Source organism: Mobula hypostoma, chromosome 10 (assembly GCF_963921235.1).
Source record: "Mobula hypostoma chromosome 10, sMobHyp1.1, whole genome shotgun sequence".
NCBI classification, from domain to species: domain Eukaryota; kingdom Metazoa; phylum Chordata; class Chondrichthyes; order Myliobatiformes; family Myliobatidae; genus Mobula; species Mobula hypostoma.
In genome coordinates, this window is record NC_086106.1 from 120,225,928 (window position 1) to 120,467,631 (window position 241,704).

General features: G+C 43.3%; 1 protein-coding gene across 4 annotated transcripts; it reads right to left on the reverse strand.

Annotated features, from left to right (window-relative positions):
- Window positions 1–12,473: 12,473 nt before the first annotated feature.
- LOC134353156 (E3 ubiquitin-protein ligase RNF128) lies at window positions 12,474–205,643 on the reverse strand. 4 transcript variants are annotated; one of them, XM_063061128.1, is made up of 8 exons: window positions 205,059–205,643; window positions 68,659–68,906; window positions 63,869–63,925; window positions 26,548–26,619; window positions 25,358–25,440; window positions 18,553–18,649; window positions 16,319–16,487; window positions 12,474–15,619 (listed from the first exon to the last, which is right to left on the reverse strand). In XM_063061128.1, exons 1-8 carry the CDS (start codon window positions 205,468–205,470, stop codon window positions 15,501–15,503), a joined length of 1,257 nt encoding a protein of 418 aa, XP_062917198.1. In that variant the 5' UTR covers window positions 205,471–205,643; the 3' UTR covers window positions 12,474–15,500. The 4 variants fall into 4 exon arrangements, with proteins under 4 accessions (XP_062917198.1, XP_062917197.1, XP_062917199.1 ...); XM_063061127.1 differs by lacking the exon at window positions 205,059–205,643 and adding an exon at window positions 126,117–126,736; XM_063061130.1 differs by lacking the exons at window positions 12,474–15,619; window positions 205,059–205,643 and adding exons at window positions 15,626–15,759; window positions 126,117–126,793.
- Window positions 205,644–241,704: the final 36,061 nt, after the last annotated feature.

Here is a 241,704-nt window from a genome sequence, read left to right on the forward strand (position 1 = left end):
TCAGGTGTAACCCGTCCCTTTTGTACAGGTCATACCTTCCCCAGAAGTAATCCCAATGATCCATAAATCTGAACCCCTGTCCCCCTACACCAGTTCCTCAGGCATCCATTCACTTGCCAAATTATCCTATTCCTACCCTCACTGGCACATGGCACAGGTAGCAATCCAGAGATTACTACCTGGAGGTCCTATTTCTCAGCTTTCTACCTAATTCCCTAAAATCTCTCCATAGGACCTCCTCACCTTGTGAACCTATGTCATTGGTGCTAATATGTACCAAGTCTTCTCGCTGCTCACCCTCAGCATTGAGAATGCCATGGACCTGACCTGAGACATCCCTGATCCTGGCATTGGAGAGCTAACATACCACCCGTGTGTCTCTATCGCGCCCACAGAACTTTGTCTCTGTTTCTCTGACTAGGGAATCTCCTATCAACATGGCAGAACTCTTCACCTCTCTGTCCTTCTCAGCCATAGCACGAGAATCAGTGCCAGCGATGCGGTCACTATGGCTTCCCCTGGTAGATCGTCCCCCTCAATAGTATCTAAAGATGTGCAGTAATTATTGAGGGGAATGGCCAGAGGCGTACTCTGCACTGGCTGTGCAATTCCCCTCCTTTTCCTGACCGTCACCGAGTTTGACATTAACCCTAATTCTTTCATTCCCATTGGTCACTATAGCAGATAAATTCTAATAGAGAGAAAAGAGACTGCAGGTGGTGAAATCTGGAATAAAACATGATGTAGTGGAGACAGATTAAGCTGTTATTGTAAATGGTTGGTCATAAAGGGCAAGAGTTACAAAATACTTTAAAACCCAGACTAAGTCTAGACCAATGGAGTTATTATTTTTATTTTATTTTATTGACATACAGCATGGAGCAGACCCTTCTGGCCCTTCGAGCCAACTCGCCCAGCGGTCCCCCAATTTAATCCCGGGCCTAATCAAGGAACAACTGACAGTGACCAATTAACCTACTAATCAGTACGCCTTTGGAATGTGGGAGAAAATTGGAGCACCCGGAGGAAACCCATGCGGTCACAGGGAGAACGTGCAAGCTCCTTACAGGCAGAGGTGGAAATTGAATTATATGCACCATGCAGTCCACATGAGAAGAACGTAGTTTAACGCCACCAGTTCTACAGTCGCCATATGAAACAGGGAGAACCATTGGACACTGAATGCAGCAGATAATCATGACTTTGATCTTCATCAGACTTTTATCAATGCACCATAGAAAACATCCTATTTCAGTAGTTCCTCGATCCCTTGGTTAGTGGCAGGTTTCCAAGGGAGAAAGATGGTTGGGAACCCCTGTCCTATTTGGATACATACAGCTTGGTATGGCATTTGCTCTGCCCGTCATCATAGAATGCAGAGAATTGTGGACAGATTTCAGCACATCATGGAAACCAACCTCCCTTCCAAGGACTCTGCCTGCACATCTTGCTGCAGTGATGGGGCTCATGCAGTGGTGGGGCTCATGCAGTGGTGAGCACACGGCAGTGGTGGGGTCCATCACCAAAAACAATGAGACAGCCTACAGAGAGGAGGTGCAAAAGCCCGAGGCCTGGTGCCAGCCAAATAACCCCTTCCTCAATGTCAACAAGACAAAGAAGACGGTTATCGACTTTAGGAGAACTTGCACCACTCACATTCTCCTCCACACTGGGCAGTGGAAATTGCGAGCTGTTTCAAACTCCTGGGAGTGCACATGTTGCACAACCTCTCATGGTCCCAGAACATATCCTACATAATCAGGAAAGATCACCAATGTCGATATTTCCTGAGGAGGCTGAAGAGAGCTGGACGATACACCTCTATACTATTGTCTTTCTATAGATTTGCAGTAGAAAGTTTCCTAGCATGCTGCTTTGTTATATGGTATGGGAACTGCACAACAGCGGACCGCAAGGCGTTACAACAGGGAGCTCAAATTGCCCAGCACATCACCAGCACCAGCCTACCACCATCAAGAGCAAATATACAGAAAGATACTGGAAAAGGTCCAGTAAAATCATGAAGGATTCCACCCACCCTGCTCATGGACTGTTTGTCCCACTCCCATCAGGGAGGAGGCTACATAACATCCACACCAGAACCACCGGACTCTAAAATAGTTACTTTCCCCAAGGCTGATCAACATCTGCACTCACAAACCCACCACTGCTTCATGATTCCTTGTCAGATTCAGTTTATGTACAGATAATCGTGTGCTTAGTATGCGCATAGAGATGGAGTTAGTATCGCCTAGTGTCACTTTACAGACATACCGTCGATCTATGTATATAAGCTATATACGACACATATGTTTATTCTGTTTTTTATTGTTGTGTTCTTTATCCTATTGTGTTTTTTTGTGTTGCATTGGATCTGGAGTAACAATTATTTCATTTTCTGCTCACTTGTGTGCTGGAAATGACATTAAACAATCTTGAATCTTGAATTTAAAGCAGCTATCATTATCCAGGACCCCACACACCCCAGACATTCTTTCTTCTCCCCCCTACGATCAGGCAGAAATACGAATGTCCAAAAGCACCTACTACCCCGCTCAAGGAAAGCTTCTATTTTTCTGTTTTAAGAGTTTTGAAATTCTATCCCACTGTTATCACATGTTTGAACAGACCTCTTGAACAATAACATGGACTCTCGACCTCATAATCTCCTTGTACTTTATGGTCTACCTGGACTTTACTTTCCTCTGTAACTGCAACACCATATTCCACACTCTGTTATTGTTTTACCTTGTGCAGTGTGTTGATATGTATGAACTGTATGCAAGACAAGTGCTTTGGTACACGTGACAATAATAAACCAATTTACCATTTTACCAAACTGCTCATCACAGTTTGGATTTGTGGATTATCGAGGACTGATGTGAGAGAAAGGCCTGAATGTGAAGGTTAAATACTGCAGCTCATAAAAGCCAGCTAAAATCTCGTTGCCTTTACATCTTAAAGTCAGAGTGTTGCAATTTAATTGGAAATATTCAATCAATAAATTGGAGAATAATTAAATCATAGAATGTAGAACAGTACAGCACAGTAAGGCACTTCGTCCCAGTATGTTATGAAAACTTCTAACCTACTTCACGATCAATTTAACCCTTCCCTCCTATATAGCCACCCCCCATTGTATTCATCCCTATGCCTACCTAAGAGTCTCTTAAATGTCCCTAACGTATCTGCCTCCACCACCACCCTGACAGTGTGTTCCACACACCCACCACTCTACTTCTATACTTTCTACCTATACTTTCCCCCAAACACCTTAAAGTTATGCCCTTTCACGTTAGGCATTTCCACTCTGAGAAAAGAGCCACAGCTGTCCACTCTATCTATTCCTCATATCGTCTTGTACACTTACTGAGAATTGACATGAATTCATCCTTAATGGATTTAAACAACCATAGTCTATACTAGTGTCACATTTACATGGGTAGTTTGGTTGGCAGGTTGTACTGGAGTAACAAAAGCAGTTACCAGTAGCAAGAGCATTTATGTCAGTTACAGGCAGTGGCAACTGAACATCAGGTACTTTACAATCCCACAGGTTTACCCCCCTACCTATGATCTCAACGTTTTCTTTTATTCATACAGGTGACAGTCAGCCAATGTGTCACAACTTCACCTGTTGCAGGCACGGGTGGCAGGGGGGTAATTGGGGTTCCAGAAGTAAAGTGACACTCGCCTGTTAGCTGTTGCTTATACAGGTGAGGGCACAAGAGGCTGAGAGGCCACGTTGGAACTGCTGACAGTGGGTTGGACACCATCCTCTGCTTCCATTGATAGAAGGTGAAGGGACTCTCACTGTGTGAGTGGGTGGGTCTCCTTGGAAGGGAGCAGCTAAAGTGAGAAACCAGCCAGGGTTTATTGGAATGGAGTGGATCCACCAGCTGTAGGAAGTTCTGGATCAATGTATATGACAGAATGTGAAAAGATGGGAAAGGACATAGAACATTACAGTAAATAGGAGAGGACATTATTTTACGATGATTGGAAGAAAGTATAAAGGGGATGTCAAAGGTAGAATTTTTACACAGAGAGCGTGGAATGCGCTACCAGGAATGGTGGTAAAGGCATCTACATTAGGGACATTTACGAAATTCTTAGATAGGCACATGGATGAGGACTAAGTGGGTGGGAAGGGTTAGATTGATCATACAGTAGATTGGGAGATCAGCACCACATTGTGGGCCGAAGGGCCTATACTGTGCTGGACTGTTCTATGTTCTACAATGCTGTGGTGACTGGTAAAGTATATTCCTTCCCAGGCCACAAGGTGGAGGCATGCTGTCGTTCAGTGAAGTAGCTTGTGGGATGGCTTTGCTGTTAACTTTGCACAGTGGTCACCAGAACAATTTCAATCAACCTGTGGAGATGTGAGATTGATACTTCCTATACTGAGGAGCAGATATAAAACCACCTTTCGAAATCAAATCATAGCACAGAGAACTTAGTTTCCTTTTACCCAATCCCTGCACTATCTCTTGTTTAATGAATTACTGGTGGTTATTTTGCTTTGTTACTCATATAAACAGACAAAAAATGATCTAGTATATTATTAAATCATTTGCAAAAACTTAACTCTTTTAATGTCATAAAATAGCCAGGAAGCTCATTCATGCTTTGTAACATTTTAGTCTGCTCTGCAAGAAATGTAGTTGAATATCCCATTACTATTCAACAAACAATCACAGGGGTTCCCAACCTGTTTTATGCCTGAAAGGTCAGTGGATCCCAGCTTGGGAACCCCCGCAGAGGAACTCAGCAGATCGATCATCATTTGTAGGGGGAAGGGAACTGTTGCATTTTGGATCATAACCATGTATCGAATTTTCTTCCTCCCCACAGATGCCGCATGACCCATAGAGTTCTTCCAGTAGATTGATTGTTGCTTCAGGTTCCAGCATCTGCTGGCCTTTGTCACTCCATTACTACGTATGGGTCAGGCAGATTACTAAAGAGGTTCTGAACTGGAACCAAAATCAGTTTGATTAACACTGCCACGTGTCATGAAATGTGTTGACTGTGGCAGCAGTGACAGAAAAATAACTGTAAGTTATAATAAACAATAAATAAGTAAACAGTATGACCAGAAGCTAAACAACCATTTGATCTTTATAAGTGGCAGATACTGTGTTTAGAACACTAAGGTTGGCCAAACCAAGAAGCCGCTGGGCCAGGAAGCAGGTATCCCTCACATCGGAATCTGGAGCAACAAACAATCCGTTGGGAGATCTCAACAGAGTGAGTAGCATCAGTGGAAGGATTGGAAATGTCAGACAGTAAACATCCAGCGCCGCAAACTTGCCGATGCAGCATCCTGGAAGCATCCGACCACAGTCCGACTCTGAGTCCGTCCGAAAAACTCCAAGCCTCCGACCACCTCCCGACACCGAGCACCGAGCACCATCTCTGAAGAGCGTTCCGACTCCGGCCCTGGCAACAGGCGATAAGCAAAGCCGAGGATTTGGGGCCTTTGTCTCCAGAGTTTCTCGATTGCACAGTAGCAACGGCAGCGAAGTAGGCATTTCTTAAGTTACTCCAGATGCTCCTCTGTGCTCCTCACGGCTGTCTCCATCAAATCCGGATTGTGCACGGCACCCCTAGTTACACATATCGATATTCATTCGGAACGGCCGCACGCGAGGCGTCGCGTCACCATCTTTTCCTCCCTCCAATGACAATTAGTCATTGTTACCATCAGTGGATCAAGGGGTTGTTGGATTGGGGCGTAACTTCTTGTAGTTTAACTTTCCTATGCTTGTTGTATTTTTAATATAATCATCTATATACATGTTATTGCTCAGCGAAAGTTCCAGCAATTATGGTACAGTTGCTTATGTGTATTTCTGGAAACTTCTTAGTTTCAATAGCAGGTGTTAAGCTACTTGAATCTGGCTATTCCTTGGATAATTTTTATCAGTGGAATTTCTGTTATCTCTAGAAATGCTGGAGGAACTCAGCAAGTCAGGCAACATCTATGGAAACGAATAAATAGTTCTCATTTCAGACTGGGACTTTTCTTCAGGACTGGAAATGAACGGGGAAGGCAGCAGAACAAAATAAGTGGGGGGAAGGGAAGGAGGATAGCTGGAAGGTGAAAGGTGAAGCCAGGTGGGTGGGAAAGTTAAAGGGCTGGAGAGGAAGGAATCTGATAGGAGAGGAGAGTGGACCAGGGGAGGAAGGGAAGGAGGAGGGGACCCAGGGGGAAGTGATAGGTATATGTAAAGAGGTGAAAGGCCAGACTGGGGAATAGAAGAAGGGAGGAGGGAGGAATTTTTTTTCTTACCTATAGGAGGTCTGTAGTCATAGTCATAGTCATAGTCATACTTTATTGATCCCGGGTATGAGAAGACAGCAACTATTTTTTTGGATCAACATACATCAAAGTTGCTGGTGAACGCAGCAGGCTATCGCTTTTTTTAAATCTTGTAATACTTGATAAAATAATCATATGCCTCATTCTTGACTTCTTAAGAACATTTGGATTGCAAAAGTATCCGGATCCAACAGGGTGTAGGAGTTGCAGAGTAGATCAGTGTTGATGGAATACAGGAATCTTTTAAGATTTCGGGCACTTGAAAGTGGAAGAGGCGCGGCCATGAACACTAAATATTATACACTGCTCACATAGCGTAAGTGGTTAACATATAGATAAGGCAGAGACGTAAAAGTCACAGTGCGATGGGATATTGCTCATCTACTCTCTTGATAATGATACTGTTCTTAGAGGACTTTGGGATTGGTGTTGTGCATCTTAGGAATATTGACAGGTGAAATATACTCCTCCCCCACCGTATTCAAACAACTTGCAGTTTTAAATGTTCTCGCATCCAGAACAGAGAGCCCGTGTTGTATGTTATGGTAAGAATGTTACTGCTTGGTGCTTAGCTATGTACAATACGTCAGGATCCAGTGCTGGAGCCGAATCTGCTTTTTTAACCCAAGACATGAAGAGGGGAACAGTGGCAGCTTCCGCACCTAGCCATATCTGGTGGGAGCTGTATTCAAGAGCAGATGAGACTTTGGGATGCAAAGAACATCTCCAACATAGTTAATTTCCCCATGGGTCAGGAGGAGCATTGGAGATCCCACCACACAATCTGGACCTTCTAGCATAAAACACTCTGGGGCAAAATCACAACATGTATGTCACAAATCATCAAGCATTTTACAATGAATGGTAATCTCTTTGAAACAATCTTTTCTGAGGGATGGTATTGACTGTGTGCTGACTCTAGAGCTTTGAAGTAGGTGTGATCTCAGGATAAGTGGGTAACAAATTCAGAATGGGAGATAAAGGAACCTTTTCACTCAGGGGGGTTTTTAATCCTGCATCTCAGAGGATGCGATGCCGTGTGATGAATTGGAGATTAATAGAATCACGGAATGAGTTGGAGAATCTTGAGTTGGAGGTGGAACGGATTGAAAGAGCCTACTTCAAGATTATTAAATGTCATTTCCAGTACACAAGTGTAAAGGGAAATGAAGCAATTGTTACTCTGGATCCAATGCAGAACAAAAGAAGCAAGAAAAAGGATGTGGTAGCGTAGTTGTTAGTACAACGCTTTACAGTTCCCGTGACGAGGATTCAATTCCCGCCACTGCCTGTAAGGAGTTTGTGCGTTCTTCCCATGACCGTGTGGGTTTCCTCTGGGTGCTCCAGTTTCCTCCCACAGTCCAAAGACATACTGGTTGGTAGGTCAATTGGTCACTGTAAATAGTTCCGTGATTAGGCTAGGATTAAATTGGGGGATTGCTGGGTGGCAGGGCCTTCTCTGCGCTGAATCTCAAATAGAAACTAAAAATAAAATAAGTTCTGAGGGTAGGTATTGAGTGTGTGAGTTAACCCTAGAGCTTTGAAGTAGCTGTGATCTCAGGATAAGGGGTTAATAAATTCAGACTGGGAGATATAGCAACATTTTCACTTATGGGGCTGTTAATCCTTCATCACAAAGGCTGCGGATACCAAGTGATGGATTAAAGGTAAATGGAGTCAGGGAATGAGATAGAGATTCTTAGTCAAAGGTAGAACAGACAGAAGCGTACTTCACTTCCAATTCCTTATGTACATCCATTTGTCAGTTTGCAAAATTGGGACATGAATTTGCTCTTGACTTTTATTGCCTGTTTCAAATTTAATTAGAAGAACAAATTGAAAGGAGATAATTCTTCGAAATGTTATCAGCTTCAGAGTCTCTATGGTTGGTCACTAATTCAAAGATGAGAGAGCTCTCAATGTGTAAAGGCAGAGGGAGCCAAACACACACTGATTCTGTTTCTAATATCCATACTGGCCGTGAGTTACTGAGCATAGCCACTCTCTGCATAAGGTTTTCTTTCTAGTGACATTTCCCTTAAGTTTTGAACGTTGCTCCTGAATGCTTGGACTATTTTCCAAAAGGGCTGGCGTCTGAAGTATTCATAATCTTTTATTCCTAAAGCAAACTTTGTTCCAGGGAGAACCTTTTCAGTTTATTAATTTAGCCTTGCAGGTAAAATTCCTTGGAGCTATTTCCATGCTGGCACTGCTTGGGTGGGAGGCATGAAAGACCTTAAGATGTAGAAGCAGAATTAGGCCATTCAGCCAATCAAGTCCACTCTGCCATTTCATTATGGCTAATGCCATATCCTATTCAAACCCATACAGCTGCCCGCTCGCCATATCCCTTGATGTCTGACCAAACAGGAATCTATCAACTTCCGCTTTAAATATACCCATGGACTTGGCCTCCACTGCAGTCTGTGGCAGAGCATTCCACAGATTCACCACTCTGGCTAACAAAAAAAACTTCTTATTTCTGTTCTAAAACGTCACCCCTCCATTTTGAGGCTGTGCCCTCCTGTTTTGGATACTCCCACCAGAGGAAACATCCTCTCCACATCCACCTTATCTTGTCCTTTTAACATTTGGGGGTTTCAATGAGATCCCCATGCATTCTTCTAACTTCCAGTGAGCACAGGCCCAAAGTAGGCAGACGCCCCTTCATTCCCAGAATCATCCTCGTGAGCCTCCTCTGGACTCTCTCCAATGACAACACATCCTTTCTGAGATAAGGAGCTTGTGCTGGCATTATTGTTTTGTTGCTTGTTGTGTTTTGTTTTGTGTTGTTCGGGCATGCTACATTGGTGCTAGAATATGTGGTGGCACTTGTGGGATGCCCGAAGTTGTGTTGGTCGCTAATGCAAATGATACATTTCTCTGTATGTTTCGATGTACAGTTGAAGTCAGAAGTTTACATACACCTTAGCCAAATACATTTAAACTCAGCTTTTCACAATTCTTGACATTTAATCCTAGAGAACATTCCCTGTCTTAGGTCAGTTATGATCACTATTTTAAGAATGTGAAATGTCAGAATAATAGTGGAGAGAATGATTTATTTCAGCTTTTATTTCTTTCATCACTTTCCCAGTGGGTCAGAAGTTTACATACACTTTCTTAGTATTTGGTAGCATTGCCTTTAAATTGTTTGACTTAGGTCAAACGTTTTGGGTAGCCACTTTTCGTGCTAAAGTACATTCATTGCTAGGAGACAGAATGCGTCTCCTTCCTGAGCGGTATGATGGCTGCGTGGTCCCATGGTGTTTATACTTGCGTACTATTGTTTGTACAGATGAACGTGGTACCTTCAGGCGTTTGAAAATTGCTCCCAAGAACGAATCAGGCTTGACGTCATTTTCTGACCTCAATCTGATAGAAAATTTGTGGGCACAACTGATAAAGCGTGTGCAAACAAGGAGGCCTACAAATCTGACTCTGTTACACCAGTTCTGTCTGGAGGAATGGAACAAAATTCCAGCAACTTACTGTGAGAAGCTTGTGGAAGGCTACCCAAAACGTTTGACCCAAGTTAAACAATTTAAAAGCAATGCTACCAAGTACTAACAAAGTGTATGTAAACTTCTGACCCACTGGGAAAGTGATGAAAGAAATAAAAGCTGAAATAAATAATTCTCTCTACTATTATTCTGACATTTCACATTCTTAAAATAGTGATCCTAACTGACTTAAGACAGGGAATGTTTTCTAGGATTAAATGTCAGGAATTGTGAAAAACTGAGTTTAAATGTATTTGGCTAAGATGTATGTAAACTTCTGACTTCAACTGTACATGATAAATAAATTTGAATCTCAATCTGTCCTGATTTTTCTCAGATCTTAAGGACTAATTTTCTTATGCCTGTCCCTTAATTCAGGCATGCAGTCAAATGTATGTATCATTTACAGCATGCTGACTTTCTTCAAAATTTATACGTTAATTTTATGACATATGAGTGCTTTTTAATGCATAGATGCTCTCTAAAGTGTCTAAGACTGACAGACCAAATGAGTAAAGAAGTCTCCATATTTTAACCATCAATGGTATACCAACATGCAGATTATTCCAGAGAAATTAATTTACAAACAATAAAGTTTATTAAATCATCAAAATGTACAGTTTGATAAAGCAGTTCTTACAATTTGTGTTTTAAATCATGTACAATATATTCCCAAGCAAAAAATTCTGGTACAAATGCTGATTTCTTCCTTAAATTTTTACGTGCCTTAAAAAAAAACAAACCATTAAGTTCTCAAAGTTCTTTGAGAAGTTTCTTTCACAGGTATTCAAGTAGAACCTTCTCAATCCAGATCACCCATGGGGGCAAATTAGAAAAGAATCATTCAAGCTCCCTGCATAAAGTGCATGAGATTAATATGAATGTTGCATATTGCTTCAAACTGTTATTTTATTTTCTTTAATCATTAAGGCTTTTAAATCTTCTACAGGAGGTAAACTGCAAAAAGTGGATGGTTCTTTTGGGGTGGTTGGGGATGGGGAGATTTTAATCACTTCTGCTCACTGGGATACACACTGGATTTGGTTCAGCAACCCTTTTTACTTCCCATTAACACAGTAGCTTTGGTGACTGATGGATGGTTGGAGGCGGATGATTTCTTTCAGAAGGGCAGGATTTAAACAACGTTGCAGCTAGTTACAGCAGCCAAGTAAATGAGGGGAATAAAACATAGCAGCCAATACACTGACATGAAATCTTTCCTGCCACATGTTCCCTGGGATATTCACAGAGTCTGTCCATCACATCTACTGGTGCTATTTCTTTCTTGCACTGGGGATTGTTACACCTCTGGTATTAATGTAATTACTCTTAACTAACTACCACTTGTGCCAGGATAATACCTAAAGAGCAAATCCAGAAGTTGGTGGATTCTTGAGAAGTGATCTATTCTGCACAATGTTTTCTAACCTACCAGCTGCACAAAATTGTTAAGTATGAAGAAGGAATGAAGAATGACTGCAGTTTAAACACTAGGTAGACCTCTATTTTATGGGACAGCTGCAAAGCATGCTCTGCATCATCAAGGGCCAAAGGGCCTGTGCTGTGCTGTAATGTTCTATCCTCAGTATTCAGCAGCGAGAAGGATCTTGACTTTTATGAGAACAGGATATGACATGGTAGAACATGTTGACGGTAAGTAAAAGGGTGTGATAGAACCTTTGAGAAACTTTAGGAGAGGTCAGTCCCCAAGGCCAGATAAGACATACCCCAGGTTAATACAGGAAGTGAAGGAAGAGAACGCTGCACGTTTAATGATGATCTTTGCATCCACCTACACTAAATCCCTCCACTACAACCCCCTTTCTGCAGCTGTGATACCATGCTTGATTAGCAATGCCAGTCCTCCACCTATTTTGCCTCCCTCCCAGGCCCTTTTGAAACATTTGAACCCCGGAACATTCAGCCACCATTCCTGCCCTTGTGACAGTCAAGTTTCCGTGGTGGCCATGTTATAGTTCGATGTACTATTGTCCTCAACATCGTAGTTCCATTTGGCATCTATTGAAACTAGCTGTTGAGTATAAAGCAAGATAATCAAAATGCCAGATCCAACAATCTGCTTCTAATATTGTTCGGATTAAAATCGGACCACATAAATTCGAGTCCTGCACCATCTTTTCTTATGACACAGAGAGTGGTCAAATTGACCCATCAAGTCTCTGCTACCTCACAGCATAATCTCATTCCTCACTAATTTTCCCTGTAATTTATTCTTCCCACATCCCCATCAACTCCCACCAGATTCTAACACTCATCTACACGGGGTGGTGGTGGGGGGGGTGCAATTTACAGTGGCCAATAAACTCAGCAACATGCAAGACAACAGACAGAGATTGGAAGACCCTGGAGAAAGGAGTATGGTCACAAGGAGAATGTGCAGACTCCACATGGACAGCACTCAAGGCTGGATTAACCAAGGTCACTGGAGACAGCAGTCCATTACCTCCACCACCATGCTGCCCTATCAAGACATTCAATAACTTTACAGCCAAAAACTACATTTCAGTCACTATTTTAACATAGACAATTTGCAAATAGCAGTTTCTCACAAGAATCAAGATGATTGTGGGCACTTAATCTCTTCTGATTAAGTTGACTGAGGTTTAAGTATTAGCTTGGTCTATATGGAGATCTTGCCTGCTTTTCATGGAAGTAATAGCCTAGCATCTTTTTCATTTACCTAATTATTAATGAGAGTGACAGAACATTCTTGGAGAGGTTTAATTTCTATTCACTAAACTGCGATAATGGTGTAAGCTGTTTCTGTTAAATCTTCATGTGTTTCTGAAGAAACTGATGCTTGGAGGAGTTATTGTAAACATAAGAGATTCGGCAGGTACTGGAGAGCCAGACTGACACACACAAAATGCTGGGGCCAGGCAGCATCTATGGAGAGGAATAAACAGTCAAGGTTTGGGGCGGAGACCCTTCATCAGGATTGTGAAAGGAAGATGGAAGAAGCCAGAATAAAGTGGAGAGAGGGGAAGGAGCACGAGGTAGAAGGTGATGGCTGAAGAATGCCAGAAGGTTAGAACTTGTTGTTGTACCACATTAAAAAGATTAAATTTAAAGCAACACAAGATCTCTTTATCAGTAAAATGGATTTCTATACACAGTTCACATGCCTGGAAATGAAATTTAGCTGTATGTCTGGAAGACAAATATAACTCCCTGTACAATAAGATGAATGGTGGACATTACACAGTGATAACTTTCCACTGTATACTTAGATATGCAAAAGTATTAGGGGTATAGGTAGTGTAAATGCAAGTAGGCTTTCCCACTGAGATTGAGCAAGACGAACTAGAGGTCATGGGTTTAGGGTGAAAGGTGAAATATTTAAGAGGAACATGAGGGTGGTGTGACTGTGGAATGAGCCACTAGCAGAAGTAGTGGATGGGGGTTCGATTTCAATATTTAAGCAAAATTTTGAATATGTACATGGATGGGAGGGGTATGGGGAGTTATGGGCATGGGTCGATAGCACCAGGCAGAATAGTAGTTCAGCACAGACAAGATGGGTCGAAGGGTCAGTTTATGTGGTGTAGTGTTCTATGACTCTGTGGGAAGATGTGTTAGAAAACCAAGTACAGAGAACTGTGGTAAATGCTAAGGAAATTATAATCTAACAAGATCTCAGACTACCAAAGTAATAGGCAGCAGGAGCTGTTTTTGACCTTTGGAAGTGTAATAATAAGTTATAAGCACTGCATTTTCATATGGTTTCTAGGCTCTTATGTTCAAGGATCTCTAGACGGTGATTCACAATGCAACCCCACTGGGTTTGGAATGGTACTGCATATCATTGTATTGTATTGACAGTATGAATAATTAACCAAACGAGCCAATGAACTACCTGCAGTATCACACCAGGTATATCCATTGAATAAGACCATAAGACATAGGAGTAGAATTAGGACATTTGGTTCATCTAATCTACTCTATCATTCCATCATGAACAATTTATTACCTTCTGAAGCCCATTCACCCCATAACCATTGTCACCTTTCCTAATCAGGAGCCTATCAACCTCCGCTTCAAATATACCCAATGGCTTGGCCTCCACAGCCATACTTAGCAATGGATTCCATAGATTCACCAACTCTGGCTAAAGAAATTCCTTTTCGTCTCTGTTCTAATGGGACATCCTTCTGTTCTGAGGTCGTGCCCTCTGGTCCTTGTCTCCCCCACTTTAGGAAATGCCCTCTCCACCTCCACTCTATCTAGGCCAGGGGTTCCCAACCTTTTTTATTTCATGGGCCCTTACCACTAACCAAGGGTTCCATGGACCACGGGCTGGGAACCCCTGATCCCAGGCCTTTCAATATTCGATAGATTTCAATATGAAAGTCACCTGTCATTGTTGAGTGAGGGCATGTGACACAAGTTGCACATCAGCCAAATACTATTAGCATTCAGTGTGTGCAAGAACTCTGAGAACACCGTATAAAGTTGGGCAGTTGCAGAAAGTGTATTAAAAATTAAAATAAGATGATAATTTTCCCTATCACTCCTATTCCTGGGACTCTTGGAGATGCATGTGACTAGCAGCAGAAAAAAAAACAACTTTCAACAAAAAATAGTGTTCAGAACTTGAAAAACAGAATTAACATAGAAAATCCAGTTCCACATCAGGAGCTGACGCATCTTCCTCTCCCAAATTTTTGATAATATTCTTCAAATAACGTACCCACAAGCACATTTTATCTCCAAAATAGAGTAACTTTATTCAGGATTTAAGTTTGCTTTTGGAAACAAAATCAGTAATTTGCATAAAGGAAGCCAATTCTGCAAAGGGTCATTAAAAATGCTCTTTGACCATAAAGTTTGATTAAAGGCCATTGGCGTTTTTAGGGCTGTAGATTTGGTTTGCTTCAGAATCCCTGAATGGGTTGAATAACTTGCCTTTATGACTGATCATTTTACTTTTTCAGAAGCTTAAAAAAAACAAAAAAATATCTGTTATTTTCACTAAAGTAAAATGTACTGGTAAACGTACCAGTAATTATGAAGCAAGTGTACTAGCAACACCACTATAACTATGTGACTGATAAGTGAAAGGACCCTCCATATCAGGGATCCAATTATCTGGGTGCAATGCCACCAATAGACAGCACATGTTCTTTGCAATAGCATTGTGTTAATCGGATGAACAATTAATCTTTTGTATGCATTTTCTTCTAGTGCAGTGGTCAGCAGAACTGAGGCATGGTTTAAAGGCCTGTAACAAAATAGATTCCGTTATACAGTAGATATCAGATACCAGGGAGAAAATATAGCAGCCCATTCAATTTTGGAAACCCGAGGTTTCGTCGATTTCTAAACTTGCGCCATCCAAGGGTTTAGAATAATGTCCAATAATCTCCGCCTCTCACCTTACTCATGCAATCACAGGACCTCAGATAAATTAAAGCAGACTGATTGCGTGAGATCCTGAGGATTCAAACCAGTTCTAATCACAATTTGTCCATTATATTTAGGCTATCAAAAATGACTTTTATTTTAAAACATTGGCGTAAAAAATGCAGCAAAAAAGTAGATTGTGAGCCAGTCGAAACACTTGGAACAAAGTGTTCACTGGATGGAGGGACCTGCCATATCAGTTGGTGGCTGACGGGCTCTTAATTGTTTTACTACTTTGGAAGAATTTACGACTTCACTTCATCGCGCAGGTCAATCTCTTCATAGGCTGGATTGTCTTGTGGCAGAACATAGACAGACAGAGCATTCCTTCGAGCATCATTATTGAAGAGACGCTGTTCTTCGCCTGTGGGGAGCACAGAGAAACAGTGATCTATGCACAGGGAAGAGATAATTACACACGCCAAAGCAGTTAGGAAATACCATCAAACTTTCACGGCTTCGTTGACTTGAATCTTTAAACAAAATCTATTAAATCTTCAGCATCTGAAAAATTAAAATTAAATGAAAATTAAAAATCTACAGATTGGAATCAGAAATCAAATAACTCAGGTCAGGCAGCATCTGTGGGTAGAGAATCCCAGTTTACTTTTTACAATGAAGTGTGAAGTATAAAGAGTTAATATGTCAGGTTGAAGACTCGTTGTCAGAACTCAACATTGATCTGAAACCTTAACTCTGTTTCTCTTTCCACAGAGGCTGCATGCCTTGCTTAGTATTTCCAGCATTTTCTATATTTAATTTTAAAATCAAAAGGTAAAATAATGATTAAAGATTAGCTCTATTTGTCACATGTGCATTGAAACATACAGTAAACTGTGTCATTTGTGTCAACGGCCAACACAGTCCGATGATGGGCCGGGGGCAGTCCGCAAGTATTATCATCCTTCAGCGTCAACATAGCATGCCCACAAATTACTATCCCTGACCCGTATTTCTTCGGAATGTAAAAGGTAGGTCAATGAAACTAAGGCTGTGGATAAATTAAAAGCCATTCTATGACAGATTAGACAGAGTGGAGAAATACAAGACAATAACTACTCACTGAAATGGTGAGTCTCCTCAGTCACTGGAGATTGCTCAGCCGTGAGAGGTGAAGGCAGGGTATAGATGGCATGCTCAGGAACTTCAGTGTTTCTATCTTGCCCAGTTCTTTGGGGGTCACTTGATACCTGTTCCAACCCTGGAGATTCCTCAACTTTTTCTACATCAATCTGTGGCAATTAGAAATGAAATGCAAAGGTAAGGTCATAGGAATTAGGAGCAGAATTAGGCCATTTGGCCCATCAAGGCTGCTCCACGGATAATAAATCGACAGAGGCTCAAGACGCTCATGTACCACAATTGCTGCAAAATAAGTTGGGCATGTTCAGCTCAATGGCTCAAAATTGTGTCCAATCAAATTTGGCTCCAATTATGCATTTCTAGTAATATCAAACAGATAGACCTACAGAATGACACACATGTCAGAGTCACTCAACAGGCAAGGTAGCATCCATGGAAGGAAATATATAGTGGATGCTTTGGGGCAAGAGCCTTCAGCTGTACAGTTCCAATCCAAAATGATGACTGTCCATTTCTTTCCTAGATGCTGCCAGATGTGCTGAGTTCCTTCAGCATCTTGTGCGTTACTCTAGATTCCAGCATCTGCAGTGTCTTGTGTCTCAAGATCCATAGAGTAGCAGCACAAGAAGCTGCTTCCAAGTCAAAAGGCTGTGGGTTCAAGTCCCACTGTGGAGACTTGAACCCATTCAGAGTTTTTAGTCGAATGAGCTCTGCTCTCTCTAATGAGATATTAATCCCAGCTAGATATAAAAAAAGTCAACAACCACATTTTAAATACTATCAAGGTCATTTGGGCCCACTCCAATGAGTATATAGGATGGTTAAGAAGGTATATGGCATCCTTGCCTTTGTTAGTCAAGGCACTGAGTTCAAAAGTCAGGAAGTTATGTTGCAGTTATAAAACTCTAGTTAGGTCGCATCTGAAGTATTGCATATGGTTCTGGTTGCCCATTATAGGAAGGATGTGAGACCTTGGAGACAGTTCAGAGAGGTTTACCAGGATGCTGCATGGAGTACAGCGCGTGCTATAGCAAGAGGCTGGGCAAAATTGGGTTCCTTAATCTGGAGTGGTGGATGCTGAGGGGGGATCTAATAGAGGTTTATAAAATTATGAGAGGCATAGATAAAGTAGGGAGTCAGTATCTTTTTTCCCAGGGATGAAATGTCTAATATGAGAGGGCATTCATTTATGTTGAGAGGGAATAATTTGGAAGGAGATGAAAGTGTTTTAGACAGAGAGTGGTAGGTGCCTGTAATATGCTGCCTGGGGGTAGCGGTACAGGCAGATACATTAGGGACTTTTAAGAGACGTTTAGATTGGCACGTGAATGTGAGAAAAATGGAAAGATCTGGACATTGTGTAGACTTAAGAGATTAGCTTAGTTGGTCATTTGATTATTGTTCTATGTTCCCTCCAACCAATCTCACTAAAAGAATATCTGGTAATTTTCTTTAGCTGTTTACAGAAGCCTCCTATTGTATTTCCAATTTCACAACAATATAATTCATTGTCAGTGAGGCGTTCTAGAATATCAAGGTTGTGAACGTAGGCTTATAAAAGGAAGACTCCTTCTTTTGAGTGTGATTATCTTTACAGAGCCCATGTATCATTACAATCATCCAGATAGCTGTGAGGGCCAAGTCACTGGGATATTTAAAGCAGAGGTTGATAGGTTCTTGATTAGTAGGCGCATCGATGGTTATGGGGAGAAGGCAGGAGAATGGGGTTGAGAAGAATAATGAACCAGCCATGATACTTGTTGACTTCACTTCACTTGCTCTCGGGGGAATCACTCACGGTTAATACAGAGGCTGAGCCAGGCTGAGTGGGAGTCTCGAGTGATTGTTGAGCAACATGAGGGGGAACTTCTTCACTCAGAGGGCCATAAGAGTGTGGAATGAGCTGCCAGCACAAGTGGTGCATGCGACCTCGATTTCAATGTTTAAGAGAAATTTGGATAGGTACATGGATGGTAAGCATATAAAGGGACTATGATCCTGGTGCAGGACAATGGGAGTAGGCAGTTTAAATAGCTTTATCATGGTCTAGATGGGCCAAAGGGCTTATTTCTGTACTATGTCTCTATGAAATTGAGAAAACTCGATGGGCCAAATGATCTAATTCTGCTCCTATATGTTATGGTCTTTTGGTCTTCAGCTTTTCCTGTAGCAACATCTACAAGATATTACAGAGCAGACACATGAAAAACTCACCTCAATTCCAAGAGCTTTCAGGATGTCACATTTACACATGGGGCAGGTTCTGTGCTCCAAAAGCCAGGGATCAATACAGTTTTTGTGGAAGAAATGGCTGCAAGAAAGATCACAAAAGCATAAAACATAAGTTTGGTTGCCTCCTCTGTTATTGACAATTACCAATGACCTCTGCAAATCCTCCGTTATCAGCAATAGGATTGTTGTGACCAACATTCCGTCTAATTTTTTTTTACAGCTGGGCAGACCAACCATTGCTCTGAGCAGGAAGTTTTTACATGGCCTGAAAACGGCACAGTGCATCGTATAAGTAAAACTTCCAGCTGTGCGGCAACAAATGCTATGTGTGTGAGAACATTTCAGTCACTGTGCGGCCGCATATCCACACAGCTTAGAGGGAAGAGTGGTTGTGACTGACTCCTATCCATAATTTTATAACTCCAGAGTAATCCCCAACACTGATATTGATGAACAGAGGTAATTGGTTTAATTAGAACATGGAACAGTACAGCACAATAGAGGCTCTACAGCCCACAATGTTATGCCAACCTTTTAACCTACTCAAAGGTCTAACATTTTTGTTCCACACAGCCCTTCACTTTTCTGTCATCCATGTGCCTGTCTAAGAGTCTCTTAAATGTCCCTAATATCTCTGCCTCCAAGCTGCTGCCAACCTCCTCCGAAAGAAAACTATAGGCCAGCTAGTTTTACTTCAGTGGTTGGAAAGATGTTAGGGTCCATTGTTAAGGATGAGGTGTCAGGGCACTTGGAAGCAAATGATAAAATAGGCCTTAGTAAGCATGGTTTCCTCAAGGGAAAATAATGTCTGACAAATCTTTTGGAACACTGCAGGATTGACAAAGGACAATTGGTTGATGTGTACTTGGACTTTCAGAAGGTCTTTGACAAGGTGCCACACATGAGGCTGCTTAACAAGCTACAAGCCTGCGGAAAGATTCTAGCATGGATAAAGCAGTAGATGGTTGGCAGGAGGCATAAGAGTGGGAATAAAGAAGCCTTTTTTGGCTGGCTGCCAGTGACTGGTGGTGTTCCACAGAGTTCTGTGCTGGGATCGATTCTTTTTAAATTATGTGCAAGTGATTTGGATGATGGAATTACTGGCTTTGTTGAAAAGATTGCAGACGATATGAAGATAGCTGGAGGTCGGGTAGTTTGGGGAACTAGAGAGGCTACTTAAGGACTTAGAGAGATTAGAAGAATAGGCAAAGAAATGGCAGATGGAATATAGTGTTGGGAAGTGTATGGTCATGCACTTTGGTAGAAGAAACAAAAAGGTTGACTATTTTCTAAATGGAGAAAATATATTAAAAAAAAACTGAGGTGCAAAGGGTCTTGGGAGTCCTTGTGCAGGATTCCCTAATAGATAATTTGCAGGTTGAGTCTGTGGTGAGGAAGGCAAATGCAATGTTCGCACTCATTTCAAGAGGACTAGGATATAAAATCAAGGATGTAATGTTGGAACTTTATAAAGCACTGGTGATGCCTCACTTGGAGTACTGTGAGCAGGTTTGGGCCCTTTATTAAAGAAAAGATATGCTGAAACTAGAGAAGGTTCAAAGGAGATTCACAAAAATGATTCCAGGATTGAATGGCTTGTCATATGAAGACCATTTGATGATTCTGGGGCTGTATTCACTAGAATTCAGAAGAACGAGGGGTGACCACATTGAAACTTATCAAATGGTGAAATGCCTTGGAAGAGTGGACGTGGAGATGTTTCCGATGGTGTGAGAGTCTAAGACCAGAGGACACAGACTCAGAATAGAGGGGTGTCCTTTTAGAACGGAGATAAGAAGGAATTTCTTTAGCTAGTGAGTGGTGAATCTGTGGAATTCTTTGCCACAGGCAGCTGTGGAAATCAAGTCTTTATATATATTTAAGGCAGAGGTTGATAGATTCTTGATTGGTCAGGACATGAAAGGATATGGGGAGAAGGCAGGAGACTGGGGCTGTGAGGAAAATTGGACCAACCATGATGAAATGGTGGAGCAGACTCGATAGGCCAAATAGCCTAATTCTGCATCAATATCTTCTGGTCTTCCAAGCCACATCAAACACCAGGATTTGGTAGAAGTTAGCTCACAGCTCACTGGATTCCTAATGATTAGGCTTACAGAGAGCAGATTGAGGAAGACTGGTCATGATTGTCCTGGAGTGATCAGGTATGGGGATGATGAAGGGTCTCAATATTCAATGAGCTGAAACAGGTGCCAGAATTGAAAATGGATGACCAATGTTGTTAAAAAAAAACAGATTTCATTGAAAGAAAAAAAGGATTGGCTTTAAAATATTTCCTCAGCAGAAATGCCCAAGGGGTGGGAGTGTAGAATTGCATATCTTTCTGCCAAGTTTCTGGGAGGAGACTACTTTAAAACAGAAACAATGAACTTCTTGTTAACTATTGGTGTAAGAAGGGGAGAAATAGGGAGGGATATTAGTGACAAGTTCAGACTTTACTACACATTCAATAAATAAACAACCAGGAAGATACTTGTTTCATCTTCTTCGGTCCTTCATCACTTCCACCTCTCAGCTTCTTGTATCATTCCCACTCTCTCCCTCCCTCACCTGCCTATCATCACCCCTCTCATCCTCTAAATAGAATGGTTGATCAGATTAACTATCTGGGGGAAGAAACTTTTAAGATGGTGTGAACTTTTGTTTCAATAACCCTATACTTGTTTCCGGAAGGGAGCTTTTGGCAAAGGCAGTTTGCGGGCTGGGTAGTGTCTGTAATGATTTTACCTGCCTCCTTCTTTATCCTGGACACATACAAGTCCTACAGTGTTGCTGCATTCTCTGCTGTCATGCTCTCTTCTCGCTGCTACCATCAGGGAGGAGGTATAGGAGCCTTAGGTCCCATACCACCAGGTTCAGGAACAGTTGTTACCCTTGAACCATCAGGCCCCTGAAGCAGCGTGGATAACTTCCCTCACCCCAAAATGAACTGATCTACAATCAATGGACTCACTCTCAAGGACACTACAACTAATGTTCTCAAAATCATTAATTTATTTTTTTTGTATTTGCAAAGTTTGTCTTTTACACATTGTCTGTCAGTCTGTTTGTGTGTAGTTTTTAATTGATTCTATTATATTTCTTTGTTCTACTGTGAATACCTGCAAGAAAATTAACCTCAGGGTGATAATACATAATTTGATTAAAAAATTAACTTTGAACTTTGAATACTGTAGTTTTCGTATATTCCAATAATCCAGGTGCAACCTCACCAACCTATATTACAACTAGTTGGCCTGTCTATACATGTTAACTCCTATGGGCATTTGTCTTCAAGTCAAAAACATGCTGAATCTTACTGCTGGAGGTTTAGATGATGGAAGCCTGAACAATAGTCTTTAATACGTCAGTGTTGTTTCCTCAAAGTAAGGATGAAAATATGCGATTACTGCTTTGATATTTTGCAGTTCAGTCACAAGATCGCTCACCTCATGCCTGAAGTCAGCTGATTCCTCATAACCATACCATTAATCACAAGTTCAGGCCCCATGTTAATACACTTGTTTTTGTTTAGATCATTAGAACAGATGAGAACATTACATAAGAGAGTTGTTTAGCAAGTAGGATTCTTCCTACATCAGAAAATATGCAGGCGCTGGAAATCCAAAGCAACACACTCAAAATGCTGGAGGAACACAACAGGTCGGGCAGCATCCGTGGAAAAGAGTAAAGAGTTGACATTTTGGGTCAAGGCCCTTCTCCCGCCCTGAAGAAGGGTCTTGGCTTGAAACATCAACTGTTCGCTCTTTTCCATAGATGCTGCCTGACCTGATGAGTTCCTTCAGCATTTTGCGGGTGTTGCTTCTTCCTATATTTTGGAGTTTACAGACTATTTATTTATTTTGTGAAATGTGCCGTTAACTCAGGAAGGAATGGTTAGTTTGGTCCTACAGCTAGTTAAAAGGTCAGCACAACATCATGGGCTGAAGGGCCTGCGCTGTAATTTTCTATGTTAACCAATTGCAGTGTAGATGATCGCAAGGAATTATAATGTCTTGAACACAAGAGATCCTGTAGATGCTGGATACCCAGAGCAACACACAAAAATAAAATGCTGGAGGAACTCAGCAGTTCAGGCAGCATCAGTGGAGAGGAATAAACAGTTAATGTTTCACACTGCCACCCTTCATCAGGACTCATCATAATGCCCAATCGGGACAGAGTATCAAGAAGCCTATTGGTAGTTGTGCACAAAAATGGATTGCACTTGAAGTAGATGGTACTTCTACAGACAACAGACAATAGGTGCAGGAGTAGGCCATTCGGCCCTTCGAGCCAGCACCGCCATTCACTGTGATCATGGCTGATCATCCACAATCAGTATCCAGTTCCTGCCTTATCCCCATAACCTTTGATTCCGCTACCTTTAACAGAGCTCTATCCATCTCTTTCTTGAAAGCATCCAGAGACTTGGCCTCCACAGTCTTCTGGGGCAGAGCATTCCATATATCCACCACTCTCTGGGTGAAAAAGTTTTCCCTCAACTCCGTTCTAAATGGCCTACCCCTTATTCTTAAACGGTGGCCTCTGGTTCTGGACTCACCCATCAGTGGGAACATTCCTGCCTACAGCGTGTCCAATCACTTAATAATCTTATATGTTTCAATAAGATCCCCTCCCAGCCTTCTAAACTCCAGAGTATACAAGCCCAGTCGCTCCAATCTAGAACAATCTAGAATTGTTCTGACACAGGATGGCTTTATGGTCAGACAGCAATCTCATTTTATCCCCTTCCCTGCTCTCTCCACATAAGGCAATATGACTAGTGGGATAAAATGCTCATGAAGTCCCATTTTGAAAGCCATATTGATTCTTTCCATCAGCCCTCTGGCTGCAAGTTCTGAATACAAAACACAAGCGATTCTGCAATGCTGGGAATCTCAGCAGGTCAGGCAGCATCTACAGATGGGGAACAAAGAATCGACGTTTTGCATCAAAGCTCTTCCAGGACCCAGTTAAATGATTTGTGCGAAGTTCTGAATAGAAACCACTTTTTTGCATAAACAGAAACACGCAAGACTCTGTAGATGCTGGAAATCCAGAGCAACATACACACAATGCTAGAGGAACCTAGCAGACATCATCTATGGAAAGGAATAAAGAGTTGACGTTTTGGTCCAAACTCTGTCATGGAAGGTCTAAGCCCAACTGCAAAATGAGGAGGGTTAGGCATGAGGCTAGCAACCTCATCCCATTAAAAAAACAGTGAAACCAAAACACCAGTGGAAGCTCCAGAGATCTTGAGGACTCTGGCGAGTTGCTGTTTGCGATCTCTGCCCAAATAGGGGTGATGGGCTTAAGTAAATAAGTAAACTTTGGAACACACACAAAATGCTGGAGGAACTTAGCAGGTCAGGCAGCATCTATGGAAAAGAGTATAGTCAATGTTTCAGGCAGGACTGCTGAAGGGTCTCGGCCTGAAATGTCATCTGTACTCTTTCCCATAGATGCTGCCTGGACTGCTGAGTTCCTCCAGTATTTTGTGTGTTTTGCTTGGATTTCCAGCATCTGCAGATTTTCTCTTGCTTGTGATTGGAAGTAAACTTGGGCCAAGACCCTTCGTCAATATTGGAAGGGAAGGGGGAAGAAGCTAGAATAAGAAGGTGGGGGGGGGGATACAAAGCTGGAAGTTGACAATTGAAGCCAGGTGAGGGGGAAGTTAGGAGTGAAAAGATTTGGATGCTGCCTGAGCTACCTAGTTCCTCCAGCATTTTAGGTGTGTGACTCTGTACGAACAAATTTTATGGAAACAATATTATAACATACTTCAGCAGACAAATTAATGGAGGACACAAAATACCCTGCAGATGCTGGGGTCAAAGCAACACTCACAACATGCTGGAGGAACTACCCATTGTACTTTCCCCTATTCCTTCTTCACCTTTCCTGCCTATCACCTCCCCGCTTCCCCTCCCCCACCCCTTGATCTTTCCCCTTACTGGTTTTTCACCTGGAACCTACCAGCCTTCTAGATAGATAGATAGATAAATAAACATACTTTATTGATCCCGAGGGAAATTGGGTTTCGTTACAGCTGCACCAACCAAGAACAGAGTACAAACATAGCAATACAAAACCACAAACAATCAAATAATAATATGTAAACCATGCCAGACGTAAATAAGTCCAGGACCAGCCTATTGGCTCAGGGTGTCTGACCCTCCAAGGGAGGAGCTGCTAAGTTTGATGGCCACAGGCAGGAATGACTTCCCATGACGCTCAGTGCTGCATCCCGGTGGAATGAGTCTCTGGCTGAATGTACTCCTGCCCCCAACGGTGTAATTGATGTTACCCGCTGATGTCGGGTTGGCAGAGGGAGGGATGTACACATCAACCACAATTGCATGTGAGATTTCCCTTGACAAATACTATGGCCGGAATCCAACAGCAAAAAGTTCAATATCCGGGCTACAAACACGTTCTCCTTCCCACCCTCCCCCCACCTTCTTTATAGGGCCTCTGCCCCTTCCCTCTTCAGTCCTGACGAAGGGTTCCGGCCCAATACGTTGACTGATCATTTCCACGGATGCTGCCCGACCTGCTGAGCTCCTCCAGCGTGTTGTGAATTAATGGAGGAGTTTTGCAAGAGTAAACCCACGCCATTTGTGCAATCTTTTGCACAAGTTTCTATTTTGACGGGAAATTGGATCATTTTATTCGAGTTTAACTGGGGCACCATTAATTTCTATAAAACCCCCACATTTCTCACATTACCCCCCCCACCCCCTTTGCGTTCTGCAGCAGTGCTTGAGTATTGTCGACTTACTTGCAAGTCAAGATGCGAACAACGTCGTTGGGCTTGTAAGCTTCGATGCACACTGCACAGGTGTCTGCATCTGGGCCAGTCTCCTGGAGGCAGGGGATTGGGTTACAAAGAGAAATAAAAAAGCAAATAGCAATTGATTGTCAGCTTTACCTTAAGGGCGGCAGCAAGGCTGTTTCATTAACTGGGGGGGAGGGGGGGTGCTGTGTCCAGGATATGCTGATGAGGAGTCGGAGATCTCACTGGGATAGACTGAATTCTATCAAGCCTGTGCCTCACATTCAACTTCCATGGGGTCTGGTGGTCCCTCTAAACACACGTAGCCTTGCAGTTTCTGTGCTGTTCAATTAAATGATTCCATTTCCTGCATCTACACTATAAAAATACAGTCCAAGACACCTAGTCCATAAATGCTGCAGCAGACTGCAGTCGAACATAATATCATGATATGCAACCCAGTTTCGAAATCATTGGAATTTGCGTGAAAACAATGACTCATTTCTCCATTTCCACACCAACAGATTTTTCACCCATATCTTCTCTAACTCCTCCCCCCATCTTGTGACCCAAAGAGCGAGCTTGGAAAGGCCAGTCAGAACAAACCTACCATTCGGTTGGATCACATTCCTCTGTAGGTGGGAAAGGCTAATTACCTCCTCCCTCCGATGTCCCTCGCCCCTCCCTTTCTTTCATTCTGTTCTCTCCTCTCCTATCAGATTCCCTCTTCTCCAGCCCTTTATCTCTTTAACCAATCAACTTCCCAGCTCCCTACTTCACCCGTCTCCCTCTCCTGGTTTCACCTACCACCTTATAATACTTCCTCACCACCCGCCCCCCCCCCCACCCGCACCCCGACTTTCTCACTCTGACCTCGTCTTTTTTCCAGTCCTGATGAAGGGTCTCAGCCTGAAACTTCGACGGTTTACTGTTTTCCATAGATGCTGCCTCACCTGCTGAGTTCCTCCAGCATTTGGTGTGTGTTGTTTTAATTCCCCTGTCTCATTCAGACTAAATCATTGAACTTGGCATGGAAGTGACAGCAACATTACAGTGGAATCACGCAAATTAATGACAGGAATAATTCACAAGAGATCTTAAAAGAACATCACAATTAGCCTTCTATTTGGGCCGCAGTTTATCAACTTCCTCGGATGCCATTCAGTAGTTCTGTGCCATCTACTGTCAGCACACACCTGGTCACCTTGCTTTAAGGTGCGTAAGTCCAACTGGCTAATGGCCTTCTTGGCTTCATTCTTCAGTTGATTCTGTAAAGAAAATAAAATGGGTATTACTGTAATGTCCGGAAACCTCAGTGAAATGCGTCAACTCACACAATCTTCTGACAAAGCATTCTACAATCCAGGAACACCTCTTTGTATACTAAGTGGAGGACCCACTACAAAAGTACTTTTAGTTTTATGTTAACAAGGCAACCTTCCAAACCCACATCTTCTGTGCCACCTGACATACAGACTGAAGAAAAACAAGCTTTGGCTCTGTATAAAAGGAATTAATTGGGCAAAAGCAATATGAATTGGTTGGCAGGAGTCAATCGTTCCCAACCAGGGGTCCACAGACCCTTTGCTTAACTCTATTGGTCCATGGCATGTCGGAAGTGAATGAAAAGGATCTACCTTGCTAAAGCATCTTTTATCCAAAAGTACTTCAACAGTGGGTTTTGGTCACAACACAGCTCATCAGACGGAGCAGCCTCTCCATGGACTCTGTCTATACATCTCGTTGCCTCATTAAGGCAGACAACATCATCAAAGACCCTGTCTCAGATCTCAACGTGCTGGGATATGGACTGCGAATTTTTGATGGACTCTAGATCAAGGTATCTTTAGGGGTTTTTGCTATTGCTTGCATGGTGGGGGTGGGGGTGGGCACTTCTGCTTGTGCAAGTGAGGGGAGGGGGAGGGGACGGTTGATAATCCTGCTGCAATAGAGATGGATGGGAGGAGGGAGGGGGCTTTGGAGTTCCTGATGTTACTGTCACTCATTCTTTGGGGTTTCTTATGTCATAGCTATTAAAAGTCTGAACGCACGTACCACCAACTCAAGGGCAGCTTCTATCCCGCTGTTACATGGCTACTGAATGGATCCCTCGTATGATAAGATGGACTCTTGACCTCACAACATATTTTGTTGTGACCTTGCATCTTATTGTCTGCCTGTACTTTCTCTGAAACTGTAACTCCTCATTCTGCATTCTGTTATTATCTTACCTCGATGCACTGTTGTATTGAATTGATTTCGATGAACAGCATTGCAAGACACATTTTGCACTGTACCCGGTACTTATTACAATAATAAACTATCTTAGAAATTTACACCAAATCACTTTAAAGATCAAGAATTTGCTAGGCAATCTATTTGATTTTTAATCCCCTCCTCTGTAAGAGGGATAGAAAATTGCCGCTAATATCAACATACCGTGAATAAAAAATATTACAGAAAAATCATTAACTTTCCACAAACATGAAATGGTCAATTAATAATTTTGTTTTTGGTGGTGTTCCTAGAGGAAGAGAGGGTGACCAGAAGAACTCCCTAACCCTTTCACACTTTCTCTCATTGCACATGAAAGCAAAATCTTGCTTTAGTATCAGAAGGTAAAATATGGAACTATGTTAATGCTAGACTTGCATTTTAATAGGATCTTTAAAGCTTTCAGAACATCTCGCATGTTTCACAGTAAGTCAAGCCACAGTTGTAAATCAGGTATTGTGGCACTATCACTTAAAGTGCTGAACTATGATAAAGATCAGATGATGTTTTTACTGGTGTTGAAAGAGGGTCAAATTTTGGTCACACCAAATGGAGAGAACTCTACTCTCAAGAATCCAAGGGGCAAATGGGGCCTCTACCGAATGCTTCTTCTGAAAGGCAGCTCTTCATCAGATGGGGTTTCTCCTAGGAACTTCAGACTCACGATCTGAGGGACTGAAGGCCACAATCCTCAGAATAAAAGTCACACACTGCCAACTAAGGCTGGAGGAATTCATGAAGTCATCACAGCATGGAAGGAGGGCACTTGACCCTTCGGGCCTGTCCCGGCTCTCCGCTGGAACCATTCGGCTGTTTCCATTTTGAGGCTGGTTTCCCAATAGCCCTGAAACTTCCACTCCTTTATCTATACAAATTTCCCTTTGTAAGCCGTGATTATACACCACCCTTTCAGCAATTAATTCTCAATCGGGCAAAACACTAGAAGTCAAAAATAAACCCAGCGCTTGCTGGATACACTCAACATGTGAGTTTATATGCCCGGGAAGAGGGGCAGAGAGAAGCAGGGGAAAATCTGTAATTAGATGGAGACTGCAAGAGATTGAATGACAAAGCTCAAACAGTTCAATAGATAGATAGATAGATAGATATACTTTATTGATCCTGAGGGAAATTGGGTTTCGTTACAGCTGTACCAACCACAAATAGAGCATAAATATAGCAATACAAAACCACAAACAATCAAACAACAATATGCAAACTATGCCAGATGGAAATAAGTCCAGGACCAGCCTATTGGCTCAGGGTGTGTGGCACTCCACGGGAGGAGCTGCAAAGTTCGATGGCCACAGGCAGGGACAACTTCCCATGACGCCCAGTGTTGCATCTCGGTGGAATATGGCCGGAGTCCAACAGCAAAAAGTTCAATATCCTATTATCCTATTATCAAAGTATATACAGCGGCATGCAAAAGTTTGGGCACCCTGGTCAAAATTTCTGTTACTGTGAATAGCTAAGCGAGTAAAAGTGTGGACGTAGCCTAAGAGTCTTTCAATTCTTGTTTGGAGGATTTTCGCCCATTCTTCCTTGCAAAAGGTTTCTAGTTCTGTGAGATTCTTGGGCCGTCTTGCATGCACTGCTCTTTTGAGGTCTATCCACAGATTCTTGATGATGTTTGGGTCAGGGGATTTCCGAAAGGCATAAAGTTAAAGATGACACATTTCTTTAATATTTTAAGCAAGAAAACTATTTATTTTCATCTTTCACAGTTTCAAAATAACAAAAAAGGAAAAGGGCCTGAAGCTAAAGTTTGGGTACCCTGCATGGCAGTACTTAGTAACACCCCCTTTGGCAAGTATCACAGCTTGTAAATGCTTTTTGTAGCCAGCTGAGGCTACGTCCACACTAGGTGTTTTTAAAAATACCTCTGTCCCCATTAAAATGGATATTTGCGAGAATCTCCTCCTACCGGGCATTAGCAGGACACACAGAAAACAAGCGAAGAGGAAACTATATTACAGACTAGAAAAACTTGAAAGGAAATTGCCAAACGAAAGACTTGGTGCGCGTTTGTCCAGAAACATTTCCTACAGCCATAGTCTCTTCACCGACGAAAGGGACGACAGCTACAACTAAATGCAATAAGGCTTGTTACTGGGCAAAAGTGAAATTTGCTGTTACCTCACTTGTTTGCCTTTACTTTTGCCATGTCTTTGTGTATTATTTTGCTGTATTTAACATGTGCAATAAAACGAGTTACTGGGCAAAAGTGCCAATTGCATCTATTAAATGTTTGCACAAGCAATACATTAATAAAGCACCTTGTTAAATGTATAAAACATGTCTGCATCAGCGTTATCTTGTAGTTCCATTGTCAGATATTGTTGTGGTGTTGGAGGTTGCGTTCAAGAAAACAATGAAATGCCGGGCTGCCGCCACCATTTGTTCCGGCACGTCATGACAGCGGTTTTAAAAATAGCCGGTTACCCCGTACACACTATGCCGGATTTTAGGCGTTTTCAGATTTATTCACTCTGGAGACCGTTTCTGAAAATCTCCGTTTTCGGGGGAGGAAAATGCCGTTTCAGTGTGGACGGAGGGTCAAAACGAAGAGAAAAAGCTTCGGTTACGGATTTATCCCGTCTAGTGTGGACGTAGCCTAAGAGTCTTTCAATTCTTGTTTGGGGGATTTTCGCCCATTCTTCCTTGCAAAAGGCTTCTAGTTCTGTGAGATTCTTGGGCCATCTTGCATGCACTGCTCTTTTGAGGTCTATCCACAGATTCTTGATTCTTGAGGTAGTCCATTGTGGATTTTGAGGCCCAAAGCATGATCGATCCACCCCGTGCTTAAAAGCTCTATTTTAAATTCATCAGTCCACAGGATTTGTTTTCCAAAATGCATCAGGCTTGTTTAGATGTTCCTTTGAACCTTTTGAATAGAACTTATTGGCTGCAATGAGCAAAGGTATGTTTGGAGAAAAAAGGGTGAAGAGTTTCATGAAAAGAACCCCTCTCCAACTGTTAAGCATGGGGGTGGATCAACAATGCTTTGGGCTTGTGTTGCAGCCAGTGGCACGGGGAACATTTACTGGTAGAGGGAAGAATGAATTCAATTAAATACCAGCAAATTCTGGAAGCAAACATCATACCTTCTGTAAAAAAGCCGAAGATGAAAAGAGGATGGCTTCTACAACAGGATAATGAACCTAAACACACCTCAAAATCCACAATGGACTACCTCAAGATGCACAAGCTGAAGGTTTTGCCATGGCCCTCACAGTCCCCTGACCTAAACATCATCGAGAATCTCTGGATAGACCTCAAAAGAGCAGTGCATGCAAGATGGCCCAAGAATCTCACAGAACTAGAAGCCTTTTGCAAGGAAGAATGGATGAAAATCCCCCAAACAAAAATTGAAAGACTCTTAGCTGGCTACAAAAAGTGTTTACAAGCTGTGATACTTGTCTAAGGGGGTGTTACTAAGTACTGCCATGCAGGGTGCCCAAATTTTGCTTCGGGCCCTTTTCCTTTTTTGTTATTTTGAAACTGTAAAAGCTGGAAATAAAAAAGTTTTCTTGCTTAAAATATTAAAGAAATGTGTCACCTTTAACTTTATGCCTTTTGGAAATCAGTTCATCTTTTACTCGCTTAGCTATTCACAGAAACAGAAATTTTGACCAGGGTGCCCAAACGTTTGCATGCCACTATATAAGTCACCATACACAACTCAGACATTCATTTTCTTGTGGGCATACTCAACAAATCCAATAACCATAATAGAATCAACGAAAGACTGCACCAACAGGGCGGACAACTACTGCGCAGAAGACAACCAACTGTACAAATGAAAAATATAAATAAATAAATAAATAAATAAATAAGCAATAAGCAGAGAAGGCAGAAAGGACTTGGAAAACAAAAGACCTTCCACCCATGAGCATCAAATGAGTGGGTCAGCTGCACCTTTGGAGCCAAAAGGAAATGCCAGCATTTTGGGCCAACAAATGAAAAGTCAAAAATTCCTTCCTTTCCCCAAAGAAGCTGTCAACCCACTAAGTTCCTCCAGCAGAATGTTTTTTATAAACTCCAAAATTCCAACATCTGCTTGACTTAACATCCATTTCAGCTTTTGCTCTCTTGTTTACGTGCAAGGGATTTCTTCATTTACGTTACTGCTGAGACTTCTTTGTTATGTTAGAATAAAATGGCTTCTTTGTTATGTTAACTGCTGAGAAAGTTCTCTCTCTAGCAGCTTGTTTGGGTTATATTACTGATAAGAGCATTGTACAGTCGGCCCTCCTTATCCGCGAGGGATTGGTTCCAGGACTCCCCGTGGATACCAAAATTCGCAGATGCTGAAGTCCATTATATAAAGTGGCGTAGTATTTGCATATAACCTACGCACATCCTCCCATATACGTTAAATCATCTCTAGATTACTTATAATACCTAATACAATGTGAATGCTGTGTAAATAGTTGATATACTGTAATGTTTAGGGAATATTGACAAGAAGAAAACTGTACAATACTGTACATGTTCCTCCCACTCACAACACAAGCAGCGAGGTAATGAGATGCGAGGCGAACAATGATCAAACAGCAAGTAAAACTTGGAATGCCTGCACAGTAGTTGTTACACTGTCTTGTTTATGGAATAAGGATGCTTTGCAGGAGGTTCAATAAAAATAAAGTCAGGAACTGTGGAGGTTGAGGGCTGAGGATCTTCAAGCGTTGAATGTTGAGACTACAGAATTGCAGATGCTTCAGTTAGAAACATTGTTATAGGAAGCTGTCTCTTCTTTTTCTTTGCATCATCAAACAAATCTTGCAGTGGTTGTAGGCATGTTGTTATCCCTCAGGTGACACGGAGGCTTCGTTCCATCGAAGGATCATAGTCGAGGATCATATTTTTTAACACTTGCGCCTGGTGAAAAACTGCTGCAAATTTTTCAAGTGTCCAAACTGATGGCTCTGTCTCCTCCGAATCTTCATCATCATCTTCTGCAGAGTATTTCAGATCTTCGAGTTCCTCGTTGGAAAGGGTTTCTCTATGCTCTTCTATGTGTTCCTCGACGTCGTCCTCGAACATGTCAGAGAAACCTTCCCCGCCAACTTCCCTTGCAACGTTCAAGATATCCCTGCCTTCTGCATCAATAGTGGGGAAGCCCCTGAAATCACTGACTGTCTCACTCCATAGTGGGTTCCAACATACATTGACTGTCTCGTGCTTTATGGCATCTACAGCCTCTGCAATAAGCATAATCGCATCTGCAATTGTGAACTTCTTCCATAAATCCATGATGCTGCAGTCAGGGTTAGCATCAAGGGCAACACGAATCCTCCCGAAGGTGAGGCGGGTGTAAATCGCCTTAATGCACTTGATGATGCCTTGATCAAGTGGCTGCAGCAGTGACGTAGTGTTAGGAGGCAGGAACATCACTTCTACATTATCATCAGCAAAGCAGAGAGATTGGGGATGGCCGGGAGCATTGTCAGTTATGAGGAGTGCCTTGAATAGCAGACTCTTCTGTTCGAGGTATTTCTTGACTTCAGGAATGAAGCACTTGTGGAACCATTCCAAGAACAAGATCACTGTCACCCAAGCCTTCTTGCTGTGTTGCCAGAACACGGGTAGGCAATTTTTGTTTTTGTTCTTAAGGGCCTGGGGATTGTTTGCTCGGTAGATGAGTCCTGGCTTGATCATGTGACCGGCTGCGGTGCCACACAGCACCAGAGTAAGGCAATCTTTCCAGGCCTTGAACCCCGGGGCCTGCTGGGCACTCTTATGGATGTAGGTACGATTGGGCATCTTCTTCCAGAACAAGCCTGTTTCATCACAATTGAAGACTTGCTCTGGAAGGTAGCCTTTCTCTTCGATGAGTTTCTTGAGCTCCTGTGGGAACGCTGCTGCAGCCTCGGCATTAACGGATGCCGATTCTCCCATGATCCCTACGTTCTTGAGGCTGTAGCGCTTTACGTAGCCAGCCAGCGTTCCCTTACTAGCCTTAAACTCTTTTCTCTCGTTGTCATCAACCCCATCACAGTAATGCTTATACAGACTAAGAGCTTTCTCACGTATAATTTGGCCATCAACAGGGATATACTTCTGTGACATGTCCTCTAGCCACACACTTAACGCTTTCTCAGTCTTCGCAAGCACCTTATCACGAACCAGAGAGACCATTTTTGCCATTGCAGGGGCAGCACTTACACTTCTACAGGTTTCAGCTTCTTTCTGCTTTATTGTGCGAATACTCAATTCGTTCTTACTGACCTTATGGCCCACTTCGGAATGCGACATGCCACCTTTCAAAAGATCTAATATTTCTACTTTCTCGGCGAGAGATAGCACTTTACGTTCCCTCTTAGCCTTTCAGGAATTGCTTTGACTACCTAATTGCTTTTTAGGAGCCATTTATTGCAGGAAAAAGGTAGTGCGCAAATGCCACGCGAGGCGAATACAGTAATGCTCAAACAAGTGCTGGAAGAGCCCTTCCAGGTTTTCTCGATTCGCGGTTGGTTGAATTCGCGCATGCGGAACTCGCGGATAAGGAGGGCCGACTGTATTCATTTGCTAACCAATTGGGATTTTATTCTTCTTTCTTGTGTATCTTGCACATTGGGTGTTTTTTTTTAATGGGTTCTGTTGGGTTTCTTTGTTTAGTGGCTGCCTGTAAGAAGACAGATCTCAAGGTTGTAGATAGTGTACACACGTGCTCTGATTATCAATGTACTTTGAACTTTAACCTTGGAGATACAACAAGTTCTACTTTGGTATAAATTAGATTAAATAGAAGTACTTCCCTGTATCAATCATTCCAGGCAATTATTAGTTCCTGCACAACAACACACCCAAGATTTATATTTACAGAATATAGAAACCATACCACCTGTCAATATTGATGGTTTCACTAGAATGATCAACTCTTTCAACATAAATTTTACCATGCACCATGCACAAAAGCACATCAAAGAATTGATGCAGATATATTACACTATAATTTAAAACTGAATGCCCTGAAATCAGCTGCTCCCTACCTATATAGAACCGGAGGTCCATGAGCCAGTCCTCACCAGGGATGAGAGGTGGAGAGGGGAGAGGGTCAGTAACTTGAAGTGCCTCAGCGTCGTCATTTCAGAAGATCAGAGGACCTGTCCTGGGCCCAGCATGTAAATGTCATTGCAAAGAAGGCACAGCAGTGCCTCTACTTTCTTAGAAATTTGCAAAGATTCATCAAAACTGTTGACAAACTTCCAGAGGTGCACAGTGGAGAATGTTCTGACTGGTTACATCGCAGCCTAGTATGGAAATACCGATGCCCAAGAATGGAAAAGACTACAAAAAGTGGTGGATATAGCCCAAACCATCACAGGAAAAGTTCTCCTCACTATTGAGTACATCAACAAAGAGCACTGCCACAAAAAAAAGCAGCATCTATGATCATTGACCCCCACCATCCAGGCCATGCTCTTTTCTCACTGCTGCTATTGGGACAGAGATACAGGACCAGGTGCAGAAACAGCAATTACCCTTCAATCATCAGGCTATGAACCAGTGTGGGCAAACTTCACTCACCAACACTCAACACAACCTATGGACTCACTTTCAAGGGTACTACACCTCATGTTCTCAGTATTATTTGCTTATTATTTGCTTTTTTGTACGTTGGTTGTTTGTCAGCCTTTGCTGTAGTTTTTCATTGATTCTATTGTATTTCTTTGTGTTATTGTGAAATCCTGCAAGAAAATTAATCTCAGGGTAGTATATTGTGATATGTATGTACTTTGATAATACATTTATTTTGCACTATAAATGAAAAGGGAAAAAGTTAACTTTTCCTCCCGGGGATGATAGTTATCTGGAGTGAGCCATCTGGAGGAGGTGGCAGAGAGGTTTGGGGAGGAAGGGGCGGGGGTGGATGATTAATGCAACCAAATGAGATTAAGGTAGTCAGTCATCATGGCTGACGTGGCCCTGAAGGGGTTAAAGGGCAAGTTACAATGCTTTACAATTCACTTATTCTATTTCCTACATCCACATTAGTCACGAAATTCTGGATGGGGTTATTCTCATTTTCTTTACTCTAATTAATTGGTTCTTATGATTGCAGTTTATTTATAATTATTTTATTATTTATTGAGGAACAGGCCCTTTGCGTCACGTCGCCCAGCAACCTCAGATTTAATCTGAGCCTAATCACGGGACGATTTACAATGACCAATTAACCTGCTGGTCTTTGGATAGAGGGAGGAAACCGGAGAACCCAGAGGAAGCCCACGTGGTCACGGAGAGAATGTACAAACTCCTTACAGACAGGTTGAAGCTAAAGCATTACCTTATTTCTACATTTTCATGCCAACGAAATGACCTATCAACTGGCACTTGGACTGTGGGAGGAAACTGGAGCACACCGGAGGAACCCCAGGTGGTCATGGACAGAGCATACAAACTAATTACATAGATATATATATATAGGCATCCGTTAGTCTCGTGAGACCATGGATTTGCACCTTAGAAGGTTTCCAGGGCGCAGGCCTGGGCAAGGTTGTATGGAAGACCGGCAGTTGCCCATGCTGCAAGTCTTCCCTCTCCACGCCACCGATATTGTCCAAGGGAAGGGCACTAGGGCCGATACAGCTTGGCACCGGTGTTGTCAAAGAGCAATGTGTGGTTAAGTGCCTTGCCCAAGGACACAATATGCTGCCTCAGCTGAGGCTCGAACTCGCGACCTTCGGATCACTAGACCGACGCCTTAACCACTTGGCCACGCGCCAACACAAACTACTTACAGGCACGGTGGGAATTGAACCTGGGTTGCCGCCGGCACTGTAAAGCGTTGTGTTAACCACTATGCGACTCTGCTGTGTATGTGAATTCTTGGGATCAAAAATGCAATGAGGTTTTGAAATCTTTGGAATCATGCAAAAGCATTATTTTATCTCTCCATTTTCATGCCAACATGATTTTATACAATCCACAGACTCTTTCAGAGATATTAATCAACCAAGAATATCAAGAACACTCTTGTATATTTAGAATTTCAGTAAGGCATCATTGACTACAAGACCACAATTTACCAGCCATACTGACATCGAGATGGTGCCTGTGTACAATGCTACTTCGGTGAAAAACATCTTCTGGAAAGATCATGAAACCGTTTACTTCACTTCTTTTATGTTTTTTCTACATTTGTTTTTCATCTTGGATGTGATTCTGGAACTGTTGGAACCTGTGATTCGCTGTTTGGAGCTCGTTTGGGTGTTCCAGCTCTTTGCAGTCCCCGAGAGGCAGGGGCAGCGTGTGCATACCTCATGGTAGGCGGACCGCGGGACAGGGCACGAGTCGATGTTCGACTCCATTTCGCTGATTAAAGTTGCCATTGTTTGCTGATCAAAACGATGAAGGTGATTGAAACATCAAGGTGAATTTGATCACTGAGGATCGCTCTGCTACGCTACTGGAGATGGAAGAGAATGCTGGTGTGCTCGGAGAATGTTGTCAAGTTTTTCTGCATTTTAGATCTGGACTTGGACTTCAGATTTTTTCTGGTCTTATAGTTTTTTTTTGTATTCTGTGTTTTTCGCCCGATCTTTCTTGTTTTGTGCGAGTGGAAGGTGGTGGATTTGGGGGTCGATGTGCCTGTTCTATATTTGTTGATTTTTTTGTGCAGGGGTGGGGGCAGATCTGGGGGGGAGGTTTATGTGCCTGTTCCGATTTTGTTTGTGTTTTGATGTGGGGAGAGGGGATTTGGGGCTGATGATCGTGCTGCCTTTCTTTTTCACTCTCTCTTGGTTTCTTGGCTACCTGGAGAAGAAGAGTTTCAAAATTGTATACTTAGATAATATGTTAACATTTGAACTTAAAATGCTGACTGCTATCAAGACTCCAAATAGGTAGTTGGCCTGGAAATGGATAAAGCAGCAGCTTTCCTGACCTAATGTCCCCCCAACCCCCCACAAGTTCTGTCCCCCTGCTTACGTTAAAGGTAGTACTGCCTTCCCGTTGCCAAGATGTTGAACGTCTTGATTCACCAATCAGGTGAGGTTATCCTGCTCACCCGGATCCACCTATTGCTTGTCAGCTCTTCCCCCACTTTTCAGAATCAGAATCAGGTTTAAGTCAATGGCATATTTCGTGAAATTCGTTGTTTTGTCACAGCAGTACATTGCAATACATATATAATAATAAAAATATAAAATATAAGTATATATTACAAAAGAAAATTAACTTAAATATTTAGTGCAAAATGAAAGGAGAAAATTACTGAGTAAGGCGAGGTAGTGTACATGGATTCATAGTCCTTCCAGAAATCTGATGGCAGAGGGGAAGAAGCTGTTCCTGAAACATTGAGAATGTGTTGTCAGGCTCCTGTACCTCCTCCTTGATGATAGCAATGAGAAGAGAGCATGTCCTTGGTGATGGAGGTCCTCACTGATGGATGCTGCCTTTCTGAGGCATCGCTTTCTGAAGGTATCTTAGATGCTGGGGAGGCCAGTACCTCACTGAGTTTACAACTTCCTGCATCTTTTTCTGATCCTGTACAGTGGCCCCTCCAGACCAGATGGCGATGGAACTAGTTAGAATGATATCCATGTTACGTTTGCAGAAATTTGCACGGATCTTTGGTGACGTACCAGTTCTCCTCAAACTCCTAATGAAATATAGCTGCTGTTGTGCCTTCTTTGCAATTGCATCGATATGTTGGGCGAAGAGATGTTGCCATCCAGGAACTTGAAATTGCACACTCTTTCTACTTTTGATCCCTCGAAGAGGACCGGTGTGTGTTTCTTCGACTTCCCCTTCCTGAAGTCCACAATTGATTATTTGGCCTTACTGACGTTGAGTGCAAGGATGTTGCTACAACACCTCTCAACCAGCTGATCTGTCTCACTCCTGTAAACCTCTTCGTCACAGTTTGCAATTGTGTGAATGATTGTTGTGTCATTACAAATTTATAGGTGGAGTTTGAGCTGTGCCTACCCACACAATCGTGGGTGTAGAGAGGACAGCAGTGGGCTAAGCACGCATCCTTGAGGTACGCCAGTGTTGACTGTTAGCTATCTCCCCACCCCCACAACTTTCTGTCTAGATGAAGAGTCTCAACCAAAAACACCAACTGTCCATTTTTATTCACACTTGCTGCCTGAGCCATTGAGTTCCTCCAGCATTTTGTATCTTATTTTGCTTTTTCTTAATTTAGAGAAACAGCGTGGTAACAGTTCCTACTGGCCTATCACGCTTGTGCCACCCATGTGACCAATTAACCTACTCATCTGTATGCCTTTAGTGTGGCACATGGCCAAGTGGTTAGGGCGTTGGACTAGTGATCTGAAGGTCGTGGGTTCGAGCCTCGGCCGAGGCAGCGTGTATCCTTGAGCAAGGCATTAAACCATACAATGCTTCAGTCTACCCAGCTGAAATTGGGTACTGGCAAAAATGCTGGGGGTTATCCTCGCGATAGACTGGTGTCCTATCTGGGGGGGGGGGGGGAGTCCCATACTCTCAGTCGCTTCACGCCACGGACTCCGGCATAAGCACCGGCCTGATGGGCCACGAGGCTCGTGACAGACTTTAATCTGTATGCCTTTGGAACGTGGGAGGAAACCAGAGCATCCAGAGAAAACCCACATGGTTACAGGGAGAATATACAAACTCCTTACAGTCAGTATAGCTGGACTCTATTGCTCTCAGTAAATGATCTGGCACTCCGTAAGCTTTCAGGATCTTCAGCATTTTACCTCAGTGAATGGAGTCAGAAGCTTTGCGAAAGTCAATGTAAGTAAGCACGGCTGGTAGGTTGTTCTTCTTGACTTCCTCGATGATCCTACGGAGAGCAAGTATTTGCATTACTGTTGTGCGCTTCTGCCAAAAACCATTCTGATTGAATCTTAGCTTAGGGTCAATGGCAGTGCAAATCCATGTTTCAAAAACCATGACGAAAGTTGTATCACCAGACGGAGAAACAGCAGTGTTCGAGCTCCTAGCTGGTGTGCTGCAAGGAGACATTCTGGCACCCTACATCTTTATAATCGTCCTTGATTACGCTCTGCTTCAAGCTACCAAAGATCATGACAAGCTTGGTTTTACCATAAAACCAGGACGAACCAAAAGGGTCAGACCAGTTACACTCACAGATCTCGATTTTGCTGATGACATAGTCCTGCTCTCTGACCAGATGAAGGAAGCACAGCAGCTACTGACAAAAGTGGAAATAGAGTGCAATAAAGTTGGACTTCACCTAATCGCTAAAAAGACAGAGCACATGGCGTTTAACTGCGATGAAGGTACTCTCAAGACCTTAAAGAATGATATCACTAAGGAAGTCTTTGACTACAAGTACCTCGGGTCAAGAATGATGAGTTTGGAGAAGGATATAAAGGTACGGAAGGCGCTGGCGTGGAGGGCTATGAACGACATGAAGGAAATCTGGAAGTCGAACCTGACCAGAGGGCTTAAAAAGAGGATCTTCATAGCAGTCATAGAGTACATTCTCACATACGGATGTGAGACGTGGACACTCACCAAGACTATGTGAAAGTCTCTAGCTGGTTGCTATACATGAATGTTCCGGATGGCTCTTGACGTGAGTTGGCAACAGCACATGACAAATGTCGAGCTCTATAATGACCTACCGATGCTCACCACTAAAATCGAGGCGAGAAGACCGCAACTAGCGGGGCACTATCTACGTCACCCCGAGCTACCTGCCAGCCTAGTCATCATATGAGAGCCCAAGCATGGGAGGATGAACCCTGGGCGCCCTCCCAAGACTATGGTCAACACGCTCCTAGAAGACAGTGGCACAGCTAATGTAGATGAACTGAACACACTGATGAGGGAGAGGGAGAAGTGGAGAGTCCGTCATTGTGCCCGATGCCGGCCCCCTAGGCCTGAGTCGACGTAGTAGTTACAGTCAGTGGCAGGAAGTGAACCAGGGCTGATGGCATCATAAAAGCATTACACTAACCATTATGTTACCTACCATGCCACCACACTGATTTATAACATTTCTCCCTGCAAGTTAAATTTAACCTGAATGTTTGGTGGGGGCAGGGGGGAGAATGTTTGTTTACAGTAACTCCTCCTAGAAACTCAACATGAGGACAAGGAAGTTTAACTCAGCAGCCAATAATAACTGCCACCAGCTAGCTATTGCATAAATCATTTCCAAATTCACAGAGATTACTTAAAGCGATTACGACTTTCTATGAGAAATCATGAATTTAACATTCTGAATTAGGGTAATGTGCAAAATAAAAAGTTTTGGGAATAGGCCAACATTTTTCATCCCTGTTAGAAAATTTAAAATATTCTGTGTGTTGGAAACATTTCAGCTGAATTAGCTCATTTTAATTCTGCATACTGCTTGTTCATTGTACATCTCCTTGAGTCCAATGATTTATAGCATACATGGGTCCTATGATCTCCTTGGAGATTCTGAAATATTTATTTGTTGAATCAGCATCCACGGATTTGGCTGTGAATTCATGTAGGAGAAGCCGAGCAATGAATATTAATGATGTACAACACATTGTGGTATACCCGGGTGGGCGGGCGGGCGAACAAGGTAAAAATCTACAACTTCCAAACAAACTGCAGGAATGCAAATGCCATCACACAAATAGGTAGCATATTTGTCAATCTTGATTTTATTTCTAGGCTTTCAACTTGAACTGTGGCAACAGCCTGGACATTAACGCTAGGAATAATCTTTGTTAAAGCACGAAGCAACTTTCTGTAGCAGTATTTAACTAAAGGGGGGAATCCCAAGTTTGTAATCTGCAGAAACAAGGCTGAGCACATTTATTGCAAGACTGTTACAAGGGTGAGGTGAACAGTTTTTGGGGAAAGACTGTACTCAATGATCTTGTTCCTCCTGGACTCAAAGGAGCTGGGTCCTGTGTAAAACGCTCTCAAGCACAGCGATTGTTCAATAGAATATATTGACTTGGTGTCACAATGAAGATATGGGCTTTATTTACAGTATGTATTAAGAGATGCAGGTCCTCACAGCCCAATGAGGCCCACTACCCAGCAAACCACCTATTTAACACTAGCCTAATCACAGCACAATTTACAATGGCCAATTAACCTACTAAGCGGCATGTCTTTGAAACTTGAGAGGAAACCAGAGTGCCAGGAGGATGCCCACATGGCCACGGGGAGAACGAACAAACTCCTTACAGATGGTGCTGGAATTGATCTCTGAACTTCTGTGTCCCAAGCTGTAAGAGCATCGTGCTAACCGCTACTCTACCGTAAAGCCTATGACACTATGAATGTAAATTAAATTGATAAATTGGTCTATTTTTGTCACATGTACAGTGAAACACTTGTTGTTCATGCTGTCCATGAATTTATTGTTGAAGTACTGCACATATATGTCACCACATACAACCATGAAATTTATTTTAATACAGACATATTCAGTAAATCCAACTATAATAGAATTAATGAAATACCACACCCAACAGGTGGACAAATAACCGATCTACAAAAGACAACAAATTATGCAAATACAATAGAAGTACTTATAATAAATAAATAAACAACGAATATTGAGAAAATGAGATGAAGAGTCATTGAAAATGAGTCCATTGGTTGTGGGAACAGTTCAGTGATAGGACTAGGAAAGTTGAGTGAAGTTATCCCCACTGGTTCAAGAGCCTGATGGGTGAGGGGTAGTAACTGTTTCGGAGCCTGGTAGTGTGAGTAAAACACTGCATTGAGGTAGTACAGGGAAAAAGCAATATCAATATGCAGAATGTGTTACATTTACAGAGAAAGTGCAGTGGAAGCAAACAATAAGGTCCAAGACCATAATGAGATAGATTATGAGGTCAAGAATCTATCTTATCGTACAACAAAAAACCATTCTCAGTCTTTTAACAACAGGACAGAAGCTGTCCTTCAGCCTGTTGAATGTGCTTTCAGGTGGTATGTACGTCCTTTTCAAGGCGGTTAGTCTACCTGTGGTCTCCGCCTGGCACTCAGCTCTCACCTGTGGCTCCCCATAGCTATTTGCATGCGACAGCGGCCACACCCGGGGCAACAGCTTCGGGGAGCTGGCTAAACCAGGTGAGGGTAGCCGACGGGTCTCAAACCCTTGGTGAGATAGGGAGTTGTCTATCCCGGCATGTGAAGACAGACTCCGGCGGATTGAGCACACGAGACCAATGGAAGGTCCAACGGTCAAGAAGGCGGTCTCTGCAAGCGTCGTGGAACGTGTAGAGCAGGACAAGACACAGAAGACATTCTGGTCATCCACTGCGTCTACTCCCATCACCAGCCGTCTCGACTCTCCCTCACTTAAATCCAAATCATGTGCTAGTCTCGACACCATCACAATGGTGTCGAGGTCCTCATCGACATCGACGATGGACGAACACACACGTGCTTTCAGGCTTTTATACCCTCTGCCAAATGGGAGGTGGGATAAAGAGAGAATTATGTTGGCTGCTTTACTAAGGCAGTGAGAGGTGTAGATGTGTCCATGGAGAGGAGAGAGAGAGAAAGAATGCGTGTATATAAATAAATAACGGATGGAGTATGAGGGGGAGGTGGGGCATTAGCGGAAGTTAGAGAAGTTGATGTTCATGCCATCAGGTTGGAGGCTACCCAGACGGAATATGAGGCGTTGTTCCTCCAACCTGAGTGTGGCTTCATCTTTACAGTAGAGGAGGCCGTGGATAGACATATCAGAATGCGAATGGGACATGGAATTAAAATGTGTGGCCACTGGGAGATCCTGCTTTCTCTGGCGGACAGAGTGTAAGCTTCAGCGAAACAGTACGGAAGACAAGCTTTTCTCTGTATCTTGGTACCTATGACAATGATAAACAATACCAATACTTATCACGGACTGGGAGTTGGAACTGCTTTGCCCTTCCTTTGCACACCAATTTTCTTCAATTTCTCTGTCTTCTGGAAAATCCTATCCTGAGAGTCCACCACCTATTATGGGTCTGCAGGTTTTGTCAAATAAAAGTCTAAAACCCCAAGCACAAACAGCAAAGGCATTACTTTTCACTGCCAACATTATTATTTCCTCATTGATGAAAGGAAGCCAGACTGAAAAGAGATTGCCATGACAATAATTAAACCTTAACCTTTCAACAAGCGCACCGTCATCGAAACTGGTTTGGCATAGTGTCGGAGATCAGACTACTCAAATACTTTCACCAGGACAACGCAAGCCAAATGGGGAACAATGAAGCATTGATGTAATTGTTTGTCCATATATTTAAAAAAAACGCATTAAACCAATGTCTTGTATAATGCTGGTGCATGCAAAGATCATTTTGCAATGTAAGACAGTCTCTCTCTTGTTTAGCATGTGTAATGTAGCAGGCTGTTTAGCTGTTTGCAAAGTGAAATGTCTCCTCATCTGTCGATAACTTTGAAGCAAGCTATGCATGATCTGGTGCCGACTGATGATTTTTTATCAGCCACAAGCCTTTAAGAAAATGGCAAATGCATCGCTTAGCTAATACAAAAGTATAAACATGTCAGTCCTTGGGGGAACTAAGATTCAATCATCTTCGTTGCCTCCACCAAACACCTCCCAGCTTCTGTCGCTATCTCCATACTTCCCTCCCCCGCCTGACTCCCACTGCCAATCAACCTGGATCCACCTATCCCTTGCCAGCTCTTGCCCCACCCCTTCCCCTCACCTCTGTACTGAATATCCCTACTCCACTCTTTCAAAGCCTTGACCCAAAATGTCAACTATTAATTTCCCTCTACAGATGTTGCCTATTCTACTGAGATCCTCACAAAGAGAGCACTATTCACACACAACAAGTGCTGACACTATCATCAAAACTTCTGTGGTTTACAACCAATTACTACAAAACAAAGCACACTGGTCATCTCTTGCATGACTACAGAATGGCAATAATCTTCAAAAGCTAGTGTCTCTAAAATAGATTTAAGAGGATGAAGATAAGTGGTATCAATTATTTCAAAGGATTTGCATTAATAAAATGCTTTTAGAACATAGAACAGTACAACACAGGAACAGGGCCTTTGGCCCACAATGTTGTGCATTACACTAAACATTGACTGTTTATTTCCTTCCACAGATGCTGCCTGACCTGCCAAGCCCCTCCAGCATTTTGTGTGTGTTGCTCTGGATTTCCAGCATCTGCAGAATCTCTTGCTCTACTATTAGTGAGTCTGGAGTTCCATGTGGATCAGAAAATGTAAGGATGGTGGCTTTCCTTCCTCGAAGGGCATAACAGGACAGAAGACAATCCAATGACTTTGTAATTAATGAACTATATTTTTTTATTATTTATGTTTTTATTTAAATTACATGATTTTGAATAAGCCAGAATAACAGTTCAGTACAGCCTACATGGGTCAATGGCCTTTTGCTATGCTGTAGAGCTCAATGCCTCTTAAAATCCCAAATAGTCCTGCTGGGATTTGAACTTGTATCTCTGGATCAGTGGTAAGGAACTCTGGCTGCTGCTCCAGTAATCACCTACATGGCTGCAGTGCTATAATAAAGGCCAGACATTCAGTACTCGCTAATGGTTTTGATGGGTACACTTTACCAGGGTATGGGCAAGAACCCTCTGCTCTTCTTTGAAGAAGAGCTCTGGGAATTTTTTAAGACCATACCATGACTGCGTGGAGGCATACTCTCCGTCCTGCTGTAAAGACCATGAGACATGAGATCAGAATTAGGGCATTAGGCCCATCGAGTCTGCTCCACCATTCATAGAAACATAGAAAACCTACAGCACAATACAGGCCCTTCAGCCCACAATGCTGTGCCGAACATGTCCTTACCTTAGAAATTACCTAGGGTTACCCATAGCCCTCTACTTTTCTGAGCTCCATGTACCTACCCAGGAGTCTCTTAAAAGACCCTATTGTATCCGCCTCCACCACCGTCGCCAGCAGCCCATTCCACACACTCACCACTCTGCGTAAAAAAATTACCCGACAACTCCTCTGTACCTGCTTCCAATCACCTTAAAACTGTGCCCTCTCGTGTTAGCCATAAATCATGGTTGATTTATTATCTCTCTCAATCCCATTCTTCAGCCTTCTCCCCATTACTGTTGCCTTTCTAATCAAGAATATATAAACCCCTACTTTAAATATACCCAATGAGAGTCATCAGTGGCAATGAATTCCACAGAATCACCACCCTCATCCTCATTTCTGTCCTAAAGGGACATCCCTCTATTCTGGTCCTAGACTCCCCACTATAGGAAGCATTGTTTGCGCATCCACTTTACCTGGGCTTTTCAATATCCACCCCCCACCCCTTCATTCTTCTAAACTCCAGTGGGTACAGGCCCAGAGCCATCCAGTACTCGTCATACATTAACCCTTTCATTCTTGGGATCATTCTTGTGGACCTCCTTTGGACCCCCTCCAATGCCAACACATCGTTTCTTAGTTAAGGGGCTTCAAAACTGCTCACAATGATTCCAAATGCAATCTGACCAATGCCTTACAAATCCTTAGCACTACATTCTTGCTTTTATAATCTAGTCCTCTGTAGCTTCTTGAATGGGGCTGCTGATGAGCCTAGAACATCAGAAACCAAAAGCTTCCAAATAATTTGGAATCCATACATTGAGAATGGATGGACTCCTCCCACTCTCAGTTCAATTACAAGTATGGTCCATATCACAAGTGCTTTTGATTTTTAAAAGAATCTACTTTCCATTTAAACATCCAGTCATCCAGGCTCTTATACCTGTGGAATGAAGCAATGGGTATCGTTTGAAAGTTCTGCCCTGAGACACCAGCTTATATCACTGTACAATACTTCTCACCCTCTGTATGCTTCGCTGATACTGGTAAACACACTGTAAGGATCAGCAGTGAAACCCTATTGTAAATGCTAGCTTTCCGCCATTACTGAAGGCACAACATTTAAAATGAGAGGAATCTAACATTTCACTCCATTCGAACTCAGACATTTCATCTGGCTAAGTAATACAGAAGGAAGAAGGAACCTTGGATCAAGTCAAGGATGTTGCTGAGAAGGGAGGACCTGAGCTATAAGGAAAGATTAAGTAGGTTAGGACCTCATTCCTTGGAATGTAGAAGATTGAGGGAGATTTGATAGAGATATACAAAATTATCAGGGGTATAGATAGGGTAAATGCAAACCATTTTTTCCACTGAAGTTGGGTGGGACTATAACTACAAGTCACACATTAAGGTTAAAAGGTGAAAAGGTTAAGGGGAACATGAGGGGAAACTTCTTCACTCAGAGGGTCACGAGAGTGTGGAACTAGCTGCCAGCGCAAGTAGTGCACGTAAGCTCGATTTCAAAGTTTAATAAAAGAAGTTTGGATGGACGGTAGGGGTATGGAGGGCTATGGTCCTGATGCAGGTCAATGGAAGTAGGCAGATTAAATGGTTTGGTATGGGCTAGATGGCCCAAAAGGCCTTTCCTGTGTTGTAATTTCCTATGACTCTCAGTCCTATTTTCTGTCCTCACTTTCAATAATCCCTCCCTTAGAAAGTTTTCCACTTAAATATTCATAAATATGTTCTTAAAATTAGCTTCATTTGTCACATATACACTGAAACATGTAGTGACATAAATATAAGTCATGTCAACGATGAATACAGTCCAAGGATTGAGTTCAGTTACCCCAACGCTGAGCCGTTCTCACAGCCTATGGACTCACTTTCAAGGACTCTTCATCTCATGTTCACAATATCTATTTCTTATTGTTTTTAATCATTATTACTTTGGTTTTTTTCAATTTAGCTTTGTATTTGCACAGCTTGTTGTTTGTCTGCCTTGTATATGGCTTTTCATTGATTCTATGGTGTTTCAAGTGAATATTTCTGGAGATAATAAATTTATTTTATACCTTGAACTTTGAACTTTAGTGGCAGCCTACAAGTGTCACCACGGTTCCAGCACCAACTAACTAACTCCAATATCTTTGGGAATTGGGAGAAAACCAGAGCACGTGGAGGAAACCCATGTGGTCAAGGAGGGAGGGAGCATACAAACTTGAGATTCAAGTTTATTGAACATCGAAAAATACAGTAAAATCTATCCTTGGTGTTAACAACAAACACACTCGAGGGTGTGCTGGGGCAGCCTGCAAGAGTCATCACATCACACCAACATAGCATGCCCACAATGCTCAGCAGAATAACACAGAACACAAGAAGCAACAAACAACATCAGCAAAAACAAGCCCCGTTTCTCCATCGAACCCCTGCACATACACAGTCCCTTAATCCCAGGCCTCCAGTCTCCATCCTCCAGGAGACATGGATTTGGGTCTGCAGACACTGGGGTTTGACCTCCACCAGTAGACTCATAGGAAATCGTAGACACAGCTCCGGCCAAAGAGTCTTGACTTTCGGAATTCTGATTTGACTCTCAGGCTTTGATTGTCGGCGTCAACCCCAGGACACACCGATCACAAAACATTAGGCCTTGAACTTCAGTCTCACTGATTCACAGACCCATGGGGCGATCACTACTCGTTCCTCCTGCCCACATGGAACTTCAACTCGGTGACCTGAGTGGTCCCTTGTCCATTCTCTGCGGGTTCGACTTCCACATTCAACCACAAGTATCCCATACCTGTGCCCCTAGTCTTCAAGTGAGGAGTAGGGACTTAGGCCCAAGTTTCTAATTCCCCCACAGCCCTTTTCCCAAGCCATAACCTAACCCCTAACACCCTTCTTTCCCCGAAACTACCCTGAACAGCCTGAATTTAATTAAAAATTAAACAACGAAGCAAACAATTAAGACTAAGCTGCTAATCAATGGGAGTTGCAGCTTGGCGCCATCTTGGATTGGTGCTGATCCTTACAGACAGGAGCAGGAATTGAAACACTGATCTTACAACCAGCGTTATAAACCTTTATGCTAACACACCATTGGGCCACCCTTTAGTCTCCATTATATTTACAATATATTTCAGGGATGGAAGTTGTATCTATTTGTGTCGCAAGCCTAATTAAAAAAACTAGAGAAGATCATTTCAAAGATAATCAAGTGCATTCTCCTTGGCAACTTGTTTTATTTACATAAATTGACATTCGATATTAATTGACATAAATTTTGTTTCTATGCAGAATACTATGAACAGTTATCTGTTATTGTCCAATTGTACACATTTGATCTGCAGAAAATGGTGTGCTGTATTTTCTATACTCGGGGGGGGGGGCACAGTAGCATCGCGGTATGTGTCACACTTTACAGTAGCAGTGGAGGAAGACTGAGGTTCAATTCCTGCTGCAGTCACTGTGTAAAGAAGGAAATGTGATTATTCCCACAAGCATCTTTCAGATCATGACCAACTGGCAAGTTTGCAAAATTTTCAAGTGGGATTAGCTTAGATAGGCATCTTGTTTGGCTCGGGCCAGAGGGCTTGTTCCCATTCTGCGTGGCAAGTAATTTGGAATTATAGTACTGAAGATTGATAAATACATTATGGCCAGAACATCAGGAATAATAGACAATACGTCTTCCAGAAACTTAGTCTGCAATAATTAATTTGATACCTCATTTCTTTGAACGATTTTTTGTATTTCCAACTTTACCCTTGTTGTTTATTTGAGTAATACTGTATATACTGTGTATTAGTTGATTAAGCTTTCCTGTTTGTTTAATTAATTCATTACGGGTTATATCTAAAAATACATGAATTGCATACATCATCACACTGTCACATGACACATGTGTGCCTCACTTAAAGCAAACTCGAAGTTACACTGACGTTTCTTGGACTCCCATGTTTCTTTGAATTAGTTTAAGTTACAAGACACAACAACCCTGATTTCCTTACCACCACAGTAACTTCAACTTGGGTCCAAAAATACTGAGCTATATCCTGGAGTTTCAAGTCCTACTACCAGGATTCAAGAGCTACTGAAGAGTTTTTTTTTGATGGGAGCATTAAACACAAAACCCATATAGATAGCTCTGTTTGGGAACACAAGAGATTCTGCAGATGCTGGAAATCCACAGTAAACACATACAAGATGCAGGAGGAATTCAGCAGGTAAGGCAGCATCTATGGAGGGCAAAAACAATCAACACTTCAGGCTGAGGTTCAGCCACAGGGGTGCCTTGGCCCAAAACTTCAACTGTTTATTCACCTCCTGCTCAATTAGTCCAGCATCAGGAGGTGTGGTTCTCATAGGAAAACTATGTGTATCCTGCAAATGTAAATCCTTTAATCATTTATAGATGAACTTATTTATTCTCTGCTACATGTTATGATCTTCCTATGCACAAAACAGATGCCATATTTGCCTAAGAGAAAGGAGTGCGGTCACTATAAAAAGGCAAGTCAGAGTTTGTGTGGCCATCTGACAGAGTCTAAAACAACAAGAGCTTCCTTCCATTTCACTCCTATGCACTCAAAAGGTAAACCCGCAATGCTTGTGCGCAGGATGCAGGAGTGTTCGGTTCTCCAGGACAATGAATACAATAGGTAATAGCAGATAATGCACTGTCAGCTGAGATAAGAATCACAGAACTTTCTACACCAAGCCCAAATGACGTAAATATGCCTCTCTACAGAAACCAGTTTTTATACACATCCATTAAAAACACCATTTACTTCCTCATACCATGCTAAGTTACCCTAGACCTTAAGACATAGGAATGGAATTTGGTCATTCAGCCCTCCGAGTCTGCTCTGCCACTCCATCACGGCTGATTCATTTTTCCTCTCAGCCCCATTCTCCTGCCTTCTCCCAGTATCCTTTGATGCCCTTAGTAATCAAGAACCTATCAACCCCCACTTTAAATGCACCCAACAACTTGGCCTCCACAGCTGTCTGTGGCAATGAATTCCACAGATTCACCAGCTTCTGACAAACCCGGTCTGACTAGACTCAAGGACAACCCCTTCCCCACTGCATCCTGCCTCTGCCTGCATGGGTTCTTCCTCCAGGTGCTCTGGTTTCCTCCTACATTCGGCAGTTAGGATTGGTGAGTTATGGCCATGCTATGTGGTGTCAAAAGCGTGGTGACACTTGTGGGTTGTCCCCAGCACTATGATCAGACTTTTGAGAAAATCACCTCTCTCACATCCTCTTCCTAGTAGTGCTGCCAAATTCTCAAACCCTTAGTTCTTTGGTTATAACACAAAAGTTGCTGGTGAACGCAGCAGGCCAGGCAGCATCTGTAGGAAGAGGTACAGTCAACGTTTCGGGCCGAGACCATTCTTCAGGACTAACTGAAAGAAGATCGAGTAAGAGATTTGAAAGTGGGAGGGGGAGGGGGAGATCCAAAATGATAGGAGGGGGAAGGTGGGGCATTAGCGGTCCAAAATATAATTCCCCGTAACTTTCTCCACCTCCAACAGGATCCCACCACTAAGCACATCTTTCCCTCCCCACTCTCTCTGCTTTCAGCAGGGATCGTTCCCTACACGACTCCCTTGTCCATTCATCCCCCCCCCCCATCCCTTCCCACCGATCTCCCTCCTGGCACTTATCCTTGTAAGCGGAACAAGTGCTACACATGCCCTTACACTTCCTCCCTCACCACCATTCAGAGCCACAGACAGTCCTTCCAGGTGAGGCGACACTTCACCTGTGAGTCGGCTGGGGTGACATACTGCGTCCGGTGCTCCCAATGTGGCCTTCTATATATTGGCGAGACTCGACACAGACTGGGAGATCGTTTTGCTGAACACCTACGCTCTGTCCGCCAGAGAAAGCAGGATCTCCCAGTGGCCACACATTTTAGTTCCACATCCCATTCCCATTCTGACATGTCTATCCATGGCCTCCTCTACTGTAAAGATGAAGCCACACTCAGGTTGGAGGAACAACACCTTATATTCCGTCTGGGTAGCCTCCAACCTGATGGCATGAACATTGACCTCTCTAACTTCCGCTAATGCCCCACCTCCCCCTCATACCCCAACCATTATTTATTTATATACACACTTTCTTTTTCTCTCTCCCCTTTTTCTCCCTCTGTGCCTCTCACTATACCCCTTGCCCATCCTCTGGGCTTCCCCCCTCCCCCTTTTCTTTCTCCTTAGGCCTCCTGTCCCATGATCCTCTCGTATCCCTTTTGCCAATCACCTGTCCAGCTCTCGGCTCCATCCCTTCCCCTCCTGTCTTCTCCTATCATTTTGGATCTCCCCCTCCCCCTCCCACTTTCAAATCTCTTACTAGCTCTTCCTTCAGTTAGTCCTGATGAAGGGTCTCGGCCTGAAACGTCGACTGTACCTCTTCCTAGAGATGCTGCCTGGCCTGCTGCGTTCGTCAGCAACTTTTATGTATGTTGCTTGAATTTCCAGCATTTGCAGAATTCCTCGTGTTTGCATTCTTTGGTTATGGTCATTTTAGCACTTCTTTTGACACTGCATTAGTTTACACTGCTATACTCTACACCATTCCAATGTACTTACGCTTGCTGTGTTTCTTATTACCATGTGTACTGTTTACACTGCGAGCTTCGTGCAAACAAGAATTTTCATTGCACCCTGCTGTATCATCATCATTCAGATGCCTTGCCGTTTGGCATGGGCGATCATGTCTCTCCAACCATCACGGTCCCTGACCCTCCGAATTGTAGTTGTTGCCTCCCCTGTTTCTAACCATGATGTTATTCTATCTATCATTTTCATTCTGTCTGCCTCTGCTTCTTTTTCCTTCCAGCTTTCCAGTTGTAACTAAATGTTCTAATGTCTCTCTGCATGATGTGTCCAAAGAATTTTGACTGCTGATTTCTGATTTTTTTTAAGTAATGTACGTGTCGTTTTCGTTCTCTGTAGAATTTCTTCGTTGGTTATGCATAGCATTCTTCTGAGGAACCACATCTCAGCTGCATTGATTCTTCTTTCCATTGTATTTGTGATGGTCCATGACTCGCAGCCATACATCAATATAGGAAGAATGTAGCAGCTGAGAGTTCTAAGCCGGGTGTCAATTGCTATTTTCTTGTTCGCTAAGATGTTTCTCATTTCTGTAAATGCTGTTCTTGCCACTGCTGTATATAGCAATCAACTAATTTGATCTGAAATCTCTAAACTCCGCCCTACATAAAACATAGCAAAAGCAGAAAATCTTTGGATAAAAAAAATGCACCAGATTGGAGTGTTTCATCCTTCCAGTGTAGAAATCTTTCTCAAGGTAATACTTGTACTTCACAGAAGTACAAATATCTTACAGTATTTCCCCTCATAAAAAAAACACACTTGAACAGGACATACAGAATTCCTGATGACTATTGCAAGTTATTACTCTCTTAAAACAATCAACCAAATTGTTTAGAATTTGACCAAATGAATCTTGGTCAAATATCATTTTGCTTACATTACAAGATCACTTGCTTCTCTATACAGCCAAAGTCAAGATCATTAGAGAAACTCTTGGGTGGTCCAGTCAGGGGAGGTGGCATTACGCTGTGGCATTACGCTCCCCATATCTGTTACAATTCCTTAAGGCTGTCATGGCTTGGGGCAGGTGTTAGTGCAGATAAGCTCCCAGTACCTATTAAATGCTCCCAATTACGTGCGACATAAATAGACCTCTGACAACCAAGTCCAGTTCCTGGCTTTCACTTGTGTCTTAGCTACCAGTTTCATGGAACCATTCCTACTAATGGCAGAAGGGCCAAAGGTGGGTCTCTGACATCTTAAAACCAGTTTCTTTGGGCAGATGGGGCTCATCAGCCAGGTTTGGCAGTTCATCTGGAAGGAAAACTCTAATCTCAAATCTCCGTTGCCTTGTGGCTATACCCACTCATGAGGAAGGCTTTGGGAGTAAACCCCAAAGAAAAGTCCGAAGTTGGTCCTACGTTGAGTTCAATAATGACTGGCAACTCCTGCGAGCCGCTGGTGTCAAATTTTATCTGTCTCTGCCATTCCTTTGGATAAATCAGCTACGTGGAGAGGGGGAGCCTGCTACTTGGGCAACAGCTTGCTCTCCATATCATACTGCCTTGGTTTTCACATCATGGAGACAGCTGGGACACAACACTGATGGTCAACCCCGACCAGTGAAAGGCTTCACATCTGCTCCACCGTTCCGTTAGATTTGTTGACTTGCAGCTTAGTTTAATTGCACATCACTCTCGGGAGAACCATCCGAGATATGCTGGCATAATCCCCGAGGGGATTATGCAAAGTGTATCTAGATTTTTGGCTCAGAATCTCACAGAACAGCCTTGAGCTCAATGGCAAACTCTGGGGCAGGGCAAAGGATCAGTGCACGTGTATCTAATCTCTGACACATTCCCGACATCTGTCACGAGCCCCTGGAACTCTTCCCCTAGGGTGGTGAATGTAGAGGGATACAGAGTCTTGATAAGCTGGGTGGGCACATGGAGCACACTGCCAGGGGTGGTGGTGGAGGCAGATACATTTGGAACATTTAAGGGTCACTTAAGGAAGGTCCATGGGTGAAGGAGAAATGGAGGGCTATGTGGTTTGTGGTAGGGAAGGGTTGGATTGATTAGCCCTGCCCTGTGCTGTACTGCTTTATACTTGAATCAAAAGGGTGACACGTTTCTGTGCAGGCAGGTGTTTGAGTTGAGGCTGCAGTCTCATGTGGAAGCATTGGCAAGGGTACAGAGGAGAGTTACTAGGATGCAGCCTAGTTTAGGGAGACTGGATTATGATCAGAGATTAAGGGAGCTAGGGCTTTACTCTTTGGAGAGAAGGAGAATGAGAGGAGACATGATAGAGGTGTACAAGATAATAAGATGAATAGATAGAGTGGATAGCCAGCGCCTCTTCCCCAGGGCACCACTGCTCAATACAAGAGAACATGGCTTTAAGATAAGGGTTGGGAAGTTCAAGGGGGATATTAGAGGAAGGTTTTTTACTCAGAGAGTGGTTAGTGCGTGGAATGCACTGCCTGAGTCAGTGGTGGAGGCAGATACACTAGTGAAGTTTAAGAGACTACTAGACAGGTATATGGAGGAATTTAAGGTGGGGGCTTATATGGGATGCAGGGTTTGAGGGTCGGCACAACATTGTGGGTCAAAGGTCCTGTAATGTGCTGTGCTAGTCTATGTTCTATGTTCTATGTTCAGTCAGATCTTACATGGTAGGGGCAGGTCTAGCAGCCAAATGTCCATACGTGATTCTAATTCAAGAGTTTGCGTGCATGCTTGTATATGCGACAGTCTGGAATGCACTGCTCCATGCAGTGCAGCTAGCCAATTAATTGTCTGCTGATTTGCAGTCAACAGGCAAACCATTCATTGGACAGGGCATTGAGTATAACAGGCAAGAAGACATGTTGAAGCCGTATAAAACATTGGTTAGATCACACTTAGAACACCGTGTGTAATTCTTGTCACCCCATTACATGTAGAATGTGGAAGCTCTGGGGCGGCTGCAGAAGAACTCTACCAGGATATTCACCTACAAATCTGCTGGGGGCACCTATTGTGTCCTGCGCTCCCGATGCAGCCTCCTCTACATTGGTGAGACCTGTTGTAGATTGGTGGACCGCCTCATTGAGCACCTCCACTCCACCCACCAAAAGTGGAACTTCCCAGTGGACAAATATTGATTTCCATTCCTGTTCCAACATGTTGGTCCATGGCCTCCTCTTGTGCCAAGAATACAAGGGTGGTGGAGCAACACTTTATATTCCGTCTCGGTAGCCTCCAACATGACAGCTTGAATATTGATTTCTCCTTCTGGTAAAAAAAATTCCCTCCCCGTTCCCTCTTCTTCTGTTCCCCACTCTGGCCTCTTCTCACCTGCCTACCTCCTCCCCCTGGGGCCCCTTCTCCTTAGGAGAAAGTCCATTCTCCTCTCTTATCAGATTCCTTCTCCAGCCCTAAGCCTTTCCTACCCACCTGGCTTCACCTATCACCTTGTATCTCTCCTCATTCTCCTCTACATCCCCACTTTTTTATTCTGGCATCTTCCCTCTTCCTCTCCAGTCCTGAAGAAATGTCGACCTTTAATTCATTTCTATAGATGCTGCCTGACCTGCTGAGTTCCTCCAGCATTTTGTGGGTGTTGCTTTGGATTTCCAGCATCTGCAGTTTCAAAAATTATAACTTTTGTGTGGTTATAATACCAGGATATTGCCCGGATTGGGGGGCCATATAAGGAGGTGTTTTATAAGGAGAGGTTGGACAAGCTTGCATCAGGTTTTCCCTCTGGAATGATGAAAGCTACAAAGAGCCTTGATAGAATTTTTAAGACTATAAAAGGCATAAATAAGGTAGAAAAACAGAATCTTTGTCACCAGGGTATAAATGTCATGTAGTAGATCGAGAACATGCATTTATGGTGAAGGAGGGGAAGTTTAAAGGAGATGTGCAGGTTAAGGTTTTAAAAAAACACACAGAGAGCAGGTGTCTGGAATGGGCTTCCAGTTATGGTGGTGAAAGCAGATAGAATAGTGGGACATAAGAGGATGGATATGCAGGACAAAGCTGCACTGAAGACAAATCAACGTGTGGTCACAAAATGTGGAATAGGAAGTATATTAGTATATCAAGGGAGGCTGAGCCAGCCCTTAATTATCCATCCCTAGATGCCCTTGACGTGGAGGTGGTGAGCTACCTTAATCAACAAACTGAAGTATGCTTTCTTCAGTAATACCCATTTATGGAACTTTAAGGAGTGAGACTAAGGTAAAAGTTCTGGGGAGGGATTCACACAATTCATCACTTTCATTCTTTCGTAAAGCGGGAATGTCATCAGTGCCTCGCACAACACGCTGGAGGAACTAAGCAGGTCGGGCAGCATCCGTGGAAATGAACAGTCAACGTTTCAGGCTGAGACCCTTCGTCAGGGCTGAAGAGGGAGGGGGCAGCGGCCCTGTAAAGAAGGTGGGGGGAGGGTGGGAAGGAAAAGGCAGGTAGGTACCAGGTGAAAAACCAATAAGGGGAAAGATAAAAGGGTAGGGGAGGGGAGGCAGGGAGGTGATAGGCAGGAAGGGTGAAGAAGGAATAGGGGAAAGCACAATGAGTAGTAGAAGGAGGCAGAACCATGAGGGAGGTGATAGGCAGCTGGAGGAGGGGTCAGAGAGAAACTGGGATGGGGGAAGGAGGGGGAAGGAATTACTGGAATTTGGAGAATTCAATGTTCATGCCAAGGGGCTGGAGACTACCCAGACAGTATATGAGGTGTTACTCCTCCAACCTGAGTTTAGCCTCATCATGGCAGTAGAGGAGGCCATGTACGGACATATCCGAAAGGGAACGTGAAGCAGAGTTGAAGTGGGTGGCTACTGGGAGATCCTGTCTGTTGTGGCAGACGGAGCGGAGGTGCTCGACGAAGCGGTCCCCCAATCTGTGTCGGGTTTCACCAATGTAGAGGAGGCCGCACCGGGAGCACCAAATGCAATAGATGACCCCAACAGACTCACAAGTGAAGTGTTGCCTCACCTGGAAGGACTGTTTAGGGCCCTGAACAGTGGTGAGAGAGGAGGTGCAGGGACAGGTGTAGCACTTACGCTTGCAGGGATAAGTGCCGGGTGGGAGATCCGTGGGGAGGGATGTGCGGATCAGGGATCAGTGCCTGTCTAACCCTGGCAATGTGAAGGACCGTAATAATGAGGAAAAAGTAGTTCAGGTGTATCTTATACCTGCGTTAGGAAACTAAACATTCCTGCAGGAATGAACCTCAAGTGTTTTACCTTCTTTCTAGTCAATGCCAATTTACAAACTTAGATTACAAGCGTGACTGTATGGGAGAAGGTTACTGGTAGAGTGGACTGGAAGTGTGAGGTGTCTGAGAAACTAGCAGGCCATACTTAACCTCAAAACAGTTCTGTAGCCATAACACATTTTCAGTTTACATCACAAACGTTGCTGGTGTGTGACTGTGGTAGTGATTCAGCTCAGGAGTTAAGGGGATCTGCAGGTCACCTCAACAAAAACATGCAGCCCAAAACTTGTAAAGAAAACTTCTCCAAAAACCAAACAGCACGTGGGTTACTGACCAAGTCTTGACCTTCACTTGATATAATGAAAATTGAGACATGAACTGGTTTGAAGATTCTTGTTAAGGTGAATACAAAGTGTCCCGGACGGGGTTCAACAACATTTTATATTGTAGGGTCAATACAAATGCAGGGGAAGCAGGAAGGCCAGCTGCCTTAACTCCTTTGAATGGAGTTTAACCTCGACACTGGGAGCCGACTGCGTGGAGTCTGCACCTTCTCTCCACGATTTCCACTTAACATGCCAAAGATGTGCTAGATAGAAGGTTAATTGGCCACTTCGTGTAGCTGGCTGTCAGGTTAAGAAGGAGAGGGGATGATGGATATATGAGCAAGAACATGGGGGAAACGGGATACTTCCAGGACCTGACAAATCTCAACGGGCCAAATGGCCTCTTTCTCTGCCATAAACCAATTTTACGTAGCAATCTTAGCTTTAACATGTTTCACCTCCATCCTGCAACTCACCTCCATGACAACACGAGCTAGGTAACATTCCTGTAAACCAACACAGAATTACTAATCCTACAGCCTTCCAATTCTTTAAAACATTTCCATTATCTGTTCAATCACAGTATGAGCAGTATGAAGCCAGGGGCTGGCATTGCCAGCATTTATTGTTCTTCCCAGTATCTAATTAACCTCCTGTGTCTTTAGTATGTGGGAGGAAACTGGAACAATTGGTGGTAGCACCACAGTCAGGTATGGAGGGGCCACTACACAGGATCAGAAAAAGCTGCAGAGTGTTGTAAACCACAGGAATTCTGCAGATGCTGGAAATTCAAGCAACACACATCAAAGTTGCTGGTGAACGCAGCAGGCCAGGCAGCATCTGTAGGAAGAGGTGCAGTCGACGTTTCAGACCGAGACCCTTCGTCAGGACTAACTGAAGGAAGAGTGAGTAAGGGATTTGAAAGCTGGAGGGGGAGGGGGAGATGCAAAATGATAGGAGAAGACAGGAGGGGGAGGGATGGAGCCAAGAGCTGGACAGGTGATAGGCAAAAGGGGATACGAGAGGATCATGGGACAGGAGGTCCGGGAAGAAAGACAAGGCGGGGAGGGGGACCCAGAGGATGGGCAAGAGGTATATTCAGAGGGACAGAGGGAGAAAAAGGAGAGTGAGAGAAAGAATGTGTGCATAAAAATAAGTAACAGATGGGGTACGAGGGGGAGGTGGGGCCTTAGCGGAAGTTAGAGAAGTCGATGTTCATGCCATCAGGTTGGAGGCTACCCAGACGGAATATAAGGTGTTGTTCCTCCAACCTGAGTGTGGCTTCATCTTTACAGTAGAGGAGGCCGTGGATAGACATGTCAGAATGGGAATGGGATGTGGAATTAAAATGTGTGGCCACTGGGAGATCCTGCTTTCTCTGGCGGACAGAGCGTAGATGTTCAGCAAAGCGGTCTCCCGGTCTGTGTCGGGTCTCACCAATATATAAAAGGCCACATCGGGAGCACTGGACGCAGTATATCACCCCAGTCGACTCACAGGTGAAGTGTTGCCTCACCTGGAAGGACTGTTTGGGGCCCTGAATGGTGGTAAGGGAGGAAGTGTAAGGGCATGTGTAGCACTTGTTCCGCTTACACGGATAAGTGCCAGGAGGGAGATCAGTGGGGAGGGATGGGGGGGACGAATGGACAAGGGAGTGTTGTAAACTCAGCCAGCTCCATCATGGGCATGAGTTTCAAGAAGGTTGCATCCATGGCCAAGGATCCTCACCATTTGGGACAGGCCCTCTTCCCATCACTACCATTGGGGAGGAGATACAGGGACCAGAAGAACCACACCCAATGCTTCAGGAACAGCTTCTTCCCCTCCACCATCAGATTTCTGAATGGTCCATGAACCCAGGAACATTGCCTCATTTATTTGTTTATTTTCTGTAACTTATAGTGATTTTTAAGTCTTTGCACTACACTGCTGCCACAAGACAACAGATTTTATGACACATCAGTGACAGTGAACCCACTGTGTCTGAGGAAGAACATATAAACATCATACAGTGCTCTTGCTATGGACAAAGATGGAATTAGCAACATAAAGTGATGTTTTGCACACAGCAAACAAAACTACTAACCATTCTATTAACAACAGTTTTTCTGGACTATGATCACTGCAATCCACAGCCGGTAATTTCCCTTTGGGAGCTGTGCTTTTGAATTGTCCGTCTGACCTGATGTTTATGTGATATCCGGAAGGATTCATCAAACCATACCTTGAGAATACTGGTATGGTCACTGTGGTCATTGCTGAAGTGGACTTAGGGCCAGATTGAAGGGCCTGAGAGCAAGAAATGAACTGAGGTTTAGCCGAAATAAGTGCCGAGTCAGATTAAAAAGATCAAGCAACACACATCAAAGTTGCTGGTGAATGCAGCAGGCCAAGCAGCATCTGTAGGAAGAGGTGCAGTCGACGTTTCAGGCCGAGACCCTTCGTCAGGACTAACTGAAGGAAGAGTTAGTAAGAGATTTGAAAGTTGGAGGGGGAGGGGGAGATCCAAAATGATAGGAGAAGACAGGAGGGGGAGGGATGGAGCCAAGAGCTGGACAGGTGATTGGAAAAAGGGGATACCAGAGGATCATGGGACAGGAGGTCCAGGAAGAAAGACGGGGGGGGGGGACCCAGAGGATGGGCAAGAGGTATATTCAGAGGGACAGAGGGAGAAAAAGGAGAGTGAGAGAAAGAATGTGTGCATAAAAATGAGTAACAGATGGGGTATGAGGGGGAGGTGGGGCCTTAGCGGAAGTTAGAGAAGTCGATGTTCATGCCATCAGATTGGAGGCTACCCAGACGGAATATAAGGTGTTGTTCCTCCAACCTGAGTGTGGCTTCATCTTTACAGTAGATGAGGCCGTGGATAGACATGTCAGAATGGGAATGGGATGTGGAATTAAAATGTGTGGCCACTGGGAGATCCTGCTTTCTCTGGCGGACAGAGCGTAGATGTTCAGCAAAGCAGTCTCCCAGTCTGCGTCGGGTCTCGCCAATATATAGAAGGCCACATCGGGAGCACCGGACGCAGTATATCACCCCAGTCGACTCACAGGTGAAGTGTTGCCTCACCTGGAAGGACTGTTTGGGGCCCTGAATGGTGGTAAGGGAGGAAGTGTAAGGGCATGTGTAGCACTTGTTCCGCTCAAGGCGTCGAGGCAGCTACAAGTGAACTGGTGTTCGGCCCTCTACTCCATGAGGCTTTATAGAGCTCAGCACTGAGGCCTGCAGCCATCACCACTCGCCTCAGTACTGAACTGGCGCCGTAGCTGCGGCTTGCTGCCAATGGCCCCCCCGGGCTGGCTGCAGGCCTGAGCTGCCTCCATGGCAGAGCAGTTAAGTTTGGGGACGCTGCAGTTCATGCTCCGTGTGTTATTTGTTTATTTTTGTTTATTATTTGCACGATTTGTTCTTTGTTTCGTACATTGGGCGTTTGACAGTCTTTGATGTGCTGGTTTTTTTAATGGGTTCTGTTGTATTTCTTTAATTGTGGCTGCCTCTAGCAAGATGAATCTGAAGGTTGTATATGATATACAGTGGCATGTAAAAGTTTGGGCACGCCTGGTCAAAATTTCTGTTACTGTGAATAGTTAAGTGAGTAGAAGATGAACTGATCTCCAAAAGTCATAAAGTTTAAGATTCTTTTCAACATTTTAAGCAGGATTTGTGTATTATTTTTGTTTTGCACAATTTTAGAGTGGAAAAAAAAGGAAAGGAGCACCATGCAAAAGTTTGGGCACCTCAGGAGTATTTCCAGATATTGAAAGAGCATATGACTCACTATGGAAGGATGGCTTATTAATTAAACTCTGTGATGTGGGAATTAGAGGTAGAATGTTTAATTGGATCAAAGATTTCCTTAAGAAAAGGACAATTCAAGTAAGAATAGGCGGAACAAGCTCCAAGTCAGTTAAAATAGTTTATAGTACCCCTCAAGGAAGTGTCATTAGTCTAGTTCTTTTTAATGTCATGATAAATGATATCTTTGATCAGGTAGGGACAGGATTTGGCAAATCATTGTTTGCAGACGATGGTGCAATCTGGAAAAGAGGAAAAACATCAAGTATATATTAAGGCAGGTACAAAAGGCTTTAAGATCAGTTGAAAACTGGGCTAATAAGTGGGGTTTCAGGATTTCTGCTTCTAAGTATAAATACATGATTTTTGTCTTTACAAGAAAGATTCCTGATTGTGATTTGGTTAATAAATGGGCTGTGAAATTGAAACTGACTGAGGAAGGCATAGTTGACCAAATTTGCTTGCCACCCGTCCCTTTCTGGCTCTTTCCAGAGCCAGAAGTAGACCTATTCCTCCTTTTTCAGCTTAAAGGAAGCAGTGCAATTTCATCAGCGTTGATCACAAATGAATATTTAAATAATAAATGGGGATCTTATCTGTAGATTTTTACTGATGGCTCAGTGGACCCAGAGAGCAGTAGGACAGGATTTGGGATGTATGTGTCTCAACCTGGAGTTAAGATTGGTCACCGGGTTTCAGATGGTGTTTCTGTCTTTGCAACAGAATTATTGGCAATCCTCTGGGCCTTATGGTGGATAGAAGACTGTCGACCACGTAGGGTTATCATCTGTTCAGATTCTGCTGCTGCCTTAGAGTCTATAAAAAGGAGTAAATCAGAAGCTCATCCTGACATAGTTATTGAGATTCTCTTAGTGTTGTTTATAGAGTAGGGAAGATGGGTTGTGCAGTTAGATTTTCATGGATACCTGGGCATGCTGGGGTGGAGGGAAACGAAATTGTGGATGGCATTGCAAAGTCTTCCTTACAGAGCAGGCAAGTAGAAATTAGAGTTCCCCTAGGCAGAGCAGAATTGAGAAGTAGGATTAAAAAAGGTTTAGAGAAGAAGTGGCTGGAGGATTGAAAAAATGAATTAAGGGGCAGGCATTATTTTTCTAGTCACCCACTAGTTAAAAAGGTCTCAGACTGTTACCTTTTAAGTTATGGTGAAATTTACAAGACTTAGTTTGGGGCATTGTGGGCTAAACTATTATTTAAAGATAATAGGAAAACATCCTACTGGATTATGTGACTGTGGGAGTCCAGAGACAGTCCAGCATGTTTTGCTGAGCTGTAATCGATACAAAATTGAAAGAATCATGTTGTTCAAGAGGCTACCTGGCTTAAATTTATTTTGGTTTTCTATTAAATCTTTGTTTGGCCATCAAGAGAATCAACATGATTGAAGAGTCTATTATTCAGTTTATAGGTGAGACTAGGTTGTGTTCGAGAATTTGAGCTCCTTGAAGTTCTATAATTAATTATACATCCTGCGGAGGGGCTGTAATACGCCTAGATGTGTCTAAACAGCCGGAAATAGAAGAAGAAACCTTGTTCCAACAATCAGCAGCCATGGGCTCCTCTAAGCAGTTGCCTAGCACCCTGAAAATTAAAATAAATCATGCCCACAAAGCAGGAGAAGGCTATAAGAAGATAGCAAAGCATTTTCAGGTCGCCGTTTCCTCAGTTCATAATGTAATTAAGAAATGGCAGTTAACAGGAATGGTGGAGGTCAAGTTGAGGTCTGGAAGACCAAGAAAACCTTCTGAGAGAACTGCTCATAGGATTGCTAGAAAGGCAAATGAAAACCACCGTTTGACTGCAAAAGACCTTCAGGAAGGTTTAGCAGACTCTGGAGTGGTTGTACATTGTTCTACTGTGCAGCGACACCTGCACAAATATGACTTCCATGGAAGAGTCATCAGAAGAAAACCTTTCCTGCGTCCTCACTACAAAATTCAGCGTCAGAAGTTTGCAAAGGATCATCTAAACAAGCCTGATGCATTTTGGAAACAGGTCCTGTGGACTGATGAAGTTAAAATAGAACTTTTTGGCTGCAACGAGCAAAGGTATGTTTGGAGAAAAAAGGGTACAGAATTTCATGAAAAGAACACCTCTCCAACTGCTAAGCACGGGGGTGGATCGATTATGCTTTGGGCTTGTGTTGCAACCAGTGGCACAGGGAACATTTCACTGGTAGAGGGAAGAATGAATTCAATTAAATACCAGCAAATTCTGGAAGCAAACATCACACTGACTGTAAAAAAAAAAGCTGAAGACGAAAAGAGGATGGCTTCTACAACAGGATAATGATCCTAAACACACCTCAAAATCCACAATGGACTACCTCAAGAGGCGCAAGCTGAAGGTTTTGCCATGGCCCTCACAGTCCCCCGACCTAAACATCATCGAAAATCTGTAGATAGACCTCAAAAGGGCAGTGCATGCAAGATGGCCCAAGAATCTCACAGAACTAGAAGCCTTTTGCAAGGAAGAATGGATGAAAATCCACCAAACAAGAATTGAAAGACTCTTAGCTGGCTACAGAAAGTGTTTACAAGCTGTGATGCTTGTCAAAGAGGGTGTTACTAAGTACTGACCATGCAGGGTGCCCAAACTTTTGCTTCAGGCCCTTTTCTTTTTTCGTTATTTTGAAACTGTAAAAGATGGAAATAAAAAAGTAATCTTGCTTAAAATATTAAAGAAATGTGTCATCTTTAACTTTATGCCTTTTGGAAATCAGGTCATCTTTTACTCACTTAGCTATTCACAGTAACAGAAATTTTGACCGGGGTGCCCAAACTTTTGTTACCACTGTACATAATTTGATAATAAATATACTTTGAACTGCTCTTACTAGTTGTTCCCACATTTGATGTATATCTCCAATTGCCACTAATCCAAGATGTAAGCTAAGAGTCAGGGCTCAGATACCAGGAAGGGATGGCAGATTTCTTTCACTGAAAGAACATCAGGATTCATTTTTACAACAATCCAGTCATCTCCTGGTTACTGTTACCAAAATCGTTCTCTCTTAAGATTCCAGATTCATTAGTTGAGCAGCCACAAGTGGGAATTGAACACATCTTCCTTGGTCTATAGTCCAGACTACTGTCTGTTAGTTAAAGGTTCAGAAGTTCATTTATTATCAAAGTATACAACTCTGAAATTTTTCTTTTCCAGATAGCCACAAAACCAAGAAAGAAAAGAACGGCAGCACCATCATTAACCCCCAAATCCCTCTTCCCCACACAAAAAGAATGAACAAAAATGGAACAGGCACATCGACCCCCGAATCCCCCTCCCAGCACACAAAAAAATGAGGAAGATTGATAAAAAACATTAAGACTGAAAAAAAAATCTGCAGTTCAAGTCCATAATTGATTCCTGGGATGGCAGGACTTTCATATGATGAAAGACTGGATCGACTAGTCTTATACTCGTCGGAATTTAGAAGATTGAGGGGGGATCTTATTGAAACGTATAAAATCCTAAAGGGATTGGACAGGCTAGATGCAGGAAGATTGTTCCCGATGTTGGGGAAGTCCAGAATGAGGGGTCACAGTTTGAGGATAAAGGGGAAGCCTTTTAGGACCGAGATTAGGAAAAACTTCTTCACACAGAGAGTGGTGAATCTGTGGAATTCTCTGCCACAGGAAACAGTTGAGGCCAGTTCATTGGCTATATTTCAAAGGGAGTTAGAGATGGCCCTTGTGGCTAAAGGGATCAGTGGGTATGGAGGGAAGGCTGGTACAGGGTTCTGAGTTGGATGATCAGCCATGATCATACCGAATGGCGATGCAGGCTCAAAGGGCCGAATGGCCTACTCCTGCACCTATTTTCTATGTTTCTATAACCAAAATGCAGCAACCCTGGGTAACATTCTCCGGGCACAGTGGCCGGCCTTTCCCTCTCCAGCAGCAAGAGATCTCACCAGCGATCATAAGGCAGTCTCCCCTATCCGGTAGCAGAGTGATCTCCCGTGATCAAAAGTCTAGTGACTTAACCCCTTTGCCCCAGGGTCCCTCTTGATCACCATGAATTTGTGCATTACAAATATCCCTTGTACAGTCCTGGAGGACATTTTAGACATCCACATGCAAATGTACTGTAGTATCTTGTCAGGGATCTCAATTTTCGCCTGAAGAAAAGTCAACTTACACCTTTTTGGGACAAATCTTAAGGTCTCATTAAGCTGATCCTCAACAGCCAAGATACATATTTGCCTAAGGCTGTGATCATGATAAAAAGTGCAGACTTAGGAAAGTAGGAACATCAAAACAACATCCATTTACGTATCATAATCACTTACAGTCACAGATTCAGATTCCAGGTCTCAAAGTCAAGCTCCTGAGCAGTACATAACAGTTAGAGTCATTCAGCATGGAACCTTCAGCCCATCTGGTGCTTGTTGATCAAGATACTTACCTATGCTAGTCCAATTTGCCTACATTTGGCCCATACCCTCCAAAACCCTTCCTATCCTTGTACCTGTCCAAGTATTTTTTGTAATGTTGATAATGTACCTGCCTCAGCCACTTTCTCTCTGGCAGCTCATTCCACATATTGACCACTCTCTGGGTGAAAACATTGCCCCTCAGGTTCCTATTAAATCTCTCCCTTCACTCTTTCATTTCCAGTGTGATCAAATGGCACCAAGGAATGGGACCTCAGAGTGCGGACGTAAGCATGCCCTGGATCTACAGAGACCAGCTGTGAGTCAGAGCAGCCAGAAGCATTACATTTTCCATATATATATCTCAGGTCCTCAAGTCACAGCAACGTCCTTGTAAATATTCCTGCAGTCTTTCAAACTGGTTGATATCCTTCCTGTAGGTAAGTGACCAGAAATGCACACAATATTCCAAATTCAGCCTGATCAAGGACGTGTACAACTTCAACATAACATCCCAACTCCTGTACTTAGTATCCTGAATTAAGATGGCCAATGTGCCAAAGGTTGTCTTTACAACCCTGGTAGTATGTTTCACACACTTACCACTCTCTGTGTAAAAAACCTACCTCTGACATCCCCCCTATATGTTCCTCCATTCACCTTCAAATTATGCACTCTTTCTGGGAAATGGTGCTGACTATCCACTCTATCTGTGCCTCTTATCATCTTGTGCACCTCTGTCGAGTTACCTTTCATAATCTTTCACTCCAAAGAGAAGGGCCCTAGTTCACTCAACCTTTCCTCATAAGACGTGCTCTCTAATCCAGGCAGCATTTTGGTAAATCTCCTCTGCACTCTTTCTAAAATTTTCACATCCATAATGAGGAGACCAGATACAACATTATATCACGATTCTTGAACTCAGTCCTCCAACTAATGACAGCCAACCTACCACACATCTTCTTAACCACCCTATCAACTTGCGCAGGGACTTTGAGGGATATAGACAAGGGTTCCAAGATTCCACTGTTCATCCACGCTGCTATAGATCCAGCCATTAATCTTGCACTCTGCTTTTTAGTTCAACCTTCCAAAGTGTATCACTTCATACTTCTCCTGATTCAAAGTTCAAAGTTCAAAGTAAATTTATTATCAACGTACATATACGCAAAGTCTTAGGCACATATATATATAGCTAGGGTGCCCAAGACTTTTGCACAGTACTGTACTTGTCATCATATACAACCCAGAGATTAATTTTCTTGCAAGCATACTCAATAAATCCATTAACCGTAATAGAATCAATGAAAGACTTCGCCAACAGTGTGGACAATCAGTGTGCAAAAGACAACAAGCTGTGCAAATACAAAAAGAAAGAAAATAGGAAATAATAATAACTATCATCTTCAACAACATGAGATGAAGAGAGTCTAAAGTGAGTCTATAGCTTGTGGGAACAGTTCAGTGATGGGGAAAGTGAAGTTATCCTCTTTGGTTTGAGAGCCTGATGGTTAAGAGGTAATAACTATTCCTGAACCTGGTGGGGTGGGCCCCGAGGCTCCTGTACCTTCTTTCTGATGGCAGCAGAGAGAAGAGAGCATGGCCTGGGTAGTAGGGGTCCCTGATGCTGTGTTCCTGTGACAATGCTCCTTTAACAACTCTCAGCCCAGCTCTGCATCCTGTCAATGTCCGGTTTGTAACCTACGTACATCCACAACTCCGCCAAACTTCCACTCATCCTACCCATTATAATTACTCAACATGCTAACTTGTGCCTCCAAGAGGACCACATCATAGGATTTGGAGGCTTGCTGGCCTCAGTGACCCAGAGAGCTATGCTGGTCAGAGTCATCGCCTTGTGCTTTGGCACTTGGTAGGGTCAATCATGCCAAGCAGATCAAAGGGTGGAGGCCAGACTAAGGGTGGGCCACCGGTCGCCAGGTTCAGGGGTTCAGCTCGGGGCTGACAACCCTGACCAGTCAAAATAATTGTTACGGAAGCAGCAAGAAAGTTTCTTCTATATCTGTGTGTGGTGGTATGGATAGACTGAGATGGAGGACCTTCATTGCTCCAATAGTGTAACTATCAGTAAGTAAGTATTAACTTGCAAAGATCATATATCTAGGCTTTATAACTCCTGTGACATCATGCCATGACTGCTTAATTAACTATTCAAAATTATGGCATACAAAACATGTGACATCAGCAAATAATTACTATATTCAATATTAATCCCATTATATTATATACCCTTTGTATTATATATTGCATCTTTATAAACTTTGAGTGAGCCCAAACTTGGAATACTGTGTTCAGTTCTAGTCAACTCGTTATAGGAAGGATGTGTTAGCCTTGAAGAGGGTGCAGAGTAGATTCACCAGAGGGCTGCCTGGATTGGAGAGCGTGTCTTATGAGGAACGATTTAGTGAGCTCGAGCTGTTTGGAGTGAAGGAGGCTGAGAGATGATTTGATAGATGTGTACAAGATGATAGAGCGGATAGCCAGAGGCATTTCCCAAGTTGGAAACGGCTAATGTGAGGTGGCATAATTTTCAAATGATTGGAGGATAGTGGGGCAGTGGCAGCAGCAGGTGTTTTCTTTATATTACATAGAGTGTTATGTTTGTGGAACGCACTGCCAGTGGTGGTTGTAGAGGTAGGTACGTTATGGATATTTAAAAGATGGGCACATGGATGACAGAAAAATGAAGGGCTTTATGGAAAGGAAGTGTTAAATTGATCTTACAGTAGGTTAAATGGTTGGTACAATATCATGGGCTGAAGGGCTTGTATTGTGCTGTACAAGAGCTATGTTCTGTATTTTATATGAGATTATAAATTGCACCAGAATGCCCTTTGGGAATTATGTGTTATTTTGAAGTTTGCATCTGGACATGTTTGTGAATTGTCTTCATACAGTTGAAAATATTCACAGATATTTGCCAGCAAAGGAAGATTTGCCCATCAATACAACCGAACCCCAGCAATAACGGACCTGTTTCCGTAACTGGGCCCTCGCGAGCTGCAATCTCCTGGCGGTGTAGAAGATGAAATAGCCCACGGTGGCAGCAGTGACAACGAAGAAGGAAATGGAAACGAAGAAGATTGAGTACTGGCTCATCCATGGTCCATGTTGCTTCCCAACTTCAATCACCATGTAAACCGAGACCCGTTGCCTCACCAGTTCCAAGATTTCCCGGCCTTTGATGTTGCTGATCATTACGGCGATCGTTTTGCCAGTGCCTATGAAACAGGAGGTACAGTAAGCACTCTAAACGTTTCAATCCTGGACCAACATCCTGAAGATAACTACAATTTCCAAGGTTAGCAAAGCACACGGCATCGTTTAGTGAGACTTGTGGGCTGACCACAGCACAACCTCGTGTGCATTGGTTATTGATGCAAGTGACACACTTCACTGTATGTTTCAATGTAAACCTGACAAATAAACTTGAATCTTGAAAAATACTGGCGGACAATGGCCTCAACTGGATTTAATCATATCAGGGTAACTTCCTTGGATTACAAACACCCTGCTCATGGACACCTCTACGCATTAACATAGTGATCCCCAACCACCGGGCCGCAAAGCATGTGCTACTGGGCCGTGAGGAAACGATAGGACTTGGCGATATGAGTCAGCTGCACCTTTCCTCATTCCCTGTCATGCACTGTTGAACTTAAACACAGGGTTGCCAACTGTCCCATATTAGCCGGGACATCCCATATATATTGGGCTAAATTGGTTTGTCCCATACAGGACCCCCTTGTCCTGTATTCCCCCCGCTATGGTAGAGCGTTCCTATGAAACCGCTCCTAAGCCCAAATGGCGTAAAGAGAAGAAGCAATTACCATTAATTTATATGGGGAAAAAATTTTGAGCATTCCCAGACCCAAAAAAATAACCTACCAAATCATACCAAATAACACATAAAACCTAAAATAACACTAATATATAGTAAAAGCAGGAATGATATGACAAATACACAGCCTATATAAAGTAGAAATAATGTATGTACAGTGTAGTTTCACATAACAGAATCGGGAAGATAAAGCCAAAACCGATTATTAGAAAAAAAATCGGCACGTATACACATGCGCACATCACGCATGCGCACACAGGTGCCTGTGCAAGGCTTCATGGTCATGGTAGTCTTTCTCAGGGTAAACACAAGTGTCCTGTATTTGACTCCTGAACCAGTGTGGATATCTCAATCACCACAACTCTGAACTGCTTCTACAACCTGCAGACTCACTTTCAAGGAATCCATACATGCTCTCAGTACTATGTTTTTATTTGCAAAATTTGCCTTCTTTTGCACATTTGTTTCTCAGTCTTTATTTATAGTTTTTCATAAATTCTACCGAACTTTCTTTTCCTGAAAATGCCTGCAAGAAAATTAATCTCAAGGTAGTATATGGTGACATATACAGGTACATACTTTGCTAATACACTTACTTGCACTTTGGATTTACACTCACTTTGCTATTATAAGATGACTGAACAGATCTCTTGTACAATTAGACTGACTCATGATCTCAAAGATTACCTCAATATGGGCTTACTCATTATTGCACTGTACTTACTTTTTAACACTAACACTTTATTCTGTATTGTTATTGTTTTGCCTTGTACAACCTTAATGTACCGTTGCCATGAAATATGGATGACATACAAAGCAAAATATTTCTCTGTACCTCAGTATATGTGACAATAGTAAATCAATTTACCAATTTAGACTCAAATTAATGTAAAATATGTAACTTGCATACCAACAGGTTCAGGAACAGTTACTACCCCTCAACCATCAGGCTTTTGAACCAAAGAGTTTATCTTCACTCAACTTCCCTTGCCCCATCAATGAAATGTTCCAACAATCAATTGGCTCATTTTCACAAGGACTCCCCGTCTCGTTCTCAATACTTTGTTTATTTATTTATCATTATTATTTCTTTCTTTTTGTGTTTGCAGAGTTTATTGTCATTTGCATACTGGTTGAATGCCCAGGTTGGTGCAGTCTTTCATTGACTCTGTAATGGTTATTCTAGGGATTTATTGAGTATGCCTGCAAGCAGCTGTCCTTGAGGCCGGTGGTTCGTGATTTCAGGCTTTTTTTTATCTGCCAGCCGATGGGAGGGGGAGAAGAGAGAGTGTGCAGGGTAGGACAGGGCCTTTGATCACATTAGACGCGAGGCACCGAGAAGCGTAGACAGAGTCAATAGAGGAGTGGCTAGTTTTTGTGCAGTATTAACTAATATGTTTGTCATGTATGTAATGTACTGCGCTATTGCCGCCAAAAAAAAACTAATTTTCATAGCATTCATATCCTGGGCATATATGTCTGTGACAATAAACTTGAACTTGAATGCTTATCGCAATGGGAATCTAGGGATATGAGGGACAGAAAAGCTGATATCAGGAAGATAAGCTAATGTCTTACTTAATGGTAATCCTTCACTGGCAAAGCGCTCGGCACCCTTCAACATATCTACAAGGAGCGCTGCTATAAGAGAGCTGCATACATCTTCAAGCACCTTACCATCCAGGCCGTGCTCTCTTCTTGCTGAGTAGATATAGATAGCGATCTGGATACTTTTGCACAGTACTGTATTTGTCAGAGACTGAGTTTGTAAATCTGATGGGAGCAAAGGATGTTGGGAATGGCAAGAATGGCTGCTGTGGGACAAATGGTAGAGAAGGAGTGGCAGGGTGGGGGGGTGGGTGGCTCAAATGCAGACACACCCAGCCCTGAGGCATCAAGCAAAGTCATTTGATTACAAACAATTGGTTTGCTGATCATTACAGAATGTGTCTCTGGTGCTTCCTAGTCCCTCCCTCTCCCTTCCCCTTTTCCCAACCACGATTCCCCTCTCCTGTACAGTCCATGCTTTGATAATAAACTATTTTGAACTTTGAGCGGATTCCAGGGACGTTATACCTGCTGCTACTTTAACAAGAGCAGCTGACTGAAACCAAATATTGAAGTAGACCGGTTATCGGTTTTACAGTGTGTGGATGGAGTTTCTGTGCCAGGTTTCGAGTTATAGTACCTTCTCTTCCATTAATCTAAATTCCACGCAAGGTCAGGTGCATGTTGGTTACTGTTCCTGCTCCTATTTCTTATGTTCTTATGTTACAGCTGCGTGGATCCCTCCAACTCCATATCAGGAGGCTGGGCTTGCAAACGGCACTGATAAAGGAAGTTTATTAATGACTGTGGAGAGAATGGGAGAGTGTGAGGCAGTGGAGAAAAGTGGAGGGGAGTGGTGAAGGAAGAGTGCAATTCACTTAGAATAGGGAAGCCTCAACAGCTCTGCAATACGTACTATCCGTTAACTAAATTTAAATATATTAAGAAGCCACAGCAATCCAAATGTCCCAATTGATTCTTGAATTTTGGGTATGTTCTTCAAATATCGCCGAACTGGAATGGATTTTTCCCTAGTTATGTTTTCTTGTAAAAGAATGCGTACAACTTAATAGTTTTTCTTAGACCATAAGACATAAGAGCAGAATTAGGCCATTCAGCCCATCAAGGCTGCTCCGCCATTTCATCATGGCTGATCCATTTCCCTTTCAACCCCATTCTGCTGCCTTCTCCATGTAACCTTTCACACCCTGACTAATCAAGAAACTATCAGCCTCCACCTTAAATACACCCAATGACCTGGTCTCCAGAGCTGCCTGTGGCAATGAATTCCACAGATTCACCACACTCTGGCTAAAGAAATTCCTCCAATCTCTGTTCTAGTGGACATCTCTCTACGCTGAGGCTGTGCCCTCTGGTTCTAGACTCCTCCACCATAGGAAACATCCTCTCCACATCCACTCTATCTTGGCCTTTCAATGTTCAATCCCTTACTGAACCTGAAGAAATAACAATGAGCCACCTCTTTGAACCACTGAGTGAAATTCTTTGAGTGAAGTTAGGTAAGGATTTTGACCCAGCGACAATGAAGGAATGAAGCAGTTAGGGTAGTGGATGAATTGGAAAAGAACGTAGAATATTACAGAACAGAGCAAACTTTCTGGCCCGGGATGTTGTGCCGACTTTTTAACCTACTCCAAGGTCAACCTAACCTTTCCCTCCCATATATCCCTCCACTTTTATATCAACCACGTGCCTGGGCAATTTGTGTGCTTTTGCACTAAAACATCGGTCTTGTTTGCGTTCCTGTTGCTGTTTACTCAAACGCCAACAAACACTGACAAATGGACTCAATTAGCATTTGGCAAGCTCATTTCTAAAGCTGAACTGCCAATGTAAATACATTTCCTGGCATGTGAATGGGTAATGCAGGTTACCATGGCAACAATCACAGTACCTTGCATTGACTGCCTGATTACCTTTCCTCAAACTGGTCCAGGGATTCCAGCACAATGGATCCTTGATAACAAGTAAGGTCGTTGTCCCAGAACAAGAGCTCAAGGCCACTGACAAATCATTAACACCACCATTCTCTCTGCTGATGTTGCCTGGCCATTTTTTTCCCAACTTCAGCAGTCCAATGCCTGCAATAGCTTTTGCTTTTTTAGTTAGAAAGATGTATCGGTTGTCTAGAACAACTTTCTTGACCTCGGGATGCCCTCTGTGATTTATAACCAAGAACTTACTTCAGAAGTAAGACTTTTTCAGTCTAACATCAAAGTTGCTGGTGAACACAGCAGGCCAGGCAGCATCTATAGGAAGAGGTGCAGTCGACGTTTCAGGCCGAGACCCTTCGTCAGGACTAACTGAAGGAAGAGTGAGTAAGGGATTACTCCCAAAATCCCTTACTCACTCTTTCTTCAGTTAGTCCTGATGAAAGATCTCGGCCTGAAACGTCCACTGCACTTCATCCCAGAGATGCTGCCTGGCCTGCTGCGTTCACCAGCAACTTTTATGTGTGTTGCTTGAATTTCCAGCATCTGCAGAATTCCTGTTGTTTACTTTTTCAGTCTTATGGTTTTCATATTCTGTGTTTTCGCCCATTCGTTCTCATTGTTTTTTTGTGTGGAGGGAGGAGAGATTTCGGTTGATGTCCTTGTTGCATTTTGTGCTGGGGAGGGGAATTTAGGGGTCAATGATCTTATTGCATTTTATTAGCTTTTTTGTGTAGGAGGAGAGAGGGTTTGGGGGCTAAAGTTCTTGTTGCGTTTTGCTAGTGTTTTGTGTGCGAGGGGAGGGGCTTGGGTGCCGACATTCCTGGTGTGTTTTTATGCGGGGGAGGGGGTTCCAGGGTTGATGATCGCGCTGCCTTTCTTTTTTTTGTGCAGGAGGGGAGGGGTTTGTTTTTTCTCTGAGCGACTCCCATGAATTTTCTTTGTTTCATGGCTATCTGGAGAAGACAGATCTCAAGAGTTTAATACTGTATACATACTTTGATAATAAATGAACCTTTGAAGTGTATAATTTTATAATGTCAGAAGCACAAAGAACAGCTTCTATCCCAGTGTTATAAGATCACTGGATAGTCCCCTCCTCTAAGTTGGAGGATGAGAGGTGACTTGATAGAAGTGTATAAGATAATAAAAGGCAGAGATCAAGTGGACAGCTAAAGACTTTTTTCCCATGGTGGAAATGGCTACTATCAGGGGCATAATTTTAAGATGATTGGAACAGAGTATGGGGTGGGGGGAGGTGTCATAAATAAGTTTTTTTTTAAAACACGGAGAGCGTTGAGTGGAATGCCTTGCCTGGGATGCTGGTTGAGGACATTTAGGACGATAGGAAAATGGAGGCTACGCAGGAGGGAAGTGTTACATTGATCATAGAGCAGGTTATAACATTGGCACAAGATTGTTCTAGGTTCTATCAGATGGACTCTTGTGCTCATACAGTAATTTACCTTGTTATGACCTTGTACGTTACTGTCTGTCTGCACTGCCCTTTCTCTGAATTCTATCACTTTTGTTCTGCATTTTGTTCTTAGTACTTCAATGCACTGTTGTCATGACCTGTATGGATGGCATGCAAAACAAAGTGTTTCACCGTCCCTCAGCACAGATGACAGGAATACACACTTCTACTAATGTAATTTGTACACTGTACACTCCACAAATAGCAGCGTGACAAACTTCAGGTCATCCATTTTTGAGTGTTTTTGGCTCCAGAAGAAACATGGTTGTTTTTCTTTCGTATGCCTACCCTCACATCTCCCCAAACATATCCTTTACCCCCAGGTGAAGGAAGGGCACCTGGAGAGTGAAACACTTCAAAGACAACATGAAAATCAGCCTGGAGAATTGCAACATTGCATCTAAAACCTGGGAAGGCTTTGCACTCAACAGATACACCTGGAGGAAGTCTGTTCGAGAGTGCACTGTGTTACATGAGCCCGATCCCTATGGTGCGGCAGGAAAGAAGTGGCAGCTGCAGAAGGCTGGACTGAACAACCAGAAGACTCAACCACTAAGTTTTGCCCACACTGCAGCAGCGGACATGGACCCCGGATCAGTCTGTACAGCCACCCGAAGACCCACCAATCCACAAACTCTCGGGAGAACATCATACTCAACTCCAGCGATGGCACTACTATACCACATTCAAGTGTACAGAAAATTCCCCCCCCCCCCGCTTTCAAGAATTTGAGGAATGTCCCTCAGGCTCTGCACAAATTTTAGTCCTGTTCTCCCAATCATTGGGCATCGAATGCAAGGAAGGACAGATCAATCGAGGGGCCTCCTCCACCAGTCTGCTCCTGGTTACGAATAGGGCAGATAATCACCGGCCCCACAGGCAAGCTGACAAAGTGTCCATCCATTCTGATTTACAGGCCTTCTTCCATTGTTACATTCACACCCAGGTGTCCCTCAGTGGTGAGAAAATAGTGTTCACTCATAGCCTCTGGCCTTCTGTGACTGTTGGAGCCTACTGCTGCATCAGCCTAAACATCAGGGCAAATGAAAATAGAAACAAGACAAATGAAATCTCCACTGCTGCCTTCCTCCTTCCCTTTTCCTCGTGGTCCACTCTCCTCTCCTATCAGATTCTTTCTTCTTTAGCCCTTCAGCTCTTCCACCTATCACCTCCCATCATCACACTTCATCCCCCTCCCCCACTCATCTACCTTCCCCCTCATCTGTCTTCACCTATCACCCACCAGTTTGTACTCCCTCTGGTCTTCCCACCTTCTTATTCTGGCTTCTTCCCCTTTACTTTTCTGCCCTGAGGAAGGGTCTCGGCCCAAAACACTGACTGTTAATTGCTCTCCATAGGTGCTGCCTGACCTGCTGAGCTCCTCCAGTATTTTCAGTGCATTGCTCTGAATACCAGTTTCTGCAGAATCCCTTGTGTTTAAAATAAATTACAAGACTTGTTTTACGTTGGTTTTAATTGTTTGCTGGGGTGTAAAGGAAAACTCTGCAACAGGTAGTCAAAATTCTCCAATGCATCACTGGCACCAGCCTACCTGCCATCAAGGACATACATACAGGAAGGTGCTGGAAAAGGGCCAGTAACATCATGTAGGATCCCACCCACCCTGCTCATGGACTGTTGGTCCCACTCCCATCAGGGAGGAGGTTACGTAGTATCCAATATCAGACTCAAAAACAGTTACATTCCCCAAGCAGTAAGGCTGATCAACACCTCCACACGTTAACCTATCCCCCCCCCCCATGTCCTCCCCCACCACGACTTTATCATTTCCTGATTGAGTCACCTTATGTAGAGACACTCCTGTGCCCAGCGTCACTCTATGGACATACAATCAAACTCTGTAAATGAACTACCTTATGTATTTATATTTATTGTTGTTTAATTTTATTTATTTTATTGGGATACAAGGTGGAATTTGCCCTTCTGGCTCTTCAAGTCAGCGCATCCAGCAATCCCAATTTAATCCTTGCCTGATCACAGGACAATTTACAACAACTAACTAACCTACCAACCGGTACACCTTTGGACTGTAGGGGGAAACTGGCGCACCTGGAGGAAGTCCATGTGGTCACAGGGAGAACATACAAACGTCTGGGCAGCGACAGGAATTGAACCCGGGTCACCTGTACTGTAAAGCATTGTGCTAACCACTACGCTACTGTGTTCCATATCTTATTATTTTTGTGAGCCGCATCAGATCCAGAGTAACAATGACTTCATTTTCCTTTACACATGCATACTGGGAATGACACTAAACAATCTCGAGTCTTGAATTAGAAGCCATTTTAGACCAACATGAAAGACCTGTGATAAAAATGCAGGTAAAAGAGCAAAACCAGTTGGTACTAATAAACACAAGAGCTAAGCTTGAGCAACACACACACAAACCCCCGGCATTTTGTGTGTGTAAAACCAGTAGGTACTGTCTGGTTCCTTTACAAAATTCCTTTGCCTGAGGGTTTTGGAACTAGTTAGATGCAGATTTATTAGTTTATTAGATTTATTGTTACACGTACTGAGGTACCGTGAAAAGTGTCAGATTCAGACCTACACACATGGAAACATTATGAGAACTCCTCATATTAAAGACAGATGGAAGAACATGACCGTTCCTGTCACACAACATGGCCCATGATGATGACTTGGAAACATACAGTAAAATATGTTGTTTGAAACAACAACTAACACACCCAAGAATGTGCTGGGGGCAGCCTGCGACAGTCGCCACTCATTCCGGTGCCAACAGAGGCATGCCACAATGCTTGGCAAAACAACACAGAGCATCGAATATTGAAAAAGAGATCCTTGTCAACGAAACAGAACACAACAAATGACAGAACAACAGCAGCAAAACAAGCTCGTTTCTTCCCAACACAGACACAGACACACTCAACTCCAGGACAGTCGTCCAGTCTCTGGGCTCGGGCCATCAGTCATCAGGCTTTGATTTCTGGGCTTCAGCCGTCGGTATCAACCCCCAGGCTACCCGATGACGGGACCCTGAACTCCAAGCTCAAAGTCCAGGCTTGCCAAATTATCAGGCCTCATGCTTCCTGCTTGCACAGATATCTGCACTTGGAGCCCACCGACCTGGACAGCAGGACATCCACGGATGCCCTCCGCCACCCATGCATATTGCTGGCCTGCGTGCACAGAGCAGACGTCTAGACTCCGGCTGCCCTTCATCACCCATCAATGTTGTTGGACTTCGAATGCAAAGGGAGTCCTGACCTCTAACTCCTCTACATCCCTGACTCTTTCTGGGAACAGGAAAAGATGAGAAGGCAGAGGTGTTTTATTTTTAATTTGCAAAGAATGAAGGAGTTGGGTAGGTGGTGGGGGGGTGCGGATTGGTGAGGTGGATTGCCTGTGACTGTTTGGAAACCCAGTTGTCCAGGTGACATAATATCCAGAAGCATCTAGTTTATTGAATGACGAAAGCTCTCTAATTGTCCTGTTCACAGAGCAATACGGTCACCTTAATGGAATCTGTTTATTCCCAGCTGGAGTCTCAAGTCTCACTTTTTCCATGCACCATATCGCTTGACCCAGCTAATAAAAATTAACAAGTGTAACTCGAGATGTAAAGTACAAAATGTAGATGCTAATCCACTGGCACAAGAAATGGAACGTGGAGAAGTGGTATTACACCTACAGCCGTTCACTATATGGACAGCCATCAATTATACTGGTTCCCTCTGGTACAAACAGAGACAGTACTGGCAAGGGGCCCAGGTATCAAAGACACCTTTTATATACAGAGCTGAATTCAGAACAGAATGAACATCTTAGTCTCGATGTAGACTGCTCAAATTTCCTGGACTGTGATCAATATTGTGCCTTCCGCTTATCTTTTGAATCTGCACGGCAGAACAAAAGCTCAAAGTTTCAATCAGACTTTCACCACTTGGAGTGGAATTACAGGCAATTTCTTGTGTGTTGCATAATGAACCCACAATAAAAAACATCCCTTCCCTATGTAGATCAACGAATGACTGTCGCTAACAGGCAATAGAACATAGAAATCTACAACACATTACAGGCTCTTTGGCCCACAATGTTGTGCCAACCATGTAAACTACTCTAGAAACTGCCTAGAATTTCCCTAGCGTATAGCTCTCTACTTTACCAAGCTCCATGTACCTATCTAAGAGGCTCTTAAAAGACCCTATTGTATCCGCTTCCACCACCACCGCTGGCAGTGCATTCCACACACCCACCACTCTCTGTGTGAAAAACTTACCCCTGACATCCACTCGGTACCTATGTCCAAGCACCTTAAAACTATTCCCCCTCGTGTTAGCCATTTCAGCCGTGGGAAAAAACCTCTGGCTGTCCACATGATCAATGCCCCTCATCATCTTATACACCTCTATCAGAATACCTCTCATCCTCTGTCGCTCCAAGGAGAAAAGGCCAACTTCACTCAACTTATTCTCATAAACTATGTCCTCCAATCCAAGGAACATCCTTGTAAATCTCTGCACTCTCTCTATTGTATCGACATCCTTCCTGTAGTGAGGTGATCAGATCTGAACACAGTACTCCAAGGTCTTATATAGCTGTAACATTACCTCATGGCTCTTGAACGTAATCCCATGGTTGATGAATGCCAACACACCATACACCTTCTCAATAGCACTGTCAACCCGCACAGCAGATTTGCGTGACCTATGAACACAGACCCCAAGATCTCTCAGATCCTCCACACTGCCAAGAGTCTTACCATTAATATTATATACTGTCTTCAAATTTGACCTCCCAAAATGAACCACATCACACTTACCTGGGTTGAAGTCCATCTGCCACTTCTCAACCCAGTTCTGCATCCTATTGATATCCCCCGTAACCTCTGCCAACCCTCAAAACTATCCACAATACCCCCAACCTTTGTGTCCTCAGCAAACTTACTAACCCACCTTTCTATTTCTTCATCCAGATTATTTATAAAAATCATAAAGAGGAGGGGTCCCAGAACAGATCCCTGCGGAACACTTTTGGTAACTGACCTCCATGCAGAATACGAGCAACCTACAACCACCCTTTGCCTTCTGTGGGCAAGCCAATTCTGGATCCATAAAGCAAGGTCTCCTTGAATCCCATGCCTCCTTACTTTCTGAAGGAGCCTGGAATGGGGAACCTTATCAAATGCCTTGCTGAAATCCATACACACTACATCTACTGCTTTACCTTCATCAATGTGTCTTGTTACATCCTCAAAGAATTCAATCAGGCTCGTAAGGCACGACCTACCCTTGACAAAGCTAGCTTCATGCTATTTCTGGCACAGGATATTAAACAATCCCTTATCAAAGGCAAACAGGGAGAGACTCAGGAATCGACACTGACTCAAGCATTCTTACGGGCACAAGCTGATGCTCCCCTTTTACTCTCAGATTCTTTTGGCACACAGGAGCATCACCTTCAAGCTAAACTTGCAATTGGATTCCACTGTTCTTCACAAAGCCCAGAGAAGTGCCACAATAAACAGCCAGAAAATAAAAATAAAATGGTGCAATTGTTGGAAATCTGAAATCAAGAGAGAAAGATTAGGAAAATCTCAGCAGGTTGAGCAACATCTGTGCAGAGAGAGAAATAGAGCTAATACTTCAAGGAAAAGATCCTTATTTGGTCCTCTGACTCGAACTGAAGCAGTTAGGCCAATTGAGCAGGTCTACTCCGCCATTCAATCATGACTATCCTATTTTCTCGCCTAACCCCATTCTCCTGCCTTCTCCCCATAACCTTTGATGCCCTTTCTAATCAAGAGCCTATTAACTTTATTAAAATATACCTAATGACCTGGCCACCTACGGCAATGAATTCCACAGTTTCACCATGGCCTGGCTAAAGAAATTGCTCCTCTCCCTTTTTCTAAAAGGATGCCCATTTTTCCTGAGTTTGTGCCTTCTGGTCACTGCTGGAAACATGCTTTCTATTCCACTCTATCTACACCTTTAAATGTTTCATAGGATTGGTGACGAGGCGGCGTACAAGTGTGAGATGCATCAACTGGCTGAGTGGTGTCATAATAGCCTTCCAGTCAATGTCATTAAAACCAAGGAAATGATTCTGGATTTTAGGAAGGGGAAGTTAAGTGAAAGTAACAGTCCGCATTGAAGGGTTGACAATGGAAAAGCTGAGCAGCTTCAAGTTTTTGGGTATCAATATCTAGGAGGATCTATCCTGGGTCCAGCACATAGGAATAAGACATGCCAGTGTCTACTTTTTAGATATTTAAAGAGATTCGGCATGTCATCAAAGATTTTGACAAACTTCTACAGATGTACAGTGGAATGCATTCTCCCTGTTTGTGTCACAGTCTGGTACAGAAACTCGAATGCACAGGAAAGGAGAAGCTCCAGAGAGTGGTGCACTCAGCCAGCTCCATCATGGAAACAGCTCCCCTCATCAATGAGGATACCTACAAGCAGCAGTGCCACAGGTAGGTGACATCCATCACCAGGGTCCCCGCTATCCAGGGCCTGCCTCCTTTACATTGCCGTTATCAGCCAGGAGGTACAGGAGCCTGAAGACCCGGACCTCAAGATACCATAAGACCATAAGACAAAGGAGCAGAAGTCGGCCATTCCGCCCATCGAGTCTGCTCCGCCATTTTATCATGAGCTGATCCATTCTCCCATTTAGTCCCACTCCCCCGCCTTCTCACCATAACCTTTGATGCCCTGGCTACTCAGATACCTATCAATCTCTGCCTTAAATACAACCCAATGACTTGGCCTCCACTGCCGCCCGTGGCAACAAATTCCATAGATTCACCACCCTCTGACTAAAAAAATTTCTTCGCATTTCTGTTCTGAATGGGTGCCCTTCAATCCTTAAATCATGCCCTCTCGTACTAGACTCCCCCATCATGGGAAACAACTTTGCCACATCCACTCTGTCCATGCCTTTCAACATTCGAGATGTTTCTATGAGGTCTCCCCTCATTCTTCTAAATTCCAAGGAATACAGTCCAAGAGGGGACAAACGTTGCTCAACAGCTTCTTCCCCAGTGCCATCATGGTTTTCGAACCAACCTGCTAACAAATTCTACCTCAGCCTATATTTCCCTCAACTTTCACAAATGCTGTTATTTCATTTTGTGGTGTGAATAATGTATAATTTAGGTTAACATATAAATTATGTTAATTTAAGTTTATATTAACATGTTTATCAAGTCTGAGCAGCTGCTGCATAAAGCTCATTTTCATGACATTTATATTACGTGTGTGACAATAACAATGAACGATTGATTTATTGGCCATAGCACTTTCTGTGGAGGATACTCAGATTGTCAAGCACAGGAATTTCACAGCCAATTCCTTATTCCAAAACTAATAATCACCATAACAACTAATTCCCTAATTGTAAAGAGTACAAATTCTACCTGTTGCATGCACTCAAATCATGACAGAGCACCTGCACAAGGTAAACCCCTCTTCACAAATTTCATTGATGTCAGTGTAGAGTTGTGGAGTCCTTGAAAGTGAGTCCATAGGTTGTGGAATCAGTTCATCGCTGGGGTGAGTGAAGTTATCAGCTCTGGTTTAGGAGCCTGATGGTTGAGGGATAATAACTGTTCTTGAACCATTGATAATATGAGGAGGAACTTCTCCTCTTTAAAAACTCCAGTCAAATAGAAAAAAAATCAACCCTGTCAAGCTTTCTCCAGAAACTACTCAATTTAGCTCTTGGAAATAAACTATTAATTACTGAAGCAAATTACATGCATTCCACAGGGCACAAGCACCCACCTCATGAACACCTTTGCATGAGAGAGCTCCCATAATATCATTAAATTCAAAAGTCCACTCTACATTTATTGTAAACACATGAGATTCTGCAGATGCTGGAAATCCAGAGCAACATACACAGAATACTGAAGGAATTCAGCAGGTCAGGCAGCAAATATGGAAAAGAATGAAGAACTAACGCTTCGAGCCGAAACTCAACACCAGTCCTGATGAAGCCCAAAACGTCGACTCTTTGCTCCTTTCCATAGATGCTGCCTGACTTGCTAAATCCCTCCAGCATTTTATGTTATCTATTTATTATGTTCAGTTCTGGTCACCTCTTTATAGGAAGGATGTGGAAGCTTTAGAGAAAGTACAGAGACGGTTTACCAGGATGCTGTCTGGATTAGAGAATGTTTCATGAGAAAAGGCTGACAATAGACAATAGGTGCTGGAGTAGGCCGACACCGCCATTCACTATTGTCATGGCTGATTATCCACAATCAGAATCCAGTTCCTGCCTTATCCCCATAACCTTTGATTCCGCTATCTTTAAGAGCTCCATCCATCTCTTTCTTGAAAGCATCCAGGGACTTGGCCTCCACAGCCTTCTGGGGCAGAGCATTCCATATATCCACCACTCTCTGGGTGAAAAAGTTTTTCCTCAACTCCGTTCGAAATGGCCTACCCCTTATTCTTAAACTGTGGCCTCTGGTTCTGGACTCACCCATCAGCAGGAACATGCTTCCTGCCTCCAGCGTGTCCAATCCCTTAATAATCTTATATGTTTCAATAAGATTCCCTCTCAGCCTCTAAATTCCAGAGTATACAAGCCCAGTCGCTCCAATCTTTCGACATATGACAGTCCCGCCATCCCGGGAATTAACCTTGTGAACCTACGCTGCACTCCCTCAATAGCAAGAATGTCCTTCTTCAAATTTGGAGACCAAAACTGCACACAGTACTCACCAGGGCCCTGTACAGCTGCAGAAGGACCTCTTTGCTCTTATACTCAAGTCCCCTTATTATGAAAGCCAGCATGCCATTAGCTTTCTTCATTGGCTGAGCCAATGAGGAGTGTAGGAGGATGGGAGGTGACTTGATAGAGGTGTATAAGATTATGTGAGGCACAGATAGATTCAATTTCTTGGATTTACTGTGAATGCCCACAAGAAAACAAATCTCAGGGTTGTGTATGGCAACATATGTAACCTGATGATAAATTTATTTTGAACTTTGATATACAGTGCCTTTTCCACAGGGTGGCAATGGCTAATATTAGATGACATCCTTCTAAGGTGAGTAATGTAAAGTTTAGGGGAGATATCGCAGAGCGTGGCAAGTGCCTGGTGTGGTGGTAGAAGCACAGACATTTGAAAAATTGAACAGACTCTTAGATAGGCACACAGATGTAGTAAGGAAGGGTTAGATTGATTGCAGAGTAGGTTAAAAGATCAGCACAACATCATGGGCTGAAAGGCCTGGACTGTGTTCCACTATTATATATTCTATGCTTTATATGTACATATATTCATTTGGTATCCCTCTCTCCATTTTTCAGTAACTGTTCTATATATCAATCTCATGCACTTTTAATGCAATTATTTGAAATACAGTTGAAGGTATGATTACCCAGCCAGTGATTTTTGTGTATTTTCTCTTAGGGACAAAATCAGCTTTGGATGCCTTTAAAAATGGAACCTGTTCATCACCTGGGGATGGCCTTTCCATGCACTGGATGGGAATTGTCCATAATGCATGAAGGTAAAGTAGGGGCTAATTGACAACTAAATTGAAGCACATGATCATTAATTGACCTCTTTCTGCCCGGAGGTGGTTCACAAGAATGGTCTCGGAATGAAAGGGTTAATGTATGAAGAGCCTTTGTTGGATCTGTGCCTGTATTCACTGGAATTCACTAGAAGAATGAGGGAGATCTCACTGAAATCTCTATTTAAAGGCCTAGATAGAGTGTACATGGAGGGGATATTCTCTACAGTAGGGGAGTCTAGGACAGCCTCACAATACGAGGATGTCCCTTTAGTCCAGAGATGAGGAATTTCTTAAACCAAAGGGTGGTGAATATGTGGAATTCATTGCCACAGATGGCTGTCGAAGCCAAGTCAATTGGTATATTTAAAGTGGAGGTTGACAGGTTCTTGATTAGTAAAGGCATCAAAGGTTACGGAGAGAAGGCAGGATAAAGGGGTTGTGTGGAATAATAAATCAGCCATGATGGACCAGTAGAACAAGGATCGATAAGCCAAATGGCCAAATTCTGCTCCTATGTCTTATTATCTTACCATCTAATTCTTCCTTCCAGGGCTAACTGGGAAGAGACAGGGCACAAGACAGTCAAATTCAATGAAAAAGATGGAACAGAGATATTCCAGTCAAAGGTAAACTGTGAGGGAATTGACTATAGGCTTATTACAAAATGGAAAAAGACAAAGTTCTTTCCAGGGCTAACTGGGAGGAGACAAATTTGATGAAGAAATTGAACAGGGATATTCCAGTCAAAGGTACACTGTGAAGGAATTGATGATCAGCTTTTTACAGAATGGAAAAAGACAAAGTTCAATCAGACAAAAGGAACAACCTGGGCAGAAGTGATAGGAACTAACTTCTTCCTTGTGTCAACATACAGCTTTCTTACTGGTAGGGTTGGTGTTGCAGACAAAGCTTTGGCTTTGTTACCAGTCCACAGATGGATGTTCTTTCACTGTTTGACTTTGACCCCATTAACACATTCCACAAAAGAGCTTTTTATTCAGTTATTGAGATACAAAGCAGAATAGGCCTTCTGGCCTTTTGAACCATGGCGTCCAGCAATCCCCAGATTTAATCCTGGCCTAATCGCGGGATAATTTACCATTTTCTCCCATGTCTTTGGACTGTGGGAGAAAATCGAAGCACCCGGAGGAATCCCACGTGGTCAGGGAGAGAACAAGCAAACTCCTTAGAGGCAGTGGCAGGAATTGAACCCGAACCACTGGCACTGCAAAACGTGCTAACTACTAAATTACCGTGCTCGCAAACGGGCTGTCTGGGCAATCACACGGGAGCTTCTACCTGAGACAGGCGATGTACAGCATAACCCTCACCATCCAGGACATACCCTTTTCTCATTGCTACCATTAGTGAGGAGGTATAGGAATCTGAAGATACACACTCAATGTTTTAAGAACAGCTTCGTCCCCTCTACCACCAGAATTTTGAATGGGCCATGAACCTATGAACACTACCCCTCTTTTTGCTCCACGTATTTAAAATATTCCTATTGTATTATTATGTATTACACTGTCCTGCTGCTGCAAAACAACAATATCACAACATGCAGTGCTGTGCAAAAGTCTTACGCACATGTCAAAAAATTCTGCAAAGTGAAGATGTTCTCTAAAATAATAAAATGAAAGGTTTCTAACTATCACAAAACTCACTATGAAGAGAAGTCAACAGTACTGAGGCAGCACAGTGACGTTGTGGTTAGCACAGCGCTTTACAGTGCTAGCGACCCAGGTTCAATTCACACCTCTGCCTGCAAGGTGTTTGTACGTTCTTCCTGTGAGCACATGGGTTTCCTCTGGGTGCTCCTGTTTCCTCCCACAGCCCAAAGATGTACCGATTGGTAGGTTAATTGGTCATTTTAATTGTCCCGTGAGTAGGCTATGGTTAAATCAGTGGCTTTTGAGCGGAGTGGATCGAAGGACCATAAGGGTTTATTTTGCGCTGTAGCTCAATAATAAATAAATAATAAAATCAAATCAATATTTGGTGTCACCACCCTCTGCCTTTCAACCTGTATCAATTCTCTTAGGCACACTTTCATGCAGTTTTATACGGAAAATCAACTGGCAGGTTGTTCGAACTATCTTGGAGAACTTGCCGCTGTTCTTCTGCAGACGTTGGCAGCCTTACTTGCTTCTGTCTCTCCAGGTAATCCCAGACAGCCTCGATAATGTTGAGGTCACAGCTCTGTGGAGGCCATACCATCCGAAACCATATAAAAAACCTGGGGTGCCCCAGACTTCTGCACTGTATTGTATATCAGTGATAATAAAGCCGATCCTCATTACCATAATCCTACTGAGCATAAAGTCCCACAGGCAAGAAGGACCATAAGAATTGAAGATAAAGTCGGATGCATCATTAAATTAACAATAGAATTTGCCATGGAAAGGAGAAAAGGGGGATAGAGAATGGAATGCTTGAATGGTTTTGAAGGCATTGGTGATGGAGGAGATAAGGTGATATCAATATGATTGCCAGAAATTGGGTCTGGAGAGCGAGCCACTCTTCTTAGGGATCTATCAAAGTTCATCCTGGACTGCCACGGACATCAGCTCACTGAAATGCAAGGTCTGCAATTCCTGACCCAAGCGTTTACCAAAGGAGTTCAAAAGGTGACCAAGAAAATATATCAACAGAGAGGCAACCTTGGTTTGCGATTAAAAGGCCCCTAGCAGGGCAAAAGCAAGAGGTGTGTGACAAAGCCCGGACCTTGAGAACGGAACCCAGGTTAACTTTGTTAAACCATCAAATCATCAGATGAGTCAAAGTCTGTAATTGTCCATGTCATACGGCATGACACATAATGATGATGATGAATTGTAACTGCCTCTTCCCCTTTGCACTATGGCATTACGCTTACTTTGCCTAACTTTGTGCATGTGTAGGTTAAAGAGATTTAAAGTGAGATTAGCTTTATTTATTACATGCACTTCGAAATATACATTGAAGTGTGTCGTTTGTACCAAATCAAATCAGTGAGGATTGTGCTGGGCAAGAGTCGTCACAATTCTGGCACCAACATAGCATGCTCACAGCTCACCAATCCTAATCCATTCATCTTTGGACTACGGGCGGAAACCAGAGGTCCTGGAGGAAATCCATGTGGCAATGGGCAGACGGTACAAACTTCTTACAGAGAGCAATGGAAATTGAACCCTTATTGTTGATGCTGCATGTGCTGCTATGCTACCATTTAAATTAATGTATATACTTATACATTAAATGCGTAAGTTAATTTAAGTTGACGTAAGGTATGTTAAGGTTGGGGGCAGGAGCTACGTTTCTACCAAAGGAGGTGCAAGGTGTTCCTTTGTTCCGTCAGCCTGCAGGTCATCCTTGGGCAAGGTGTAGCCCTAGCTTAGCCTCCCATTCAGGGTCATGTGAAGCTATGGGAGCAGGTGGTGGATGGTCGTATGAGCAGCTGGTGCACATGACAAGTCCTGGTTATGCGACCACTGACACCAGGTAGATAATCTCTGAAGAGTATTGATAATGGCTGGGGTCACCCATCCTGTAAAGACACTACCCAGAAGAAAGCAACGGCAAACTAGTTCTGTAGAAAAAATTGTGAATAGCAATCATAGTCATGACGACAATGATCACTCACATCATATGACACGGCACATAATAATGATGATGATGAGGATATATCTGTAATGTACTGAGCCACTGCTGCAAAAAAAACTCCTAATTTTCATGACCTGTATACCCTATCTACGTGTGCCTATGACAATAACTTCTATCTGAACCAAGTTATTTAAGAAATCTATCCCTTTTATTTTGCAGGAGGACAGGAGATAGAGAGAGTGCTACCCTTTACTGATTGATGGGCTGATGAACAGCAGGTGTTAGCGATGTGTTCATCGAGTTCCTGGCCTTTGGTCCCAGCAGACAGTGGAATTTTCAAAACAATGAACATTGGTTATGCAGATCAGATAAATGACAGGTTGTTATATAAAATAGGTTATAAAGGAAAACTCCTCAAGGAGAAACGGTGAAGGAGTTATTCGATTAGCACACTTTTTTTTAAAAAAAAGGGGTAGCCTGCTCACAGAAAACCTGAAACAGTGGAAAATCCTAGTCAAGACATAGGACATAGAACAGTACAGTACAGGAAAAGGCCCTTCAGCCCACAATGCTGTGCCAAAGCAATAAAATTAGTTATTCATAAACACAAGAAAGTCTGCAGGTACTGGAAATCCAAAGCAACAAACGTAAAATGCTGGGGGAACTCAGAAGGTCAGGCAGCATCTAGGGAAATGAAAAAACAGCTGGCATTTTGGGCCGAGACCCTTCTTCAGGACTGAGAAGGAAGAGAGAAGACACCAAAATAAAAAAGATGCGGGGAGGGGAAGGAGGTTAGCAGGAAGGTGAAGCCAGATAGATGGGAAAGGTTAAGGGCTGGAGAAAAAGCAATCTAATGGCCAACTAAACTAATCCCTTCTGCCTACACAATGTCCATATCCTTCCAGTTTCCTCACATTCATGTGCCTATCTAAATGCCACCTAGAAGTCTTGAATGTATCTCCCTCTACCACCTGTTTCAATTATTACTGAGACCAATTACTGAACTATGGTCTGTCAGAATGTTCAGCAATTTTTCACAAACACTCATCTACACTGAAACAGCGTTGGCAACACTCACTACCAAGAGTGAAAAACAATCCTGAGTTAGCCACAAAACCCAAAGTATGAAGTAAATAGTTGTCAGTTTGATTTAGCGATCAATTATTTAATTAATTTAGAGACGCAGCATAGTAACCGGCCCTTTTGGCCCAAAAAGCTTGTGCCGCCGCGACATGTGACCAATAAACCAACTAACAAACGTCCTTGGAATGTGGCAGGAAACTGGAGCACCCGGAGGAAACTCGCAGAGTTACGGGGGAAACATACAATCTCCTGCAGGCAACGGCGGAAATTGAGCCTGGATCGCATGCACTGTAAAGTGACGCGCTAACCACTACACTGATGTGTTACCTTAAATCTAAAGTTACATATCGTTAACAGCAGTCCATACTAGTTAATAATTTAAAACAAACATCAAAGAGCATTGCTCATCTTATACTAAACATTTACACCTCGGGCTGAGACCCTACCAGGGTCTGAAACGTTGACTATTTATCCCTACCCACAGATGCTGACCTGCTGGTTCCTCAGCATTTTGTGTGTTACCCTTGATGTTGACTAAAGGGATTACAAATGAACCAGTAACACACACAAGACCCAGAGGGACGTCTGAGCTTTTGTTCTTGTGTGGAATCAAGTCACAAACGTTCACAATCCACTCAAGAAAAGGAACAATTGGAGCTTAACTAACACTACTTAATTGGTGGGACATTGAATGGTATCAAATGATACTGTCACCAGAGAGATTGTCCACAAGGTACTGAATTTCACATTGTGAAGTGTCCTGATGTGTTTTTTCCCCCTATTATAATGTATTGCTGCCTCAAAGTGAACAAGTATGAAACCTGATTCTGATTCTGTTCAGTGCCCTGCCATCAGCGAGTCCGAAATCCTCAACCAAGGTCCACATTTCATTGTCATCGGCAGGTCCTAGTGTTGATAATGAAGATTGAGGTCTGAAGGCCACTCAGAAGTCTGAGGGAGACTTGGTCCATGTATCTCAACGAGTCCACTGGGGAAGTTGAACCCCAAAGTCTGTGAATCCACAAGTCCGCTGGAGGCCAGAAATGGCCTCTGCTAGCGCTACAGGGCTGTGTTTGTGTGCTTGGGTGGGAGGGAGGTAACAGGGCTTGCTTTGCTTTTGCTGTTTTGTTGTTACTTGTGTTCTGTGTTGTTCTGCCGGGCACGGTGGCATGCTATGTTGGCACTGGAATGTGTGGGAACGCTATGCCCCCAGCACATAGTTAGGTTGTGCTAGTTGTTAATGTAAATGACACATTTCACTGTAAGTTTCAATAAATAAACAAATCTGAATTTGAATCAATTTGTGTAAGATTATTTTCAATGTGGGGTAAATGTGCCAACAACAGATAGACAGTCAGAATCTGATTCCCTGGGGTAGAATTGTCAACCACCAGAAGGCATTTCTTTGAGGTGAAAAGGGGAACATATGAAGGAAATGAGTGTGGCATTTTCTTTTCTTACACAGCGATTGGTAGGTGCTTGAAATGGGAGTGGTGGAAGCAGGTAAGATTTGAAAGTCTGTAGCTGGGTACGTTAATAAGAAGGGGTGGGAGAGATATGGATCATGTCCTGGCAGAAGATGAGAAGTTTAATTCAGCATCGTGTTCGGCACAGATATTGTGGGCTACAGGGCCTATTTCTGTACCACTCTGTCCTAGGTTCCATATAGTGGATAACACCAATACAGAAAATTCAAAACAGTACCACAACGTGAAAGTAATATGACAGATAGATAGGGAAGAGAAAATTTGGAAAAGAATTTGCTCTGTTTTTAATGCAAATGTGGAAGCTAGTTATAAAAACATTAATACAAAGGTATGGGGAATTCCCACCACCGTCCGCTGATGATGACAGCTCCAAAGTCGAGAGGGTGGTCTAGGTTACTGAGTGATGCGTGCCCTGTTAATTACTGAAACCTACAACGTAAAGGAAAGCAGGCCGCAAAATCCACAGTCGGGTTTGTTTTCTTCTGAAAGGGAGCGAGCTCTGACCAACTTGAAACAAGGGAAACAAACTTTTCAGGAAAATTAATATTCTGATGGTGCAAGAGGTAACTGTGCAAGGAACAAAAGCTCTGAAAGGCAGCAGGAGACCTGGCTGAGGAAACGTCCAAACCACTGTTTTAATTTGCTGTTTAACAATGGCCAGCCTCATGGAGGAAGAAAGGGACACAGGACTGAAGAAAAGTTGACAAGGTTAGAATAGGAGTCAAGCATAGACTAGGTGTCAGATGGATTACAGCAACATGAACAGAATCAATAAAATTAAACTGTTTTTATGATTGGGCAAGGTAAAGGTAACCAGGTATTATATGTTATAATAGGAGTTCAAATGTTATCATGTGTTACAGGTATTATAAGTTCAAATATTCAAAATTCAAAGAAATTTTATTATCAAAGTACATATATGTCACCATAAACAACTCTGAGATTTATTTTCTTGTGGGTAAATTTATAGCATAATAACTACAACAGGATCAATGATCAACCAGAGTACAGAAGACAACAAACTGTGTGAATGCAGATATAAACAAGTAGCAATAAAAAATGAGAACATGAGATACGAGATAAAGAGTCCTTAAAGTGAGAACATTGGCAGACATCCCACCTCTCCCGGAAGTTCCGGGAGTCTCCTGCAAATTGATGGTGCTACCTCCCTGAAATGAGTTTTTGCAGGGTGGGATGTCTGCATTGGTTGTAGGAACATCTCAATGATGGGACAAGTGAGTGTAGTTATCCCCTTGCATTCAAGAGCCTCATGCAGTAGTAACTGTTCTTGAACCTGGTGGTGTGAGTCTTGAGGCTCTTGTACCTTCTACCTGATGGCAGCAGCAAGAAAAGAGCATGTCCTGGGTGGTGGGGATCTCAGAAGATGGATGTTGCTTTCCTTTGACAGCGGTTCATGCGGATGTGTGCTGTGCTTGGGAGAGTTTTACCTGTGATGTACTGGGCCAAATCCAGTACCCTTTTTATAATTAGTGTCATATGTTATAATAGGTGTCAGAGGGATTACGTTGAAAAATTGGAGTGACTGGGGTTGTATACACTGGAATTTAGAAGGATGAGAGGGGATCTGATTGAAACATATAAAGATTATTAAGGGATTGGACATACTAGAGGCAGGAAACATGTTCCCGATGTTGGGGGTGTCCAGAACCAGAGGCCACAGTTTAAGAATAAGGGGTAGGCAATTTAGAACGGAGTTGAGGAAAAACTGTTTCACACAGAGGGTTGTGGTTCTGTGGAATGCTCTGCCTCAGAAGGCAATTCTCTGGATTCTTTCAAAAAAGAGTTAGATAGAGCTCTTAAAGATAGCGGAGTGAAGGGATATGGGGAGAAGGCAGGAACTGGATACTGATTGTGGATGATCAGCCATGATCACAGTGAATGGTGGTGCTGGCTCGAAGGGCTGAATGGCCTACTCCTGCACCTATTGTCTATTGTCTATTACAGTTGCATGAATAGAGTCAATAAGATTAAACTGATAAATCAAGACAAGCTGGAGGAAGTCAGCTATCCCAGCTCGTTCCTTGCTATTGTGAGTTGCAGGAAACTTGAGACATGATAGGGTCTGCAGATGTTGGAACTTGGCAAGTCAGGCAGCATCTATGGAAAAGAATAAACATTTGACATTTTGGGCCTAGACCCTTAATCAGGACTGGAAAGGAAAGGGACAGAAGCCCGAATAAGAAGGTTGGGGGAAGGGAAAGTATACAAGCTGACAAGTGATATTAGATCAGGGTGAGGGGGAAGGTGGGGGAGGGGGGTATGAAGCAAAAAGCAGGGAGGCAATAGGTAAATGAGGAAAAGGATTGAAAAAAAAGAAATCTGATAGGAGAGGAGAGTAGGTCTTGAGAGAAAGGGAAGGAGGTGGGGCACCAGAGGTAGGTGATGGGTAGATGAAGTGAAGGGAGTGAGGTGGGAGTCAGAATGGAGAATAGATAGAGAGAAAAGTGAGTTGGGGTAATAACCAGAACTTAGAGAGAAATCAAGGAAACCTGGACACTGCCTGCGATAGAAAGTTTTTATTCAGACGGACAGTTGACCCCGTGATTTCAGTATCCGAGGCTGACATGAGAGCTTTCTTCAGTAGGGTGAACCCACAAAAAGCAACTGGTCCAGATGGATTACCTGTTCGAGTTCTAAAGACTTCTGCTGATCAACTGACTTGAATGTTCACTGGGAAACTTAACCTCTCGTTTCGGCAATCTGTGGTACCTACCTGCTTCAAGCAGGCTTCAGTTACACCGGTGCCCAAAAGGAACGAGATAACTTGCCTCCAGTAGCACTTACATCCACAGTGGTGAAGTGTTTTGAGAGGTTGGTGATGAAACATACCAGCTCTTGCCTAAGAAGTGACTTGGATCCACTCCACAGCAGATACTATTTCATTGGCTCTTCACTTAACCCTGGAACATCTGGACAGCAACGATGTATATAACAGGATACTCTTTATTGACTACAGCTCGGCTTTTAACACTATCATTCCCTCAAAACTAATCAATAAACCTCAAGATCTTGGCCTCAATACTTCCTTGTGCAATTGGATCCTCGATTTCCTCACATGCAGACTTCAGTCAGTTCAGATTAGTAACAACAGCTCCTCCACAATCTCAGTCGTCACAGCTGTACCACAAGACCGTGAGCTTAGCCCCCTGCTTTATACCTATGACTGTGTGGCTAGGCACAGCTCCAAAGCCATATTCAAATTTGCTGATGACACCACTGTCATAGGTCGAATCAAAGGTGGTGATGAATCAGCATTTAGGAGAGAGATTGAAAATCTGGCTGAGCGGTACAACAACAACAATCTCTTACTCAATTCCTTGGCGTTATCATTTCAGAGAACTTGTCCCGAGGCCAGCAGATAAGTGTAATTATGAAGAAAGCACGCCAACACCTTTACTTAAGAGTCCGCAAAGATTCAGCATGACATCTAAAACTTTGACAAACCTTTACAGATGTGTGGTGGAGAGTGGATTGACTGGCCACATCACAGCCTGGTATAGAAACACCAATGCCCTTCGATGCAAAATCCTACAAAAAGTAATGGATACAGCCCAGTCTCTCATGGGAAAAGCCCTCCCCACCATTGAGCACATCTACATGGAGCATTGTCTCAGAAAAGCAGCATCCATCATCCAGGAACCCCAACATCTTGGTCATACTCTCCTCTTCCTGTTGCCATCAGGAAGAAAGTATAGGAGCTTCAGGGCTTACACCACCAGGTCCAGGAAGTTATTACCCCTCAACCATCAGACTCTTGAACCAGAGGGGATAACTTTACTCAATTCACTTGCCCCATCACTGAACTGTTCCCACAACCTACAGACTCACTTTCAAGGACTTTTCATCTCATTTTCTTCATACTTATTGCTTATTTATTATTATTATTTTTTTTTCTTAGCTCAAGCTGATAAAGCCATAAGTACAGGCATAAGCCAAGCACATTCATTTCTCAATTGCTAGGAACTTTCAGACTATTCAAGTGGTGTTTAGCTTCGTGGCTTATTATTATTTCTTTTTTTCTTTCTTTTTGTATTCACAGTTTGTTGTCTTTTGCACACTGGTTGTCTACCCCATTAGAAACATAGAAACATAGAATATAGGTGCAGGAGTAGGCCATTCGGCCCTACGAGCCTGCACCACTATTCAGTATGATCATGGCTGATCATCCAACTCAGAACCCTGTACCTGCCTTCCCTCCATACCCCCTGATCCCTTTAGTCACAAGGGCCATATCTAACTCCCTCTTAAATATAGCCAATGAACTGGCCTCAACTGTTTCCTGTGGCAGAGAATTCCACAGATTCACCACTCTCTGTGTGAAGAAGTTTTTCCTAATCTCGGTCCTAAAAGGCTTCCCCTTTATCCTTAAACTGTGACCCCTCGTTCTGGACTTTCCCAACATCGGGAACAATCTTCCTGCATCTAGCCTGTTCAATCCCTTTAGGATTTTATAGGTTTCAATAAGATCCCCCCTCAATCTTCTAAATTCCAACGAGTATAAGCCCAGTTCATCCAGTCTTTCATCATATTAAACTCCTGCCATCCCAGGAATCAATCTGGTGAACCTTCTTTGTACTCCCTCTATGACAAGGATGTCTTTCCTCAGATTAGGGGACCAAAACTGCACATGTTAGTGTGGCCTTTCATTGATTCTATTATTGTTATTGGATTTATTGAGCATGCCTGCAAGAAAATGAACCTCAGGGTTGTATATGGCGACATGCCTGTTCTTTAATAATAAATTTACTTTGAACTTTGGGAATAATCCTTGTACCTTTGCCAGCGAAAGCACTGAGTCTTTACTTCAGACCATGACTGATTCTTTTCGCAAAATGCTAATTTAGAAAATTAAATTGAATGTAACTAACTCTGAATCAAAATGCATCCTACAAAAATTAAAACAAAATACGTGATTTAGTTAACAAACCAGAGACGCTCCCCCTAACTATACACGATGGAAATAATAAATTGTTTCAATTCCCCACCTCCCCAAACAGCCTTGCTTAGTTACAATCACCAAGTCAGAGTTGGCTATGAAAACAATAGTGAGTTTAATGGGCATAACATTACAACCAAGTTATGTATTAATAAAATCATCGCGAACAGATGGGAGCTCAGGATGAGTGAAACACTCTGTACTTCTCCATAATCATTGTCAATATCAACTGTAGTGAATATCTGGCCAACATTTTATTTATGCAGAAGGTAAATCCATTACTGCGTCTCCAACATGCTGACATTGTTCCCAGTTTGTAACTTGACAAATCAGTAACCAAAGACTCATTATAGACATTTACGAATTTGAAGGACAGGCAACTCAGCTTCTTGACCTTTCTGTCATTTAATAACATCAATTTTAATCTTAATTCTGCAGCCCAATCTGCGCAGAGAACTCTGGTTCAAAAAATGATAAGGTAGACATTTGACCACACAATCTACCTCATCTTGCATCTTATTCAGAAGAATGAGGAGGGGATCTCATTGAGACCAATTGAACGTTGAAGGTCTTGATAGAGCGGCATGGAGGATGGGCAGGGTAGTCTACAACTAGAGGGCTCAGGCTCAGAAGAGAGGGACATCCATTTAGAATGAAGATGAGGAGGAATTTCTTTAGCTAGAGAGTGGTGAATCTGTGGAATTCGTTGCCACAGACAGCTGTAGATGCCAAGTCATTAGAAGTATTTAGGCAGAGGCTTAATTAGTCAGGGCTTGAAGGACCAAGGGGAGCAAGCAGGAGACTGGGGCTGAGAAGGAAATGGATCAGCCATGATGAAATAGCAAAGCAGACTCGATGGGACAAATGGCCTAATTCTACTCCTATATCTTATGTTCTACCTGCATTGCACTTTCTCTGTAACTTGCAATCTGTTATTGTTTTATCTTGATCTACCTCAAAACGTTGTGTAATGATTTGATTTGCATGCACAGTATGAAAGAAAAACCTTGCTACATGTGACCATACTAAACCAATCCCAATAAAATTTGAAGGCTCTGTTTCTGCTACCTTTAAAGAAGGGGCTTCCAAAATCTCGGAACCCTCTGAGAATAAAAAGCACTTCATCTGTCTTAAGTGGATAACCTCATACTTATAAACAATAATCTCTAGTTCTAGGCCGTCTCACAATAAAACATTATCTCCTCATCCATGTTGTCAAGATCTCCCAGGATCTTTTATGTTTCAATCAAGTCCACCCTTACTCTAAATTCTAGCACATACCAGCCCATCTGTCTAAATTTTCTTCATAAGATAAACATGCCCATTCCAGGTACGAGCCTCATAGACCTTCTGAATTGTCTCCAACTTTCCTCCTTATACAGTCTTTCAGAACCTGACCTGGTACAGTATATTATCGGGCCCCGCAGCTTTGCGTGGGTTGACTCTGGCATGGTCTTCTTCACCTCATCTTCAGCCTGACGAAGCTTCTGCTCCCCTGGGGGGAGGGGTGCCTTCCTCACCAGCACTTCGTTCTGCGCATCAAACCGGACATAGAAGACATACAGCCTCTCAGGAAATAGAGCAACCCGGTTGCTGATGTGCAGGGTAGACTTATCGTCTGAACTCCCTGCCACATGCGCTCCGAGTCTCTGGTATCGCGAAAGTGGCTGTAAATTCTCGGAGGATGCTCCCATTTCACCTTCCCAACGGAGCAGGAAAGCACAGTTCTTGCTTCCCTGAGAGCTGTTGCATCCCCCATCTAAAGGCCTCATCAAGATCCCTCGGCCTAGCACGGACCTCTGCAGTAAGCCACGGCTTCTGATTTGTCCTCGCCTGGATGAGTTTCTTAATGGCAACATCCTCAGTACATCTCTCTATGCAGCTGGTCACGGAATCCACACATTCCCCATGTTAATATGGTTGCCATGGGTAGCAGCCTCCCCGAACATTTGGTATTATCAAAGCAGTCCTGCAGTGCAGAGATTACACCCTCAAGCCAGATTTTCACCACCTTTAGAACTGGTTTGACCTACTTGGTCACTGGTTTGTATGCTGGAATTAACATTACAGATATGATCAGAGAGCCTAATGTGGGTCGAGGGACTGTTTAATAGGCATCTGGTATGTTAGTGTGTGTTCACTTCTGGTGGCCAAGTCAACATGCTGGTGAAATTTAGACAGCACTATCTTTAGGTTCGCGTGGTTAAAATCACCTGCGATAATGAAGATACCATTGGGGTGTCTGGTTTGAAAGTCACTGATGGAGCTGTAGAGATCACGCAGTGCCTCGCGGACATTAACAGAGGGGGGATATTTACCGCTACCAACACAGTTGTAGTGAACTCCCTCGAAATATAAAATGGTCTGCAGTTCACAAAAATGAATTCAATCATCAGTGAACAATGAGATGCGAGATTCTAAATATTCATTTTATGCATATTACAAAAAAATATTTAAAGTGCCATGCAGTTTTCAGGCCATGTAAAAATTTGCTGCTCAGAGCAATAGTTGGTCTGTGCAGCTGTAAATAAAATCAGAGGGAGCGTTGGTAGGAACAGCCCAGAGTCCAGCACCCAATCCACAGGCAGCACGAGATAATGGGGGCGCAGTTAATGAGACCAGAACTAGCAAGTGGCATGACATCTTGACTGTGCAAATCCTTATTCAGAAGTTGTTCGTACAATATCTGGGCAAGTTCCAAGGGATAATCTTGTCTACCATTCAGTGCCAGTGTCACGCAGCACAGCAGCGTAGCGGTTAGCACAACGCTTTACGGCGCCAGTGATCGTTGATCGGGGCTCAATTCCAAGATGGAGCCGGCGACCCATGTGACCCACGGTGACTTCCGGCAGACAGCTCATGAAAGTACTACTATTTCTTCTTTTAAATATACTTCTTCTCCTGAACCATGACCGATTTCAGCCTGCAATTGCCAATTTGATGTTGCATTCCTAGGTCCAGCTGAGCGATCTGGTACCTTTGCCATCTCCTGGGGAGTAGGGCGAGGTTGAGAGCAGGGGCTGTCGTTTCCTCGTTGTGGAACATGAGCCCGTGGTCTGCTCCATTACTCCTCGCCGATTGAAGTGGTGAGCAAGACTGAAATTGACAAAGGTAAAAGCAGAAGGCAAATGGGTGTTCACTCGCCTTCCACAATGCTTCATGGCGCTTCTGCCTGTGTTGGGCCAGTCCCCCTCTCGCTGTTGCTGGAGCAGCACTGAACACGCTCTGTGCCCATGGGCTTGGTTTTGGAGGACCCTGTGGTTCACGGTCTACGTGTTTAAGGTGTTTTTTTTTGCTGGTTGAGCAATTTGAGTGAGACACTTCGGCGCAGGGCTGTCTCCGTGGCTGTGGCCTGCAGTCATCCACAGCTCTAAGCTGAACTGACTTGGTGGCCGTCACTCTTGGACTATTTCAGGAACTATGCTGTTGAATGTTTAATATTCCTTGGGTTATTTGCTTGCTTTTTGTTATTTGTGTGATTTGTTCTTTTTTGCTCGTTGTGTGTGTGTTTTTTTGGGGTTCCATGATGTTTCTTTTTTTTCCCCACGGTATCTACTGGACGCAACCTTTTTACTCTAACTTTTCAAATGGTTGTGACTATTTTCTGACAATTTCGGTCACTACAATCTTCCTTCTCTGAATGACAGCGTCTCCTTGGCAACATGAAGCAGAACCATCACCGGAAGATCAGAAACACAAACGACAAGCTTAAATCAAAATTTTGTTAAAGATCTACGAGGAAGGTAGAGGAAAAACTGTACAAGTGAAAGACCTTTGCTTGCAGTGATAGAATGACATTCAGTTTTGATAAGAGGGTTTTGAAATAATGACTTTCCCGCTACTTCACAATTGATTACTGAGAAATGATTTTGAAAGCAAGTTCAGCTCATTTGACTTGTATGGAAAAAGCTGAAGCAAGTTGAAATGAGTATATAGACAGTTTGCAACAGCATTTTCATTATCTGGATTGCTGATTGCATCAGTGCATCAGGAACAAGGAAGCGAAAATGAAGGATAAGAAAATTCCTCTTGTTCTTCATTAGACTGTGTAGTTCTGGTCCTCCCATTCAAGGAAGAGGATTTGGAAAGGGTGTAGATGAGGTTCACCAGGATACGATCAGAGGGTATGAGGGAAAAGGGAAGGTTGAACAGAATTAGGTTATTTTCTCTACAGCACTGAAGGCTGAACGGAGACTATGAATCAGAATCAGGATTAATATCAATGGTACACATAATGAAATTTATTGCTTTGTGGCAGCTGTAAACATTATAAAATACCGTAAGTTATAATAAAAGATGTGTATCTCCATACACATACATGATTTGGGTATCTATTGTGGACTGAAAGTGGGGAAGTGGGAACAGAGAGGGAAATCATGGTTGGGAGAGGGGGAGGGGGATTGGGAAGGACCAGAGAGGCAGGAGGCAGTCTGTAATGATTAAAAAACCAAATGTTTGAAATCAAATGACCTCACCAAGTGTCTCAGGGCTGGGTGTGTCTGCAACCACTCACTCCTCCACTACTCCTTCTCTGCCACCTGTCTCACACCTCTCCCCTCCACCCTCATCATTCCCAGCATCCTGTGTTCCCAGATTTACAAACTCGCTCTTCACTCCATGTGACAGACACAGTACTGTGCAAAAATCTTAACCACCCTAGCTATATACAGTATATGTATCATTAGTATATATAACCAAGTAGTGCGAAAAGAGAGGGTGAAATAAAGAAAAATAATAATTGTCCATTCAACATCTGTTGGTGGAGGGAAAGAATCTGTTACTAAAATATTGAGTGTGTGTCTTCACACTCCTGCACCTCCTCCTTGATGGTAGCAATAAAAAGAGTACTAGGATAGATGCTGCCTTTTCGAGGCATCACCTTTAGAAGATGTCCTCGATACTGGTGAGACTAGTGCCCACAATGGAGCTGGCTGAGTTTACTACTTTCCAGTCCTGTGCAGTGGTCCCTTCACGCTAGACAGAGAGGCAATCAACATAGACAGAGTTGAAAGATGAGAGGCATAGATTGAGAATCAGAAGATTTTCGCAAGGGTAGAAATGTCAAGTATCAGAGAGATTGACAGCTACAGATATTTGATTAGCCAATGGGAAGCAGTATTCAAAGCTGACACACATGATACATTGTGTATGGTACAGGGACAGATTAGAGAAAGAGATTAACTATTTGTCACATGTACATCAAGGCATTAAAACATATAGTGAAATGTTTGTGTCAGTAACCAACACAGTTCGCGAATGTGACGGGGACAGACGGCAAATGTTGCAATGTTTCGGGTACCGACATAGCATACCCACAACCTACTACCCATACGGCTTTGCAACGTGTGATGTAACCAGAGCACCCGGAGGAAACACACGCGGTCAGAGGGAGAATGTACAGACAGTGGAGGAAATTGAATCCTGATCACTGGTGCTGTAAAGCATTACACTAACCACTATGCTCTCTGCTCCTGTAACGCTGCTGACATTTAGGGCAACAATGAGGGTCCTCTATCTCTGGTGGTGTTCAGGGCTCCTTCATCGTGTCAGTAGCTTGGTTTTCACTGCTGTCAGAGATGGGAGCTTTGGGTGGAGACTCAGGAATACCATTGCACAGAGATGGAGAAGGATTCTTCATTGCTGTTTCCATAACAGTTTTTGCTTTACCAATCAGGGTTGTTGGCCCTGACCTTAACCCCCAAACCTGGAGAACTAGTGAACTACTCTTAGTCTGGCCTCGACCGTTTGACCTGTTTGGCAAGGGTGACCCTACCAAGAGCCAAAGCCTAAAGCCCTGACTCCAGCCAACATAGCTCTCTGCGTCAGTGAGACCTACAAACCCTACAATGAGTCAACCATTATGCTACAGTGCTGCTGAACACGCAGATAAAGAAATACAAAACAAAACATTATTGTTTGTGATGTGTGCAGAAAGCACTGGAGATACTCAGTCCATCTGAGAAAGACAAACCGAAGTTGGCATTTTCAGGGCACTGACTGGTTGATTATCTCCCTCCATAGATGATATCCAACTTGCTAGGTACTTCTAACATTTTCTGCCTTCAATGCAGCTAAATGAGAACCGCAAACATGAACGCAGTACAGTGCAATTATATCCTCATTCACCAAAAACTCCAGCAAATATCTTCTAATGTACCGTGGACAGCATTCTAACCGGTCGTATCACTCTCTGGCAACAGAATCAGCAGAAGCTACAGAGGGTTGTAAACTCAGCCAGCTCCATCATGGGCACCAGCCTCCCCAACATTGATGACATCTTCAAAAGGCAATGCCTCAAAAAGGCGGCATCCACCATTAAACACCCCCCTGCCAAGGACATGCCCTCTTCTCATTGCTACCATCAGAGAGGTAACAGAGCAGCCTGAAGACACACACTCAACACTTTAAGAACAGCTTCTTTGGCTCCTCCATCAGACTTGTGAACAGTCGACGAACCTATCAACACTACCTCAGTATTTTTGCTCTCATTTTGCACTACTTATTAACTTTTTTAATAACGTTATAATTTATAAAATAGCTTAAACATTGCACTATACTGTTGCTACAGAACAACAAATTTAATATCAGTGATAATAAACGTGACGTTGATTAACTCAGCTGCTAATATTTCGTGTTTGTGCAAAGAATTAAAAGGAATCTAGTTGCAAATGTTTGATGCTTTGATGAAATGTTGAGCAGATATTGCTGCAGTGCTACAAGTTAGATCAAAACAAATGGCATAAGCACCACAAACAGACAATGGAAACTTATCACCTGCCTATCACTTCTCCCTAGTGTCTCTCCCAACCCCTCCTTCCATTTCTCCTATGGTCCACTCTCCTCTTCTATCAGATTCCTTCTTCTCCAGCCCTCTACCTTTCCCACCGCCTGGTGTCACCTATCACCTTCTAGCTATCGTCCTTCCCCTCCCTCACCTTTTTATTCTGGCATCTTCCCCCTTCCTTTCCAGACCTGAAGGAGGGTCTCGGCCTGAAACATCGACTGCTTATTCATTTCCATGAATGCTGTCTGACCTGCTGGGTTCCTCCGGCATTTTATGTGTATGGCAATGAGGTGATAGGTAGAAGTGACAAAGAGCTGAAATGGTGGAATCTATTTGGGGAGTAAAGTGGAATAAAGTGGAGGGGAGGGGCAGAGAGAGCAGAGGGGAGTGGTGGAGGGAAGCAGAAGGGAGTTATAGACTACAAGCTTCACCGCAGGACATTGTCAAGGTGCAGTGTCTCAAGAAGGCAGTGTCCATCACTAAGGACCCTCACCATCTGGGATATGTCCTCTTCTTGTTACAACCGTAGGGCAAGAGGTACAGGAGCCTGAAGCACACACTCAGTAATTCAAGTACATCCTCTTCCCTCTGTCATCAGATGTCTAGATAGTCCATAAACTACCTCATTATTCCTTTTTTGTACTACTTTAGCAACTTAAAATAATCGTATAACTTTGCACTGTACTGCTGCTGCAAAACAAATTTCACGTCATACCTGCCAGTGATAATTAATCTAATTCTGAGTAGGGAAACACAAGGCACCCAGCTAATTCCAAATATGGCCAGCCCTCCTTATCCGCGAGTTCCACATGCACGAATTCAACCAACCGCGAATCGAGAAAACCCGGAAGTGCTCTTCCAGCACTTGTTGTTCGAGCATGTACAGACTTTTTTTTCTTGTCATTATTCCCTAAACAATGCAGTATAACAACTATTTTACATAGAATTTACATTGTATTAGGTATTATAAGTAATCTAGAGATGATTTAAAGTCCATAGGAGGATGTGCGTAGGTTATCGTGGATCAGGATCGAAAAAAACCGGAAGTTCTCTTACTAAGTAAGTTGGAACAGGTACATTCGGTGTTATTTAGCCTCAGTTAGTCAAACGTTTGTCTTGGTATATAGCATATATTTTAACTTTCTATGCATATAAAACACTTAAGAAAAGTCTGTTTCAGCGCTGGGCTCGGGAACAGAAGTTCCCGAGTTCAATCCAGTGACAGACCGCTCCCGAGCGCGCTCTCCATCCCTGCTGGGTTGATGTGAAGGATCAAAAACCCAATAATTAAACCACTGTGTTGCTTAGTAATAATTGTAGCTTTCATCGGGTAGGGCCTTTCTCACTTTATCCTTTAAAATTGTTCCAATCGTTGACCGACTGTAGCCTGACGCTTTTCCAATGACCGATGGCGTTTCATCTCTTTCTGATCGCTTTATTATTTCCACTTTGTTTTCAATCGCGATCATGAATATTTTCGTGAACAGAAACACTGCGGATTCAGAGCTCCGCTGCCGGGTCCTAACATCCACCACACTGAGACAGGTTAAATAAGGTCCAGGGTTCCACTGGGTCCTAAGATCCACCACATTTAGCCAGGTTGAATAAGGGACTTGAGCATCCGTGTTTTTTGTTATCCACGAGGGGTCCCGAAACCAATCCCTCGCGGATAAGGAGGCCGACTGTACACACAAGCCAAGCTGGTGAACTCAACACTTGGAACCTAGATTTAAAGAAAAGGGATCAAGTTCTCTTTCAATGTTGGTGCTATGGTGGCTCAGCGGTTAGCATGATGCTGTTACAGTTCGGGGCGTCCCAGTGTTCGGAGTTCAATCCCAGCATCCTCTGTAAGGAGTTTGCACATCCTCCCCATGGATTAAGTGGGATTTCCACCAGATCAGTTTCCACCCACAGTCCGAAGGCATACCGGTTAGTAGGTTAATTGGTCATTGTAAACTGTCCTGTGATTAGGCTAGCGTTAAATTGGGGGTTTCTGGTGGCACGATTCAAAAAGCTGGAAGGGCTGTATCTCTAAAATAAAAAAGTAATGCAGAGACAGGCTGGATTTTTTCCTTCACATGATTCTGAGTCATTGGAATTCTCACCCTTGAAGGGCAGTAGAAAGAGAAGCCTTTGAATATTTTCAAGACAAGGTTAGATCAATTCTTGATAATCAAGGACATGAACGGTGACAACAGGTAGACAGGAAAATACTGAGAATAGAATTATATTAGCCACCATCTTATTACAAGCACAGCAGACAGAGGAGTCACGGGACCGGCTCATAATTCACACAGAATGTCTACATCAATTACTCTTGGGATCTTGTGGCCCACAGCTCTCTGAATGTGGCCATACAAGCTAATGGGGGGGGGGGGTAAAGACATACTTGCTTTTATTGGTCGAGGCATTGAGTTCAAAGGCCAGGCAGTTACGACACAGCTTTACAACTAAAGTATTGCATTCAATTCTAGTCGCCTTTTATAGGAAGGATGTGGAGGGTTTTGGAGAGGATGCAAAAGAGATTTATCAGGATGTTTCCTAGATTAGCAAGCCCATGTAATAAGGAGAATTTGGACAAAGTAGAGTTGCTTGCTCTGGAGTGGCAAAGGCTGAGGGGAGACCAATACAAGCTCATAAAATTATGAGGGGCATAGACAAAGCAGATAGATGGTATCTTTCTTTCAAAGGCCAAAATATCTAATACTAGAGGCTATATATTTAAAGTGAGAGGGCAGAAGTTCGAAGGGGATATACGAGACTAGATTTTATACATAGATGGAGAGTTGTGGGTGCCTGGAATGAGGGTGGTAGGACCATGTGCAGGCAGAGGGATTAGTTTAATTATACTTTATTTAGTTTGGTATAGCAAAATGGGCTAAAGGGTTTGTTCCTGTGATAGAGTTATAGGAAAGTACAGACCAGAAACAGGCCCTGCGGCCCATCCAGTCCGTGTTGAACCATTTAAACTGCCCACTCCCATTGACCTGTACTGGGACCATAGTCCTCTACACCACTGCTATCCACATACCTATCCAAACTTCTCTTAAACTTTGAAATCGAGCTGGCATGTATCACTGGCGCTGGCAGCTTGTTCCACACTCTCACGACCCTCTGAGTGAAGAAGTTTACCCTCATGTTCCCCTTAAATGTTTCACATTTCACCGGTGACCCATGACCTCTAGCAGTCATCCTACCCAACCTCAGCAGAAAAAGCCAGCCTGCATTTACCTTATCTGTATCCCAAATAACAGTGAAGAACAAATTCGACGCTCTACAAAACATCACTATTATAGAACAGCAATAAGAAAACCTCAGAGACAGCATAACACAAGCAGCACAAGAGGTGATTCCCAAACAACAGAAAAAAGCTAAAGAGAAATGGATGACAGAAGAAATTCTGAATCTTATGGAACAAAGAAGAAAATGTAAGGAAAACGAAAAAGCCTACGTATCCTTGCATGCACAGATAACAACCAAGTGCAAGGAAGCAAAAGGAAAGTGGCTTAAAAACCAACAACAGCAAACGTATGCACAATGAGATCAAAGAGGTCACAAACAGGAAGAAAAGGGGGGCAACAACAGGATGTATAAAAGCAAAAGACGGCTCTACAATTATGGAAAAAGGAAAAATAATGCAAAGATGGTCAGAATACATCAAAGACCTATACGACGACAAAGACCGAGAGGACAATTTTGATACTGGCAACAACAACGAGAGCCCAGCAATACTGAAAGAAGAAGCGGAACATGCTATGAAGAAAATGCAAAAGGGGAAATCATCAGGACCAGATAACATTCTGGTTGAACTGTATGAAGCGCTAGAAGATTTTGGTGTAGAGAATTTAACAATCTTATTGAATAGAATATACAACAGTGGCAAAGTACCAGATCTTTTAAAGACAGTATTCACTGCACTGCCAAAGAAACCAGGTGCAACAGAGTGTGGACAACACAGAACAGTTAGTTTAATGAGCCACGTCACAAAAATCCTTCTTAGAATCATCATGCTCAGAATAAGAAACAAAATTAAACCAGAGATCAGTGAAGAATAGTGCAGCTTTGTTGAAGGCAAGGGAACATGAAACGCCACTTACATTCTCAGGAATATTACTGAAAGGTCAATAGAAGTACAACAAGACCTATACTTCTGTTTCATTGACTACACAAAAGCCTTTGACATAGTGAAACACCAAGTCATCATGAAAATGCTTAAAGATATTAATATCGACGGAAGAGATCTAAGAATAATCAGTAATCTCTACTGGCAACAAAGTGCAGCCATACAGATAGACAACGAGATTGGTGAATATCAGCCAATAATGTAAGGAGTCAGACAGGGTTGTGTTCTATCACCAGACCTGTTCTCCCTGTACAGTGAAAACATCATGAGAACCATACAAGACCTATCTGGAATAAGTATAGGAGGATACAATATCAACAACCTCCGCTACGTGGATGATACAGTACTGATAGCAAACAGTGAAGTAAATTTACAGAAACTAGTATCTACCATCAACACAGAGAGCAAAAGACTTGGCCTAACCTTAAACAAAAAGAAAACTGAAGTAATGGTAATATCAAAGAAACCTGATATTCCAAACTGTAGGATCGTATTGGGAAATGAAATTCTGAAACAAGTTCACAACTTCATGGGTAACATCTGATGGCAAATGCGAAACAGACATAAAAGCAAGAATAGCAATGGCAAGAGCAGCATTTACAGAAATGAGAAACATCCTAACAAACAAGAAAATAGTCATTGACATCCGCCTTAGAACTCTCAGCTGCTACATCCTTCCTATATTGATGTATGGCTGCGAGTCATGGACCATCACAAATGCAATTGAAAAAAGAATCAATGCAGCAGAGATGTGGTTTCTCAGACAAATGCTATGCTTATCATATACAGACAGGATACCCATCGAAGAAGTTCTACAGCGAACTAAAACAAAATGTACATTACTTAAGAAAATCAGAAAACAGCAGTCAAAATTCTTTGGACACATCATACGAAAAGAGACATTAGAACATTGAGTTACAACTGGAAAGCTGGAAGGAAAAAGGAGCAGATGCAGACAGAGAATGAAAATGATAGATGGAATAACAGCATGGTTAGAAACAGGGGAGGCAACAACTACAATTCGGAGGGTCAGGGACTGTGATGGATGGAGAGACATGATTGCCCACGCCGAATGGCAAGGCAGCTGAATGAATGTATCCCTCATAATTTTGTACAGCTCTATTCCTTGTAACGTAGAAGATTGAGAGGAGATTTGATAAAGTCCTAATCTATCCAATCTTTCCTTATAACTTAGGTCCCCCAGGCCCGGTAACATCCTTGTAAATTTTCTCTATACTCTATCAACCTCATTTACAACTTTCCTGTAGGCTGGTGACCAACAATGCACACCATACTCCAAATTAAGCCTCACCATTGTCTTATACATCTTCGAACATAACAGTCCATCTCCTGTACTCAATATATTGATTTGACGTGCTGGTCTATGTTGTATTGTCAGTTTTAATTGGTTTCTGTAATTTAGAACATTCACATTACAATGTTATTGCTCTCAAACTATTGCCCAAGGTAAAGCTTCTCAATAAAAACACTCAAAAATGCTCTAATAAAGTGTTAATTTATACTTTGGCCATAGACCTTCATGAACGGATGGGCAAATTGCTGTTGCCTGATCAGTGTCCAAGTCGTGGCAATAAGTCCCTCCTGGCACTTATCCTTGTAAGCGGAACAAGTGCTACACATGCCCTTACACTTCCTCCCTCACCACCATTCAGGGCCCCAGACAGTCCTTCCAGGTGAGGCGACACTTCACCTGTGAATCGGCTGGGGTGATATACTGTGTCCGGTGCTCCTGATGTGGCCTCTTATATATTGGCGAGACCCGACACAGATCTGGGAGATCGTTTCGCTGAACACCTACGGTCTGTCCGCCACAGAAAGCAGGATCTCCCAGTGGCCACACAGTTTAATTCCACATCCCATTCCCATTCGGATATGTCTATCCACGGCCTCCTCTACTGTAAAGATGAAGCCACACTCAGGTTGGAGGAACAACACCTTATATTCCATCTGGGTAGCCTCCAACCTGATGGCATGAACATTGACTTCTCTAACTTCCGCTAATGCCCCACCTCCCCCTCGTACCCCATCCATTATTTATTTATATACACACATTCTTTCTCTCACTCTCCTTTTTCTCCCTCTGTCCCTCTCACTATACCCCTTGCCCATCCTCTGGGTTTCCCCCCCTCCCCCTTTTCCTTCTCCCCGGGCCTCCTGGCCCATGATCCTCTCATATCCCTTTTGCCAATCACCTGTCCAGCTCTTGGCTCCATCCCTCCCCCTCCTGTCTTCTCCTATCATTTTGGATCTCCCCCTCCCCCTCCCACTTTCAAATCTCTTACTAGCTCTTCCTTCAGTTAGTCCTGACGAAGGGTCTCGGCCTGAAACGTCGACTGTACCTCCTCCTAGAGATGCTGCCTGGCCTGCTGCGTTCACCAGCAACTTTGATGTGTGTTGCCTCTTGTACCTCCTCCCTTGTGGTACTAATGAGAAGTGGGCATGTCCCAGAAGGTAAAGGTTCTTTAAGATGAATACCACCTTCTTTTGAAAAAGTCCTCGATAGTGGGGAGTCTTGTGCCCGTGGTGGAGCTGGCTAAGTCTCCAAGCCTCTGTAGCGGAGACAGTACAGCAAAGCCTTTGGTAATGCCACTAGCCTAGTCAGGGAAAGACCACTAGTACGGGCTCCTGTACTTGTTTAAACCACCAATGGGAATCATCCACTTTAATTCTGGAATAAGCAGCAGGCTTATCAAGCACCATTTCAGGAAATACGTGACTTTCCAAGGGCAGTCATCACCCTCTATTCTACAAGAAGTGAATCCCAAAGTCCAACCTTTGTATCACAGGCCTAGTTAGAGAATTGGAAGTTCTTTAACCACTCAGTAGAAATAGCATCAGCTAGTTACACTACCATCAGGCAGAGAATAGTCTACAAGGAAAAGCTGAAATATTTGTTATTGATACACATACTGAGATACAGTGAAAAACCTTGTCATGCATACTGTTCATACAAATCAAATCACTACATTGAGCTAGAACAATGTAGGGTGCCACAGTAGTGCAGCAGTTCGCGCAACACTATTACAGCTCGGGTCATCAGAGGTCAGAAGTCAACTCTGACTCCGGCCGTAAGGAATTTTTACGTTCTCTCCATGACCGTGTAGTTTCCTCAAGGCACTCCGGTTCCCTCCCACATTCCAAAGACTTTCCAGTTAGTCGGCTGAATGGTCATTGCAAATTGTCCTGTGATTAGGCTAGTGTTAAAAAGGTGGGTTGCTGGGCGGCATGTCTTGTTGGGACAGAAGGGCCTTTATTTATCTCAAGTAAAAATACATAATAACCATGCAGAATAAAGTGTAACAGCAACAGAGAAAGTGCAGTGTGGGTGAACCCTATGTGTGCTGTGAGTTCTGTGGAAAGTTGGGATTAAAATCCTTTCCTGGACTTTTGAAACTAGGTTCAAACAGCACTGATAAACTCACTGGCAGTCATACCTGCTAAACAATAGGACACATAAAATATTTCGTAAGACCACACGTTTCTGTAAACACACTAAATCGAAAGTTATGATGCAAAAAGGCAGGCTGGAAGATTTAAATATTACAAGCAGGTAAAATCCCAAGGAACCACCAGCTGAACTGCAGAGTAATGAAGTATAATCAAAGGACGTGAATCACTTTCCCAGAAGGTTAAAATGAGTTTCCCAGTCAAAGGATTCACCACAGTGGGGAACCAATTAAGCAGCCTTGTGGAAATGGCTTGGGGCAAAAAATATAAAAACCACGTAGACTCTGACTCTGAATTAGAACACCCAGAACACACAAATGTTCCAGAGCCATTGTTAATACGGCAAATTACTGAATAAGGAGAGCGAATGCAGATACAGGTTGTGATTCATTTATTTATCACTAACATCAAACAGGGCCAGCCAATGGTGTCCGGACTTCGAGGCAAATAGTCCCAGGTTCGAACCCGGCGGGCTCCTTGCACGCTTTCCATCCGTGCCTGAAAATCGACCTAGCAACTCGGCCTCGTAAAAAAACAGATATAAATGCTAAAAGAAGCAGCCCATGGCATACTTTGGGATCACTTAATGTAATTAGATAGCTTCATTCTGTGAAAAGTTGTGACACGAGAGTGAGATAGACACGAGAGTGTGATATAGTACACAGGAGTGAGATAGATCAGCTGGTTGAGTGGTGTCACAACAACAACGTCAGAAGGACCAAGGAACTGATTGTGGATTTCAGGAAAAAGTCGAGGGAACACACTCCAGTCCTCATCGAGAGATCAGCAGTGAAAAGTGTGAGCAGTTTCAAGTTCCTGGGTGTCAAGGGCATTGAAAGTGTTGGCCCAACACATTGATGCAATTACAAAGAAGATAAAACAGCAGCTATATTTCTTTAGGAGCTTGAGGAGACTTGATACGTCACCAAAGACGAGCAAATTTCTACAGATGGACCGTGGAGACAATTCTAACAGATTGCATCAACATCTGGCACAGAGAGGCCACTGCACAAAAATCGGAAAACGCTTCAGTAGGTGAAAACTCAGCCAGCTCCATCATGGGCACCAGCCACCCCAGCACCGAGGACATTTACAAAAGGTGATGCCTCAGAAAAAGTGGCATCCATTAAGGACCCCCTTCACCCTCTTCTCTGTGCTATCAACAGGGATGAGGTACAGGAGCCTGAAGACACACACTCTACATTTTAGGAAAAAGCTTCTTCCCCTCAGTCATTAGATTTCTTTTTTTTTATAATATAATTTTTATTGAGTTTTCAAAAAGAATACATGAAAAGATAAAATCTACCCTCCCCCCCTCCCCTTAACCCTCCCCACCCCGCCGCATATATAGACCTACCTAAAAAGAAAGAAGAGAAAAAAAAAAGAAGAGCCGCCTGGGTATTGGAAGGTTTCCACATGCTCCATGGGATTCAAAATAAATTTGGTATAATTATTCGTTACTTTCCCCAAGGGACCAAGATCTTTATTGGAGCACTTAAATATGCCATCCTATCTTTTGTAAATAAGGGCGCCAAATATTCAAAAATGTTACATATTTATCTCTTAAATTATAAGTAATTTTTTCGAGTGGAATAGAACTAGCCATTTCATTATTTCAACGATCCATACTTAAATACGAATCAGATTTCCAAGTAACTGCTATAGTCTTCTTAGCTACTGCCAATGCAATTTTTATAAATTCTTTCTGATATTTATTCAATTTAAGTTTCGGCTTTATCCCTTCAATATCACCTAATAGAAATAATACAGGGTTATGTGGAAGTTGAGTTCCAGTAATTTGTTCCAATAAGACTCTTAAATTTATCCAAAAGGGTTGAATTTTAAAACAAGACCAAGTAGAATGTAAAAAAGTACCAATTTCTTGATTACACCGAAAGCATTTATTGGATAGATTTGAATTTAATCTATTTATTTTTTGTGGTGTAATATATAATTGGTGTAAAAAATTATATTGTACTAATCTAAGTCGAACATTTATTGTATTTGTCATACTGTCAAGACGGAGTCTTGACCAATTTGTTTCATCAATATTAATATTCAGATCTGTTTCCCATTTTTGCTTTGACTTATGGATTCCTTGTTTAATTGTCTGTTCTTGAATCAAATTATACATACAAGAAATAAATTTTTTAATTTTCCCTTTTTGAATTAAAGTTTCAATTTCATTAGGTTTTGGCAAAAGCATTGTTTGACCCAGCTTACCTTTTAAGTAAGCCCTTAATTGAAGGTAACAAAAGAAAGTATTATTTGATATTTTATATTTATCCTTTAGTTGTTCAAATGACATCAATATACCTCGTTCATAACAATCTCCTATAAATTTAATCCCTTTTTGGTACCAATTATATAAAAGTTGATTGTCCATTGTAAAAGGAATAAGTCTGTTTTGGAACAAAGGTCTCCTTGCTAATAGAGATTTCTGTGTTTCATTGTCAACATTTATCTTATTCCATAGATCAATCAAATGTGTTAATATAGGAGATTCTTTCTTCTCCCGTATCCATTTAGATTCCCATTTATATATAAAATCTTCAGGTCTATTTTCTCCTATCTTGTCTAATTCTATTTTAATCCATGCTGGTTTTCGATCGTCGAAGAAAGATGCAATAAATCTAAGTTGATTTGCTTTATAATAATTTTTAAAGTTTGGAAGTTGTAACCCTCCTAACCCAAATTTACATGTCAATTTTTCCAATGATATTCTTGACATTTTACCTTTCCAAAGAAATGTTCTCACACATTTATTTAACTCTTGAAAAAATTTGTGTGGCAATTGTATTGGTAATGTTTGAAACAAATACTGTAATCTAGGAAATATATTCATTTTTACAACATTGACTCTACCTACTAATGTTATTGGTAGCATCATCCATTTGTCAAAATCTTCTTGAATTTTTTTCAATGTTGGTAAATAATTAAATTTATATAAATTCTTTACATCATTATCAAGTCTTATACCTAAATACTTTATACCATTTACTGGCCATCTAAATTGGGTTACTAATCGACATTGATTATAGTCTCCTTTAGTAAGAGGTAAAATTTCACTTTTATCCCAATTTATTTTATAACCTGATACCTTCCCATATTCATCCAATCTAGAAGATAATTTATGTAACGAATGTTGTGGGTTTGTTAAGTAAATCAAAACATCATCAGCAAAAAGATTAATTTTATATTCCTCCTGATTAACTCTAAAACCCATAATATCTGGATCAATTCTGATTAGTTCTGCTAATGGCTCTATCACCAGTACAAATAAAGCAGGTGATAATGGACAACCTTGTCTAGTTGACCTTTTTAACTGGAATGGTGTTGAAATTTGAGAGTTTGTCACTACTTTAGCCTTAGGGTTAGAATTTAAAGTTTTAATCCAATTTATAAAAGATGTTGCTAACCCATATTTTTCTAATACTTTAAATAAAAAATCCCATTCTAATCTATCAAATGCTTTTTCTGCATCCAAAGCTACTACTATACTCTTCTCGTCCCTTTTTTGTGCCAAATGAATTATATTGAGTAGCCGGGTTACATTTATCTGCCAATTGTCTATTTTTAATAAATCCTGTTTGATCCATATGTATTAATTTTGGTAAATATTTAGATAATCTATTCGATAAAATTTTTGCTATTATTTTATAATCCGTATTCAATAGAGAAATAGGCCTGTATGATGTTGGCTTCATAGGGTCTCTCTTTTTTTGGCAATACTATTACAATCGCTGTTGAAAAAGATTCTGGGAGTGTATGTGTTTTTTCTGCTTGACGTATTAGTTCCATAAAGAGAGGAAATAATAAATCTTTAAATTTTTTATAAAATTCAGGTGGAAAACCATCTTCTCCTGGAGATTTATTACTTTGAAGTGATCCTAAAGCTTCTTCAACTTCTTTTAATGTAAAAGACATATCTAATCCCTTCTGTTCTTCCAAATTCAATTTTGGAAGACATACTTGTGATAAAAACCTTTCTATCTCATTAACATCATTTTGTGATTCTGATTGATATAATTCAGAATAGAAACTTTTAAAGGTTTCATTTATTTCAAGAGGTTTATAAGATATTTTATTTGCCCTTGTTCTAATTGCATTTATTGTTTTGGAAGCTTGTTCTGTTTTCAACTGCCAGGCAAGAATTTTACGTGCTCTCTCACCTAACTCATAATACCTTTGCTTAGTTCTTATAATTGCTTTTTCCATTCTATATGTCTGAAGTGTATTATATTGTAACTTCTTATTGACAAGTTGCCTTCGTTTTTCTTCTGACGTATGTCTTTGAGATTCTTTTTCTAATTTTGTAATCTCTTTTTCCAATTGATCTAGTTCTGCCATATATTCTTTCTTAATTTTAGACGTATAACTTATTATCTGGCCCCTAAGATATGCTTTCATCGCATCCCATAATATAAATTTATCATCCACTGAATGAAAATTTGTATCCAAAAAAAATTGAATCTGCTTTTTCATGAAATCACAAAAATTTTGACGTTTTAATAACGTTGAATTAAATCTCCATCTATAAGCCATTATTATTGTCATTAATAAAGGAGAATGATCTGATAATATTCTTGCTTTATATTCCATATTTTTCACTCTGTGTTGAATATGCATTGATAATAGGAAAAAATCTATCCTTGAGTAAGTTTTATGTCTATGAGAATAGAACAAATAGTCTCTTTCTTTAGGATTAATTCTTCTCCATATATCAATCAAATTTAAATCTTTCATCAACGATAAAGTTAGATTTACTACCTTCGATTTTATAACAGCCTTAGTTGATCTATCTAAGACTGGGTCTAAGCAAAAATTAAAGTCTTCTCCAATTAATATTTTTTCATGTGCATCCGCCAAATTCAAAAAAGCTTCTTGTATGAATTTTGCATCATTTTCATTTGGTGCATAAATATTCATAAAAGTCCATAGTTCAGAGAAAAGTTGACAATGTATAATCACATATTTCCCTGCAGAATCAGTTATTACATTTTGTATTCTAATTGGTAACGTTTTATTGATCAAAATTGCTACTCCCCTCGCTTTTGAATTAAATGAAGCCACAACAACACCACCCACCCAATCTCTCTTTAGTCTCTGCTGTTCTGTTTCTGTTAGGTGCGTTTCCTGTAAAAAAGCTAAATCTATCTTCATTTTCTTAATATGTGTTAAGATTCTTTTCCTTTTCACTGGTCCATTAAGCCCGTTAACATTAAAACTCAAAAAATTCAATAAATTAGTCATTATTCTTAACAAAGTTACTCCAATCTAAAACATTACTTATCTCCTCAACTCTCATAGTTCCTTGGGGAATCTCTTTGAACTTCACCATGTTGCTACGTGTTTCCCTCCCAACCCTCCAGGCAAAAAGAAAAAAAAAGATAGAAAGGATACAAAAAAGAAAAAACAAAATACCCCCCCCCACTAATGTTGTGAATGAAAAGAAAATGAAAGAATGAAAATGAAAGTCATTAGATTTCTGAAAGGACAATAAACCATCAGCACTACCTTGCAATTTTTTGCTCTCTTTTTTGCACTACTTATTGAAGTTAATTTTGTTGTGTATACATATATTGCCTATTGTCATTCATAGCTTTTAGTTGTTGCACTTTACTGCTGCTGCAAATCAAATTTTACGTCATATGCCAGTGATATGAAACCTGGTTCTGAAATTCCACTCACCTTTTATTAACTGCAGAGTTACTTTTAACTGATAGCAGCAAGTTCTAAAGTTTTGATCCATTAACCAAGAATTGTAGTACATTAAAGTCACTGTTACCAATATATTTTGCCTCTCTCATTTATACTCTTTTCTCACTCAAAATAAAAGAATGGACTGCATTATTCAAGTGTTCTATGACTTACAATTTTCAGTCACACTTCGACCCAAATATGTTGTCTAGTATTACAAAAACATCACAGCATTGTTTATGGGGCCAAAAGATATCTGTGTTGGATACTGAGTCGGTGATAATACAAAATATTATTTAAAAGTCTTGTTGGCTGAAAGGTTCTTCAAAGCATGCAAACTCTGTGAAAGGCATTCATAACATACTAGCTTCTGTGTCACAGTTAAAGTAATGGAATTTAGTAAGTATTCTTACTGATATGGCCCGGCTGGTAGTGTAGTGGCATCAGTGCCGGACTTCGGGACGAAAAATCCCGAGTTTGAATCCAGCCGGCTCCCCTGCACGCTTTCCATCCGTGCTAGATTACGAGCTGGTGATCTCTTTGGAAATTCACCAGGCAGAAGGCAATGGCAAACCACTGCTGTAACTTGCCTCATACGCGGTTTCCCCACTACGTCAGACAGGCATGGAGGGAAATCGTCCGCTAAGTGAAGAACCGTCCGGATGCGACGTTACCTTTCCTTTCCTTACTGATACAGCCATGGTAACTGGCTCTTCCGGTCCAACGGTCTGGCACTATCCAATTGCACCTACGTGACCTAATAACCTACTAATCTGTATCTCTTTGAAATGTGGGAGGAAACCAGAGCACCCGTAGGAAACCCACGTGGTCACAGGGAAACATACAAATTCCTTATAGACAGTGGCGGGAATTGAACCCGGGTCACTGGCACCGCAACCCCTACACTGCCATGCCCACCCCCCAACTCTCTTCCTGAAATAAAAGGTACTGGAACTTCAAAATAAAATGCTGGGAACACTCAGAAGGTCAGGTAGGTTCCACAGAAAGAAAAAAAAAATAGTTTTGTTCCTCTTTCTACAGTTTAAGCCGTCCTAGCTTCACAACGCAAGAAACAGAATGAACAGGTATTTCTGTCTGGCCTGCTCCACCAAAGGTCATAACTATTCCTCAGCTTCAGTATCACCTTCCCCCACCCCCACCAATTCCAATTTCTGCCAATTCTTCTAGTGTTCAACCTTGAACACTCCCGGTAACTAAGTATCCACAACTGCTGGGGGTGATGGATTCCTAAAATTCTCAGACTCCCCAGTAAAGATACTCTTCCTTGCAGTCCTAAATGGATAACTATAGTTTGTGCATGAATCACAAAGGTTGGTTTGCAGGTGCAGCAGGCTATCAAGAAGGCAAATAGAATGTTGGCCTTCGTTGCTGGAGGGATTGAACTTAAGAGCAGGGAGGTTATGCTGCAACTGTACAGGGTACTGGTGAGGCTGCATCTGGAGCACTGCGTGCAGTTCTGGTCTCCTTACATGAAAAAGGATACACCGGCTTTGGAGAAGTTCATCAGGCTGACTCCAGAGATGAAGGGGTTAGACTATGAGGAGAGATTCAGTTGCTTGGATCTGTTCTTGCTGGAATTCAGGAGAATGACAGGAGATCTTATAAAATCATATAAAATTATGAAAGGGATAGATAAGATAGAGGCAGGAAAATTGTTTCCACTGGTAGTTGAGACTTGAACTAGGGGGCATAGCCTCAAGGTTCAGGGGAGTAGATTTAGGATGGAGATGAGCAGGAACTGGTTTTCCCAGTGGTGGTGAATCTGTGGAATTCTCTGCCCAATGAAGTAGTGGAGGCTACCTCAGTAAATATATTTAAGACAAGGTTGGATAGATTTTTGCACAGCAGGGGAATTAAGGGTTATGGGGAAAAGGCTGGCAGGTGGAGATGAGTCCATGGCCAGATCAGCCAAGATCTTACTGAATGGTGGAGCAGGCTCAACGGGCCAGATGGTCTCCTCCTGCTCCTATTTCTTATGTTCTTATGATTCTTTATCTTAAAACTATATCCCACTAGTCTTAAACCATCCAATAACATTTATCAAAATCATCTACGTTCAGTGGCCACTTTATTAAGTACAGGAGTGGAACGTGGTCTTATGCTGCTATAGACCACCCACTTCAAGCTTCCACGTGTGGAGCATTCAGAGATGCTCTTTTGCACATCACTGTTGTAACTTGTGGTTATAAAACAATAAAACCATTAGACATATAAGCAGGATTAGGCCATTTGGCCTATCAAGTCTGCTCTGCCATTTGATCATAAACAAGAGAAAATCTGCAGATGCTAGAAATCCAAGCCACACACACAAAATGCTGGAGGAACTCAGCAGGCCAGGCAGCATCGACGGAAGAAAGTACAGTTGACGTTTCAGGCCGAAACCGTTCGGCAGGACTGGGCTATTTGATCATGGCTGATTCAGTCCCTCTCAACCCCATTCTCCTGCCTTCTTCCAATAACCTTCCACGCCCTGTTTTATCAAGAATCTGTCAGCCTCCACCTTGAGTACACCCAATGACCTGGCCTCCACAGCGACTTGAGGCAACAAATTCCACAGATTCACCACCCTCTGGCTAAAGGAATTTCTCCACATCTCTGTTCAGTTTCTGAGATTGTGCCGTCTGCTTCTAGACTCCTTACTAAAGGAAAAAAAAATCCCACTGCCTTTTTTTCCATATATCCATCAGCTCCCCCAGAGCCGATCACCCACTGACAAACATGGGACAACTTAACCTGAATCAGAATCAGGTTTATTATCACAGACGTACATCATAAAATTTATTGTTTCGTGGCAGCAGTAAAATGTATGGACAAAAAAAAACATAAGATACAATAAAAATTAAATAAATAGTGCAAAAGAGGAATAGTGAGGTAGCATTTATGATTTCTTGAGACATTCAGAAATCTAATGGCTGTGGGGAAGAAGCTGTTCCTAAAACATTGAATGTGTGTCTTCAGAGTCTTCAGGCTATCATCCTCCCGGATGATAGCAATGAAAAGAGGGCATGGATGCCCTCTTATATTCTGTCTGGGCAGCCTCCAACCTAATGGCATGCATATCAGTTTCTCAAACTTCTGGTAATTGCTCCCCCCCACTTCACCATTCCCCATTCCTGTTTCCCTCTCACACGTTCTCTTCTCTCCTGCCCATCACCTCCCTCTGGTGCTCCTCCCACTTCCCTTTCTTCCATGGCCTTCTGTCCTCTCCTATCAGGTTCCCCCTTCTTCAGCCCTTTCACCAATCACTTCCCAGCTCTTTACTACACTCCCCTCTCCTAGTTTCACCTATCACCAGCCACATTGTACTTCTTCATCTCTCCCTCCCCCACCGCCACTCCATGAAGTCTTACTCCATCCTCCTTCCTTGAAGAAGCGTCTCTGCCCAAAACATCGACTCTTTACTCTGTGCCTTAGATACTACCTGGCCTGCTGAGTTCCTCCAGCATTCTGTGTGTGTTGCTATGGATGTTGCTTTCCTGAGGCTGTCAAAGTGTGTGCCTCAGGGATGTGGGAGGAAACGGGAGCATCCACAGGAAACCCATGTGGTCGCAGGGAGAACACGCAAAACTCACACAGACAGCAACACAAGTCAGGATTGAACCCCAGTCGCTAGCACTGTGAGGCAGTGAATCTATTAGTACTGTGCTGCCCATATCTTAATCAGTTTTTTTTCCAAATGCCATCCCATAAGTGAATCTAATAAATCCCACAGGCAGTTTATATCTTTCCTTAACGGTACACATGTCCGGTCAAGATGGCGCCTGTGTACAACATTTCCATGGTTGACATCTTCTGGGTAGACCTCGTTTCTATCTTTTACGTCTGTTTTTCATCTTGAATGTGTTTCTGGAACTGCTGGAGCCTGTGATCTGCAGTTCGGAGGCCGTTTGGGTGCTCGAGCACTTTGCTGTCTCCAAGAGGACTCTGGGAGGCAGCGAGCCTCGAGGTGAGGAGGTTGTTGGGGATGTGAGCTGATGTTCAACTCCATTTCGCCAATTCAAGCATCCATTGTTCACCGATTAAAGTGATGAGGAAGACTGAAAGATTAAGGCAACCGTGGATGGTGAGCACTGGCTGTCTGCTTTTTGATCACTGATGGGCTCGCTCTGCCGATCGCTCTCCTCAGCAGATCTCCCCGCTCTGCTGATGGAGAGGAGAGACTAAGTGACCTGCCACTGTGACCAGAGAACGTTACTGAGAGTTTCTCCATTTTGGATATGGAATTTGGACTATTGTCTATGGACTTTTTTCAATCTTGCAGTTTTTTTTTAAAACTATACTGTGGTTTTTGCCTGAACTTTCTCATTTTGTTTTTGTGTGGGAAAGGGGGATTTGAGAGTTGATGATCATGTTGCCGTTCTTTTTCTTTCAGGGTTTCATTGCTAATCTGGAGTAGAAGAATGACAGAGTTGTTTATTTCAATAACAAGTGAATTTTCATTCCTTTCATTCTTTTGAATCCAGATGTGGCTTCAGCAAATGCTCGCTCGACTGCAGGAAGTTCTTTATGCTTGTACCTTCACCCCTTTGCAATTAAAGAAAATCAACCATATGCCATTCAGAGAAATTTAGTTGTAAGGCATGGATTCCATCACTAAAATGTGGCAGAAACTCATTGCAACTAACTGAGAATAGTCCCAGTGTCGTTATTCCATTATTTTGAATGCCAGCTAACATATCTCACAAATATTTTGTTTCAGCTTCCCTTGGCTGTGACAATATTTGCTCCCCTCAAATATTTTTTTATTAAAGCAGAATTAGGCCATTTGGCCCATCGAGTCTGCTCTGCCATTTCACCAAGGCTGATCCATTTTCCCTCTCAGTCTCCATCTCCTGCTTTCTCCCCTATCTTTTCTTGCCCTGTCCAATCAAGAAGCCATTAACCTCTGCCTGAAATATACAAAGATTCAGCCTTCACAGCTGCCTGTGACAATGAATTCCACAGATTTACCACTCTCTGGCTGAAGAAATTCCTCCCCATCTCTGTTCTAAAAGGACGCCCCTCTATTCTGAGGCTGTGTCCTCTGATCTTAGACTCACCCACCATAGAAAACATCCTCTCCATGACCACTCTATCTAGCTTTTCACCACTCAACAGGTTTCAATTATTCTAGTAAATACAGGCCCAGATCCATCAGATACTCTTCATATGACAAGCTGTTCAATCCTGGAATCATTTTCATGAACCTCCTTTGAACCCTCTCCAGTTTTTGCACATCCTTTCTCAGATAAGGGGCCCAAAACTGCTCACAATACTTCAAGTGAGGCTTCACCAGTGCTTTATAAAGCCTCAACATTACATCCTTGCTTTTATATTCTAGTCCTCTTGAAATGAATGCTAATATTGCATTTGCCTGCTTCACCACTGACTCAACCTGAAAATTAACCTTTAGAGAATCCTGCACAAGGACTTCCAAGTCACTTTGCACCTCAGATATTTGTATTTTCTCTCCATTTAGAAAATAATCAGCCTTTTCGTTTCTTCTACCAAAGAACATGACCATACATTTCCTGACACTGCATTCCATCTGCCACTTCTTTGCCTATTCTCCTAAACCCTAAATCCGTCTAAGTCCTTCTGCAGCCTCCTACTTCCTCAAAACTATCTGCCCCTCAACCTAATTTTGTATTGTCTGCAAACTTTGCAACAAAACCATCAATTCCATCATCCAAATCATTGGCATTTAACATAAAAGAATCGGTCCCAACACAGACCCCTGTGGAACACCACTAGTCACCGGCAGCCAACCAGAAAAGGCTCCCTTTATTCCCACTCTTTCCTTCCTGGCAATCAACCATTTCTTCATCCATGCTAGAATCCTCCTTTGATACCATGGGCTCAAAGCTTGTAAAATGGTCTCATGTGTGGCAACTTTTCAAAGGCCTACTGAAAATCAAAGCACACAACATCAACCCATTTGCCTTTGTCTATCCTGCTATTTCCATGTCCCCATTACTATCTCACCAGCATAATTTTCTGGCAGTCTGACATTAACTTCATGTATCTGATGAATTTTTGGTATCCTCTTTAATGTTATTGGCTAGCTTATTTTTGTATTCTATCTTTACCTTAATGACGTTTTTAGTTGGCTTTTTTTGATTTTTAAAAGTTTCACAATCCTCTAACTTCCCTGCTCTATTGTATTCTCTCTCTGTCTTTTATGTTGGCTTTGACTTCTCTTTTTAGCCACGGTTGTGTCATATTTCCTTTAGAATGCTTCTTTCTCTTTGGGATGAATAAATCCTGTGCCATTCGAATTACTTTCAGAAGTTCCAGCCATTGCTGTCTTCCCGGCCAGTGTTAATTTCCAATCAATTTTGGCCACCCCTCTCTCATGCATCTGTAATTCCCCTTACTCCACTGTAATACTGATACAGTGGGCACATGGTCAAGTAGTTAAGGCATTGGACTAGCAACCTGAAGGTCGGGAGTTCGAGCCCCAGCCGAGGGAAGGTGTTGTGTCCTTGAGCAAGGCACTTAATCACACATTTCTCTGCGACGACACTGGTGTCAAGCTGTATGGGTCCTAATGCCCTTCCCTTGGATAACATTGGTGTCGTGGAGAGGGGAGACTTGCAGCATGGGCAACTGCTGGTCTTCCATACAACCATGCCCAGGCCTACGCCACTCTCCAAGTGCAAGACTTTCCAGGCGCAGATCCATGGTCTCGCAAGACTAACGGATGCCTTTACTTTACTTTAATACTGATACATCTGACTTTAGCTTCTCCTCAAATTTCAGGGTGAATTTGATCATATTGTGATCACTTTTCCCATGGTTCTTTTACCTTAAACTCTCTAATCAATTCTGATTCATTGCACAATACCCAATCCGGAATAGCTGATTTCCCCATGGGGTTAACCACGAGCTGCTCTAAAAAGCCATCTCATAGGCATTCTAGAAATTCTCCCTCTTGGGATCCAGCACCAACCTGATTTTCCCGATTTACCTGCATATTGAAATCCTCCATGACTATTCTAACATTGCCCTTTTGGCACGGATTTTCTATCTCCAGCTGTAATTTGTAGACCACATCCTTACTACTGTTTGGAGGTCTGTATACAACTCCCATTAGGGTATTTTTTATCTTCGCAGTTCCTTAGCTCTACCCACCACGATTCAACACCTTTCAAACTTATGTCACCCCTTTCTAATGATTTGATTTGATTTTTGTACCAACAGAGCCACGTCACCCCCTTTGCCTACCTGCCTGTTCTTTCGACACAATATGTACAAGAGCAGGTGGTAGACCTGAGGAGGGCTAAGGCACCGGTGACCCCTGTTTCCATCTGGGGGGTCAGTGTGGGCATGCTGAAGGATTACAAATACCTGGGGATACGAATTGACAATAAACTGGACTGGTCAAAGAACACTGAGGCTGTCTACAAGAAGGGTCAGAGCCGTCTATATTTCCTGAGGAGACTGAGGTCCTTTAACATCTGTCAGACGATGCTGAAGATGTTCTACAAGTCTGTGGTGGCCAGTGCTATCATGTTTGCTGGGGCAGCAGGCTGAGGGTAGCAGACACCAAAAGAATCAACAAACTCATTCATAAGGCCAGTGATGTTGTGGGGATGGAACTGGACTCTCTGACGGTGGTGTCTGAAAAGAGGATGCTGTCCAAGTTGCATGCCATCTTGGACAATGTCTCCCATTCACTACATAATGGACTGGTTGGGCACAGGAGTACATTCAGCCAGAGACTCATTCCACCGAGATGCAACACTGAGCGTCATAGGAAGTCATTCCTGCCTGTGGCCATCAAACTTTACAACTCCTCCCTTGGAGGGTTATTCACCCAGAGCCAACAGGCTGGTCCTGGACTTATTTCCTGGCATAATTTACATATTACTATTTAATTATTTATGGTGCAACTGTAATGAAAACCAATTTCCCTGGGGATCAATAAAGTATGACTATGACTATGCTATGACAATGACTATCCTTGGACTTTCAACTATGGAGAGAAGTTTTTATGGAGAAAATGTTGAAAAAGTTGGGTGACTTCTGGGAAAATTCAAAGAGCAGAATTCTGTAATCACATACTGTATAGTTTTAAATTCCTTCATAAATTATTGTATTCCTTCATAAAGTATTGAATTTTGTATTTTAAGTTGTATTGTAAATTGTATTTTAATGACAATTTGACACTCAAGTCAATTTGCAGTTCTAAACCATTCTTCATTGAAAAACTACCATTTTTTCCCATGTGTCCAATCTATTCTGTACGGGAAGATAGTTTATATAATGTCATTTCTTAAATTCTCACTAACTCTCCATCAAATTCTAAAGATATTGGTGTTACCAGATTATAATGCCACGAGTACAGAAGTCCTTGAATAAATTACAGAAGTCAGTCAGCAGATTTCCATAAGTCATAGCAGCAGAATCAGGCCATTTAGATCATCAAGTTTGCTTCATCAACCATGACTGATTTATTTTCCCCCTTTGCCTTATCTACATGACTTTTGATACCCTATCAAGGAACTATTGACTTCCACTTTAAATACAGCCAGTGACTTGGCCTCCACAGCTGTCTATGACTAAAGGGACATTTTTGAAATCTGAGGCCGTGCCCTCTGGTTCTAGACCTTTCCATGTCCACGCCATCTAGGCCTTTCAATATTTGGTAGGTTTCAACGAGGTTCCCCCTCATTCTTCTGAACTCCAGTGAAAAATAGCCCAGATTACCTCTATGTACCTACGCCTGAACCATGTCACTACTGATGAACATCTCTGACTTCATCACTTCCACACCCTCCAACTTGTTAATTCCCCAGTCTCACAATGCCCATTTCTAGTTCCTGATCAAGTTTCACAACAACACTGCCCCGATAGGCCCACGGAGTCTGCCTTCTCTTGTCCTACTGAACTTAGATCCTCCCATCTTTTCTCAGTGTTGCTCTCCACTGTCCAGGCCCTTTGCCCTTTCACCAGCCCTCCCACCCCCATCAGAAATATCATAGGGTTATTTCTTTCTGAAACACAGACACAAAACATTGACTATTAAGCAAAGTACAGGCCTTTCGGCCCACGATATTGTGCCTACCTTTCAACCTACTTTAAGGGCAATTTACACTCTGCATTGCATTCTATATTTTTAATTATCCATGTATCCATCTAAAAGCATTTCATAAATCCACGATAACTCAGGTCCTCAATCCCTGAGGCCAATTCAATTGCAATATTCATTAGAAGGGAAGCTGGACAAACATAGAATGTAAAGAGATACAGGGCGAGGGCCAAAACAGGTTGACTTGAATTGATGTCCTGCAAACCGAATGGGCCAAAAAGCCACCTTCTCTGCTGTAACCATTTCTGCAAGCTAACAATGTCAGGAGCTGAGAAGAGACCAAATACTAATTCTAAGTTCTATGCATTGAACCGGTGGAGAGACAGTGACTTTTTCCCAGGGTGGAAATGGCTAATACCAAAGGGCACAATTTTAAGATGATTGGAGGAAAGAAAAGGCGGCGGGGGGGGGGGGGATGTCAGAGGTAAGTTTTTCTTTTACACAGTGGTGGGTGCACAGCAGAGCAGATTCATTAGGGCCATTTAAGAACCTCTTAGGTAGGCACATGGAAGATAGAAGTATTGAGGGGAAAAAGTATTGAAGATAGAAGTGAGGGGGAAGAGTGAGATTGATCTTAGAGTAGGTCAATAGGTCAGCTGAAGGGTTTGATGTAGTGTTCTATGCTCTTTGTTCTAAATTTCTCACATCTGTGGATTTTTCCTGTGCAGGGTTTTTCATAGATTCTATTGAGTTTCTTTTTGTGTCTGCCTGCAACAAGATGAATCTCAAAGTTGTATATTGAATGCATATTTTGAAAATAAATTTATTTTGTACTTTGAACAGATATAGTAGTTAGTCAGAGGCTCTCCCGTATGATGGAAGTGTGAAATACCGGAGAGCACAGCTTTAAGGTGAGAGAGGGAAAAGTTTAGGTATGCTGGTCGTCAGACAAGTTTACACAGAGAGAGCGGTAGGTGCCTGGGCTGGGACTAGGAGCGGCCGAAGCAGGTGGTGTTTATAAAGTGTTAAGACACATGGATAGCGCAGGGATTGGAGGGATACAAGCAGAACAGGTTTCGCACACTTCGCAACCGTGATCGGCCTCGGGATTGTGGGCCGGAGGGCCCTATCGTGTGCTCTATCAGGAGAACGTTGTCAGCGCAACGCAAATGACGGGAAAAACCAAACAAACATCAGCAAGTCAGCCGCCTGCCTCTGTGGGAAGAGCTTCGCAGGAGGAACGGAGGCCCCGTGCTTCCGCAAGGAACCGCAGAAGTCTCTCGCTGAGGCAATTACGGCGCAGGGATACCGAAGCGACCAGATAAAAGCCGCCGATCCCGCAGACAGATGGGGAATTCGAGCGACCCGGAGAAATTCCTGTAACTATCCTGCTAAATGCTGGCATTTCTGTAGGGCACACTTTAACGGCCGGCACAATGTTCGCGCACATTGCATAACTTTAAACAAACAGAAGCAGCCCCGATCGTTGTTTGCATTAGAATTAGAGTCCCAGAGGCTTGTCACAAGGTGCCTTTGGTATGGCGATGAAAGTCAAAGTTTGAAAGCGGTTCCCGGATAAAAGAGGCGTTTGTAACACTGAAAAATACACACGTAAAAGCGTACAAATCTGACAAAGCCTTTACAACGCTGCAAACTTCGCAAAATAAAGTCACCTACCAAAATAAACCGCCCTCTAAATATATTCCAACACGGGCTTTGCAAATTACTGTGAAATTCGAGAACGCATTTGATCAGAAGGATTACTATCCAGGAGAGAAGTATAAAGAGGTTTTAGTTAGACGGCCGTCCCCGTCAGAGGGACGGGCACAGAGTAAACTTCTGCCGGGAATTCTAGTTCTTACCGGGATGGGACATTTGGACCACTTCGTTGCCCTGGGTTGGATAATTGTAGATCACCACAGCACTCGCCCCCCACTTGGCGGCGTTTAAGATTTTTTCAGAAAAAGTGCATCCGTTCCCCCTCTCGATCAGAGCCACCCAGGGCTGTTGGAGGTCGGGTCTGAAGTATTCGACGCCCGCATCGCAGCCGAAGTTCAGATCGGACTTCGCGATCCCCACCAGCCCATGAACGTTCTTTAGCGGCGAGTCCTGGCCGTAGACGCCGCTCTCGGTCTTCTCCCGCACCGTCTGGTTGCTGTCCGGTTCGGTGTAGCTGATGTCGATGTAGGCGGTCCAGAAGGAACTGGCCAGCGAGCAATGCAGCCCCAGCAACTGGGTGGCTATCAGGGTCGCCCTCCAAGGGGGCGACAGGCAACTGAAGCCCCGCATCTCTCCCAGCGATTTAGCAGCGAGGAACGGTAAGCTTGCGTACAACTCTGAAACCTGAGCCAAATTCCCTCCCTCCTTCCTCTTTTCCTCCTCCCCTGCAGTGGGAACCACTTGAGCCTTGCTCAAATGTTCTAACCTGTGCAGGTAAGATCCCCTCTGCTCTGTCTGTTTCAACGCCTACAAAGCGAAGACTCCACCTTCTCTCTAATTAAAACGGCAATGCAGCTTGTCCTTTTCCTCTCTCACCCTCTCTATTCCTTTCTCTCCCCCTCCTCTCTCCATCTATTTCATTCAAAGAAGTGCCCAAGCAGACAATATTCTACAGCAATAGTCCATTTTATAATGATAAATGTGTGTGGATCCGGATATGTTCGCTGGGAGATTCCTACTCAGAATCAGATTTATCATCACTGACACATGACGGGAGATCGTAAACACGAGAACGTCTACCGATGCTAGAAATTCAAAGTAACACACGCACAAAACGCTGGAGGAACTCAGCAGGTCAGGCAGCATCAGTAGAAATGAATAAGCAGTCGACGTCTCGAGCAGAGGGGCGGGAGATGCCAGAATGAAAAAGGTTGGGGCGGGGGGAGGAGGAAGGGGCTAGCTGCAAAGTGGTGGGTGAAGCCCACTGGGCGAGAAAGGTAAAGGGCCAGAGAGAAAGGAATCCGATAGGAGAGGAGTGTGGGCTAGGAGAAACGGAAGGAGGAGACCCTGGGGGAAGTGATAGGTGGGGAGAAGAAGTAAAACGTCAGAGTGGGGAATGGGGGGGGGGGAGGTGTGCTGGAGATTGACGGTTTTATGGCACCAGTGCAGTGCAAAGACTTTTAAACATGTATGAATTATAGAAACAACTAAATAAGTGCAAAAAGAATAATGAGGAAACGTTCCTGAGTTCATGGACTGTTCAGGGAAGAAGCTGTTCCTGAATCATTGAATGTGGGGTCTTCAGGTTCCTGTATCTCCTCCCTGATGGTAGTAATGAGACGAGGGCATGACTGGGATGAGGGTCCTTGGTGATGGATTCTGCCTTCTTGAGTCAGTCTTTGTTTATGAAGAGTTTTTCATAAATCAAGATGTAGAACATCATAGCACTGTACTGGGCCTAGCCACGACATTGTGCCAGCATTTTAACAGACTCTAAGATCAATGTAACCCTTCCCTTCTGTGTAGCCCTCCAATTTTTCTATAATCCCTGTGTCGATCTAAGAGCTTCCAAAATGCTCCTAATGTATCTGCCTCTACCACCACCCTGACAGGGCGTTGCACAGATTCACCATTCTCTGTGTAAAAACCCTACATCTGACAACCCCCTTATACATACCTTCAAATTCTAATAATTGTCTTTATTTTCCTGTAAGTACTTGCGGGAAAACGCATCTCAAGGTAGTAAACGGTAACATTCATGTATTTTGATAATACATGTGACTTTGACTTTCTTGAAGATGCCCTCGATGGAAGGGAGGTTTGTGTCCGTAATGATGGAGCTAGCTGATTCTGCACCCCTCTGCAGCCTCATGAAATCCTGTGCCTTGGAGCCTCCACAGCAGGCTGTGATGTAACCAGTCAGAAAGTTCTCCACGGTACATTTGTAAGAGTCTTTGGTGACACTTCAAACTCGGAATGTCCACCAATATCTCTGAGGACCTAACCTGGACCCAACATATCGATGCAGCTATCAAGGACACAAGACAGCTTCATTAGAAGAAGTTTGAAGAGACTTGGTGTGTCTCCAAAAGCCCTCACAATTTTCTACAGATGTACCGTGGACAGCATTCTGACTTGTTCCATCACTGGTATGGGGCTGTGGCTACTGCACAGGATCGAAGTAAGCTGCAGAGAGTTGTAAAATTAGTCATCCCCATCATGGGATTTAGCTTCTGTAATATCCAGGACATCTTCAAGGAGTGGTGTCTCAGAAAGATGGCATCACCATTAAGGGCCCCCACCACCCAGGACATGCCCTCTTCTCATTGCTACCATCAGGAAGGAGGTACAGAAGCCTGAAGGCACACACTCAATGTTTCAATGCCAGCAATTAAATCTTTTGGCAAAACGAATCTGCTGACACCCCCTATTGTGAACATGTCCTGCAGGAAAAAGAAAACAGAAGATGCTGGAAACACTTAGCAGGTCAGGCAGCATCTATGGAGAAAGAAATAGACACACACTAACCTGCAGAGTTTCTTCAGCATTTGAAGTTTTCATTGGAGACTTAAAAATAAAATTGCAGTTGCTGGAAACTTTCTTCAGAGGGGTCTTTAAACTGGAAATTCGCAAACACTCTGTGGCCACTGTATTAGGTACATCTGCTCGTTAATGTAAATTTCTAATCAGCCAATCATATGGCAGCAACTCAGTGCATAAAATCATGCAGACACATTCAACAGGTTCAGTTGTTATTCAGACCGAACCAGAATGGGGGAGAAATGTGATTTAAGTGACTTTCAGAGTGGAATGATTGTTGTTGCCAGACAGGGTGGTCTCAGGGGATGCTGATCTCCTGGGATTTTCACACACAACAGTCTCTGCAGTTTACAGAGAATGGTATGAAAGCCAAAAGGAAACATCCAGTGTGTAGCAGTTTGTGGAAGAAAATGCCTTGTTAATGAGGGAGGTCAGAGGAGAAAGGCCAGACTGGTTTAAGCTGTCAGGAAGATGACAGTAACTCCAATAATCACACATTATAACAGTGGTGTGCAGAAGACCACCTCTAAATGCACATCACTTCGAACCTTGAAGTGGATGGACTACAACACATGGTTCCACTCATCTACCTAATAGAGTAGTCACAGAGTATTACAGCACATACAGATGCCCTGTGCCCCACCTCATCCATGCTAACCAAGATGCCCATCTAAGCTAGTCCTATTTGTCTATATTTAGTCTGTATCCTTAACCTTTACCATTCATACCTGCCCAAATATCTTTTACATGCCTTTACTGTTCCTGCCTCAACTACTTTCTCTGGATGCTTGTTCAATATACACAATACCTTCTATGTGAAGAAGTTGTTCCTGAGGTCCCTTTTAAATCTTTCCTCCCTCAACTTTATCTTCCGGTAAGATGGCGAAAACTTCAGATGCAGTGGCCTCTCGGGCCAATCAAAGGTGCTCTTTTCTTTGTTAAATGTGTATTTTATAATCATAAGACTATACTGGACTCTAAGAACTACGGGCACAGCAGGTCTACTGCATCAGTGAGCTGTTTGTTATTTGGAATAGTCGGTGGGGTGTTCTAGGAGCCAGCTGGCAGTTCAGGGAGCAGGAGGCCGGTAGGTCAGAGGAGCCAGATTGAGTTCAGAGGAGCTGACCTGGGTGGTAGACTGTGCTGCTGCCTGCTACTCAAAGGCATCGGAGTTGGTGCTTGAAGGTGGCGTGCAGTGAAACCATGAGTGACTGTCTTGGACGTTTCTCTTGCGATCACAAGACCCTGTTGGACACTGAGTGCCACAGGCTTGTTTCCCTTGTTTGGTGATGAGACAGGTGGCTTGGGAGCTGCGTAGCCTCAGTTGTAGCGAGGACTAGGCCTCAAGCCGTGGGCGCGCTTGCTGCTGCAGTCCAGGTGAGGAGATGGCAGAGGTGGTGTAACATGGCATCTGTGCTCGATTTGGGCTGGCCTCTCCTGTCAGTGCTGCCCTCCGGTGTTCAATTAGCAGAATGACAGGCTGGATTGCTGGGAACTGTACCATCAATTTGCTGGACTTGTTGCTCAGGGTCTTGGACTAAAAATGTGTTTTCCTGCTTGACTTTTTTTTTCCTTTCTTGCTATTTTGAATGCATGTGTAAGTTTTGCATCTTGGCCCCAAGGGAATGCTGTCTTGTTCGGCTGTATCCATGTACGGTTGAATGAATAATTAAACTTGATTTGATTTTAAACCCATATCCTCTGGTTTTTGATTCCCCTTTTTTCTGGGCAAAGTGCATTTATTGTCTATGCTTTCAATTTTATACACTACTGTAAGGTCACTCCTTAGTCTCCTATGCTCCAAAGAATAAAGTTGTAGCCTACCAAACTTCACCTAGGTAACTACGTAACATTGTCATAAATCTTCTTTGCACTCTTTCCATCTTAATTACGTCTTTCCTATAACATAGTAACCAAACTTAATGAAATTTTTATGATTGTCATCTGAACCTGCACACATAATCCTCATTACCCTCTGATTTCCTGTCTTCAGATTTGTCTACTCATCAGATCAGTTTCAGGATGCATTTTAATTTTATTTCTCAATAAATACACTCTGTGGCCACTTTATTAGGTACACCTGTACATCTATTCATTAATACAACTATCTAATCAGCCAATCATGTGGTAGCAACTCAATACAGCAAAAGCATGCAGATGTGGTTAAGAATTTCAATTGTTGTTCAAACCAAACATCAGAATGGGGAAGAAATGTGATTTACCATGAAATGATTGTCGGTGCCAGACAGGGTGGTTTGAGTATCTCAGAAACTGGTGATCTCCTGTGGTTTTCATATGCAACAGTCTCTTCAATTGCACAAAAACAAAAAAAAAATCAAGTGAACAGCAGTTCTGTGGGAGAAAGTGCATGATTAATGAAACAGGCCAGGGGAGAATGGCCAGACCGGTTCAAGCTGACAAGAAGGTGACTGTAATTTGAATAACCACGAACTTTGCAGAAGAGCACCTCTGAACATACAACACGTTGAACCATGAAGCAGATGGGCTACAGCAGTAGAAGACCATGAACATAGACTCCATGGCCACTTTATTAGTATATCTGACTCTAAAGGAACATTGAAGAACTATTCAGAAAAATATTGATCTGTTTCCATACAAACTGCGCCAAGTGGCCACCTGCTCTTTGATGTTCTTTGTTTTCAACACCTTATCACTCCAAGGTTCAATGTAAATTGTGTCATCATTGAATTACAGAGTATGGAAATAGGCGCTTCACGCCAGCCTGTCCATGCCACTCTGAGTTAATCCCATATGGCTGCATTTGGCCAAAATCCCTCTGAATATTTCCAATCTATGAAGCTGCCCATTTGTCTTTCAGTGCACAGTAGACTCTGTCAATTCTCAGTGCTGTCTGCAAGGAATTTATACATTCTCCCCATCACCATGTGGATTTCCTCTGGATGCTCCAATTTCCACCCACATTCCAAAAAGAATAGACATAAAAGGTAGGGTTAGTTATTAGTGGGCATGCTTTGTTGGCACCAGAAGAGTGGTGACACTTGTGGGCTGGTTGCAGCACATCTTAGATTGTGTTGGTCATTGACAAGAACTGTAAGTTTCAGTGTACTCTACATGTGACAACTGAAGCTAAACTCTCCTTTAAAACTTGTATTTTTTGTAAGTTTCCTCTACCCGCTTCAACTACTTCCTCCAGCAGCTCATGCCATATATCCACCACCCTCTGTGTGGGAACCATGCTCTTTAGCCCCCCTTTCATCCTTGAGGGACGAGAAGATGGCGGCGCGATGCAGTGCGTGAGGCTGTTCTGAATTGATATCGATATGTGTTAACTAGGGGGCTGTGCACAATCCTGATTTGATGGAGACAGCTGTGAGAAGTGCAGAGGAACATCTGGAGAAACTTCTGAAATGCCCGCTTCGCTGCCGCTGCAACTGTGCGATTGAGAATCTCCAGAGGGGAAGGCCCCAAATCCTCGGCTTTGCCTATTGCCTGTTGCCGGGGCCGGGGTCGAAGCGCTCGGCAGAGATGGTGCTCGGTGCCGGAGAGCTGGTCGGAGGCTCGGAGTTTTCGGATGGACTCGGAGTCCGACTGTGGTCGGTTGCTTCCGAGATGCTACATCGGCAAGTTTGCGGCGCTGGAGGTTTACCGTCTGCGTGAGATGACGGGACTTTTGAGAGACTTTGAGTCTTTTACCATGCCCATGGTCTGTTCTTATCAAATTACGGTATTGCTTTGCACTGTTGTAACTATATGATATAATTATGTGGTTTTTGTCAGTTTTTAAGTCGGTTTGTCATGTGTTTCTGTGATATCATTCTGGAAAAATGTTGCATCATTTCTTAATGCATGCATTACTAAATGACAATAAAAGAGGACTGCGTGTCCTCATAATCTAATCTAATCTAAATCATTCAAAGTTCAAAGTAAATTTATTATCAAAGTACCGTAGATTGTCATCTACTACCTCAAGAGTCATTTTCATGCAGGTACTTTACAGATAAAAATGCAATTCATTGACTTCTATTGAAAAAAAGCTAAGCATAAACAAAGACTGACAAGCAACCAGTATGCAAAAGAAGACAAACTTTGCAAATAGGTCACCTCTCACCCTGAACATACAATACTGTGCAAAAATCTTAGGCTCATGAAGTGCCTATAAAAAGTATTCACCCCCTTTGGATGTTTTCAAGTTTTATTGTTTTACAACATTGAATCATGGTGGATTTAATTTGGCTCTTTTTGGGACACTGATCAACAGAAAAATACGCCTTCATGTCAAAGTGAAAACAGATCTCTACAAAGACATCTAAGTTACAAATAAAAATCACAAAATAATTGATTGCATAAGTATTCACCCTCTTTAATTTGACATACCAAATCATAAATTAGTTAAATGGAGATTGCCTCATGCAGTCATGATGTTTCAATTGATTGTAGTAAAAATACACCTGTATCTGGAGGGTCCAACTGCTGGTGAGTCAGTACCCTGGCAAAAACTACACCATAAAGACAAAAAGAAAACTCCAAGCAACTCTGCAAAAAGGTTATTGAAAAGCACAAGTCAGAAAATGGATACTAAAAAATTTCCAAGACATAAATATACCTTGGACTACAGTTAAGTAAATCAACAAAAAAAAAAGAAATTGAAAGAACAGATGCACAGATGTACATCTCCCTAAAGCAGGTAGTCCTCAAAATCCAAGTGACTATGCAAGAAGGGAACTAGTGAGAGAGGCTACCAAGAGATCTATCACAACTCTGGAAGAGTTACAAGCTTCAGTGGCTGAGATGGGAAAGACTGCACATACAACTTAATTAACAAATTTCGCGTCACGTGCCGGTGATAATAAACCTGATTCTGATTCTGTTGCCCGGGTACTTCACCAGTCACAGCTTTATGTCGAAAAAATCTCTCATGAAATCTTGGCTAGAGTTTGCCAGAAGGCATGTGTGAGACTGAAGTCAACTGGAAGAAGGTTCTACTATATGGTCTGATGATATTAAAACTGCGCTTTTTGGCCATCAGACTAAATGCTATGTTTGATGTAAGCATTGCACATCATCAAAAACACACCATGAAGCATGGTGGTGGCTGCATCATGCTGTGGGGATGCTTCACTGCAGCAGGCCCTGGAAGGCTTGTGAAGGTAGAGGGTAAAATGAATGCAGCAAAATACAGGGAAATCCTGGAGGAAAACATGATGCAGTCTGCGAGAGAACTTTGGGAGAAGATCTGTTTTCCAGCATGACCCCAATGGCCCAAGCATAAAACCAAAGCTACATAGGAATGGTTTAAAAACAACAAAGTTAATGTCCTGGAGTGGCCAAGTCAGAGTCCAGACCTCAATCCAGTTGAGAATTTGTGGCTGGACTTGAAAAAGGCTGTTCACTAATGGACCGCATACAATCTGAAAGTAAAGAAGAATGGGGAAAAGATGCAGTGTCCAGATATGCAAAGCTGATGGAGTCCTATCCAACCCACAGACACAAAAAGCTGGAGGAACTCAGGAGGCCAGGAAGCATCTAAGGAAAAAATGTACAATCGACATTTTGGGCCGAGACACTTCAGCAGACTGGAGAGAAAAAAAAGATGAGGAGTAGATTTAAAAGGTGGGGGAGGGGAGAGAGAAAGACGAGGTGATAGGTGAAACTGGTAGGTGGTGGTGCGAAGTAAATAGCTGGGAAAATGATTTGTGAAGGTGATACATAACAGGAGGTGGGGATAGTCCGATTGGTGGGGATAGAAGGCGATGGAAGAAAGAAAAGGGGGAGGAGCACCAGAGGGAAGCAAGGGGCAAGCAAAGAGATAAGGTGAGAGAAGGAATGGGATGGGGACTGGTGAAGGAGAGGGTGGGGGAGGGGGCATAACACACGAAACATGGTAACAGAAAAAAGCCTATGGATGAATCTTTCATAAATAACAAGTTAAAGTTCATAATGGGTCTCTATTGTGGGGCAGGGAGAGGGGAATCATGGTTGGGAAAGGAGAAGGAGCAGGAAGCACCAGAGGGGCATTCTGTAATGATCAATAAACCAATTCTTTTGAATCAAATGACCTAGCCTGGTGTCTCAGGGCTGAGTATGTTTGCACCCGCTCCACCTGCCACCCCTGACACTCCTTCTCTGCCACCTGTCCCACACCCCTCCTGTGATGCTCCACCTCACCATTCCCAACATCCTTTGCTCCCACCAATTTTACAAACTCACTCTCGGTTCCATGTTGACAAATACAGTACTGTGCAAAAAATCTTTGGCACCCTAGCTATATAAATGTGCCTAAGACTTTTGCACAGTACTGTACGTCTCCAGTTTTAGACTCTGATACTCTGGAGAAATTAAATGGTGGCAATCCACTTAACCTATATCCCCTCAATATTGTTTCCCTGTACTGGCAATGTTCTTGAGTGCCTTTCCTGCACTCTCTCTACCCTAACCAAGTAGTTTATTAGGTAAAAACATTTCTCTATGGTTTGATACTTAAATATGGCACCATTCAACCAGATTTTTAAATTTCCATCCTATATTGCCAATTTTTGTCACTACCTTTGATTCAGCCAACAACGCAAGCATTTTAGTGAACTGCACACAAAACATTGCTGTACATCACCAGTGCCATCTGGGAAAAATTTGGATTATCTAATGAGGAGACATTTTGTTTGTATGTAATTTTTCATTGACTCTATTGTACTTCTTTGTCCTACTGCAATTGCCTGCAAGAAAATGAATCTCAGAGTAGTATATGGTAACCTATACGCACCTTAATAATAAATTTACTTTGAACTTTGGAACCAGGCCTCCTTTTTAGAAGAATGGGAAGTCGCCTCGTTGAGACATAGAAAATATTAGAAGGTTCCACATAGCAGATGCATGAATTTGTTTCCTTGGGCTGGGGGGACCAGATACAGGGGTCACGGTCTCAGAATAAAGGGAATGCAGTTTGGAAGTGATCTAAGGAAGAGTGTCTTTACGGGGTGAATCCCTGCGCTTCTCTACACTGGAGGGCAGTCAAGACTCAGTCATTAACTGCCATCAAAGCAGAGTCCTGTTCAACGTCAATTTATTATGAAAGATTCATCTTATTGCAGGTACCCATAAAACAAAGAAACACAATAGAATCCCCATGAAAAACTACACACACAACAAAGACCTAAAACATCCAGTGTGCAAAAGAGGACAAATCTTGCAAACAATAAAATATAGTAAACAAATAATACAGAGAACATGAGCTACAGAGTAACAATATCACCATTCCCTCCCTGTCTCGATACTTTCAACCATCTCTTGACTGCTCTGGGGATGTTCTTACATTTCTTTTGTCTTACGTTACTGGCAGGCAGCCTCTGATATCAATAAGCCTTTCTTTAAATCTTATTTTGCTCTTTGAGTGTTCAGCCACTGGTTCATCATACAGATTATCTGTCCCCCCCACTTTCAATCTCCCTAGTCATGTTTGATCTCACTCTATTTCAGCCTTCAACTTAACTTTCCCAATGAAACCCCCATGATACGACGAAGGATTTTGTTTCCATAGAATTTAGTTTGAAATTTAAAACATAACGCTCTGGACATCATGATGTCCAGTGCCAACGTAGCATGCCCACAACTTACTAACCCTAACCCGTACATTTTGGAAGGTGGGAGGAAACTGGAGAAACTGGAAGAAACCCGTGCCATTTCAGTCATAGCATACAGGCTGCCAACAAGGCAGTGGCAGGAATTGAACCTGTGTTACCGGCATTGCAAAGCGTTATGCTACCATGCTTGAGTTGCTTTGATTTTCCAATGAATATGCACCCATGTCAGGGAGCAAATCCAACGGAGCACCAGAAGCTTCTGGAATATAGAACATTCCATACAGTACGGGCCCTTCAACCCATGATATTTTACCAATATTCAATCTATTAACCCTTCCCTCCAACACCACTCTACGTTTTCCTTTCATCCATATCCAAACTTTATCTAAGAGTCTCTTAAATGTCCATAATGTATCTGCCCCTACCACCCACCTCTCTCTGTCTAAACAAACTTACACCTGACAGGAGTCTCCACTGGCTCCTGCCACCTTTTGGTGGAGTTTCCACCTGAATCGAAACTGGACAGGTAACTGTGTTGTGGTGCTCTGGAATGGGAATGGTATTTGCAGAAGCCATGTATCTGTTTTCTATCTGCATGGTAGATTGTGTTGTGAATTTGTTATGCTTATTACGGTAGTTAGTCCCATTGGTTAGGGTGTGATAGAAGTGAAGAGTTTAGTTATGTATTCATTCTAGGGTCATTCTAAAGTCAGGGAGTGTGCTAGGCAGTGTTATCTTTCTTTTTTGTTATTTTTTTGTTGACAGCTTAAACACGCTTAAGCCCAATTAAGTTCACTTAATTATGCCTAATCACATTGAAGAAAGCTTAAGTATGTTTAATACAAAGAATGTTTATTTTGTTATATCACTAGTTTTAGTTTCATTATTTTTATTGCTTCAAGATTGCTTATTTTGCTGGTTTCTTAATAAAGGATTGAACATATTCTTTGATTTGGGAGCCGTTTTTGGATTGGAGAGCATGTCATACAGGATTAACCCCCACTTGCTTCGTCTCTAAGCAGTGTTGGTTTGTTCGAGTAGCCGCTACAGTAGTCTACAGGATGATCACCCAGACCTAGAACACTGAAACTATACTTCCAGTCCACGAACATGAATTAGAAAATTTAAATTTCGTTTGAAAATGGAATCGGGTACTCATGGAAAACCCAGCGGTTCGTTGGGTTACACTAATGATCTTTGAGGAAACCTGCCTTCACCCAGTCTAACTGATTCCAAAGTGATCAAGCAAGGCAATGAGTTGACGAAGGCAGCTAACTTGTTAGGCTAGTTCAAGGGACAGCTAATTAAAGAGAAAGATTATCTTTATTTGTCACAAGTACATACAGTTAAATCTTTAGTTATCATCATCGTTATGTGCTGTTTCTTTACAATGTGGACTTCTCCATGACCATGATTGTTCTTGGCAAACCTTTCTATGGAAGTGATTTGCCATTGACTTCTGGGCAGTATCTTTGGAAGACGGGTGACCTCAGCCCTTATCAACACTCTTCAGAGATTGTCTGCCTCTGCTTGACAACAGTGGTCGCACAACCAGGACTTGTAATATGCACCAACTGCTCATACGACCAGCCACCAACTGCTCTCGTGGCTTCACTTAGTAATAAGACAATGCTTAGTATAATAAAACCAAAACATATTGGAGCAGAATTAGGCCTGTCAGCCCACTGAGTCTGCTCCACCATTCCACCATGGCTGATATATTATCCCTCTCAATTACATTCTCCTGCCTTCTCTCCATAACATTTGACGTCCTTACTAATCAAGAACCTATCAAACTTCGCTTTAAATGTACTCAATGACTTGGCCTCCACAGCTGTCTGTGGCAATGAATTCCACAGACTCTGTCTGAAGAAATTTCTTCATCACACGAAATAACTGTTACATGTCAATGACCAACACAATCCAAGGATGTGCCAGTGGTGGCTGCCCACGTGTGTTGCCATGCTTCTCATACCAACGTAGCATGCTCACAATTTTCTAATCCTTCCAGAATGTGGGAGGAAATCTGAGTACCCAGAGGAAACTCACGCGGTCACAGGGAGAACATATAAACTCCTTACAGACAGTGGTGGGAATTGAATCTGGGTCACCTGCATTGTACCCTCCAACAGGACCGAAACCTTTTTGTGGTTTGGAGGGTTGTGTGTCTCAATGACCCGGAGAGCTATGCTGGCTGGAGTCAGGGCTTTATGCTTTGGCTCTTAGTAGGGTCACCCATCCCGAACAGGGCAAAGGATTGAGGACAGACTTAAGAGTGGTCCACTGGTCCTCCAGTTTTTGGGGATTCAACTCAATGCTAATAACCCTGGCTGGTTGGACAAAACTGTTAAGGAAACAGCAATAAAGAATCCTTCTACGTCTGAGCGCAAAGGTATTCCTGAATCTCCACCTGGGACTTGCAAGACTGACAGTAGTGCAAACTGAGAGGAAGCTACCAGCACGATGAAGGAAGCCCCACCAGAGACGGAGGACCTTCATTGCTGCCCGAACCACCAGTGACTACACTGTAAAATGTTACGTGTGTCACCAGCGTCAATCCGTTGGCGCTCACATTGTCATATAACGTAATTGGTAGAAACGCACATAATTCACAACCATTGACATTGAGCTGGGGTTCACTTTAAGAGGCTAGTTTGAGGTAATTACCTCAAGTTCTGGTACCGTGCTTTTTGTGTTCAGTATTTGGAATACAGTAAGTGAATTGTTAAAGTTTTTCTAAAACATTGAAAGCATCACGTCGTTTTATTTGCGAAAACCTACCACATAGACTGACGTCAGAACAGGGGTGTGTACAGGAATTTAAATTTATCAGCTTTTAGAACCCATAACCAAACAGCATGAGCATGTCTATAACCTCATCGCTAAATCTAAAATATTTATTATGGGTGGGGTTGGAGTTACTGATACAGGTTATTGTGCACTGATTCTTCTAGAGATAGAGGGAGGAGGCATGCATGTTAACCTGAATGAGAGGATGTGGTCAGCGAGAAACTAGTTCCGGGTAACTGAATCACTGGAGCTGGATCTGATCCCACCTCAGACCACCTCAGTTTACATTGCCAAACCTGATAAGGTAAATTACGGCAGAACCAATTCTTGGCATATTTGTGAGTATAAGCAGGCTTCTTTGTCAGAGGGCGTCTGTTGGGGCTGAGTGGGTTGTAAGGGGGATGGATTGTTCTCTCTGCGATCTGCAGGTTCTCCCTGGGGCAAGTGGGGCATTGCTGATAGGATGTCCGGGAGCTCCTGTATTCCCTTCACTGATGGCAAATGCAAATGTCATGGAGGCGTCTCAGACCTAGTTGTTTTCTTAGGCTCATAGAGATGGTTTTGGGTGCAGCATGGGTATTAGGAGACACGCTAGGGTATCGGGACAAGGAGGAGGAGAGTTAGCACTCAGGAGGCAGTAAATCAAGAGTCTGAGGCAGGAGCCGGTGCTGAGACATGGACGAGTGATTCCCAGTCAATGGGAGGCCCAGTAGCCATAGGCTGGTGATAACACCACCACCACAATCCCCCCCCCACCCCCACTCGGGTCGGCAAATCCCCCAGATAAGCGAGTTCAAGGGTTGGAGGTCTATGCGGGCAGTAGACAGGAGCGCTGTTGTTGAGTCCTTGAGTAGGAGACCTGACGATGTGTCTGGAAATCGGAGGACTAACGTCTGTGAGCCGGAAGCCGGCTGGTGTGTCTGCAAGTCGGAAGACCGATGCCTGCTAGCCAAACACAAACCTGCATTGGATGTGTTCCAGACGTGGAATCGGGTACTCATGGAAAACCCAGCGGTTTGTTGGGTTACACTAATGATCTTTGAGGAAACCTGCTTTCACCCAGTCTAACTGATTCCAAAGTGATCAAGCAAGGCAATGAGTTGACGAAGGCAGCTAACTTGTTAGGCTAGTTCAAGGGACAGCTAATTAAAGAGAAAGAATATCTTTATTTGTCACAAGTACATACAGTTAAATCTTTAGTTATCATCATCGTTATGTGCTGTTTCTTTACAATGTGGACTTCTCCATGACCATGATTGTTCTTGGCAAACCTTTCTATGGAAGTGATTTGCCATTGACTTCTGGGCAGTATCTTTGGAAGACGGGTGACCTCAGCCCTTATCAACACTCTTCAGAGATTGTCTGCCTCTGCTTGACAACAGTGGTCGCACAACCAGGACTTGTAATATGCACCAACTGCTCATACGACCAGCCACCAACTGCTCTCGTGGCTTCACTTAGTAATAAGACAATGCTTAGTATAATAAAACCAAAACATATTGGAGCAGAATTAGGCCTGTCAGCCCACTGAGTCTGCTCCACCATTCCACCATGGCTGATACATTATCCCTCTCAATTACATTCTCCTGCCTTCTCTCCATAACATTTGACGTCCTTACTAATCAAGAACCTATCAAACTTCGCTTTAAATGTACTCAATGACTTGGCCTCCACAGCTGTCTGTGGCAATGAATTCCACAGACTCTGTCTGAAGAAATTTCTTCATCACACGAAATAACTGTTACATGTCAATGACCAACACAATCCAAGGATGTGCCAGTGGTGGCTGCCCACGTGTGTTGCCATGCTTCTCATACCAACGTAGCATGCTCACAATTTTCTAATCCTTCCAGAATGTGGGAGGAAATCTGAGTACCCAGAGGAAACCCACGCGGTCACAGGGAGAACATATAAACTCCTTACAGACAGTGGTGGGAATTGAATCTGGGTCACCTGCATTGTACCCTCCAACAGGACCGAAACCTTTTTGTGGTTTGGAGGGTTGTGTGTCTCAATGACCCGGAGAGCTATGCTGGCTGGAGTCAGGGCTTTATGCTTTGGCTCTTAGTAGGGTCACCCATCCCGAACAGGGCAAAGGATTGAGGACAGACTTAAGAGTGGTCCACTGGTCCTCCAGTTTTTGGGGATTCAACTCAATGCTAACAACCCTGGCCGGTTGGACAAAACTGTTAAAGGAAACAGCAATAAAGAATCCTTCTACGTCTGAGCGCAAAGGTATTCCTGAATCTCCACCTGGGACTTGCAAGACTGACAGTAGTGCAAACTGAGAGGAAGCTACCAGCACGATGAAGGAAGCCCCACCAGAGACGGAGGACCTTCATTGCTGCCCGAACCACCAGTGACTACACTGTAAAATGTTACGTGTGTCACCAACGTCAATCCGTTGGCGCTCACATTGTCATATAACGTAATTGGTAGAAACGCACATAATTCACAACCATTGACACTGAGCTGGGGTTCACTTTAAGAGGCTAGTTTGAGGTAATTACCTCAAGTTCTGGTACCGTGCTTTTTGTGTTCAGTATTTGGAATACAGTAAGTGAACTGTTAAAGTTTTTCTAAAACATTGAAAGCATCACGTCGTTTTATTTGCGAAAAACTACCACGTAAACTGACGTCAGAACAGGGGTGTGTACAGGAATTTAAATTTATCAGCTTTTAGAACCCATAACCAAACAGCATGAGCATGTCTATAACCTCATCGCTAAATCTAAAGTATTTATTATGGGTGGGGTTGGAGTTACTGATACAGGTTATTGTGCACTGATTCTTCTAGAGATAGAGGGAGGAGGCACGCATGCTAACCTGAATGAGAGGATGTGGTCAGCGAGAAACTGAATCACTGGAGCTGGATCTGATCCCACCTCAGACCACCTCAGTTTACATTGCCAAACCTGATAAGGTAAATTACGGCAGAACCAATTCTTGGCATATTTGTGAGTATAAGCAGGCTTCTTTGTCAGAGGGCGTCTGTTGGGGCTGAGTGGGTTGTAAGGGGGATGGATTGTTCTCTCTGGGATCTGCAGGTTCTCCCTGGGGCAAGTGGGGCATTGCTGATAGGATGTCCGGGAGCTCCTGTATTCCCTTCACTGATAGCAAATGGAAATGCCATGGAGGCGTCTCAGACCTAGTTGTTTTCTTAGGCTCATAGAGATGGTTCTGGGTGCAGCATGGGTATTAGGAGACACGCTAGGGTATCGGGACAAGGATGAGGAGAGTTAGCACTCAGGAGGCAGTAAATCAAGAGTCTGAGGCAGGAGCCGGTGCTGAGACATGGACGAGTGATCCCCAGTCAATGGGAGGCCCAGTAGCCATAGGCTGGTGATAACACCACCACCACAATCCCCCCCCACTCCCACTCGGGTCGGCAAATCCCCCAGATCAGCGAGTTCAAGGGTTGGAGGTCTATGCGGGCAGTAGACAGGAGCGCTGTTGTTGAGTCCTTGAGTAGGAGACCTGACGATGTGTCTGGAAATCGGAGGACTAACGTCTGTGAGCCGGAAGCCGGCTGGTGTGTCTGCAAGTCGGAAGACTGATGCCTGCTAGCCAAACACAAACCTGCATTGGATGTGTTCCAGACGTGCTCGGTGATATGTCCAGAAGTCCGAGGATCGAAGCCTGTGAGTCTTCTGTAGATTGTAGGCTGGAGGCCCCAGAGGGGTCCTATACCTCAGTGGATGGGTTGTTGGGTGTGAAGGAAGAAAGGGGTCTGTTTGCTATTGTTGTTTTTGTTTTGTTATTGTTGTTGCCGCTTGTGTTGGTCTACTGAACATTGTGGGTATGTTGTGTTGGTGTAATAATGTGTGGTGACAATCGAGGACAGCCCCCAGCACATCCTTAGGTTTTCTTGGCTGTTAACTCAAAGTTCAAAGTAAATTTATTATCAAAGTATGTACATGCTACCATATACAAGCTTGAGATTCATTTTCTTGTGGGCATACTCAATAAATCCATAGAATAATAACCATAACACAATCAATGCAAGACTGCACCAACGTGGACATTCAACCAGTGTGCAAAAGACAACAAACTGTACAAATACAAAAAGAAAGAAATAATAATAATAATAAATAAATAAGCAATAAACACAGATATTGCCAGTAAGCAGGATGATGAAGACTACCTGGAAGTAAAAGAGCAGATGTACCAGGAGAAATTGACATCTCTCAAAAGACAGCTACAGCAGTTACAGGAAGGCACTTTGCAGGAGTATCAGAAAAGGATGAAGAAACTAGATCAACAATACAAGAAAAGAATACAAAATGCAGAGCTTTTTCTGCAACTGGAGACAGAACAAGTGGAAAGGAATTATTTTAAAGAGAAGAAAGCAGCAGTGAAGGAATTTGAAGATAAAAAGATTGAGTTAGAAGAAAAGAAAAAGATGATTGAGAATGAGAGGCTAACAATGGAACTCACAGGAGATTCTATGGAGGTAAAGCCAATAATGACTATGAAACTAAGGAGGAGACCTAATGACCTTCTTCCAATTACAGATAAAAGATGAAAACCTGCACCTGCGCAGTTAAGTTACTTGTTAACAGATGAACAGATAATGGAAGATCTGCGAACTCTCAATAAGCGAAATCTCCGAAAAGACCAGCATCTCCGTCTTCTGCTGAGCACCTTCCCACCACTCCTGCTGAATCACCAGCACGAAGATGTGAAGCACGAATAGAAGGTGGAAAGTTATATTATGATAAGAGATTTTATCATAAAGGTCAGGCTATCTATTTGGAATCTAAGGAGAATACAAAGATTGGCTGTTTAATTAGCTCAGTTGGAACAAATGAGATATGGGTAAGGAAGACAAGTGATAGCAGAAAGATGTGTATATATCTAGGACAGCTGTACAGAGGCGTCTTCATGATACGGAGGCGATCTGCTGCCTAGAACTCTTAGCAAGTTGGAGGCGCACATCTTCTTAACTCCCTATGCTCAAAGGTCAACTGTTCGTGATTTTTATATGGAAATCTGTATTAAAACAAACAAGTTTATTGACAACACACATCAAAGTTGCTGGTGAACGCAGCAGGCCAAGCAGCATCTCTAGGAAGAGGTGCAGTCGAAGTTTCAGGCCGAGACCCTTCATCAGGATTTATTGACAGACTGGAGAACACACTACTTGAAAACACTTTCCAATGCCATCTCAGTTTTGATGATTGTACATATTTTTCAGAATAACATTCACCTTTTCACGGATTTCACTTTGCTTTACTCATCTTTGCAAGATGGAGGTGACTACTCTTTATGGCTGGAACCTGCCAATTTGTGGATTGTTCAAATTATTCCAGACAATAGAGTGAAGACCTATTTGCTTCAGTGCCAGACAATCTAGAGAAGCCCCCCCCCCACCCCTGAGACTTGAGTTATAAATGGGTCTTAGACCAAAAGTTAAAAAAAGGCTTGTTATAATTTGACATTATCACGTTACTTTGTTATAATTTGATATTATTAAGTTACTAAGTAAACAAATGGCAGGCATTTGTATGTTAAGGGTAAACATATTTGTTTAGCATAGTGCCCCAGTAAAAAAAACAGATGATGCACTATTAAAATAAAAGGGGAAGAGTGTACCGTATAGCCTACAGTATAATAAGGGACTAATTTATGTTTTAGTAATACGTCGTTGAATGCGCTATTAGGCACGTATTGATCTGTACGTGTGTGCCGAGTTCGGTTTCTGCCAGTAAAGAACCGTGTAGCTCCCGTCTCCAGCGTTTTTGTTAATAACATTGTTGTGTAAACAGGCCACATACACAATTAAAAAGAAAAAATACATAATAAGAATAAATAAATATTGTGAAGATAAGATGAAGTGTCCTTGAAAGTGAGTCCGTAGGTTGTGGAAAGAGTTCGGTGATGAGGAGGGTGAAGTTGAGTGGAGTTATCCCTACTCGTTCAAGAGCCTGACAGTTGAGGAGTAATAACTTCCTGAACCTGGTGGTATGAAACCTGAGGCTCCTGTCCCTTCTTCCTGATGGCAGCACTAGTATCAGAGCTGGTCAAGGATCTAGCCAAATAGGAATGATGATGTGAGGTCAGAGAAGATGAAAAATAAGTTACATTTCAGAAACAGTTATTACCTTTCAACATCAATCTCTGAACCACCGTGGATAACTTCATTCACCTCAACTCTGAAAAGATTCCACACATTTTCGACTCACTTTCAAGGACACTATTGTCAACTCAGGTCCTCAGCATTATCTGTCTCTCTGTTTATTTTATTTGTATTTGTGCAGTTTGTCTTTTGTACATTGTTTGATTTGCCGTCTCTGTGTGTAGTTTTTCGTTGATTCCATTGTATTTCTTGGTGGCACCAAGAAAATGAATCTCACAGTAGGACATGGTAACATATACCTACTTTGATAATAAATTTACTTTGAACTTTGAACATTGCTTCAGAGAGGCAATGGATAGTGTGACAACATTTTTGTCCTCTTGACACTCAGGTTATTACAAGTCAGGAAAAATACAAGCCTAATTTAACTCCTCATCTACAACCCCAGGCTCAGCACAAGCACACATAGACATTATTAAGTCATCATGTTGAAGCAGATTTCTGTCATGACAAAACAGGCAGGTACGTGACCTTCAGAACCTTCTTGAAAGTGTAGCAATGTGATCAGGTGAGGCAATAGCTCCACTAAAATAATGTTATGATTCATCTCTATTTGAATCCTCGTGATTTTGTGGTTTTCATACAAAGACATAAATACATGTTCATGTCAGTCTTGAAACTGTTGGCAGAATCTCAAATGGTGATGGGGAGGCATACAGGAGTGAGATAGATTGCAACAACCACCTTGCACTCAGCATCAGTAAGACCAAAGAATTGAATGTAGATTTTAGGAAGGGGAAATCAAGGGAACACATACCAGTCCTCATTGAGGGATCAACAGTTTTAAGTTTCTTGGTGTCAACATCTCTGAAGATCTATCCTGGGTCCAACATATTGATGCAATTATGAAGAAGGCATGCTAGTGGCTGTATTTCCTTAGGCGTTTAAGGAGACTTGGTATGTCACCAAAGACTCTAGCAAATTTCTATAGCATTCTAACTGGTTGCATCGCTGTCTGGTATGGAGGGGCCACTTGCATAGGACTGGAAAAAACTCATCCAGCTCCATCATGGACACTAGCTTCCCCATCATCGAAGACGTTTATGGAAGGCGATGCCTCAAAAAGATCCGCATCACCCAGGACATGCCCTGTGTGCATTATCACCAGAGAGGAGATAAAGAAGCCTGCAGAGGAATAGCTTCTTCCCCTCCGCCATCAGATTTCTGAATGAACAATAAGTCCATGAATACTCCCTCCCTCATTTTCCTCTTTTTGCACTATTTACTCATTATGTATATAAACGTTTATATATATATATATATATATATATATATCTTTATGAGTTATAAATATGTTATATATTGCACGTAGAGACATAGTCCAGAGGTTCAGTTGTTCCTCAGACCAAACATCAGAGTGGGGAAGAAATGTGACCCAGGTGACTTTGACCGTGGAATGATTTATTGCTATGCAACAGGGTGGTTTCAGTATCACCGAAACTGCTTTCTTCCTGGGATTTTCACACACAATTGTCTCTAGAGTTTATAGAGAATGGTGTGAGAAACAAAAACATGAGTGGCAGTTCTGTGGGTGAAAATGCCCTGTTAATGAGAGATCTCAGAGGGGACTGACCAGACTGGTTCAAACTGAAGGAAGCTGGTACATTCAGCAGACTGTGTGCTGTATGTAACACTGAGGGTACTATATAAAGAAGTTAGCAACAGCACTAGCTATTGTGATTGGGCTTCGAGCCCTGCCGCTGTCTGTAAGGAGTACATTCTCCCCATAACCACATGGCTTTCGTCTGCATGTTCCAGTTCCTCCCACATTCCTAAAGTGTACGGGTACGGTTAGTAGGTTGTGGGCGTGCTATGTTGGTGTTGGAAGCACAAGGTCCATTTTTGTGCAAAGTGATCAAGGTGGTTATGGTGTTGCTGTGGTGATTAGGAATGTGCAGGCTAGTTTAGGAACTGAACAGTTGAAGGGAAGTAGCTGTTCTTGAACCTGGTGGTGTGGGACTTCATGCTTCTGTACCTCCTGTCCAATGGTAGCTATGAGAAGATGGCATGGCCTGGATGGTGAGGATTTTTGATGATGGATGCTTCCTTTTTGAGGCAGTGCGTACAGTCATAGAGTCATAGAAAAGTACAGACTGTAAACAGGCCCTCCGGCCTATCTAGACCGTGCCAAGCCATTTAAGTTGCCTACTCCCATCGACCTGCACTGGGACCATAGCCCTCCATGCCTCTACCATCCATATAACTATCCAAACTTCTCTTAAACTTGAAATTGAGCTTGCATACACCACTTGTGCTGGCAACTCGTTCCACACTCTCACGACCCTCTGAGTGAAGAAGTTTCCCCTCATGTTTCCCTTAAACTTTTCACCTTTCACCTTTCACCCTTAACTCATGACCTCTAGTCATAGTCCCACCCAACCTCAATGAAAAATGCCTGCTTATATATACCCGATCTATACCGCCCATAATTTTGTATATGCTATCAAGTCTCCCCTCAATCTTCAACGATCCAAGGAATAAAGTCCTAACCTATTCAATGTTTCCATGTAACTCAGCTCCTCCAGACCTGGCAACATCCTTGTAAATTTTCTCTGTATTTTTCAAACTTATTTACATCTTTCCTGTAGGTAGGGGAACAATACTGCACACTATACCCCAAATTAGGTCTCACCAAGGTCTTTTACAACTTCAGCATATTATTGCATCTTCTGTACTCAATACTTTGATTGATGAAGGCCAATGTGCTTTTTATAGATAATACTGGTGGTGGGGAGAGATGTGCCCAGGATATATTGGGCAATGCCCACTATTCTTTGCAGCTTCTTGTGTTCCTCTGCATTTGAATTGCCATATAAAACCATGTTGCAGCCAGTCAGGATATTTTCAGCCGGACATTGTGTTTGGTGACCAGCTGCACCTCCTTAACCTCCGAAGAAAGTAAAGTTTTCTTTGTGATTGCATCTATGTGCTGGGCTCAGGAGAGGTCATTCAATATGTTAACGCCCAGGAATTTAAAGCTACTGACTGTCTCCACCACTGATGTAGACAGCTCAGTATTCATCTAGGTAACACGATATTTGACACCAAAAATGAGGACGGATTGTAGGGAAGGGATCGTTTGTCAAAAAGTTCGAAGTAAGTTTGTTATCAAAGTACATGTATGTCAATATATATTTTCTTGCGGGTCCCACGTGAATTATGTGGAACTCACTGTCACAGAGAGTGGCTAAAGTAAGCAGTAAAAATGATTTAAGGTGAGGCTGAGTGATTTACACATGTTTACTTAAGGTTTGGTAGCCTTTTGTCTCATCCACATTGTATCTGCCCCTCTCCATATTGTGTTAGGCACTTAAATTTCTGCACTGCTTGTTCTGAGTTCCTTTGTCCTCTCTGCACCATTCCTGCCTTCCCAGTTTAGCTATGTTACCTTGCCCTACTGTATCCGGGAGAGAGAGTAAAATAGTTTTTCAGTGAGGAATCAAATTTAGTCTGACCAAATTAAATCAGAATCAGGTTTAATATACGAGCAACACACATCAAAGTTGCTGGTGAACACAGCAGGCTAGGCAGCATCTCTAGGAAGAGGTACAGTCGACGTTTCAGGCCGAGACCCTTCGTCAGGACTAACTGAAGGAAGAGTTAGTAAGAGATTTGAAAGTGGTAGGGGGAGGGGGAGATCCAAAATGATAGGAGAAGACCTGAGGGGGAGGGATGGAGCCAAGAGCTGGACAGGTGATAGGCAAAGGGAATATGAGAGGATCATGGGACAGGAGGCCCAGGGAGAAGGAAAAAGGAGGGGGAACAGAGGATGGGCAAGGGGTATAGTGAGAGGGACAGAGGGAGAAAAAGGAGAGTGAGAGAAAGTGTGTATAAAAATAAATAACGGATGGGGTACGAGGGGGAGGTGGGGCATTAGCGGAAGTTTGAGAAGTCAATGTTCATGCCATCAGGTTGGAAGCTACCCAGATGGAATATAAGGTGTTGTTCCTCCAACCTGAGGTTAGCTTCATCTTTACAGTAGAGGAGGCCGTGGATAGACATGTCAGAATGGGAATGGGATGTGAAATTAAAACGTGTGGCCACTGGGAGATCCTGCTCTCTCTGGCGGACAGAGCATAGATGTTCAGCGAAGCGGTCTCCCAGTCTGCGTCGGGTTTCGCCAATATATAGAAGGCCACATTGGGAGCACCGGACACAGTATATCACCCCAGCCAACTCACAGGCGAAGTGTCGCCTCACCTGGAAGGACTGTCTGGGGCCCTGAATGGTGGTTATGGAGGAAGTGTAAGGGCATGTGTAGCACTTGTTCCGCTTACAAGGTTTAATGTCACTGGCATATGTCGTGAAATTTGTTGTTTTGCAGCAGCAGTACAGTGCAACGCATTAAGAAAACAAATTGCAATAAGAAATATGTATTAAAAAATAAATTAAGAGAGCCAAAAATAGTGAGGTCGTATTCACGGGTTGGTTCAAAATTTATTACTTATTTACATATTATTATTATTTCTTCTTCTTTTGTATTTGCACATGTTGTTGTCTTCTGCACTGTGGCTGAATGGCCTATTTGAGCGTCCTTCATTGATTCTGTTATGGTTATTATTTTATAGATTTACTGAGTATGCCCACAAGAAAGTTAATCGCAGGGTTGCATATGGTGACATATATGTACTTTGATAATAAATTTACTTTGAGCTTGGATCTTTGATTGTCCATTCAGAAATCTGAGGGTGGAGGGAAAGAAGCTGTTCTTAAGATGCTGTGTGTCTTCAGGATCCTGTAGCTCCTCTTTGATCAGAGCAATGGGAAGAGGGCATGTCCTGGGTGTCCGTAATGACTGAGGCATTGCCGGTTGAAAATGTCCTGGATGCTGAGGAGGCCAGTGCCCGTGATGGAGCTGGCTGAGCTCGCAATCCTCTGCCGCGTTTTCCGATCCTAACGACGGCAAGCATTACATTAATGGCAAATTTATAGATGGTGTTTGAGCGTGGATCCTTGAGGGTGCGCTGGTGTTCATCGTCACTGAGGAGGAGATGTTAATTCCAATCTGCACGTACTGTGGTCTCCAGGTCAGGAGGTGAAGAATTGTTTTGAATGTTTATATACTGACACACTGCATTTTCAGTTCTATTTATTTAAATGATGCTTTTCATTGTATTTGGCAATACTGAGCAGCCTTGTGCCACAGGTTTAAACATACCACTCAATGCTGCCGACGTCCGTAATTCTCTCACAGTTTTTAGGACCCTGCCTTCTAAATCCCTGGAACACACCCAGGAAATGTTAAGCATATTTTTCTTCACTTTCTAAATGAATTGCAAAGATCAGTGTTCTCTGGGAGGTTGATGTCAATATTTTCACACCAGGCTCTGAGAGTGATAGTCAGTCACCGCACTGTAGGTTCACATTGCCAACAGCAGCCCTGATCTGGAGTTCCAAGCCTTTTCACAGTGGTTCCATTATACCTCGATGTCAGCAAGTCATATTAAGGTCTCTGGTGCTCCAGTTAGTTGGACTCAGCCTGCACACAGGCTGCAGGCCCAGATTCCCCCACAGAAAGCCCCTTTCCTGCCTGGTTGCCCATCACAAATCCTTAAAAGTGACATCAGTGATATCACCTAGTATTAGAGTGTGGGGGCCGGTGGGGGGGGGGGGCGGGGAATGGTGCAGAGGTAGAGCTCGGTTTTTCCAGTTCATTAGTTGGTTGCCCGGTTGCCAGGCCCAGGATCCACCAGATACAATTCCCACTACCAAACACCCAATAGGTTATGTCCATCATCATCAGATCCATGTCCGAGTTCCAGACATGTGTCTGATCACTGAATATCATGGGTGCAGGTCTGTCATGGAGGAACAGAGTACAGTACTGAAGGGATGGATCTGTCAGAATCAGAATCAGCTTTAGTAGCACCGACATATGTTGTGAAATTGGTTGCTTTTGCAGCGGCAGTACAATGCAATACATAATAATAGAGAAAAGCATGAACTACAGTCAGTATATTTATAAAAACAGTTAAATTAAGTAGGTAGTGGAAAAATAGAAATTAAAAAGTAGTGAGGTAGTGTCCATGGGTTCAATGTCCATTCAGAAATCGGATGGCAGAGGGGAAGAAGCTGTTCCTAAACCACTGAGTGCTCAGGCCTTCAGGCTTCTGTACCTGCCTCCTGGTGGTAGCAATGAGAACAAGGCATGACCTGGGTGATGGGGGTTCTGCATGATGGATGCCGCCTTTTTGAGGCATCAGTCTTTGAAGATGTCCGGGATACTATGGAGGCCAGTGCTGACGATGGAGTTTCCAACTCTCTGCACCTTATTTCGATCCTGCGCAGTGACCTTCTCTCCCCACGCCAGGCAGTGACGCAGCCAGTTAGAATGCTCCCCAAGAACATCTGTCAAAAGTTGCCAGTGTCTTTGGTGGACATACCATTTCTCCTCAAACTCCTAATGATATACAGCTGCTACCATGCCTCCTTTGCAGCCGCTTTGATATGTTGAGCCCAGGAAAGGGCGTGGATAGAGTTTTGGCGGGGAACAGGGGTGCAGTATAAAGGCAATGTTTCTGTCACTGAGGGACACAGATGGAGTACTGGTGGGTCACTGTGTAACACTTGGATACATGGCTGACCAGAAGAAGATGGCGCCAGTGAACAACACTACCAGTGATGACATCCTTTGGATGGTTCATAAAGCTATCTATTGTTTCACTTCTTTTACATTTTCTTTCTCTTTCAAATTTGCTTCTGCTACTGTTGGAGTTTGTGCTCTGCTGTTCAGCGCCTGCTATCTGCATCTTGCCGGTATGTCTGCGGTCCGATCTGGTGCTTTGCTGTCTAAGAGGGCTCTGTGTGGCCTTCACTGAAGCGTGTGGTCTGAAGGCCAAGAAGCCCAGAGATGGGGCACAGGCCCATGATTGACTCCTTTTCTCACTGACCTTGCCACAGAAGACTGCAGTGCAGAAGGTGCAGTGCTGTCTACTAGCCTCTCACTTGCTGCTGCCGAAGAAAGGTCCCTGCATTCAAATATCTCTCTCTCCCTCAATGCTGTCAGAGCAAGGTTTATCAACGCAGTTTGTGGGTTGCACTGTGATGCGTTCCTGGTTTCTAGTCACTCTTCTTTTGCTGACATTGAACCAGGCAGGCCTGCAGAAACGAACTGAATATGCCTGGACTCTTTTGATTTTGTGTTTTATATTGTGTTTTTTTGCTCATGTTTTTATTGCCATTTTTGCAATTTTTTTGTGTGCAGGGGTAGGGGTTGATGTTTTTCTTTGAACGGGTTCCATGGTTTTTCTTTGTTTCGTGGCTGTCTGTGGGGAAGACGGAATTCAGGGTTGTATACTTCAAACATACTTCGATAATAAACGTACTTTGAATCCTTGAATAGATCTGGCACTGTGTAACACTGGGACACAGTACTGGTGGGGAAGGGTCTGTCACTGTGTAACACTGGGACACAGTACTGGTGGGGAAGGGTCTGTCACTGTGTAACACTGGGACACAGTACTGGTGGGGACGGGCCTGTCACTGTGTAACACTGGGATACAATACCAGTGGGGACGGGCCTGTCACTGTGTAACACAGGGATACAATACCAGTGGGGACTGGTCTGTCAGTGTGTAACACAGGGATACAATACCAGTGGGGACAGGTCTGTCACTGTAACACAGGGATACAATACCAGTGGGGACGGGCCTGTCACTGTGTAACACTGGGATACAATACCAGTGGGGACTGGTCTGGCAGTGTGTAACACTGGGATACAATACTGGTGGGGATGGGCCTGTCACTGTTTAACACTGGGACACAGTACTGGTGGGGACGGGTCTGTCACTGTGTAACACTGGGACACAGTACTGGTGGGGACGGGTCTGTCACTGTGTAACACTGGGATACAATACCAGTGGGGACAGGCCTGTTACTGTGTAACACAGGGATACAATACCAGTGGGGACTGGTCTGTCACTGTGTAACACTGGGATACAATACCAGTGGGGACAGGCCTGTCACTGTGTAACACAGGGATACAATACCAGTGGGGACTGGTCTGTCAGTGTGTAACACAGGGATACAATACCAGTGGGGACAGGTCTGTCACTGTAACACTGGGATACAATACCAGTGGGGATGGGCCTGTCACTGTGTAACACTGGGATACAATAGCAGTGGGGACTGGTCTGTCACTGTGTAACACTGGGATACAATACCAGTGGGGACTAGTCTCTCACTGCGTAACATTGGGATACAATACCAGTGGAGGTGGGTCTCTCATTGTGTAACAATGAGATACAGTATTGGTGGGGATGGGTCTGTCACTGCATAACACTGGGTTCAGGACTGGTGGGGACAGGTCTGTCACAGTGTAACACTGGGATACAAGACTGTTGGGACAGGTCTGTCACTGTGTAATACAGGGATACTGTACCAGTGAGGATGGGTCTGTTAGCAGCATTGGCTAAAATTTTAGAGTGTTTATTCGCAAGCTGATAAAGGCAGCTTGGACTGTAAGGCTCTTCAACTAACCCTGCTCTGTCTTGCTTCCAGATCTTTCTCCTGTTGGAGTTAGGATGGGCACATGAAGTACAGAAGATGGAGGAGATGTGCACAAATTCCTGATTTAGGTGAATGAGAAATATTTGCCCTCAGAACATGTGAACAACTGGCCTTAAAGAAAGATATAGCTAATCTTTAATCTTTAAAACAACTGGCTTTCTTTTAAAATAAACGCAACTTAAAAAAAAATTAAAGATTAGCTTTATTTATCACGGGTACTTCAAGACATAAAATGACCAACACAGTCCGAGCCTGTGCCACACTTCCAGTGCCAACAGAGCACGCCCACAACTCACCAACCTCAACCTATACATCTTTGGACTGTGGGAGGAAACCCACACGGTCACGGACAGAATGTACCAACTCCTTACAGGCAGCGGCTGGATTTGAACTCTGTCTTACTGTTGGCGCTGTTAAGCATTACACTAACCACTTAGTCTTGGACAAGACATTTCCAATGAGTTTGCAGATCTGGTCCTCCCCTTTGCGTTGGGTGCCAACACCTCTCCTCTGTGGCTCGACCGATCAAAGCAACGTGAACAGAAGCAAGTCTGTGTGCGCATTGAGACCCAGCCAAGAGGACAGTCTTCAGAGTCCTTTGGTTGTTCCTGAATCAACGCCAACAGCCGACTGACGCATCTACAATACAGTTTGTGTAACCAGAATGTGTTGTTCATCTGAGCTTAATCGCCAATGAAAGGCTCAAGAGAGGCATTGCCGACACCTAGCCTACCTGCCATCAAGGAGATATATACATTCAGGTGCCAGAAAAGGGCCAGTAACATAATGAAGGATCTCACCCACCCTGCTCCTGGACTGTTTGCCCCACTCCTATCAGGGAGGAGGCAATGTAGTACCCACACCAAACTCAAAAACAGTAACTTTCCCCAAGCAGTAAGGCTGATCAACACCTCCATTCACACCCCCACCCCCTCCACACCCCCAACCACCACTACTTTATCATTTCCTGTTAGAGTCACCTTATGTACCGACACTCCTGTGCCTAGCGTCACTTTATGGACTTACAATCAATCTGTGTAAATAGCTATCTTATGTATTTATATTTATTGTGTTTTTTATTGGCATTCTGTTTCTTTTGTGTTTTTTTGTGTTGCATTGGATCTGGAGTAACAATTATTTCATTCTCCTTTACACTTGCGTACTGAAAATAATATTAAATAATCAAGAATCTTGAAGAGATATCCAATCAGAAGAGGCATTTGCCACCAGGCTGTGAATGAACGGATGTTAATATTTGATAACTCTTTGACAGCCTTTGCACTACTGCAACAGCACCCGGTGGTTTGGTTGTTGCTTATCCTCTCAGCTGAGGCTTTCTTAAAGTTAATCTAAGAGATGTGAGCTTTACAGCTTAAGACCTAAAACCATCCTGATTTCGGAATCAGAATCATACCTACTAACACGGACTTACATGACTTAAAATGTCTTTGTTTTACAGCAGTGTTACAGTGCAAAGTGTTGAAAATCTCTTGTTTCTGTTACCGTTTGTGCCAGTTAAAAGGGTGAACTAAAGGAAAACAATTGGCAGGATGAAAGTCATCAGTTACTGCCACTCCACATTTCCATGGCCGCGTCCCTCAACTGTTAGATCCAATATCAACAGGGAAGGCAGATATAAGGTTCAACCACACAGAAAGTTTGTGGGGGATTAAGCACTGATATCAACTCATGATAGTGTTGAGTAACTTAATTGCTTCTGAATCCTGGTCACCTGTACCTAGCGTGGACCTGATGGGCCAAGTTACCTGTTTCCGATGCTGTGTGACTCTATAACCTTCATGACTTCACTGACCTCCATTGTCTCCTCCGAATTCTTGTTTCTGTCCTTCCCTTTCCCCTTTTAAATCCTCAAAATCTTTGATCCGTTTTCTGATCATCCACTCTAAATCTCCTATTCCAATCAATTATGGTCTGGAAGCATTCTGGTTGTTGCTACTGCTGCTTCTGTTCTGCTGAACAATGTGGGCATGTTTTGGTGGCACTAGAACATGTGGTAACACTTAGGGTCTTAGAATACTACAGTACAGACGTAGACTCTTTGGGCCATTTAGTCTGTGCCAAACTGTTATTCTGCATGGCGTCATCAACCTGCACTTGAACCATAGCCCTCCACCTGAGGACTGGGAGAAATTCAGAGTTCAGCAGAGGAGGACAAAGGGCTTAATTAGGAAGGGGAAAAAAGATTATGAGAGAAAACTGGCAGAGAACATAAAAACAGACTGTAAAAGCTTTTATAGATATGTAAAAAGGAAAAGACTGGTAAAGACAAATGTAGGTCCCCTGCAGACAGAAACAGGTGAATTGATTATGGGGAGCAAGGACATGGCAGACCAATTGAATAATTACTTTGGTTCTGTCTTCACTAAGGAGGACATAAATAATCTTCCAGAAATAGTAAGGGACAGAGGGTCCAGTGAGATGGAGGAACTGAGTGAAATACATGTTAGTAGGGAAGTGGTGTTAGGTAAATTGAAGGGATTGAAGGCAGATAAATCCCCAGGGCCAGATGCTCTGCATCCTAGAGTGCTTAAGGAAGTAGCCCAAGAAATAGTGGATGCATTAGTGATAATTTTTCAAAACTCGTTAGATTCTGGACTAGTTCCTGAGGATTGGAGGGTGGCTAATGTAACCCCAATTTTTAAAAAAGGAGGGAGAGAGAAACCGGGGAATTATAGACCAGTTAGCCTAACGTCGGTGGTGGGGAAACTGCTGGAGTCAGTTATCAAGGATGTGATAACAGCACATTTGGAAAGCGGAGAAATGATCGGACAAAGTCAGCATGGATTTGTGAAAGGAAAATCATGTCTGACGAATCTCATAGAATTTTTTTGAGGATGTAACTAGTAGAGTGGTAGGGGAGAACCAGTGGATGTGGTATATTTGGATTTTCAAAAGGCTTTTGACAAGGTCCCACACAGGAGATTAGTTTGCAAACTTAAAGCACACAGTATTGGGGGTAAGGTATTGGTGTGGGTGGAGAATTGGTTAGCAGACAGGAAGCAAAGAGTGGGAATAAACGGGACCTTTTCAGAATGGCAGGCGGTGACTAGTGGGGTACCGCAAGGCTCAGTGCTGGGACCCCAGTTGTTTACAATATATATTAATGACTTGGATGAGGGAATTAAATGCAGCATCTCCAAGTTTGCGGATGACACGAAGCTGGGTGGCAGTGTTAGCAGTGAGGAGGATGCTAAGAGGATGCAGGGTGACTTGGATAGGTTGGGTGAGTGGGCAAACTCATGGCAGATGCAATTTAATGTGGATAAATGTGAAGTTATCCACTTTGGTGGCAAAAATAGGAAAACAGATTATTATCTGAATGGTGGCCGATTAGGAAAAGGGGAGGTGCAACGAGACCTGGGTGTCATTATACACCAGTCATTGAAAGTGGGCATGCAGGTACAGCAGGCGGTGAAAAAGGCGAATGGTATGCTGGCATTTATAGCGAGAGGATTCGAGTACAGGAGCAGGGAGGTACTACTGCAGTTGTACAAGGCCTTGGTGAGACCACACCTGGAGTATTGTGTGCAGTTTTGGTCCCCTAATCTGAGGAAAGACATCTTTGCCATAGAGGGAGTACAAAGAAGGTTCACCAGATTGATTCCTGGGATGGCAGGACTTTCATATGAAGAAAGACTGGATGAACTGGGCTTGTACTCGTTGGAATTTAGAAGATTGAGGGGGGATCTGATTGAAACGTATAAGATCCTAAAGGGATTGGACAGGCTAGATGCAGGAAGATTGTTCCCGATGTTGGGGAAGTCCAGAACGAGGGGTCACAGTTTGAGGATAGAGGGGAAGCCTTTTAGGACCGAGATTAGGAAAAACTTCTTCACACAGAGAGTGGTGAATCTGTGGAATTCTCTGCCACAGGAAACTGTTGAGGCCAGTTCATTGGCTATGTTTAAGAAGGAGTTAGATATGGCCCTTGTGGCTACAGGGGTCAACGGGTATGGAGGGAAGGCTGGGGCGGGGTTCTGAGTTGGATGATCAGCCATGATCATAATAAATGGCGGTGCAGGCTCGAAGGGCCGAATGGCCTACTCCTGCACCTATTTTCTATGTTTCTATGTTTTTATACCTCTCCAATCCATCTAACTATCCAAATTTCTCCTAATCGAACCACTTCTGCTAGCAGTTCATTTCACACTCTCACCACCTCTCATGTTCCCTTAAATATTTCACCTTTCACCCTTAACCCATGACTTATGGTTCTAATCTCACCTAACCTCAGTGAAAAATGGCTGCCCCAGCATATCCTTGGGTGTGTTGGTTGTTAACACAAATGATGCATTTCACTGAATGTTTTCATGCACATGTGATAACTAAAGCTGAATCTGGCGAATCTCCATCATGAGGATTTTACATAAATGGCACTATATAAATGGAAAATGTTGTAGTCAGAACCAGGAGTGCAGAGAGAGCAAAGGTTGTGTGAGACTCTAAACCTGATAGAAACTGGAACATTTGCATAGTCTCTGAGTTGGCATGACCTTCAGAACTGGACACGGTTTGTACACTGATGATTTAAAGTTTAAATTTTAGCTCTTTCTGGTGTTTTAAATTGAAAAGGTGAATTGAAAATAGGCGAGTGGTTGTAATTTAGAATTTATGTGGCTTCACCTTATCTTCTTGTACCCATGTGCATCATTTGAGATTGTCGACAATTGCCTGATTTTTGACGGTATCAGGTTCTCATAGCGTTACTTCATGTGGGAATCCCTGGAATTTAAAACCAAGACCGTTGGGAAGCTGAGAGAAATAATTTCACTTATTAGTTTGTGGTAATCATCTAAGCCATGTCCTCTTCTCAGTGCTGCCATCCAGTAGGAGATACAGGTTCCTGAAGCTCAATACACAAAAGGTTCAATTTCAACACTACCTCAGACTTTTTCCTCTCTCTCTCACTTACTCAATCTTTCATTAATGTCATTATTGTGTTTATTTTATTGTTTACCTTGCACACTCAGTGGTCACTTTATTAGGTACTGGAGGTCATAGGGTCATAGAAATATACAGCACAGAAACAGGCCCTTCTGTCCATCTAGTCCATGCCGAAACCAATTAAATTGCCTAGTCCCACCAACCTGCACTGGGACCATGGCCGTCCATACCCCTATCATCCACGTACCTATCCAAACTTCTCTTAAACATTGAAATCAAGTTCGCATGCACCACTTGTACTGGCAGCTCATTCCACACACTCACAAACCTCTGAGTGAAGCAGCTTCCCCTTGCATTCCCCTTAAACTTCTCACCTTTCATCTTTAACCCATGACCTCTGGTTGTAGTGTCACCGAAACCTCAGTGGAATAAGCCTGCTTGCATTTACCCTATCTATACCCTTCATAATTTTGTATACCTCTATCAAATCTCCTCAATATTCTATGTTCTAAAGAATACAGTCCTAACCTATTCAATCTTTCCTTATAACTTAGGTGCCCTAGACCTAGCAACATCCTTGTAAATTTTCTTTGCACTCTTTCAACCTTGTTTATATCTTTGTTTATATCTTTCTTGTAGGTAGGTGACTAAAACTGCACACAATACTCCAAATTAGGCCTTACCAATGTCCAACATACCACCCCATCCTCTGTACTCAATACATTGATTTACAAAGGCCAATATTCCAAAAGATGTCTTTACGACCCTATCTACATGTGACGCCACCTTCAACGAATTATGTCCTTTCGTCGCACCATGCTCAACTTTTTGATTCCTGACTTTGTCCGAGGTCTTACCAACATCTGTCTCCACTTCTCCACTAAATACTGGCACTCTGGTTCCCATCCCCCTACAACTCTAGTTTAAACCCCACTGTGCCGCATTAACAAACCATCTCACTAGAATATTAGTCCCTCTCCCGTTCAGGTGCAAACTGTCCCTTCTGTATAAATCCCATCTTCCCTGGAAGAGAGCCCAATGATTCAAAAACCTTATGCCCTCCCTCCTACACCAACTCCTTAGCCACATGTTAAACTGTATAATCTTCCTAGGCTTGGCCTCACCAGCATGTGGCTTGGGCAGCAACTCTGAGATCGCAGCCCTGGATATCCTGCCCTTTAACTTAGTACCTTTAACTTGTCACTCGTCGTACCCGTGTCATTAGTATGGCATGGACCACGGCCTCTAGCTGTTTACCCTTCCACTTAAGAATGCTGAGGACTCGATCTGAGATGTCCCCAACCCTAGTACCCAGGAGGCAACATACCATCCGGGAATCTTGTTCTTGCCCATGGAACCTCCTGTCCATTCCCCTAACAAATACCTTATCACCACAGCACGCCTCTTCTCCCCCCTTCCCTTCTGAATCACAGAGCCATACTCAGTGCCAGAGAGCCAACCACTGTGACTTTCCTCTTGTTAGATCAACACCCCCCAACAGTATCCAACGTGATATACCTGTTGTTGGGGGGAATGGCCACTCTGCACTAAGGGGGACTCTGCACTGTCTGTTTAACCCTTACCCCTTCCTGACTGTCACCCAGTTTCCTGTGTCCTGCGCCTTAGGTGTAGCTACTTCTCTGTACAGTATGACCTATCACCCATTCAGCCTCCCAAATGATCCAGAGTTTATCTAATTCCAGCTACAATTCCTTAACGCTGATTACTAGAAGCTGGAGCTGGATGCACTTCTCGCAGTTGTAGTCGTCCGAAACAATGGAGGTCTCCCTGCCTTCCCACATCCTGTAACAGGAGCATTCCACTATCCTGCCTGACATCTCTACTGTCCTAGCTGATATAAAGAAGGGAGGGGGAAAAACTTAACCTAAAGCATTTCTTTTCTTTTATTTTCTTTGACTGAAGCCTGTAAGAGCTAAAGCCTCGAGATCACCACTCTTGACTCTGTCCACCCAGATGATGGCTGCCGTGCTTGCCCCTGCCTTCTTTTAATTTGCAATTGCTAATCAATCTAAAACACAGATTGGTCCGCTGGTCAAAGCTCTACTCGCTGCCGTGACTCACTGCTCCTGTTTCTGCTTGCTCAGTGGACCTGAGTCAACCCCCCTCCACTCAAACTTCTGATGTCCAGATTGGTCGTTGGGCAAAGGTTTATACCTAATAATGTGACCATTGAGTGTATGTTCATAGTCTAGAGATACTTTGTGCTGGGCATTCAGAGATGCCCTTCTTCACACCATTTTAGTTACACATGTTTATCTGAGTTACTGTTGCCTTCTTGTCAGCTGTCAGCTTGAACCAGTCTGGCCATTCTCCTCTGACCTCTCTCATTATCCAGGCATTTTCGCCCACAGAGCTGCTGCTCACTGGATTTTTTTTTTTGTTTTTCGCACCATTCTCTGTAAACTCTGGAGACTGTCGCGCATGAAAGTTCCAAGAAATCAGCAGTTTCTGCAATACTCAAACCACCCCATCTGACACTTTTGATCTTTCCAGGGTCAAAGTTACGTAGATCACGTTTCTTCTGCATTCTAACATTTGGTCTGAACAACAACTGAACCTCTTGACCATGTCTGCATGCTTTGATGAATTGAGTTGGTGCCACATGATTGGCTGATCAGATATTTGCATAAACAAACGGGTGTACAGGTACCTAATAAAGTGGCCACTGAGTGTATGTAGTGCAAAAGAGAGCAAGGAGTGAGGTAGTGTTCATGGGTTTCATGCTGATAAAAGTTTAGAGATAAGTGTGCTAAAAACACAGGTAGATGGGACCAGCTCACTGGGCAACAGTGTTGGTATGGACTGAGCAGGACTAAAGTGCCCCTTTCTATACAGTACGACTCTGTGACTGCCAGGGAACTCGCCACCATTTCTCCAGGGCTATTAGTAATACGCCATGATTGATGGCTATGCTGGATCTGAAAGAAAAAGGCTGTTCCACAAAGGGCTTCGTAAAAATCAGGGGATCAATTTCAGATCATTGAAATTATTTTGTAGCTGTAATGAGAACTCACTGTGTGGTTTTGCACACAAAAAAAAATCTTACATTTGGAACGCACATCAAAGTTGCTGGTGAATGCAGCAGGCCAGGCAGCATCTCTAGGAAGAGGTACAGTCGACGTTTCGGGCTGAGACCCTTCGTCAGGACTAACTGAAGGAAGAGTTAGTAAGAGACTTGAAAGTGGGAGGGGGAGGGGGAGATCCAAAATGATAGGAGAAGACAGGAGGGGGAGGGATGGAGCCAAGAGCTGGACAGGTGATTGGCAAAAGGGATATGAGAGGATCATGGGACAGGAGGCCTAGGGAGAAAGAAAAGGGGGAGGGGGGACAAAGTCTGGAGGATGGGCAAGGGGTATAGTGAGAGGGGCAGAGGGAGAAAAAGGAGAGAGAGAAAAAGAATGTGTGTATATAAATAAATAATGGATGGGGTACGAGGGGGAGGTGGGGCATTAGCAGAAGTTTGAGAAGTCAATGTGCATGCCATCAGGTTGGAGGCTACCCAGACGGAATATAAGGTGTTCCTCCAACCTGAGCGTGGCTTCATCTTTGCAGTAGAGGAGGCCGTGGATAGACATATCAGAATGGGAATGGGACGTGGAATTAAAATGTGTGGCCACTGGGAGATCCTGCTTTCTCTGGCGGACAGAGTGTAGGTGTTCAGCGAAACGATCTCCCAGTCTGCGTCAGCTCTCGCCAATATATAGAAGGCCACATCGGGAGCACCGGACGCAGTATTACATTTGGAATTTGGGCTTCAGCACAGTCTATTAGGAAACGCTCAACCCAATCCCATCGAAATTGTCTCCCCAGCTCTAAGAGCAAGAGTTAGGTTGTTGCACTTATAAATCTCTGCTTAGCCCACATCAGGAGTATTGCAATCAGTTCTGGTCATCCCACTGTAGGAAGGATGTAGAGGCTTTGGAAAGGGTGCAGAAGTGGTTCAGCAGGATGTTGCCTGGATTGGAGGGTATGAGCTATAAGGAGAGGTTGGAAAAAACTTTGGGCTATTGTCTGTGCAGCAGCAGAGGCTGAGAGGAGACCTGGCAGACATTAATGAGAGGCAGAGATGGAGGAGATAGCAGGTTATCTTTTTCTCAAAGGTCTAAGTGTCAAACACTAGAGGCAGGTATTTAAAGCAAGAGACAGAAAGTTCAAGGGCGATGTGCAGGGAAAGTATTTTTACAAAGAGACTGAGGGGTGCCTCAAATGCACTGCCAGGTGTGGCAGGGGAGGCAGTGACAAAGCTCTTACACAGGCACATGAATGTGTAGGGAATAAATGATATGGACACTGTGTAGGCAGAAAGGATCTGTTTAGACAGACAGTTAAATACCAATTTAATTAGCTTGGTATAGCATTGTGGGCAGAAGGGCCTGTTCCAGTCAATATTCTACATTCTCGTATCCCAGTAGAAGCACCTTCAATGGAATCTTGAAAGTAGTTCAATAGAAAAGCCCAACATCTCCCCACCACCCACCGTATCTCTGCACACCAATATGGATAACTTCACTCATCTCTACAGGGGACTGATTCCTCAACAATGGACTCTGCAATTCATGTTCTCAGTTTGTAATGAATGAATGAATGAATTTTTTGTATTATCATAGTTTGTCTTCTGTTACACATTGATTGCCAGTCTTTGTGTGTATTTTTATTGATTCTATTGTATGTATTTCTTTGCTCTACTATGAATGCCTGCAAGTAAGTGTTTCTAGGGTAGTATATGGTGACATACACGTACTTCGATAATAAATTTACTTTGAACTCCGGTCTGGTGCTTTCTCAGGTGCACTGAATACAAACGACCTGTCAGTAATGCACACAAACTGAGAAGGAATATTATGTGAGGTCTACATGGAATTCAAAGCAGATAAAGGCAACAGGGACTTGAAGCACTGAGATCAAGGTAGTGCTTTAAGCCAACTATTTCATGAACAACTCTGCTCTGAGAATATGCCACAGCCACATTCTGTAATGTAAGGCTATGATAACATGACACATCACGTTCGGAGAGACTGAGTCAATGCTTATGTTGGCTGAAAGAAGGGATGAAAGTGCAAGCCATTTTACGTGGGTAACCACTGACTACTGATAATGTGACCTATAGACTGGGTAAGAGGGCAGATGCTTCACTAGATTCCGTATTTGCTCAGTCACTGGAACAGTTCAGTAAACTGCAGCGGCTATACCTGCTGTCAATGGCTGTAGTGTAAGGAAATTTATTTTAACCATATAACAATTGCAGCACAGAAACAGGCCATCTTGGCCCTTGTAGTCCGTGCCGAACTCTTACTCTCACCTAGTCCCACCGACCTGCACTCAGCCCATAACCCTCTGTTCCTTTCCTGTCCATATATCTATCCAATTTAACTTTAAATGACAACATCGAACCTGCCTCAACCACTTCTGCTGGAAGCTCGTTCCACACAGCTACCACTCTCTGAGTAAAGAAGTTCCCCCCCATGTTACCCCTAAACTTTTGCCCTTTAACTCTCAATTCATGTCCCCTTGTTTGAATCTGCCCCATTCTCAATGGAAAAAGCCTATCCACGTCAACTCTATCAATCCCCCTCATAATTTTAAATATCTCTATCAAGTCCCCTCTCAACCTTCTACGCTCCAAAGAATAAAGATCTAACTTGTTCAACCTTTCTCTGTAAATCAGTAGATGAAACCCAGGCAACATTTTAGTAAACCTCCTCTGTACTCTCTCAATTTTATTGACATCTTTCCTATAATTCGGTGACCAGAACTGTACACAATACTCCAAATTTGGCCTTACCAATGCCTTATACAATTTCAACATTACATCCCAACTCCTATACTCAATGCTCTGATTAATAAAGGCCAGCATACCAAAAGCTTTGTTCACCACCCTATCCACGTGAGATTCCACCTTCAGGGAACTATGCATCATTATTCCTAGATATTTTATTTTATTTTATTTTATTTTACTATGTTATTACTTATTTAGGCTCTTCCAGTCCAACAAGCTTGCACCATCCAATTACACCCACGTGACCAATTAACATATTATTCCTTATATCTTTGGACGATGGAAGGAAATCAGAACACCCAGAGGAAACCCAAGCAGTCATGGGGAGAATGTACAAACTCCTTACAGACAATAGCAGTGAACCTGGATCACTGACACTGTAAAGCAATGTGCTGACTACGATGCCACTGTGCTGCCCCAAATTTGACCCCTTTTTTTGACACGAATATTGACGCAAGTGTGCAAAACTTGTGGAAACTTGAGAGCCATAAGGAATTCAAATCGAAATAAGACAACAATCCTTTTAAAGATTTGCAGAAGCAATTACATTTCAAAGAACAGAGTCATAAACATCTGAGATTCTGCAGAAGCTGGAAGTCCAGAGAAACACACACAAAATGCTGGAGGAACTCAGTGAAGGCAGAGGGATGGTCAGCAATTTGGATTGTTAAACTACATCAGGGCTAAGACTGCAGAGAGAAGCTAATCTGTATAAAGAGCAGAAAAGTGGAATGTAACACCAGCTGATAGGCTGAAAGCAGATGGCGTGGGAGATTTTGGATCCTGATGCTTAAGAATGAGATGTAAAACTTAATGCTTATGGTACTTTTAAAAATTGTTACAAGAGCGGAAAGCTAAGAAAGAGGAGCCGAGAGAGCAAAGAAAAAGATAAAAGCATCTGTGGTCGTCTCATACTCAGAATTCATTCGTTCATTATGTGCCATGTCATGTGATGTGGGCAATCATGCCCTTTCTGTGACCATGATTGTCCTTGGTAGATTTTTCTACAGAAGTGGTTTGCCATTGCCTTCTTCTGGAAAGTGTCTTTACAAGACAGGTGACCCCAGCCATTATCAATACTCTTCAGACCTGGCATCAGTGGTCACATAACCAGGACGTGATATGTACCAGCTGCTCATATGACCATCTACCACCTGATTCCATGGCTTCATGTGACCCTGATCGGGACGGGGGTGGGGTGGGTGCCGGGGAAGGAGGGCTAAGCAGGTGCTACACCTTCCCTGAGGGTGACCTGCGGTTGAGCAGAGGGAAGGAACACTTTGCACATCCTTTAGTAGTCATATCTGCCATCTGATTCCTAAATGGACATTGAACCCTTGGACACTACCTCAATTTTTTAAAATATATATAGTTTTTGTTTCTTGCATGATTTTTAATCTATTCTATATGCATATATTTTATAAAGTATACTGAATAAGATTTACTTACTTATTTATTTTACCCCCTTCTATATTATGTATTGCATTGAACTGCTGCTGCTAAGTTAACAAATTTCACGTCAAATTCCGGTGATAATAAACCTGATTCTGATCTCCACTTCAACACCCAAATACTCAGACCAGCGATAAAAATATTCCAGTGTTAACAATTAACCTACAAAACAGCCAAATTCAAGTGGTGTGACATCTGCTACTGACAACTAGAAGTTGCTTGAAAAAATACAAAAGCAATTATACAATCATTACTAGAAAATTCACTGAACAATTCCTTGTAAGTGATTATAAAGAAATAAAAGCAAGCTTAGGAAAACTAAACTACAAGAAAAAATAACAATTCAACACCCTAATCCAACAGAGATGATGGCCTGATAGACCCAGGCGAGGGAGATCCAGACCGCACACATTCAAAATGCTGGAGGAACTCAGCAGGCCAGGCAGCGACTATGGAAAAGAGTACAGTTGACGTTTTGGGTCTAGGTTCTTCAGCAGGACTGGAGATGAAAAACGGATGAGGAGTAGATTTATAAGGTGGGGCGAAGGGAGGGGAGGGAGAGGCATGAGGTGATAGGTGAAACTGGGAGGGGCAGGGGTGAAGTAAAGAGCTGGGAGGTTGATTAGTGAAAGAGATACAAGGTTGGAGAAGGGTGAAATCTAATAGGGGAGGACAGAAAGTCATGGGAAAAAGAAAAGGGGGGAGGAGCACCAGAGGGAGGGGATGGGCAGGCAAGGAGATAAGGTGAGAGAGGGAAAAAAAGATCTCCCAGTGGCCACTCATTTTAATTCCACTTCCCATTCCCATTCCAATTTGTCTACCTATGGCCTCCTCTACTGTCATGATGAGTCCACTCTCAGGTTGGAGGAACAACATCTCATATTCCCTCTGGGTAGCCTCCAATCTGATGGCATGAATATCGATTTCTCGAACTTCTGGTAGTGCCTCCACCCCACCACCATATCCCATCTCTTTCACCAATCACCTTCCCAGCTTGTTACTTCCCCCTCCCCCTCCCGGTTCCACCTATCACCCTGAGTGTCTCTCTCCCCTTCCCCCACCCTTTAAATCTATTCGTCTTTTCTCTCCAGTCCTGCCGAAGGGTCTTGGCCTGAAATGTGGACCATACTCTTTGCCAGAGATGCTGCCTGGCCTGCTGAGTTCCTCCAGCATGTTGTGTGTGTTGCTTGGGATTTCCAGCAACTGCATATTTTCTCTTGTTTGTCAGAGAGATCCACATTCCAGTACATGCAGTCTCCTTGTGTCTATAATCAATGTGCTGTTGATTGAGGGACAAAGCACCAGGTCATTTTTTAAAACCACTCAAGAGAATAGACACGCCTGCAATCGCCGTTTTTTTGACTTTGTCATGTTAGGCAAAGATCGCAAGATCTTACATCTACGGACTCCAGAGCCTGCCGGCCCCGACGCTAGCAGGCATGAACTTTCAATTGCGGCCCCTGCCATTGATCTCGGCGGCTCCAACACCTCAGGACATATTCAAAACCCGGACTCCAGCAACGACCATGGACACATTTGAAATGATTACGCAACCACCAACTGCAACTCCAGCCTTGAACACCAGGCCGGGTCTTTATGTGCTGCTGTTGTGACTCCCGTCTCCCCTTCCCCTACCACCACTCCGCAGCCCCGTCTTCCTCAGATCCCACCGTCAGCTCCTGGGCCCTCAGAGGCTCCATCTTTCTCTCACCCCAACAGTCCCCTCTCCACTGACACCCCCAGCCTCCCCCCTCCCCCCTCTGATCCCAGCTCTCATCCGTGCCGGGTCTTTACCATCCCCTCCGACCTTCAACTGTCGGAGGCAGAACGCTCTGTTCTCAGTAAGGGCCTCACGTTTGTCCCCCTTCGCCCACACCTCAGCGAGTTCCGTGTTCGCCACGATGCGGAACTTTTCTTCCGCCGTCTCCGTCTCCGAGCCTACTTCTTCGGCAAGGACTCTTCCACCCCCACCGATGACCCCTTCTCCCGTCTTCAACCCTCCTCTTCTTCATGGACACCCCGCTCTGGTCTTCTGCCTGCTCTGGATCTCTTTATTGCCAACTGCCGACGGGACATCAACCGTCTCGACTTCACCGCACCTTGTCCCCATTCCAACCTCACTCCTTCGGAACGATCTGCTCTCCACTCCCTCCGCACTAATCCTAACATTATTATTAAACCCGCTGATAAAGGGGGTGCTGTTGTAGTCCCTCGATCGTGACACCACTAAGGAGCACCAGGCCATTGTCTCCCACACTATCAACGACTTTATCCGCTCAGGGGATCTCCCATCCACTGCTCGTGACACTTCTCACGCACTTAAACTTTTCGATGATTTTAAGTTCCCTGGCCCCCACCGCTTTATTTTCACCATGGATGTCCAGTCCTTATGTACTTCCATCCCCCATCAGGAAGGTCTCAAAGCTCTACGCTTCTTTTTGGATTCCAGACCTAATCAGTTCCCCTCTACCACCACTCTGCTCCGTCTAGCGGAATTAGTCCTTACTCTTAATAATTTCTCCTTTTGCTCCTCCCATTTCCTCCAAACTAAAGGTGTAGCTATGGGCACCCGTATGGGTCCTAGCTATGCCTGCCTTTTTGTTGGGTTTGTGGAACGATCTATGTTCCGTGCCTATTCTGGTATCTGTCCCCCACTTTTCCTTCGCTACATCGACGACTGCATTGGCGCTGCTTCCTGCACGCATGCAGAACTCGTTGACTTTATTAACTTTGCCTCCAACTTTCACCCTGCCCTCAAGTTTACCTGGTCCATTTCCGACACCTCCCTCCCCTTTCTAGATCTTTCTATCTCTGTCTCTGGAGACAGCTTATCCACTGATGTCTACTATAAGCCTACTGACTCTCACAGCTATCTGGACTATTCCTCTTCTCACCCTGTCTCTTGCAAAAACGCCATCCCCTTCTCGCAATTCCTCCGTCTCCGCCGCATCTGCTCTCAGGATGAGGCTTTTCATTCTAGGACGAGGGAGATGTCTTCATTTTTTAAAGAAAGGGGCTTCCCTTCCTCCACTACCAACTCTGCTCTTAAATGCATCTCCCCCATTTCACGTACATCTGCTCTCACTCCATCCTCCCACCACCCCACTAGGAATAGGGTTCCCCTGGTCCTCACCTACCACCCCACCAGCCTCCGGGTCCAACATATTATTCTCCATAACTTCCGCCACCTCCAACGGGATCCCACCACTAAGCACATCTTTCCTTCCCCCCCTCTCTCTGCATTCCGCAGGGATCGCTCCCTACACAACTCCCTTGTCCATTCGTCCCCCCCATCCCTCCCCACTGATCACCCTCCTGGCACTTATCCGTGCAAGCGGAACAAGTGCTACACATGCCCTTACACTTCCTCCCTTACCACCATTCAGAGCCCCAAACAGTCCTTCCAGGTGAGGCATCACTTCACCTGTGAGTCGACTGGGGTGATATACTGCGTCCGGTGCTCCCGATGTGGCCTTTTATATATTGGTGAGACCCGACGCAGACTGGGAGACCGCTTTGCTGAACATCTACGCTCTGTCCGCCAGAGAAAGCAGGATCTCCCAGTGGCCACACATTTTAATTCCACATCCCATTCCCATTCTGACATGTCTATCCACGGCCTCCTCTACTGTAAAGATGAAGCCACACTCAGGTTGGAGGAACAACACCTTATATTCCGTCTGGGTAGCCTCCAACCTGATGGCATGAACATTGACTTCTCTAACTTCCGCTAGGCCCCACCTCCCCCTCGTACCCCATCTGTTACTCATTTTTATGCACACATTCTTTCTCTCACTCTCCTTTTTCTCCCTCTGTCCCTCTGAATATACCTCTTGCCCATCCTCTGGGTCCCCCCCCCCCCGCTTGTCTTTCTTCCCGGACCTCCTGTCCCATGATCCTCTCGTATCCCCTTTTGCCTATCACCTGTCCAGCTCTCGGCTCTATCCCTCCCCCTCCTGTCTTCTCCTATCATTTTGCATCTCCCCCTCCCCCTCCAGCTTTCAAATCCCTTACTCACTCTTCCTTCAGTTAGTCCTGATGAAGGGTCTCGGCCTGAAACGTCGACTGCGCCTCTTCCTATAGATGCTGCTTGGCCTGCTGCGTTCACCAGCAACTTTGATGTGTGTTGTTAAGAGAATAGACAGGGATCGTTAGATGTTTCAGCCACTAGGGAGCACCTCTGACTAGCGATCAATGTACACTGTATTGGATTCTAAACTGAATTTGTTTCTGGAGTTGGAATGACATACAAAATTAACAATTAAAATCGGTTAAGGAAGACCATGGGTGAAATTCAATTTACTTCCAGTGGTTGCAAGTGGGTGAAGAAGGAATTTGTGCAGAGGGAGTTCAGGAATCAGCTGAGTGCAGCACATGTAAATCCTTAAGCAAGCATCTTTTTCAGTGTTGCAATGACCAATACCAGAGGAGATTGCCGGAAGGTGTTAGGGATAGATTTTTATTTTACGCAGAGACAGACAGGTGTCTGGAACACACTGCTGGGGGCAGTGATTAAGGATGATAAATTAGGAGGAACATTTACAATGCTCTTAGATACACATGGATGTATGAAGCTTGAAGGATTATCATTGTGTACTTAATAATTCAGTACTATTTGAGTAATCATGTAAATATATTGTTTGATTAAGCATTCTTTGTTGTTTATATAATTCAATATATGTAAAAATACGTGAACTGCATCCATCATGATCCAGCCATGTGATATGTGTGTGCTTCACGTGAAGTAAAAAAGAAGTTAGACTCACATTTTGAACTCCTATGTCTTTCTTTGAGTTAGTTTAACGTTTTGAAATTACAAAACATAACAGTTATGAGTTGTGTAAGAGAGATGGGTTAGACTGATCACTCAGTTTCAAATCGAGTAGTTTAATTATCATTCATGTATAGATACTACTGAACAAGACCGCACTCCTTTGGAGCCAAGGTACAAAACATTCAAGATAGCAAGCAAACCTTCAGAATAGCGAATAACAATTCAAAATATTGAGTAAAGAAGCATATTCACTAGGAACAAAAGATAGGTAGTCCAAGACTTTGTGGTACAACCTCCCGGCAGTGTATAGACACATTCAATCTATCCTGTCATTCCACCACTCCTCGAACACAGGAGGGCCAGCACTGATGGGCGAGGCCAGGCACCAGCTGCGATTTCAGATTTATTTATCACATGAACATCAAAACACATAGTGAGATGTGTCATTTGCGTTAACAACCAACACACCCAAGCATGTGCAAAGGGCAGTACATAAGCATTGTCAACATAGCATACCCACAATGCTCAGCAGAATAACACAGAACAAGCAACAAAGCAACAGGAAAACAGGCCCCCTCCCACCCTCCCGCATGGGCAGTCCTCCAACTCATGGACATGCCTCCAGTGTCCGGGCTTTAGCCATCGGGCCCCGGCTACAGAGAGTGCGTTTATATCGGTGAGGTGGTGAGATACATCAGCTGGTTGAATGGTGTCGCAGCAGCGTCATTGTACTCAACATCAGTAGGACCAAGCAACTGACTGCTGACTTCAGGAAGGGGAAGTCGAGGGAACACACACCAGTCCTCATCGAGGGATCAGTAGTGAAAATACGTGAGCAATTTCAAGTTCCCGGGTGTCAACATCTCTGAAGATCTAACCTGGGCCCAACATATCGATGCAATTACAAAGAAGCACATAAGCAGCTATATTTCATGAGGAGTTTGAGGAGATATCACCAAAGACTCTAGCAAATTTCTACAGATGTACCACAGAAAGCATTCTAACTAGTTGCATCAACATCAGGTATGGAGGAGCCCCTGCATGAGATCAGAAAAAAACGACAGAGGGCTCTAAACTCAGCCAGCTTCACCACGGGCAGCAACTTCCTCACATTTGAGGACATCATCAAAAGACAATGCCTCAAAAGGGTGGATTTCATCATGAAGGACCCCGATCACCCAGGACATGCCTTCTCATTTCTACCATCAGAAGGGAGATACAGAAACAGGAAGACACACACTTGACATTTTAGGAACAGCTTCCTCTCCTCCACTATCAGATTTCTGAAAGAACAATGAACCCATGAACACTATCTCACTCTTTATGCTCTCTTTTTGCAGTACTTAATTTTATTTACCTTGACATACCTTGAGACCTGCACAGGCAATGGAGCAAAAGCAAGCTTTCTTTTTAGATTCAGATTAATTTAGTGTCGGACACATCAATGTGAAACGAAACCCCTTGACTGTGTGAACAGTATGCATGGTAGTAATGAATACAACAATGAGCACTAAACAGCAGAGTGGTGCAGAGAGAGTTGTGCAGATAGAAGAGGACAGAGACCTTTGTGGAATGGTGCCATGACAACTTTTCTCACAATGTCAATAAAACAAAAAAAGAACTGGTCATTGACTTCAGGAAAGTGCAGGGGAGAATGATGCACAAGCTGCTATTTACATTAGTTGTACTAAGGTCAAGAGAGTTCAAAACATCAAGTTCCTAGGAGTGAACATTAGTATCATCCTGTCCCCTTCTAACTACGTAGACAAACTACGGCTAAGAAAGCTCACCAGCACCTCTACTTTCTCAGAAGGCTAAAGGAATTTGACACAACCCCTTTGACCTCACCAATTTTTAATCGATGCACTGTAGAATGCAATTTAACTGGATGGGTGATGGCTTGTTGCGGCAACTGCTCTGAAAGTGGCCACAGGAGACAGCGGACTTGTGGACACAGCTCAGCACATCAATAAAAACAGCCTCCCGCGCATGGACTCGGCTGCATTTCTCACTGCCTCAGTAATCAACAAGATCCTACCCATCCCAGACATACTCCCTCCTCCCCTCTGCCCTCCCCCAAATGGCAGGAGATATAAAAGTCTGAAAACATGTACCACCAGCTTCTACCCCACTGTTATCAGACTCTTGAATGAACTTCTTGTTTAGTAAATGACCTCACATCTACGCCACCTTGTTATGATCTTGCCCTTTATTTTCTAACTGCACTGCACTCTCTCTATAGCTGTTACACTTTATTCTGCATTGTTTCTGTTTGACCTGGAAGGCAAGTCCAATGCATTCATTTTGAGAGGAGTAGAATGGAAAAGCAAAGCTGTAATGGTGAGACTCTATAAGGCACCAGTGAGGCCTCACTTGGAGTACTGTGAGCAGTTTTGGGCCCCTTATTTAAGAAAGGATGTGCTGGCATTGGAGAGGGTTCAGAGGAGGTTCACAAGAAGGATTCTGGGAATGAAGTCTTATTGTATGAGAAGTAATTGACAGCTCTGGGCTTGTACTCACTGGAGTTTAAAAGAATGAAGGGGGATCTCATTGAAACCTACCAAATGTTGAAGGGCCGAGATAGAGTGGATGTACAGAGGTTGTTTCTTATAGTGGGGCAGTCTAGGACAAAAGGGCACAACCTCAGAATAAAAGGACATCCATTTACACAGACATGAAGAGGAATTTTTTTTTAGACAGAGGGGAATTTGTTGCCATTGGTGGCTGTGGAATTCGTTGCCACTGGTGGCTAAGGAGGCCAGGTCTTGGGTGTATTTAAGGCAGTTAGATTCTTGATTAGTCAGGGCATGTAAAGTTATGGGAAGAAGGCTAGAGAATAGGGTTGAGAGGGAAATGGATCTGTCATGATTAACTGGAGGAACAGTCTTGAAGGGCTGAATGGCCTAATTCTGCTCCTAAGTCTTATGGTTTTACCTTGTTCTACCTCAATATATTGTGCTTTGATTTCATTTGTATTAACAGTCTACACGAATAAGGTTTTCACTGCCTCTTGGTACATATGACAATAATCCTGGTGTCATAGTTTCTTGATTACCTGACTGGCCGACCACAGTACGTGTGCTTGCAACACTGTGTGTCCGACAGAGTGATCAGCAGCACTGGGGCTCCACAGGGGACTGTCTTGTCTCCTTTTCTCTTCACCATTTACACCTCGGACTTCAACTACTGCACAGAGTCTCGTCATCTTCAGAAGTTCTCTGATGACTCTGCCATAGTTGGATGCATCAGCAAGGGAGATGAGGCTGAGTACAGGGCTACGGTAGGAAACCTTGTCACATGGTGTGAGCCGAATTATCTGCAGCTTAATGTGAAAAAGACTAAGGAGCTGGTGGTAGACCTGAGGAGAGCTAAGGTACTGGTGACCCCTGTTTCCATCCAGGGGGTCAGTGTGGACATGGTGGAGGATTACAAATACCTGGGGATACAAATTGACAATAAACTGGACTGGTCAAAGAACACTGAGGCTGTCTACAAGAAGGGTCAGAGCCGTCTCTATTTCCTGAGGAGACTGAGGTCCTTTAACATCTGCCGGATGATGCTGAGGATGTTCTACGAGTCTGTGGTGGCCAGTGCGATCATGTTTGCTGTTGTGTGCTGGGGCAGCAGGCTGAGGGTAGCAGACACCAACAGAATCAACAAACTCATTCGTAAGGCCAGTGATGTTGTGGGGATGGAACTGGACTCTCTGACGGTGGTGTCTGAAAAGAGGATGCTGTCCAAGTTGCATGCCATCTTGGACAATGTCTCCCATCCACTACATAATGTACTGGTTGGGCACAGGAGTACTCAGCCAGAGACTCATTCCACCGAGATGCAACACAGAGCATCACAGGAAGTCATTCCTGCCTGTGGCCATCAAACTTTACAACTCCTCCCTTGGAGGGTCAGATGCCCTGAGCCAATAGGCAGGTCCTGGACTTATTTCCTGGTATAATTTACATATTACTATTTAACTATTTATGGTTTTGTTACTATTTAATTATTTATTGTGCAACTGTAACGAAAACCAACCCCCCCCCCCAGGATCAATAAAGTATGACTATGACTATGACTAATAAACCAATATCAATTCCATCCCTATCCTGAATCATTCAATTATATTTTGTACTGCTGTAGTTACCATTGTGTCTTTAATTATGAGTTCTGTAGATATGGACTAACTACAACTTGCAATTATATAGCATTTTTCATAAGACTATATGGAAATAAAAGCAGAAAGACACATTTTGAAATATGCTAAAGGAAATGTTATGAATAAAACTTGAACTAAGAATATATATTCTGTAATTTTTTTCAAGTAGCAATAATTTATTTTTTCAGCCATAGCAAATAATTATGCACAAAGAACAACATGCACCTGAGTTCTCTTGCTTAATAGGATTAAGGTACTAAACATGAGAAAAATATTGTTTATAAAGTTTTCCTGAATAGTTTCAGTTCAGAAACGAGATAATGTGGACTTGCCAGCCTGTGTTCAAAGTTCACCATATGGTACACAGATTCACTTTTTTGCAGATATTCACAGTAGTACAGTAGTGTTGGGCATGTGGTAGTGAAGGCGTTCGTCCAGTGATCTGAAGGTCGCTAGTTCAAGCCTCAGCTGTGGCAGCGTGTTTGTGTAGAGCAAGGCACTTAACCACACATTGCTCCAGTGTCCGTGCGAGGAGTGGCGCCCCACACAGACTTCCAATTTGCGCCTTGTAAGGCATGAAAATACCCAACACAGGCCTCTCATGGTCTGAGTCGACGCTCCCCTCCCACAGTAGCACAAAGAATTACAATAGACTCAGTGAAAAACTACACACAAAGATTGACAAACAACCAATGTGCAAAAGAAGACAACCTGTGCAAGACCACAAAAAAATCAAACAATAAATAATAGCAAATAAATACATACATACTGAGACCATGAGTTGTAGAGTCCTTAAAAGTGAGTCCATACATCTGGAATCAGTTTAGTGAGTGCAGTTATCCACACTTGTTCAGGTACCTGATGGTTGTAGAGTAATAACTGTTCCTGAACCTGGTGGCATGGGACCTAAGGCTCTTGCACCTCCTTCCTGATGGCAGTAGTGAGAAGAGAGCATGGTGTCTGAGTGACCTGCAAATCCCATCATCACGTCCTTCTCCTCCTTTCCTCGATTTGCTATTTACATCATTTTAACTTCATAACTTCCCTCAACTGCTCCTTGTGCTACCAAGTTCCTTATGATAATGTCTCGTGGGTACCTAAATCCCCATAGAATCTACCTTGTGATCATAGTCCCTAGCTTGCTTTCACCCACAAGCCGAAACACTTTTACATCTATTCCGTCAAGTGCTTTCGAAATCTTAACAATCTCTACCAGGTTACCCTCAATCTAATTTTCTTAAGAGGGATTAAGAGACTGTTCAGTTTTTCCTGCACATCATAACTTTTCAGTTCTGCCATCATCCCAGCAAATCTTATTAAAACATGCGTTAGTTCCACTTCATTCTCACTGCAATGCAGACACTCGAACTATTCCTAGTACTCCATGTGTGTTCTAACTGAGGCTTGATACAGTAAAAGATAAACAAACTTAACTGTTTCTCAGGCCCTCTAACCCCAGTGCAGGTTTGATTTTCTATGGCATTTTAGACCTGAACTTTAGATATTCAGTCTGTCAGTAATGCAGACTCCCAGAAGCACACCAGGCACTGGAGGAGCTCAGTGGGTTGGACAACACCTGTGGAGGAAAATGGAGCTGAGAGCCTTCATGCAGACTTTAGATCTTTAGAACTTATAATTGTGATGAGAATACACATAAATTAAGATGTTTGCTGGCCTGGGCTAGCATCAGTGGCATCAGCAGTTGGTTTGCCACCTGTCCTCAGGGGAAGGAGAGATAAGGAACAATGAAGCAGCATTTGGAGATGTTAATGAAGGAGCCATCAGTCTGGGTATTGTCAAGAGCGGCTCCCCCTTTGAACCCTGAACTGTTTGAAGTGATGGACAGGCGATACCCCAGCAGGGGGATAAAAAGGGACAGGTTCGCTAAGGCAGGACACACACGACACTCGAGGTAACGAGACCCTGGAAGCGGTGCGCCTCTCACCAGTCGGTGGGAAGCTCTTGGACGGCTGATCGGGGGATCAGCCTTAAACGCACAGGGTGGAAAGGTACGATCAGCGGGAACCCGGTGTGTGTCCGCCCTTGCTTGGGTGCCGGGTCCACTGCAGAGGATCGACCGCATCTGGAGGAGGGGTCACAGTCGGTGACCCCAGGTGACATCACAAAGGACCCTCCCGAAAGCTGCTTGTGAGCAATATCGCCGGTCTGTGAGTGGAAGCCGTTCTGAATGATCAGTTGTTCTCGTTCTCTCTCTCCCTCCCCCCACGTTGTCCATCGCCATGGCAACGATTACTGCGAACTGAACTAAATTGGACTGAACTTTGTGTCACTTTGAAATTGGTCATTTACCCCTAGACAACGATAGAGCTTGATTGATGCTGTTATCTTAATTCTGTGCACATGTGTGTTTATCATTGCTGAACTGTTACATTTATTATCCTTTCAATTACTGTGTTGCTTGTTTCTTTAATAAAACTTTCTTAGTTCTAGTAATCCAGACTCCAACTGAGTGATCCATTTCTGCTGGTTTGGCAACCCAGTTACGGGGTACGTAACATAATATAGAAAAGTACAGCAAAGGAACAGGCCCTTCGGCTCATGACGTTGTGCCAAACTAATTGAAGTAGTAATCAAATGCCCAACTAAACCATTCCCTCCTACCTACACAATGTCCATACCCTTCCTTTTCATGTACCTTTCTAAGAGCCTCTTGAATGCCTCTATCATCACTGTTGCAAAAACAAACTGGTGGAGGAACTCGATGGGCCAGGAATCATCTGTGCAGGGAAATGGACCACTGATGTTTTGAGTTGAGATCTTTCATTACCCGCACCCCACCCCCGCCATTGTGTCCCCAGATCTCTGTTGCTTAATTCTCCTGGATATTTATTCATACAAACTAAACCCTCTCCCGGGTATTCATCTCTTTTCGTTGGAGATTTACTGAGTCACTGCACATAGGTTTTCCTGTCCATCGCCAAATACAGCTAGACTAAGATGGTTTAGATATTGGCAGGATTGGAGTCACCTATTAGGTAAACCACCTATGAGTGGTAGATTTCTTTCCCTGAAAGGTATTAGTGAACCAGACTGGTCTTTATAATTATAATAATTTGTGTTCATCAATATAGGTACTTGTATTTTATTCCAGATTTATTTAATTAGTTTAAATTTCTCAATTGTACAATGTGCAACAAACCTCAAAGCTCCATAGACCGGGGTTTAGTCCTGACCACTTGTATGGAATCTTACTCATGGCTTCATGGGTTTCTTCCCTGGATATTTTATCCCAGATTCCACCAGTCACTTCCACATTAGAGCAAGTCAATTTACAGTGGCTAATTAACTTACAGATGAGGATTTCCCCAGTCAAAGTTCAAAGTAAATTTATTATCAACTACCCTGAGCTTTATCTCCTTGCAGACATTCATAGCAGAACAAAGAAATATAATAGAATCAATGAAAAACTACAAAGACTAACAAGCAACCAATGTGCAAAAGAAGACAATACATGCAAGCACAAAAAAAACCTACCGAAATAGACACATACAAAATGAGGAGGAACTCAGCAGGCCAGGCAGAATCTATGGAAAAGAGTAAACAGTCAATGTATTGGGCCAAGGCTCTTCAGCAGACCTGCATTTTGTGTGTGTTGCTTTGGATTTCCAACATCTGCAGATTTTCTCATGTTTGTGTGACTAAATAGACAGATAGATAACTAAGCAGATGGATAGATAATATAGATAAGATAGATAAGTAGATAACAAGCACTTAGAACATGTGTTGTAGAATCCTTGAAAGTGAGTCGATAGGTTCTGTTCAGTGATCAGTTCGGTGATGAGGTGAGTGAAGTTATCCACGCTGGCTCGGGAGTCTGATAGTTCAAGGGGTAACAACTGTTCCTGAAGCTGGTGGTATGGGACCTAAGGCTCCTGTAACCTCCTGCCTAATGTTCCCAGTGTGAAGAGACCATGGCTTAGATGGTGGGGCTCCTTGATGATGGATGCTACTCTCTTGTGACTCCATTTAAATGCACTCAGTGGTGGGGAGGGCTTTGCCTGTGATGGGACTGGGCTGTACCCACTAATTTCTGTAATCTTTTCTGTTCCTGGGCATTGGAGTTTCCATACAATTGGTGTTTTCTGGTTGTGTTTCCCAGTTCAGAGATGAGGTGAGTGAAGCTATCAACACTGGTTTAGGACGGTTGAAGGTTAATAACTATTCCTGAACCTGGTGGTGTGGGATCTATGATTCTTGTACCTCCTTTTGGGGTTGTGAGAGGAGGCTGGAGCACCCTGGAGAAACGAGGAAAGGATACGAACTCCACACAGCACCAGACGTCAGGTCTGAACCCAGTTTGCTGGAGCCATGAGACATCAGCACCACTGTGCCAGCCTGATCGTCGACGGTATTCCAGACCATCGTGTCCGAGTGTTTGATGGCTCTGAGCCTGTACTCAGAGGATGAGGGGGAACCTCATTGAAACTGACCAATTATTAAAAGGACTAAATAGAGTGGAGATAGAGACGGTGTTTCCAGTAGTGGGATAGTCTTGGACCAGAGCACACTGCTTCAGAATAGAAGGACGTCACTTTGGAACAGAGATGGGGTGGATTTTCTTCAGCCAGATGGTTGTGAAACTGTGGAATTCATCACCACAGTGACCATGGAGGCCAAGCCGTGGGTGTCTTTAAAGTGGAGATTGATAGGTTCCTGATTAGTACGGGTGTTAAAGGTTACTGGAAGAAGGCAGAAGAATGCGGTTGAGAGGGATAATAAATCAACCCTGAGTGAATGGCAGAGCAGACTTGAAGGGCCGAATGGCCTAAATCTGCTCCTGCTTCTTATGGTCTTATGGTCAACAGTTATGATCCATGCACTATTCTTCATGGAACAACACCAACCATTGATTTAATTAACCAAATTAATCTGATAAGTTTAATTAACCAGTTAGGCATTCATTTAGACAGGAGGGAGAGGGATAACAGGGAACTATAATCTGTGATCAGTCGCAGAGAAAATGCAGGAATCATTTGTAAAGGAACTGGTAATCCCAGTCAGTCCGGATTGGAAGCAGCATCTCCAACACCATCACATTGAGCACAGGGGCCCCCCAGGGCTGTGTGCTCAGTCCACTGCTGTTCACTCTGCTGACCCATAACTGTGCTGCAACACACAGCTCGAACCACATCATCAAGTTCACCGATGATACGACCATGGTGGGTCTCATCAGCAAGAACGACGAGTCAGCATACAGAGAGGCGATGCAGTGGCCAACGGACTGGCGCAGAGCCAACAACCTGTCTCTGAATGTGATCAAAACAAAAGAGATGGTTGTTGACTTCAGGAGGGCACGGAACGACCACTCTCCGCTGAACATCGATGACTCCTCCGTAGAGATTGTTAAGAGCACCACATTTCTTGGTGTTCACCTGGCAGAGAATCTCAACTGGTCCCTCAACACCAGCTCCATAGCAAAGAAAACCCAGCAACGTCTCTACTTTCTGCGAAAGTTGAGGAAAGTCCATCTCCCACCCCCCATCCTCACCACATTCTACAGAGGTTGTATTGAGAGCATCCTGAGCAGCTGCATCACGGCCTGGTTCGGAAATTGCACCATCTCGGATCGCAAGACCCTGCAGCAGATAGTGAGGTCAGCTGAGAAGTTCATCGGGGTCTCTCTTCCTGCCATTACAGACATTTACACAACACGCTGCATCCGTAAAGCAAACAGCATTATGAAGGACCCCACGCACCCCTCATACAAACTCTTCTCCCTCCTGCCATCTGGCAAAAAGCACAAAGTATTCGGGCTCTCATGACCAGACTATGTAACAGTTTCTTTCCCCAAGCCATCAGACTACTCAATACCCAGAGCCTGGACTGACTCTAACCTATTGCCCTCTACTGTGCCTATTGTCTTGTTTATTATTTATTGTAAAGCCTGCACTGTTTTGTGCACTTTATGCAGTCCTGGGTAGGTCTGTAGTCTAGTGTAGTTTTGCACATAAGAAGGGTCTCGGCCCGACATGTCAACTGTACCTCATCCTATAGATGCTGCCTGGCCTGCTGCGTTCACCAGCAATTTTTACGTGTGTTGCTTGAAATTTCAGCATCTGCAGATTTCCTCGTGATAGTGTAGTTTTGTGTTGTTTTACGTAGTTCAGTGTAGTTTTTGTATTGTTCATGTAGCACCATGGTCCTGAAAAACGTTGTCTCATTTTTACTGTGTACTGTACCAGCAGTTATGGTCAAATGACAATAAAAAGTGACTTGACTTGACTTGACTTGGTAATAGGGTGTTTGGCAAGACTGATGTATGAACTGAGATTGGTAGGCTCGGGCTTACAAGCACTAGAATTTAGAAGAATGAGACTGGATCTCAGAGAATTTCTAAACTGCTGGAACACTAGACATGGGAAAGTTGTTTCTAAGGATGGGGTGTCCAGGGAGGAGTGGCACCTCTGGTGAAGGGGGTTGTCATGTCTGTTCTGGGGTAATTCGCTTTTCGGTCCCGACAGACACTCAGCTCTCACCTGTGGCTCCAAACAACTGTTTGCATGGGACAGCAGCCACATCCCGGTATACCATTTTGACAGGTGGGCTAAAGCAGGTGAGGGCAGCCGGTGGGCCTCATACCTCACTGAGAGAGGGACATGCCAGTCGGCTATGGTGGACTGGGCAGATGAGGTCTGCAGGGAGATCCAACGGACAGGAAGGCATTTCTGAAATGCTCCGTAGAGAGCGAAGGGCATGACAAGTCACAGGAGGCATCAGAGTCATCCACTGCAACCAAGGAAGACCCCAGTTTGTGATGCTTGTTCGTACCACTGGACCTGGACTTCTGAGGTTGAGAGAGTGGAACTGCTCAAATTTAACAGTTTTTCTTCTTTAAAAACTTTCCCAGAGAGGTTTCCTGTCATCGTTGGGTATGACAGACAACCAACAACCACAACGTAATGACAGGGTAAAGTGGGACCAGGGTCACAGCGTCAAGATGTGGAAGAATACAAGAAGTACTTTTTAAACTTGAGGAGTGGACTTCTTTGTCACAGAAGACAAGTGCTGCCTAATAAAAAAAAATCAATTTGATATAATTCAAATAGTTGAAGAGATCCAGGGACATGTGGAGAAAGTCCGTTTGTGTGTGGATCGACACATACAAAATGCTGGAGGAACTCAATACATCGGCCAACATCTATGGAGAGGAATAAATTGTCCACATTTCAGGCTGAGATCCTTCGCTGAAATGTTGACTGTTTATTCCTCTCCATAGATACTGCGTGACCTGCTGAGTTTCTCCAGTGTTTTGTGTGTGTGTGTGTTGCTCTAGATTTCCAGCATCTGCAGAATCTCTTGTATGAGTGAACTTGTTTGATCAGATGAGTGGTATAGCAGTTCAAGGATCCAGACAATCTACTCCTGCTGCTGGGTCCTCTGCTTCTATGAAATATACTTACAGATTCTGAGGATACAAAGCCAGGTAACAGAGTGGTCAGTGAAGAAGATGAATGAAGACTTAGGACGGGTAATAGACAGGATTAATTGAATGAGCAAAGATGAAATATAATGTGGAAAAATGTCAGGCCATCTATTTTGTTAGTAAAAAAAATTACTCATTAGTTTTTTTAAAACATTGTGAGTTTGAAAAGGGGTCATATATAGAGAGACTTGGACATCATTATTTATGAATCACTTAAAACTAATACTGAGTTACAGCAAGCAATTAATAAGTCACATTGTGTAGTTCAATTGTTTATTTGGACAAGTTATGTCCCATGTATTCTATGTAACTTTCCCTGTCACTTTGTTTAATTCTCTGCCACTAAGAAATAAATTTTTTTTAAAAATTGTAATCTGATTTTATTATCAGGGTCTCAGGACTGTAAGTAGCCTGAGAGTTCCTAGAAGTGTGCTCACATTAGGGATGTAGCCTATTTGTTAATCTTTTCATACTCACTCTTACTACTTATTCTATGCATTTTGGAGCAACAGACAAAAACATTTGCAGGTACTCAGCACCTGTGGAGAGAAGTGGACAGTCAACTTTTCAGCTCAAAACACATTATCCGTAGGATCTATTTCCCTCCACAAACCTGCCTTACCCGCCATCTTTTTGTGTGTTGCTCCTAATTTCCCACATCTGCAGTGGTCTGTGTCTCTATCTGGTGTGGGAGCAGTCGAGCATCGGACCAGAAGTCCCTACAAAGGGCTGTGAGAACGGCTGAGAGGATCATCGGGATCTCCCTACCAGCCATCAGGAGCATCTAACAGAGAGCTGTGTACGCAGGGTCCTTAGTATTATCAAGGATCCCACCCACCCATCCTCCTGCATCCATCAGGCAGGAAACTCTGATGCAGAAAAACAAGAATGGTCAGGATAGGAAAGTTTCTTCGTTCAGGCCATTAGGATTCTGAATTCCCTGTCGCATCGCATTCAAAGTATCACTGGTTAATCTGTTCTGTACCTTACAATATTTAACTTATATACTTTAGGTTGTTTATTCATGTGTAATCCATCTGTAGATTTCATCCTCACTTTCATAAGTGTCCGGAGAAACGTCTCGTTTGATGGTATACATACAAATGTGCATATAGTTAAATGACAATAAACTTGACTTGACCCTACTTTGTATTTTATCATTTTATCTCCATGGATGCATTCATTATTTCTTTTCTTGCTATTGTCTACATCAAATAACTTCCCCCCTTCACCCTTAACCCATGTCCTCTGGTTTTTTCTCCCCTAGCCTCAGTGGAAAAAGGCTGCTTGCATTCACTCTATCTATACCCATCATAACTTTAAATACCTCTATCAAATCTCCCCTCATTCTTCTACGATCCACGGAATAAAGTCCTAACCTATTCAACCTTTCTCTGTGAGAATCAAAAGATCATTAATGAACATTACAGTCAAAAGATTCCGTTTTTTCGTGTATTTGGAACGTATAAATTTCCTTAGTAAAACATGGACCAGTAAGTCAATTTAAGCAAGATAGCATAGTGATAGCTTAATGAATCACATCTTATCCCTCGATGTTACTCTTATGAAACACAGGATGTTTCCTATCGTGGGGGAGCCTCAGACTAGAGGGCACAGCTTCAGAGTAGAAGGATGTCCCTTTAGAATAGAGATGTAGAGGAATTTGTATAGCCAGAGGGTGGTGAATGTGTGGAATTCATTCCTCGCAAAGTGGAAGGTCCCGATGGAATACCTGGTAAGGCTCTGAAAACCTGTGAACCTGTGCCAACCAACTAGTGGGAGTACTCAAGGGCATTTTCAACCTCTCACTGCTACGGTAGATAGTTCCCACTTGCTTCAAAAAGGCAACAATTACACCAGTGCCTAAGAAGAATAATGTGAACTGCCTCAGTGACTATCACCCGGTAGCACTCACATCTGCACTGATGAAGTACTTTGAGAGTTTGGTCATGACTAGACTGAACTCCTGCCTCAGCAAGGACCTGGACCCATTGCAATTTGCCTATCGCCACAATAGGTCAACGGCAGACACAATCTCAGTGGTTCACCACACGGCTTTGGACCACCTGGACAACACAAAACACCACGTTAGAATGCTGTTCCATCGACTATAGCTCAGTATTTAATACCATCATTCCCACAATCCTGATTGAGAAGTTGCAGAACCTGTGCCTGTGTATTTCCCTCTGCAATCGGATCCTCGACTTCCCAACCGGCAGACCACAATCTCTGCGGATAACATATCCTCCTCGCTGACGAACAACACTGGTGCACCTCAGGGGTGTGTGCTTAGCCCACTGCTCTACACTCTATATGCACATGACTGTGTGGCTAGACATAGCTCAAGTACCATCTATAAATTTGCTGATGATACAACTATTGTTGGTAGAATCTCAGGTGGTGATGAGAGGGCGTACAGGAGTGAGATATGCCAACTAGTGGAGAGGTGCCGCAGCAACAACCTGGCACTCAACGTCAGTAAGATGAAAGAGCTGATTGTGGACTTCAGGAAGGGTAAGATGAAGGATCACATACCAATCCTCATAGAGGGATCAGAAATGGAGAGAGTGAGCAGCTTCAAGTTCCTCGGTGCCAAGATCTCTGAGGATCTAACCTGGTCCCAACATATCAATGTAGTTATAAAGAAGGCAAGGCAGCAGCTACACTTCATTAGGAGTTTGAAGAGATTTGGCATGTCAACAAATACATTCAAAAATTTCTATAGTTGACCATGGAGAGCATTCTGACAGGCTGCATCAGTCTCCCAGGACATCTTCAGGGAGCGGTGTCTCAGAAAGGCAGCGTCCATTATTAAGGACCTCCAGCACCCAGGCATGCCCTTTTCTCATTGTTTCCATCAGGTAGGAGATACAGAAGCCTGAAGACACACACTCAGTGATTCAGGAACAGCTTCTTCCCCTCTGCCATCTGATTCCTAAATGGACATTGAAGCTTTGGACACTACCTTACTTTTTTAAAAAATATACAGTATTTCTGTTTTTGCATGTTTTTTTAATCTATTCAATATATGCAATTGATTTACTTGTTTATTTATTATTACTATTATTATTATTATTAATATTATTTTATTTTTTTTTCTCTGCTTGAATATGTATTGCATTGAACTGCTGCTGCAAAGTTAACTCCACTAGCTGGCATAACAAATTTCACGTCACATGCCGGTGATAATAAACCTGATTCTGATTCTGACTCAGACAGCTGTGGAGGCCAAGTCATTGGGAACATTTAAAATGGAGGTAGGTTCTTGATTAGTAGGGGCTTCAAAAGTTACGGAAAGGAGGCAGGAGAATAGAGTGAGTAACTGAGAGGGATAATAAATGATCAAATGCCAGATCAGACTTGATGGGCTGAACAGCCTAATTCTGTTCCTTTGTCATAAGGTTTTATCTAAGTCTATTACATAAAGCTATCACCAAACTACCTTGCTTAAATCAACTTAGGTTCTTACAACACAGAAAAAGGCCACTCTGCTCATCAGGTCCATGCTAGCTCCCAACAGATTAAACCATTTCTCCTCTCGTTATTTCCAAAGGTCCACCAAGATGCAACACAGAGCGTCATAGGAAGTCATTTCTGCCTGTGGCCATCAAACTTTACAGCTCCTCCCTTGGAGGGTCAGACACCCTGAGCCAATAGGCTGGTCCTGGACTTATTTCCTGACATAATTTACATATTACTATTTAACTATTTATGGTTTTATTACTATTTATTATTTATGGTGCAACTGTAAGGAAAACCAATTTTCCCCGGGATCAATAAAGTATGACTATGACTATGACTATGAGATTTGTTCTGCTACATGTCCATCAACTTCCTTTAGATAATTATGGTACTTACTGAACTGAGACACCAGCACATTATTGGATTTGGGTCTAAATTGTAGTTTTCTTGTAGTTTAATTTTCATTATGCTTGTGTATTGAAGCACCTTCAATTACTCCAAAAGACTGAGGTTTGGTAAAATACTGAAAGGCTTTTATTCGCTGTACAATACGACCTCCACAGTGAGTGTCTGCCCCCGGACTGAGGGGGAGGGGCAAGGCGAACACCTTTATACAGGACTCTGTGGGAGGAGCCACAGGGGCAGTCAGCAGAGGGGTGTGTCAAAGAAATGTTTGTAGATGCTGAGTGGATTTTCAGTAGGGCGGCACCGTGGTGTAGCGGTTAGCACAGTCGCTTTACAATACCAATGACGCAGGATCAATTCTAAAGCTTCCTGTGAGGAGTTTGTACATTCTCCTTGTGACCTCGTCGGTTTCCTCCATGTGCTCCAGTTACTGCCCGCATCCAAAAGACATATAGGTTAGGTTTAGTAAGTTGTGAACATGTCACTGGAAAGATGGCTACACTTGTGGTCTGCCCACAGCACGTCCTCGAACTGTGATGCTCATTGACTCAAACAATGTACTTCACTGTAACTTTCGATATATATGTGCCAAATAAAGCTAATCTTTAAGTAATTTGTAGTACAGTTATAACTGTTTCTTTGTCGATATTCCTGAGTTAATAGCAGCATAAATCAAGGCTGTGTTTGTTGTCTCATAGGCTGTACTCATCAAAGGAATTCCCTTATCTATCCAGCTTAAACTAGTTTTCAGTGTAAAGATCTGTCATAGTCCGGTCCGTGAAGTCCGTATTCCGGTTTGCGGTCCAGTCCATTGACCCTTGCACCAGGTTTTCCTGTCTACCCTGTTTCTGTCTTGTTGAGCTCTAATTGAGTTAGCTGATGCTAGTTGGGGCTGGCTGCAGAAATACCTCCAGAGACCAGGGTGTGGCTGCTGGATTGTTCTTGTCCTTACTCCTTGTATCCCTTCCTCTGCCTTCTGTTTCCTCGCCTGAAGCCTTACCTTGCCTTGCTTGTAACTCTCGCCTCGCCTCGCCTCATGTCTCCAGCCTCCAGCCTTGCCTCTCCTCAAGGCTCCAACCTCCAGCCTCGCCTCGCCTCGAGTCTCCAGCCTCCAGACTCACCTCGCCTCAAGTCTCCAGTCTCCAGCCTTGCCTCACTTCAAGTCTCCAGTCTCCAACCTCCAGCCTCGCCTCCAGTTTCCAGCCTCCTGCCAAGCCTCGCCTTGTCTCTTGCCTAGCCTCGAACCTGTAGACTCTAGCCTCTAGCCTCTAGCCTCTTGCCAAGCCAAGCCTCTAGTCTCTAGCCTCTAGCCTCTAGCCAAGCCAAGCCAAGTCTCTAGCCTCTAGCCTCAGGCTTCAAGCCTGTAGATTTCTGCCTCATCCTGCCTGCCAGCCAAGCCTCGTCCTTGCCTAGTTCTGGGGTCCGAGCCAGAGGCAAGACCCAGGTACTGGGTCCTTGTCCAGTCTCTGGCTCGGAGTCCAAGCCCGGGCTCCTAGCTCTTTTGTCCAGTCCTGTTCCAGGTTCCTGGTTTTCCTGTCCATGTCCTTGCTATTGGCCTGCATCCTTGTCCTGTCCCTAGTACTTCAGTGTCTATGTCTTGCACTTGGGTCCGTTCCCAGCCACCGCCCTTATGACAAGATCAACCATAAGGCAAAGGTTTTCGTTCAATTCTTTGTTCTCTCCTTCCTCCTTATTTACAGTGAGAGTGAGCTGGTTACAATTAGAGTTAGTTACCTGCTCTCTTTGTTCTGAACAGCTTAATAAAATGGCTGTTACCACAAGATTTGAGGCTCATTCATGACATCAGAAGAACCCTCTGGGGAATCTTATTTCAGCTTCAACAGCATCTTTGGATGTGGTTGAAAAGTTGAACAAGTGAGATCTGTCACAAGAAAGTAGCATCCATCGTCAAGGACCCCACCATCCAGACTGTGCCTTCTTCTTGCTGCCACCATTGGGACAGAGGTACGGGAGCCTTAGGTCCTACAGCACCAGGTTCAGGAACGGTTGCTACCCTTCAACCATCAGACTTCTGAACCAGCACAGATAACATCACTCACCTCAACACTGAACTGTTTCCACAACCTATGGACTCAATTTAATGACTCTACAATTCATGTTCTCAGTATTATTTATTTTTATTACTATTTTTCTTGTATTTGCAGAGTTTGTCTTCTTTTGTGCATTGGTTATCAGTCCTTCTGTATAGATTTTCATTGATTGTATTGCATTGCAAGAAAATGAATTTCAGAATAGTATCTTCGGACATATACTGTACATACTTTGATAATAAGTTTACTTTGAAATTTGTTAACAGAGATGCACCCTAGGTCAGTATCGAAGTTGCAGTGTGACTCAGTGGTACAAACAGCTGCATCATGTACTGCCCTGCCTTCTTTTCCATTTGATTGCCCTTGTATCTGATTGTTGAACTTATTGCTTCCACTAATCTCAGTGTTCTATTACACATGTTGACTTCTTATCAGCATCACGCTAAGAAGCAGTAAATCACAAATTTGACTGTTTTCAATCATGAAATAGTTAGCTGTTATAGACAATAGGTGCAGGAGTAGGCTATTCAGCCCTTTGAGCTAGCACCGCCATTCACTGTGATCATGGCTGATCATCCACTATCAGTATCCAGATCCTGCCTTATCCCCATAACCTGTTCCAAGGAAGGTATTCAATATACCTCGCAAAACAACATCTACCATGAAAAGGTAAACTCATTCCATTAGGGCTGTGATTATACACTGAGTGGCCACTTTATTAGGTACCTCCTATTGTTCATGGTCCTCTCTGCTGCAGTCCACCCAGTTCAAGGTTCAACAGGTTAAGTGTTCAGAGATGCTCTTCTGCACACCACAGTTGTAATGTATGGTCACTTGACTTCCTGTCAGCTTGCACCAATCTGGCCATTCTCCTCTGACCTCTCTCATTAACATGGTGTTTCGCCCAAAGAACTGGATGTTTTTTGAGTTTTTTTTTGTACCATTCGCTGTAAACTTTAGAGATTGTTCGCATGAAAATCCCAGGAGATCAGCACTTACCGAGATACTCAAACCATTCCATTTGGCACCAAGTCATTCCACGATCAAAGTCACTTAGATCATATTTCTTCCCCATTCTGGTGTTTGGTCTAAGCAACAACTGAACCTCCTGGCCATGTCTGCGTGCTTTTATGCATTGAGCTGCTGCCACATGATCGGCAAATTGGAATATTTGCATTAACAAGAGCAGGTGTACAGCTGTACCTAATCAAGTGGCCACAGAATGTATTACGATCAACATAATTCTGTCAGCTTCACACAGAATAATGCATGTGTTATTCAAATTCACTACTTTGGGAAAGCATTATGCAAGGAAATAGAGAACGTGAAAAAGAATGACTATAAAATAGATTGTATGGCAGGTTTTACAGGTCGTCCAGGGACGGAGAAGTCTGGTGTACAGGATATGTGAAGAAATCTTTATTTTGAGACAGTGTTTACAAAAAATTAGATCCTGGACTACAAAAAATATACACACACCACTACAGCAGGGAGGCCATGTTTTAGTCATTACATTATGGGAAGGATGTGAAAGCGTTGGAGAGGGTACAGAAGAGGTTTACCAGGATGTCGTCTGCATTAGAGGGTATGAGCTTTAAGAAACGCTTGGACAAGAACATAGGTTATTTCCACTGAAACTGTTAAGGCTGAGAAGAGATCTAATAGTGGTTTATAAGATTATGAAAGGTATGGTCAGAGTAGACTGCTAGAACTTTTTTTTAATTTTAAAGTAGACAAGCAGTACCTTTTTCCCAGGGTTTAAATGTCTAATACCAGAGGACATTCACTCAAGGTGAGAGAAGCCAAGTTCATAGGGGTTGTACAGATAATTTTTTTTCTTTACACAGAGAGTGGTGGGTGCTGGAATTCGCTACCTGGGGTGCTTGCTGATGGAGGCCAACACGATAGGGCATTCAGGAGTGTCTTCGAAAAGGCACGTGAATGTGCATGTAATGAAAGGACATGGATATTGTGTTGGCACAAGGGATTAGTTTTGTGGGCATTTGATGCATCACTGCCTGGTATGGGAACTGTACCTCCGTCAATCACAGGACTCTGCAGAGAGTGGTGCGGACAGCCCAGCGCATCTGTAGATGTGAACTTCCCACTATTCAGGACTTTTAGAAAGACAGGTGTGTAAAAAGGGCCTGAAGGATCATTGGGGACCCAAGTCTCCCCAACCACAAACTGTTCCAGCTGCTACCATCCAGGAAACAGTACCGCAGCAATACCAACACCACCAACAGGCTCCGGGACAGCTTCTTCCACCAGGCCATCAGACTGCTTAACTCATGCTGACATAACTGTATTTCTGTTATATTGACTATCCTGTTGTACATACTATTTATTATAAATTGCACATTGCTCATTTAGATGAAGGTGTAACGTAAAGATTTTTACTCCTTATGTATATGATGCAGGTAATAAAGGCAATTCAATTCAATTCAATTCAATTACTAATTAGTTCGGCACAACGCTGAGTTGAGGGCCTGTTCCTGTACTGCATTGGTCTATATTCCTATGTTGTAATAAGACACCAGTTAGGTCACAGGTGGAATATTGTGTTCCAGTCTGGTCTTTAAACTTTACAAAGTTTGAGAGGTACTGCAGAAGATGAAGAAGAAATTTATAAGTAAAGAATTTCAGCAGAAGAAGGGGTTGTCCTCCTTGTATATAAGGAACTTTGAGAGGAGGTTTGATCAAGAGCAAAAGATCATGGCAAACTGCTCCCATTAGCAAATGGTTGAAGAATCAGGTGGCAGATACCTACAGTAAAGAAGAAAGGTTTGTGGGCAATATGAGGAGAAAGAACTTGCTTACTCAGATCGGTTACAATCTCAAAATCACTACCTGTGAACATTGGGTTTATACGGAGGTAGATGAATACATGATGGACTTGGAGAGACTGTAATACCTTATGGACATACAGTGCCTATAAAAAGTATGCAGTCTCCCCTTGGAAGTTTTCATGTTTTATTATTTTATAGCATTGAATCACAGTGGATTTATTTTGGCTTTTTTGACACTGATCAACAGAAAAAGACTCTTTTATGTCAAAGTGAAAACAAATCTCTAGAAAGTAATCTAAATTAATTACAAATATAAACCAACAAATAATTGATTATGTAAGCATACACCTCCTTCAAGTCAGTATTTAGAAGATGCACCTTTGACAGAAATTATAGCCTTGAATCTGTGTGAATAGGTCTCTATCAGCTTTGCACATCTGGACACTGCAATTTTTCCCCATTTTTCGTTACAAAACTGCTCAAGCTCTGTTGGATTTCATGGAGACTATGAGTGAACAGCCCTTTTCCAAGTCTGGCCACAAATTCTCAATTGGATTGAGGTCTGGACTTTGACTTGCCCACTCCAGGACATTAACTTTGTTGTTGTTAAACCAATCCTGAGTAGCTTTGGCTTTATGCTAGGGGTCATTGTCTTGCTGGAAAACAAATCTTTTCACGAGGTACAGTTCTCTTGCAGACTTCAGGATTTCAGGTTTTCCTGCCGGATTTCCATGTATTTTGCTGCATTCATTTTACCTTCTACCCTCACAAGCCTTCCAGGGCCCACTGCAGTGAAGCATCCCCACAGCATGATGCAGCCACCACCATGCTTCACAGTAGGATGGTATGTTTTTGATGATGTGCAGTGTTTGGTTTACAGCAAACATAGTGTTTAGTCTGATTTGGTGTTTGTCAATTTAAAGGGGGTGAATACTTGTGCAATCAGAAATTTTGTGGTTTATATGTGTTATTAATTTAGATCAATTTGTAGAGATCTGTTTTCACTTTGACAAGAAAGAGTCTTTTTCTGTTCATCAGTATCACGAAAAGCCAAATTCAATCATTCAATCATGACTGATCTTTTTTTTTTCTCCTCCTCAACCCCAGTTCCCGGCCTTCTCCCAGTAACCTTTGATGCCATGTCCAATCAAGAACCTATCAATCTCTGCCTTCGATACACCCAACAACCTGGCCTCCACAGCCGCATGAGGCAACAAATTCCACAAATTCACCACCCTCTGGCTGAAGAAATTTCTCCACATCTCTGTTTTGAACGGATACCCCTCTATCCTGAGCCTGTGCCCTCTTGTCCTAGACTCTCCCAACATGGGAAACAACCTTTCCACCTCCATTCTGTCCAGGCCTTTCAACATTTGAAAAGTTTCAATGAGATCCCCCCCCCTCATCCTTCTAAATTACAGTGAATACAGACCCAGAGCCATCAAACGTTCCTTGTATGATAACCGTTGCATTCCTGGAATCATCCTTGTGAAACTCCTCTGGAACCTCTTCAACACCAGCACATCTCTTCTAAGATGAGGGGCCCAAAACTGTACACAATACTCAAAGTGAGGCCTCACCAGTACCTTATAAAGCCTCAGCAACACATCCTTGCTCTTGTTTTCTAGACCTCTTGAAATGAATGCTAACATTGCCTTCCTCATCACCGACTCAGGTTAACCTTTAGGGTGTTCTGCACAAGGACTCCCAAGTCCCTTTGCATCTCAGATTTTTGGATTTTTTCTGTTTAGAAAATAGTCCGCACATTTACTTCTACTACCAAAGTGCATGACCATGCATTTTCCAACATTATATTTCATTTGCCACTTCCTTGCTCATTCTTCTAATCTCTCCAAGTCCTTCTGCATCCTACCTGTTTCCTCAACACTGCCTGCCAGTCCACCAATCTTCGTATCATCTGCAAACTCGGCAACAAAGCCATCTATTTGATCATCTAAATCATCTATATACAGCATAAAAAGAAGTGGTCCCAACACCGACCACTGCAGAACACCACCAGTCACTGGCAGCCAACCAGAAAAGGATCCTTTTATTCCCACTGACTGCCTCCTACCAATCAGCCAATGCTCTAACCAAGCCAGTAACTTTCCTGTAATACCATGGGCTCTTAACTTGGTAAGCAGCCTCATGTGTGGCACCTTATCAAAGGCCTTCTGGAAGTCCAAATATACAACATCCACTGCATCCCCTTTATCTATCCTACTTGTAATCTCCTCAAAGGATTCCAATAGGTTCATCAGGCAAGATTTCCCTTAAGGAAAACATGCTGACTTTGTCCTACCTTGTCACCAAGTACTCCATCACCTCGTCCTTAACAATTGACCCCAACGTTTTCCTTACCACTAAGGTCAGGCTAACTGGTCTATAATTTTGTTTCTGCTGCCTTCCTCCTTTCTTAAAGAGTGGAGTGACATTTTGATTTTTGAAAGATCATTTCTAATGCAGCCACAATCTCTAACGCTACTTCTTTCAGAACCCTAGTGTGCAGTTCTTCTGGTCTGGGTGTCTTCTGTACTTTTAGGTCTTTCAGTTTTTTGAGCACCTTCTCCCTTGTAATAGTAACTGCACCCACTTCTCTTCCCTCACACACTACAACATCTGGCACATTGCTAGTGTCTTCCACAGTGAGGACAAATGCAACATACTCATTTAGTTCATCTGCAAACTCCTTGTCCCCCGTTATTATTTCTCCTGCCTCATTTTCAAGCGGTCCATTATCCACCCTCATCTCTTGTTTATTTTTTACATACTTCAAAAAGCTTTTACTATCCACTTTGATATTACTTGCTAGCTTGTTTTCATATTTCATTTTTTCCCTTCTAATGATTCTTTTAATTGCTCTCTGTAGGTTTTTAAAAACTTCCCAATCCTCTATCTTCCCACTATTTTTTGCTTTGTTGTATGCCCTCTCTCTTTAGTTTTTACATTAGCTTTGTCTTCCCTTGTCAGCCATGGTTATACTATTTTGCCATTTGAGTATTTCTTCATTTCTGGAAAACACATGCCCTGCACCTTCCTCATTTTTCCCAGAAATGCACGCCACTGCTGCTCTGCTGACATCCCTGCCAGCAGCTCCTTCCAATTTACTTTAGCCAACTCCTCTCTCATACCACTGTAACTTCCCTTACTCCACTGAAGTATTGCTACATTACACTTTACTTTCTCCCTATCATATTTCAAGTTGAACTCAATCATATTGTCATCACCGGTTCCTAAGGGTTCTTCTAACTTAGGCTCCATAATTGCTTCCAGTTCATTACATAATACCCAATCCAGTATAGCTGATCCTGTGGTAGGCTCAACCACAATCTTGATCTGAAAAGCCATCTCTTAGGCAGTCAGCAAACTCATTCTGTTGAGATCCATTACCAACCTGATTTCTCAATCGACCCGCATGTTAAAATCTCCCATGACTATGATAACATTGCCCTTTTGACTCACTTTTTCCATTTCCTGTTTAAATCTGTGGTCCACCTCCCAATCACTGTTGGGAGGCCTGTGTATAACTGCTATCAGGGTCCTTTTACCCTTGCAGTTTGTTAACTTAACCCACAAAGATTCAACATCTTCCGATCCTATGTCACGTCTTTCTACGGATTTGATGCCATTCTTTACCAGCAGAGCCATGCCATCCCCTCTGCCCACCTTCCTACCCCTCCAATATAACGTGTAACCTTGGACATTCAGCTCCCAACTACAACCATCCTTTAGCCACGATTCAGTGATGGCCACAACATCATAACTGGCAAACTCTAATAGTGCATCCAGATCATCCAACTTACTTCTTATTCTCTGCACATTGAGATACAACACCTTGAGTACTGTATTTGCTACCCTTTTTGATTTTGCATCCCTAATGTACTGATATTCATCCTGTTGGCTGCAACTACATCCCATCACCTGCCTGCCCTTCCTGACAGTCTGACTGCACACTATCTTTACTTTTTTGTCAACACTCTGGTTCCCACCCCCCCCCGTCAAATTAGTTTAAGCCCTCCCCAGCAGCTCTAACAAACCTACCCATGAGAATATTGGTTCCTCTTGGGTTCAGGTGCAACCCGTCACTTTTGAACAGGCCAGAAGAGATCCTAATGATCCAAGAATCTGAAGCTTCTCAGCCATACAGTTCTCTGCCAAATCATCCTGTTTCTACCCTCACTGGCGCGTGACACAGGCAGCAATCCAGAAATTACTACCCTGGAGGTCCTGCTTCTCATCTTTCTACCTAGCTCTCTAAAATCTCTTTTCAGGACCTCTTTGCTTTTCCTTCCTATGTCATTGGTATCAATATGTACCAAGACATCTGGCTGCTCTCCCTCCCAAAATGTTGTGGACGCAATCTGAGGCATCCCCGACCCTGGCACCTAAGAGGCAACATACCATCCGTGTGTCCTGTTCACGTCCACAGAATCTCTTGTCTGTTCCCCTCACTTTTGATGCCCTGTCTAAACAAGAATCTATCAACCTCTGCCTTAAATATACCCAATGACATGGCCTCTACAGCAGTCTGTGGCAGTGAATTCCATAGATTCATCACCATCTGACTAAAAAAAAATCCTCCCCATCTCTGTTTTACATGTATGTCCCTCTATTCTTATGCTGTGCCCTCTGGTCCTTGACTTCCCCCACTATAGGAAACATCCTCTCCACATTCACTCTGTCAAGGCCAGTCAATATTTGATAGGTTTCAATAAGATCCTCCCTCACTTTCCTAAACTCCAACGAGTACAGAGCCATCAAAAACTCCTCATATGTTAAACCTTTCCTTCTTGGGATAATTGTAGTGAACCTTCTCTGGACCCTCTCCAATGCCAGCACATATTTTCTTAGATAAGGGGCTGAAACTGTTCATAACACTCCAAGTGCAGACTGACCAATGCCTTATACAGCCTCAGCATTCCATCCTTGTTTTTATATTCTAGTCTGAGATTACCCTGGATATCTCAATGTTTGTTGATCAGGTCACATCAAAACTACAATCATTCACAATCAGATTCGTCTTTACTGTTTCATTTCCATCCACACTTCCTTCATTATGGGTCACCCTGTTATTGGAAAGGTGTCATTAAGTTGGAATGTGTTCAAAGAAGGTGCATGATAACGTTGCCACAACTCAAGGGCTTGTGCTACATGGAGAGGATGGTCAGATTAGAACTTTATTCTTTAGAGTAGGAGTTCCCAACCTGGGCTCCATGGACCCTTTGCTTAATGGTATTGGGCCATGGCATAAAAAAAAGTTGTGAATCCCTGCGTTAGAGCCTAGGAGAGTGAAGGGAGACTTTACAGAGGTGTAAAAAGTCATGAGGGGCTCAGCTAGGGTGAGCACACAAAGTCTTTTTCTGAGGGAACCAAAACTTGAAGACATTGGTTTAGGTGAGATGACAAAGATTTAAAAGGGGATCACAATCAAAAACACCTCCTAATTTTGTCTTATCTGCAACTTACTGATCAAACCTGGTGTATTCGTTCGGCCAGACTTGGGAACAGTTTCTTTCCAACTGTGATAAGACTGCTGAACGGATCCTGACCCGGATCTGGGCCGTACCCTCGAAATATCCGGACCTGCCTCTCGGTTTTTTTGCACTACTTTACTTTCCATTTTTCTATTTTCTATTTATGATTTATAATTGAAATTTTTAATATTTACTAATTTTTACTATTTTTAATATTTAATATTTGTAATCCCGGGAGCGGAAAGCGCAGAATCAAATATCGCTGTGATGATTGTACGTTCTACTATCAATTATTTGGCGACAATAAAGTATAAGGTATAAAGTAAAGTATTCACATCCATATCATTTACATAAATAACGAATTACAAGGGTCCTAACACCGATCCTCACAGTACACCACTAGCCATCGGCTGCCATTCTGAGAACCTACAAACACCACCCTGTGCTTCGTATTCCAGAACCACTTGAGCTGCTCTCTATGGATTCCACGGGAATTAATCTTCCAGACCAGCCTACCATACGTTTAGGCTTCACTGGAGTTCAAAACAACATCCACTGTTCCACCCTCATCTACCCTTTATATTACCTCTTCAAAAAGCTAAAAGGTTTGTCAAGCATGATTCTTTATGCACAAATCTATGCTGAATTCTAATCAGACCTTGTCTACCCAGATGCTGGAAAATCCTATCTCTCAGAGTTCTCGCTACTAACTTTCCCACCATTGATGTCTGAGTAAAGGGCCTGTAGCTTTTCTTGCTACCCTTCTTAAACAATGCAATGACATTAACCATCTTCTAGTCTTTGGGAATTTCACCAGTGCTTAACTATGAATCAAATACCTCTGCAAGGACAACCACAATTTCTTCTCCAGCTTTCCACAATATCTGAGGATCCACTCGGTCAGGTGCTGAGATTTTATCCACCTTAACGTGCCATAAAGCTGCAAATACCACCTCCAAAACATCTCCACCTGTTTGCCTTATCTCTTGAGCATCCATGATTTCTCCCCTGTAAACACCAAGGAGAAATATTTGTTAAAATTCTACCCAACTCCCTTGGCTCGGGATATTGGCAGCCCTGTAGATCTGTAAAGGGACTTACTCTCTCCCAAGCCATCCTTTTGCTCTTAAAATAGGTATACAACCTCCTGGGATTTTACTTAACCTGAACTTACTCTCTTAGTTTGAAGTTTGTATGGTGAAAATTACGACTGAGAAGGTGCTCAGGAAGCTGAATGGTCTGAGGGTGGATAAATCTCCTGGACCTGATGGAATGCACCCTCGGGTTCTGAAGGAAGTAGCTGGAGAGATTGCAGAGGCATTAACGATGATCTTCCAAGAATTGATAGATTCTGGCATTGTACCAGATGACTGGAAAATTGCAAATGTTACTCCGCTATTTAAGAAGGGTGGGAGGCAGCAGAAAGGAAACTATAGACCTGTTAGCCTGACATCAGTGGTTGGGAAGTTGTTGGAATCGATTGTTAGGGATGAGATTACGGAGTACCTGGAGGCACATGACAAGATAGGCCAAAGCCAGCATGGTTTCCAGAAAGGAAACTCCTGCCTGACAAACCTACTGCAATTCTTTGAGGAAATTACAAGCAGGGCAGACAAAAGAGATGCAATAGATGTGATGTATTTTGGATTTTCAGAAGGCCTTTGATAAGGTGCCGCACGAGGCTGCTTAGCAAGATAAGAGCCCATGCAATTAAAGGGAAGTTACTAACGTGGGTGGAGCATTGACTGGTCAGCAGAAAACAGAGAGTGGGAATAAAGGGATCCTATTCTGGCTGGCTGCCAGTTACCAGTGGAGTTCAATAGGGGTCAATGTTGAACCGCTGATTTTTAGTCATAGTCATAGTAGTCATAGTCATACTTTATTGATCCTGGGGGAAATTGGTTTTCGTTACAGTTGCACCATAAATAATAAATAGTAATAAAACCATAAATAGTTAAATAGTAATATGTAAATTATGTCATGAAGCATATCAATGGTTTGGACTACGGTATTAATGGATTTGTGGCTAAGTTTGCCAATGATACAAAGATAGGTGGAGGAGCGGGTATAGTTGAGCAAACAGAGAGCCTGCAGAGAGACGATGAGACAGGTATAAGGAGGAATTTTAGGTGGGGGGTTATATGGGAGGCAGGGTTTAAGGGTCGGCATAACATTGTGGGCCAAAGGGCCTGTACTGTGCTGTACTATTCTATATTCTATGTAGATAGTTTAGGGGAATGGGCAAAGAAGTGGCAAATGAAATACAATGTTGGAAAGTGTATGGTCATGCACTTTGGTGGAAGAAATAAATGGGCAGACTATTATTTAGATAGGGAGAGAATTCAAAATTCAGAGATGCAAAGGGACTTGGGAATCCTTGGGCAAGATACCCTAAAAGTTAACCTCCAGGTTGTGTTGGTTGTGAAGAAGGTGAATGCAATGTTGGCAATCGTTTCTAGAGATATAGACTATAAGAGCAGGGATGTGATGTTGAGGCTCTATAAGGCACTCGTGAGACCACACTTGGAGTATTGTGTGCAGTTTTGGGCTCCTTATTTTAGGAAGGATATACTGACATTGGAGAGGGTTCAGAGAAGATTCACAGAGAAGATTCACAAGAATGATTCCAGGAATGAAAGGGTTACCGTATGAGGGTCTGGCAGCTCTTGGGCTGTATTCCCTGGAGTTCAGGAGAATGAGGGGGGACCTCATAGAAAATTCCAAATGTTAAAAGGCCTGAACAGATTAGATATGGCAAAGTTATTTCCCATGGTAGGGGATTCTAGGACAAGAGGGCACGACTTCAGGATTGAAGGGCGTCCATTTAGAACTGAGATGCGGAGAAATTACTTTAGTCAGAGGGTGGTAAATCTGTTGCCACGAGTGGCTGTGGAGGCCAAGTCATTGGGTGTATTTAAGGCAGAGGTAGATAGGTTCTTGAATAGCCAGGGCATCAAAAGGTAGGGGTAAAGGCAGGGGAGTGGGGGTGACTGGAAGAACTGAATCAGCCCACGATTGAATGGCGGAACAAACTCGAATGGTCTACTTCTGCTCCTGTATCTTATGGTCTTATTTTCCCTCCTGATTTCCCTTTTAAGTGTATTCTTAAACTTCAGATAAGCCTTAAGGGATTCACTCGTCCCTGACTCTCTAAAGGTTGTGTATGCCCCCTTTTCTTCCTGACCAGATCCTCAATCTCCTTGTTCATTGAACTTGCCAGGTTCATTTTCTCCCTAACAGAAACATGCTACCAACAGCTTTCCTTTCAAACAGGCTCACCCAATCAGACTCCGCTGGATCCAGTCTAATCCACTTAAAGTTGTTTTGTTTCTTGTTGTTCTACTGATCATTGTGGGCATGCTATGCGGGCACTGGGATGCGTGGCGACACCTGCGGTCGGCCCAAGTACATCCTGAACTTGTGTTGGGTGTTAATGCAAAAGACACATTTTGCTTATGTTGTTTATTTATTGAGATACAGCATGGAATAGAGCTGTTCAGCCCTTCGAGCCACACTGCCCAGCAATCCCCTGATTTAATCCCATCTGAGGAGAAGACAGGCGGCGCGACGCAGCTCGCAGCGGCCACTCCGGTGAATGATATCTGTTATTTGTCAAGTAGGGTGCCGTGCACGATCCTGATTTGATTGAGACAGACGTGAGAGAACGGAGGACCATCTGGTGAAACTTCTGAAATGCCTGTTTCACCACCGCTGCTACTGTGCGATCCAGAATCCCCGGAGGGGAAGGCCCCGAGTCCTCGGCTTTGCTTGTTGCTCAGCAGCTGGGGTGGGGTCGAAGCGCTCGGCAGAGATGGTGCTCGGTGCTCGGTGTCGGAGGGCTGGTCGGATGCTCGATGTTTTCGGACGGACTCAGAGTCAGCTGCAGTCGGGTGCTTCCAATGCATTGGAAAGTTTGCGGCGCTTCCATCTGCGTGAGATGATGGGGCTATCGGGACTTGAGACTTTTTTTACCGTGCCCATGGTTTGTCCTGGGTTTCTTGTGATATCACTCTGGAGGAACATTGTATCATTTTTTAATGCATGCATTTCTAAATGACAATAAACGAGAACTTAGTGTCCTCATAATCCAATCTAATCCTAATCATGGGATAATTTACAATGACCAAGTAACCTACTAACCAGTATGTCTCTGGATTGCGAGAAGCAAGTGAAGCACCCGGACGAAACCCACGAGGTCACGGGGAGAACAGACAAACTTCTTACAGGCAGCAGCGGGAATTGAACCCGGGTCACCTGCACTGTAAAGTGTGCTAACCACTACACTACTGTGCCGGCCCACGTTTCAATGTACATGTGATAAAGAAATTAACTTGAATCTGAATCTGAAGTTAGCACTGTTCCAGTCTATTTGGTGATTGAGCATGGATTAGGCCTTCTGCATTTTGAGCCATCCGGCCCCAGAAAAACTCACAATACCGATTAACCCGAATCTAATCATGGGACAATTTACAATTCCAATTAACCTACCCGGTACATCTTTGGACTGTGGGAGGTGACTGGAGCACCCAGGGTCAACCTATGCATTCTATGGAGAGTATACTCCTTACAGAATGGTGCCAGAATTTAAATCTGAATTTCGGAACCGCTTGAGCTGTAATGGCGTCACGCTAACCACTACTTTACCATGATGCCCCAGAACGTTAGCCAGTGAACGTGTCCTACCCTTTTCATTCACTATCTTAAAGCTAACAGAATTATGGTCACTGGAGTCAAAGTGCTCCCGGACTGTCACCGCCATTACTTGCCCTGCCTCGTTCCGTAAGAGGAGGTCCAGTATTGCACTCTTTTCAGATGGGCCCTCTATATATGGAGTCAGGAAACCTTCTTAGACACATTTCACAAATTCCAGATCCTTAACATTCTGGGTGGCCAAGACAACACTGGGGAAATTAAATACAACCACATTATGCATATAACTATGAGCAATATCGCTACTGTCCTGATCCTCAAGTTACTATTGAGGGGGTTTATAATACAGTCCCACTAGAGCAGGGGTTCCCAATATTTTTGATGCCATGGACCAATACCTTTAACTGAGGGGTCCGTGGTCCCAGGTAGGGACCATCTGCATTAGAATGATCCTCCCCTTCTTGTTTCAAAGTTCTACACATATAGCCTCACAGGACAATCCCATAAAAATATTGTTTCAAAGTACAGCAGTAATGTCTTCCCTTATCAAAAAGGGGACCTCCCTTCCGTCACGCCTGAAGCCTGGAACATTGAGTTTCTAGTCCCATCTTTCTCTCAGCCATGTTTCTGTCATAGTTACGACATTCCAGTCCCCAGACCAATCGTGCTCTGAGTTTGTCCACCTTAAGGCTTGTTCATTAAAATAAATACAGTCTAACTGAGTATCCCTTTCCCTGCCTTCAGTGTGTCTATGGCTATCTGATTACTAAACTTCCCCACTTCCCCTTGCTGGCTACTGCTTTATCCCATGACATACTCCTGCTCAGAGTCCCTTGCTACAGAACCACAACACATTCCACTTCCCCCCACCGTAACACCATAAGACATAGGAACAGAATTAGGCCATTTGGCCCATTGAATCTGCTGTGCCAACACAGCGGACCCATTATTCCTCTCAACCCCAATCTCCTGTAATCTTTGATACCCTGATGAATGGGAGTGATGATGGCACTAAACGGCGACTCCTTTGCTTGTATCTTTGGAACAGCTCTATTTCCATCTTTATTAAGATATCTTTATTTTCCCTTTCAGGGTTCTTTTGAAGACTCTGACCTGGAGTTACACACTGACTACAGTTCTTTGCAGAAATGAGACCCACTCTTGGGGTTTCATAACCAACTGTTGCTGTTCGGCACACCAAGGGCTTGGCCTAAGAGTCCGGCTTGGCTTTGGAGGCCTAGGATCTTGGCGCTCTCTGAGATGGATGGATTAAAAGTCGGTGTCATGGCAGGAGACCCGTGTGTCATCGGGGAAGTTGGAACATCTACGGCTGTATGCCCAGATCTTTGGGCACAGAGCTCCAAAAACAAGCGACGTAATGGACTTTTAACATTGTAAACCAGCAAGTTGTTTGTTATGTCTCCCTGCTCGCTGTGAAATGGGAGACATCTCTTTCTCCCTTATTAGGGAGAGAGAGAGCCTGTGGTATGTCAAACACCGGGTGAAAAGCAGTCTTTGGGGTAACTGCAAGTCTGTGTCTTTGCTGTTGCTTTGCTCACGCTTGAGTGCCTGGTGGTTGGTGCCAATGCTTTTTTTTTGCTGGTGGGGGGGAGGGGATTGTTGATTGCTGCTGCTTACACGCGGGAGGGGAGCTGGGGGGGACTTTGGGGTTCTAACATTTAACTGTCGTTCATTCTTTGTGGGGCACTTCTGGGTTTTTGTGGATGGTTGCAAAGGAAAATGCTTTTCAGGATGAATATTATATACATTTCTCTGACATTAAATATACCTTTGAATCGGGAACCTATCAACCTCTGCTTTAAGTATACCAATTACCTGACCTTCACAGCTGACTGTGGCAATGAATTCCATAGATTCACTATCCTATGGCTAAGGAAATTCCTCTTCATCTCCGTCCCAAGTATATATCTCTCTCTTCTGAGTCTATACCCTCTGGTCCTACACTCTGTCACTATAGGAAACATTAGGTCTACACCCACTCTATCTAGGCCTTTCAATATCCAATAGGCTTCAACGAGATTCCGTCCCCACCCATTCTTCTAAACTCCAGCAAGGACAACATTCCAGCTTAAACACTCCCCAACTGCACCAGCAAATTTACCTGCAAGGACATTGGTCCCTCTCTGGTTCAGTGCAGCTTATTCATCTTGTACACATTATCCTGCCCCAGAAAAGATCCAATGATCCAATAATGTGAATCCCTGCACTCTGAATCAACTCCTCAGCCGTGCATTCGACTGGCTTACCTTTCTGTTCCTGGACTCATGAGCATTAGACATCCAGAGCAATCCAGAGATCACTACCCGAGAGGTCCTACTTCCTAAATTCTTACCTAACTCTCTATATTCATTCCACTAAACCTCATCCCTTGTTCTACCTATGTTGTTTGTACTAAAAATCTCTGTTTGCCCCTTTCCTCGAGAATGTTCTGTAACAGCTCAGAGACTGGACCAGTTTGACAAACTTCAATAATGCACAGTGGAAAATATCCTAACTGGTTGCATCATGGCCTGGTATGGAACTACCAATGCCCAAGGGCACTGATGTCCTTAAATTTTCCCAATGGTCATCCAACTCTTTGAAGCCTGCCCTTTGGTAATGATCACTTCAGTAGAAGTCTCGTTGATGATTTTCTCATCATGCTGTACTGAGTTCATGCAAATTCCAGCTTCAGTTCCTTGGCCCAGTCTGCCTTCAATGCAGCCAGATAAATTGAGATGTTCTGCCAAACTTTCATCGTCTATAATATTCTCTTTTTACCAACAAAACTAAAACTACTTGGAATGAGCAATGCCAGTAGACCCTTCATTGGGTATATTTAAAGCACAGGTTGATGGGTTCTTCACTAGTCAACCAAAGGAGTCATAGACTCCTATGACGAGGAGAAGGCAGGAGAATGGGGCTGAGAGGGATAATAAATCAGCCATGACAGAATGGCAGAGTGGACTCGATGAGCCAAATGGCCTAATTCTGCTCCTATGTCTTTCACTCCAGGGGACAAAGAACTATATTAAGGGGAGGAGAATTAATTGATAAATTGGTTGATTATTGTGACATCTGTACAGTGAAAAGCTTGTCATGCATACCATGCATACAGATCAATTCATTACAAAAGTGCATATTAAAACAATAACAGAGCGCAGAGAGTAACACACAAATAAAATCTGGAGGAACTCAGCAGGTCAGGCAGCATTTATGGAAAACAACAGATAGCCGCCGTTCCCGACCAGACCCTAGGTCCTTTCCAGTCCTGATGAATGGTCTCAGCCCAGAACGACTGCGCAGTCCTCTCCATAGATGCTGCCCGACATGCTGAGCTCCTCCAGCAGTTTGTGTGTGCTACTCTGGATTTCCAGCATCTGCGGACAGTCTTGCGCAGAATAACGCGTTACAGCTACAGAGAAAGTGCAGTGCAGGCAGACAGGAAGGTGTAAGGTCACAGCGTGGTGGATGGTGAGGTCACGGGATCAGGATTCACATCTAGTAATTTTCAAGACGAACTTCGAACTCGCAGCATCAAACAATACAAAGCACAGTAGGTTCCAGACTGTCAGCCGCTCCAAAGACTGGATCCAATTATTCAGCTTTGTTAGCGGTGCTCCAACAATCCACGCCAGGGGCACCAGACCCCAAAACAGTATCTCTCCAAGCCCCTCACCCACTGACACGCCCCTCCATAACTCAAACAACACTACTTTATCATTTCCTGTCAGAATCACCGTTAAGTGCGGGCACTACCGTCTATTTTCACTTTATATACATACAATCTATGTATATAATCTATCTTATGTATTTACATTCATTGTGCTTTTTGATTGTGTTATCTTACAGCGAATTTTTGTGCCGCATCAGATCCGGAGTAACAATTATTTCGTTCTCCTTTACACTTGTGTACTGGAAATGACATTAAATAATCTTGAATCTCTCCTCCGAGTGAACGTAAAGGTGATTTTACCTTCATGAGAAAAGTACTCCGTTGTATTGTCCGTCCCCGCTTCGCTGAAGATTACCACCGCATCCGCATTTTTTCTGGCCGCTCTATTAATCTTCTCCGTCAAAGTACAGTTGCCCTCCTCGATCAGGGCTATCCAGGGCGACTCTGTGCCTTCGAACTCAACATCTGGTTCGCAAGCCAAAGCATCCTTGAATCTCGGAACCCGAATCACGCCGTTGGCCCCCTTCACGGGCGAGTCGTTGCCATAAACGCCCAACAGCTTCGTACTGACCGTGGTGTTGGTGTCCGGACTCCGGTGGGTGACGTTGATGATAGCCATGTACGAAAGGTGTCCCTTGATCGTGGTCTGGGACAGGACGACAATGAGTAGTAACAACCATGTTCTCCCAAGGTCTCGCGAGCCCCTCGACATCCTCACTTGCCGCTCTGGCCGGCGCTGGGCATTAACTCCTCTGTTGTAAAATAAATTAAAAAGTTGTTTTGGTCAGCCGCTAGGAACTGGAAGTGAGACGCCGCGGGCAAGCGGAGGTGTAGTGCGACATGCATGCAAGTCTTTGTCAACCCGTGGTGTGGGATTGCACGCAGGCTCCGCGCACTGCTAGGGAACACATCCCCAGCGTAGTCTACCGCCTCCTTATCTTTCGGACTTCGAGCTCTGCACGGGGATTTACCTAGTCAGGTTGCAACGCCGCCACACTCATCCGGTTCAGGTCAAGTTTATCATATGTGAACAAGTACGCTGAGACGCAGTTACAATGAAAAAGTTGCTCGCAGCACGTTAAGTACACACAAGTTATTATACCCACCCACCGGGCTTCATCTATCACCTGCCAGCTTGTACTCTTTCCTCTCCCCCTCCGCCCTCTTATTCAGTTCCTTCCCCCTTCCTTTCAATTCCGAATGAAGGGTCTCGGCCCGAAACGTCGACTTTGTTGATTTCCATGGATGCTGCGTGACCTGCTGAGTTCCTGCAGCATTTTGTGTGTGTGTTACTCTGGATGTCCAGCATCTGCAGAATCTCGTGTGTTTATAAATTATTCCCTTCCTTTGCCCGGAGCCTCAGTGATGTGTGAGGCGAGGAAGGGCAGAGAGTTGTGACGGGAATGGTGGGGAGAGGACACCAAGGGCTCCCAGCTTCACGGGAGCCCAGGACGGCTTAATGATTACACGCACCGTTGAATCGGTAGCGTGCTGGAACCCGATAGCTTGGAGCGTGATGGAAGCCTTCAGAAATCAGCACATCTACTGTTGCATGTGGGTCGCGCCGTGGCAGTCAATCAGCCCGGCACTGCGGCTTCCGCTACTTCTGCGGACGCACTAAATAGAAACAAACTAAAAGTGCCGGGAAGTCGCGACAGCATTCACGGGAAGAGGAATGGAGTCAGCGTTGAAGGCGGAAGACTCCTCCTCAGAAAGAATTCACGCTTTGAACAACGCCTACAAAATGCCGGAGTCAAGTAGCAGCGATGGAGGGGAGGGAGGGGCGCTTGGTGCCGAGACCATTCATCACGACTGAGAGGAAGGGGAGAGAGGCCAGAGTGAGATGTAGGACGGGACGGAACGGGAAGGAGGATAAACTGGTGGATGCTAGGTGAAGGAAAAGGTGAGTGGGGAGGGGGTGGATTAAACAACTGGGAGGTGATGGGTGAAAGAGGTAAATGGCTTGTGAAGAAGGAATCTTATAGGAGAGGAGAGTGGATAGTGGGAGAAAGGGAAGGAGGAGGGGATCCAGAGAGAGGTGAAGAGAAGAGGTAATAGGGGAGTCAGAATGGAGAATGGAAAAACACAGAAGGAGGAATTGGAAATTACTGGAAGTTAGAGAAGCTGATGTTTGTGCCATCATGATCTGAGGCTGCTCAGATTTTTTTTTCTTTAATAGAATAGCAATTGTCAATAGAAAATATAGAGAATTTTTTTTAAAAAAAGTACAGTGCACTATTCCCTCTGAGCTGCATGGGTGCGTGGCGATGCAGTAACTGAAATGCATCCGCACATCTGCTCTTTGTTGCCGTGCAACTAGAATTAGACATGGCCAGAAAAAGTTTATGAAATGTGAAATATTTTCTTTGCTGTACTGTATTTCATTGTATCCTTCAATTAAATTATTTTTGGTGATTTTTCACTTTTTATTCTAAATGTTCATAGTATGCATATTACAAAAAAAAATTAAGGTGTTGTTCAATTTTCAGGCCATGTAAAAATTTCCTGCGCAGGGCAATGTTTGGTCTGCACAGCTTTACAAAAAAATTAGAGGGAGGGAACATTGGTGCAGAAACACCTAACTAAACTAAACACTTCTGTCAACACGATATCCATATCCCTCCGTTCTCTGCACAGACATGCCCCTAGCTAAGATCTTCTTAAACACCTGTACCATATCTGCCTCCGCCACTATCCCTGGCACCCACCACACACTGTAAAAAAGCTGCCCCACACATATCTTTTGAACTTCCTCCTTTCACCTTAGATGTATGCCCACTTGTATTAGACATGTGGATCCTTGGAAAAAGATACCGGCTATCTATATCTATGTATCTCGTAATTTATCAGGACTCTCCTCAGGCCCTGCTGCTCCAGTGAAGACAACCTAAGTCTGTCCAACATCTTGATGAGGCCTAAGCAGAGTTTTATAAATGTTAATGCACACAAAATGCTGGAACTAGCTTTCCCCCTCCCCTTCCCTCTTCTTCATTTCCCCATTCTGGCTCCTCTGTCACCTCTTCTCCTCACCTGCCTATCGCCTCCCTCTGGTGTCCCTCCTCCTTCCATTTCTCCCATGGTCCACTCTCCTCTCCTATCAGATCTCTTCTTCTCCAGACTTTTACATTTTCCCCTTATCATCTCCCAGCTTTTTATTTCATCCCCCTTCCCCACCCACCCAGCTTCACCTATCATCATCTTGCTTGTACACCTTCCCCTTCCCACTCATTCTGGCATCTTCCCGCTTCCTTTCCAGTCCTGAAGAAGGGTCTTGCCCCAAATGTTGACTCTTTATTCATTTCCACAGATACTACCTGACCTGCTGAGTTCTTCGGATTACATGTGTTGCTCTGGATTTCCAGCATCTGCAGAATCCCTTGTGTTTATAAATAATAATGTTCCTTATGCTGAGCACCTGCACTCATAACCTTCTGGACGTCCTGGTTGCCAGCCCCACCCCATTCCCAAACCCACCTGTCTGTCCTCAGCCTCTTCTGCTGCTGTGGTGAAGTTAAACATCAGCTAGAGGAACAGCTGCTCATATTCAGCCGTACAACATGACTGTATGATTCAATTTGAGATAACCTGCTTCCCTTCTATCTCTTTTCTTTCCTTTTTTACCCAGTTCATATTATATCCACCCATGCCCTTCCGATCTCCATCATGGTTTTCTCTCTCTTCCACGCACTCATCTGCCCATTGCCCACAAGTTCCTACCCCTACATTCTGTCCCCCTACTGTTCCCATCTGCCGTCCCCACCTCCCTTATTTGATTCCTTTGTTGCCCCCAGTTATCATCTCCCAGCCTCATTCGCAATTTCTACACACCTCTGCTCCATCTGCCCATTACCCCTCCTCTCCTGGACCCACCTGTCATTTGCCAGTTCTTGCCACTAACTTTCAGACCAGGTATTATGCAATCTGGTCCTTTTCCTATTCTTCTAACTGGGATGGAGTTCCTCTTAACCTTGTCTACCACCCCACGAGCCAAGAAGGGCCAAAGGGCCTGTTTCTGTGCTGTAGTTTCTATGGTTCTATGGAGCCTCAACATCCAACACATCATTCCCACAACTTCTGCCATTTTCAATGAGATCCTACCACCAAACACTTCATTACTTCCACAGGGATCACTCCCTCCAAGTTTTCCCTGCCTATTTGTCCCTTATCACTAATCTCTCTACTGGCACATATCCTTACATATGATAGAAATGTGACAGCTCCCCATTCACCTTACCTCCACTGAGGGCCCCAAACAGTCCTTCCAGCTGAAGCAACACTTCACCTGTGAATCTGTTGGGGTCATCTATTGTATCAGGCGCTCCCAATATAGCCTCCCCTATAATTGGTGACGCCTGACGTAAATTGGGGGAGCGCTTTGTCAAGCACCTGCACTTCGTCAAGTATCTGCGCTTCATCCGCCAAAAGTGGAATTTCCTGGTGGCCAGCCATTTTAATTCCTATCCCCATTCCTGTTCTGACATGTTGGTCAATGGCCTCCTGTTTTTCCATGATGAGGCCACTCTCAAGATGGAGGAACAACACCTCATTTCTCCTTCTGCTATTTTTTTTCCTCCTGCTTCCTTCTTCTTCAATTCTCTTCTCCGCACCTGCCTATCACCTCCCCCCGGTGCCCCTCCTTCTTCCCTGTCTCCCATGGTCCACTCTCCTGTCCTATCAGATTCCTTCTTCTGTCACCGGATGCGGATGTGGCCCAAGTGCGGAGTGAGAGACACTGAAGCAGGTCGATAGTTCACAGACTTTATTGACTCGACAGTTCAATTTCTCAGGCACGGCAGAATGCAAACAGGCAGCGAAGCGTTGCTGTGTCCAAGTCCCGACAAATACAATGACAGAATGAATGGAGTTAAAAGCTATCACAATGAAACAGTAATTAGCTGACACATGCAAATTCACAAGTGCAATTGTCGTATTTACTGCACTGCCAAATCCGTGGTTGTGACATCTTCTCCAGCCCTTTAACTTTCCCACCCATCTGGCTTCCCCTATTACCTTCTAGTTAGTCTTCTTTCCCTTTCTCCATATCTTCCCCCTTCCTTTCCCGCCCTGGAGAAGGGCCTTGGCCTGAAACGTTGACTGCTTATTCCTCTCCATAGATGCTCTCTGACCTGCTGAGTTCCACGTACGTTTTGTGTGTGTTGCTCTGGATTTCCAAAATCTGCAGAATCTCTTGTGTTTCCTCTTTATACTGCCTATCTGCACTCCACGTTTCAGTGTAGTTCAGGAGTTCCCAACCTTTTTTATGCCATGGATCCTTACCATTATCTGAGGGGTGTGTGGACTCGAGGTTGGGAACTCCTAGTCTGGATGAAAGGTCTTGACCTAAAAACTTGACTGCCCATTTCCCACGACAGATGCTGCTTGTCCTGCTGAGTTCTGAACCAGATTTATTTATAGTGTGGTATTTGTTGTTTGAGTAGCAGTTCAGTGCGAAGACATAAAAATCTATAAATACCAAAAATAAATAATGCAAAAAAAAGGAATGATGAGATCGTGTTTATGGTTCATTTATAAAGCTGACAGCAAAAGGGAAGAAGCTGTTTTTAAATTATTGAGTGTGTGTCTTCAGGCTCCTATACCTCCTCCCTGATGGTAGTAATGAGAAGAGGGCACGTCCCATGTGGGGAAGGTCCTTAGTGATGGATGCTGCTTTTTTGAGGCACTGCCTCTCGAAGATGTCCTCAGTGGTGGGGAGGCTTTTGCCCATGATGGAGCTGGCTGAGTATACAACCCTCTGTAGCCTCTGAGATCTTGTGCATTGAGGTTTCTGTACCAGGCTATCATTCAACCGGTCAGAATGCTCTCCACTGTACCGCAGTAGAAATACATATATTTGTAATAAAAGCCTTTGGTGACATGCCAAATCTCCTCAAACTCCTAACAGAGTACGGATACTAGCAATCCTTGTGATTAAATCAGTCTGTTGGGCTCAGGGTAGATCTTCTGAGTGTCACAGCCTGGCAGCTCACCCGTTCCACCACTGATTCTTCAATAAGGACTGGAGCAGGTTCTCCTTTCTTCATCTTCCTGAAGTCTGCCATCAGTTCCTTGGTCTTGCCGATCTTGAGTGTGAAGTTGTTGTTGCTACTCAACCGGTACTTCTATCTTACTCTTGTAAGCTTCCTCATCACCATCTGATGTTCTACCAACAACAGTTCCTACAGCCCTTATGAACGACACTGCCTCTTTGAGGAAAGAGGCAATGACGAAGATAATGAAGACCATTACTGTTGTTTACCATTACTCAGAGCTTGTTTCTCAGATTTTCCACTCACTAAAGCAGGAAATAAGATTTTGCATAATATTTTTCAAATTGTTAAGTTTTAAAAGCGCACCCCACAAGCTGGGCTATGGGATAAAAAGAGAAAATGCTGGGGGTATTCATCAGATCAAGCAGCATCCATGGAGAAAGAAGGAAAAAAGTTAGCATTGCAGGTCAATGACCCTTCATCAGAATTGTTACTTGTGTTCACAATGAACAAAGCACCAGTGATGCCTTGGCATTACTCTGATACAGATTGTAGCCACTGGATACTTCAAGATATACTTCTTCCCTTTACCTTTCTTGCTTATCCATATGAGTTTAAGTCTGTGCTGGAGTCCTAAGAGGATGTCCTGTCTTGGGGTTAGAGGACTGTGTATTTGGGTGGGTGGGAGGGAGGTAAGGGCCTTGTTTTGCTGCTGTTGTTTTGTTGCTTGTTGTGTTCTGTTTTGATGTTTCCTGTGTTGTAGTGCCGAGCATTGTGCGCGTGCTGTGTTGATAGTATAAGGTATGAGGGCTGCCCCAGCACAACCTGAGGTGTGCTGGTTGTTAACACAAACAATGCATTTCACTGTAAGTTACGATGTATCTGTGATAAATAGCTATGGAACCAGGTGATCCAACTCACCTGTCTTTCCAACACAACTCATAACCCTTCATTTTTCCCACATGTATGTGTTGCTGATTTTGTTGTTGCTGCTGCTTGCATGGTGCTGCTGAGCATTATGGGAATGCTATGTTGGCGCCAGAATGTGTGGTGTGTTGGTTGTTCAGACAAATGACCCATTTCGCTAAATCTTTCAAAGTACACAAGATAAATAAGCTTGAATCCTGAACCTTGAATCTGTGTGCTGTAGCTTCTAACCTGACACTGGTATTTATTCTCAATATTTTTCTCCATGTTACTTTCACTCAGAAAGAACCTAAAGTTGAAAAAAAGAAAAAAAAACAGTTGATTGAAATAAAACCAGAAAGCACTCAGCAGGTCAGACGGCATCTGTGGAGAGAGAAACAGAGTTTATTTATTTATTTACGGAATAGGCTCTGCTGGCCCTTTGAGCTGCACCACCCAGCAATCACCTGATTTAGTCCTAGCCTAATCATGGGATAATTTACGATGACTAATTAACCTACCAACCGGTATCATCTTTGGATTGTGGGTGGAGACCAGAACACCCAGAAGAAACCCAAACGGTCACGAGGAGAACATACAAACTCCTCACAGACATCGAGCTTGATTTATTATCCCTCTCAACCCCGTTTCCTGCCTTCTTCTCATAACCTTTGACATGCTGACTAATCAAGAAACTTTCAACCTCTACTTTAAATATATCCAATGACTTCGCCTCCACAGCCATCTTTGGCAATGAATTCCACAGATTCACCAACCTCCAACTGAAGAAAGCCCTCCTAATGTCTGTTCTAAATGTGGCCTCTGATCGAAAACTCCTTGAATAAAGGAAACATCCTTTCCACATCCACTCCATCTAGGCCTTTTAATATTTGATATGCTTCAATGAGATCTGCCCTCATTCTTCTAAATTTCAGTGAGGACAAGCCCAGACCCATCGTATGTTAACCCTTTCATTCCCAGAATCATTCTCTTGAACTCACTTATGAAAGACTTGACTTACATTCCACTGATGAACCGATCTGGAATCAAAAGCCTCAGAAAAATAAATAATATTTATCTCAAAATAAATGACATTTAAAGATAAATAATTTGACTGAATGGAAAAGGAATGCAGAATAATCACTATGTAGTATTTGTCCATTATTCAGTGGATTTCAGTTAATTGGGACACATCAGGACACATTTTGGCCCAATTAAGTGGCTGCCCCAATTAGCCAAAGTTTCATAGAAATAGTAAAAAATGTATAAAAAAGACAAGCTACCTTTTAACTGAGTAATAAATTATGTATCTAAATGAAATACAAAGGTTCAAAGGTCAAGTGTAACGTCAGAGAAATGTATTCAGTATATATCCTGAAATGCTTTTGCTTCGCAAAACATACACGAAAACAGAGAAGTGGCCCAAAGAATGAATGACGGATAAATGTAAGAAGCCCAAAATCCCCGCCAGCTCCCCCTCCCGCGTGTAAGCAGCAGCGAGCAACGATCCCCCTACGCCCACCAGCAAAAATAAATGTGCATCGGTACAATCACCGAGCCCAAGCATGTGCTAAGCGATAGCAAAGACACAGACTTTGTAGTTACCTCAAAAGCTTCACAATTCATCCGAATTTGACAACCCACAGGTTCTCTCTCTTCCTGGCAAGGGAGAGTGAGGTGTCCCCCATTTTCACAGCGAGCGGGAGACATAACAACAACCCTCTGGTTTACAATCTTTAAAGTCCGTTTCGTCGTTTTTTTCAAGCTCAGTGTCCGAAGATCGCAAAGACCTCTGGTCTTCAGGCCCACAGCAAAAGATTTTCCGGCCTCCCCGACGATACGCAAGTCTCCGGCCGTGACACTGACCCTCAATCCGCCCGTCTCCAGAGCCCTGAGATCTTAGACTTCAGAGCACGATCGAGACTCTCAGGCCAAACCCTCGGCATGTCGAGTAACGGCCAGTCGTGGAACCCCAAGAACGGGTCCCATTTCCGCAAAGAACCAAAGCCTGCATGTAACTCCAGGTCAGGGTCTTCAAAAGAACCCTGAAAGGAAAAAATAAAGATATTAAAGGTAGAAATAGAGCTGTTTCCGAAGATGCAAACAAAGGAGTCGTCGTTAGATGCCATCATTCCTTCTAAGCTCCACCCCCTACAGAACAAATAAGAACATTACCAATACCTCTTCAGTACTATAAATCTGTGTATTAGTTCCTAATAGTCTTCAGTGGAGGAATTCATCCAGTGTACACTGCCATGTTCTTTTGTTTGATTGCAAATGAACAAAATTAGCGCATCATCAAAAGAGCTTTTGATGACTGGATCCTCCAAATCTTCATTTTCATTGTAACATTTAAGATGATTGTTAATACCTTCAATTTCTTCATAGTTTCTAACTTGTTGAAGTAGTGAAATTGTTTCTTTTTCACTCCCGGCTGTTTCTGGCATCTCCAAGCCTGAATGCTTGAAACCACAGTAAGAAAAGCAGTTCTGAATTGTCTTAATGTTTATTACTCAGAACTATCAGTGATAAAAAATCACTGCTTTTTGAAGGCAACCATCCTAGTCTAGTCACTCTATTTAAAATCTGCTTGCTGTAAGCACAATGTAGTACCTAACAGCCACAAGGCATGCATACGAAGGACCCTAGTTAGAAACTATTCAGCAACAGTCTCCTGCCCCCAATTAAGTAGCACAGTATCTCAAATAAATGAAAGGAATCCCGCTATTTTCTTGATTTGTATTTGTTCTTTAAGAGTTGTCCCAAATAAGCATCTGTCCCAATTAACCAATGGCCTGATCCACTGCACTTGATTTGGAATTTGTATGATTGTTTAGTCAGTGTAAAGTTAGCATGGCTTTACTTTGCTCAAGTCTGAATCGTTCAGAAACTCAGCAGAAGACAAACCTTTCCAGAATCACACGTGTATTTTTTCTTGCAGAAACGTGTCTCCAGGACAACATCGCATGCACCATCAATCGACAGGCCAGGACAATCAGAGATTCGGGCTATATTATTTTTTCTGTGTTTTTTCTGCTATCATAACTACATGTGCTCTGTGTTTTATGAGCTGTGTGTGTCTGTTGGCGCTATGTTTTGCACTCTGGCCCTGAAGGAACACCGTTTCATTTCGTTGTATTCATGTGTGTGGCTGAATGACAATTAAACTTGAATATAAACTTAACTATTTTTGTCTATTTGCCTCATTTGTTTTACAGAATTTCTCTTTGATCAAAGGAAAACAATTCAGTCTGTGAAATGTTCAGACATCAGATGGACAGAGGGGAATGGTCCCTGTAACTGAGGTTGGAGATCTATCACACCCACTTCTCTGAAAGAGAAGTAATCAGCGGCTTATTTTATTTGAAAATATAACTTAAGGTTGTAAAAATAAGTGATGTCTACTGAAAAACTTTGTACGTGTACTGAGAAGAAATATATTGCATATGCTGGAAATTGGATACCAAAATAGAAAATGTTGGGAGCCTCCAGGACATTAAGCAGCATCCCAGGGTGGGGGGGTGTGTGGAAAAAGAGAACATCTGCTACTGAGATGTTCAAGTTCAAGTTTATTATCATCAACTGCATGTGTGTATACAGCCAAATGAAGAAAACGTTCCTCTGGGACCAAGGTGTAAACACAGTACACATACAATAGTACATACAGCACATAAAATAATACTAACAGTCAATAAAAATATGCTGTAGATGTACAAATTCGCAGAAAGTGCATATATGACATGTTGTTAAAAATACAACTGTATTACTGTTACTGGCGCTGTCTTGAATACTGTGTACTGGGTGGTAACAGGGTGTTCAGAAGTCTCACGGCCTGGGGTAAGAAGCTATTACCCAGCCAAACAGTCCTTGTTCTTGTACTGTGATACCTTCTGCCTGATGGTAGGAAGTCCATAGGACCATAGGTCAACGAGATTGTGGGATGGATGGGAGAGTTCACTGATATGCTGTGGGCTCTGTGAATGCAGCATTTCTGGTATATGTCCTGGATTGGGAGGAGGGAGACCCTAGTGATTCTTGCAGAAGTCCTCACAATCCGTTTCAGGGTCTTGCGGTCAGATGCCTTGCAATTCCCTCACCAGATGGTGATACAGTTGGTCAGGACATGGTTGATGTTGCTCTGGTAGAACGTGGTTAGAATGGGTATGGGGAGCCTTGCTGACCTCATTCTCCTCAGGAAGTGGAAGCACACAGTGCATATTTGACAAAAGAGGCTGTGTTGAAAGATCAGATGAAATAATTTGTGATATGCACTCCAAGAAACTCGGTATTCCTGACTCTCTCTATGGAGTAGTTGTGGATGCACAGTAGGGAGTGGTCAGCCTGCACTTTCCTGAAGTCCACAATCGTCTCTTTAGGCTTGTCCACACTGAGACTCAAATTATGTTCTCACCAGCCCACAAGCTGCTCCACTTCCACTCTGTATGCTGACTCATCATTGTTCCTGACAACGCCAGTCGCTGTTGTGTCATCAGCAAACTTAATGATGTGGTTAGGAGGAGACCTGGCAGTGCAGTTGTGTGTCAGCAGAGTGAGCACACATGACCCTGGGGGGTGCGTTAATGCTCAGCATGATGGAGCTAGAAATGCTGCAGCCAACATCGACTGTCTGAGGTCCCGCCATCAAGGAATCCAAGTTCCAGTTACAGAGGGAGTAGTGAGACCCGACAAGGACAGTTTACTCATCAGTTTCTGAAGAATGATCACATTGAACGGTGAACCGAAGTCGATGAACGGTATTCTAACCATGTTACATGATAGCAGCACCTCATTACATGCAGACTGAATGAATGAATTTCATTGCTGTTGTTCTACTGGACATGGTAGGCCTGCTATCTTGGCAGCAGAATGTGTGGTGACACTTGTGCGCTGACCCCAGCGCATCGTTAGGTTGTTAACGCAAATGATACATATTGCTGTATATGTTTCAATGTACAGGTGATTGATAAATAAATAGATAGATAGATCGAGTTAAAATTAAATTGCCACTCAACCATACATGAATACCCATGAATACAGTCAAAAGAAACAATGTTCCTTTGGGGCCAAGATGCAAATTGCAGTAGCAACAGTCATACGCAGTACAGGGCACATATAACACATATAAGATAGCAGTAAACATGCGGTCACACACAAAATAATAATACAGCTCAAGTCCCTGAGTGTCAGGTCCTGTAGACTGATAGTGCATGGGATGTTGTCGTCAAGAACAAGCCTGCAGCAGTCGGATCATCACGCACTTAAAGTGCTGCCACAGAGAAATGCAATCCAGCTTGTCTTCCTCCGAGTGAACACTGCAGAGTAGCACCAACAGTTGGAGGCCAGCCCTCCTCCCCACCCCCCCAACCACCAGGAAATGCTGCAACACACTGCGTGTAGAAACACACAGTGTTTCCTCCCCTGGGTGGATGCCACAAACCACGTGGTGGCACGAGGCCCTGGTCTGCGCAATAACCGAGGCCACGCAGCTCCCCCGCCATCGGTCTCACCAATGAACCGAACTTGCAGTTTTCCACATTACCAATGTCTGACAGGTAGATAGATGGATAGATTCATAGTGTGATGATGAACCAAGTTATCAGAAGATTGATACTGATGAGAGAGATAAGGGAGACAATGGAGAAGCATTCAAAATGTTAATGAGAGAGGAGAGAGATTAACGAAAAGAGACACAGTTCTGAGTATTGACAGACCGATTGCTTTGAACCTGAACTGTTTGAAGTTTGATGGACAGGCGATACCCCAGCAGGGGGATAAAAGGAACAGGTTCGCTAAGGCAAGCCAGACACCACGAGATCACGAGATAACGAGACCCTGGAAAAGCGGTGTGCCCCCACAAGATTATGGAAGTTTGGAGGTCTGGTCGCGGGAACCAACCATAGACGCATAGGGTGAAAAGGTACGATCGGCAGGAACCTAGTGTGTGTGTTCACCTTTGCCTGGGTGCCAGGTTCACCGCGGAAGAATGGTCATATCCGGAACGGAGGGGTCACAGTCGGTGACCACAGAAGACATTAAAAGGGCTCACCCGAAAGCTAACTGCGAAGAACAAAGGTCTGTCTGAATCAGATTTGCATATTATCTCTCTCTCCAACAGCACAACAGCGATTACTGCGAACTGTACTAAGCTGAACTGAACTCTGCGTCACTTGAGACTGATCATTTTACCCCTAGACTGCGATAGAGCTTGTTTGATTCCTATTATCCTAGTTCTGTGTACATGTGTGTTTTATCATTGCTAACCAGTTGCATTTATATCCTTACGATTAGAATACCGTGTTACCTATTTCTTTAATAAAACTTTCTTAGTTCCAGTAATCCAGACTCCAACTAAGTGGTCCATTTCTGCTGGTTTGGCAACCCAGTTACGGGGTACGTAACAATAGATAGATAGATGGATAAATAAATATATAAATAAATGAGTCCATGAAATGAGTCCATTAGATTGTTGAGGGAGATGAGATCTGTGTGAGGTGGGTCATCTTCCATTTATAAGATGCCCATCACTAACTGCATTAAAACTGTTTTGAAAATAAAATATTGTGAATGTTGGACATCTTCTCTCTCAAAAGCCAGCTCCTGTTTCTACGTGGGAATCATCACCATTGCCTTTATACAATACGCCATTATTACTTATCATCCTCCTGGTTGTACGACCTACCAGAGAAAACAGTTTTATTGAGTAATACAGCACAGAAACTGGCACTTCATCTGGGTCGCTCAGGATGCCCATCTCATCAGCGGGAGGAGAGAGAGCAGCACGCCATGCGTGCACAGCCCTCTGGTGAAAAATGATATTGTATCCGTTAAATAGGGGCCGTGGACAATTCTGATTTGATGGAGACAGACGTGAAAGCACAGAGGAACATCTGGAGGAATTTCTGAAACGTTCGTTCGCTGCTGTCGTTACTGTGCAGTCGGGAATCTTTCGGAGGGTAGGCCTCAAAATCCCTGGCTTTGCATGCTGTTGGCGACTGAGATTGAGGTCGAATCGTTCGGACAGAGATAGCGCTCAGTACTCGGTGTCGGAGAGCTGATCAGAGGCTCGAAGTTTTCGGATGACTCAGAGTCGGACTGTGGTCGGGCATGGCAGGGAGAGTTTTTCTTCCTTCTCCCGTCTGCGTGAGATGTGGGACATTTGAGAGACTTTGAAGTTTTTACTGTGCTCATGGTCTTCTTCATCAAGTTATGGTATTGTTGCACTGTTGTAACTATATGTTATAATTATGTGGTTTTGTTATTTTTTTCAGGCTTGGTCTGTCCTGTGTTTTGTGATATCACACTGGAGGAAATATTGTATCATTTCTTAATGCATGCATTACTAAATGACAATAAAAGAGGACTGCGTGACTTCATAATCTAATCTAATCTAATCTAATCTCATTTGCCTATGGTTGGTTTATATCCCTCCAACCCTTTCCTATCCATGTACCTGTTTAAGTGTCTTTTGAATGTTGATACTGTACCTGCCTCAGTCACCTCTGCAGGGGAGGCTATCTACATGAGCTCATTGATCACATCTACATGAAGCACTTTCATAGGATTGGCGGGTTGCAAACGTTATTCTCTTATTCAAGAAAGGGAGTAGAGATAGCCCAGCAAATTATAGACCAGTGAGTCTTACTTCAGTGGTTGGTAAGTTGATGGAGAAGACCCGAGAGGCAGGATTTATGAACATTTGGAGAGGCAAAATATGATTAGGAATAGTCAGCATAGCTTTGTCAAAGGCAGGTCGTGCCTTATGAGCCTGATTGAATTTTTTGATGATGTGACTAAACACATTGATGAAGGTAGAGCAGTAGATGTAGTGTATATGGATTTCAGCAAGGCATTTGATAAGTACCCCATGCAAGGCTTATTGAGAAAGTAAGGAGGCATGGGATCCAAGGGATCATTGTTTTGTGGATCCAGAATTGGCTTGCCCACAGAAGGCAAAGAGTGGTTGTAGATGGGTCATATTTTGCATGGAGGTCGGTGACCAGTTGTGGGACTCAGGGATCTGTTCTGGGACCGCCTTCTCTTTGTGACTTTTATAAATGACTTGGATGAGGAAGTGGAGGGATGGGTTAGTAGATTTGCCGATGACACCAAGGTTGGGGGTGTTGCGGATAGCCGTGGAGGGCTGTCAGAGGTTACAGCAGGACATCGATAGAATGCAAAACTGGGCTGAAAAGTGGTAGATGGAGCTCAACCCAGATAAGTGTGAGGTGGTTCATTTTCGGAGGTCAAATATAATGGGCAGAACACAGTATTAATGTTAAGACTCTTGACAGTGTGGAGGATCAGAGGGATCTTGCGATCCAAATCCATTGGACACTCAAAGCTGCTGTACAGGTTGACTGTGTGGTTAAGAAGGCATACGGTCCATTGGCCTTCATCAACTGTGGGATTGAGTTTAAGAGCCAAGAGGTAATGTTGCAGCTATATAGGACCCTGGTCAGACCCCACTTGGAGTACTGTGCTCAGTTCTGGTCACCTCACTACTGGAAGGATGTGGAAACTATAGAAAGGCTGCAGAGGAGACTTACAAGGATGTTGCCTGGATTTGGGAGCATGCCCTATGAGAATAGGTTGAGTGAACTTGGTCTTTTCTCCTTGGAGCGACGAAGGATGAGAGGTGACCTGCTAGAGGTGTATAAAATGTTGAGAGGCATTGATCATGTGGATAGTCAGAGGCTTTTTCCCAGGACTGAAATAGCTAACATGAGAGGGCACAGTTTTAAGGTGCTTGGAAGTAGGTACAGAGGAGATGTCAGGGGTAAGTTTTTTATGCAGAGAGTGGTGAGTGTGTGGAATGGGCTGCTGGCGACGGTGGAGGAGGCGAATACGATATGGTCCTGGATAGGTACGTGGAGCTTAGAAAAATAGAGGGCTATGGGTAACCGTGGGTAATTTCTGAAGTAAGTACATGTTCATCACAGCATTGTGGGCCGAAGGGCCTGTATTGTGCTGTGTGATTTCTATGTTTCTATGGTGTTTGGTCTGAACAGCAACTGAACCTCTTGACCATGTCTGCATGCTTTTATGCATTGAGTTGCAGCCACATGATTGGCTGATTAGATATTTGCATTTACAAGCAAGTGTACAGGTGTACCCATTGAAATACTGAGTGTATTTCTAACATTTGATGAAGGAACTTTGACTTCAAGCTTACTTTTCCTACTCCACATATGCTACCCGACCAGCTGAGTATTTCCAGTGTTTTTTGTTCAAATGTGTTATAATCAGAGCAGCAGTAGTACAGCAGAGATGATGTTGCTGCAGTTTGCAATTTCCTTTGTCAACCTGAATTTGTACAGGTTAATAGTAATAGCAATAAAGAGACACGTCATCAAAATAAGGAAAGCATTTTATTCAGTTCAGTAGATCCACTGCGGGAATTAAAGATTATGAAAAAAACAGTAGCAATGGAAAATAACTGAATGTGTCTGTGGTAAACAGTGCAAGAAAGTAAATATCCACAAAACGTTTCTACAGCTGTGACTCGAATTAGGGAACTAGTTCATTCTTTAATTTGAATTCACGTTTTCCATCAAATGCTCAAACATGTCATATCAGTGAAATAAGAATGAATATTGCCTATTAGACAAATTACTCAGATTCAATGGCATCACTGCAGAAAGTAAAGAAGACAGACTTGCCTTGGAATTGGGTTGGTAATGTTTGAAAGTGATTTCACCTGTGTTTGATCCTCCAACAATCTCTGCCAACAAATAGCCTTTGGAAAATTTGACCAAGTATTTTCATGTCAGGTAAAGATTAAGGATTCTCTTTATTTGTCAGTGAAATGTATTGTCAGCATTAAATCAAATCAGTGAGGTATGTGCTGGGCAGCCCGCATGTGTTGTCAATGCTTCTGGCACTAACATAGCATGCCCACAACACACTAACCCTAACTGCACGCCTTTGGATTGTGGGAGGAAACTGGAGTACCTGAAGGAAATGCACATGGCCGTGGGGAGGATGTATAAACTCCATACAGACAGAAATGGGAATCAAACCTCCATCTGACAGTAACACACATCAAAGTTGCTGGTGAACGCAGCAGGCCAGGCAGCATCTCTAGGAAGAGGTACAGTCGACGTTTCGGGCCGAGACCCTTCGTCAGGACTGACTGAAAGAAGAGCTAGTAAGAGTTTTGAAATCAAATCTCAAATCTCTTACTAGCTCTTCTTTCAGTCAGTCCTGACGAAGGGTCTCGGCCCGAAACGTCGACTGTACCTCTTCCTAGAGATGCTGCCTGGCCTGCTGCGTTCACCAGCAACTCTGATGTGTGTTGGTTGAATTTCCAGCATCCACAGGATTCCTTGTGTTTGCCCCATCTTACAGTTACTGTTTTTCACCTTGCTAACTGGGGGACAGATTGAGATGAGAAGACTCTACATTCTCTGGTGCATGAATATGGTACAAGTTATCATCATGTTTGTGTGTTGGACGGTTTTCCATGGTAAGACCACTCTTATAGTCATGAATTAGAGCTGCTCGGTGGAATCCACGTATAGTGCTCAACATTTACACTGGAACTCTGAGAATGTCTTATTACCTTAATGCCTTTTCTGTAGATTTGAGGGAGGTGTGCTTCCATCGGGACTCCTGACTGTACAGTCTCAGGACTCACTGTAAGCCACTCAACCAATTCCCAAGGCCCATGGAATGTGTTGCAATTCACCATTCCACACTTAACTGCTGACTAGTTCTTTAAATGGGTGGCTCAGTTGCCCCATCACTGGCAGTACGATAATCTTGGAGCTATAGCCTCAGCTTCCTTCTAGGGCTGGGTCACAGAACCTCAGGGCCATTGGCAGAGGAATGTTCATCTGCGAGGAATCAATTTCCATGGTGTCCTGAGACACCATTTCTCTAATGATCAATACCAGGCATGAAACTGTGCAGCTGGATCTTGTACTTAGACCGTCCCAACATGGTCACATTGATTCTGGACTTCCTTAGGCATAACCACAGAGTTGTCATCCAGGCATCGGCTAGAGTTATAGAAGAAATCAGCATGGATGTAGGTCCTTCATTCCATCCCATCCACGTGGCCACATCACCCGGCAAAATGGTCCCATTTGTCCACATTTGGCTCATGTGCCTCTATACCCCCCACCCCCCAGCCATGTACTTATCCACCATCATCGATCATAAGGAGACATCTCTAAATTTTCGTCAAAGAATGGCTTTCCTTTCTTTTATCGCACAGGCTCTTGTGGATCATTGGACGGTTTTCCTGATGGTGAATACCTCATTTCCAGGATGAACAAACAGTCCAGATGAAGGGAAAGGCATCATCCATCATCAAAGAACCCCACCATCTTCTATGCCATCTTCTCGCAGCTACCATCAGGCAGGAGGTACAGAAATCTGAAGTCCCACACCACCAGGTTCAAGAACAACTTCCCTTTAACATCTGGTCCTTGAACAAACTGGTGTCATTATTCTGAGAGAGTGATTACATCCCGAATCATTATCTCAGAGTAATAACAACATGACCACTTTGATCTACAATAGACATTTTTTGTTCTAAGTGTGCTCCTTCTTGTATAATTTATGATTAATTTATGTTTTCCTTGTGAATGCTCTGTCTCTACTGCCAAGTGCCTGTAACACTATTGCAAGTATGTTTTTCTCTGAGCCTGTACAAAAGTGCTTTTACGGAAAAAAAAGACAAGGTTAGCTTTATTTGTCACATGTACATCAAAGCAAGCAGTGAAATGTCTTTTATCATCACGCCTCCAGTACCAATGTAGCATGCCCATAACTCACTAACCAGAACCCATACATCTTTGGAATGCTGGAGTAAAAACTGGAAACCCATGCAGTCACGGGAAGAATGTACATATTCCTTCCAGACAGTGATGGGAATTGAAGCGTGATGCTGATTGCTGGCTGGGCGCTGTAAAGCGTTGTGCTAATTGATATGCTACCATGCCGTCCACATGACATTAAACTCAAGTTTGACTTTCAGGGGATTATTGAAACCCATTCCAGACAAAGTGACGGATTTTGCATTTCAATTAACTTCAGCATGATCCATTAGTAATAAGGGATATATAACAAGCCCCAGTATGTTTCCTGGCAGGATTACACGCCAGGGAATGAATCCTTGACACAATTACTCAAGTGCGTTGCTGCGATTATATACAAGACTGATCTTATGAGGACAGAAAGTTTATTTTTACATTGCTTGACTGAATAAGGGTTCTCATACCTAGAAAAGGTAGTTGCAGCCCCTTCCTAATTTGGCCGTGGTTGGTTTCATGGCATTTATCTCACTGATGAGAATGTCTGTGAATACTCTTCGTCTCCATACTGGCTGCCATGCTCTTCCCACTCACCAATCTCTGTCTCAAAACCTGCCCTCCCCTATCTTGTTCCATTCACCTACCCATCTTCTCCCACAACTCCTGTTCCATCTCTCACCCGTCAAAGACCCCACATACACCAGACTTATCCTCTCTCCCACTGGGCAGGAGATCAAGTACAGGCCAGCAGGCTCAAGGGATCTGCTGTTATCAGATTCTTGAACAGACTTCTTGCACGATAAGATGGACCCTTGACCTCCCAATCTACCTCATTATGATCTTGCACTTTATTGTTTACACTTTATCCTGCATTATTAATATTTTCCGTCATTCTATCTCACTGCCCTGTGTAATGATTTGATCTGTATGAGCAGTATGCAAGACAAGCTTTTCACTGTTTCTTATAAACCAATACCAATACTAACACACCCTCCAGTCTCTAATTCAACTGTCACTTTCACCTCTTTAGAACATTAAACCACTATAGCACATTACAGGTCCTCGTAATTCTCCTCTACATCCTCTCCAAAGTTTCCATATTCCTCCTATCTTCCTTCTACACTCTCAGTCCTGATGCAACTTCTCAATCCAAAACATTGACCTCCCCTTTCCCCCTCACATACTGTTCGACACGCTGCATTCTTTGAGCAGTTTATTTATTTTTTACTCCAGATTCCAGCATCTGCAGACTCTTGTGTCCCATTATGCATTGCAGCTGCCAGGCTGCTGTGCGGACTGTGCCTTTAAGAGCTGCTGCCCTACTGAAGTTGGTGGACAGCAACGGGACACTGAGGCTGAGACACGAGCTTCCGCAAATCCTGGAATGTGGGAGGAACACACACAGAACTCTGGTTATTTTGGGAAATGGACAGGTCTAGAGTATCACATGATTCTGGCTGAAAAGCCATTATTTCCTCAAGCATCACTTTATTCCAAGTCATATTATGCACTGCTTAACAACAGCAAAAAAAGAACAAGTTGAGAGAAATCCAGTTGGTAGGTTGTGATTATTAACCATGCAGACTTCAACAGTTGTAGACTGATAGATTCTCCTGAAGCTTTCTATTAAAGGATGCAAATGGTAGAGAAGACCTCAAGACCATAAGACAAAGGAACAGAATTAGGCCATAGAGCCAATCGAACCTCTCCTCCATTTGATCATTGCTGATTTATTATCCCTGTCCAGCCTTCCTCCATAATCTTAGACACCCTTACTCATCAAGAACCCATCAACCTCTGCTTTAAATACACGAATGTGTTAGAATTGTTGGAAAAAATGTGTAGCATTCAAGTGAAATGATTTTGCCTGTGGTATGCTGCAGTGCAAATTCAAATGTAGCCCCAAAAATAGTTCATTTAATGTACAGTACATAATGTATGTATTAAAGCCAATTATAATTTCTGTGCATATTGCCATGTATACTGTTTACTCTTTGAACTTCATGTGAACATGAACAGGGAATTACTCTGTACCCTGGGGTACATGACAATTAACTAATCTAATCCAAGAGGACCTAATAAAGAAAATGGGCAAGAGAGGCTATTCATTCCATCTAACTTTATTGATCGGATCAGTAATCAGGGACTCCCCAGTGATCTTTGTCACCTGCTGCCATAATGTTCAGCTGCTCTTGAACTGATTCCAGGCCATTTCTCTGTCCCATTATTTGGCACTTGAAGAATTTCTCACCATCAATTCTACATTCCATCAGGGAGGAGGTACAGGAGCCTGAAGGCACACAATCAACATTGTAGGAACAGCTTCTTACCCTCAGCCATCAGATTTCTGACTGGACAATGAACCCACGGACACTATCTCACTTTTTTTTGCTTTATTTTTATACAATTTATTTAATTTATCATATATATATTGTTAAGTTTTGTAACTTCAAAACACTAAATTAATTCAAAGGAAGTCACAGGAGTCCAGGAATGTGAGTCTAACTTTGTGTCTACTTTAAACGAGGCACACATGTATCACATGGTAGCGAGATGACATATGCAATTCATGTATTTATACATATAATTCAGAATGAATTATTTAAATGAATAAGTATGCTTAATTAAACAACATCTACAGAATTACTCCAATATTATAACATTATTATAATAAATACACAACACACACATATATATATTTCTTATTGCAAATGATAATTTTTTATGTATTGCATTGTACTGCTGCCACAAAACAACAAATTTCACAACATATGCCAGTGACATTATGACTGATTCTTATTCCCATATTATCAGTTTAGAAATCACCTTTTACCAATGTAAATCCTTATGGCCTATGGTCTATTCCCTCCATTTGAAAACTAAGTCCTTCATTCACAGGACATAACTTAAAGCCAGGTGTGAATTAAATCATCTCTGTGTGGAAGTGGTTAGAAGATGGAAAGCAGCTGCAAAAGGTTGTAAATTTAGTCAGCTCCATCTTGGGCACTAGCCTACAAAGTACCCAGGACATCTTTAGGGAGCGGAGTCTCAGAAAGCCAGCGTCCATTATTAGGGACCCCCAACACACGGGGCATGCCCTTTTCTCACAGTTACCAGGTAGGAGATACCTGAAGGCACACACTCAGTCAACCAGGAACAGTTTCTTCCCCTCTGCCATCTGATTCCTAAATGAACTTTGAAGCTTTAGACACTACCTCACTTCTTTTAATATACAGTATTTCTGTTTTTGCACATTAAAAAAAATCTATTCAATATACGTAATTGATTTACTTGTTTATCTTTTTATTATGTTTTATTTATTTTCTGTCTCTGCTAGATTATGTTTGACACGTAGAATTATGACATTGTAGCAATTAGTGAAACTTGGCTACAGGAAGGGCAGGACTGGCAGCTTAATATTCCAGGGTTCCGATGTTTCAGATGTGATCGAGGCAGAGGAATGAAAGGTGGGGGAGTGGCATTACTTGTTAGGGAAAATATTACCGCAGTGCTCAGGCAGGACAGATTAGAGGGCTTGTCTACTGAGTCCTTGTGGGTGGAGCTGAGAAACAGGAAAGGTATGGGCACATTGGTGAGATTGTATTACAGACCACCCAATAGTCAAAGAGAATTGGAAGTGCAAATCTGCAGAGAGATAGCAGGCAGCTGCAGGAAACATAAAGTAGTGGTGGTAGGGGATTTTAATTTTCCATATATTGATTGGGTCTCCCATACTATTAGGGGTCTAGATGGTTTAGAGTTTGTAAAACGTGTTCAGGAAAGTTTTCAAAATCAATATATAGAGGGACCAACTAGAGGGAATGCAATATTGGATCTCCTGTTAGGAAACGAGTTAGGACAAGTGACAGAAGTCTGTGTATGGGAGCCCTTTGGTTCTAGTGATCATAACACCATTAGTTTCAACTTGATCATGGACAAGGATAGATCTGGTCCTAGGGTTGAGGTTCTTAACTGGAAGAAGGCCAAATTTGAAGAAATGAGAAAGGATCTAAAAAGCGTGGTTTGGGACAGATTGTTCTCTGGCATGGATGTGATCGGTAGGTGGGAAGCCTTCAAAGCAGAAATTTTGAGAGTGCAGAATTTGTATGTTCCCGTCAGGATTAAAGGCAAGGTGGATAGGAATAAGGAACCTTGGTTCTCAAGGGATATTGCAACTCTGATAAAGAAGAAGAGGGAGTTGTATGACGTGTATAGGAAGCAGGGAGTAAATAAGGTGCTTGAGGAGTATAAGAAGTGCAAGAAAATACTTAAGAAAGAAATCAGGAGGGCTAAAAGAAGACATGAGGTTGCCTTGGCAGTCAAAGTGAAGGATAATCCAAAGAGCTTTTACAGGTATATTAAGAGCAAAAGGATTGTAAGGGATAAAATTGGTCCTCTGGAAGATCAGAGTGGTCGGCTATGTGCGGAACCAAAGGAAATGGGGGAGATCTTAAATAGGTTTTTTGCGTCTGTGTTTAATAAGGAAACTGGCATGAAGTCTATGGAATTAAGGGAAACAAGTAATGAGATCATAGAAACTGTACAGATCGAAAAGGAGGAGGTCCTTGCTGTCTTCAGGAAAATTAAAGTGGATAAATCCCCGGGACCTGACAGGGTGTTCCCTCGGACCTTGAAGGAGACTAGTGTTGAAATTGCAGGGGCCCTGGCTGAAATATTTAAAATGTCGCTGTGTACAGGTGAGGTGCCGGAGGATTGGAGAGTGGCTCATGTTGTTCCGTTGTTTAAAAAAGGATCGAAAAGTAATCCGGGAAATTATAGGCCAGTAAGTTTAACGTCGGTAGGAGATAACTTATTGGAGGGAGTACTAAGAGACAGAATCTACAAGCATTTGGATAGACTGGGACTTATTAGGGAGAGTCAACATGGCTTTGTGCATGGTAGGTCATGTTTGACCAATCTATTGGAGTTTTTCGAGGAGGTTACCAGGAAAGTGGATGAAGGGAAGGCAGTGGATATTGTCTACATGGACTTCAGTAAGGCCTTTGACAAGGTCCCGCATGGGAGGTTAGTTAGGAAAATTCAGTCGCTAGGTATACATGGAGAGGTGGTAAATTGGATTAGACATTGGCTCAATGGAAGAAGCCAGAGAGTGGTGGTAGAGAATTGCTTCTCTGAGTGGAGGCCTGTGACTAGTGGTGTGCCACAGGGATCAGTGCTGGGTCCATTGTTATTTGTCATCTATATCAATGATCTGGATGATAATGTGGTAAATTGGATCAGCAAGTTTGCTGATGATACAAAGATTGGAGGTGTAGTAGACAGTGAGGAAGGTTTTCAGAGCCTGCAGAGGGACTTGGACCAGCTGGAAATATGGGCTAAAAAATGGCAGATGGAGTTTAATACTGACAAGTGTGAGGTATTGCACGTTGGAAGGACAAACCAAGGTAGAACATACAGGGTTAATGGTAAGGCACTGAGGAGTGCTGTGGAACAGAGGAATTTGGGAATACAGATACAAAATTCCCTAAAAGTGGCGTCACAGGTAGATAGGGTTGTAAAGAGAGCTTTTGGTACATTGGCCTTTATTAATCAAAGTATTGAGTATAAGAGCTGGAATGTTATGATGAGGTTGTATAAGGCATTGGTGAGGCCGAATCTGGAGTATTGTGTTCAGTTTTGGTCACCAAATTACAGGAAGGATATAAATAAGGTTGAAAGAGTTCAGAGAAGGTTTACAAGGATTTTGCCGGGACTTGAGAAACTCAGTTACAGAGAAAGGTTGAATAGGTTGGGACTTTATTCCCTGGAGCGTAGAAGAATGAGGGGAGATTTGATAGAGGTATATAAAATTATGATGGGTATAGATAGAGTGAATGCAAGCAGGCTTTTTCCACTGAGGCAAGGGGAGAAAAAAACCAGAGGACATGGGTTTAGGGTGAGGGGGGAAAAGTTTAAAGGGAACATTAGGGGGGACTTCTTCACACAGAGAGTGGTGGGAGTATGGAATGAGCTGCCAGACAAGGTGGTAAATGTGGGTTCTTTTTTAACATTTAAGAATAAATTGGACAGATACATGGATGGGAGGTGTATGGAGGGATATGGTCCGTGTGCAGGTCAGTGGGACTAGGCAGAAAATGGCTCGGCACAGCCAAGAAGGGCCAAAAGGCCTGTTTCTGTGTTGTAGTTTCTATGGTTTCTATGGTTTCTATGTATTGCATTGAACTTCTGCTTCTAAGTTAACAAATTTCACATCACATGCTGGTGATAATAAACCTGATTCTGAAGACATGCATCTCTCGATGAGAGTCCACATCTTTTCAGATTCATTTATTTTTCACATGTATGTACATTGAAACATATGGTGAAGTGCGTCATTTGATTTCAGCTCACATTTGGGACCCTGCAGCTCAAGTTCTCTGTACTATTTGTTTACTATTTGCACAGTTTGTCCTCTTTTGCACACTGGGTGTTTGTTGATCTATGGTGTATGTGGCTTTGCATGGATTCTATCGTGTTTCTTTGTTGTTGCCTGCAAGAAGGAGACTCTCAAGGTTGTATTTGATATACATAGATTGATAATAAGTTTGAACTTTAAACTTCCAACTTTGAACACAATTTAAGGATCTGCTGGAAACAGACCACAAATTCTGGTGCCAACATATCATGCCCACCATGTTCAGCAGGACAAGAAAAGCAATGACTTACATAACAGCAGCAGCTAAACAATCACAGGTAAATAAGCCCCATCCTTCCTTCCCTCCCACCCACCTACACACCCACCTACACACACACACACACACACACACACACACACGCATGCACACATGCACGCACGCACACACACACACACACACAGTGTTCCAAACTCAGCCCAGGCTGTCTCAGGCACTGGATGTCATTTCCTCGGATTTTCAGAAGGCATTTGATAAAGAGCCGCACATGAGGCTGCCTAACAAGGTAAAATCCTATTGCGTTACAGGAAAGATACGTACTGGCATGGATAGAGGAATGGCTGACACACAGGATGCAGCAACTGGGAATAAATGGGACCTTTTCTGGTTGGTTGCAAGTGACAAATGGTGTTCCTCGGGGGTCAGTATTGGGACCGCTACTTTTCATGTTGCTTGTCAATGATTTAGATAATGGAATTGATGGCTTTGTGGCAAAGTTTGTAGGTGATCCGAAGGTAGGTGGAGGAGTAGATAGTGCTGAGGAAGCAGTACTATTGCAGTAGGACTTAGACAAATTGGAATAATAGGTAAAAAAGTGGCAGATGGAATACAGTGTTGGAAAATGTATGATAATGCATTTTGGATAAAGGATTAATAGTGCAGACTATTATCTAAATAGAAGAACATTCAAACATCAGAGATGCAAAGCGACTTAGATGTCCTCATGCAAGACCCCCAGAACATTAATTTACAGGTTGAGTCTGTGATAAAGAAGACAAGTACAATGTTGGCATTTATCTCAAGGGAAATAGAACATAAAAGCAAGGAGACAATGCTGAGGCTCTATAAGACCCTAGTCAGACCACACTTGAAGTATTGTTAACAGTTTTGGCCCCCATAACTCAGAAAGGATGTGTTGTCATTGGAGAGAGACCAGAGGAGGTTCACAAGGATGATTCTGGGAATGAAGGGGTTAACATACGAGGAGCTTTTGGCAGCTTTGTGCCTGTACTCACTGGAATTTAGAAGAATGCTAGGGGATCTCATTGAAACCTACTGAATGTTGAAAGTACTTGATAGAGTGGATGTGGAGAGGATGTTTCCTAATGTGGAGGTATCCCGAACTAGAGGACACAGCCTCAAAATTGAGGGGCAACTTTTTAGAACAGAGCTAAGGAGGAATTTTTTTTTACCCTGAGAGTAGTGAATGTGTGGAATGCTCTGCCACAGACTGCGGTGGAGGCCAAGTTGATCAGTTCCTGATTGGTCAGGGCATCAAAGGATATGGCAAGAAGGCAGGTATATGGGGTTGAGTGGGATCTGGGATGAACCATGATGGAATGGTGGCGCATACTCAATGGGTTGAAAGGCCTAATTCTGCTCCTGTGTCTTATGGTCTTGTGGTCTTCAGTCTTCCGCAGACTCGCAGAAAGTGGGCCGTTGACTTCCTCAGTGGGTTCACACACTCGTAAACCCAGGGCCCCAATCATCGGGCGTCGACTTCCAGACTCTCCTGTAAACTGTCAGGTTTTGATTTTCGCTATTGACCCAGGACTCGTCGATTATGGCAAATGAGGACCCTGGGTGAGAACCCCAAACTTCAACAGGTCGGGCAGCATCCGTGGAAAAGATCGGTCGACGTCTCGGGCCGGAACCCTTCGTCAGGACTGAGAGTTCCGGCCTGAAACGTCGACCGATCTTTTCCACGGATGCTGCCCGACATGCTGAGTTCCTCCAGCGTGTTGTGAGTGTTGCTTTGACCCCAGCATCTGCAGATTATTTTGTGTTTCCCAAACTTCAAGCCTTGTTCTCCAGGTTCTCTGATGACTGGGACCCTGAACACTAGACCAAGTCTCTTTTGTGATTTTAAATAAGACTAGTTGCTGAAACTTCTCAGCAGGTCAGGCCACATCTGTGGGGAGAGAAAGAACATTACCATTTCAAATGTAAGACCCTTTGTCAGGTCTGGGAAACGTCAACTGTTTTACTCTCTTCACAGATGCTGCCTGATCTGTGGATTGTTTCCAGTATTTTCTGTTTTGGTTTTATTTTAGATTTTCAGCTTCCACAGTTTTTATGATTTTCTCCCTTTTCCAATCCAGTGGGAAAACCAGAATTCCTCCACATTTCACTCTACTCCTGGCAAACGATGCCTTTCCTAAGCTTAGTTAAAGAAATGATTGTCCCTCTCACAATTTTGGAGTCTAAGTGAGATTTTTCTTACATTAAAATAAGGACGCTGGGTAAATGATGAATGTCTTAAGTGTTTCATGAGGTATGTTTTGATTATTTAAAAAAAGTTGATTGGCACAGTTTGTTCAGTTCAGTGAATGGCCTGTTGCCAAAAATATGGAGGGGGGGAACTGGCTGAAGGCAGAGAGAGCTTTCAGTGTCTGAAAATTATCCCCCTTGGGTTCCCTCCCCCACAAGATTTCCAGATCCTTATGAGGCCCTCTTTCGGTTGGCACAAACCATGAACATTGCATCCCAGCCGTCTGCATGATACATAAGCTAGGACAGTATGATATGGAGAGCAAGTTGTTGCTGATACGGCAGGCTCCCGCTCTCCATGAAGCTGACAAATCCAAAGGAATGGCAGAGACTGATAAAGTTTGGCACCAAAGGCATCACAGGAGTTGCCGGTCAGCGTTGAACTCAACGTAAGACTCCAGCTCTGGAATTTTTTTTTCTTGGAGCTTACTCCTGAAGCCTTCCCCATGAGTGAAGCAACGGAGGTTTGAGATCAGAGTTTTGCTTCTCCTAGATGATCTGCCAACCACGGCCTACTAGCCCCATCTGTATAAAACAACTGGTTTTGAGGCACCAGTACCCATTCTTCTGTCAGTAGAAATGGTTCCACCAGGCTTAGTAAATAAGCCACTTGGTTGTCAGAATCTATTTGAGATGCTCTTCATTGGGAGCGTTCCATAGACACTGGGAGCTTATCCCCACTACTGTCCATGGCTATGACAACCTTAAGGAACCTTAACAGAATCAGAATCAGATTTATTAGAATTGATATACAGTGTGATCCAACAGTTGTATTTTTATAGCAGCAATACATAAAAACCTAAAAATCACAAAAATAAATAAACAGTGGAAAAAAAAGGGAAAACAAAGTAGTGTTTGTGAGTGTACGGACTATTCAGAAATCTGATGGCAGTGGGGAAGGGCTGTTCTGAATCACTGAGTGTGGGTCTTCAAGCTCCTGTACCTGGTCCCTGACCAGAAGAGGTCATGTCCTGGGTGGTGTGGGTATTTAGTGATTGATGCTGCCTTCTTGAGCCACTGCCCTGTGAAGACATCCTGAAAGATCAAAAGCACTTACCATGTCATCCCGTGCCGACATTTCAGGAAGTCTGATCACCAGGCTGTACTTCTACTCCCTGATTATAGGCAGAGACTAAAGACTGCAGTACCACTAGTGAGGACCAAGAAGGTATGGACAAGGGTAGTGCAGAATCACTTACAGGACTGCTTTGAGTTGGTGGACTAGATTGTACTCAGGGACTTATCTTCGAGTTTGATTGAGTATTCCGAAGTTGTCACTGACTTCATTAAAACCTATGTTGAAGAGTGTATGCCCACGAGAGCATACTGTACATATCTGAATCAAAAGCTGTGGGTGAACTAGGAGATTTGCAGTCTGCTGAGGACCAGATCTGTGGCATTGAAGTCTGGTGATTCAGGACTATACAAGAAGGCCAGTTATGACTTATGGAGGGCTATCTCAAGAGCAAAAGAACAATTCCGAAAGAGGTTCAAGGTGGAATTGGATGTACGTCCACTCTGGCAGGGTTTGCAGGCCATTGCTTCCTACAAAGTGAAACCTAACATGATGAATGGCAGTAATGCTTCAGTCCCAGATGAGCTCAATGCCTTTGAAAGGGAGACTACTATGAGGATCCTTGTGGAACCCGGTTGACCCCGGGATCTCTGTCTCGAAGGCCGACATGGGCTCATCTTTCAAGGGGGCGAACCCTTGAGTAACATGCTGCAGGGTTTCACTGCTGTGTAACATGCTGTAAGGTTTCACCGATAATGTAATGGTTTCTCTGTAGCAGCAATGTTTGGGTTATGACTAGAAATAATGGGGTTTGGAATGCTGTTATTTCTTGTGAGTCTGGAAGAGAGATTTTCACAGTCTTTTGCTGGGGAGAGATGAGAAGAGAAGACACGAATGGAAAGAGTTGGTAGATTGCCAGACGGGGTGGACTCGGAGCGAGTGTCCGAAGGGCAGCGACGATCGGCTTATCAGTGAGCTCCAACCCTGCGCAATAGACTGTTTCATAAGATTGGGCCCTTTTTCTTTCTTTTTCCATTTTCTTTACTAACCATATAGTCAAGGTAAGAACTATAAAGCTTATTTGTTTAATCGTATATTGTGTACTGTTTGTTATTTCGAGGTACTGATTTGTAACAGGGGACACATAGTGCAGCATCCACCCAAACGAGATTTCTTAAGTTTGGCCGGGCCAGGGGCTATCACCCCCTATATTTAGCCGCTAGCCAGTGCGAGAGTTACACTTGCAATGTGACAGACCCCAATGGAGTACCAGGTAGAGCTCTGAAAGCCACTATGTGAACAACTGGCGGGTGCATTCAAAGACATTTTCAGTCTCTCATTGATACAGTTAGAAGTTTACACTTGCTTCAAAAGGGCAAGAACTACACCAGTGTTCAAGAGTATCAGAATGAACTACCTTAATGACTATCTCCAGTAGCGCTCACTTCTACGATGATGAAGTGCTCTGAAAGATTGGTTATGACTATAATTAACTCCTGGCCCAGCTTGGACCTGGACACACTGCAGTTTGCATATCACCATCATGGATCTTCAGTGGATGCGATCTCACTGGCTCTTCATGCAGCCTCGGGTCACTTGGACAATACAAATACCTACACACGAAATTAAAAGCTGAGTTGATGGGTGTGTGCCTACGAGAACGCACTGTACATACCAGAATCAAAAGCTGTGGATGAACCAGGAGATTCGTGGCCCACTGAGTGCTAGATCTGTGGCATTCAGTCTGGTGATTCAGGACTATACATGGAGGTCAGTAATGACTTACGGATACAAGTACTTATGTCAGGATGCTGTTTATTGAATACGGCTCAGTGTTCAATACAATGATTCCTACAAGAATAATCAAAAAGCACCAAAACTTGGGCCTCTGTATTTCTCTCTGCAACTAGATCCTGAACTTCCTCATCAGAAGACCACGGTCTGTATGGATCAGAAATAACATCTCCACCTCACTGATGATAACCAACACTGGTGCACCTCAGAGGTCTGTGCTTAGCCCACTGCTTTACTCTCTCTACACCCATCACTGTGTGGCTAGGTACAGCTCAAATAACATTTATAAATTTTCTGATGATATGATAATTGTTGGCAGAATCTCAGACGGAGGGTGTACAGGAGTGAGATATGCCAGCTGGTTGAGTAGTGTTGCAACAACAACCTTGTATTCAACATCAGTAAGACCAAAGGATTCATTGTGGATAAGACGAGCAAACACACTCAGTCCTCAAAGGGGGATCAGAATTGGAATGAGTGAACAATTTCAAGTTCCTGGGTATTAGCATCTCTGAGGATCTATCCTGGGCATAATATATCGATGCATTTACAAAGAAGTGCCTGACGCTGGCCCCCTAGGACTGAGTCGATGTAGGAGTAGTAGTAGTAGTACAAAGAAGGCACGACAGGGGCTAAATTTCATTAGGAATTTGAGGAGATTTGATGTGTCACCAAAGACACGTGCAAATTTCTACAGATGTACCATGGGGAGCATTCTAACTGGTTGCGTCACCATCTGGTATGGGGTGGGGGAGGGAGCACTGCACAGCATTGGAATCAGCTGCAGAAAGTTGTAAACTTTCATCATGGTCAACACCATCATGGGCACTAACCTCCCCAGTGTACAGGACTTCTTCAAGCAGCGATGCCTCTAAAAGGTGGTATCCATCATTAAGGACCCCCATCACCCAGGACATGCCCTCTTTTCATTGCTACAATCAGGAAGGAAGTACAGGAGCCTTAAGTACATATACACACTCTTCTTTCTGTAATTGACAGTTGTTATTATTATGTATTGCAATGTAGTGCTGCAAATTTCACAACATATACCGGTGATACTAAATCTGATTCTGATTCCAAGGTTAGGACGTTTTTCCCCACAGTATTCAAGAATGAGAGGAGATTTGATGAAGGTATACAGAATTATGAATGGTATAGATAAGGTAGATGCAATCACGTTTTTTTCCCCACTGTGGGTGGGGGTAGAACTAGAGGTCAGAGGTTAAGGGTGAAAGATGAAAGGTTTAAGGGCAGCATGAAGGGCAAGTTCTTTACTTGGAGGGCGATGAGAGTGTAGAACGAGTTGCCAGCCAGCAAAAGAGGTGGATGCGGGTTTGTTTGCAACATTTAGGAGACGAGTACATCGATGGGAGCAGCCTGGAGGGCTTTGGTCCAGGAAAATGTCAATGGGACTTGGAAGAGTTCTGCATGGGCTAGATGGAGTGAAAGACCAGTTTCTGCACTGTAGTGTTCTGTGACTGTATGTAGGCTACACCATAGCCACATTTAGATTTCATTTTGAGCCTTTGGTGACAGTCCACATGCTATTCACTGATATAAACATCAAAAACCAAATGAGCCTGTGCTCTGATTGATATCCTGCTGTTAAAGGCAAGGCAAGGCATCCGCACAAGGCTGTGTGCTTAGCCCATTGCTGTTTACACTGATAACACATGACTGTGCAGCCAGATTCAAGGAGAACCTGATCATTAAGTTTGCAGATGATACCATAGTGGTGGGGCTCATCAGCAAAAATGATGAAACTATGTACAGGGAGGAGGTCAAACACCTAGAGAGCTGGTGCAAGAATAACAATTTGATGCTTAATGTCACCAACACCAAGGAGATGATCATCGATTTCAGACGGTCTCAGACTGAGCAAACACCCCTCAGCATCAGCGGCTCCACAGTGGAGAGAGTGGAAAACATCAAGTTCCTTGGGGTGCAGATCTCAGACAATCTCACCTGGTCCAGGAACACCACTGGGATTGTGAAACGGGCCCAGCAGAGATTGCACTTTCTGAGGAAGCTTAAACAAGCATCACTCCCCACTAACATCTTAACTACATTCTACAGAGGCGTGGTTCAGAGTGTGCTGACCTTTTGCATCACAACCTGGTACTCCAGCTGCAGTGCTGTCGACAAAAAAGCCTTGCAGAGGGTGGTTAGGGGGGCAGAGAAGGTTATTGGGGTCTCCCTACCTTCTGTCCAAGACCCCTTTCAGAGTCGATGCCTCCAGAAGACACAGTACATCATTAAAGACCCCTCACACCCTCTCCATGAACTGGTCATTCTTCTACCATCAGGCAAACGTTACAGGAGCATCAAAACTAAAACCACAAGGCTACTAAACAGCTTCCTCCCACAGGCAGTCAGACTGCTAAATAGCTGCTCCACCTGACTCTGCTTTGGACACTTTTAACTTGCACTTATAACTGATTTTAACTGACATGTGGTTGTTGTGTTTTACTATTTATTGTTATGTTTATTATTTAGTGTTCCGTTATGTTATGATTACACTGCCCCTGAGAAACGCTGTCTCATTCTGCCCTGCAGAGCTGATGTATGGTTAGAATGACAATAAAGTTTTTTGAATCTTTGAATCTTGAATCTTGAAGGCTAACAATGGTTCAACTCCTCTGAACGGCAGAGAAGCTCAGAAAGAGCCATCATTTGAACGTGAAAAACTCCCCTCAATAGGTCTTTGTTGTACTGGTACAAGTTGGCTGACTTGTGTGTTTGATGTGCACACACCCAGGCTCAGAACTATGTAAATGAATGCATAATCACTGCTAAATTTTACACCTTGGTTTTGAAAATAAACAGGAGCTGAAAGAACCTCTATTCTCCACCATAAATATTCAATTTTTTATTCAATAAAACGACTGGTTAATTTCAGTGATTGAAAGAATGATATACATTTACTGGTGTTTGCTTTACAATGTTTGGGAGTAAAAACCATGGGATGTTTGGCATAGGAACACAGGAACAGCAATGTGCTATTCAGCCTTACAAACTAACCTTCAATGAGATCGCAGTTGTTTATAACTTCCCTTACTCTCCCCATTCCTTAACATTTCCAGCTAACAAAAACAATCGACCAAATTCTGGGTCAAATTTAACAACTGATTTCCTGCCTTGTTACTATCTATTGAAAATAAATTTATGGGGTTTTGAACTCCCTCTGGGAGGTATGGGTCTAATATTTAGACTAATTCCCTTTAGTGCTCTACTTCCCAAATTTCACTCTGTTTAGTTTCCCATCACGAAAACCAGCCTCCTCCCTTTACAGACTCCAGAAGTCTATACTTCTCGTTGCCTCGGTAAAGCAGCAAACTTAATCACAGACACTACCTACCCCACACCTTCTCTCTTCTCCCACACAGGGCAAAAGATACAAAAGTTTGAATGCAGGTACTACCAGGCTCAGGGAGAGCGTCTGTCCTCCAGGTGCTAAGATTTCCTGTGGAGGTTAGGGTTAGTAAACTGTGACCATGCTCTATTGGTACCAGGAGCAAGGTGACACTTGTGGGCTGCCCCCAGTGTCATCATTGATTCTGGTCTCCTGAAAACTCACTGATTCCTCAACCACACTTTGCTTTACTTGTGCACAAGGAGAACATCATGATGCTTGTCACCCACACCACTTGGAATTCTGGACTGAGAAATCCCATTTTTATACAGAATTGACTCTTGTTTATGGATATTGACTATTTGGTAAACTGTGTATGTTTGCCTTTCAGTACGCTGGATGAACTCAGCAGGTCGGACAGCATCAGTCAGAAACGATGAGTCGACATTTCGAGCCGGAACCCTTCGTCAGGACTGAAGAATGAAAGATGGGGAAGGATTTGAAGAATGCTTGTAGCGTCAGTTGATAGACCAGTAATTTGAAAGACAAAGGGGTGGGGGAGGGGAAGCATTGACGTCATAGCCCTGAAAACAATGGGTGGTAGAAGAAGGAGGTGAATGCTACAAGCATTCTTCAAATCCTTCCCCATCTTTCATTCTTCAGTCCTGACGAAGGTTTCCGGCCCGAAACGTCGACTCATCATTTCTGACTGATGCTGTCCAACCTTCTGAGTTCATCCAGCGTACTGAAAGTGTTGCTTTGATCTTTTACAGCATCTGCAGATTATTTTGTGTGTATGTTTGAATTTGGTTCTTGCCAGTTAAATTCCATTCACAATAGATGTGTTAAAGATCAACAGAAACTACACGCTAACAAGCGATGATACCTTGAATTTACTATAATAACTGTCCCTTAATTGGTGTGTGTGTGTGTTTCACATTCATTTGATATATTGTTAAACACAAAATACTCTGCAGATGCTGGGGTCAAAGCAACACTCACAACACGCTGGAGGAACTCAGCAGGTCGGGCAGCATCCATGGAAACGATCAGTTGTCTTCTGTAAGTGAAAATGGCTCCGGGCACTGTTCAAAGAACTTTCTTGCCTGGCTTGTTTGCACCCTATTTGTAATCTATCCTTGGCCCGGACATTATGTTAACCCTTGCCTTATCGTAACTTCTATACCAGCACATACTCAGACTGTGTCAATTGTTGACAGAAAGAATGCATTTCACTAGGTGTTTTGGTGTTTCGATGTACAAGTGACAAATAAATTTTAATTTTTAACTTTATCCCATATTTATAACACTGTTAAACAGATGTCATGGATGTAAAAACAGACTTTTGATCTCACAATCTACCTCTTCATTGCCTTGCATCTTACCACATTTTCTTTGTAAATGTACCCTACTGTAAATTCTCTCTCTCTCTCTCTCTCTCTACAATCAAGGTGTTGTTCAGGGCTTCCTTCGTCATACCAGTAGTTTGGTTTTCATTACTGTCAGTCACGCAAGTTCTGGGTGGAGACTCAGGAATACCGTCACACTCAGATGTAGAAGGATTCTTCATTGCTGCTTCTGTAACAATTTTGTTTTACCAGACAGGGTTGTGAGCCTTGAGTTGAACCCCCAAACCTGGAGGACCAGTGGACTACTCTTAGTCTGGCCTCTACCCTTTGACCTCTTTGTCATGGGTGACCTTGCCACGGGCCAAAAATTAAAGCCTTGACCCCAGCCAACATAGCTCTCCGAGTTACTGAGGCATGTAAGCATCCAGACCACAGCAAGGTTGTAGGTCCTCTTGGAGGACTGTAAATTCTACATTCCGTTCTTGCTTTTCCGTGGTACTATCTTGATGAGCATTCTAACTGGTTGCATCACCATCTGGTATGGAGGGTCCTCTGTACAGGATCTGAAAAAGCTGCAGAAAGTTGCAAACTCAGCCTGCTCCATCTCAGGCACTAGCCTCCCCAGCATCGAGGACACGTTCAAAAGGCAATGCGTCAAAATACGTCAGCCATAATTACCATCCAGGACATACGGGGGCCTGAAGACACACACTCAGCATTTTAGGAGTAGCTTCTTCTCCTCTGCCGTCAGATTTCTGGATGGACAATGAACCCGTGAACACCACCTCACCTTTTTTTTGCTGTCTTTTTGCAATGATTATTTAATATATTTTATTGCAATTTATAGTTTTTATTGCTATGTATTGCAATGCACTTCTGCCATAAAGCAACAAATTTCACAACATATACAAGTGTTATTAAGTCCGATTGTGATTCTGATGAACCGATATGATGATCTTTAGAAATAATTTGGAAATTATTCATCTGTATTGATGGCATTCAAAATAAAGTTATCACTGTACCTCATACAAATGACAATAATGAACTAATTTACCAACCTTTATCAATTTTTGCCTCAGTCTCATGAAAAGTACAATCAATTCCTAACACTTTAAATTCCAGCAATGTAGCCCCAGTTTCCTGAATCCCTCCTTGCTATTTAGCCTTGGGAATGCTATGGACTATTCAAATAAACCTCCATCATGCACTTCATAATGCCATTTTAGTTTGCAATGCACCATCCAGGAAGTGACCAAACAGGTTGTCCTTCTATACATTTCAAATATCTCAGAAATGACAACCTAACTTTTCCTAGAACATAGAGTTCTAGTCGCGCACACGCTAACAGCAATGTTGAGGACAGTACTTTTCAGACCAAGGGAATGAACCAAGTTATTAGACAAGACCAACGTGGTCTAAAAAATCCAGTGTATGGACTGCAGCAAATATTATGTTGGCCAAACTGGGAGAATCCATGAACATCAACCAGCTGTGAAGCAACATGAGCAACTCTCCCTAGTCTCTACTCATGAAGATTGAGAGGGGCACAAATTCGACTGGGCATCAGTGAAAGTTATGGAGCAAGCAAACATGCAGTATGCAAGAGAATTCCTAGAAGCATGGTTTTAAGCGAACAATTCTGTAAACAAACATGTCGACCTTGATCCTATTTATGAGGAAACGAGGAGAAAATTCCAGACCACAATGCAGAAGGTTCACCACACAGCCAATCAGCAAAGAGATTTCCTCCCCACATCACAATCGAGTATTCTGAAATGGTGACCAATCGACTGATTGAAAAATATATAAAGGCCAAGCATTCGGAGGACACACCACGATCAACGGTGCACTGGTGATGTCTCCTCGCATGGAGATGAAATG

Coding starts and splice junctions, on each gene's coding strand:
- LOC134353156 (XM_063061127.1), bottom strand. CDS start 126,543: ATGCGGGGCTTCAGTTGCCTGTCGCCCCCTTGGAGGGCGACCCTGATA. Junction 68,907..126,116: donor GGTCCAAATGTCCCATCCCG/GTAAGAACTAGA, acceptor CCTGTTTCATAG/GCACTGGCAAAACGATCGCC. Junction 63,926..68,658: donor GGGCCCAGTTACGGAAACAG/GTCCGTTATTGC, acceptor CATCTTTTACAG/TTTCAAAATAACGAAAAAAG.